This window comes from Pleuronectes platessa, chromosome 5 (assembly GCF_947347685.1).
Source record: "Pleuronectes platessa chromosome 5, fPlePla1.1, whole genome shotgun sequence".
NCBI classification, from domain to species: Eukaryota; Metazoa; Chordata; class Actinopteri; order Pleuronectiformes; family Pleuronectidae; genus Pleuronectes; species Pleuronectes platessa.
The window spans coordinates 3,235,162-3,500,754 of record NC_070630.1 but is presented as its reverse complement, the minus strand read 5'-3'; the positions used below and the strand labels follow the sequence as shown (position 1 = coordinate 3,500,754).

At 44.5% G+C, this 265,593-nt stretch overlaps 23 protein-coding genes and 1 long non-coding RNA gene across 44 annotated transcripts in view; 13 read left to right on the top strand and 11 right to left on the bottom strand.

Annotated features, from left to right (window-relative positions):
- Nucleotides 1-2,765: 2,765 nt before the first annotated feature.
- Nucleotides 2,766-8,100, bottom strand: si:ch211-151h10.2 (uncharacterized protein LOC567699 homolog). The gene is made up of 8 exons (XM_053423103.1): nt 7,979-8,100; nt 6,735-6,975; nt 6,584-6,648; nt 5,423-5,561; nt 4,323-4,441; nt 4,053-4,233; nt 3,665-3,921; nt 2,766-3,581 (listed from the first exon to the last, which is right to left on the bottom strand). The coding sequence occupies exons 1-7, from the start codon at nt 8,098-8,100 to the stop codon at nt 3,754-3,756; spliced, it is 1,035 nt and encodes a 344-aa protein (XP_053279078.1). The 3' UTR covers nt 2,766-3,581; nt 3,665-3,753.
- A 965-nt stretch (nt 8,101-9,065) lies between these two features.
- prdm10 (PR domain containing 10) lies at nt 9,066-19,651 on the bottom strand. 2 transcript variants are annotated; one of them, XM_053423508.1, is made up of 23 exons: nt 19,606-19,651; nt 18,404-18,512; nt 17,375-17,536; nt 17,183-17,242; nt 16,987-17,091; nt 16,614-16,788; nt 16,012-16,253; nt 15,430-15,630; nt 15,257-15,329; nt 15,050-15,167; nt 14,844-14,964; nt 14,324-14,611; nt 13,643-13,987; nt 13,184-13,339; nt 12,917-13,096; nt 12,722-12,832; nt 12,364-12,564; nt 12,105-12,248; nt 11,847-12,017; nt 11,583-11,717; nt 11,248-11,425; nt 11,066-11,163; nt 9,066-10,330 (listed from the first exon to the last, which is right to left on the bottom strand). In XM_053423508.1, exons 2-23 carry the CDS (start codon nt 18,473-18,475, stop codon nt 10,103-10,105), a joined length of 3,564 nt encoding a protein of 1,187 aa, XP_053279483.1. In that variant the 5' UTR covers nt 18,476-18,512; nt 19,606-19,651; the 3' UTR covers nt 9,066-10,102. The 2 variants fall into 2 exon arrangements, with proteins under 2 accessions (XP_053279483.1, XP_053279485.1); XM_053423510.1 differs by lacking the exon at nt 19,606-19,651 and adding an exon at nt 19,332-19,592.
- Nucleotides 19,652-22,102: 2,451 nt separating this feature from the next.
- aplp2 (amyloid beta (A4) precursor-like protein 2) lies at nt 22,103-76,282 on the top strand. Of its 3 annotated transcripts, none has more exons than XM_053422610.1 (17): nt 22,103-22,459; nt 48,264-48,437; nt 49,494-49,623; nt 55,334-55,446; nt 57,225-57,460; nt 57,726-57,925; nt 58,370-58,537; nt 60,190-60,323; nt 60,592-60,666; nt 61,013-61,171; nt 62,880-63,008; nt 65,930-66,029; nt 67,513-67,695; nt 70,227-70,306; nt 72,239-72,316; nt 73,907-74,062; nt 74,328-76,282. In XM_053422610.1, the coding sequence occupies exons 1-17, from the start codon at nt 22,388-22,390 to the stop codon at nt 74,427-74,429; spliced, it is 2,289 nt and encodes a 762-aa protein (XP_053278585.1). In that variant the 5' UTR covers nt 22,103-22,387; the 3' UTR covers nt 74,430-76,282. The 3 variants fall into 3 exon arrangements, with proteins under 3 accessions (XP_053278585.1, XP_053278584.1, XP_053278586.1); XM_053422609.1 differs by having other exon boundaries at nt 70,227-70,309; XM_053422611.1 differs by lacking the exon at nt 58,370-58,537 and having other exon boundaries at nt 70,227-70,309.
- Nucleotides 76,283-77,805: 1,523 nt separating this feature from the next.
- On the top strand, nt 77,806-90,807 carry st14a (ST14 transmembrane serine protease matriptase a). Its single transcript, XM_053423604.1, has 19 exons — nt 77,806-78,178; nt 81,369-81,528; nt 82,030-82,160; nt 82,264-82,334; nt 83,293-83,459; nt 83,558-83,593; nt 83,676-83,910; nt 84,595-84,737; nt 84,829-84,932; nt 85,032-85,144; nt 85,235-85,371; nt 85,481-85,585; nt 85,668-85,775; nt 85,864-85,980; nt 86,698-86,820; nt 86,984-87,167; nt 88,605-88,876; nt 89,462-89,598; nt 89,859-90,807. The coding sequence occupies exons 1-19, from the start codon at nt 78,137-78,139 to the stop codon at nt 90,015-90,017; spliced, it is 2,544 nt and encodes an 847-aa protein (XP_053279579.1). The 5' UTR covers nt 77,806-78,136; the 3' UTR covers nt 90,018-90,807.
- Nucleotides 90,808-91,287: 480 nt separating this feature from the next.
- Nucleotides 91,288-98,129, top strand: dhx34 (DEAH (Asp-Glu-Ala-His) box polypeptide 34). Of its 2 annotated transcripts, none has more exons than XM_053422806.1 (16): nt 91,288-92,249; nt 92,753-93,064; nt 93,271-93,525; nt 93,620-93,722; nt 93,810-94,027; nt 94,110-94,284; nt 94,486-94,679; nt 94,784-94,885; nt 94,969-95,232; nt 95,604-95,777; nt 95,909-96,011; nt 96,352-96,458; nt 96,653-96,919; nt 97,042-97,221; nt 97,598-97,745; nt 97,837-98,129. In XM_053422806.1, the coding sequence occupies exons 1-16, from the start codon at nt 91,566-91,568 to the stop codon at nt 97,971-97,973; spliced, it is 3,423 nt and encodes a 1,140-aa protein (XP_053278781.1). In that variant the 5' UTR covers nt 91,288-91,565; the 3' UTR covers nt 97,974-98,129. The 2 variants fall into 2 exon arrangements, with proteins under 2 accessions (XP_053278781.1, XP_053278780.1); XM_053422805.1 differs by having other exon boundaries at nt 97,831-98,129.
- Nucleotides 98,130-101,317: 3,188 nt separating this feature from the next.
- spred3 (sprouty related EVH1 domain containing 3) lies at nt 101,318-105,575 on the bottom strand. The gene is made up of 6 exons (XM_053423527.1): nt 105,565-105,575; nt 103,691-103,856; nt 103,397-103,565; nt 103,239-103,300; nt 102,966-103,124; nt 101,318-102,304 (listed from the first exon to the last, which is right to left on the bottom strand). Exons 1-6 carry the CDS (start codon nt 105,573-105,575, stop codon nt 101,318-101,320), a joined length of 1,554 nt encoding a protein of 517 aa, XP_053279502.1.
- Nucleotides 105,576-108,477: 2,902 nt separating this feature from the next.
- Nucleotides 108,478-111,948, bottom strand: psmd8 (proteasome 26S subunit, non-ATPase 8). The gene is made up of 7 exons (XM_053423345.1): nt 111,792-111,948; nt 110,918-110,990; nt 110,724-110,826; nt 110,468-110,633; nt 109,810-109,910; nt 109,547-109,658; nt 108,478-109,310 (listed from the first exon to the last, which is right to left on the bottom strand). Exons 1-7 carry the CDS (start codon nt 111,894-111,896, stop codon nt 109,173-109,175), a joined length of 798 nt encoding a protein of 265 aa, XP_053279320.1. The 5' UTR covers nt 111,897-111,948; the 3' UTR covers nt 108,478-109,172.
- A 73-nt stretch (nt 111,949-112,021) lies between these two features.
- On the top strand, nt 112,022-114,539 carry nup88 (nucleoporin 88). The gene has a single exon (XM_053423344.1). The coding sequence runs from the start codon at nt 112,022-112,024 to the stop codon at nt 114,182-114,184; it is 2,163 nt and encodes a 720-aa protein (XP_053279319.1). The 3' UTR covers nt 114,185-114,539.
- Nucleotides 114,540-116,867: 2,328 nt separating this feature from the next.
- ehd2b (EH-domain containing 2b) lies at nt 116,868-123,358 on the bottom strand. 3 transcript variants are annotated; one of them, XM_053423417.1, is made up of 7 exons: nt 122,910-123,358; nt 121,252-121,704; nt 120,968-121,144; nt 119,906-120,021; nt 118,477-118,889; nt 118,229-118,393; nt 116,868-118,087 (listed from the first exon to the last, which is right to left on the bottom strand). In XM_053423417.1, exons 2-7 carry the CDS (start codon nt 121,470-121,472, stop codon nt 117,536-117,538), a joined length of 1,644 nt encoding a protein of 547 aa, XP_053279392.1. In that variant the 5' UTR covers nt 121,473-121,704; nt 122,910-123,358; the 3' UTR covers nt 116,868-117,535. The 3 variants fall into 3 exon arrangements, with proteins under 3 accessions (XP_053279392.1, XP_053279391.1, XP_053279393.1); XM_053423416.1 differs by having other exon boundaries at nt 122,779-123,348; XM_053423418.1 differs by having other exon boundaries at nt 119,924-120,021; nt 122,779-123,348.
- A 294-nt stretch (nt 123,359-123,652) lies between these two features.
- Nucleotides 123,653-135,870, bottom strand: bicra (BRD4 interacting chromatin remodeling complex associated protein). 7 transcript variants are annotated; one of them, XM_053422999.1, is made up of 14 exons: nt 135,765-135,870; nt 133,985-134,030; nt 133,843-133,888; nt 130,931-132,964; nt 130,536-130,724; nt 128,526-129,128; nt 127,931-128,150; nt 127,743-127,840; nt 127,501-127,635; nt 127,362-127,411; nt 127,124-127,272; nt 126,937-127,031; nt 126,732-126,852; nt 123,653-126,631 (listed from the first exon to the last, which is right to left on the bottom strand). In XM_053422999.1, the coding sequence occupies exons 2-14, from the start codon at nt 134,023-134,025 to the stop codon at nt 124,863-124,865; spliced, it is 5,550 nt and encodes a 1,849-aa protein (XP_053278974.1). In that variant the 5' UTR covers nt 134,026-134,030; nt 135,765-135,870; the 3' UTR covers nt 123,653-124,862. The 7 variants fall into 7 exon arrangements, with proteins under 7 accessions (XP_053278974.1, XP_053278977.1, XP_053278978.1 ...); XM_053423002.1 differs by having other exon boundaries at nt 126,732-126,837; XM_053423003.1 differs by having other exon boundaries at nt 126,732-126,834.
- Nucleotides 135,871-136,919: 1,049 nt separating this feature from the next.
- napab (N-ethylmaleimide-sensitive factor attachment protein, alpha b) lies at nt 136,920-142,723 on the top strand. The gene is made up of 11 exons (XM_053422425.1): nt 136,920-137,147; nt 138,662-138,741; nt 138,850-138,966; nt 139,374-139,420; nt 139,537-139,614; nt 139,725-139,780; nt 139,934-140,018; nt 140,113-140,217; nt 140,396-140,464; nt 141,100-141,150; nt 141,483-142,723. Exons 1-11 carry the CDS (start codon nt 137,050-137,052, stop codon nt 141,582-141,584), a joined length of 888 nt encoding a protein of 295 aa, XP_053278400.1. The 5' UTR covers nt 136,920-137,049; the 3' UTR covers nt 141,585-142,723.
- A 36-nt stretch (nt 142,724-142,759) lies between these two features.
- On the top strand, nt 142,760-146,218 carry b3gnt2l (UDP-GlcNAc:betaGal beta-1,3-N-acetylglucosaminyltransferase 2, like). 7 transcript variants are annotated; one of them, XM_053422424.1, is made up of 4 exons: nt 142,784-142,827; nt 143,093-143,187; nt 143,992-144,029; nt 144,137-146,218. In XM_053422424.1, the coding sequence occupies exon 4, from the start codon at nt 144,241-144,243 to the stop codon at nt 145,501-145,503; it is 1,263 nt and encodes a 420-aa protein (XP_053278399.1). In that variant the 5' UTR covers nt 142,784-142,827; nt 143,093-143,187; nt 143,992-144,029; nt 144,137-144,240; the 3' UTR covers nt 145,504-146,218. The 7 variants fall into 7 exon arrangements, with proteins under 7 accessions (XP_053278394.1, XP_053278393.1, XP_053278399.1 ...); XM_053422420.1 differs by having other exon boundaries at nt 142,791-142,910; XM_053422422.1 differs by lacking the exon at nt 143,992-144,029.
- On the bottom strand, nt 145,807-151,501 carry bckdha (branched chain keto acid dehydrogenase E1 subunit alpha). The gene is made up of 8 exons (XM_053422417.1): nt 151,217-151,501; nt 149,168-149,344; nt 148,990-149,076; nt 148,811-148,919; nt 147,628-147,789; nt 147,336-147,542; nt 147,105-147,246; nt 145,807-146,658 (listed from the first exon to the last, which is right to left on the bottom strand). The coding sequence occupies exons 1-8, from the start codon at nt 151,328-151,330 to the stop codon at nt 146,316-146,318; spliced, it is 1,341 nt and encodes a 446-aa protein (XP_053278392.1). The 5' UTR covers nt 151,331-151,501; the 3' UTR covers nt 145,807-146,315.
- Nucleotides 151,502-155,776: 4,275 nt separating this feature from the next.
- Nucleotides 155,777-158,297, top strand: exosc5 (exosome component 5). Its single transcript, XM_053422415.1, has 6 exons — nt 155,777-156,072; nt 156,997-157,110; nt 157,284-157,405; nt 157,520-157,660; nt 157,775-157,864; nt 158,120-158,297. The coding sequence occupies exons 1-6, from the start codon at nt 155,967-155,969 to the stop codon at nt 158,213-158,215; spliced, it is 669 nt and encodes a 222-aa protein (XP_053278390.1). The 5' UTR covers nt 155,777-155,966; the 3' UTR covers nt 158,216-158,297.
- A 2,230-nt stretch (nt 158,298-160,527) lies between these two features.
- tmem91 (transmembrane protein 91) lies at nt 160,528-165,430 on the bottom strand. The gene is made up of 3 exons (XM_053423666.1): nt 164,996-165,430; nt 162,500-162,646; nt 160,528-160,683 (listed from the first exon to the last, which is right to left on the bottom strand). The coding sequence occupies exons 1-3, from the start codon at nt 165,428-165,430 to the stop codon at nt 160,528-160,530; spliced, it is 738 nt and encodes a 245-aa protein (XP_053279641.1).
- A 23,786-nt stretch (nt 165,431-189,216) lies between these two features.
- Nucleotides 189,217-191,399, bottom strand: LOC128440407 (gastrula zinc finger protein XlCGF57.1-like). The gene is made up of 2 exons (XM_053423101.1): nt 191,189-191,399; nt 189,217-190,403 (listed from the first exon to the last, which is right to left on the bottom strand). Exons 1-2 carry the CDS (start codon nt 191,397-191,399, stop codon nt 189,217-189,219), a joined length of 1,398 nt encoding a protein of 465 aa, XP_053279076.1.
- A 17,264-nt stretch (nt 191,400-208,663) lies between these two features.
- ppp1r13l (protein phosphatase 1, regulatory subunit 13 like) lies at nt 208,664-224,040 on the bottom strand. 2 transcript variants are annotated; one of them, XM_053422685.1, is made up of 13 exons: nt 223,841-224,040; nt 217,350-217,412; nt 217,128-217,249; nt 215,419-215,914; nt 214,640-214,732; nt 214,457-214,545; nt 213,793-214,141; nt 213,249-213,706; nt 212,914-213,051; nt 212,222-212,355; nt 211,185-211,351; nt 210,460-210,653; nt 208,664-210,360 (listed from the first exon to the last, which is right to left on the bottom strand). In XM_053422685.1, exons 2-13 carry the CDS (start codon nt 217,384-217,386, stop codon nt 210,325-210,327), a joined length of 2,313 nt encoding a protein of 770 aa, XP_053278660.1. In that variant the 5' UTR covers nt 217,387-217,412; nt 223,841-224,040; the 3' UTR covers nt 208,664-210,324. The 2 variants fall into 2 exon arrangements, with proteins under 2 accessions (XP_053278660.1, XP_053278659.1); XM_053422684.1 differs by lacking the exons at nt 208,664-210,360; nt 210,460-210,653 and having other exon boundaries at nt 211,304-212,355; nt 217,350-217,846.
- Nucleotides 224,041-230,423: 6,383 nt separating this feature from the next.
- LOC128440406 (optic atrophy 3 protein homolog) lies at nt 230,424-233,784 on the top strand. The gene is made up of 3 exons (XM_053423100.1): nt 230,424-231,651; nt 232,246-232,436; nt 233,522-233,784. The coding sequence occupies exons 2-3, from the start codon at nt 232,295-232,297 to the stop codon at nt 233,782-233,784; spliced, it is 405 nt and encodes a 134-aa protein (XP_053279075.1). The 5' UTR covers nt 230,424-231,651; nt 232,246-232,294.
- A 3,093-nt stretch (nt 233,785-236,877) lies between these two features.
- Nucleotides 236,878-239,141, top strand: LOC128440095 (optic atrophy 3 protein homolog). Its single transcript, XM_053422683.1, has 3 exons — nt 236,878-236,975; nt 237,418-237,608; nt 238,701-239,141. The coding sequence occupies exons 2-3, from the start codon at nt 237,467-237,469 to the stop codon at nt 238,961-238,963; spliced, it is 405 nt and encodes a 134-aa protein (XP_053278658.1). The 5' UTR covers nt 236,878-236,975; nt 237,418-237,466; the 3' UTR covers nt 238,964-239,141.
- A 3,053-nt stretch (nt 239,142-242,194) lies between these two features.
- LOC128440094 (optic atrophy 3 protein homolog) lies at nt 242,195-244,410 on the top strand. The gene is made up of 3 exons (XM_053422682.1): nt 242,195-242,335; nt 242,701-242,891; nt 243,984-244,410. Exons 2-3 carry the CDS (start codon nt 242,750-242,752, stop codon nt 244,244-244,246), a joined length of 405 nt encoding a protein of 134 aa, XP_053278657.1. The 5' UTR covers nt 242,195-242,335; nt 242,701-242,749; the 3' UTR covers nt 244,247-244,410.
- Nucleotides 244,411-249,556: 5,146 nt separating this feature from the next.
- Nucleotides 249,557-251,212, top strand: LOC128440092 (optic atrophy 3 protein homolog). The gene is made up of 2 exons (XM_053422681.1): nt 249,557-249,895; nt 250,795-251,212. Exons 1-2 carry the CDS (start codon nt 249,754-249,756, stop codon nt 251,076-251,078), a joined length of 426 nt encoding a protein of 141 aa, XP_053278656.1. The 5' UTR covers nt 249,557-249,753; the 3' UTR covers nt 251,079-251,212.
- On the bottom strand, nt 250,583-251,748 carry LOC128440093 (uncharacterized). The gene is made up of 3 exons (XR_008338476.1): nt 251,616-251,748; nt 251,139-251,164; nt 250,583-250,998 (listed from the first exon to the last, which is right to left on the bottom strand). It is a non-coding gene; the product is annotated as an uncharacterized LOC128440093 (long non-coding RNA).
- Nucleotides 251,749-253,023: 1,275 nt separating this feature from the next.
- On the top strand, nt 253,024-255,949 carry opa3 (outer mitochondrial membrane lipid metabolism regulator OPA3). Its single transcript, XM_053422680.1, has 2 exons — nt 253,024-253,211; nt 254,808-255,949. Exons 1-2 carry the CDS (start codon nt 253,070-253,072, stop codon nt 255,131-255,133), a joined length of 468 nt encoding a protein of 155 aa, XP_053278655.1. The 5' UTR covers nt 253,024-253,069; the 3' UTR covers nt 255,134-255,949.
- A 1,089-nt stretch (nt 255,950-257,038) lies between these two features.
- Nucleotides 257,039-265,593, top strand: part of hnrnpul1 (heterogeneous nuclear ribonucleoprotein U-like 1) — a 10,472-nt gene continuing 1,917 nt past the window's right edge. Inside the window, exons 1-13 of one of the 2 annotated variants that reach the window (XM_053422676.1) lie at nt 257,039-257,143; nt 257,683-257,947; nt 258,709-259,200; nt 259,813-260,026; nt 260,172-260,245; nt 260,479-260,618; nt 261,062-261,161; nt 261,278-261,390; nt 261,528-261,794; nt 261,916-262,038; nt 262,130-262,258; nt 264,207-264,375; nt 265,168-265,437. In XM_053422676.1, coding sequence (XP_053278651.1) covers nt 257,719-257,947; nt 258,709-259,200; nt 259,813-260,026; nt 260,172-260,245; nt 260,479-260,618; nt 261,062-261,161; nt 261,278-261,390; nt 261,528-261,794; nt 261,916-262,038; nt 262,130-262,258; nt 264,207-264,375; nt 265,168-265,437 — 2,320 coding nt within the window. In that variant the 5' untranslated portion in view covers nt 257,039-257,143; nt 257,683-257,718. Of the gene's footprint in view, nt 257,260-257,682; nt 257,948-258,708; nt 259,201-259,812; nt 260,027-260,171; nt 260,246-260,478; nt 260,619-261,061; nt 261,162-261,277; nt 261,391-261,527; nt 261,795-261,915; nt 262,039-262,129; nt 262,259-264,206; nt 264,376-265,167; nt 265,438-265,593 lie in introns of both variants that reach the window. The other variant, XM_053422675.1, reaches the window with a different exon arrangement.

The following is a 265,593-nucleotide window of genomic DNA, read 5'->3' as shown; positions in this document are numbered from 1 at the left end:
AAAACACAAAAGGTTGTTCACACACCAAGTTTGATCCCTTTTAAAGGTTTGAATGGGATCAAACTTGGTGTGTGAATAGAAACTGATTTAAAATGTTCTGCTGGAGTAACGAGGCCTTCGCCAACATTAGATTCTGGTTGGTGGAAACTTCCAACGTGAACTGAAACCCCATTACCGTGGCTGAGTCTCGCTTCCCTCCAGACACGTTAGATCGACCATAATAACTCGCGCGTTTATGGACCTTTGCTCCCCAAATGTCTACCATGTTGCTAATTGCGTCCATCTGGTGCTGGTGTGTTTTGATGTTTTGTCTCCGCGTGCAGCTGCACGTTGTGTTTCCAACAGCCTCTGGTGAAAAGTGCCAAGGCCTCAGTGTTATCTGTGTCAGGGCCCTTTAATAGCAGCCATGCAGCGGTGCTCTGTGATTCACCGGGAGGCCGTCGCTCTCTTCCTGCTTCTCTTCCTGAACTTCACACCAGCACAGCTGAGTTTCTGGGCTGTAATCAAAGTTCCCATTAAAGCGTCCAGCTGATGACTGGTTTGGTTCAGACTGTCACATCCAGCAGACACCTGCAGCTCGTGGAAAGAGTGTCAAAGAAGAATAAACACTAATGACCTTTTAAACATTAAAACTAACATTTTATTTGATGGGGAAAGTATCTGCTGGACTTATGTGTAAATACATGTTGTGTATACTTAGAGTTTGACAGGCCCCTTTCCTTCTGGTATACATCTGCAAAGAATTAGTCATTTGAAAATGTTGTTTTTTCGTTAATTTTGTTAACATCGTTTTTTAATTGCTTACTTAGTTAGTTAGTTAGTTAGTTAGTTAGTTAGCTAGTTTGTTTGTTCGTTCTTCGCTCTTATATTATGAAAAGTTACATACAAAAATCACGGATGTGGGGAAATTCAGATTCGCTACTTCCAAACTTGTCCCATTAAACAAACTGGAAACCAGTTCACATTAATAGACACTAACAGTTACACCAGTAAGAATAGAGGAAATCTCATTAAAACAAGACATTAAGTGACAAGTACAGATGACAAACACATTTTCATATTATCTCTCTTGTATTATTTATTATCATGTCCTGACAAACACCAACTGCCAATCACGTTCACCCAGGTTTTTGTTTTCACATTGTTTGAGAAAAATATAAATTTGTGGATTTCGGGAAAAGCTGCTTTGCTACAGAAGCTGTAAGACATGACAACGTTGTCACAGGCTTCAGATCAGTGGACACACGCTCATTTGAAGTGGCTGCTACACACACACACACACACACACACCCACAGACGCACACACACACCTGTCCATGCTCTGCTTCTTCTCTTTGGTATTTATCTTTCTCTCCTCACTTCCTCTGCAGCATTGTGTTGATAATATTATGTCGCACCCTCACACTCTGAAGGAAACACACACACACAATCCGACAGGGAAGTGGAATTAAAACAGTTTATCTAACTTTGCACTTGTGAAGGTTTTGTGCCGAGGTCTTGAGTTTGTCGGTATCAGCTGGCGGCCGTCCGGCCTGACCTGCGGTGCCATCACAGGAGGGATCAGCCACATGTGCGCTGCGTGCACGCCGGTGACACCCGATCCTGAGTAATTGTCAGGATAAGGCGAAGGATTGACCTCCTCCATGAACCCTATTTTCTGAAACAACACACACACTTGAGCTGGCTTTGAAATGGCCTCTGCTCCGGGACGGGGAGGAAGCTGCTCATCAACTTTTTGAGTGTAACCAAACAAAGCCAGTGGTAATTTCATTTGCTCACTCTAACATTCTGAGCAGGCAGATAGCCGGTGCCCCCCCCCCCCCCCCCCCCCCCCCCCCCCGGACGCCATCCCTCTGCTGGCCGTGACATCACATGCCAACTATCTGAGGCATGAGTTCATCCAGTCGGGCCTCATGAGAACATGGAGCAGAGGTTGTTTGTTTTCCATATTCATGCAGCGTGTCATAACACATCTCATTTTCTTGAATCCATGCCTCTGGTCACTGACTTTAAAATAACCAAACACACAACATCTCTCCTCCCACACGCTTTCCATTCCCCCCCCCGCTCCAACCCAGACATGGTGTGTTTGTGTGTCTGCTGTTGTGACAGCTCGGATCCTGGAGGATTCAGCTCGCATTCTTTTCATCCCCAAATTTCCCCCCCACCCCCACCCACCCTCCCCCCTGGGGTCGGGGCCCCACCTCGCCCAATCACTGCCCCAGGGTGAGGGAATCGGACAGATGCAGGATCTGGCAGACGGTCAGCAAGTCCACGGTCAAACGACAGCCACACCGCTGAGTACTGTACGTTCTCCACAGAACCGGCAGAACCCCGAGTGGTTCTCCTGAATCCAGCTGAGGAGCCTGGTTCTCAAACTGTCCACTCACAGGCCTTCAGTGTGGAGCGGCAGGGTAATTGAATCTGGATCAAAGACATCCATGTGTTTCAAACAGGTCTAGAGGGCTGCTCAGTTTTTTAGTAATAACAGGAACGCTTCCGGCGTTGACCTCCAGTGCCCCCGTATACCTTCCCCCCCCCACACCCCCCCTACCCCCACCCCTCTGCCCTCGACCTGGAATCCCTGCTTTGAAGGGCTCAAGTCACGGCTCAGTCTGATCGAGAGAGACAGAATGAAAAATTGTTGTGGAAAAGAAAGAAAACCTGGGATCTCTTAACATGTGAGTTGGAAGCGTTAGAAGATCTCTCCTCTTATGGACGAGTCATCGGTTCAATGGGAAACAGGAACAAGTCGCTGGAGGATGTAAACAAGGCAGATGTCCAGTAAAACATGAAACTGGGATTTTTTTAATGGAATGAACCAGAAAATGAATATTCTGAAAACACTTAAAACATGTGTCTGGAATCCATTTATAAGAAATATGGAAGATTCTGAAGTTGTGACTGACCCGACCTCGAAGAAAGACCCATGTGTTAAACGTTAGAGTCGATTGGAGAGAAAGGGTCTCAGCCAATCAGACAGATCTCAGCTGAACATATATATTAATGTAGGATCATTTGTTGAATGGCTGCTGTGAGACACTTCAACTGTAATGATTTGTGGAAGTGCGCCCCCTAGTGTTTAAAAATTGAAATGACATATTAAGAGAAGATGAAGAAATTCTGGATTTCTGACACAGCAACAGCAATAAATATATATTTTTGAGGAAACCAGCAAATGATCAACATTTGACAATGAGAAGCCTTTTTGTTTAACACATACAACCACATTTAGATAAGAAAACAGCAAAAAATCAATTCCTCTTTCCAGATTTACGCAGGCGTCCGATAGTGGAGGAGAACTGCAGAGCCGACCTCTCGCACAGGGAGAGAGGGGCGTCGTCTTCCAGGTCGGTTTCCATCGAGGAGACAGAGGTGGAACAAGGCTCCGGTGATGAATCACTTGTGTGTCCCAGACGTGGAGAGGCCTGTGGTGAGGCTGCACGTGAACCGGCCCCGTTGGCACAAGCCAGGGGCCTCGCATGTCCTTCCTCATTCGCCTTCCTGAGCCCCTCCAGGTGGGCCGTGAACGTGGAGGTCTGTTGATCCAAGGAGAAGAAACTCTCCTGCACCTTGTCAAACTGCAGGGAGAGGAGGGGGGGGGGGGGGGTTAACCCTACGAACAACATTGAGCTGTTTGTCTGAGGGGCAGAATTTACTGTACCTGCTCGATGTTGGCCTGCAGCAGCAGCTCGGGCCAGAGAGACTCACTGCTGCATCTCACCCTGCGGCTGATGTGAGTGTGACTCCACATCAACTCCTGTGAAACAAGGAAACAGGGTGAAGACGGGAGGGAGATATCACAGGTGGGTGTTTGTTGCACGAGGAGAGGATCACCTGCAGCTGCCGCGTGCCGTCCCTCAGATGAGTCTGGCAGCTCTGAAGTCTGCTCCTGTAGTGACTCAGGACTGAAAACAAATTCTGTGCCAGACAAATGAAATGAGAAATTAGGCCTCAAAGGCAAAAGCTAACGTTGATGCAGCAAGATTCAAGCTTATTTCTTATTTCTATTAAAACAACCAGGCTGCAGACAGACCTCCACACCTGCTTACCTCTGTGCGCGTCCGGGCCAGGGCCACGTCTGCCTGGTCTTCACCCCCCTCCTTGGTGAGTGTGACCCCGGTGTGCAGCTCCTCCAGCTGAGCCCAGAGGCCGTCCAGACCCTCCAGCATGTACTTCACGCCGGCCTCGAAGTCCCCCTGCACCTGGACGAGAGTACGCAGCGACCCCATCCTGTGAGAGCCGAGCGCGTGACGTTAATCAAACTGAAGTCATGTTCAAAACAAAAAGCAAAAGCAGATGGTGTCAGTGCCGAGCCTCACCTCTGCTGTAGGTAGGTGCAGAGGAGCTTCACTGTGTGTTTCAGCGTGGAGCCTCCGTCCACCTCGTCCAGTGTCACATCTGACCCAGGATCAGCCTCCTCAAGGGCCAGAGACACTGACTGCAGGGGGAAATAGACGAGTGGGTTTAGTTTGATTGAACGAGGCCATTGAAAGGACTTCTTTAAAACACATACTCAATTCAACACATTTCATTCAGTTTAAAAAGCCAATAAACACTAAAAACTATTGGTTTTCCTATTGAGATTTAAGAAATGACTGATGTGTCTTCACCAAAAAGGTTCCAACAAATGAAATGATAAACCCGACACGTCACATTAACCAGGATGTCACTCAGTAGAGCTCAGGCCTCCAGCAGGGCCCGACACTCTGACCCCTCGTGAAACCACAATTAACTTCACTAGATCCAGATCTTTGATTCAATCTGCACCAAATTGCAAACACTCATAAATATGTCAGTCCCCTACTCATCAGAGGTTTTTTACATTAACATTAAAAGAAGGAATAAGGTTCAAACTAGATTACAAAGTTTAGAGCGAAAGGTTTTTATGAAGATAACATTTACTTTCTTTAGTCAGGCAAAAAGGAAAAGTTAAAGTTTGGCCTGAGGCTGGTGCACGAAGCAACGGTCTTGTTCTTAAACCAACGTGTCACTACATTTGTAGATAAGGTGAAATTAAATCTACTGTAGAAACAATGATGTTGAACATCTGGATATTTTTGACCTGTCGGTGAATTAAGTGAAAGAACCACGTGTGGGACAAACCAGTTGATGACTCACAGCCTCTATGGGTAATATTGCACTCACAGGAAAGACAGATGGGAAAGAAACATTGAAATAAATCTCCTCTGGCAGTCGGGTTGGTTCAGACGACAGCCGCTCACTGATGCCGTGTGTTTCGCCCGGGGTTAGAATATCTGTGTACTCCTGAGTGACAGGTCGAGTTTCTGTAATAAGTAATATCCCCCACAAAAATGTTTTAACACTGATCTACACGCAAAGAGAAAGTTGAACAAGCAGAGGAGATGACAGGGATGGCTGGAGGCGTGTGAGAGAGGGAGTCTGGTTTGTCTTCTCCTACCTGCAGCCTGGAGAGCAGGGCCTGGATGTGGGGGACACTGGGGTCGGGGAGCGGCTCCTGGAGGACACACAGCAGCAGGCTGTTGACCAGGGCGAGGGCCAGAGGGACGTGGAGGCCTGGGCTCCGGGACGGGGACGCCCTGCAGGAACAAAGACACGGTGACCATTGTCTTATTATGCAGCTGCAGTGCATGTGATCGATCTGAAGGGGGACCTGTCCCTCTGCTACTCATCGTCCTCCACTGGACACTCCACTGACCCTCTGGTTCTGCATCTACTCGAACTTCATATTTTGCTCCTGCGTTCCCCTGAGACTCATCTGGCTCTGCAGCAGTGGCTCAGGAGGTAGAGCAGGTCGACTTCTAACCAGAGAGTCTGTAGTTCGATTCCCTGACTCCTCCATTACGCATGCTGAAGTGTCCTTGGGCAACATCCTGAGCAAAACTGATCTCTTCAGATTTAGCCCTCACTACTTTTCTTACTGAACTGAAACTTTGTTTAATGTCGTCATTCGTCATGTTTCTTGTTTTTTTTCAGATTGTTTCCATCCTACTCCTGTTATCACCTCCTCAATGGTTGTCTGTTAGTTTGTTCCTTAGCAGAATTACACAAATCTATCACATATCGTCCCGAGAAGACGACAAATCTGGTAAAAACATACATTGTAGGTGTACGAGGGCTTTTAATTGATTATCCCTGGACAGGAGGTTATGATTTCACCCCTGAGTGTTTGTTTGTTTGTGTTTTTGTTTGTTTGTTTATAAGTAAGATTCTGAAAACATTCCTGGACAGATTTCTCCAAAACTTGGCAGAAAGATGTGATAGAGATCAGGAAGGAGCTCATAACACTTTGGTGCAGATCCAGGATTAATTTATTTCATATCTTCATTCATTTCTCAGGGAATAATTCACGGATCTTGATGAAATTAATGTTAAGGTGACTGAAATTTACAATTTGGTACAGATCCAAATAAAATGGGGTTTCATAGGAGGAATGAGTGTCACTGAAGAACTGAAACATATGATTTGAAACAACAATACATTAAAAAATAAAAGTGTACACAGGTGTAAAGATGAAGACACCAGTGGCTCCTCTGCATGCCTTGAATGACACTTTTCTAAATCGCATAAATAACTTACAATGGAAATAACAACGTCTCACCATGAACACTGGATATTTCGGTTTTCCGTCACCTCCTCCGGCTGTTCCCTCTGCGCTGGCTCCCCCTTGAATTAAAGTAACGTCCCTGAATAAACATGAGACCATTCAAATGCAGGTTGAAGTGAGATCCGGATCACGAGGCCTCGCTCACCTGGTCGTGTCCCGGCTGCAGGCGCCACCTCAGGGCCTGGACACAGCCTCCCAGCACCGTCCACAGGAAACACAGCAGCAGCAGCCTCCAGCACACATCTGCCTGCGCCTCCACTTGGCAGACTAACCACACTACACCCACTGGGGCAAAGTACCAGTAGCTTCTCCAAGGTCGCAGAGTCCTCTCAAACTGGGACCAGGATGTGGGATGAGGCTGAGCATCAAGTGGTGGGGGATTTGATCTGTGGCAGCGAAGAGGTGGAAAGAGATCAGAGGAAAGAGAGAAGGAGGAGTTGTTGATTCAAAATCAAAGGGATCGACATCTGGTGCCAACTGGGAAGAGAGTTGGAATAAATTGTGATGCAAATATGATTTTGAGACTCAAACACATGAGGTGAAGTAATTTGACTGAAGAATTGGTTAAATAAACATTTGTTTGTCCCAAAAATTCCTCTTGAGAAGCATCACAGTTTGAATTTAGGACATTTTCAACTCTTTAAGAAAAAGAATTAAATCTGAGAAACTCTGTTTTATAGCAACACTTGACACAAGATGTAAAAATGCGGAGATCTCGTGCTTCACCTTTCACACAACTGGTTTTATTTGTAAATCTTGGAATCAGGATTAGAATTTAGGATTTAGATTTTATAGTATAATTCTGGGATATTGATGGAAGTGTCTCAAGGTTATGATATAAGATGAACGTGTTTTGTGGAAGTTTGTGTGTTATGTTTGTTGAGTTTATAATATATTCTGCCTGTTTTTTGTAAATTTGAAAACTAGAATATTTAAAAGAGAAGTTTGAGGTTTTAAATCAATGCATATATCAAAATGGTTATTTACCAAATCAGCTCTGTGCAATAAGATTTACTTTCACCTCAGAACTTGTAGCTCACTTATTGTTTTAATTTGTTGGTGCAATCAATTATAAGATATAATATAATTGCTAAAATAAAATATTAAAAAGACTTTGAGGTTTTAATCAATGCATTTATTTATCATGATGCACCACTGGTTATTCCCCAGTCCAGCTCTGTGGAGGATGATTCACAGTTTGCTCAGAACTGGTAGCTCATGTGTAAGAAGCGTTTAGATGTGAACTCTGAAAGATTCTCAGCCTAATGGAGCAGAACAGCAGTTTTCTTTCAGCAGCCTGAGGAGAGAGAAGCACTCAGACGTCTCCTCCCTGCAGCAGCGGCTGATCCGAGACCTGCCACTCACACCCTGACCCACAGCTCCACTTACCTCTGCAGATCTGCTCTCCTCTCTGCAGCCCCCCCGTCCTCCCTGACCTCCTCCATCCATTGACGGCCTCCTCGCCCGGCTGCCCTCTGACCCGCGGCGTGGACCACCGTCAGCTGAGGCATGAGAGCGACTCGGGCACAGACATGATGCCGGAAACCAAAATGACTCGAGCAGCACTCACCTGTTTGATATGTGATGGTTGCTGTGACAGGACGAGCTGGTTTGACTGGTTCTGCTGGTAGATTAGTTTTTATTTAGGCAGCGGCTCTTTCGCTTTCCCACATTCTGACCCAGGCAGGAATGTTTTAAACATACTGGTCTCAATTGTTTGGAGGACAAGCCCTGCTCCACCCAGGAGACAAACACCACCTGACCAACCGTCACTTCAGCCTGAATCACAGTCACAGACGTGTGGTGTTGGTTCACACCTTGTGAGCAACCTGCAAACAATTCATCTTCACAGGACAACACATTTCAATTCATTCAAATCTGAGGCTCAAACTGTTTCTGTTGTTTGAAGATGCTGAAGAACTTTGCTCTCCAATATTTTATGATATACAAGTATATCTTAGTATACTTTAAATGCCTGATTTAAATTGTATTTAATGGATTTTGTTTGTTTTATTACTCTTGCTTGTTTAATTTGTAAAGCAAAGTGCAATTTAATTTACTATTGTTATTATAATTATTGTTTCTCCTGTCATAGACCTGCATCAACGTGAGCAACACCAGCTTCACTCCTGCCAGAACTGCTGTCACCGAGGAACCATTGTTTTCTATGAACAGGAGACATGCCTTGCTTGTGAGCACATCAGTAACACAGGAGGATTTATCATTAGATTTTATTTGAACTCTTCCTGCTGAATTATAGTCTCATTTTCTCAGTTAAGTGCAAATGAAATATGAGATGTGATGAGTGAAATTATACTTTACTGGTGTGCGCCCTAAAATACTAATATAAGTGTTTGTTGGGAAATAATTGTTCAGCTGCAAACCTGTGATAATGCGTCTAAATATTGAACTGGTAACACCTGAGGCTCTAAAATGATATGTTGCACTTTCAAGTCATTTTCTTTGTACGTGTGAATCACGGAGGAAAATCTGTTTTTTATTTGGCTCCAAGCCGAAGGATCTCTGCACCAGGTCAAAGAAATAACCTCCATGTGTAGAAAGATGAACATTTATCTTCTCAAGACCATTAAAGTGTCGAGGAAAGAAACATAAAACTTCTACGTTCTTCTTGATTTCCAGTGTTTCCTGTTTGTGTACAGGTGTTTCCCACAACCCTGTGACATCACTGGTGGGTGTGGTTACAGGTGTAATAGCGCCGTTCCCTTGACGTTCACCTTTTAGATGTTTTAAAAAATTCAAAATTGTATCAATGGTAAATCTGCATCGCCTTGTAAAATCAAATGTGATGTTTGATTTTTAAATAACTGACCCACAAAGCCCTGGAGATCATCCAATGAAGTTTGGTGAAGCAGAACTGATTGTGTTTGCTTTTCTAAGTTTTACTACAAAAGCACAGACGTTGTGGTTGTTGACAATGAGAAAGAAAAATGAGTTTAACAACCAGCATGTGAATTAAAACAACAAACCAGTGACACATTTCAAGGAGGAAGTTCAGGGAGAATTAAATCACACCAGATTTCAGCCACAATGACAAACACACTACACAACAGAGGGTGTGTGTTCTCCATATTTTTTCCAACCTCTCTCCAGACTTTCATTTACAAATACTTTACTTCAAGAGATGTCAATAAGTTTATAAATATGTAAAATGGCAACAAAACAAGTGTAAGAAGAACTAAGCAAAACAAAACTTGTGCAACTTTTCCAGACCTTAGGATGATTACTGTAATATCTGATATTCACACAGGACCCCTGGAGACATCTCTGAAAAAGTCCATCATTTTTTATTTTTTCTATATTCTGTTTTTCTTTCTGTTTAACTGACAGACACATAAAACTGTGCTCGTCCCCTTCATCTCTTCATCCTTCACTTCCGTATGAATCTGTTTTTGTCCGTTTGCATTTGACTTTGTGTTTGTCCGTTCGTGTGCGTCTGAGCAGCTGAGGTCTGCGTGCGTGGTCGGTCTCTGTGAGAGTTCGTCACTTTGCACTTCAGGGTTTTGTGATGTGGACTTCACTAGCGCCGCTGCTGTTGGTCGTGGTGGTGATGATGTACTGCGTGGGGCCTTGTGAGTTGTTGGGCTGTTGCTGCTGCTGCTGCTGCTGCTGCTGCTGCTGCTGCTGCTGTTCCAGCTGCTCGGCCTGGGCCTGCGTCGCCCCCTGGGGAACCGGCTGCTTGGCCTCCAGCTCGGTCTGACCCTCGGAGATCACGTAGTGAGTCTGCAGGGCGGGAAAGAGAACATCTCTGTTGTCACATGATGTCACCACATTCAAATCACTACAATAGAACTGCAGAGCTTCTGTGAAAGAGACTCTGACCCGCGACAGATGATTTGTTTGAAATGACTCCACAGCATCGACACTGATCCTCACACAATGATCGATACTTTTCTTTAAGAGTCAAATCTGTCTTCATACATGTGCGTGCGTTGGTTCATAATTCAGCTCGTTTGTTTTGCGCTGACACACAAACCGACACACGCACTCACACATGTGTAAACTCAGACTCGGTAAAAACAACACAATTTGTATGAGAGTGGTTGAGGAGCCGGAGGAGATGGCAGCGCGCTCGGTTTGGCTGTGATCAGAGTGAATGATAGAGACACAGAGAGGAGCAGTAAAATACTGACAGAGCCGGTAAAAACTGTAAAAAATATAATTTTTACGGTCCAAACATGTATGAAAAGACAACAAACTGGAAGCAGATTACTTGATAACTGAATTGAAACAGTATTTGTTCAGGAACTATTCTGTTTTTAGCTTTTTTTTATCCATCTAAACAGTTGATTTCTAATATCTGGTTTCCACTGTGTGTTTGTGTGTGTGTGTGTGTGTGTGTGTGGGGGGGGGGGGGGGGGGGGGAGAGAATGTAACCGCTTCAGATGTACAGGATCCTGATTTCCTTCTCCACTGTTCACTGGTCCTTTCCTCCCAACACGAGTCTGCGTCACTCACCGTCTTCACCTGGTTGTTGTTGACTCCGGACCCAGGTGGGCTGGCCTCGGTGATCACATACTGTGCGTGAGGTAGAGCCATCATCTGGATCTCCGACGCTGGAGCAAAGAGACGTTAACATATTAACTAACATGCAATCCAACAGTATGGAGCCGTCACACTGTAAAGCACACGTGACTTACAGTAACCTCGGTAGTTCCAGTTCCCGGGTATGTAGGCGTGCTGGACGGTCCCCTGCTGCGACTGGGAGCCACTGGTCTGCAGCGTGTGGCTCTGAGATAAAGTGACGGGGGTCAACTGGGTGGGGCTCAGCTCCTGACTGGGCTGCTGGGAGGTGGGGCTTAGTGGCTGACCAGTTACCTGAAAGAGGGAGGAGAGGTTGTTATCAAGTTTAACCCAAGTTCCTTAAGAAAAAATACAAAGGTCATCGGGATATTGAGATTATTGGAAAACAATAATATATGTGTACTAAATGCTTCATGGAATGAATCCCAGAGTGAGTGTGATGAGGGTTTACCTGCGTGGCACCTTGTCCGGTGCCTGAAGGCCCGGTGACCTGGATGTGTTGGACCTGGATGGAGTGCTGACTGTAGCCGTGAGGGTCATGCAGCTGACTCACATCTGTCGGGTGCTGTGAGTGTGGAGAGGAGGCCTGTGGAGCACAGAGGAAACAACAAGGACACGTTACGGTTTATTAAAATCACTAGATGCTCCCACTATCCAAGTAAATTGGACTGGGATTGTGAGGAAGGACGTTGATGGGATAGATTCTGGATCTTACCGGAGCCACCTGCACCACCTGCAGCTGAATGTGCTGTGGCTGCGTCAGGTTGCCTCCTGTCTGAGAGACGGGGATGTACTGGATCCTCTGGTAGTCGCCCTGCCCCGTGCGGTAGTCTGTTGTGAGGGTTTGTGAAAGCTCCGTCATGGCCTGCGTCAGCAGATCTGTGGTCTGTGGATAAAATTATTTAATTAGTTGATCATTTTTTCTATTTCCGTCTTTCTTCTTCTGTATCGGGTGTTCAGAACTCTTTCTTACCACTACAGCCTCGGCTGTGGTTCCGTCTGCACTGACGACAGCAGGAGAACTACTGATGACAGCTGCTGTCAGCGGAGCCTGGATGGTGTTGGCGAGCTGAGCAAACTCTGGATGTTTCTTCCTGATGTGCTGAACCATCTTAGTCTGAGACACGAACACACAGAAAGTCATCTGTTAGGTCTGTAGCTGAATCGTGTCGAATGGTACATTGAAGATTTTCACTTGGATAGAACGTCTTCTCCTCAGCTTCATTACAAACCTTGCTGCTGTACTGTTTGGCGCAGTGAGGGCAGCAGACCGGTGCGGTGGCGATGGTGCCGGTCAGCTGCGTGTGTGTGCTCAGCATCGGGTCCGGTTCCCCGGGAGCCGCTGGTCGCAGCTTACGGATACTGGGAGGCAATTCTGAGCCCGGGTGGTTCTTCAGTATGTGGGCTTTCCTCTTACTGGCACTCTTATAGACCTGCACAGAGATCAGCTCATTACAGAGACCTATCCTAGCATAATGAAGACTGGTCTCCTCTAATCTGATTCAGGTGAAGCAGATGTTTGCAGATATGGAAGATACAAAAAAACGTTTAACAAATTTTGTTGAAATAACTGGAAGTGGAAAAACAAACCTTGTCACAATACTGGCAGAAGTAATCTCTGTTGGGTTTGATGATTGGCAGCGTTAACTCCGGCACGTCATCGATCCGCATCTCAGGATGACGCTTGGACAAATGATTGACCTGAAACCAGAAAGATAAACATGTGAAACCTGCACTGGAAATTAAATAAAAACAAAAGGATCAGCTCTGTGACTTGTTGCTCACCAGCATTCCTCTGCGTCGGAATCCCATCATGCACACTCTGCATTTGAACATGAAGCTCTCGAAGTCCGAGTTGGGCACCTTCAGCTTCAGGGTCTTGGAGCGGAGGATCCGATCCGCCTTCTTGGCCTCTCGGTCCGGATTGTGCATACGCTGCATGTGCTCCCGCAGCTTATCTTTCCTCTGAAGGTCACAGGAGGGTTACGGGTAAGAGCTCATAGATCCACGCACCAAGACGTGGTCTCTCAGGGTTTTCAACACTCATCTTACCTTGAATTGTTTGCCACATGTGGAGCACAGGAAGTCTTTGCGGTCCGAGTGGCGCAGCATGTGCAGACGCAGCTTGTCCGGCCGGCAGAAGGCCTTGTCGCAGTGAGGGCACTGGAAGATCTTCTCTGAATGGAAGCAGCGTATATGCTTCTTCACCTGAGGACCAGAACATTTTGTATAACTTCAAACCAGACTTTAAAAAGATCTATTGCTTCAGTGAAGAGAACACACATGGGTTTTTGCTTTTTGGTGATTAAAAATAAATATTTTTTATCTAATTAGATGTTTTTTAACAGCTCAAACAATTCACAATTCACTTCTTCATATTTAACAAAACTAGAACAAACCAATTTGGATTTTGGGGGCCGATGCCAATACCGATATCAGATTGAATATATCGGTTAATGATGATATATCAGTTGGGCACAAATAAAAAAAAAGAGACAAACATTTACTAACCTGGATGAAGTCAGTGAACTTCTTCTTGCAGGAGGGACAGGTGTAGCACCCGTCCACAGCATGCACCCCTATGTGGTCTTTGAGCAGGTCCAGCTTTTCAAAGGTGTCCTGGCATAGGAGACAGGCGTAGGAGCGGTTCTCCGTGTGCACCAGCAGGTGGTCCTCCAGGGCCGAGTCGCTCATGAAGCTCTTGCTGCAGATGTGGCAGGTGAAGGTGTAGGCGTCGCGGCCGTGGACCCGCAGATGCTGATCCAGCTTGTCCTTGTCCCGGAAGGCCTTGCCACAGTGTGTGCATTTGAAAGGACGGAAGCTTTTCCTGATGAAAAGGTGCTGCAGTGCCGCATTCTGAAACGAGAGAGAGAGAGAGGAACTAAGAGAAAACTTCCAAATGTGTTTCCTGACATGGATCTGCAGAGACACGGGAGGAGGCGGATGATGCAATGGAGTGTGCAGGACGGGGGAATATCCTGAAATGTCGCATGAGCATTGACACCATGGAAAAATGACAAAGGGAATCTTTGAACTTGGTGTTTTTCTGGCATCCTCCCCGTCCCACCTACCTGCACATCCATCTTTGAAGGAGCCACGCATTGAGGGAGAGAGACACATGGTTTTTAAGGCAAATCATAGCCACGCTGACTCTGACAGACTACATCTAAAACAAAGAGTCTCCCATCTTACCCGTATCCTCTTGGCGCGGCGCATGTCCTGAGACGTGAGGTGGCCGTCTGATTGGCTGTGCTGTGCCGGGTCCTCCTTCAGTGACACAGGCAGCTCCGTGATGGAGGGTGTGATGATGGATTCTGTGACCGGTTCCTCTGATGGAGGTATGAGCTGATCCTCCAGCTCCGTCTCGACCTCAGTCTCCAGCTCCAGCTCCACCACTTTCAGCCCGTTCTGAGCTCCCTCCTCATGCTCCTCCAGCGGCTGCTCCTCCAGCGGCTGCTTCTCCGTCAGTTCCAGCATCTCCTGATTAGAGAGGAAATTAAGTTTTTTTTTTTTTAATTGTTGCTTTAAACCTCATAATTTAAGATGTAATATTTGTAATAATCCTGATGAGCATCTTTCTCTGTTAAAGTTTAATGAATTAATCTGTCGGTGAACTTTACAGATGGACGTTAGCTGTAAATGTTGATCAGAACTTCTCTAAACAAATTAATGAATCAATAAACAACACAGGAAGCAATAATGTGACTCTTACCGTTGTCTTGTCCTCACCAGTCTCTACTGGTGGATCCAGGCGTATAAATTTCGGCGGCCGCCCCGGTCTTCTTCCCGTCCCAAACCTCTTCCTGCTTCTTCCTCGACCTCGGCTTTTGGATCTGACAGAGCAAAGACAGTGAAGACGTCGTTGACAGGCTGTAGTGCAATCAAAACTACTGTGAGAATAGGAAAGTGAAGTGTTACCTGGTAGCAGCGTTAAACTTGTCGTCGTGCATGTTGAGATGTTGCTGAAGTTGCTCCGAGCTCACAAAGCGACAGTTACATTCGTAGCACGGCCAGTTCTTCTCCTGCTCGTGCAGGACTGAAGAAACGACAGAGAGTGAGAACCAGACTCTTAGAATAGTTTCTAATGAGACATGTGTGATCTGCTGAAACAGAGTGTGGACGGACCTTTTCTCTCTTCTTCCGTCACGTCGTGGATCTTATGATGGACAAACTCTGCATATGAGGCTGCGTACCACACCTGCATGATAAACAAACTTCAGTGATCAGGACTGAGTCATTATTCTTCAAGTTCTAGTTTATCTCCACCAGCCAAATATCCAGCTCTACGCAGGACTGACCTTGAGCTCTTGTTTTGGCCGGATGTTCTTGATGGTCGTGTAAAATATCTCTGAGCCGTACTGATACGCCACCAGATTCTGCTCCAGGTGGTTCAGAGCAGGTCTCACAAACATCATCCAGTTGCAGCTGTCCTCATCAGACAGGTCCAACCACAGGTCGTTAGCCTTGTGTTCCTCTTTGTCTGCATCCAGCACACACAGCTGAAACAAACAGAAAGGGTATTTGATGAATGCACACACAAAAAGTTCTGGTTTCCATAAACATATCAAACTTATAAAACATTTTAATTCACAAGAAGGTATTTCCTATTTTTGTTCCATTCCTAGGACACTATAAAGTGTTGTCCTCTTTTCTTCTGGCTGTAGAGCGACAATATCAAAACCCTGTGATTACTTGATTCCAAGCCAAAACTAAAACGACCAGTGATTCATTTGAAGTCACTTTTCAAATTTTAAAGCATCAGGTTTTCACTTCCTGTGGCCAAAAGGTTCATCTACCCAATTAAAAGACTTAAGGTAAAATAGGATATTATTATTTGAACGTTTAACACCGTGAGGCTAAAGTAAAAACAGCTGATTTACTTTCAGATGGAGGTAGTGGTCCTGCAGCTCGCTCTGAGGAACCAGGGGTCCTTCCACCGGGCCGAACTGGGTGCGCTTGGGGATGTGTCTCTTGGAGAACACGCCGCCCAGGAAGCGATCCATGTAGAGGACCAGAGGCAGACTGGCCCGGGCCTTGGACACCACCGGCCGGCTGGGGATGGGGTGCAGCGGACCGTGCTTCAGACAGACGGAGACGTTGGCGTTGTTACACTCCTCGCACCCTGAAGAGCCACGACAATAAGAAAAGTCAGAATCACCACAATACAAAGCTGATTTGGTTTAACTGCTGAACCCTGAAAATCTGAATAGAATATAAATGTCTCTACGTTCCAGAACATCAGCTCTGCAGAAAATATTAGAATTGTGCAGGTTTTCATCTTGATAAATATTGATAAAATGCCCCAATCATAATCTATAGGCCCCACTTTGTGTTATTGTTGTAACTAAATGGCATCGACAGCAATGTTAAGACATGATATCTGTGATTTCATTGCTAAAAGGCTATTTGCTCCTGTCTTATCTACGTGAGTGACAGAGACAGACGAGAGAAGCCTGTTGTCACTGATGAGGCCGTCACTCACAGAGGTTGTGAGGGTTGAATGATTGAGGCTGACAAGGCTCCCACTCATCAATCTCAGACTCCTCTTCCTCTTCCTCTTCAGAATCTTCTGTGGAGTCCGTAGCCCCGAGGGGACTGGAGGGGGGCTCCGCCATGTCCGCCATGGAGGTGAGTGAGTTCGACACAGACAGCTGCTCCTGTGTGTTTTGATCATGTCAGAGAGATAATTGTCAGTCTGTTGTTCTACGTAACCTAAGCTCTCTTCAGGTTTGGCCTAATCATGTGCAACAGTGCAACAACAATAAAGTTATAAGGGACAGTTTTACACAAATATACTTATTATTTATAATCTTCTGAACAGGTAAAACAAAAGCTGCGTAAAAATGTTTCTTCACCTGCGACACAGGCTCCAGGATGGCTTGTGGGGCGTCTGCTACATTACTGAGAACGTGCAGATTGGCCGTGTTCATGTTCTGTCCGCTGGGCAGCAAAACCGTGACCTACAGATGGAAATCAGCTACGTTACGGTTCTGTAAAAACAATGCGTCACACAGCGAGCTAACAACGCGACAGTTCCTGGTAAACACCAACCTGCTGGGTCGTACCATCCTGCTGAATGTAAGCCACCTGTGGCTGATCAGCAAATACAGCCTGAAACAAGAAGGTATGACAACGGTGTGAGCAAATCATGCATGTTATACATTTTTCATATTATTTGATGTAAATCATAAGGTCAAAGCTGTTTTGGGGGATTTCAGCAGAACATCTCGAGCCGGGTCTTACCTGAGTGCCGTCTGCAGGGTGTATGTAGACCAGCGTGTGTTCTGCAGACTCCACGGAGGCGAAGGAGTTCCCGTCCGCTGTGTAAACCACCTGCTGCTGCCCCCGGTCCTCCTGGTCTTCACTGTAAACTATCTGGGCAACGGTGCTGCCTTCGAAATGCACCTGGAACACACGAGCACAGGTCTCAGAAAACTGTTTGAACCACCTGCAGCACTAGTGCACCCTCTAAGTGTGAGCACACATCAATACACTGTTATTTCTTTTTTTAAAAAGGTACTAAATGTAGAGTTTTGTGCAAACTTTAAAGGCACTAAAAGTTAATCTTTTTGAAAATAAAGTCAGGAACACTTTTAATTAATTATTAAGTGTGCAAAACCAATAAAACTACATCATCTAAGTATTAGGTGTCACCGCCCGGCAGCAGTTCTCCTAAAAACACGAGTAGGTTGCTGCAGGTAGCTAGGAGACGCTCAGCCCAGTGGATTAAGTCTGTGTCCCTCTCTTCACATGACCCAGTACCGTCTCCCATCACACCGAGATCAGGGCTTAGTGGGGGCCACACAATCTGTCCACATCCTTTCGGAGGTTAAGGAAAAACCACTATATGGAAAAACTCACTCTATTCTATTAACTCAAGTTATAAAAGTAGATGGGGAATGTTCAGCAGATGAAGAAGTGGGTTTTCTAGTCCGGCTTGTGAGTGTGCATGAGAAATCTGACCCCCATGAAATCCTGACCTTCAGCCGCTCTACTGGTTTATTCAGTCTGATTGTTTTCCATTTGGCAAACCTGCATAACGTTTTATTCACTGTGATATCATATTGATCTTTTTGATAGATTGTTGTTTGTATCTCTGCCTCGTAAAGGTGACCTTGGGTGCTGTGAAAGGCTCCTATAAATAAAGCGTATTATTATCATTATAAATAAATCGGAGAAGCTGATTCTCCTCCTCTGCTGCAGCGAATGTGCGACAACCCTCTCCCCAGATCCCACAGCTCTTTGAGGTGTCAGTGTAGAGGCCCTGCAGACCTGTGTGGCGTTCTCTGAGTCGCTGCTCGGCGCCTGACTCCACACAGCGGAGGGCTCCTGCTTGGTCTCCATGGCAGCTCACTTCACTCCTGAGACAGCCGGGGGAGGCCTGTAATGCACAAGGACAAGAGGATGTGGGTGATGAGATGAGATGGGATAAGATGAATTATGTGTGTTATTAGAACTTTGCAATATTGCAGCAGCCAGAGTCAAAATAGGCATCAGAGAGTAATAAGTAGGTGTCAGATTATGATTCATAACAATGCATTGAGTGACAGGGAGTGGGGCTGACAGGGGTCAAAGGTGCATCTGTGGAGGAGACGTGCACATGTCAGTGGATTTATTTATTGTCACAGCTGTTATCAGAGTATTCATGAGCTGGACGTGTGTGTTTGGGGAGAAGCTGCAGCAGTGAGGTCGATCTGAGCCGAGAGACCCCGGGATTCAAACCCGTGAGTCAGCTGAGGCAGACGTTCGAGTCTCCAGGAGCCAAAATAAAGCAGCGTGTCACCACTGCACGCAGGGCGGCCGCACGGAGCCTCTCCGCGGGGGGACGAAGCTTCCCGAGGCCGCGGGAGATTGGATAATGTGCCTAAAAACAAACGCATGTCGCCACAGAAGCTCCGGGGAAGAGGCGAGAGACCCCGAACCCGCTCAGAAACCCACTTGGTATAATCAATAACAAATCCGATCCCCCCCTATTTTAACCCTGCAGGTTCGCAGTCCCAACCGGACCATACCACAAAAAGCAGCGCCGCAGAAACCCGGGCATTCGCTGCGCCGCGACGTTAGCTCCGCGGCTAAATAGTACCGATGTGACGGCGACCGCGAGGACATTTGAAGCTTGTCGGGCCCAGGGACGAGGAGCGCAGGCTGTCATCCCCGACTGGGGTGGCTTTCGGGCGGATTACTGTTTGCGGAGACCCACCCGTCCCCCGCTTCGAGTTGAGCCCAGCCCTGCCGGAGCGGCCGAGAACAAGGAAGACCCGGCTCCATTTTGGGTGGAACTACCGACAACAGCCGCATCCGAGGAGACGCGACGGGCAAATTACGATTCCACACCGGCGAGAATCCGCCGAAAACACAGCGAACATTTGACGTGTATCCGCGGTAATAGTCCGGAGAAGCGGGGCTGCGGAGGCGGCCGTGGAGGAATCCCCGCTTTTCTTACATTTAGTGGAAAACGGACAAGTTGTTCTTACCTCAGAGTTGGTAGCTGCAGAGATGGCCGCATTGCATATATTAACATAATCTGCCTGGCAACACGGAGGAGCGTGGCCTCCGATTGGTGCTTATTCACTTTGAGGAGCCGAAATAGCTTCTGGTTTTATTGTTGTTGTTATTATTTTTAAATATCCAAAACAGCACGTGTGCACGTTGACATTTTATAAAATGTCTGAATGTTAGATTTCCCCGTAAAATAGTTAAAAATGTCGCAACTGCAAGTTACTGAGCAGGTTTATGTCATTGCAGTTACAGCCAATCAGAAAAATCCTTCGTCGGAGTCGTCCAATGGAATTAAACCTCTCATCCAATCATTCTTTTTTATTCCTCTAAACAGAATTTCAAGATGTTGATAACGTCACTCTTTTTTTTGTTATTAATATAGTTAATTACATTTATATACAATATATTTAAGGCCCAACAATTTTTGTTTACTATTATATGAAATATTTCAACTACAATTAATTAAATTTGAAAACATTTAAGATTAAACCTTAAGTGAATAAATCCACAAATGTGATACTGTTGCAGTATTTGTCTAAATAAATAGTCTTTTTGTGATTCATGATTTATGTTGTTTTTACTGCACTAAAGCTGCTTATCGAATGTAACGCTACAATATGGCCACTAGGGGGAAGTAAACACACTACTTATGATCAATACTCTCTTCTGCCTCCAGTGGTCAAGTGGCGTCAATGCATACGTGAGGTCATAGTAACACTTCCGGTGAATACTTTTTTTAAATGATACAGCAAAGTTAAGTGTATAAAGTACATTAAATAAAAAAGTAAATTAATACAGGAGATAAAATACATGTTAAATGTCTGTTTAATAAAGAATAACAAGAAATAAGCATGTGGGAGGAGCCTTTTTCTTTAACCTCGATGGAAGATGGATGGAGAAATCATTGAGAATAACTCACATTTAAAATGACACAGTGCAGAAATACACACAGATCAGTAAAAACATCTGCAGACAACAAGTGGATGCTAATTAGGAAAATACCTGACGTCCCAGTGTCAGTGATTCCACCAGTACTGACATAGTCTGTACATCTGCAGGAACCGTGAACAACTCTCCTCCTATAAACTAATATAAATCTGTTATTTAGACATTTGTTGGTTATAAAGACTTCATATAGATAATAAAAAATGCAGCCAGAGAGATGGAGGTTGTGTTTGATGAGCTGTTAAATCCAGAAATAGGCCGAGCTCCACTTTTCCCAGTGGCGTTTCTGAGCCGAGAGTCAAACTGACACGTCCCAAGATAACACTCAACATGTGCAAATTCATTCTATTCATTCATTCCAACACGTCTGTTGACTGATGCTTTGGAAATTAATAACCTCTCTGAATGTCCTGAAATCCAGAAATTCAATTTACATGATGTTTCTTTTTTTCAATAAGCCACAAGAGATAAACACTAATGACAATCTATGAGGAGGAAAAATGAGTTGAGGGGCAAAATAATCCAATCATGAAAGGCCAATGTGTGTGTTTGTGTGTGTGTTGGTGTGTGCTCGTGTGTTTGGATCATTTGTGTTTCTCATGAAATGTTTAATTCCATCCAGGATCTGTTTATATGTGTTATATGACACGATTGACCTATAAGAAGCTTTTGTTTAAAAACATATAATAATAAAAAGTTCATTCTTCACTCTTCTGCACTAAAGACACGTGTGGATATTCCTGTTCTCTGCTGTTTGTGATAATGCATTTCACAGATATAGTTTAACCCTTTAATTGATGTCTGTTTTTCGTGAATGCACAAATGACAGAATTGCTGCATCATTTCCTTGCATTTTGCATAATGATAATAATCAAATTCTAGTATGAGGCTAATAGCAATAAACTCTAAATCACATGGTGCTTTACAAGTTTTAAAAAGGGCCAACAATAGGAAATGGTTAAAAGGAAATAATAAGAAATCAGTAAATGCTATTTGAATTATTATTTTGGATTTCAAATACTTGTATTATAAATATTGCCAGAGCCATGGGAAGCACAGACCAAGAGGGGGCAGTAGAGACCGGGAGAGGACAGGGGAGAACCGGGTGGAGGGGGCAGAAGAGACCGGGAGGGGGCGGCTGAGAACCGGGAGGGGGCCGAAGAGAACCGGGAGGGGGCAGAAGAGAACCGGGAGGAGGGGGCAGTGGAGAACCGGGAGGGGGCAGCAGAGAACCGGGAGGAGGGGGCAGAAGAGAGCAGGAGGGGGCAGTAGAGATTAGGAGGGTGCATAGACCGGGAGGAGGGGGCAGCAGAGAACCGGGAGGAGGGGGCAGCAGAGAACCGGGAGGAGGGGGCAGTAGAGAACCGCGAGGAGGGGGCAGCAGAGAACCGGGAGGGGGCAGTAGAGAACCGGGAGGAGGGGGCAGCAGAGATCCAGAGGGAGGGGGCACTCGAGATCCAGAGGGAGGGGGCAGTAGAGAACCGGGAGGAGGGGGCACTCGAGATCCAGAGGGAGGGGGCAGTAGAGAACCGGGAGGAGGGGGCAGTTGAGATCCAGAGGGAGGGGGCAGCAGAGACTCAGCTCCCCGCCGCCACACAGCTCAGTGTGGCTTCACATTTCCAGAGGAGACGAGTCTCAGTCCAACCTCCAACATTTTGTGTCGAGCTCCGGTAACAAAACAAGCGGAGCAGGACGCGTCCCTCTGCCCGGGACTCACCCACCACGGACCGGGATCTCTCCTTCTTCTCCGGGACACACACACACTCAGAGGATACGAGTTCTTTACCGTAGCACCGCCGCAGATCCTGGAAGATGGGTTCAGTCCCGGCGATATCGGTCCTCTTTCTGGGCATCGTGGTTCCAGCGCTGGCCGGATACATCGAGGTACGTGATCCGGTCGTTTCCCCCGATTAACCGTCGGTTCAGTCGATGAACCGGTGTTTGCTCGATTCTCTAAGAGCCGTTATTTGTCCCGTTTTCCACAGCAGGCGTCTGCGGCTCCATTCTGCTGAAAAACACTATTAAATCACATCTGTGTTGTGTTGTGTTGTGTTACTGTGACTTATATTGAACAGGCTGTGATTACACCCCCCACACACGATCCACACACAAGTAACGGTATTGATCCATATTTAGAGATTTGCACCACACTTCTTTTACACAGTTTCGAGGCCTGGACGTTGATTTCTTTGTGGCAGATTCAACATTAGATCTCGTTGCATCGTGATTTCAGGTTGTGTTGTTCCACCTGATTCCTGCAGCAGTGTGTTGATGTGGAGTTGTGACCCAGGAAGGTTCTGTAACAAGATTACAGCTGCCCCGGGGTTTCTGCAGCAGAGATCAAATGAAAGACAACTGGTGCTTCGTCAGGCCCGTGGGGACACACACATGGACCTCTGACAACATGCTGTGCATTACGCCTGTGTCCCGTCCTGTGTGTGTGTGTACAACCCTGCAGGAGGAGATTGTGTACTTTCTTATTCAGTTTCCAGCTTTATGGCACTTGTGAAGCAGGCAGGCCTCTCTTAATGTCATGCATTCACAAGTTTGTTGTCGTGTTTTGATATTAAAAGCACCGAAACACTGCACGAGTGCCATTTGCTAGGCCGAATGTGGCTGCTCCTGTGCAAACACACCCACCCACACATGTGCACACACTTCCTGAGTATCCTATTTTCCCAGTGGATCACCAGTCATTGTCTCTGTACACCCAACGCCTGCAGTGTCAGACGTGTGTGTCATCGGACGACAATGCACCCAATAACAGAGCAAACAACCCCAGTGAAGACCCCCCCACCACACACACACACACACACACACACAGCCCCTCAGAAGGCAAACACCAACGTTCCTGCTCACTGTTGAAAAGACCCATGACAAAACATTTTAACAAGATATCTCCTGGCACGACTGTGTGTTGTCCAAAGTGGTTATCGGGGGCCGCTCCTCCCTGTCCCCCCCCCTTGCGACAAAAATCCACGGCCATTTTGAGGCGGTATTGGCGGACATTGTGTGGGGGGGAAATAATGGTTATTATGTCCCCAACAAAATCTATGCAGCTGCACTCTCTCTCTCCACAAAGGCCGGTCCCCTCTGTGATGATTGTCTCCTCAGTCAGCCTCTCCCGGCCGCATGGACCTGCTGATCGATATCCCACAGACTCTCCTGAGATGATTAATGGGTGAAATCAATGCATTTTCTGATCAGTCACCCAGATTAAATGGAGATGTGAACACTGGCTGCTGCGGGGCTTCACTGTGTGGCTACTTTCGAGGATTCCTGGGGTTTAATCAATGGCTGTCCTGAAGGACGGGGTTGTTTGATACAGCATTGTTATATGCGCTAAAACACGATGTGTATAGAATATTGATTTTTTTTCCCCAGATTTCAGTTTTTCATGCGTGCCTCATTGGGCCCTGAACGCACACCCTGCTGGTGACAGGAAACTTGAGACTCACTACTGGAGTGATAACAAACAGACCTGAACATTCACCTGTGGGTAAAACAAACAGTGAACACCTTTCAGTTGGAGAGAGAACAGAGGAAACCAACTGCCCCGGAGAGATTTTTATCACGCATGACTCCTCAGGTTGCATTCCTAGTTAACCATAGTCAAATATTACTAATCCACAGTCAAATATAGGAAGTTAAACATCAAAAATATCCGTCTCTGTTGAAACGTCGCTGATCTTTCTTGTGTAACTCTCGTTGTTTGGACCATGTCAGGCCTGCGCTGCCAAAGAACAACTGACTGCTGTAGTGGGCTGTTGTCAGTGAAGCCGTTGGTCTGTGCTGTCTGTGCCCGGCTGATGAGCCTGTGGACGCTCAGCCGAGGTAGAGAGTGCTACGCTGACTGCACTCACTGCCCCTGGACCTTGAGTCTGAATTTACGATCCGGCGTTGAGCTCCACGGAGACGCTCTCTCTCCGCCTCTCGGGGATGGTTTGTTCCCCCTCGTTCGGGTTGTCCCTCGCTCCTCGTCTCTCTGTGTGCGATGTGGTGGTCGAGGTGTCATCGGGCCCCGGCGGCGGCCCTCCTGTTTCCCAGTTCCTCCTTTTGTGAGCATTAGGGCTTAGCCAGCTACTTCAGCTGTGTAAACGGTTTTGTTTTGTCAGATACCTGTGAGAGTGCCAGATTGTGACCTTTTGTTTCTTCAGCTGTGCCCCCCCCCCCCCCTCATCTCAGCATCTTAGAGTCACCCTGCACTGGCTCAAGTAAAGGCTCTGCCCTGGTGATTTATAGCTCTTTGCACTCTTATCCTCGCCCTTTAATTCCTTACCTCCTTTTTGTAACATGGTTTTCTCTCCCTCTCTTGTTCACTCGCTTCCTAGCTGAGCGGCTGCTTCCTTCTCTGGAGCTAATGTAGAAGAAGAGTGCAGGCTACAGCCATGTAGCAGGTTTGCCCACAGAATCCCTTTGGGGATTAATGGAAAACCAAATATGTGGAACAGTTAATGCATTCGGAACATTTAATTCTCCGCTGACTTAAGCTAGCAGAGATTATCACAGCCGGGACACACTCTGTGGAAATCACAGTGTTACACAACATCAGATTTTTGTGTCGGTCATAAAATTACAAAATATTGGTGTTTTCCTTCCACTTGGCTTTTTACGTCAAATACATCATGTGATCTCGTGCTAGAGGAGTGACTTTGGGGTTTTATAGCGTCTGCACATATACCAGTGGCTCCAGTGGAATGGACAAGCCCATCCAACCCACAGGAGAAGAAGTATGAGAAAATTCTGTTCCGTGTATCCCAGAGAAATGTCTGTGGTTCTGTGCTCATTGCTCCTCGGTTGCAGTCGTCTTGCAGCAGCATTTCTCTTCTTATCATTCAAAGTCTGTGCCTGCTCGGGCTCTGCGTACTTGTAGAGAGCCACTGGTAATAAAGTCTGCTCCTATGTGTGTATTCGCTCTGGATATGAGGCGATAATGAACAATTGCTTGTGAACAAATGGGCATAGCTGGCTGTGATTGTCAGGGCGGGTGCTGTGGGGCCGACCGTTAGCCGGGGTGAATGATTCCCTGCGAGGGCCTTTTGTGTGGTCCTGAATAGCCAGGACAACGTGGGGTGTTGTTACCATACAGAGGTGATCGAGATATGGAGCAGAGACGGGGGGGGCGGTGGCAGACTGTTGGCAACAATTCACGCACGAAAAAAAACAACATTGAGTAGCACTTGGGTTTGATAACGATCTTTCAGTTCATTGTTGTGGGAGGTGGTGCACAGCCAAAGCCTCTCTGCAGGCCGTCTCTTCTCTCTCGTCAAGGCTCTGAAGATTTCCTCTTTGACCTCCACGTTCGGTCGTGTCAATCAAAACGACGGCAGCAGCATGTGCTCCGTCGGCTGAGAGGCGGCCTCGCTCGCCCCTGGAAGTCGTAGATTAGCGCCTAAAACCCTTGCTTTTTCAATTGTAGGGACATCTCCATATCCCCGTGAATCCTCTTAGCGACAAGAAACACTGGGTGCCCGTAGATCAGCGAAGGGAAAGGTACTAATCCCAGAGCCTTCCTCTCCTCCTGCTGCTCGCCCACCAACTCAGTCAAACCCTTGTTTTCACGCCCTGCAGAGGCAAACCCACTTCACAGTGGCACAGCACACACACTGTGAGTCACCTGTGTGTAGTATCAGTGTTGTGTGCTCGACATTGAGCTCTGATCCGTGCTCTGTGACAAACAGAAGGAAGGGATGTCTGATTGAATCCAAGCCCCTATTCTCTGCTTTTTCATTTCCTCAAAGATTCCTTCCTGCCACTCCACGGTTCTCAGCCTCCGTGTGTCTCTCTCTCCGTCTTCCCTTTCACTGCAGCGGCTGTTTCTTCCTCCTCGAGCCTGCGCACATCTCCTGGAGCGATTCCACAAACAGTCACTCTCTCAGCTCATCCCGGGGATTTAAATAGAGAGGCCTCATCAGACGAGGCTTGTTCTCATGATGCCTGGCTTTGTCTCCCAAACTCTGCGTGCGCTCTAACTATCCCAAATGAGCGCTGTGGCCTCCTCTCGTTCTCTTCTTTTCTTTTTTTTTTTGCAATTGGAAATGCATGTTTGTGTATCTGCGTTCTAAGTTGTGCGTGTGTGCACAATCCTGTTACAGCGCGTCTCATCACATATTTAGTCCGTGAGAGATCCTGGGTGGCTGGTTGGATATCGGTGCGATGTGAGTGGGTTCAAGTCGACACACTCATCACTGCACATCCGCCCTCCCGCCACATGTAGGCCAATCGGCACGTCCTCCCCGAAGACCTGCAGCTGAAAGGTGAACGCCACCACGCCAGAGTTTAGAATGTGTTATTCCTTTACGACAATAGCCCGGGCTCAACTGCGGCTGTGTGAGAATGGCTTTTGTCGGTTTATATGCCAGAGTGCTCAGGAATGCATAGCCTGAAGTGCAAATGGCTCGCTGCATTGTGCGTTGAGCGGCTCTCTTTCCTGTGATAGCAATGAGAAACGACTATTCGCTCAAGTTCAGGAGACAAAAACATCCCCTGTAATCCCAGAGAGCGGAGCCTTGCTGTTTCGGACTTTATTTTTTAATGTAGTTTCGGTTTGAGATCGAGAAGGCAGTGAACGTAGGTGGGTTAAACCCTGTCACCCCCTCCTCACTCTGTGTGTGTGTGTGTTTGTGTGTGTGTTCGTCCCTGTAGCTCTTCTGTGAGTCACTCTTGCTGCTTGGGTTTTTCTTCCCATGAATAAAATATCCGGTGTGCTATCTGTGAGTTATAGTGCACTCGTCCCTCTGCCTATGGCCTCGTCCGTCTTTCCCTCCGTCCCCGTCTGTCCAGCGTGTGAAGACGTAGCCCGCTGTCCCCACCTTGTCTTCCTCACTTGTGTGTCTCCCAATTTTGTAACATCACTGGGTCATTTGCAGACACACGCATTGATTTGTCTCCTTTTTTTTTTTCTTGTAGCCTGGAATAAAATGGAGGCAGGCAGCTAAGAATCAAAGAGCCAGTTAACTTTGTGCCAGGCGACGTCTCCCACTGTTTACTGCACCAGAAAATAAAAGAGCAGAAATGACTCAGGGGCTGAATTTTTTGTGTTTCTTTTTTCACTGTGTGATTGAAATTATTTTCACTGGATTTTGCCAAAATAAAGAAGAGCCAAATCAGACCCTGTTTCCCAAATATCAGTTATAATTTATATTTTCTTTTCTTTGGGCTCTGTTGATTTCCATGTGTGTGTCTGTTTGTTTATATTTGTATCTCTTAGTGCATTGTATGCCTCTGTCCTTGTGTCATCACGTTCTGCGTGTTTTAAGACACGATTGAGGACAGTCTGTGTTCTTAGTGGTTTTGTGGGGATTTCTCTGTAGGATCAGGTTGTTCTAAGGAACTTATCTTCAGGACCAGGTCTGAACACTGATTGACACATTGCACTTGGTGTTCTACTTCTGATAAGATGACTGACAGCCGCCACACTCAAAGAATAAATGCTTAAGATTTATAATATAATATGATATAACCTGACCAACATTGAGTTTTAGGGGCCGATGCTGATACATTGTTAGGGAGTAAAACATTTCCTATATTGATATATAGATAATTTAAACCCGCAATGATTCCTAAGATGTTTTTATTAAACACAAATTATATTGATTCATGATATTTTACAGTTTAACTATAAACTTTAATATAAATACCCATTAAATAGAACTTCATTTAAGAAAATAAACATTGTACATCAAATGTAAATGCACATCTTTTTTCTGCATTTTCATTCTGTAAAATACAAGTTTGCACATTGGCAATAAGTCTGAATATTTGTGTACACCATTCACTGCCAAAGAAAACACAACATATTAGATCCTGCCCCCCCCCCCCCCCCCCCCCGTTCCTTCTTCCTGCTTCCCAAGCTCCTGTCGTATCTCTTCTCCCTGTATCTGGTGCTCTTAGTGGAAATGGTATCCTCCACCCTGGCACCACGGACTCCATCCTGTTTCTCCCTTTTTCTTTCCTCTGGGGTAAGAGGAACATGTCAGTACGGTAAGAGATAGAAGCAGTGCAGTGTAACTGTATACCCCCAGAGAAAGGCCTGTACTGCTGCTGCTGCTGCCTCCTTTGCCTCGGCTGGGCGATGGCCCTGTTAGCAGCCTGTCTGATACAGCACTTTCTCAAGGAGAAGGTGGCCAAGGACAAATAGCAGTTCTATAGAATGGTCCACACAGAAAAACAAGGAGATTTAGCCTCAGAAGGGAGCGAAGCCCACAACCACCTCGGTCCTTTGAGGCCATAGATATAATTTCCTTCCGAGTTTCCCCCGCTATACTTATGTTTAAGCTCCTACCTTCAAACTCTGTAATTAATTCGATGAGAGGTGTTCATGCACGGTGAAGAGCTAAAGCCTGCACATCCCCTCCCTGCTCCCACAGAGGCAATAAAGAGAAGGAGGCTTGTGTGTTGTATAATTTAAGTAAATGACAGTCACAACCTGGCTGGAGTTCATTGGACATCGTTTCCACCGACCAAAATAGAAAATGACGGAGTGGGGGAAATGAATGTAGCTTGAATGCTACCAGGGCGCCATGGGAAATAAGGGACACACATATATATATACACACACAGTGCATAAGTAATTTCAGCTGAGTCTGACCTAAACTCAACAAGCATTTTGTCTTTTTGAGTCCGAAATCTGATCCGAGAACAATTCCCCCCTGATTACATGCACATATGAATATCATTTTTAAAACCCCCAACGGGCCTGCATATGAGGTTGCTGCACTCTACAGTTCCCCAAGTGTGTCTCTCTGTGTCATTGTGTGTTATCTTGTGTGTTTTACTGCATGCTTAAGGACAGTAGGAGGCAGATATAGCATTCTGCACCAGCCCGCGTTGTGCCTGATCTACGACCCTGATGTTATCCTTGTAGAGCCCGTTTATTTATCCTCTAACTAATGCTCAGTAGATGTTTCGTTATTATAACCACATTCTTACTCAAAGATTCATGGGAAATGACGTGTATGGAAACAGCGATTGTGCATCCAACCTCGGATTCTGAAGTTGAAGGACTTGTGTCATTTGGCTTCATATGTAAATCTTTTGTTACAACCGTCTCCATTTTGCATAATGGTTGCCCTGAAAGTGCACTTTATTCCTCACAAGCTGCAGCTGGTAAATGCTGCAGCTGAGCACCTCCTATCAGCCATTTTGATCTGAGATAAAAACCAATCAAGCCCTCCAGAGAATTCCATTAGTTTGATGAGATATGATATTCGCTCCGAGCACAAATCTGAAATAGCTGTTTTCAGACAAACCCATTAAAAGTCATTTGATCTTCTGCAGCTAATTATAGAGCCTTCTGAGCAGCGGGCCGCCTCCGCTGGACTCCACCCCCTCCATTCCCCACCTACCCTCCAACCGCTCCCTTCCGTGCTCATCACATCCCGTCCTAATGTTTCAGGAGCCTCTTTAGTGCCACTGTGCTATTATTGAGGCGCTGGGAGCTGACAGACAGATGGAGATTGCGGCCTAGTCACGCAAGGGGTACTGGTATTTGTCAGTAGTCTCCAAAATCATGCTGGTTTGGATTTTTCCAATCTTCTGCAGAAGTAACAAGAAGCGGAGGAGGGTCCGACTCAGGTTGTTCACAGTATGAAAAGACACAGGAGGTGGGAGAGCAAGGTCAAACACTTGATAAAAAGCTGAGTATAGCAGAACAGCATAGAGATAGATGCTCCTGCTGTGAAGTCTCTCTCCTCCATAGAGTCATGACTGATTAGCTGTTGCCCTCAGAATGTCTCACCAGAGTTATATTCTTCACCAGTCTGATTGAAATCCCCCCCGCCCCTCCCCCTGCCGAGAGGTTGAGGGAGGGCAGAGCGGGGGCTTAATGACAGATAAAGCATATCTACATTACATCCATCATTTTCCCGCGGTGAAAGCCAGGCCTTCCTCTCATCGCCTGCAGCATGGCAGCTAATGCAGTCATGTGGGTTGTGTCTGTGCTCCGCTGCTCTGTGTCTGCAGGGGGAGAGAACCGAGCAGGGAGCAACGCAATCAGGGCACCGATTCATTTAGAATCAGTCCGGGCGGTCACGGGAGAGTGGCACCGCACGCAGGGCACCAGAGTCAAACTGCCGCCCGCTTCCAAATGGTAATTAGGGTAAAGTTGAGCGTCGTCAACTTCAGTAGACCCTCGTTAGAATCGTTTGTTTAATGTGATCATCTTCGTCATTATTCTATATGATCTCAAGAAACATGGTCTCCGAGCTAAAATTTATTTTAACATCACCCTGCAGAGGGTTTATAGCATATGTGAAGGATTTGGTCGTCTCACAGTTAACTGCTTGAAAATCTTCCTGTGGAAACGACTCAGACTCGCTGGTTGAGGCAGCTCTGAGTTTATTTGGCTTCTTATCTGAATTGTTTTTAATACTCTTATAGGTGAGACAATTAAATGATCTAGATATATATTGTTTTTCCTCTACTTTCCTTCCTGTGTAATCGTTTTTGTCATTATTTCATGTAGAAAAGGAAAATGTGAACCAAATAAACAGAATGGATGAATATTTTTAATGACCTATTGAGCATCAGAATTATTTAAGGAAAAAATGTGGCAACACGCTACTAATGTTTGCCTTTTAGCTTTCTGTGGATTTGTTGCATCGAATCCAAATATGTTTGAAAGTATAGCCGTAGCATCAAAGTCAGACCCCTGGCAACACCAGTGAGGTCAACAACCTTCCCTCCCCCCCCCCCCCCCCCCCTCCAGCATTCCCATGCAGTACATCTGTCACCTGCTATCATTTCATGTTGTCAGATATTTTGGAAACATCGCTACGTGACCTTGATCCCGTCCTTTCTCCTGCCGTTCTCTGGCTGCCCCCCCCCCCCCCAGAGCGGGGGGCCACAGCCACAGCTCACGTCTGCCTTGTAGCGACTGAACGTGATATTTCCATGTTGTCCTTGAAACTGCTTTTTTCCGCCTGTTCTCAATGTCAGCGCCCACCGAGCCGCATTACCCCCCCCCCCCCCCTTCCAGTCCCTCTGATTCAGACGCAGTGTTCTTCCTCCCCTCTCCTCGCTCTGAGCTGACTGTACCACCCCACTGTACTACCCCCACCCCCCCCCCCCCCCCCCATTCTAGGACAAATTGGCTGTTTTGTGTCTTACTTTGTTCACTGGAACAATCCGTCCCTGTGCCTCCCTCACCTCATTCCCCTCTCGCTCCACTATCTCTCTATTACACCTCTCACCCCATGGCTGCCTTTTTACCTCCTCAGTTCCCCAATTTCTCTTCTGCTTGCTCAACAATTACGTGCTCATTAAACGAGGGAGCCCGGGCCGCTGAGAGAGACGTCAGTGACAGAGCTGGAGGCCTGAGCGAGGTGCCCTGTTACTGTGGTTCCTTTATTGACAAGTCTGCCTGCCTGTCTGCCAGCCTGCCTGAGGAGCAGCTGCGTGGAGCGGCATGCTGATGAGCACAGAGTCATCCAGCAGGGGAAATGGAAAGGCGGCAAATGGGAGTGACGGAAGGAAGGAAGGAAGGAAGGAAGGATGCAGCACTGGGTTTTCAGTCACGAGGAGGAGAAAGTGAAGTGAACACAGGTCATTTCTTCCAAATCCTCTCTCCTCAGCGCAAAAGAGAAAGCAGTCTCTGCTCTCCACTCCTGTGTCTAATCCTGCTCTTTTAAACTGCTGAGAGTGCAGTTCAAATTGGGGAAAGAGTCGGCGTCCACACAAAGCTGCCCTCGAAAACACAGGCCCATAGTTCACAAACTGAGCCCCCGTCGAACAATCTCCTAAGCCCTAAATCTCCCGTGTAGCCACTGCCAGCGCCGAGCCGGCCGCTGACTTTTTTCCCCGCCCGGCTATCGCTTCTCCACAGACTCTCTCTCTCTCCATCTCATCACCTGAAATTCCCCCCCACAGAACGCCAGCGCGGTGTCAGAAATACCCGGCAACCCTCATTAACTCCTCTGCCTTTGGTGATGTCCGGCTTAGACGTACACACGGCAGCGATATGCCCTCTTTGCACCGACACACCTGCTTGACCCGTGCTGCTCCTCCTCCACTCACCGGCTGGATATGGAGAGACCTCCCAGCCGGCACAGAGAGGCTTTTAATGAATGCACAGGCTATTGGCGATTTAATCATGCTAATGTGTACGTTACAGCGGGACAGCTTATCGGCTATTTGATCTCCAGCCCTGCTCACTGGAGAGGGCCCTAAGCAGAAGCTACAGGAGGAAGAATGAAGGGGGGGGGGGGGGGGGGGGGACACAACCTAAAGGCAGCGCAATGAAGTGAAAACCAAGAGAAAGCAACACAATTTAATCTCTTGACCATGGACATGAAGAGGAAAGAGAAAGAGGCGATCATTACACAGAAGCAAATCTCTAAACCGCTCGTGCATCAATTGGAAAGGGGGGGGGGGGTGTCGTGTTTAGGCTAAACACATTGTTTGACTCGGAGGTGAGGCTAGTTGTTGTGTTTATTTTAGTCATAAACATCTGGCCCAGTGATGTCAGGAATGTAATCCGCTCTCGGGCACGTGGAACATAAGCCTGGATAGAGAGGGCTGGGAGGGTCGCCGGCTCACAAGGCTCTGACAGAGGGAGAGAGGGAGTGAGGGAGTGAGGGAGGAGCAGGTGGAGAGGTAAAGAGATAACTGAGGCGAGAGTAGATGGACGCTCACAGAGTTGTCTAGATTGCTCACGGCGGTTCTGACGTGAAAGGAGGGAGATGGAGGTTTGAAGGGGGTTGCTCATGCGGAGAGCTTTTAGTGGTCAGGAGGGAAGAACGGCCGACTCACCTCAAACCCGCCACGCAAAAAAAAAAAAAAAATGTACCTGAAAAGGAGCCTGAATCTTCTCAGTGCTCGAGTCATTAACGCCAAATGAGAAGCAATTATCATCATCCGGCAAGAAATAGCTTTTACACTCCAGCGCCTTATTTATGCGATGGTGCACCTGCGTAGCTTAGCAACTCAGCAACACGCTCCCCCGGTGTAATTATCTGTTTATCGCTGCAGACGAACACTTATCAGTTATTTCTCTGTTGACTGACTTTAATGCAGATACCATCCTTCTCACAACTTCGGCTGTGATTTTTCTGTCTCTTTTGTTGTGTTGTTGCATGTTAGAAATCAGAAAGTGGAGGTTCAAAATCAATTAGTACTCTAATGAGAAGATCCCCCAGGCAGGGTTGCATCTATTACTTACCGATCAATAATTTATATACTCTCGCTTTATCTTTATTCTTCTTCTTTTAACGATGACAGCTAATTGTTGTCCCAACACAGGAGAGAAGTAGAGTTGTTGTCATGATTGAGATATTTCAACAACACAAGTCCAAGTCTTATTGGCCGCTGCTCGCACTCTTCTGCCCCGCCTCTCCTCTTCACCCCGTCCCTTCTCCTCCTGCCTCCTTTGCATCTCTCCTGAAATCTCTTGACAGTGATTGGACTAACGAGGAAGCCGTAGTCAAGCTCTCGCAAATCTCTTGACAGGTCTCTCCCGAAATTGGGCAGCAGATACTGTGAATGCTTCACCCCGAGCAGAGATGCAACCAATTTGCTCCCTTGCGTCCTCCTCTCTTTCATTCTCCGCCCTCTCCTCCTCCTCCTGCTGCCCAGCCAATCTGCTCGGCATCTACCTGATGGAGTCAGGTAGGGAAACCCAAAAGCAGTGTTATGATATCTGTGGATAAACCTCAGGGCGGTGTGTGATGCGGCTGGAGAGGTGGACGGAGGGGACGACTTTTCCAGGAAGATGCGTGCAGCTTGAAATCTATGTCAACTTGTGCCGTGGGGGGGGAAACAGCTCTTCAGTCCCTGCTCCTTACTCTGCTTCACTGGCAGCCCCCCCCCCCCCCCCCCCTCCCCCCGGAATACAAGAATAATGAAGTACAAGGTGCAGCCGTCCTGAGTGCCTGTCTGACACGTCGCAGATAACAGCTGAGAGAAAGATGTCGAGGAGACACAGCATCGACAACTCCGGGTGTCTGAGAGAATGTGTCGGAGGGAAAAACAGTGTGAAGTGCTGGAGGGGAAACGGGATTAAAAATGTGGAGGAGTGATGACCTTTGCTCTGTGATGACAGAGAGTGGTTCAGCTATTTACTTCAGAGAACCCCCCCCCCCCCCCCCCCCCCCCACCCCTCACCCCCCTCTCCCCGTGACTGGCTGCCCTTTGGTCACTGACATACATTATAAATCTCGAAGGTCCACTTTGCATCAGTTAATAGCTTTGTCCCCTTGTAAAACTACTTGTGCAGTAAAAACCTCTCTTGTGAAAATCCCAGGAAGAAAGTCTCCCACTCAGACATTCACTGATTCAATCGAACTGAGAATTAGAAAAACAGGCGCCAGCAAAACAAGAAAAAGTTTCGGTTTCTCCTTTAGTCACAGCTCAGTGACCAAGGAAACTCGTGGTCATGGGTTTTTTATGAACACACTTGAACTTCAGGTCATTGAGTGGACTTCCTATCTTTGTGCATCACTGGCACGTGAAGGATTCCACTTTTTATACAAATTATATAAGTCTTGCCAAAGGCTCAAGGTGCAGTGTCAAATTTGCTGCAATTTGGACACAAGATCAGATCAATATTAATAAACTTTTGATATACAGGTGACCAGCACTCTGGGGCAGCGGCGGCTTGGAACCATCAACAAATGTGATGTTGTTGACAGCAGCCTGTTCAAACTATGCCAATGATTGGTTCTTTATTATGAGGTTCTGTGCACTGAGTCGAGTTTCAGCTAACTTTAAGTAAACAGGTGCAGCAGCAGCTCTGCAGACTTTACTTGATGTGACTCGATAACTGTAGGTTTGTTAGAAAGTTTCAGAAAGAAAGCTGCAACCAGCTTTACCACAGACTGTCAAACAGCCCATTTCAAACATGCATGTGTGCAACGGGCAATGGAGCAGCTTAGACAATACCCATGATTAGAACATTAATTGCAGTTTTGGTCCAAAGCTTATTGAATGGCTGTTTTTACCTTATTCTACCTCCTGTAAAATCAGGAAACAGCATGAACCCAGTATGACGGCTTTACACCGTTCACCAGAATCACTTTGAATCCATTGTAATTGACAATGAAAATCCATTGTAATTGACAATGAAAATGAATTCAATGCCCCACGAGAATGTCTTTACCTTTTATTAATCATTCTTCTGACAGAATCTTACATTAGAGGAGAAAATGGCGTCTACAACCATGACATCTACTTTGATAAAAAATCCCGTCTGAGCTCTCATTTACAAAATATCTCCAGATGAATTATGGTTCTAATGAGCAAAAAACTTGTGTTTCCTAGTGTTTATTTATCTTTCTGAACAAGCAACGTTAGACAGGGCAGACTCGGAAGACGAGACCCTCCAGTCCACCAACTGGAGCTGCTTATAAATAGACTGGACACACCTTCTCCCCAGTGAAAAGCCAGTGTACCACAGGGAAAAGGAGTAAAAAGTACTTTGTCCTAATTAAGAGTTTCTTTTCTTCTCTTCTCTTGGCCTAGCATCATTGTACCTCTCTGCATTTACGTTAACATGGCAGATGCCTACTATTCCACATTCAATGAAAACACACACATCTAATTGCTAGATCACAACAAGTTACAAGCAACCTACAGTCTGGAGTGAAGAGGTGAGAGGGACAGAAGATGAACTCAGTTGAACGCACACCTCCACCAGGTCCACTTACTGTCAATCAACCAACAATCTAATTACACACACACACACACACATAAGTCCTGAAACCTCAACAGTCCTGCCAGTGTTGCATATAGCCTGGTACAAAGAAAAAACAACACTGCTGCACTTTGTTCTCAAGATGTCAAAACCAATAAGCCTTCATGGCTATTTATGCCAAGAAGTTCGGTGCCCATCATATCGTTGTGTCGGAAAACTTGCAGCGTCAGTGTTTAGACTGCGGAAATATATAATGAGAAATAAATGCATTCACCTGGGTGTGAAGGAGAAGGAGCTGATAACAGCCTGTGTCTCCTGACTGATAATATATTCTCACTGCTGACAAAAGCCAGATGCTAGTGTGTGTTGGTGAGTGTAAAAGGTGCTCAAGTTTAGTGCTGCAGTAGTTCTCAGGTATAGGTTTAAAAGTTGTCCTTGAACATGAAGTGTTCCAGACGTCTAATGAACGGGTGAAGTGTAAAAATCAAGACTTTTTATATATTTTATCTTTTATATATTTTTATTCAGAAATGTTTGTCAAAATAAATGTTACTTTATATAAATATTGGAAAAAAGTGAGTAAATAAGAAGTAAACAGTGAGTAAATATATACTGGTTTTCTATTTTTTTATTGCTTTTCCTATGTAGGTTGTATTTATTGCGTTTTTATGTTATTGCGTTTTTATGTTTCTATGTTCATTGTATGCACCAATTACCAGAGCAAATTCCTTGTAGGTGTAAACCTACTTGGCAATAAAATACTTCTGATTCTGATTCTGACTTTCAAGAGCGAACATGAATCAACACTCACCTTTTCTCTGTGTTAACACGCTTCAGATGCTTTAAACTGACATAAAAGAAAACTTGATCTCGTGCCACCCTTTGGCAGCTGCACTTTCTAATTCTAATTTTACACCTTCCGACCGGGATTATAACGATCAATGGAGGCATGTGTTCAGCGTATGACAAATGTATTGAGGAGCTGAAGAATGGACGCAAATACCAGTAGCAACTGGCCGCTAACACAGACGAACGGGTGTGAACGGTATGGAGACATTAGTGTTTGTTCTCTCTCGTGCTGTATTTGCATCCGATGCAAATCTGAAACTAGAATTTCGTCTTATTTCGGCGGCTGAAGTTTGCAGCGGGCGACTTGTGTTTACAGAAGCTAGCGGACAAACTCGCTGCGTGACAGTGGCGGACGTTACCAGGATCTCCTCTGTCAGTCCTGCTCCTGTCACGAAGTCAGGAAACAAACACACAGGATCACTGAGGTTTCTCTCCAAGTCAAAACATCTTCAAATCAAGTGGATCTGTGTCTGATCTTTTGTGCTTGTGCGTCATTGACTCTGGGTTCATGTCGCCTCTGCTCACATCTTTGACAAATGGCAGCACTAACCTCAATGTGTGGATCCAACTGGATCTGTTTCTAAAATAAGGTTATTTATTCATTTTATTTACATTTTGCACCATAAGTCTAGAATATCTCTTGTGTACATCCAGCCTTCGACCTGTCAGCCCACTGGGATGTTACCCAATGGTTTGTAAGCTACCTGCACCATCTTGGATCTTTTAAACCAGAATGAACCATATATGGGAGATGGGAGGGGGTGGAGCCTGGCTGGGAGCTCGTGTACACGGCATGCCTACCCACACCTGTGACCAGCACCCATTGGACAGTTCTAGCTGTCAATCAAACGGTATCCATGCCCCCAATGCATACGGTGCTTTCTTAATGTATTCGACTCAAATTTGAATCATAATTTGCTGCTTCACCCGGACTCTGTGTGGCGCTAACCTCCTGTGACACTTCCTGCTAACCGCCACTACTGAGCTTCTGATCACGGTTTCCCTCAGAACTCACGCGGTGACTTTCTGTCTGGTTAATATTTCAAAGAAGCCAGCGGGCAGATGGGGTTTTCTGAAAGCAGCCGTGAAAACGAGCGCCATTTCCCCCCCCCCGTTTAGCTGTGAAGTGAACACACAGCTTTGTGTGTTGTGTCTGTTTCTGCAGCATGCGTGTGCATCGGGACATGTATGTGCATCGGGACATGTATGTGCGGACCCTTGGAGCCGAGGGTCATTTTCATGTGTGCACACAATCACACGGCTTCGCTCCAAACGGGGCAGAGCAGCTGTTATTGTGAGCATCGTCCTCTGTGCCACTCGCTCAGCCTCACATCATTTGTGTCTCATATGCCAGTCTCTCACAACTCTGGCCTCATTCCCTTTCTGCATTCTGCTCTCTCTCTCTCTTTCTCTCTCTCTCTCGAATCCCCCCTCCGCTGCCGTTTCTTCTTTTCTCCTTCCTGTCTTTTTCGCTCTGTCGCTGTGAGCTTCTGATGATCTATCTCCCTGCCTTCTTCTCCCCCCTCCCTGCTCCACTTCTTCAATCTGCCTCTCTCTCTCTCTTTTCCCCCTCGTCTTTGCCCTCCTCTCTCTTTCCCCCCTCTGCCTCTCTTTCTCCTGCAGCCTCAATGTTCCTGCGTGTGAATAGCTGGGATGCTTTTGTAGAGGGGTTTCCATAGTGATGGGGCCATTTGAACCAGTCGTCATTCACGTCCGTTTACCGTTGGCCGGGAGAGAGGCCATGTTATCTCGGCCTGACACACAGGCAGACCTGCGCCGCTCAATCACACCGACTGTTAACTTGCAAACGGCGAGCTGCTCCACATCTTGTGGCTGGAGCTTGATGAGGAAGGCTCCTCGCTGCCGTTCATCTCTTCGTGCACGGAGCGAGGCGACATGAGGGCGACTCTCAGCCAATCAGTGTGCAGCTCAATCATAACTCTCCCTTGGAAACTGCTAGTGAGGTTTGTTTTGAGGTGGGACACGTGGAATATTGACACCAGTAAATAATTACCACAGAACAGGATCCAGTTAACTTTTCAGTTAATACATAACTCTACTGGATTTTCATTCACCCTTTTCCATTTGTTATTTTTACTGATATTAGGAAGTGGAACATTAACAATAACAATAGATGGGCTGAAATATGTATAAGAAATATATTAAAATAAATGTAGTAAAATAACTTAATGGAACTAAAACAAAGTATGAATTAATATAAAATAAGAATTTGTTTTATGTAAGCTAAGAACATAAATCCACATGTTTTCTGCATCATTTGTTCTGTAAAATAAAAAAATTATATTCATTACAATAATAAAGATAATGTTTTGGTAGCACAACATACAAACAAATAAAAACACTAACATTTTATTGCTATGTCTGATGGCCATATTAGTCAGTCAGCTCTACTTTGACCATTTTTATATTTCCGTATTCTAGTTCCATCTAAATTTAACAACTGGTGCTGTAAAGTTATTCTCTTAAATCAATCATTTACAGTCTTTTGTTTAATATTGGCACTTATTGTCAAAGTGTGACGTTCAACTCATTAGGTCCCAGTTTTATCTCTTCAAGGGGAAACTCATCAAGTGAGATAACGAGATCCAGTCGGATAAACTTGTATTTGAGAGCAAAAAATACATTTGAAATCCAATCAATTGATTCTCCTTCAGCCAGCGAGGATGAGTAATTCCTCCAGTAACAGGTGGACATTTCCTCAGCGAGTCTTCCTCGAATCCTTCATCACTTTGAAGTCTCCCGGCTCCATCGGCGCCGTTTCCCTCCTGAATATTTTGTTCCTTGGTTTGAGACATGAAAGGATATAATGGACACGGCTGCATCGGTGGTATTTTCGCTGTGGAGCCGCTAAGTACAGTCTCATTAACATAGGCAAGTTCAATCAAGCACAGGCTGAGCTCAGACCAGTACGGCCAGTACCGCTGTCTCCCCTGGTGGACGCAGGGTGTGTGGGGACAGTGCTGCTCTGCTCACTGGGACACAGCAGACTGTCCTGTCTGCTCCCGTCTGGGTATGAATGATGGGAGTTTAATGAGCCACACAGAGGTGACCGCTTGTGAACAGAGGCTTTATACACAGCTCTCTGTGGAGAATCTCCTCCAACTCCATAACGCTGCTTCCAGACAAGAACTGAACTCCAGCACATTCCCTGAAATCTTCTGGAGGGGCTGTAGCTACGAAACGCAAACATCTGAGTTATTTGCTCCGGACATTTTCCAGGAACATTTCTGCCCCGCCTCTAAAATGTCTTAATAATAATTTAGAAGAAGTGACTATTTATTTGAGTCACTTTCATTTCCTGCTTTCAGACTCAGACCCAGATCTGCTTTATAGTTTTAGAAGATCTGCATATGTCAACTCAAATGTCAGAGTCGGACTCTCTCCATGTTTCTAGGGACTTTATCCGCCTGGCCTCCGAGTGTGAAGTCCGTATAAGAGGAAGTGAAAAGTCAGTTTACGGGTAACTGTAAATTTCACAGATTCACGTCATTGTTTCGAGGAAATGACGCCGGAGCTGACTGGATGCTCTGTTCCTCAGAGTGTGGGGGCAGCTCTTGGCGCGGGGGCTTCACAGCGGTGGCTCATAGAGCGATCCCATACAGTCTGGAGACACTTCAAATGGCCAAAGACAAAAGGCCATTTCATTCAGACACAGGAGCTCATTTGCATTGCAGTGATGGGTTGCCCTTTTGATTCAGAGTCTAAAGAACATGACACCTTCCTCCCTTTTATTATTCTGGTTTTACTGTCTGCCCTCTCTCAGGGTGGGAGGTGGTGGAGGTGTTTGCCCAGAGGGAAAATGTCACTGTCCCTTTGTGGCGGAAATGTCCTCCCACCTCTCGGCCGTTATCTGCTGCTGTAGAGCTGTTTGTGTAGTGATGGTGTCGGTGGCTCCGGCTCCGGACTTCCCACGGTAGTTTGAAGAACAATTAAAGGAGCGTTTAGGACTTTTGATTTTAAGCAGGGAGGAATCTCTGACGCCTCTAGAATAAGCTTAAAATAAGATTATCTCTAAAGATCCTATAGATTCAGCCGGATCACTGAGGGACCAGGCAAAGCTCGGTGATAAACTGTATTGATGTAATATTAATGCACTGGTTTGGGAGTAGACACTGTGCCACATTGGATTCTTGGTGATATAACTGGTGTTATTTCAGTAATACTTCATCATCCGAATGATTTGTGTCAATATCCTCTGGAGCCCCATGTAACGAGAGGAGGATCTTCTGTTCTTAATATCTTATATAATGAGATATTTGACAGATAATTAACTTTTTTTGGTGTTTTCCATATTTATGATTTCTCTGAGAATAATCATTTCCCTCTCAGTGTTTGGAAAGTAGCTGCGTGGAAACGAGTGAATGGAATCTATAATTTTCTCCGTAGCAGCAGCTTTAATGTCCTGACTAAAAACTGCTCTGTGAAATTCTTTAATGTGAAAAACAGTAAACACCAGAGTCCGTTCCCCACTGAGCTCAGATTAGCCTGCAGGCTGCCTCACAGTAATGATGCCATTAAAGTAGATGAAAATGTCGTCTCTTCACCACCCTTTTTATTTTTGCACAGCTGAAAATGTGAAAAGAAAAATCCACAGAGGTGTTTTTCACGTCTCGAGACCAACAGAGATCTCTGCGACTCAGCAAAGTTCTCGTTAATCAGTGACTTACACTCCTGCTGTAATGACCCACCGGGGACTTTCAGCTCAGGATAGAATAAACAAGCATATGTTCTACTAAAAACTCTTATATAAAAGCTATCATAGACACTAATAAAGAAATTAAAATGCTGTAATTGCTTTGCTCCACTTATTAGCACAGCGTTGTGATTGCAGTGAACGCTGCTCCCTCATATACACATCAACAACCTTTATCGCAAGCAATAAGAAATGGAATTCAGTAATTGTTTGATGGGTCTACATATTGTGCATGTTTTCCTGCACATGCGTGTCAGGCTTTCTCACCACTGTCTATCTTATTTAAGCATTAAGTCACCACAGGGAAGGATTAGGTGGATTAACAGTGCCGGGCATTTCTCCGCAGAGTCACATGGACACTAAGCATTCTGGGAACCCACGAGTCCCGACCGGGGCCTCGTTCTGGAGCTGCTTTTAAAAGGGCCAGACTCCGAGGATGGCTTCACCGTGCCACCGCCAGAATTAGACACCGCTCCGTGAGGCCTGCACGCTTTTATGTTGACACCAGAGCTGATTGCAGTGGAGCTGCTTCTGTCTCCAGCTCAGGCAGTTCGCCGCGTGTTTGTCGGGAAAATGTCAGGAACCACGAGCGAACCTGTTCATTAGACCGTCTGGAGCTTTGTTTACAGTTTGTCATGGCTGTGCCAAAGTTACCGTCTCTGTGTCTGTATGGAGGATCACCACCGCGACTGTAAACCCCAGTGTTATGAAAATTATTGCTCCTCATTTATTCATTTCTCCCCCACTGTCACCTCGGTGTGTGTCCTTAGCACACACACACACACAAACACTACTGCTCACGCTTGTTCTGAGACCACACACATGCACAAACATTTATAAACACACACACACACACACTGTGGTTCACACTTCCCTTGGTGCTTGTTCTAAGACCACACACACACACAAACACACGTCCAGATCGGATTAGCTTCTTTGTGTCCTGCCCAGATACTGGTTGAAAGGTCACGTAATAAGATAATTTTTTTTTAAACCTCATTTATTAATACCACTTCCGTGTGTGTGTGTGTTTGTGTTAATCAGTGCCACTGGTCGAATGCTGCTTTCAGACATACACTGAACTCTGGACATTCTCTTGAGAGTATGTGAGAATGCAAAACATTTGCCAAGCTCGTAGAAGATGTTGGTGAAGACGTCAACTTGTTAAGACAGGATTCCAGAGCTTCTTGGTACAGGAACCGATGCCGAAGGCTGCAAACAAAATGATTTCTACTGCAGAACAGACGTTTTCCTGTTGACTTGAACTTGTCTGACTCTCCTGCTGCGTTGTTCTTATGAAAGGTGAAAGTCCAGAGAGAGTCCAGATCTAAATGTCCTGAAAACGGCTTTAGTTGCTCTTTCCTGTTTCCATTAAACCAACATTTCCTCCCTTTCACATCGAAAGGAAACTATTTTCTGTCTTTTATAAAAACAGTTTATACAGTCTCAAAATTGCCCGAGCTGAACCGTCAATCACAGTAAATGTAAAGCTCTAATTTGGTTTGTCAAAATTTCTTTGATTTGCAGTTATTACAGCAACACTTAGCTTTTCCCTGTGAATGGGTTCATCTGCACTCGGCTCGCCGTCGATCATCCACAGCAAGAAATGAAAGTCACGAATACATTTCAAATTATCTGTTAGACTCATGCGACGCACTGTGTTGAAGAATAACAAGTAAATCTATATTAAGTGTGAATCACAGCATGATTGATGGTGTCGTGTAATTCAGATGTCTGCAGCTCCTCTGCTTTAAGTGTTGCCTGGTAACGTTGTCAAAAAGAAACAAGTACAGATTTACCTCCTTGTGTGTGTGTGTTTCTGTGTGTGTGTGTGTGTGTGTGTGTGTCTGTGTGTAGGATACTCATTAGAGCAGCAGACTAAGTAGGTATATTTATCTGTTGCGAGAATAAAAAAGGCGTGCTTGGTGTGTGGACTGGATGTTCAACGCGTTATTTCCCGGCAAGCGCTGTCATGCCGGAGCTTGTTTTATGTGAAACTTGGCTCGGTGCACAGAGCAGGCTAATAAAACATGTTTGTGTTCACTGCTAGAGGCAGCGACAGACGGGCAGTGGAAACCAGTGAATTGATGCTCAGCCCACACGGCCTACGACAAGCTTCTGTGGTGGCAGGCCTCCCCCCCCCACCCCCCACACACCCCAGCCAGTGCCTCACGCTATTCTTTATTACATTACAGTCCGCGCTTATTTGGGAACATGTCAAACTGCAATGTCAAGTCAATCAGCGCAGTTGTTTATTTACCGTCTCAGCCGGAGCTCCCTGCCTCTCCCTTTTCTCCCAACTTCCACTCCCTCCCCCTTCTCCTCGGCCTTCCTCCCTCTCCTCCCTGCTGCCTGCACACAGAAGCAGGTGCTCACACGTACTCATGATATAACATCCCGCGGTGAGTCAGTGGCCCGACGCTGGATGAGTTTCATTTGTGAGGTGTGGCTGGAATTTGTTTTCCAGTGATGCCAAAACCAGAACTAATCCCATTTTAAGAACCAGAGCAAATGTATCAGCTAGAGCTTCAAATCCTCGTCAAATATATCCACATGACAGAAGGATTGAAAACATTAAGGATATGTTATTAGGACCTTATTGTATACTGAATAAATCTCAATAGATCAATCTTTAAACTTTTACATCTACATCCCACCTTTCTTTCTTTTCTTTCCGCCTTTCAAAATGTTGTTGATAACTCATCCTGTAAATCCCAGTTAATAACATGTGATTACAGACTTTGGGGAAATCCACAGCCGACGCTTAATGTCCTTGTAAATCCTCCAGATCCATTAGGCTGAATCATCACCAACAGCTCCACGAGTCTTCTGAGGCAGGATCATCAGTATCATCAACAGAGATCTGCATTAGAAGTCCATCAGGCGAAGAAGCTGCAGGACAAGTGATCCTGAAGTGCAGCTGTCACTGGAGATATAGAGTTCTTTGTTTCACCCACTTCTGAACTTTAAAAGAAGTCAGTGCCGGCACGAAGTTCTGCCCCCGAACCTCTGTTTCATGTGGAAACTCGACAAACTGCAGAAGCAAATTACTGTCATGTTCTTTCATGTGACCTTTAAGGAGTTCAGTCACATCAAATCAGAGTGAGAAGGCAAAAGGCAGTGTGCGGCCCACAGTTAGCTGCAGATTGTTCTCATCCTCGGCTTCTTTCTGTGTCTCAGGGCCATAAGGCAGATTTATGGTTTTTCTTCATTGAAGCTACGCCGGAGGTTCGCACAGTTACATTTTCGGAAGATGCACATCGGTTAACGGTGGAGGGTTCTGCACGTCTACGCATTCGAATTCAGCTTTTTACCGTCAATGGACAGCATCTTAGCAAGTCCCATGCTGACACACTGAACACATTGTTAAAAAATGCAAATGTCCAGGAGCCTGTTCATCTCAAAATGAGGTGTGGTCAGGCGGATTGTTTGCACTTTGTTATCTTTAGGAATCAGGAAGTGAGGAAGTCAGTACAGTAGTTCACTGTTATTTTAGGGAAACATTATCAAGATAGTAAAATGTGCTACAGGTGCACAACATGCTTGCACATTCTCTCTTACTCTGATTGGTTTATTCCATGTTCCACCCAAAACACACGTTTAACTCCAAACAGTGTTTTTCCATCAATTATCTAGTCTGTGGCTGTCCACCATCTTCTTCTTTGTCCCAACAAATGTCTCCTGTACTTCTCATAATAACAAGAAATTTCCATTGTGCTGTTTTGCTCCACTGCATTGTGTGTGCGGCGCTATAAGCTGTGTGCTCACTCACACTATCATCCATAAAGTTGTTACCAACCCCGCAGACAGTCAGACCTCAAGCAAGAACTTGTCTTCCACTCTCTAGTCCACCTGTTACCACATGGAGTTACAGCTCCCTGCGTTTCAGACCTTGCATCTAGATGTTTAAAATAAACCCTAAAGAGTGACCTCTCTTCACTCGACTGATTCAGTTTCATAACGGCTGATGGTATAATTGAGATGTGGGTGAGGTCTTGAATAAAAGTCTGAGTCATGACTGTCCAGGACTGAGTCACAGCCAGGTAATTCTTTATTTGTCAGATTCAAGATCAGACAGAAACTCTGGAGATGTCTCAAGAGCTAAGTTGCTTCTTTGTCGTGTGTGTCTGTGTTAAAGGAAGTCGGCTCCCCTTCAGCAGAACTAACTGCTCGGCCTGTGTTCTGGAGACCAGTTCTCCTTCTGGCTCAGGTAACAGGAGTGATGACAAAGGAGCCACAGATGAGAGGGAATACTTCTTCTCCCTTGCTGCTCCTCCTCGGGCCCTCAGTCATTTCTCAGGCTCTCCACAGCCTCCATGGCACTTTGCTTTGTCTGGCCCTGAGCGGCTCTCTCTGAAGTACTAAACGAGCATGTGACTGCAGATTTAAGGCAGTGGTATTTAACCACCTCCTCCCTGCTTCCCCTGCGATTGTCCCACTCGACGAGTTAAAGACACTGAGACTGAACCACTTCAGAGGAGTCAGGGAGGTGTCGGGAAAAAGCTCCAGCGCTTGTTTTTCCACAGCCGCAGAGTCTCGTTGTGGTCCGGCTGTCACTGCCTCGTTCTCTTCCTCCCGAACGTGCGTCTCTCCTTATCCCTCGTTCCCCCCCCCCCCCCCCCCCCACCTCTCCGCTCCTCTCGTACACCCAAAGCCAATCTGACAAAGGAATGAGAGGGAGGAGAGCAAACAAGCCTGTGGTGGTGCAGAGAGAGAGGGAGAGAGGGAGGAGTGGAGCGGGACAAAAACACAGAGATGGAGAGAGAGAGAGAGAGAGAGAGAGAAGGAAGGAAGGAGGGGAAATGAGGTGGAATCTGAGGCTGTTGTGCCTCCAGGATCAAATCAAGACAGTCCAGTGTGCGTTCGCTTCACTGCGTGGACGAACATGTGCCCGTGTGCCAGTTTTCTCTCTGAGTTTCGTTTGATGATTGTGTATCATATGTGTGTGCACGGGCACCAGTGCGTGTGCGGCTGAATGTATGCATGCATGTGTGTGTTTTTGCCTGGTGCGATATTCGGTTAATGTGTGTGTGTGTGTGTGCGTGCGTGCAGACTCGGCTCTGGCTGGCTCTGCAGCTCATCACACACCACAGCCAACTGGTGATTACACAGCACTTGTTTTGTCCTCGCTCTCTTCTGTTTGTCGCCCGTTATCAGCCTGCGAGCCTGCACAGAATCAGACCAAGAGCTTTGTCTAACACGCTGCTGCTCAAGTCTCCTGCTTCAGCTGGTTTTCCTCTCCGTGGCTCGGTGCTGCAGAGGACACAGCGGGCGTAGGTCCCAGCGATCAGTCAGACATTTCAGTCCAGCACTCATCTCTCTGGGGCTCCAGCCTTGTTTACTCAGCCTGACGACATTATGACAATGACAAGGGGATGGGTTCTGTTCCACTTCCTCTCTGGAGGCTCCCTGCTGTGTGTTTTTTGGATGGTTTGGATGCTAAGCAACCTTTGCCTTGCTAACGCATCAGAGTTCCCTGTGCCGTGACCCCCCCGAGCATCGGAAGGCATTAGCAGGCTGTGATTTATTGTCTCAGTGAGGAGCTGATGAGTTGAATGATGCTCGCCCTGCACAGAGTCATTTGAAATGCAATCATGGGAAAGCTGATTACACAGTGGTTTTGGACAGTCGGTGTCCACTCTCTGCAGAGTGGGGGGTGAAGGATGAGGCAGACTGGGTGCTGCTGCTTCCTGTTGCCTGGGCTCAGTAAATGATGATAGGAAGGACACCGGGGGGAGAGAGATAGCACATTTCCTCTGCTGCTCAAAGGGCCGGGAGGTAAACAAAGATGGGAAACTCACAGAAAGACGTGTTCTTTAACAAATCATGCGCTACTGCAGAGCACACATTTTCATTAAATTACATGTGTTGTTGTTGTTGTGTACATCTGAGGGGATAGTGGATCATCAACCCTTCGTGTTTACCTTGAGGAGTAAATGATCCACCCTTTGTGGAGAGACTCCAGTCCCAGGAGGTCTGAAGGAGCAAAGCTCTGCCCTCAGGAATGTCCTGGTTTGTGAGGCATGACGGACCCGAGTTTTCTTTCTCCTCTCTCCTGCTTCTCTGGCTGCAGCCTCCCAGTCAGTCGATGGGCATCAGAGCAAAAAAACAACCTTGTGCACAAATCCAATCAAACCCCTGCTTGTTTGACCGTCCACTCAGCCAGACATTCCCAAGGTGCATTTAATTTGTCTTGTGTCTGAGGCCCCCCCCCCATCCACCCTCCTGCTCTCTCAGCACTGCAGCATTGAGTTGCGGTAGCAGCCAAGTGTTGACAGGCAGGACTGATGATGTTTCTCCATCACGTCTTGTATAGTTACCCGCTGCAGTATGTGAGCAGAACCTGCCCTGTGTGTTCAGACTCAGAACCAGGCGGCTGTGTCAGGCTCATAACAGTGTTTATGAAAGATGTCAGCCAGAGAGCTCCAGGGCTTTTATGGGTTTTGTAATGATTGACTGCATTAACCCCCCGTCTCTCTCTCTCTTTCTGTCTGCAGGCACTGGCAGCCAATGCGGGCACAGGCTTTGCCGTGGCCGAGCCACAGGTGGCGATGTTCTGCGGAAGGCTCAACATGCACGTCAACATTCAGACCGGCCGCTGGGAACCCGACCCGTCCGGAACCAAGAGCTGCGTAGGAACCAAAGAGGGCGTGCTGCAGTACTGCCAGGAGGTGAGTCCCTGCGGCACAGACACACATCTAACCTCCAAATCCACCCAAACCAAATGTAACACACTCCCAATAAATATCAGTCCCTTACCATGCACCACATTTCTTTTTAAAGAAAGCAATATTCCCTGATTAGCCCCTTGATCCACATCCACACCTACATTTGAATGTTCAATTCCTGACCCACATCACATCCTCCACCAAGTTCTTTGGTATCAGTCCCTTAGTTTTTGCATCATCATGCTAACAAACCAACCATCAAACAGACAGGATGAAAACATAATCTTCTTGGCGGAGGTAATAACATTATATCTGCATCCGTCTTTACTGATTCAGGGTTTAATTCTTTAATTTGAAAATGTGACAAACCAATTTCACTTAAATGATAAAATGTGTCAATTTTTTTATTATTTTACAAGACATACAAATAACTGTAGTGATGTAAAAATAGAAAAACAAACAATTTAACATTTAAACATTTATAATCTAATAGGTAGGTGTTATAAAGGCAAAAGTTGAATCGGCTGACGAGATGGAAAAAAGTCAGTTTTCATTCCACTGTGATTTCTCATGAGGCTTTTGAGCTGCTCCTGACAGACGGACATTATTCTCGGGCGGCCGGCAGTTCAACACGCAGACCCTTCCTTTCGAGCTGTCTTTATAATTAAGGACATGTTTCTCCACATCATGTATATCCTCGCTCTTATTTACTTGTTCCTGCCGGTGTATCTCCCAACCCAGGAGGCTGCTGGTATTACTGTCGTGTTTTATTATGCAGCTGCCCGAGAAGAAAAGCGCCGCTGTAGATTTTTTCGAGCAGCCTTCTCTTCAAGCCTCAGTTGCATTTATTGATGGCATTTTAATGGCATTTGGGGAAAGAGTAAATTGCGTGCTCTTTCACGGTCGAGCAGATGGCATCTAGAGAGTAGAAGGCGCGGATTAAAGGATCCCTCTGATGCTCCGCTCATCGCACCTTCTCCCTCCGGCACACGTTGAGAAAGAAAATCATTTTCTCATTATCTGAAACACACTTTCTGCTTCTTCTTCTCCTCTCAACAGATGTATCCCGAGCTCCAGATAACAAACGTGGTGGAAGCCAACCAGCCCATTCGTATTGAGAACTGGTGCAAGAAGGAGAAGAAGGTGTGCAAAGGCCACGCCCATATTGTGGTGCCTTACAAATGCCTAGGTAAGCTTCGCCACTATTAAGTAAATCAAGGAAACCACTTAAAAAGACTGTAAATGGGCCTTTACATCAGCTGGTCCCCCATTGCACACACCAAATTCATTAAATATAATGAAGGAGAGATTATGAGGCATCTTAACCATAAGCAGAGGTGAAATGGAGCAATATTTGAGTCTGATTCAGTCGACTAATCCAGGCCTTGAGCTGCAGATGGAGCAGATCAGGGCTGAAAGCGGGGGCTAATGTCTCTGAGAGCAGATAGCTAAGGGCTAGACAGCTATTATTGCTGCGGAGGCTTGTTGAGCAATAAAGCACAATCTTATTTCCCCCGTAAGACAGTGGCCATAAACCCACACAGACACACAGGGTCATTGTGGGGGGGGGGGATCTGAGGGGAGGCCGGCTTTATAACTCCCCATTCCTCCCCTCGCCCGAGCCGTCGTACACACCTCTCCACCTGCTCTGTCTCCTGCAGGATGACTGTGATCAGCAGTGGCAACCTGGTTATACTCTGCAGAGGCCATGCACCTCTGTAGCCTCTGATTTACAGAAAAGAATTCTCCCGCTGCCTCTGACGGCGGCAATAACAGAGAAATAGATTTTCAGAAACACGGCTTCTTGATGCAATTGTCCAGTTATGCCAGCAAAGAAAAGAGAGAACATCTTCCTCTGTACGGCGAACGTTTCCCCTGCACTCTCCCCCTGTCCACAAGCCTCTGGCTGATTGAGTTGTGCCGCTCTCCGAGATGAAAAAGCCATTAGCAGTTGCACCGGACTGTGAAATGGGCTACCGTTCAAGAGCATTTTTGGCAAAGGCGGAGAGAAGGCTTTTGGGAAATTCATGGGACAGCAAACACCACAACTGGAGTGTCCGCTCGCTGGCCGGGACGGGAATACAGATGAGAGAGGCTCAGGCCCGAATTCTGACTCCCAAAGTTCCCCCCAGTGTGCTCTCATCTTACATCCTGAAGCTGTGTCTGTCTGTGTACCTGCCACACCTGATACCCTCGCCCCCCCCCCCCCCCCCCCCATGTCTTTACAGTGTTGCATCAATCAACAACCCGAGACCTCTAATAATGACTCAGCAACAGTGCCGTGACTGCCATTTAATTAAAACAATCCCATTACCGTTTTCTAGAGCGATTAAATGGCTTCATCGCTTGATTTTTGTCACAGTCGTTAAAGATCCGTGAACTCGAGCCCCATCGAACGCCAAAGGTCTCTGCTGCTCTGTCGCGTTTCAAACCAGGAGCCGGAGCCGAGGGAACAGACACAGATGGAGCAAGGAGGATAAACATAAGGTGCTGGCGAAGAGGAAGCTATCGCGAGGGTTTCAGCCTAATGATGTAATGGAGCGTGTAAGGGGGCTTAATTGGAGGGCTCTGATCACACACCACCAGACACGGCATGTCTCTGCCCCCGCGCTGCGTCTCACCTGGCCCGCTGTGTAATTTGTCAGACCCATCCGGCAATGATGAGAGCCGCTAAATGATTCATTATTTGTACCTTATATTCATCACCCTACATTAATTACAGCAGAATCAAAAGGAAAAGGAAATAGAGCAAAGGGAGGTGAGCTATAGCTTGAAGGATATGATTAAAAGGAGCCGAGCAGCAGCCATGTCAAGTTAATAGGTTCATATGAATAATGCAAAGGCCGGGAAAGAAGCTGGAGAGTGAGAGAGACGGGGTTTGCTGTGTCCCATCTTCACATGGCTCAGACACAGAGCTGCAGACCTTGTGCGTGCTTCCTGTCCCCAAACAATGGCTCCGCAAATGATTTTTCGTTCCATGGCATTCTAATCCCTGCAGCATGATGTCTTTATGGCGGATTAGTTTTTTAGTATTATGTCTGGAATGGTGGGAACAGTACAGGGCTGTTGTGCGACTGGTGTGTTGGTTTGTGTGCACGGGACAAATTAGCTCCTTGTTCAAAAGAGCCTCTGAGCAAAGTGTTTTCTGGGTAAACAACTGATTTCTAACTTTTTTATTGATAAGTGGCCGATATGAGAATTTCACAGACATATCTGCAGATTATAAAAAAAGCTCTTAGCTATGTTAAAGAAAGTGTGGGGGGGAAAAAACACACATGAAGATGCGTGTTTGTTATATAAATTCAAGTTCTATATTGTTATATGGTTGTATTTGTGCTTTATATTTATTATAAGTCATGAAGTTTATGGTTAAATTCTAAAATATCAAGCCTCAATTACATTTGACATAAGGATTTGAGAACTACATCTTAGGAATCACTGCTGAATTACTATTTAACGTATATATATAAGCAGATATCCAGGTAGATCCTCTTCTCACAACCACTGTAATCTCTCATTATCACAATAATTAACTTCTCCTTCGCTCTCATCTTGAACTCGTGCTCCTGTCCATCTCTATTTTCGAGGAAGTAGGAAGTCAGAACTTAATCAGTGACTTTTACGGATCTGACTCACACTTCTCTGTTCCTGTTGACTGAGCCTGTTGATTCAACAGAGGGCAGGGCGCACGGTGACAGCTGCTGATATCATCACAGGGGCCGAGTCCTGTGAGTGTGAATAAGTTGATAAGTGACCACACCTCGGGCCGGTTGTCCTCCTTCCCCCCCGGACGTGTTCCGAAATGAGCCTGAACTATGAATCACGGAGTCGATGGACTGACACGCTTCTACTTCATGATTATTTGTGAATCACAAATTGAAATTACGTGACAGGCAAAGCTTTCTAGGCATGTAATACAACGATGGTTAAGGATTAGAGTATAATGTAAACGTTCTTTTCTTTATGTAACATCCACCGACAGCTACCTCCTGGTTGTAGTCACGTCTGCTGCATGTAATCCCTTCATGTTGGCGGATCAGGTTTCTCCCACTTGAAAAAGCAAAAATCAAAGCAGCGCCCTGGAACCTGATATCAAGCTCTGACTGATTGCCAAAAGCAAACACTAGATAATAACTGCATCGAAGTTCATTTGTGTTTTATTAATATTTCATGATGCTTTTAAAGATCTTTGATATTCGTCAGTGGCAACAACTCAATGGTTAAGTGGTCAAATATTTAACAGATTGAACCATCAAGTGCACTTAACTTCTGTTATTTGCAATTTTTTTTAAGATCTCATTGTGATCTCCTCTGGAAAGCTCTCGAAACACGACAGCCGTGTGTGGTCCACCAGCAGATCTCAGTTTAATTGAATCCACCACCTCTCTGTACTGAAGGTGTCTCCTGTATCATTGTGTACCACATGATACCACCAGGTTCTCCTAGTGCAGCCGGGCGTGGGGGCTGGAGTGCGTCAGTGATAGAAAGGAGGTTAAAGGAAAGGTGGGTGAATAAAGGAGGTGGAGGGGGGGGGGGGTCAGAGAGAAAGACGAGTACATGCTCTCTCTCACACACACACACACACACACACACACACACACACACACACACACACACACACACACAAACACACACAGAGAAACACGCAGAGCACAAACAGCTGGCCTCCAAACACCACCATCCATCACCATCCGCAGTGCGACTGTGCTCAAACGTCCGCTTTGAAACCACCTCACAACCCAAGAGAGAGAGCGACAATGAGACAGAGAGACAGAGAGAGAGAGAGAGAGAGAGAGAGAGAGAGAGAGATGAAATGAAGAGGGAGCGTGTCAGTGAATGAATCCGTTTGCTTCCGGTGAGACAGAAATGGAGCCGAGCTCTCATTTCCTCTCCCTCGGTTTCACCCTGTGACGTTAATTGAGGGGGAAGTTAAAGGGAGAGAAGTCGTACTCAGATCCTTTTACGTTTCCAGATGCAACAGCAGCAAAACAATGTGAGAGGATTCTGTGACAAGGTCAGTCGAGGTCATCTATTCCAAATTTGAGTCATGTAAAAGTACAGGATTATTATTAAAACATTCCACTACCATATAAAAACGATTCCTTATGCAAATGACAACTTTCAGAGTTATTTTATGATAGAAAGACGGTCTGTGTGTATTTTCTCTGGGTATTCCAGCTTCCTCCTACAATACAAATACATGCAGATTGTTTATTTGAGTAAAACTTGCCCCGCCTCTCGCCTAATATCAGCTATGAATCTCAATCTGCAATGCGAATATAGCTGTCACCTAAATGGAATAAAAATCAAATGTTACCTCTTAAAAATGTATTGAAGCAGAAATGGTAGAATAAGAAGGAATTTAGTGTTTCCTCTTTAAAATGTCAAAAAGGATTTTAGACCTCAACGTGACACTTTTAGGTTTTTGTGTTGTAGTCCAAAGTCAAAATATATTCTGGTTAAAAAAAAAAAAGAAAAATATTTTCTTATTGAGAAGCTAGAATCAAATGATGTTGAGCATTTCCACCAAAATAATTAACTAATTCTGGATTAAACTCAATTAATATACCTATTAATCACGCCATGTTCATATTGAACCTAAATATGACAATAAAGACAATTTAATTATGAGAACTTTGGATTCATGGTAGATTTTTCTATCTTTAAATTCATCCCAATTTAAGAACACCTCTAATAAAATACCTAACTGTACATTTTACAATTTACAGTCAGAATTTTTTTTATATTACCTATGAAACTTATTAATGAACTGTTTCAGAGCTAATGATGACATGAGAAACTTTATCTTAGTACAGTACTTGAAATATTTTTAGTTACTCTCCTCCTGAGTAACTAAAAAACAGGGAGGCAGGGGCGGGGGGGGGGGTTAAGGCGAGTTTGTGTGGGGGGGGGGGGGCGGGGGGGGGTCACTGTGTCTCCTGGGCGGAGATGAGAAGCAGCTGCTGACTCCTCTGCTATTTCCAGCTCTCTCCTCTTCCTCTCCCACCCTCTCATTTTCCAAAACACTGCCTTGTCCTCCGCCCGGCTCACGTGAAGTCCTCCGGCAGCTCTCCCTCAGGCCGGGTCACGGTGGAACCACTGAACGAGCAGTTACAGGACAGATCCCAGCGTTGTGCTGAAACCTCCAGACCCTCATTTGTGTGTTTCCAATCCGCTCATTCCTCAGCCCCGCTGATCTCAGCCTGGACTTTGCCCTAAACCTTTCTAACAACCCCCCCCTTCCTTCCTTCCTTTTACTTGGTCCGCCTGACTCTCTTTCTGCCGGCGGTGTTTCTACCTGATGAACCTCGTCACACTTCCAGCCCATCAGCAGTCGCTGTCCTTTCTAATCTGTCTTTTGACTCCGGCAGCATATGCTTACACACGCATTGGTTTTCAACACAAAGCTATTCAGAGAAATTCAAGATGCCTTTCAAATCGTTTTAATTCTGCCGATCTGGCTCCTTGTCAGCTACTCTCCATGAATAAAACATATCAAATTGAATTCATAAAGCAAATGATATCACTGACTCACAGGGAAAGTCTGGGCCACGTGTATGAAACCTGATTTTCCTCCTGTACTGTTTTGACATTTGATTGACAGACGTGGCTACAGAGAATGGATGAATTCAGGTGCACGCCCAGGTGTCAGATACTGTAGTGAAATTACAGTGAAATTGAAAAGACCAGGGACTTATGAATTATTGAATCAGGCCCTTTTTTCCATTTATCTCATCTGCTATTCATTTTTTAGTCCCAGTAGGTGATTTATTGTTCTGGACCCAGGCAGGGTTGTAGAGCAGCGATCAGGCACAGGGGGGATTTGTGTGTGTGTGTGTGTGTGTGTTTGTGTGTGTGTGACTAACGGGCATATTGGTCCGTGTGATTTGCTTTTACAGTGGGCGAGTTCGTGAGTGACGTGCTTCTGGTTCCAGAGAAGTGCAAGTTCTTCCACAAGGAGCGGATGGACATGTGCATCAGTCACCAGCAGTGGCACGGCGTGGCCAAAGAGGTGAGGCAGGAAGGAAACAGTGGGAGGCTGTATCTCCGAGATAGCAGTGCAATGGGAAAATGATACTCCTGTGCTGGTGGGGGGGCGGTCTACAGCATTAGCTTAACTATAGGAAAATTAAATAACAAAATTCTGATTCCCTTCTCCCCTTCATCACACTTTCACTCTCTGCTCTCTCCTCCTCCCTCCCTGACATCTTTCCACCTGTCTCTGTGAGTCTCCCAGGGCCTCTGATCACAGGCCGACTGGGAACACTCACATTTCAGCTCCTAATCAGATTAGTGTTGTCCCTGTAATGCTACTAATTCCCCCGGGCAGCAACAGAGCCGGCCCCTGGGGGCCACTCTCACCATGACAGTGAGAGCAGCAGCTCATTGAGCCCGTCAAGCCTCTTCCTGAGTCTTACACCTCTTTTTAAAACAAAATGTGTCCATTTTAAACCCACTAAAAAAGGTGCTTGACTCATTTCACGTGGCCAGAAGGAGTGTTTGCCTTTCAATTTCTCTCCCCCGGCGAGTCATGTTCCATGTCGCGCACACGCCGTCAACTGAGCTGCTCTCTCACCTCGTTGTTTTGCCAAATTAGCGAGTTCAGGCAGGTGTCACGCTTCCATTACTGCTGATCTGAGCTGATTTAAATCCTGTGAGTCTTTCGACCCAGGAGTGAATGTCGATTGAATCCATTCCCATTGCAAACAAAAGCCAGTTTAAAAGGAGCTTTACTCTTCCCCAACATTTATTACAAATGCATCTACAGCCTGAAGATGGTACAAAACGCATGTTTGACCTATAGTTGACCAAAAAATGTGTTAGATCTGAGTATTTATACATCTTCCCAGTGAGAAGAAGATTCATAAACAATATCTGTTCTTAACCAACTGCCTCTGTGACGTCCCTAATCGACAGGGCCACTAATCTCATCTCCTCCTGCTGAGTTTCTCAGCGGCAGTGATTTAGACCGAGGCTGCGGCGGTGTTGAAAAATAGCACGAGAGTTAAAAGGACTGCCAGACTTTTTTGGAAGTGTGACCCATTAATCACTCCAGTCAGCATGTGACACAAGAACGAGCTATAAGAATCAGTGTGTCTGTGTTCGGCCGCCGGACAGATCTGTTTACATGTCGGGTGACAGCGAGCGGCCCGTGCTGCACCATAAGTCACAAAGTAAAAAACTGTAAACAACAACATTGAGACCACATCCCTCTAGTTCGTCCTGTAAATATGGGAAATGTCTAAAAACACCTCACATCTCATAATGCTGAAGAAAGTAAACAAGCCCCTTTGCACACATCCATATCGAGAGTTCTTCCATATCCCATCCTTCCATCACATTTCATAGTTGTCTCTTCTGTAGTTTTTGTGTAATCCTGCAAACTGACAATCAAACATGGACAGAGGGGGGGCGGGGGAGGGGATTTTTTTGTGGGGCATTGATAGCTCACCTGGTTAATCAGGGCAACTTTGACCCAAAGTTGAACATTTGGTCAAATCAACACTGAAATATTCATTCTGCTGTAAATATTGTTTCCTTGAGGAAGAAAGCACCACAACTTGTTGATTCCCGAAGTATAAATTATGGGGAAAGTATTGGTTTGAAACATCTAGGGAATTATTCCTATAAAGGATGAAACTGAATTGATTTAACTTCACATGCTCCTCCATCCATCTCTATGATCTGTTGATGAATAAATAAAGCTCACGTCGGTGCCTCAGAGCAGTGAAGCCCTGTCGCCATGTTCCGTAGATCTCACCTGTTTCTCTCTCCCTCTGTCCCCGTCAGGCCTGTGCCAAGAGCACCATGATGCTGCACAGCTACGGCATGCTGCTGCCCTGTGGCATCGACAAGTTCCACGGCACCGAGTACGTGTGCTGCCCCTCCTCTCGCATGGTGGAGACCGCCCCGGCTTCCCTGCCCTCGCAGGAGGACGACGACGAAGAGGAGGAGGAGGTGGAGGATGAGGAGGTCGACGAGATCACCGAGGCCGACCTGGAAGAGGAGGATGCCGTAGAGGACAGGTGGGCAGCGGTGAAAGAGGGGGAAGGGTCCGTGTGGGGTTGTGCTCATGGTGGTGGTGTGTTCAGATATTGCAAGTTTAATATGCGCTCTCTTGCGAAGGGCAGGTATAACCAGCCATCTGGATGAAATACAGCACTGTGACATTGACCTATGGCAGCTGCTCTGCCTCGTTTGATAAATCATTCCTCTTCCTGGCGTCCACCCCTTCACTCATTACTCCCCGCCTCCTCTCCTCCTCTCCTCCTCTCCTCCTCTCCTCCTCAGTGAGACGGCACCCGAGGAGCAGCCCACACAGAGGGAGGAGCCGCTGGACGAGGACGAGGAGGACGAGGATGCGGAGGAAGATGAGGAGGAGTACCACTATGTCTACGAGGACGAGGAAGTGGAGAAGGAAGAAGAGGATGAGAGGAAGAGCAAAATGTCAGAGAGCCAAGATGAGGACAAGACTCTGCAGGAAGTGAAAGGTTTGTAATGAGCTGTTTAAAATTATAATATAGCACCCCCCCACCACCTCTCTCTCTCTCTCCCCCCTGCCCTCACCCCTCTCACCCCTTCCTTATTGGCACTTTGCCTACCACTTAAATATGATCAAACCCTTTCAACTCTTAAACTACAGTCACTTACCTTCACATCTCAGCCAGACTGTAATAAGATGAGTGTGTGCATTAACATTTACCCTCCTCCTCATCTCGCAGCAGACACTTTGATGTACTGTTCTTCTGCATCAGGGGGCAAGGACACGTCTTGCTGCCTTGTTTGCAGCCAAACTGACGCTAAATCCTTCTCATCACATTCACAAAGCAGTTGCTCCCACATGTTTTATCCTGATCGTAGACGTAGCGGTGTTAGAGTGGAATTTAAGTGCTGCCCCTAGTGGCCAGATGATCTAACGAGCTGTCCCCTGGCAGCGGTGTGCACCCTGGAGGGTGAGACCGGCCCCTGCCGTGCCTCCATGCCCCGCTGGCACTTCGACATGAGCCTGGGGAAGTGTGTGCGCTTCATATACGGGGGCTGCGCCGGCAACCGCAACAATTTCGACTCAGAGGAGTACTGCATGGCCGTGTGCAAGCGCCTGAGTAAGTCTCACGTGACCGAGGCCGGTCTGACAACACCCCCCCCCCCTCTCTCTCTCTCTGTTTGTCTCTTTCCTGCTGACCCTGAAAACTCTAGTAGACGATAGGTAGATCATAAAGGTTTGGTCTGGTGCTGACTCGTGAACAGATCACATGATGTCACCATCACCTCAACATTCACGACTGAGTTCCCTCCACAACATAATTTTCTATTATTTTACTATCCCACTGAAATGCTGTTATTTATTATTTTAATTATTGTAACGTTTTGATTATTTTCCTCATTAATCGTTTAACCTACATCTGAAATTTACATGTCAATTATAAATCAAAATCTCCTAGAGCCAAATATGAAAAACACATTTATATCCAGTAACAATGACAGTAACAGATTACAATCCAAATATATGATATAAATAATTGTCTAATACAATTGATCAAATTGATCGCTCATTATTGAGCATTAGTCTGAATTAATATTCCACTGGATTGGACCTGTATCGTATATATTAACTATCATATTGAAATAATTTAAACTTATATTATGGTTTAACTCTAAAGTTAAAAACATACTTGAATACAATTATTGGATACTGTTGAAACCTTGAGAAAATTCTTTATTCAGGAGTTTCTTTGGAACCAACTAATTTGTCGACTGGCAAAATATTCGAAAGTGTAAAATATTAAAATATGATATTGAATCTTTCATTAAATTCATTTTTTTCTCCATTTATGACACACATTCAAATTTTGAGTTACTTGATAGAAATCCAATAAGATTAATTTTCCGTTTCCTTTGCTTTCCTCCTGTTGTTCATTAATATGCATGATAACATCTCACAGAGTTTTCTGTCCTCTTTGTTTGCCCGTCAGTGTTTACCTCTTCCACTGTGTCCACGTGTCTGTCAGCAGCCTGTCTGTGTGTCTGTCTGCTAGAACCCCCCCCAGCACATGTCAACAAGAGCCGCTCTTCCATCAGTTCAGACTCAGTTCATGGCCATAAGCAATTGGATTTTACTTTGGATTTTACTTCAAAAAATGAAATGATTTTCGGGGTTGAAGCAGTAACGTTAAGAGGAGGATATATATATATATTTATCCGTTGATCCACCCGTGCTGCCGTCCTGTTTTTGATGGGGGGGGGGGGGGGTGAAGTTGATGAGGTCTCATCCGCTCGCCAGCCGGGAGCCTTGTTGTTTTTTGGGAGTTTCAGCGACGCAGGGAGCGAGTCTTGCGTGACTGTAAAGCAAAGAAGCCAGAACTGAGCCCCGTGGCCCCGCCTCAGATGACCCAGCCGTCAAACACGGAGATATTTCCATTAGTGTTGGAAACGCGGCCTGTCAGCAGAAAGCCGACGGGAAGATGAGAAGAATTCAAAAGGAGAGACTGTCAGATTCCCTTAAATTCATCAGAGTTCAGGAGGTTGGAAGAACGCCAATGAGAGGAGTGCTTCTGTGAGGATCTTTGTCTAACTTCAGTCTGCATTCCACTTTCTACTGCTCCTCTCTCTGTGTCCCGTTGTGTGTCTGTCTGTCTCCGTGTCTCCGCCTAACTGTGGTGAGTGGACTGGATGAGCCCGTCTGTCTCTCTCTCTGCTTGTCAGTCCGCCGGGTTGTCAGTTTGCAGCCACTCACCGTCTGCCTCTGAATCCACAGCCGTGCCCCCGACTCCTCAGCCCACCGATGATGTGGACATCTACTTTGAGACGCCGGCCGATGACAAGGAGCACAGCCGCTTCCAGAGGGCCAAGGAGCAGCTGGAGATTAGGCACCGCAATCGCATGGAGAGGGTGAGTGGGCAGGTCGAGGCAGGATGCTACTTACCTGATTGAAGAGGCAATAAGTAAGACTCATGATGACATGAGCGTCAAATCCAGAAAATCAAAGAGGACTGTGCTTAGTTTCTGGAACAAAGACATTTCACCGAAACCTACAGCAAAAGGCTTTTGATCCAGAAACTACAAATCAATGCTCATTCACTAAAAGCAAAGAAACTGTCTCAAGCCTCTTGGCATCTCGCTTCATTTTGTCTCCCTCTCTCTCTCTCACACACTCCAGGTACGAAAGGAATGGGAAGAGGCTGATCGCCAGGCGAAGAACCTGCCCAAGGCTGAGAGACAGACACTGATCCAGGTGAGACACTGATCCGTCCCCCTGGGAGTCCCCCTCCTTTGTCCCGTTGTCCCGGGTGTGAGATGTGCCGGCTTCCAGACACTGGATCCCTCACTCCCTACATTAAATATCTCTCTTCCCCCCGGCTGCTCTATCTTTATCGCTCTGAGGCTAAATTAGGGCAAAGCCTGAATGGGGAGACTTCTAAATGAGTCCCCGAGTCCCCCGACGAGCCTTCCAGGCGACAGGACTGAAATCGAGACCTGTTCTCCTCTGTTTGGTTAAGGAGGCGCTGAAGGAACTCTGGTGTCTCACACTGTTTAAAGTGCATGTACATATTTATATGTGCGTTTGATTTTGTTTGCAGCACTTCCAAGCCATGGTGGAGTCCCTGGAGGAGGAGGCAGCCAGTGAGAAGCAGCAGCTGGTGGAGACTCACCTCGCCCGGGTGGAGGCCATGCTGAATGACCGGCGCCGTCTGGCCCTGGAGAACTACCTGGCCGCGCTGCAGGCCGACCCCCCCAGGGTAAACACCACGCGGCGGTGCATCTTTCATCCTCTCCTCACCTCCCTCCCTCCCTCTGTCTGTTGTGCTCTCCCTCTCTCCTCAGTCCATGCCCAAACACATTAAAGGCCAATGTATGCTTCTGCGTTTTGACGGACATGGACAGATAGGACCGCCCTCTCCAACGTGGAACGCCCTCTCCGTGCCTCTCCGAGGCTCCTCGGAGAGCTTTTCGTGCCGCGCTCATTTTTCTAACTATACGTCGAAATGACGGACAGCCCACGGATAGCACTTGGCTGTGATTGGTCCGCTAACGCCAGCATTTCGGAATGGAAACTTCCTGTTCCATTCCCTACATCACAATAAACCAAAATCACAACTACGACTCTATGATTAATGTGACAAGTGTGTTAAGCCAGCGGCGTTGTCCGGCTGACGGTGGCTGGTTAGAGCACTTACAGCATGTGTGTACGGTCACATGAGGTTATAACGAACTTTGATAACGGGGGTAGCGGGCTAACCACCATGCTAACTGCGGTGGGAACAGCGCACAAACCCGCTGACTTTAATCCCACGGCTCATGACACTGTTTCTCAAACACCGTCAGGTTAGAAGCAAACACTTGGTAGTAGTTAGTATCGGGTGTCCCTGCTGACTGTGTGTGGAAGCTGGGGGGAGCTAGCTGCCTCCGTGTAGCTTCAAGCTGTTGCAGCTGTTGAATTAGCAACGCAGTTTGGAAACAAGACCGGGGAACCGCTGCGCTAAGACACGATAACAAAAGCCTTTTGACCCGCTGGGTGTCACTTTATTTCAGCAAAAACTGTCGCGTCATCAACATCCTTTTTCTGTTAGTTGCCATCGTTCACTGTGTGTGAGGAGCCGGGAGGACGTAAATAAACCAGCGTGGACTTCTTCTATATACCTCATGAGGTAGGCTTGTCTAAGCTCGACTTCCGTTTCGCCATCTACTGTTCTGGCGGTGAATTGTTTTCACAAGAAAAAGGCTCGTAGAACTATAAATCAAAAAGGGTCCGTCCGATCCGTCCGTCCGTCATTCCGAAACGGACTCGGAGAAGCATACTGAGGCCTTTACACACACTCACACGTGTCTGTCACACCTCGCTCGGCCTCACACTACTTACAGCCTGTGGCTAATCTCATATCCTTTGAAAAGACCACAATCCTGCAGGAGCACAAAGTCAATCACATTTGAACCCTCAGATATTATCCTCCTCTGACATCTGACTCTTTGATATAATTCCTTTTTCTAAATTATCTTTCGATCCTATAGCCTGTCGGTCCTGACTCAAAGTCCTAGTTTGTGACTTGCTGCCCAGAGGGAATAACTTTCATACATTTATTTTGAATCTATGTTGCCTCTGTTTTATCTCCAGCTCTTAATTGTTGATTGCATCTTCTGTAGTATGACGGTGTTTCATGAGGTGCTGCAGAAGATGACGAGGCTGACATCACTTCTGTGTTACCTCTGGACTTTAGTAATGAAACCGTCAGGACATGTTCTCAACAATAGGAACATTTCCAGAGCGTTCAGGCAGAGGGGGGCGTCTGAGTAGAGCGGCAGCACGTGGGGCACGACATGTACATGCATTGAAACCGGTGTCGGCCCTTATCACTAAATACAATCATACTAAAAGTCTGTATCACACGATTGGTTGTGAAGCTGCCACGCGACACTACTAATCATGCCCCCCCCCCCCCCCCCCTTTAGCCCCACCGCATCCTGCAGGCCCTGAGACGCTACGTCCGTGCGGAGAACAAAGACCGTCAGCACACGATCCGACACTACCAGCACGTCCTGGCTGTGGATCCTGAGAAGGCTGCTCAGATGAAGTCACAGGTCAGTGTTATCAACTAATCAAACTAATCAATCCATTACTCATATTCATCTTAGAGCAATGTAAGACAGCATAAAGCGTAAAATCGTCCCATGTGAGAAACTGGAACTAGCAAGTACTTTAGCATTTTGGCTGGAAACACTTATCTTAGATTTGCACAGTTAATCGTGAACCAACTGTGTCGTCCTTCGGGTCTGTGCACTTCATTTTTTCATCCTTCCCAGCCTAGTTATGACAATAAAGATGTTCTGTATGAGAGGCATCGAATCTGAAACCTCACGCTGAGCCACTCCAAGATCTCACACTCCTCCTGCTCCTGCTCTGACAGGGGGAGGATAATGATGTCTCAGCCTCTCAGGTCCTGTTTTCTAAGTGCGTAGGAGGTGGAGAGAGAGAGAGAGAGAGAGAGTGTGTGTGTTTCTCTGAGTTGAAGCCCGGGAGGAGAGAGGAGGCTTGTCAGAGGGAGGGGGAGAGGGGAAGGGAGGGAGGGCGTTTCATTCACTTAAGCCTCAGCCCCGAAGATTAAAATTGCGCAGGTCTTGTGTAATGCTGGACTCTGAGCCGCTGCACGGGGACTTGGCTGCAAGAAGCTCCTGCGTTAGATGTACCCGCCCGTGTGTGTCAGTGCCCTTTGACACCATTTATAGTTGTTCTCAAGCATCACAACAACACAGGGAGGAGGAAGAGGAGGTAGAGGAGGGTTGCTGTTTAGATGAATTGTGGTGATTAGGGAGCTGGTGAGTGCGGAGCCATGAGGAGAGAATCTGTGTTGTGTTGCTTTCACTGTGTTATTGTGTTGATTCCCTGCTCGTCTCTTCACTGAATCCTGCAGCAACATCAAATCTGTCTGTTCAGTTCAGTGCAGCTTGCTGGTAGATTTGGCAAAACCGTCCTCTGACGTTTTGTTCTTAATATAACCGGGACTTTCTGTTTTCCTAACAAAGCTTCACCTGTTAAGTTGAGGCTGCTCGATGCAGGGAAATCTAGATTCCAGCCGTGGGAGGTATATATAATCTTTGCAGGGTTGTTTGTCTATTGTGCACAGGAAGGTGCCAGAGAGGCTGCAGCCCGCCTCTCAATGGGGTAAAGGTGCATTACTGCCATCTGTGGCTGGCTCCGGTGCACTGCAGCCATGTGTCCGAGGATTCAAAAAGTCAACCATCACGGTGGGAAATAACCACCAGTTACCTGCCAAGAGCCGCTCAGTGGCCCGGCGCTCTTCATATTCTGCCAAACACTTTGGCAACGGAGATGTGGAAATGTTTCTCCTCGACACCGTGGAGCCGACGAGAGAACTTTGACAACCTATTGGATCAAAAGAGTGTGTGTGTGTGTGTGTGTGTTTCATGCCCACACTGTGAAGCAGCGGTGATCATTGGGACTGACAGGCAGTCGATCCTGTCGAGTCGGTTCAGAGCTTCTGCTTCTGATTTGAATATTACATGCAGCAACTTGTTTCATGTCTGTGGGTCGACTGGCTGTGAGCGAGTCTCGCTTCATATCTCCTCTCTACCAGGAGGAAGTTTCTGTGACAAGTTTGAATTTGTGAACACGAGCAACTGGCTCCCTTTATAGAATTTATCTTCAGAGCAGAGAACAGTCTGCTGTCTGTCCACAGATGTGTAATGGATTGACGTTTAGTATATGTTCTGTCTTTTATTTGATAGGCCAGATTAAGAGTGAAAGAGAGAAAGAGAGAGATGGGGTGACCCACGGCAGAGGGCAGCAAGCCGGAATCGAACCTGCGGCCGCTGTCGATGCCTCAGTACATGTGGTGCCTGCTCTTCATGTGTCTTTTACAAATAATTACAGTTGAATCTATCGCTCGGGGGCAGCTGTTACCGAACCTTACTTCTCGTTGTGTTGTTACCTTATTGTGTTAGAGTTTATGTCTTCACCACTGTTCGTTTGTGTGGTGTTATGCAAAGTTACGCAAAAACTACACAACAGATTACCACGAAATTTGGTGGAGGGATGCAGAGCAGGATAAATGGGCAGACTACTTTCTGATATCTATGAGTGTGTGAAATTTGGTGCAGCTAGATTGAATCTGATGGGAGTACTGGGCCCTGGCACTGGTGTGCGTTCTACTGGGAGACATTCCAGTCGTCTTCTTCATCTTTTGTCTCTTTCTTTTGCCTTTTGTCGTCGTCTTTTCAGAGGGATTTGAATCTTGTCTTCGTGCTAATACCAGTTTCTGAGGATGAATCTTAATCTCCTCCTCACTGCCTCTCCTGTGTGGTTCCCATAAAAAGAGGATGTAATCTGTGATGCTATTAGGTGACACAACTTGTCACCTCCCTGAATGACAAGGGGCACGACAATGGAGTTACACAGGGATTTTCTGGGATAAAGGAATATTTGAAATGTGAGTTTTCATATGAATACTGTTGGGATGAAGATTTTTGTTCTAACAGTCGTCGGCACTGGATTAGACCTGAAATGATTATTCAGTTAATTGGAAAATTTTAACGAGTGATTCATCTTTTCAAGTAATTCATCTCAAAAGAATCCTGCCTCTTATCTGCTGAAGCCTTTAAAGCCCATTTATTCCCACTATGTGCATTTTGAATTAATACATCTCTATTGTTGTTTATTGTGTATTACTACTTTCCTTTGTTATTTTACTCGTGTGAAGCACTTTGGTTTGAGAAAGGTGCCACATTAAATCAACTTTATTTACTTACTTCCTTATTTAAATGAGATAAATTCCACAAATCACTTGTCATATATATGTTATTATCTTTGTCTTCCACACTAGCCTGATGCTATGTTTCCAACCACCAGCAGATATCAGGATTCACCAGCAGTTATTAGCAAATAGAAGAAGATTCTGTTCTGAATTGGGCTCAGGAATAAAAGTCATCGTCTCCGTGCTGCCAAGACGTTTGACCTTTTGAATTTTTTTCCATTTGTCCGACAGGTGATGACCCATCTGCGTGTGATTGAGGAGAGGATGAACCAGAGTCTGTCTCTGCTCTACAAAGTACCTTATGTGGCCGAGGAGATTCAGGATGAAATCGGTGAGTCGTGTTCATTCGAAAGCCTCCAGGCAGCGAGGAGGAGGAGGAGGAGGAGGAGGAGGAAGAAGAGGAGGAGGAAGAGGAGGAGGGACAGTGTGCATTAATAAAAATGAAGTGAAATGAAAACAGGGATGGAATTCGCATATGTGCCAGACAGATAAAGCCAATGCATCACATTTCCAGACAAAACAACAGTCTCCTCTCTGTGCACAGGGAAACACAGATATGGGAAAAGACCAGTAGAGCGATTATCAGAGACAGAGAGAGAGAGAGAAGTATTGTCTCCTCCTCAGGATGAATTTGTGGAGGGGATTTTAATACAGCCACCACTGTCTCCATTTGAGGGTCTCAACAGCTTTCATTTTTTAATGTTGGATCTAAAGCCGGGGATGTGTTCTTCTCCAGTGGCTCCATTTAACACCTTCAACGTCTGGCACTTTTTTTGTATTATTTCCCTTTGTCTCCTTTTCTTCATTAAAGGAACCACAGCATGGTGGTGGTGCAGCGCAGATTAAAGTGGGTGCAGTGACAGAACTGGGTCACAGCTCTCACCATGCGAGCATCCTGTTGGGAGATGTGCAGATTTACATGGAAGATAGCTCTCAGAAAAATAAATACTAATTGGTCGTTAGCAGGAATGGGAGCGGGCGTCTCTTACAGCAGCAGGAAAGGTTGTTGGTTCTATTTGGTGAACCTCTCATTGAGCACAGCGCTGCCACGTCTCAGGTTGAGTGGTGTTAGCATGTGCCAGTTTTAGAAAGACCCTTTTTTTCCACAGCTGGTTTTAACGTGGGGATGTTGCACTTTTGTTCACCCTTGCCGTTCTCCATCAACGGTACGAACATGGAATGTGCAGGGGAAGGGTTTGTCTTTCTATCAGCTGTAGAGGTTGTCCCCTGTTCAGACGTGGTATTAACATCCGTCCTGAGAGAGTTCCTCTGTTCACACCTGTCAAAAGAGATGAGTCGTGAGTGTGTCTTCCACTTCCCCCGCTCCGTAGGAATATGAATGTTGTGTTTGCACAGCTTGAGTTTACAGATGTGTCCCACGTCCCTGTGTTTGTGTGTCTTTGTGCGTGTGAGAGATGAGACAGGGGGGGGCTCAGTGAATCTCATGCATCTGGATTAAAGAGGAAAGATTTGACCAAAGCGTAAAAACACGTTGGATTCAATGTGAAACTTCAGCATTTGCGTTCACACACGAGTCCCAGACCACCTCCAGATGCAATAAGATGCATTCAGAACTTAAAGATGACCTTTATTGATCAGATCACTAAGCTGTTAATACCAGGTCAGAACAGGGTCACGGAGATACAGTGATGTCTGTGAAATATTCTATTTTGTACGTCACACAGTGGTTCGTCAATATGCCGTTTTCTTGGTTTAGTATAAAGAAGCAGAGACCACATAACGAGGAGTCGTCTTAATCGCATTATTGTGGGATCTTTGTCTAAAAGGTGCTTTTCTCTGTCTCTCTCCCTCAGACGAGCTTCTCCAGGAGCAGAAGGCCGACATGGACCAGTTCCTGTCGTCCATCTCCGAATCCCAGCCGGACGTCACCGTGTCGTCGGAGGAGGAGGAGGAGAGCGTGGAGGTGCCCGTGTCCGAGGACAAGCCCTACCGGCCCTTCCAGGTCACATCGCTGGGATCGCGCTCGGAGCCCGAGGGTGAGCAGACGCAGCCTCCGACACCAGCAGCTCAGTGAGCGTCCCTGAGGCTGCGTGGGGAACACACAGCCCTCTCACGTCCCTCTCTCTGAAGGACACCGGTGACAGAGCGCAGCAGAAGGGTTTCACATTGAGGAAGAATAGGTTTACAATGTGTCTCATGCCAGTGGAAATGTGCTGCGGGGCCGTTGGTTTGGAACTTATCTGCGGCTGCACAGTTTCCCTCCGGCCCAGCCTTCAACACAGCACCAGTGAAGTTCAGATAAATGCACAAAGCCTCCGGCTCTGCTGCAGAGTTGGAGCCAATAGCTTAGTGGTGGGGGGGGGGAATGAGCAGTCATGGTTTTCTCTTCTCTGTCACATTTGTGCCCGAACAAAAGATTGAATCCTCAAGAAGAAGGAAAAAGAAAGTGACGGCTGGAACGTTTCCAGCTTGATTGAAGGAAAATTACCAGTAGATCCCAGTGGAACATTTGATTTACATGCCAACCCCCCCCACGGGGCTCGGACGCAGCCGGCCAACTCGGGGAAACGGCTCCTTGTTTTCAGTTTGCTTATCTCTCTAAATTTATTTTCGGACTCCTCCCTGCTGGACTCTTTTTTTTTTCCTAATCAATTAACACAGCTTGATAATCCTGCCTTTCTCTTCTCACTTAAGTTTTCTCTCTTCTTCCCTTCCCCTTTTCTGTTTCTGTTTTTTTTTTCTGTTGCTCATTTCTAATGCCAAGGCGATCTATCAGACTCCCCACGTGCCTTCAAGAAAGGTTGGTGCCTCTGTTGCATCTTGTTTCCCCCCCCCCCCCAGCCCCTCTCATCCCCTGAGCCATTTCCATCGACTGATTTGTTCCATGTTCTCCTTTTCCTTTCCTCCTGGTGCAGTTTGGGATCCTCTCTCCCTCTCTCCCTCTCTCCCTCTCTCCCCCTCTCTCTCTAGCTCTCTCCCACCATTTCTGTTTTATCAGACACCTTCTGGTGGTTAATTTTTGACTCTATCATAATTTTTCTGGGTGACTCACTTTGACGTCGTGCTCGGGTGTCAGTTCTACTTATGCTTTTCATCACACTCGGATTATCCCCCTCAGGCTGAATAGTGAAGTTCAGTGGCTTCTTCTTGCAGCGGTAGAGAAATGTCACAGGAAGATTTTCTCTCTGAGAGTCGTCCTCAGAAACTTCGACAAAGACACACACACACACACACTCACACACACACACACACCTCATCAGTCCTCCTCTCCCGGATGGGGCCGGTGTGATTTAGTGATCCTGTCTGAGGCTCAGTGTTTCCGCCGCTGAGCCGCTGTCCAGATTAAATTGGCCCATTTGTCCTCTTCCAGCCGACGCTCGGACGAGGTCGCCTCATCTCTTCTGTCTGATCTGAGCTTAACCTTGTGATCCCACTCAGGAGACGGAGACACCTCCCACCGACGGCTGAATCTAAATGATACATCGATTGATTTATTCTTTCTGAATATTGCAACCCGCCCCAACCTTCTGCATTCGTGCTTAAGCTATGAATATTCCTAGTAGACTCCTCAGTCTATTAATTTCCAAAACTTTGACAAAGGAATCGTGGATCCATCAAGACCATCCAGATGTTTTCCAAACACGTCGCTCATTGAAAACATCATCGTCACCCAGAAAATAATTGACGCTGGATAAACGACTCATATTATGAATTTTTCCATTTATTTTCCTGACGATTGACTCAAATAATAACTTTAGCACTTTTTCAAATCGATGCCGATGAGAGGTCACATTGATCCCACTCAGAGGTCACTTCCATTGTGGCGTTGGTGTGTGTACCCGGCTGTACCATGTGATTGTTCTGCTGAGTGAGGCTCGTAAACACACGTCATTGTTCCCTCGCTTAATCCAGAGGCAATTGTCCTAATCTTTATCGTTTGGCAGCGGCTGACTGACTGGCAGCAGCGGCAGCAGACAATAAGCCGACACCAGACTCTGCTTTACATTGTTCATGACCCTGCCCTTGCTCTCTCGCTCTCTCGCTCTCTCCCTCGCTCGCTCGCTCTCCTCACGGCTCTTGGTTTATTCATGCCATATCTGGTGTGTGTGTGTGTATAAATATACCCTATGCTTATTTCAGACCCATCAGTCTAACATGCATATTTGAATCTCTGGCCCAGTTTTTTTTGATTTTCTTAGTCTCGGCCACTTACACGACGGGGGATGACTCATAATTCCCCCGAGAGGCTTCTTTTAATGAGTCCACACACGTACTGGATGTTTACAGAGAAATCTCAGCTTTATGCAAAGCCCCGTTTTTGAGAGGGCCTTTTGTAGGAGATGTAAGGTCAGTGTCGTGCTGGTCCTCACACTGCTCACACTGTGCTGGATGGAAGAAAGGGCTTTGTTGTCACCAGGAGACTGAGGCGACAGTTGTCAGGAGGAGAAGCTGATTCTATCTGTGTCGCAGCTGCCCCACAACCATCAATACCACCATCCCTGTTTGTGTGTCTGTCGCCCTGTGCTGCTCTGCCGTTGTTCACCGTGCTCCCCTCGCCCTCCCGCAGGCTCCGCCATGTCTGGTCTGGACGGACTGATCGGTGCCGAGGAGAGAATCATCAACAGCAAACCCAAGATCAGCGAGAAGGTGGTAAGAGATCGTCGCCGCTGTGGGTTTGTCCTTCTGTTTGGGCCTGAAAGCATTTTGTGTCTCAACACCTGATCTGAGAGCAGCGTCGTGAAAGCACCAACACTGAGAAGCTGTGTGAGGACATTGGTCGGTGCAGGGTTTCTGTCTTAAATAGTCTCAAACTCAATTATCTGGATTTTAGGCCTTGAAAAGTCGTAAATATATTATAATATAAAATACTACAGCAGATTGGATAAATGTAGGATTGATTTTAAGATCCTTAAATCAACTTTAAAGTGCAGCACGGTCGGTTATACTGCGGAGCCACTAACTCCCCATGCTCCCAGTCAGGATTGAAGATCTTCCAACTAAATTATTTAGCCATTTACTGCCTGTTTTAAACTGGTTCTAATGGATATTAATCTAATGGACGTTATTTTGTTCAAGTAATCTTTCTCATTTTTGTTGTGTTCTGTTTTTGTTATATTTCAATGATTTTTGGAAAGTAAATCGTTACATTATTAAGATAACTGCCAAAGTTGTATTATTATTATTAGAAATATCATATCAAAAATATTGTATTGATCCCTGAGGGGGAAATGTGTTTTCATTACAGTCTCTCCTGCCAAGAAGAAAATAGGAATATATGCAAACCGAGAGGATAACAAAAAATAGAAATACAAAAATACCGGAAAGATTATAAAGTACAGTTTATACAAAATATGTGCATTATAATACAAAATATGAAGAAGCCAAATAAGAATATGTAAAAAATACACTAAAACTTATTAAAAGAACGATTATTCTCTATGAGGCAACTTCACCTTATCAGGGAATCAGAATCAGAATTCTTTTAATTTCCTTTATATTTACACATAGAGGAAATTGCCTTGGTGTGTTTGGTGCATTGGATATAAAACAACAATTGGAAATAAAACAACAATTTATACATAAGAAATTATGGGAAACTAAAGATAACTGGCTTCATAGATCTTAAATTTAATTCATTATGGTCATAAAGAGTTTCAGATGTAAACCTGCAGAAACCCTGAGTTTAATCCTGTTTCTTACAAAAGACAATTCTCCTGATTTTGAATAAACTCAACCTCAGTCTGAGGTGAGAGAAATGAATGATTACAGACAGTACAGACAGTACAGACAGTACAGACAGTACAGCAGCGCCTTCACAGATCTCTCTTCAGTTCAGCTATTAACGACTCGGACTATTCCTGTAACCATGTTGTCATAGTCACAGCAAACTCACACGTCTCTGCCGGGCGGCTTCACTCAGACTCACGCTTTGTTCTCCGGTCATCGCACGCCACTTCCCTCTGCACCCTTCTCCCCCACAGCTCGCCCCCCCCCCCGCGAGTCGCATGCTAATCCAACACTAACCGTGTGTGTCTGTGTGTGTGTGTGTGTGTGTGTGTTTTCATATGCATGTGATTCTTTTTTGGGGGAAATGCCAGTTTATCTACAACGGAGCAATCTGGGGTTAAAAAAAAATGAAAAAATTGTGGTGACACCTGTTGTGTCTCACATGATGATGATTATTATTATTCACTCCTTCATTTCCTGAGAGAAACAGACTCCGGACTGCTCTGTCTCTACAGAAAGCAGATTTTTAGTTTCTGCCTCATGAACACACACACACACACACACACACACAGATTAAATCCAACGAGTGGCTGACAGTCTGTTTTAGAAGAGGCTGTTGTTGATGCTTGCAAACCACCTCCCTCTCTCCTTCCAGACGAAGTGTCTCATCACCGACACACACGATTCTTAACAGTTTACTTTGGTTGCAACAATCACAGCCTCTCGCTTTCTCTCCTCCTTCCTCTCTCTCCCTCTGTCTCTCCATCAGTCTCACACACACACACACAAACACACACACAGACGCTCACATTGTGGTGAGTGTAACCTGGGCTCCCCTGTCTGTGTTGACAGGTGATTGTTGACAGTCTGGATGTTAAAGAAGTGGTTTACAGTGCAGAGAGAGGCAGCGTTATGCATGATGATGAGCTGGTGAGTATAGCTGCGACCTCCACAGGGCTATTGGGGGGGAGGGGGGAGGGGGGGGGGTAGTTATCTGTAGTGGGGAGGAGGTGACAGAAGGAGGGAGTGTGTAAACAACCAGCTCTGTAGCTGAGAAGTGAAAAAACACAACGTTGGAACATATACCCATAATCCCCTCTCCTGTTTTTAAAAAGGGATAATACGTTTTGGTTATTTCTGCATGGACGCATGTTTGTTATGAGAATGTACACATTGGTAAATCTCCGTTCATATGACGAATGTGAATCCACACAAACTGGCCGCGCTCGGTTTATGTGTGAGAATGAGCAGTAAAAAAAATTACAATGGCTGACTGCATATGATTTTAGTTTGTGTCATATGTGCCAGATTACATCGTGAGGTCGACTGATGTGTGTTTAACCCAATTGGCCCAGATTTAAACCATCTTTTCACAAAGACACGTTTCATGCATGTGTTCACACGTGTTCACAAGTCGACCGTTTCTTACAGATCCTCCGTCGAAAGGATGTTGTCCAAAGGATTCACTCTGGTTTTATGACATGAAAATCAAGAGTCACAGAGTCAGAGATTAAGAGATTCACACTTCAGGAATATGAATCTATAAAAGTGTCCTTTATTCCTGCTCTGCAGAGTTCAAATCAAATCTGAATAACAGAAAAATTAAATTCCAATTGTTTTAAATTTCCTGGTTTTAAATAAAATAAAAGAGTAATTTTAAGGGAAATAATTAGCATTTGTTTTCTTATATGCACCAATATTTAAGTTCTATATGTTTGGTTGTATCTGTCTTTTAGGTTTATTTATATTTATTATATTTAACAAAGTTTATAGTTGAACTGTAAAATATCAAATTATATTTTTGTAATATGTTTTTTTTAAATATATGTATACTGGCCAATATTTATCTCTATCAGAAACTTTTAATCCCCCAAAAAGATTTGGTCAGGCTCTAGAAACTATTGGACGTGTCCGTCTGGGTTCTGATTTTTAGGAACCCAGACGGATCAGGATAATAATTTACTCTGGTATAGATTATTTCTGGTAATAATAAGAATATCGATGATGAGAATGACTTCGAGCCTACATGACAAACAAACTTTTCAAATCCTCATAAATAGTTTTGAGCGGTTCCTCTGACTGGAAGTGAACACAGATCGTTGAGCCCCTGACATCCCGGTGGAGACTGGAGTTCTCAGCAGAGCAGATCCACTTCCAGATCAACTGGGTATCGTCTCTATTCGTGTGCAGACGCTGAGTTATTTATATTAATGTGAGGCTCGCGCTCGATTTAGCTTGTGAGCACTTCGGAGAAGTAGCAGCAAAACTTAAGACGACTGTTTATGTCAAGTTCCCAGATTGTAAACATTTTTGATTTATTTATTAATTAAAAGTTTTCTGCCCCCTTTAAAAATGGTTCATTTGATCATGAAACAACTATTTCAATGTTTATTCAGTGTAAGGAAATATCAAAAGGACGATTTCATACATTTTACAGAGAATGGGCTTCATTGTGTCTCTCAGTGCTCGCCTGTGTTTGCATGTGTTGTGTCCTCACTGTCCCCTCTCTGTCTCTGTCAGGAGTCCTACCGTCCCCTGGGAGAGGACTTCAGCTTCGGGAGCAGCGCCCTGATTGGCCTGCTGGTGATTGCCGTGGCCATAGCAACTGTGATCGTGATCAGCCTGGTGCTTCTGAGGAAGAGGCAATACGGCACCATCAGTCACGGCATCGTGGAGGTGAGGGCATCACAGGGTGGAGGTCTGAGCCTCGAGGGGGTTTAACACACACTCAGTGAACTGCCATCCATCTTATTAAGTGTCTGATTTACAATAAACGATCACGTCTCCTGCAGATGGAGCCTGGGTAATTCAGGATTAATTAGATTATCGTCCCGGCAGCATTTGCATACGACCAACACAGCATGTTGTGCCGTCCTGAGCCGAGCTGTCAAACGTCTTCTCCTCCCGTCGAGGTCAAACGTCCTCTGTCTGTCTCTCGCAGGTTGACCCCATGCTGACCCCGGAGGAGCGCCACCTCAGCAAGATGCAGAACCACGGCTACGAGAACCCCACCTACAAATACCTGGAGCAGATGCAGATCTAACCGGAGCCTGAGGGGGGCGCTGTGGAGTCTCGACAGAGGGGGAACATACTACTGACCAATAACACATGATGCTATTGTTACAATTATTTTCAAACATCCAAACTCCATTTTACTGGTTTGTTGAAAACAATCCTTAAATAATGCTACTACTTCTACTACTGCTACCATTGTACTATAGAGCTCCTTTCTGATCATGTTTCTTTTGAAGAGTTGACGTTTCTGCCATTTTTGCATTTCAGAAAAATGTGATCCTGCAGATTTCTCTGTAATTATCAAGACGACTCTCTCTCAGATCAAGATGTATAACATTTCTTCAGATGTTTTTCTTTATTTTTTTTTAACGTGAGGCAAAAATCAAGCGAGATCTAAGCGTTGTTTTTTGGAGAAGCCGTCATTGAAGCGCCCGACAGACGCTTCACTTTAATTCTCCGTCACCCGAGCTGTTTCTGATGGTTCCTTTAAAAAACAAAAAAAAGAATTGGTGTTTTATTTTGTTCTTTTTTCTTTTTCTCTCCTCTCAATAGATTGCTTGTATATGAAGGTTCTTTGTACCAATTAAAATGTATAGTGAAACAACGAATGAGAAAAAAATGAAATCATGAATTATTTACTTTCTGTTCTTTGTTACGATAACAGATACATAATACAGTTTAAATATATATATATAAATATATGAGAGTAGATGTTTTTATTCCACCTTTCTGTTCCCGGGGAAGAGGGTCATGAGTTTGTTTAGGGTTCTCGACTCGGTGGTCAGGAGTGTTTGCCAACACGGGGGGGGGGGGGGGGCGGAGCTGTGCACAGGCCCCCAGCTCACACACATCCCACAGAACCTTCTCCTCCATCACAAAACCACAACCCTCCTTAACAGGGAAAAACGTTTTAAATCAGTAAATTAGGAAATGCAGATTGACACGTGTTACATAGTTGAATGTATTGTGGAATTTCTTTTTTTCCAATTCTATGTAGCTGACGGGCTCCATCGCGGATTTAACGAAGAGTCGCACATATATCGTGACAGTGGACATGAAATTTCGTTTTTTGTACAAATCGTCCAAAGCAAAAACTAATTACTAGAACAGCCATCTTGAAAACACATGATAGAGCAGCTGTTGGCTTTGCTGTTCATAAAGCAGCAGAACAGTCAACGATACAGGGTCGACCCCAGAGTTATGAACAAGATGAAACCCCCAAAAGTTATGAAAATCCAATTGTGACCGGACAAAAACTTTAATTTACCAAATTTGGGGGATTCGTGGGAGTAAAAATTCAGATTTTTTTGGGGGGGTTGGGCCCTGTACACATCCTGGAGCTGGGGGGGGAGGGGGGGGGGCTGTGCAGGCAAACAGAGACAGAAAGACAAAGGCCTAGAGAGCTGGTTTCTAGGAATACAAAAAAGAAAGAGAATAACTTGGGTATATTTAAAGGTAGAGAATGACACGGACGAGTAAAGAGAATCCTAAATTCTCTCTCTCTCTCTCTCTCTCTTAGTATCGTCTTCGTATGCCTGTATAGTTGATGTCGCAATCATGGCTTTTTTCTGGAGGATTACCTGTGGTGTGCATTGTTCTTATATGAAATGATATGATCTATATTTTTAAGTTTGTTTTCTTGTTTTCTATTTTTTTCTCTTCCTGTGACAGTATCTCTGTATGTGACTGTCTCACTATGCACCCAAACTGGCTTTCGATCTTGTAACTGCCTGCTTGATTGTGGGAGGGGACCGGGGACTAATATGATATAAATACTAGTGATTTTTTGAATAAAAAAATGAAAGACAAAAATAAAATGATTGACACCAATGGAGATTCATGGTTACAGGGGGATACACATCAATAAACTCACAACTTCCAGATGGACGTGTCGTCTTTTCATGGACAGACTGTCGTGGACTCAAGAGACTGTAATGTTTGTGTTTGTTCATAAAGTAAGAAAAAAGAAATGAAAAAGAAAGATTTGTGGTAATAAAAGACAAGATATTAAATGAAAACCTGGAATATTAAATAATTAAATACATTTATTTCAAAGATACAGCAAAGAATGCATAGTACTTGGGTAGTTACACAAAAGTTACTTTATTCAAAAAGTAAGAAAGGGAACGAATCCTATTTTTATTACGATTCTTTTTTATATATATAAAAATTGGATTAAATTGAAACATTTAAATGACAATTATTTTTGGACTACAACTATTATCATTATTGATTAATATGTTGTTGGATTCTTTCCATTAATATCAGATCACCTTTATTGATCCCACATAAGAGAAATTAGTAAATAGAAATATTACAAACAATCAACATGAACAATGCAATATTAATTTACTCTACACATATGCAACATGTCAGTGAATTACAGACTTTATTTATTTGTGCAATGTGTCCCTTAAATATATTATATTTATTTCTTTGCTTTGTATTTTAATGTCGTGTGAAAAAGGGGCAGATTATATTTTCCTTTTCTTTCAAGATTTGAGATTTTGTGTTTGCATTTAAATTATTTAGTTTGGTCGATAAATTAAATAGATGTATAAATAAAATAAATATTTTATCAAATATTATAGATATGTAAGCTATTGATTATTCGGTACAAAAATACTATTTGGTGAAATAATTTTAATTTAAATCAAAGATTACAAATATATTCTCGTTTTAAAAACTACAAACTAATTTTTGATCACATTAAAGTATTTATGGTCAGAGAAAGATAAACTTTATTCTTTAACATAAGTTTGAAGTGCTTCAACAAAAGATGTGAGATTGTTTATTAAAATTAGATTTTAAAAGTAAACATTGTGTTTAAATACTAATGAATTATTGTTTTATATTTAATATTAATCTAACATACAAGAGTTCTGTGGATTCATTTAAATTCTTTAGTCTGGGGAAATTTCCTCTAGGAGGTCAAAGTGAAACTGTGAAACATCTCATCATCATCTTCATCATCATCATCACCGTCATCATCGTCATCGTGGGTGTAAAAAACATGGAGGCGAGTGACTCATCAGTGTTTCAAAATAAAATCCTGACCAGAAACCGTCACATGACTGATACCAAAAATAGACTTGAAATGAATTAAACCTTTATTGTATAAACACTGAACCGCATCAAATCTGTTCTTGTGTTTTTAATCCAGTTCGAACACTTTGAAACTGGTTCCAAACTCAAACTGATTCAAAACACGACAACAAAATATAACTTTGAAAAACTTTAAAAAATCGGTACAATGTTGATTTTTATTGATTTCTGGAGATTTTCTGAGTCGTTGGTGATTTAAAGAACATTTCAAACAGGGTAGTATATATATTATTATGTTTTTATATATATATGCAGAGTAGAGGTCTCACCTGGGCCAGGTAAACAGGAAGTGGCTCCAGGTGGAGACACGCCCTCAGAAACCTGAAGCTCCCGGAAAACCATTTCTGTTGCTGGTTTCTTCCCCCCTCGATGGAACCACCGTCACACACCAGTAAACCCACCGACTGAAGAGGATCCTTCTCGCTCGTGGTTTTCTGTTCTCAGGTTATTTCACCTCGGTCGCTTCCGGTGCGGGTGTTTGCTCGAGTCTCGGTTCGCTCGCAGGTTTCGAATCCGGCCGCAGCTTTCGCTCGGAGAGACGAACAGGCTGAGCCGAGAAACCAGCAGAGGTCAAAGAAACCAGGGCTTCTACTTTGTGGTTCACCAGTTCACCACTGGTGCGGGGCCCTGATGGACTACATGGACAGTGGACCGAGGTACACCCCCAACAAGGTGAGACACCTGCTCTATACACATACATATCTATATCTATATATATATATATATATATATATCATATTACCTGATGAAACTCTCCTGCTGAAACTATACATATATATATCATATATCCTCCTGAAACTATACATATATCATATAACCTGATGAAACTATACATACATAACCTGCTGAAACTGCATATATATTTATATTAATATCCTCCTGAATCTCTCTATATATGTATATATACCCTGCTAAAACTATCCTGCTGATACTATATATATATATCATACAACCTGATGAAACTATACATATATATCGTTCTGAAACTATACATATATCATATAACCTGATGAAACTATACATAAATAACCTGCTAAAACTATATATATCTCATATATCCTGCTGAACTAAACATATATATCATATATTCTCCTGAAACTATACATATATCATATAACCTGATGAAACTATACATACATAACCTGCTTAAAGTATATATATATATATAGATATATCATATATTCTCCTGAAACTACACATGTATACCCTGCTGAAACTATCCTGAAACCTCACACATATATCCTGCTTAACTTGTTTAAGAGTTACAGATATGATTGTAGGAGTTTGTGAGTCACCGGGAATAAAACTGCGTTGGGTGCAGATTTGTGGAGAATCAGACAAGAAGCTTCATTCTAGATGTAGATAAATGTGTCTCAGAGACAAATGGATGTAGCTTCAGTAAACCAGTCAAACATGAAGCACACACACACACACATTTAGAAAGACGTGACTGTGTGTGTATGCAAACAGGTTCAACACAACAGTCTCACGCACTTGTTGTTGTTCTCCGTGGAAGGTTTAACGTGTTCAGTTGTACGTTTAGTTAATTTCTAGATTCTTTGTAATCTAGAAACCAAAGTTTACATGTCACTGATACAGTTTTGCCATGAACGACAAAAAGGAGCAGGAAGAAAAGTCTTCAACCTGCCTCCTTCAAATAACCGGCCTGATGCCCATCCCTTTTATTATCTGTCTTTTGCTGATTCACGTACTGAGTTGATCAAATAATCCAACATGGTGTTGCCAAGTTTCACGTCTTGATTCATTGAGTTGTAAATATCTCTTCTCCTGCACGATCCTTCATTTCTCTGCTCTGGCTGGTTTAGGTCAATGATGCAATTTACAATAGTCGGTCACAAGCTGTAGTCTGTGTGTCACAATCACTTTTTGACACATGCATTTCCTGTAAAGGTTTAATGAAGGTTTGTAGTTCCCAGTCGAGGGTGAAGCCCTGTGAGGCAAATTGTGATTCATGAATATTTACAGTTAGAGTTTTCATTCCAGGGTGATCAGGGTTGGACAATACGGCTTAAAACTATATCAGAATGAACATTTTCCTGTTAGTCGTCTGATAATTATCACGATAAATCTCACATTATTATTATATGACAAGTTCAAAGACTGATTTGTCTCCCGAGTGAAGGTTGTGGTTTTAAACCCTTCTTCTTCTTCTTCTTCTTCTTCTTCTTCTTCTTCTTCTTCTTCTTCGTAAAAAATCTCCCATCAAATGCACTTGTACTTATAACAGGTTTTTGAAAGATCCTACAAACACAACAGTGCAACAGGCTGCAGAAAAACAAAACAACACAACCACTGAAACCTTCAACCTTGAAACCAAACTGCAAACTCTGAATATGTGAATCTGTGGAAGATGCTCTCTGGTGTGCAGCCGTCTCCCAGCTGAATTCCTCCAGGTTCCTCCGCCCTGTTGTGACTTGTTCACTCGAGTCCTTCTGATATGTTGACTAAGATTCATTCAAGATCACTCCACACGTCCACGGGGACAGATACAGGGTATTAAAAACAGCTGTGAGACGACTGTGCGAGTCATTGACAGTGAATCTGGTCAAAGAATCAATGTCATTTGACCGAAAAGGTGATAATGTGATTATGGACATTCATAGTTTACTTCTAAATTCATAGTTCATGATGGGAAACATCTGGCATATACAGGGGACAGATATTTGTTTGTTAGATCTAATCAGTCGAGTTTCGTTATGACACTGATTGAAACACGCTTCTTTAAACGCCCACTAATTATTTACACTTCATGAAATCTTCCATGTTTCATGTGGAGATTTATGAGAGTTTTCACAGTTCTGCTTATTTAATAAACTTTTCACAGTCGAGACTACTTCATGGTGTTCATGAGGAGATGTTGTGTTCTGACACGTTTTCATTGTTTCCTAATGTCGAGTCTAATTCAATTTGTAGCTCCTGACCTTTGACCTCTCAGGCAGTGAACTCCGGGTGCATGTAATGAACGAGCCGGAGAATCACAGACGGAGGTTCAGGATTTCGAGTTGCACAGTTTCGGTAGCGAGGCTTGAAAATTATGATTCAATACGACAAAGAAAAGTTAAAAACTAACCGCTCTGTGTGAAGGCAACACGTTTTGATAACTGGGTCAAAGTTCCACTGCAGATCTTCCTGTAAAGCAAACGTGATTCATGACATTTACAGGCACAACATCAATCTCTCAGGAAGCATTTATTTTTATAAAGACACTACAACACTTTTATCTGTTTTTAAAATATCTTTTTTTATCTATTTCAATGGCCCATGAAGAGATTCTGTTTTTCAGCAGACTTTACTTTCATGCCCCAGATCAGCTCAGGAACTTGTTGTGTTCCACCTCAGATGTGTGAGTAGTTCACTCCCAGCAGGTTTGACTGGATTTTACATTGTGAAACCTTTGTACTCTCCCCCGCCTCCTCCACCCCCCCCCCCCCCCCTCCTGCCTCCCGCGTCTCACCTCCTCGAGGTAACCAGGGAGCCGTGACTCACACCTGACGTCTCCTTCTTGTTCATTAACAGACACTGAAACTCTCCTTTCGGCCCTTTTTACGACCTGCTCCAGTGAAACGTTGACAGGTTTCAGTTTGTGTTTAGGAACAAGATGGAAGTTGTGTCCCCTGTTTGAGAATCTCTCCGTGCAGTTGACCACAGGCTGATACATTCCTGAAATACACAAGTAGCTACTTGCTGTCTGCAGCCGTCACTTATCTGCAGTTTATCGTCTCTTCCGGTTCAGAGACGCAGCTTTGTTCTTGTCTTTTTAAGAAATAAATCAAAAGTATCCGTGTGTGTGTGTGTTTGTGTCTTTGTTTTTTAATCCTCTGTTTGTCCGTCTGTCCTCCAGGACAAAGACTGGGACACGGCCGTCCAGTTCCTGCCTGCGTCCGATAACAAGAAGCTCGAGAAGAAAAAGGGTCCTGGAAAAGTCGGGGCTGTGATCGGCGTGATCGTCTTAGCTGCTGTTATAGCTCTTATGACCGGACTGCTGGTCTGGCATTTCCACTGTAAGTACACACACACACACACACACACACACACACACACACACACACACACACACACACACACACACACACACCCCACCCCGTTAGCTCAGGAGCTTATATATTAAACATGCTGTAAACACAGAGAAACTGAAGTAACAAGAATATTATATTTTATTGTAAATGCAAATTTCTCACAAGTGCAAACTGGTAAACAAACATCTTTGTCATATGTGGGATTTTTCATTATATGTTAAATTTTAAATGGTGTGGGTGTTTGTGTGAATTCAGCGTTTTACTATTAAGAAATTGTTTTTATTGTTGTCAGATGTGTATCTTTATATCTCTAAGGATATTTCTCAGTTGAAGTAATTACACCAGAGGGACTTAACAGCACAACACAAATGATAGAAGAAGAGATCTTAGCAACCTACATATAATAGAGAATAATCTCGATATAAACTGAAGACCTCAACACTAATCATTGTGTGTCTGTGTGTGTGTGTGTGTGTGACGCTGCAGTCCGCAAAAATGTGCGTGTCAAGAGGATGTACAGCGGCTCCATGCGGATCACCAACCAGGTGTTTGACGACCAATACGAGAACTCAAACAGCTCCGAGTTCAAGGCGCTGGCGAAGCAGGTGACGACCCAGGTGAGAGCCCCCCCCCCCCCCCCCCCCCCCGAACCCGCCTCCACCCCCGCCTCGTCCTGTGTTATGGTAACTTTGCCTCACGCTCTGCTGTCGTCTCTTCCAGCTTAAATCCATCTACTCCAGGAGTCCGCATCTCACCAAGTACTATGTTAGTTCTACAGTTCAAGCTTTCAGGTGAGACACTGAGAAGTAGATCTGTTTTCAAATCGCCTGACATGTGTTGTTGTTGTTGTTGTTGTTGTTGTTGCTTGTAAAGAGTCATGTTTCCATTCCTGCTCGTCTGTGTGTGTCGGTGAGAAGGATTCAAAACACATTAAACTTTCAAGCTCAAATGATTGTTGTTGTTTGAGCTCAAATTATATCAGTCGGTCATAATAAAAGATCAGATAAGATACATTTATTGGTCCCACACACATGCACACACACACAACATGCAAATGGAGGAAATTTGTTCTCTGCTTTTGTCCCATCTGGTGAACACAGGAGGACACACAGAGCAGTGTGCAGCCATGCACAGCGCCCGGGGAGCAGGTGTTGGGGGAGTAAGGTGCCTTGCTCAGGGGCACTTAGACAGTGGGGTGGGGTAGGCACTTAGACAGTGGGGAACAGATCCAGGTCTTGTCCGTCCAGGTATGTTTTTTTGTGTTGTCACTGCGTGGAGTCGAACCAGAGACCACGTTAAGGCCCAACAGTCTCCTTATGAAACCACATTTAAATTCCTTAGATCTGTATTTGTTCCTGGATCTGTAAAACTCATTAATATCAGTTCTGAGTTTAATCCTCAAGCTCTGAGAAATGTCAACAAATTTCACACATTAATAAATATTATTCACCGAAATATGTCAAATTCCTTTCCTTGAGATTCATGAATTATTCACTGGGAAACTGGTGAAATGTTTTTATTTCTTGAAGCCTCATCTTGAAATGTTTAAGTCTCTGTCGTGTGTCACTGAGATAAAAGTTCAACCACTGAAATCACAACTAATGAAATCAATGTAGCTGGATTAAAAGCTACAGTGATTGGTGGTTGAGGATTCTATCACCAACAGCACTGACCAATCACCAGATTCCATCATTTAACACAAGACAAAGTGTTTTTAACGGTTTTTATTCCTGGTGTCCTTGCTCCTAGTGAGGGAAGCGTGATCGCCTACTACCTGTCGGAGTTCTCCGTCCCCTCGGGCCAAGAGGCCGCGGTGGACAGCGCCATGTCCTCCGTGGAGACGCTGGTGATCAAAGAGCAGCGCACCCGGCACAGACCCGGCAATTCTCTGGTCCTCGACGACGTGGTGTCTTCAGGTAGAGTCCAGCTGCTGTCCTCAGGGGTTCAGTCCGGCTGTTGTGTCCCTCTCCTCATGTGAATTACATGTGTGTGTTTTTCTTTTGTCCTCTCACAGCTCTTGATTCTCGCCTCATTTCCACGTCATTCAGCAGTAAGTGTTCACAATCTGTTGGTTATGATGGTATTTGTGCTCAGCTGCAGAGCTCCAACCTTCTCCTGTTTCTGTCTCAAAGGGTTTTACAGTTATTCCGAACACGCAAGGACCAATCACATCGGACAGATCCAGTCCCCGGGCTTCCCCAACAGCCCTTATCCCCCCAACACCTTCATCCAGTGGCAGCTCCGAGCGGACCCCAGCTACGTCATCAAGCTGGAGTTTGACACCATGAACCTGGAGGAGGACTGCAACAACGATTTCGTCAAAATCTACGACTCCCTGGTGGCCATCGAGAGCCGCGTCATGGAAGAGTGAGTTCTGTCCGGGCTTTTAAGATTTCAGATCATACAGACTTCATCCTGCTGGGTATGCACGGCCCTCTGCTGGTCAGATGTTGTGCTTCTTTGTGTAGAAACATTTTACTGGACTACAATTGTCGAGGTCGAGCCTCAGGGCAGAATTATAATTCTTGCAAAATAACAGTTTAGTCTGAATCTTGGAGCATCACAGCCAAAGATAGATAAACATGTAGTTAGAGAGCAAACTGGACCTCAACAGGACGATCAAGTTTGCTTCAGTGATTAATAAGAAGTTTGTTTTAGCTTTTGTTCAATTTAAACTCAAATATCAATGTTTGATAATCAAGATTTAATGTGAATTTTAATTCAGACATTAGGGGAAAACGTCAGAAATTGAGTTTCTAGCGTTTGAGTCAATAGAAATAAGTTTCTTTTTAAACAATGTCCTTCCACTGTCTGAATGTGAACATGCAGTTTAACATTAATATTGTCAAGGACCGTAAAGAATGTAACATGTTGTCCAAGGTGAGATAAAGAAAACTATCGTTGAGGGAAAAGAAAGTTTCCACCACAGGAGGGTTTTACCTTCGAGACGCAGAACCGCATCTCATGTAGAATCTGTGAGAAAAGACCATGTCGTGTGAGTCAGTGAATTTGAGTCATTGATGTTGTGTGTTTGTTTTTTCCATTCCACAGGATGTGTGGTTACTACTCCCCCAGTGAACCTCTCACCTTCCTGTCCTCGGGTAACGTCATGCTGGTGACGATGGCCACCAACGAGCGAGCCGACTACCCGGGGTTCAGAGCCCAAGTCTCACAAACGAAGCGCGGATCCAAAGGTTTGGAACCCGTGTTTGTCTTTGTAACAAGCGACATCATGCGTGTCTGATGTATGTGCAACACTTACACGTGTGTCCCGTTGTGAAACAGGCACAACGTGTGGCGGCCACCTGAGAGGGGACAAGGGCAGCTTCTCTTCTCCCAACTTCCCAAACTACTACCCCCCCCGAATGTCATGCCAGTGGTCCATTGAGGTGAGAGCTCATCTTTCATGTTTCACGCAGGTTTGTCTTCTGAACGTCTCCTCGGGAACGTTCACGCGTCCTGACGTCTGAACTCCATCGATCACTTAGGTCCCTGTTGGGAAGGCAGTGAAGGTGACGTTCAGGAAGTTCCTCTTGTCCGAGCCCGGCCAGGAAAACAACAAGGACTGTCGGAAAGACTACGTGGAGGTCAACGGGAAGAGGTGAGTCGGCATTTTTCCTTGTAGAAACCCTGGTGAGGTGTTGCACAGCAGAGCGGACGTGTCACCTCTTCGATCTCGTCTCCTCCTCAGACTGTGCGGAGAACATCCCGACGGGACGTTAACACAAACCAGCAGGTCCAACCCGATGACCGTGGTGTTCTTCTCCGACGCCTCCTACGTGGACCGGGGCTTCAACGCAACGTATCAGGTCATCGACTCCAAAGATCGTGAGTGACTCGGTGGTTTCCCGCAGGCAGAGATGATTTCTGAACTGGGTGAGACGTGTGTATCTGACCTTTTTCACCCCCTCCCCCCCCCCCCCCCCCCCCCCACCAGCCTGTCCGAAGCAGTTCCAGTGCAGCAACCAGCGCTGCATTAAGACGGAGCTCAGGTGCGACGGCTGGAACGACTGCGGGGACATGAGCGATGAGTTGAAATGCGGTGAGTTCAATAAACTAATGCAGACGAACACTTCGAGTTAGACATGCAATCATTTTCAACTGTGTTTTTTTTTTTCCTCCAGAGTGCAAAACAGACAGTATCAAGTGTAGGAATGGACTTTGCAAGCCACAGTTCTGGAAGTGTGACGGAGTGGACGACTGTGGAGACGGGACCGATGAGCTGAACTGTGGTGAGAGCCGTCGAGCCCCACGTAGTTCACCTGAGCCTTTATTCCTTTGAATACGTTTCCTCACGATTTTGATTCTTTGCTTTTCAAGGTGGATGCAAATCTGGACAAGTGGCCTGTAAGAATAACAAGTGCGTCTCTGAGAAGAGTCGCTGCGACGGGAGGGACGACTGCGGGGACGGGTCCGACGAGCTGGACTGTGGCAGGAGTAAGAAACTTTATTAAAGATCCAAAGTTCTTCACAAGAGGATAAAACAATAATACAACCACATGAAAATCCAACCACACAGAACGTTTTCACACAGTTTTTTAAAAGCATCGTCATTTACTGAATATTTGAATATGCTTTGCGTTCAGGTGACTTTGTGAACAGTTACAGGAATAACCAAGCAGCTCTGAACTCTGAAGCCCCACTGAGCTTTTTCTTTATCATCTTTTAGAGATTTGTTTCAGTGGAAATATTATTTAATGATTCGGTTCAATCTCAAAACACTTGAGAACACTGGTTCCCTGTAGCAGCAGGTGTAAAGACCTCTCGTGTTTTTAACAAGGCTCAAAGGATTAGAAGGTTTTTTACATCGGTCAATTGGACACAAACACTGTTATATATAATAATATATTAGTGGATACATAATACAGTAAAACAGGGGTCAGAGGTCGAATTTGTAGTTTGTTGTGGAGTTTTTAGCCCATAATACTTTCTCAAACAACTTCAACAATGTAAAATTATCTCTTCAGGTTAAACACGTGTATAAAAACACGTCTAAAGTGACATCATCCACCTGCTCTGTTTTTCTCTTTTAACACTTTTACCGTCTTGTTTTGTTCTTTCAGTAAAAAGATTTAAAAACTTTGATAAGATCTTGAGGATTAAGTGACCGCAGAATTTAATGTTGGCTTCTTCTTCCCTCCTCTTTCTCTGCAGCCTCCGGCATCCAATGCACTGAACTCACCTATAAATGCAAGAACAATAAGTGCCTCAGCAAAGTGAACCCGGAGTGCGACGGCACAGAAGACTGTGAGGACGGCTCTGACGAGGAGAACTGTGGTACGTCCCGATCGGAAACGTGCTCCGTGTCGGATTAAGACGGGGCTTTCATCTCCGTCAGCTTTGTTTAGCTGGCGTGACAAAACAAATGTGAACCTCCGCCTACTTGTGACAAGCTGCTACAAGCCTGGTCTGTGAGTGATTGAGTGTTTTGGCTCCTCAGACTGCGGGAGGAGCATGTTCAAGACGTCCCGCATCGTGGGCGGCCAGGACGCTGAGGAGGGGGAGTTTCCCTGGCAGATCAGCCTCCATGTGAAGAATTTCGGCCACGTGTGCGGAGCGTCCCTCATCAGTCCTCGCTGGCTGGTCACCGCCGCCCACTGCGTGCAGGACGACGCCAGGACGAGGTAGAATCCCACCTTCAGCTTTGTGAACTCATGGAAAACGAGAAATCTTTTCTAAGGGAAAGGGTGTGAAATCTGGAGGCGTCTCTCGCCCACTGCTCAGAGGTGTGGGGATGATTCCATTTTCATCTGGTGGTTATTTAGCAGATGCTCTAATCCAGAGGGAATCACGACGGGTACAACACTATAATGATGTCCAAGTCATTGTCACATTGTTTGAGAGAATCTTAAGATTCATCAGAGTCGTCTGCAAATTCTGAAAAAGTACATAAATTAATCCAAGAGGCCTTTTTGTGAGATTAGGCAAATCAGGGGTGTAAATAATCAAATAAGGCTTGATGGCTGAATTCCATTGAGCTGCTTCACTCTCAGAGTCCTGCTGTTGTGCACGTGGTCACATGGTCACATGTTTTACTGGGTGGCTCAGATTCACTGCAGCGGGTGCGGACATTAAAAAACCTGAATTGCTGTGAGGTTCTGGTCGAGCTCGTTTTTCTCTCGGGTTTAGATTCAGACAGAAAAATGCAGAGGACGAGTTGTGGGAGGTGATTTCAATAGGAATGGAAAACATTTAGCAAGGGAACTCAGAACTCTGTGACATCCAGACTGTCGGTCACGGCCAAAGTATGTAAATGGTTTGATTTTTATCGTGCAAAGCAAAACCAGAACTACAAACCTCATTAAAACCGGTATTAGATAGAAGATGTGACGTGAAACTGGATTCACTCTGCTTTCATTTCACATTATTGTTTGCAAGTTGAAACTCTTTTTGTTTGGTGACCTACCTACATATGTTTCTACGCTTTTATTCTTTCACACCAGCAACTCTGGCTTTACATGTGTTATCAGGTTGTTTTAAATGTCCCCAGAGGTTTGCATAAACACCAAATAGATACTGGTGTGTGTCACCTACTATTACAGGATATGTTATATTTGTCAAGACCTTGGATTTATAGAATATTGTCATAAAACAAACACGACAAAAACGTTCCCGTCACATTAGAGACTTAGTTTTGTCTTTGCAGCCGATGTAAAAAGTCCCAAACATTCTTCAGTTCTTTGAATCGTAACAAAACAAACCAGTTGGCTGCTGAAGTTGCTCTAAACGTTTTGTCAAAGTGAAACCTGAGTCGTCTGTGTTTTTACCAACAACACAAGGCTGCGTGTGCGTGACTAATTTAACACGCATGAACTGTTCCAGGCTCCCGAGTTGTACATGTTTGTTTCCACGCCCTTATCACTGTCAACTACATGTAAAGCTCAGTCACATCTGGATGTTTTAAGTATTATTCATATCGTTATTTATCTGAAATTGTCTGTTGACAGTCTGCCATTCAAACTGTAACCTCGAACAAGGCCACACCTCCTTCACACACATGTTCTGATGCGATTGCGCCACATGCTGAGCCTCTGATCTCTGTGACTTGTGTGTGTCCTCAGATACTCTCAGCCTGGCACGTGGGAGGCGTACATCGGCCTCCACATGCAGTCGAAGACCGGAAGTCCCGCGGTGAAGACGAACCTGAAGCAGGTCATCTCGCACCCCAACTACAACGAGTACACCTTCGACAACGACATCGCCCTGATGGAGCTGGCCAGTCCGGTCACCTACTCCGACTACATCAAGCCCATCTGCCTGCCGTCTCCGCAGCACGACTTCCAAGTCGGGAACACGGTGTGGATCACCGGGTGGGGGGCCACTCGAGAAGGAGGTGAGTCCAGCGGATGTTTTTGATTGGTAGCAGTCATCATTGCTGATTTTATTTTATTTTTTTAACATATGTGCAATAGTATCCCCTGCAGGTCGGATAGAATATTCATTCCTTAACAGAGAAAAATCATCAAATTACTTTTAAATCTTTTTAAAGCTTTGCTCTGCATATCAGTGTGTTGTAAAGTCTAATGTGCCTGTGCTTTAAAAGTGATAATATAACGGTTTGGTGTTGATTTTGAGGTTTTATATAGTGATGCCTTATTTATTCATTTATTATTATTATTCCCTGAGAAACAGGTGAAAACGTAAAAAGACACCCTTTCTTAAAAAATTAAAGAAAATGAAAAGAATTACTGGATCTAAACCTAATATCAATTATTTTATATATATATATATATATATATTAGCCAAATATATACAATAACAAACAGTCGCAGATTAAAACATAACATAACCAATGAAATCGATAACTTTATTTTAATTAACTCGAGCCATTATTGACTCTCCGGGGCACTAATCTGAAATCATGACATTTCGATCCTAAGCTTGGTCCTCTCTGTGTGTGTGTGTGTCTGTGACGCAGGTTTTGCTGCACCGGTGCTGCAGAAGGCCCAGGTCCGAATGATTAACCACACTGTGTGTGATGTGTTGATGAAAGGCCAGCTCACCTCTCGGATGCTGTGCGCTGGAATCCTGACGGGAGGAGTCGACGCTTGTCAGGTAATAAAAAGACTTTGGACCCACACACTGACCGACTTTCTCTCTTTTGGTTTCTCTCTCGCTTCTTTGCATCGTCACAAAACAATAATTGACAGCAATTTTCCCACTTTGTCTTAACTTTCTGACTGTAAAAATGAAAAGAGGGAAACTAGAAAAATAAGAGGAAAATAGAAACGGTGTCCCACACTGCCCCCATGTTGTACCTCTGTGGTAACACACGTACTAATATTAGCATCTCTTGGTGTTCTGTGTGTTTTCAGGGGGACTCTGGCGGCCCTCTGTCCTTTCCCTCCGGCAGCCGCATGTTCCTGGCCGGCGTGGTAAGCTGGGGTGACGGCTGCGCCCGCAGAAACAAACCTGGCATCTACTCAAAGGTCACTCAGTTCCGCGGCTGGATCAAAGAAAAGACAGGAGTCTAAAACCACTGTGAAACGGTCAAAGCAGACCAGGGATATGGACGTGAACATGTGCTGATGAGAAGAGCCCCAGCACAGATTGTTGCTCCCATTAAAACACCAGTCTGACTTTCCAGCTGACGCACGACGCTCAGTCAAGCTGCAGAGAAAAAATGCTTGGAAGAGCAATAGCAACACGTCCACGAGCATTTAACATTTTAACGTTCAGGGTTGATGAAATGTTTTTAAATGTAAATAAGAAGTCGTTTTTGTTGTGTGTTTTGTTTTTATTGTCATTTTAGTTTGTTTTAATGGAGAACAATGTTATTTGTAGATTTCAGGTGTGATTGTTACACATGAACACACAGGAAGGGCACGTCCTCGTAGTCTGTCGTCCTGCGCTCGGTCAGAAGCCATCATATAAATGTCCCGCCACCTTTTTCAGGTTGTCTCTGTGCTCAATTTTATAAATTAAAAACAAAATGGACACTAAGCTCCTTCCACCTTACCTCCTATGGCTTGGTATAGTATGCATTTTATTAGTGAGTTGTAGTCCACCAGAAAACATTTGAGATTTGTTATTGTTTTCTCTTGAAGCCATCTCCTCATCATGGATTGGTATTTTAACATTTTAACTGCGTGTGTGTCTATCTGAATAAAAACATATTGGGTTTTATTTTTGTTTAAATCTTTCGTGTTTCATCTGCTAATGTGACCTTTCATCCATTCAACACAATATTAGAACAATGTGCCCTTTTTAATCTGTGTAAATGTGTATATCAGATGTTTTTAAATAAAAATATTTCTATTATAACCTCAAGCCTCCTTCACATTTCTATTTTCATACCAGGGGCGGATTTTAAACGGGCTTCCAGACCCGACTCTCATGTGAATTACTGAGATGTATAATGTTGTTATTTGAATAATAATAAACTTGAGATGTGCTTCAGTAAGGGACGTTTTTTTGTGGCAGATTTTCTTTGCCTAACTGGATGAAAAGAGCCTGAGCTGTAAATCAATTTCTTTATTTTGTAATTGACACCAAATCTACATTTTATTGAACCCATGAATATTGAACACTGTGTTTGCGTGACACTAAAATAAAACATGTAATTATAAGCCTATATTTTACATCCATATGATAAAATATATTCATTTGTATTTATTTATTAATTTACTAATTTGCTCGTTTAGTAGGGAGAGAAAATTCCCACCAGAACCATCATGAGTTCACAAACATTCCGGAAGACTTTAGAGAACGGAGCGGAAACGGTCCCACCGTGTTATTGTTCCCCCGTTCTCCTCCGAAGCTGCTGCTGGATTTGTCTTTAGTTTTATTTGTATTTTGTCCTCGTGTGGTTTTTATCTAAAGTTGTTTTGACCTGAAACTTTATAAAGAACTTTCCCGCTGCTTGTGTCAGACACGTGAGGAGAAAAACGGGTTTAAATGGAGTCTGCAGCGGATTTAATTCAGAAGAAACTCCATCGTGGTTAAAGCAAAGTTCCGGATATGTGAGTTTTATTTACTATCAGTGAGTAAACCTGAATCCTGTGTAGTGACCTGGGATTAGAATGGATCGCGACCGGAGGAGAGACCGCCGGAGCTGGGACTGGGACAGCCCGCAGTGCCGAGCCCAGCTGGACGAGGTGTTTTTCCGCAGGCACGACTACATCCAGGCCGGCAGCCAGGAGCACCGGGACTTCTGGAGCTTCTTCGACCGCTTCCAGAGGTTCAAGACGAAGCGGGAGATGGCCGGGGGGCGACAGGAGGACGGTGGGGGCCAGGGGAAGACCGTGAAGGTGGATCTGGGGCTTCCTAAGGAATATGATGCCCGGTACCGGATCAATGTGTCGGTTTGCACCCGGGACGTGGAGGAGCGCCTGGGGAAGTCGGAGCACAGGAGTCGGCAGAGCTCGTCGGGCCCGGGCGAGCAGGAGATCTCCGACCTCCGCCTGGCGCTGCTCCACTTCCTGGACTTCACCCAGAGGCAGAGTTTCGGCAAACTGGCCAAGCTGCGGCGGGAGCAGAAGAACCTGCCCATCTACCAGTACCGGGACCGGATCGTGGAGCTGGTGCGGAGTCACCCGGTGGTCGTGGTGGCAGGAGACACCGGCTGTGGGAAATCCACCCAAGTGCCCCAGTACCTCCTCTCGGCCGGATTCACCCACATCGCCTGCACTCAGCCCCGACGGATCGCCTGCATCTCCCTGGCGAAGAGAGTCAGCTTCGAGAGTCTCAACCAGTACGGCTCCAAGGTTTGTCACGGAACAGACCGTGGACACATTTAATGACCATAATAATAATAATAATTCAATGACAATTTGACATTCATCCAACACATAGGAAAACTAGAATTTCCCTCAGGAGAGCTCACACGTCCAACAAGGCCCAGCACTCCCCTTGGATTCAATCACGCTGCACCGCATTTCACACAATAAGAAATATCAGTATATCTCCTTTTATATGCCATAAAGTGATATCATCAACATGTGGAAAAATAAAGTGAATCTGCACCAACATGTGACCGGCTCTTCCCTGAAGCAGATCACATCCTTCCACCAAGTTTCATAGAAATCTGCTCAGTAGTTTTTGTGTAATCCTGCTGAAAAAACAACCGACCAATGGACACTAAACACATCACAGAGGGAGACTAGTACCATGTTTAATGCATAATCAAATAGACACCATATATGCAGTAGAAATAGACAATTATAATTATTATCTGCAGCAATACTTTAACTGTGAACCTAATTTTAAGGTGGGGTACCAAATCCGCTTTGAGGGCACCCGTACCCCGGCCACCAAGCTGCTGTTCCTGACCGAGGGGCTGCTGCTCCGGCAGATCCAGCAGGACCTGACGCTCTCTCAGCACCAGGTGCTGATCGTGGACGAGGTTCACGAGCGACACCTCCACTGTGACTTCCTGCTCGGGGTCCTGCGCACTCTGGTGGCCGAGCGGCCGGACCTGCGTCTCATCCTCATGTCGGCCACCATCAACATCAAACTCTTCTCGGACTATTTCAGTAGCGCTCCGGTGCTGCAGGTGCCAGGCCGGCTGTTCCCCATACAGGTGAGCAGAGGTGGTGAAGGAGAAGATGAAATAAACATCTAGTCTAGTAGTTGATCTGTAATTACACATTTTTGACGCTCTATCATACACAATTGAAGCATAGGATTAGGAAATTATGTTCAAAAGTAATATTTTACGGATTTTGTGAGTAAATTAAACGTATATTTGGAATTGCATTCATTTCCTCATCTGTTTCCGGTACAAAGGTGATCTACCAGCCCATTCCGTCCGAGGAGCAGCCGACACGCACTGAGAAACTGGATCCCCGGCCGTTCCTGCGCATCCTGCAGGGCATCGACCAGCGTTACCCGCCAGAGGAGCGCGGCGACCTGCTCCTCTTCCTCAGCGGTGTGGCGGAGATCTCCACCATCCAGGAGGCCTGTCAGGTTTACGCCACGCACACCAGTCGCTGGATCGTCCTGCCGCTGCACAGCACGCTCTCCCTGGCCCAGCAGGATAAGGCACAGACAGCTCTGTTTGGATTAGAATGGACATGTAGTGTTTGAAGTCTGTCGTTTATCACCTTTAACTCTGCGTTGTGATGTCATCACTCAGGTGTTTGACATTTCTCCTCCTGGGGTGAGAAAGTGCATCATCTCGACCAATATCGCTGAGACATCAGTAACAATCGATGGGGTTCGCTTTGTTGCCGACTCAGGTGTGTAACTCTTTATTCATAGCTGGAAATGAACCTGTCCCAGAATCAGAACAACAACTCACAGTATTCTGGTTTGTTCTTTCACAGGAAAGGTAAAAGAAATGAGTTTCGATCCGAAGGCCAAGATGCAGCGTCTGCAGGAGTTCTGGATCAGCCGAGCCAGTTCTGAGCAGAGGAAAGGTCGAGCGGGTCGCACGGGTCCAGGAGTGTGTTACCGCCTGTACGCCGAGTCCGACTACGACGCCTTCGCACCTTACCCTGTGCCTGAAATCCACCGGGTGGCGCTGGACTCCCTCATTCTCCAGGTCTCCAGCACAGCCATTCAACCCTTCACCCTCCAATGTTCAATTCCAGCTTTATTCATGTTTGTTACTTTATGTCTTGCAGATGAAGAGCATGTCTCTTGGAGATCCTCTTTCTTTTGTCTTCATTGATCCACCTCCAGCTGCGAGCATCCAGACTGCAGTAACTTATTTGAAAGAGCAGGGGGCGCTAGACGGGACTGGGGAATTGACTTCTATCGGGAAGTTGCTGGCTCAGCTTCCTGTGGATGTGGTGATAGGTAAGATTCCCAACAACCAAAACCATATTGTAGTTTGTTTCTGGTAATCAGTGGTTAAATAAAGTTCATTTATCATCTTGGTCTCTTTCAGCTTATTACTGTACGTACAGGCGCAGCTTCATATTCTACTTGTGTGTGTGTGTGTGTGTGTGTGTGTGTGTGTGTGTGTGTGTGTGTGTGTGTGTGTTTGTGTTCCTTCAGGGAAGATGCTGGTCCTGGGCTCTTTGTTTAACCTGGTGGAGCCCGTGTTGACGGTGGCAGCCGCCCTCAGCGTTCAGTCACCGTTCCTCCGCAGCTCACAGCACAATCCCGACTGCGCCACCGCCCGCCAGCCCCTGCACAGCAACCAGGGAGACCCCTTCACTCTGCTCAGTACCTTCAATGCGTGGGTGGAGGTCAGCAATGGAAAAACATTATGTTACAGTGACTTTTCAATATAAACAGATTGGTTGAAATATGAGGTCTGGTCTTTATTGTAGTTCTTATTTGGAATCGACAGGTGAAGAAAGAGAGAGGAGGTGGCTCCAGGAAGTGGTGCAGGAGGAGAGGCCTGGAGGAGCAGCGGCTGTATGAGATGGTCAACCTGCGCAGGCAGTTCAAGGCAGGATGTTCACACAGCGGCTCACACACGTTTTAAATGTGTTGACATTGTTTCTCATTACAAGCTCCCTCTCTGGATAACAGGAGCTGCTGAGGAGCCACGGCCTCCTGGAGTCGGAGAACAGAGACGCCTCTGCTGGGGACCGCGGGCAGCGCAGGGAGAGGCTGACCGAGAGGAGGAAGCTGCACCAGATGAAGAGAGATCACGAGAAGCAGGAGAACAGCAAACGTAAAGTCTTGAGGTTGGAGGAGGGCCAGGACGGAGAGATGTCCTCAGGATCGGACACAGAGGAAAGAGGCAGAGGCAAGAAGGACAAGGAGGGACCAGGACAGAACGTGGACATTCAGGTGAACTCAGAATACAGAGAAACCCTCACCTGCAACATGTGGTACTCACAGATGAATACATTTATATAAACTCTATGTTGCAATACTATATAATAGTATAACTCCAGGAACTACTGAATAATACTGCATGCATACATTCTTAGAATTTTAAACCAAACAAAAGTTCATCTTCTCCCTGCAAATATTAAAGGTTATTTAGAATTTCTTCTCAGAGATAAACATCTTTGTTTGTCAGATTTTACAACTTCACTGCTGCAGTTTGAAGAAGGACCTTGAAGGAAGTCGTGTGGATTCCAGCATCATTATGTCACATTGTAGAACTGGTTGTATGTGTGTTGTCTTCAACTGTGTCTGTTGTTCTCCTGGAACAGGAAGTGAAGTTCAAGTTGCGTCACAACATAACCGAGCTGCAGGACGCCGTCACCGTCAGTGCGGACATGTCCTCCCGGCAGCAGGCGTTACTCAAGCTGCTGCTCTGCCGAGGCCTCTACCCTCAGCTGGCGCTGCCCGATGAACACAACTCCACCCGCAAGGACTCGGAGCAGGTCAGACCTCCTGCTGCGCCTCCCTCCTTCCAAGGCTTTAACGACACAACAAGTGGGAGGACTCGTGTTAGTAGTGCTGTTGTTTTACTGATTATAATAACGATTCCACTTCATGATTTTCCTTTTTGTAGGTGTTTCACACGAAGAACAAGCAGGGAGTGGTGATCCACCCGACCAGCGTGTTTGCCATTGACCCAGAGGTCTTACACGTTCCCGAGGACGACAGCAGAGAAGGTAACACATGTGGAACATTTAATCACAATAAGCTAGAGTCACTCAGAGAGCTCAAACCTCCACAAGGCCAAACTGTCCCCTCGTAAAACCACATTGAAATTCACTAGATCCAGTTTTTTATATTATTTATTATTATTTGGATCTACACCACATTGAACCGGATTCAAACTTTAATGACTTGCATCCCTCTAACAAGTTGTGTGGTAGTTTAGTCCAGTAGTTGTTGCGTACTCCTGTTAACAAACACACACACACAGAAATAACCTCCTGGGTGTGATAACCGTCACAATGAGCCGATGTTCAGGATTAAATCCGGTGTCTCTTTGCGTCCCACCTGCAGGACCGGACCGTGGGGACAGCAGCCGACACCAGCTGCTGGCCTTCGTCACTCTGCTGGAGACCAACCGGCCGTATCTGTCCAACTGCGTGAGGGTTCCTGCTCTGCAGGTCAGTCCCAGAGGAACCTCCTGCTCCCACCACTAGCCCTAACCCTAACCAACCCTGATAACGTCCCTGTATGATCCATGTTTTTAAATATTATCTGTGTAATGTACCACCTCTTTTGTTTATTATGGTCTATCCCATTCCTACCCACATGATGCAGGAGTATCAATATTGTGTGTTTGCGTTTTGCTCACCAGGCTTTGCTGCTGGTTGCAAACTCTGTGGACAGTAACGCTGACTGTACCCGTCTGGTGGTGGACGGCTGGCTGGAGGTGGAGCTGAGGGACGCAGAGGAGGCGCTGAAGGTGCTGTCCACGGTGCTCACTCACAGGGCTGAGTGGGAGCGCCTCCTGCGGGTCAAGCTGGAGCAGAACACGGTAGAGGGAGCACTAGGCCAGGGGGTGTCCCGCAGAGTCCTGGAGAAGCTGAGCGAAGGCCTGGTCCGCTTCCTGCTCTACACGGAGGTACTGAGGCAGCACTGACCAGGATGTTAACGTCTAATGTAACAGAATGAAATAAGTAGCTCTTACACATCTTGATCCAAATAATAATGTCTTCACCCCCTCCCTCCCCCCCACCCCCCCAGGTCACTTACAGCCTACGGCGACTCGCAGCTTTCCAGATCCAGAACCTGTACGTCGGCCCTCAGCCTGAGTCTGAGTTGTCTCGGGACCTGAAACCACTGTTCCCAGGAGCCGAGGCCAAGCCCCACCCGATTAAAGGAGGCCTGCGTGTCTCCAGCTTCTTCACCTACAACTGTCTGGCTGTGAGTGTGTGTCTGTGGCAAATTCACAGAAACATCCAGATCTCTTTTGTCAGAGCTACAAAGACAAATAGATGTTTCAGCCGTTTTCTAAATCATTCCATGTCCGGATGTGTTTGTTTTGTGGATCTTGAGTTGAACTGTACTCGCTGGTGTAAAGTTAAAACTTTTTACTTTAATATCTGAATTTAACCGATGGAAAGTGAGTTAAAATCCCTGAACTCAGTTTCCTCAATAAAAGGCGGAGGAGGTTATTAAAAAAGTCTGATGGCTGGTTTGAGCTCGGATGGATTTCATGTCTCATGCATTTAAATCCTCTAAATAAGTCTTTAGATAATAAGTGAAGTGTAACTGAATAAGCCGCTGTGTGTGTGTGCAGGACTCTCGGGATCTCTACAGTGAGTGTTTACGGACTTTCTGGACTTGTCCTAACTGTGACCTCTACATGCCTCTGACTCCACTGGAGCGCATGCAGCACGAGGCCTCCTGCAGGCCGGCAGGAGAACAGCAGCAGCAGCAGGAGGAAGGTCAGGAATTTGTCATTTAAAAAAAATATTTTTGTGATTATTTTATGCTTGTGCATGAATTAACTGAGGGATTGTGATTTTTCAGAACCAGAAGACAAGAAACCAGGTCCTTCGTCGATGTCCAGTCTTAACCGAGTTTACCACTGTGACGTTTGCGATGAAGACTTGACCCTCACCTCCACCGAGATCCTCAAACACAAGCGCCAGCACATGTACTCCACCAAGTAGCAGACGACTAAACTAAACCACAACAACTCAACACAACTTGTGTCTGTTCGGTTGAGGATGGACTGAATCTGTGGGGTCATCACTTATCATTCATGACATCCTTCTTTCCTTCCTCTTGTACTTGTGAAACTTTAAAATAAAGTGTTATTATTTCCCTCTGAGGGTCACTGGGTATATTTTGTGTTGCGTTGTGTACATCTCTGTTCCAATTGGAGTGTTGGAAAACAACTCTCCCAAATGAATGTTATAAATATGCACAGATTCGTTGTTATTCCAAATATTGGTTTATAGGTTTTTTCCTGATTCCTCTTTTTGGAATAATCCACTTTCAAGCAGTCGTTGGGAAAAGAGCAGTGAGAGAGAAGAAGACGCTGATTTAAAATATAGAGTGAGGGTTTAATAATGATACAAACCCACGATATGTAACACCTCAAAGCAGCACATTGGCACAAAGTCAGAAGTAAGACAGCACGGAAGATAAAAACCTGTCTCAAAAAAATAAAGAATCAGAATAAATATCTCAATAAATAAATAAACAGGTAAATATCTCATTAATTACTTTGAAAACTAATAAATACGTACATTTGAAAAATATGCACATTGGCAGAAATCAATAACCCCGGAAAAAAAAATTAAAACAAAAAGAAAGTAGTACTTAATACAGAGTTACTTAGAAATCATAAGTTATTGATTACTCAAATCAAAAGGCACATTTATTAAGATGTAAGAATGGGGCCTGCAGTTGTGATCACATGACTGTCAGTCCTCCAACACCAGTTCTGGACCAGAAGTAGCAAACTGTGTGCAATGGCTTTACTAGTTCTGTATGTCTGCACCATTTAGTGAACGTGTGTGTGTGTGTGTGTGTGTGCGTGCACATCTATGCAATGCAGATTTGTGGGGATTGTGTGTGTGTGTGTGTGTGTGTGTGTGTGAGGGAGGGAGGGAGGAGGGGGGGGGGCTGAGTTTGAGTCCCATATCTGAGAGGTCAAGGGTCGTGTTCATCAGCGGTCGAGTGTCTTAACCCCCCCCGTCTGTTCCCTTCACTCACTTTAAGTCACTTTGGATAAAAGTTCTTGGCGAAACCTTAAAATGTAAATGATCAGGTGAAGCTTCTGAAAGGTTCATTCTGCCGTAATCTGAGGGTTCATCAGCTGATTCCTTCCATTTGTAGTGAAACTCATCAACACTGGTTCCCCGACACAGAACACATCAAACTTTACTTTCTAAAGGAGAACACCTTTGGGTTCTCCATTGAGGTCATTCATTACTTCATGGTACTTTTTGAATCGAGATCACACAAAAACATACGATGATGTCGATCTCTTTCTTTAACATTGACAGACGGGAAGTTTTCCCAGGGAATGAAACCAGGATCTTTGTGAAACTGAATCAGGCACGTTAAGGGGAACTGATTTCCACGGGTGTATGTGGAGACTGGTGCAGCCTGATTGAATTTAAGGAGAAAGTCTCTGGATTTAAAAGAGAAATTCCCCCAAAGATTCCCTTTAGAAGACGTCATATAATGCTCGATGCATTTAGATCTTGATTCTTCATCTACGAGAACAACATCAAAGTCTTTAGTTGACCTCTTGTGGAATAAATCTCACTTTGCTTGACTGTTACACACCGGTGCAGAGTGGAGGCTGCACACGAGGCCCCTGCTCTTTGATTCACACAACAAACCTGATATTACTGAGGTGAATTATTAAGATTCTGTTGACGAGCTAGTCTACCCTCATCTTCCCGTGGCCAGAAGTAGAAAAATAATCCATCAATCTGCAAAACAGACACATAAATGCAGCGTACGTCCCCAGAAGCCTCGGGGTTAATTTGTCTTTAACATAATCTAATAACATAATATTTAGTTCCCTCGGAACTTTGGGTTTGTTTCCAACTCGGGGACAGTTTGAAAAAGGGGATTTGGGCAGGACTTCAACTAGCAGCTTTTATTTTTTTTAACTTCATACTTAAAGCAACATTAGCAAACACTGTTCCCGAACAAAGAAACACACTCCGGTCGTCTTCTCCAACTTCCCGATCACAGGGTCGACAGTCTGCAGCGCTCGTGTTCACCACGTGGGAGCTACGTGCTGCTGATCAGAGACCAGCCGGCTCTGCTCGATATCAAAACACAATAAGACGATCACACTTTCCATTTCCAACACTTTTTTCAAATTCTACGTTAGTTTTTAGAGCGACTGGTACAAAAATACTCTCAATACGTTGTTCATTGCACTTGTTTCTTTTTTTTGGTGGCCTGGACACATCTACAGATTAGTCAGCATGGGGTCCTTTTTAGGGAGGGGGGGGGGGGGGGGGGGAGGAGGGGGGAGAATAAACTCGCTCAGAGGCCTCAGTTGAAAAGCACCTTAACTGATTCAACACGTGCATCAGGTCGAATGGGATGTTTCTCTATGATTAATATTGGAAAAACATGTAGAGATGAAGTAACATGTCCAGAGTGAGGGAGTTTAAAGTTCGACGAACATTTGTGATTTCTTTTCTTTTCAGAAAACAAAACTATTCTTGTGTTTGGTTATAAAATGAATCACATTAGGACTTTTAAGTCGTTGTGGTTGTCATTGCAGCTTTCCCTTAACTGTAATCGTCCCCTTTGTGTTCGATAAGGTTTTTTCCTCCAGCGGTGGACTTCACACTCTACACACAGCAGCAGGGCTCTCAGATGCTGACACTCTTTCCAGAACTCTCTCCTTGACCAGGGCTAGAGAAACATCTGAGGTAAACTTAGAGGTAAAGGGTGATATCTCATCATCAACAGGCCGACATGAAACAAGTAACGCCCCCAAGATCTCGTGTTTGTGAATACGTGATAGTGTGTGCCACTGGGGGTTCTGTCAATATGTTATACATTTAATAAAATATACCAATTAAAATTATTACAATCATATATATAAACATCTTTTGTTTTTGTGTTTTTCTTTCTAAATAAAAAAAAAAACGGACATTGGAAACAGTGTACACATCATCTTTGCCTCTGCCCCTCTACCTGCGATTAAAGTCTCTGACAGCTGACCGGAGATCAGCCAACCCGCGGTATATCCACCATGAAGGCTCCAGATGACTCCCACAGAGCCTGGTCTGAGTGCAGCGCACCTTCAGCAGGCATGGACCGGTGAGGAAGGCCCCAGGTTGAACAGAGAACGAGCGGAATGCAGTGGAAGGCCGTGGGGCGTCGGAGGGCCACGTTGAAGGTCTGGGTCGACTGAGAGCGCTGTTCCACCAGCTGAGCTCCACCCCCTCTGTCCCTATCGATGCTCTCTTCTCCCAAACACCCAAACCCCCTTTGGTCCAGGGAGCCCCTCCCACCCCAGAGCCCGGCCTCATCGGACCGCCTTGTGCTTCCCCCCGCAGCAGCCGCACCTCTCTCCGCACCGCAGGCAGGCGCGCAGAGGCAGGTAGCAGCACATGCAGGGCACGAAGAGCGACAGGGCCAGGAGGGCCAGCCAGCGGGCACAGCAGAGGGGGTGCGGGTGGCCCCCCATCGACTCTTCACACGAGCAAGGCTCCCAGAATTCTCCCTCAGAGTCCGACATGCAGTGGTAGAGCAGACTCTCTGCGCACCACACACAGGTCCACTGGCGCAGGCAGTGCATGGCCGGGTCGGGGGCGTCTCTGCAGCGGCCCCGCCCGTTGTCTGAAGCGATGAAAACCGAGCGGCAGTACACACATCGAGACGAGCACGACGATGACCCCTGAGGACAGGGGCTGTCGTCATCGGGGGAAATGGCCCCCTGGTCCCCGCTGCTTGCCCCTCCTCCTCGCTTACGAGTCCGCGAGCGGGGCGTGGCCAGGGAGGCGTGGATGCAGCACGGAGAGGGCGAGCCTTTGCACGTCTCCTGGGGTGAGCCGGCACCTGAGGACACGCCGGACACAGCGTTGGGCATGGACATACAGGTGGGTGAGGACGAGGACAGACGCTGTGACGCTTTACTGTCCAAGCACACTGTCACCTCGCAGGCGGCCGTCCCCACTCCGGCCAGGTCCTTCTCAAAGCGAACCACGCACAGCTCCGACTTGTCCTGCAGGCTCCCTCCACCGCTGACCACCACGCCCCCAGTCAGCCCCCCGACCATAGTCCTGGTGGCCCCCGCCCGTCGGTAGTCCCCATAACCTCTAGAGCCCCACAGGTCTTTGCATGGGTCCACACTGCGAAGGTCCCCCTCCTCCAGCAGGGAGATGGTGGGTGAGAGGGGGGATGAGGCTGGGGCACCCAAAGGAGGACTCGGTGGAGCAGGAGGTGGCGGTGGGGGTGAAGGGGGATTCAACACAGACGACATTTGTGAGAGCTGTCCCGGCCTGGAGTGGATCTGTGGACAGGGTGTAGAATTACAGGATGAGTCAGGAACAGTGCGATTACAGCTTTTCACCTGAAGGGTCAGAAACCAGATGAAATGCTTCTGTGGGAAGCCAGCAGGTCTTCAGACCCGAGTTCAAGACGGAGACGGAGAAACCAGGAGCTCAAGCTTCAGTCAGAAACACTCTGTCTCTAATCCTGAAGATACTTCCTGGAAATGGTGACATATTGTGACATCACGATACTCCCACATTTGCATAATGCACACCCCCCTAATCAAAGCCAGGTAGAGCTAGAGCAGTGGCCGACACTTCCTACATGCACTGGTAGAGGTTGATCAATCACAACAGAGAGGACCAGCTGGCCAATCAGAGCGGCCAAAACCAAGTGTTTCCGACAGAGGCTGAAGAGAGGAGCTGCAGCAATGGACAGCATAAGAGCATGTAAACCTTTTCAAGTTATAACACTTATTAAAAATGATGAATCTGAATATAAACAGAATACATCTCCGTTAAAATGGGGATGATTTTTGTCTTGAACCCCATTATAGAAACAAACTGGGTCCCAGAACCCTCTTTAAAGAACTCTCCTGTGATGGGATCATCGTGGGAGGGACCAGAGTTCAAGGCAGAGAAACTCTGAGCTTCATGTTATCACGCTGACCGATGCGTTACCTGAGCGGGTGTCTGCGTGGTGCCAGCGTGGCCGGACGCGAAGCTGAACTCCTCCGACAGCACGAAGCAGCTGGAGGACGACTCGCTGGTCACGATGGTGCCGGGCTTGGGAAGCATCTCCTTTCTGCTGTTGGAGGACGACTCACTTCCTGTATGGGACTGGCAGAGGCCGCATGTCATCCAGGAAGTCAAAACACACCAATGGCCGCACTGAGGCCCACATGGAGGAGTAGAACCCTGTGTGTGTCAGACAGGAACTGCTCAGGTACTCACAGCTTGGCCGTCATCCTCGGTGTCGGCCTCTTCTGGCGTGGAGGACGAGGGCGAGTCCGAGCCTGGAGGGTGAAACATCAGAAGAGATGATTTAGTTGTTTGTTTTAACAGATGATTCAAAGACAAATGGTTCCTGACTGAGGCTCGAGCGTCTCTACCTCTGTCCAGCTTGTCGATGACGGCCTGCAGCCCCTTCTCAAAGGAGATGGCGTCGGCAGGACTCTGGAACGTGAGGCCAAACTTCCGCTCCTCCACTCGCCAGTGATGGAAGATGGGGTTCACCTTGTTGTACACCAGCCCCCTCTGCACTGCACACTCCAGCACCGGCTGGACACACAACCCCAGGAGCACGTGCAGTTAGTCAACCCCACCAAGATGTGCACAATCCAACAACACCACATGCATCTACAGTCTCCAGGAGGTACAGCCATAACACACACGCACACACTCACTGCTCGGTCTCGCAGCCGCTCTCCACGTATGATGTGTTCCCGCCGCCCCCGGTCGTCACGGGTCCGCCCCTTACATATGACCACATGACTGAGGCCGCCACCTCCAAGGGGCACCCAGCCGCCACTGGAGTCGTCACGTGTCATCACCACTGCACGCACACGCACACTGTCAGGGGAGCCAAGGAGAGGGAGCAGATTAAACACACACACAGACACACACACACACATACATGTAGGTGCACACGCTTGGTATACATGCATGTTTTTCAGCTTCCACAGCCAATCAGTGAGGAAAAGGCAGAGTAACTTTCAGAGTGATGAGAGTTTTCATCTTTGTTGAACTGAGATAACACAATGAAGACGAGTGTAAAGTGGCAGCTCGGCCTGTTGCAAACATGACAGATCAAAAGCATCAGACAGTCACAGTAATGGATTAGTATGAAACACAACATGACTGAAAGAAAACTGCTTTGCATTGGCAGGCCAACAAATAAGACAGATATAACCCCAACATGTCTGCTGCCATGTGAGAGTTGAAGCTGAGAGGATGAGAATAAGGAGAGGAAGAAAGCCAGTGTTGTTGTGGGGGGGGGGAGAAATGGTCAAATGGGAGGATGGAGGGAGTGAGGGAGGGAGGGAGGGAGGGAGGGAGGAAGAATGAGTGTTTCCCAGATAGATGTATCAATGAACGCACCCATTCGCCATCAGAGGCCCCGGCACCAGCTCGACATGTGCATGAAATGTGCGCAGATTCAGCTGCGTCTTCTTTCCTGGTGTTTTTCAAATCAGGGCCTTTACAATTAAAAAAAAAATTGTTCCCGGATCATTGTTATTTCTCCTCCACGCGCACGCTCATTCTCTCCATTCCGCCCCTGCTGCACACGCTCATTAAACACACCCCGATATCATGTTAGCTGTTTTTTTTTATGAATGGGACAAGAGGAGGACGAGGATCGACGCCGCCGCCGACGCTGCTGCTTCATATCCTCAGCGCACATTTTATTATAAGGCCTATAATAAAATGTGACGAGAGAGAGAGAGAGAGAGAAAGGGAAGAATGAACGAGTGGGTGAGAGGATGGAGAGGAAACGATGGATGGGGGGAGGGGGCCCGATTGGAAAAGGGAAGGAGGAGAGGAGGGGTGAGGATGAGGGAGAGCGACGGAGGGAGAGAGAGAGAGAGAGCGAGAGAGAAAAATCACATTTCATTCATAAAGTTTGGCTTTAAAAAAATCATAATGAAACCCCGAGACACGTTGATGAAAATCTCAACGCCTCCATCCCTCCCTCGTCTCTCTGCAGCCATGTCTTGAATGACGCGACGCTGCCTCCAGGTTAAAAAAAAAAAATTAAAATTAAAAAAAGGAAACTCGCCATGTTTCTTTTTCCTCCTCCAACATGTTTGTTTTGTTTACGCACCGACTCGTTTCGTCTTTAGATAACAAATCGTTAGATTGAGTCTCCGGCGCGTCGCAGCGGCTCCGGAACGCGTCCGCTCGTTTCTTACATCCTCCTGTGCGCGTGCAGACAGCCTCTCGTCCACATGCAGGAGCCACATTTATCCCGCTTTGGCACGGAACGGATTCGCGTCTGATTCACACATGACGGGAGGACGGTGTTGATTCGAGGCGACGTGATGGTGTTTTTATTCCCGCTCCACTGCTGTGAGAATAAAGTGCATGATGCTGGTTTGGTGTCACACTGATGGCGCTGCTCTCCTGTCTTATCCATTTCCTGGCGGATGGTGTGAGTGTGTGTAAACATATATATATATAAAATATAAATATATATATATAAAAATATAAATATATACGTATATATTTATATGTATATACATGTAGGTGCAATGTTAAAAATGAAAATGTAAGGACTTACTCGCCCTCCATGGCTCGGTGTTGCCCGCCGCTTGCAGCAGCCCACCCCAGGGTCTCCTCTCTCTCTCTCTCCCTCTCTGTCTCCCTCTCTCTCTCTCTTTTTTATCCTCCTTTCAGGAAACACTCGCTCACATTCTCTCTCTATCTCTTCTCATTTCCCCTAATCTTCCCCTCTCTCTCCACCTTGATGTCGTTTCGGTGTATCAGGATAGGCTTGAGGTTGCAGCAGCCATTTTCCGCTGGCAGCATCCTCCCTCTCTCTCTCTCTCTCCCTCCCTCCCTCCCTCCTCTCTCTCTCTCTTGAAATCGCTCCCTCGCTTGTTCCCTCTCTCTCTCTCTCTCTCTCTCTCTCTCTACCTGCTCTGTGCCAACACATCCGCACTAATCATTGACAGCATCGTGGCTTTAGGGAGGACTATATGGTTTGTCAGTGGAACCATGTGATTTGAAATCATTGAGAGCCAGTGACTGATGTGGATGTATGAGCAGCAACGTGGGTGGTTAAATAAAAAGCTGTGTAAACCTTCCATGACCTCCTTCTATTCACAAACTTGTTCTATAAGGCTATTTTAAATATATATTGATGGGTAAAACATAATGTGTTCTCTTCATTGCATCTTTGCTGCCGTCTCTGTTCCTTTTTGTTTAATTAAAAACAAGCAGAACCTCGTTTGTTCTCATGTGATTATTGAATATTTTACAGTGTGTATCATGTCGTTTTCTTTTATAAACAGGAAAGAGGACACGTTCTGTTCCAGCTAGTGTCCTTCATAGGATCCTAGAGCTGAGGTTTCAGCACCATGGACAGCAGCACCTCTTAAAGAGATAGTTCACCCAAAAATGAAAATTCACTCATTATCTACTCACCACTATGCCGATGGAGGGAGGGAGGGAGGGGGGGGGGGGGGATGAAGTGTCTGGAAGTCATCTGAATATCGGGGCTTACGAACACTTGGATGACATCACAGGAGAAGTATGGAGGCATTTGGGGTTTTCTTATATTGTTGTTTTTACATTTGAGGTATTGATCACCGTTTGATTCACTTGTATTGGATTTTGCTGCAACACTGTTTACCCCTTAAACTCCAGAACTTCACCACCTCCATCGACACAGTGGTGAACTTTCAATTTTTGGTGAACTATTCCTTTAAAGACGCAGCACCATCTGTGTAATCAGTGAAATTAAACATGTAAACTATAAGAATAAAGTGACTTTACTTATTTAGATCCATAAATAAGCGAATGTGATCAGATGTGTTTTTATTGTCCGACTTGGGCTAGTGTGTGATTTTTTATTATGATTTTTGACTTTAATAATCAGAGAGATTTCAAGTAGTTAATGCATTAAGACCAGTCTGATCATGAGGATAGAAAACAATAAGTAGAAGGACAAAAATTTATTTTTAAATATATTTCATCTTTTGATCATTTTTTTTAAACCTTATTCATAACTATTTTTATCAATGGTCTTGTATTCATGAATCTGCATCTGTGAATAAATTATTTTTATATGTTATATATAGTTTTTTATAACATTTAAACATTTAGAGAGTAACTGATATATCAAAGAGTTCCATTTGTTATTTTTTATAAACTTGAAATGTTGTTTTAAAAATGTATTTCATTTGTTTCATTTATAATATTAAATTGAGTTTCTTTTGGAGAAAGGGGGACAGAGAAGTCTTTGGTTCTTGTTTTATAGTGTTAGACTGAAATTGGTGCTTTACTTGTCTGTAAATACTGACTCATTAAAAAGAGGGGACGTTTAAAACTACACAGGAGGTGGAATAAAATAAGTGAACACACTGTGTTGTTCTAGGTCATCAGATTAAGACTGAAGCGAATGAGTGGACATGTAGTGTCACTCTCACTTATGGTAGGAGTTTACTGTAAACACACACAAATGATTATCCTACAGAATAGTTATGTTTGCTTGGCACCAGTGAAACCAGTGGTTCTTGGATGAGATGCTGGAGGAACCGGATTCAGCTCTCTGACGCACCTGTTGCTTGATTTAAATGGAAAACATCACCAATCGTCCTTCAGGGGTTAAAATAACTGAGTTATTTTGTGTTTGTGTTAGAAACAGCTTCTCTGTCCACGTCTGCCCCTTTTCAGTTTGTTGCTGGAGACTGAACTCACAGATTCATACTAGAAACCCACCTGCACAACTAGGTCCAGATGTTTCCTTGTGGCTTCCTGCTATCCAGGCCCTGGGAAGGCAACATCCCTTTCTGGATCAACTATGGCACATTGTGTAATATACTTATACATATAAGTTAACCATATAAGTACTTAGGGTTTCACTCTTCTAACAAGTCGTCAGGTTTGCAATTATAAATGTTAGCTTCAAGTTTCTAACGAGCCAATGAAGACTTTGGTCACCTGAAATTAAATGTGTCGATATATTATTTTATAAACGTTCTGCAGATCATAAGCTTTGCAGCTGTTAATAAATTGACATTTTCACATTTTATTTCCCATAATTTGTCAAACATCCATTGGAGAAGTCACCCTTATTAATTTAAAATATGTGATAAACAGACAAGCAAAGCGTGTGTCAGGCTGGGAGAGTATACTCTATAATCTGGCAACCCCAAGGTAGCTTTCATTAATACCTTATAATTGATATACAAAGAAATGATATAACAATTTAAAGTTTTTATACATATCTTATTGGCAGACTAACTATAAGTGATGGTGGGGAAATTAAATATATGCCCAAAAATTCCTCAGGGTTGTGGATTTGCCCAAACAAGTGATAGCTTCCTCTGGTCACAGCTGAAATATCTGGATCTTGCTCGGCACTGAGGATTCAAGATGAGGAGGAACGAGTGAAGACAGAAATATGAATATCTTGCATCCTGGGAAAAGTTTGAATTGTAATGTTTAAAAAATCCAGTCATTCAAACAATTAACTCTCTAAATTATTTATTGCAGACAAAGACTTTCATTGTAAGATCAACTGGATTACAAACCATCTTGGGAGGAGGAGGAGGAATCACCATTTAGAAAACACTCAAACTTCAATGGCAATTCTTTCAGTTGCTAGGATACAAGGAAAGGGCGAATCACTTCTGCGAGCTCCACTAACGAGAAACTGAACTTTGTATACAAAAAGAGTTTTGCTTGAATTTGTGGAAAAAGCTGTGTTGATAGTTTTGTGTGACACTGAAAGGCAAAGTCAGGGTGGTGAGTGTTTTGGTCACCAGCTGGGAATGACCCATGAAATCCTCAGTTTTAATATTGGACAGATGGCGTCTTGAATAAAATAAGTAAATGTAACATATAAACCCTTATATGTTTAATAAAAGTAGATATACAGCTACTGCTGAACAGAATGTCACCTGTGATGCTCATAGTTTTGTTCCCACGTGTTTCAAAATGACAGCAAACAGGAAGACCTGTAGATGGTTTTGAGAATACAGGAAAAATAGATGCTGATCGGTTTTTTGAGGACGATGGACAACACATCCACCACACCAGCCAAAAAAAATGAAGTCATAACCCTCAGGGAAACTGCAACGGAGCCGACTGGATGTATACTGGATCAGCGTCGTGCGTGTCTGAGTGTGTCTGTACATGGTTGAGTGTGTTCCTGGGGGCGGATTACACAATCATTTCCAGCTGTCGTGCATATTCGATGACCTGTTGTGCCAGCTCGGTGGAGGGAATGGTCACCTCTTCTGTCCGCTGCTGCTGACTGGCGAAGGAGTAGTAACCATCGGGGCTTAAACTCCATCCTCTCTGCAACGGAAAGAATAATCAGTTTGTACCATTTTACTTTCTGTAGCAACGAGCTTGTTAAAAAATTTAAATGGTTAACTAAAGGTTTTTGCACCGAACTTAAATTGTGATATTAACCTCAATGAAAGGAGTTGTAGGATATAAATTAATATCTGCAGAAATCGTCTTGCATCTCTGGATAGAACTTAATGTATAGTTTAATCGTGTTTCCCACATTCAAAAGGAAACTAACAAACCTTCTTGGCGTAGTCAGTCATCTTTTTGGGGGTACTGAAGAAAAGCACTCGAGTGGCTTCAGCGAACTGGATCTGCTCGTATGCTTTCTCTATGCAACCTGCGATCTCATCACTGCAATGAAAGGTCATGTTTAGATGACGTTATCTTTTAAAGACAACAAAAAGATAAAAGCTGTTGGCTGCAGACGTTTTAAAAGATACGGAATAGATGGCATCAATGTAACAAGTGTAGAAATGATAACAGATTTAATATCAATCCTTACCGAATTGTGTCAAGCAGAATATCTATAAAAAACGTGTAGCTCTCGGCAGGAATGTTGCCTTTGGCAAGAAAGACCTTGTTGTAGTTTCCCTCCATCAAGTACTGAGAAGGAAAAAGAGTTATCAACACAGTTTAATGTTAATAGAGAATTCACAGACCAGGCATGTCTGTGGGGTTATTTTGGATCATTTTTCCAACTATTTAACAATGAAGTTTGTCTGCAATGAAAAAATTTAATAAAATTTGGCTATTCGGAAAGGAAAATATGAACTATTGGAAGTTTCTTATAGAATGCACACTGTTAATGTATCACAGCGTTCAGGAGAAGGTGAATATCATATAACTCATCTGAGTGAGTTAATTCATTTCTTTGAGGGAATCACTTCACGGTAATCCAGCTGCTAGTCTGCCACTAACCCCCCGGACCTGCCTCACTAATCGACTGGTCGAGACATGACAACCTGAAACCAGCTCCTGCTTCTGCAATGACTCAACGATACGGATTTAGGGAATTGATTAAGATGAGAAGCCAAATTATTAATTTGACGGAACCAGTTCAGTAATTTAAGGGCTTTAAATTCATTTGATATTGGGAATGCTGAATAAAAGTACACTATCAAACCACAGAGTTGTTATCTGCCTAGAATAAAGTGCAGTACCTGCTCTAAGGACACTGGGTGTCTGATGTAGATGTTGGTCTGAATATCTCGAGCACTCAGCCGCTCCAGTTCTGTGTGAAACTCAGACACACGGTTCTGTGAGAGCAGGAAGAGCAGGTTCAGTCCAAGCAGCTGGTGCATGTAGGCAGCTTCAGGCAGTTCATCCCTTGATGAGAAAGGTAAAAGAAGAGCGATATAAGAAGTGCATTACATTTCACAAAATTCGCAGACGTGAAGAATGAAAGGGGGACATTACTTGTAATCAAAGTAGTAACATTTGAGCTGGGCCATGTATCTCTCGAAGGACGGGATGTCCTTCTTGAGGATACTCCACAAGGCTCCGATTTCAAGGACATCCCCTGAAACAAATACACAGATCGGTATTAGAGGGATATCTTCTTAAAAACTGTGTTACTACTGAACCTTGAATGAATATTAACGTAAACTCACGAGCTAGAATGAGCTGCTGCTTGGTGAGCGCAGACCCACTGGTCGGTAAAAAGTTCAGCTCCAGCAATGAGACCTGGAAAGAGATTTCGGGTCATTTTCCACAACATGTCAGACTTTGGATCACCCAACGATTTAAAGAATCATATAACATTAAGTCATGTATCCTCCAAACCATATAAAATTTGATGTCGGAAAATAAAACACGAGAGAATCATTTAAAATTCCCACTATAGTGAATGTTGGTCATGCTACAAAAAGCAAGGGGGAAGTAAACATAAAGTTGTAAATAAATAAAGGCCATGTGAACATAATAATAAAATACACAATGTAAACTTAATAAATCAAATGTAAACAGGATTGTAAATATAAGAAAATGTCAAGTTAAATGAAGATTGGCGAGTTTGAAATAATATCCCTCGAGCAATAATAACATTAGTAGTTATAATATCACAAACATTAACTGTTGGATGATTATTGATGATATCAGAGCAACAAATCACATAATTACTAATAACAACCTCCATTGACAGGTTTGTTTTGAACGTCAGACCCAGGTGCAAACTAGCTTCACAATGAATAAGCGCTAATGCGTTAGCACCACTCACTGTAGTCATTTAGATTTAATCTGTGGAAGCAACAAACATCGCACAGATAAATAAAACACGCTATTCCCCAGAACGCTGACCACGTTATTTAACCGATTGACCACGAGCGTCTGGAGTTTATACAAACGGGAAACTACACGTTAGCGTTAGCCTGGGCTAGCGTCCTGGAAGTTAGCATCGTTAGCTAACAGCGCTAACGCTTCACGCCGCGTTCCCCCGGCTCCCACTCGGGCTCTTTAAAGACCAGGAGACCGGGAGCGAGGCCTCACCTTCAGCTTGATGAGCAGGTCTCCACACTTGCTCAGGTTCGGGTTCTTCTTGTTCCACTCTCCCTTCAGGGTCTCGTACAGCCCCGCGGTCTCTCTCAACGCCATGGTGATTCTGCAAAATGTGCGACACCGGCCGTCGGAATACGTTAAAGCGACTGTCGTGAAACGCTCGCCGTTGCCATGGTCGCGTGTTTACCCGCCCACCCGACCCGCAATACGGCAGTTTCAAGATGGCGGCGTTCGGCGCGGAGCGCTGGGTGAGCGAGTTACCGAACCACACGATCTTCAGGAGAATACGGGAGAAGTCGGAGTGGGACCGGCACCGGGGCGAGAGGGGGGCCGCCAAGAACCTTACCTTCTGCCTGGGGGGAGACTTCTTCGTGTGGGACGACGCGGAGCGGCTGTTCTACACCACCAACCTGCGGCAGCTGAACGCGGAGGAGGGACGCGGCGGCGGCGGCGACTGTCAGACCCTCCTGTGCATCAACCCGCCGCTGTTCGAGGTGAACCGAGTGTCGCTGAGTCCCACCCAGCACCACGTCGCGCTGATCGGGCAGCGCGGGGTCTCGGTGCTCGAGCTGCCGCAGCGCTGGGGGAAGAGGTCCGAGTTCGAGGGCGGGCGGAGCGAGATCAACTGCAAGACCATCCCGGTGGCGGAGCGCTTCTTCACCAGCTCGCAGTCGGTGAGTCTTCGGCAGGCGGCCTGGTACCCGAGCGACAACGACGAGCCCCACCTGGTGCTGCTCACCTCCGACAACACCCTCCGGTTCTACGGGCTGAAGTCGCCCCACACGCCGGTGAGAGTCCTGCCGCTGTCGCAGTCCGACGATGGCGGCAGCGGCCATCCTCCCGTCTGCTCCTACGCAGCTTCTCTGGGGGAGATCGCGGTGGCGTTTGACTTCGGGCCGCTGTCGTCTCCTCCCCGGCAGCTGGCGGTCCGGTTCCCCAAAGAGCAGCTGGTGTATCCCCTGTACATCCTCTACGAAAACGGGGAGACCTACGTGAGCTACACAAGCCAGACAACCGGTGTGAGTCTGAGCAAACCTGTCGGCCCCCTCCCCATGTACCCAGCTGCAGAGGACAACTACGGCTATGATGCTTGTGCCATTCTCTGCCTGCCATGTGTGCCCAGTATCCTGGTCATCGCCACAGAGACGGGCACCCTGTACCACTGTGTGGTGCTGGAGCCCGAGGAAGAGGAGGAGACGCGGGCGGTGGAGAAGTGGATCCGAGGTGCAGAGGCAGTGCCAGCTCTCTATGTCTTTGAGTGTGTGGAGCTGGAGCTCACCCTGAAAGTGGCGACCGGAGAGGACGAGGAGCCTCCAGAGTTTGACTTCACCTGCCCCATCAGGCTGCACAGAGACCCCCTGTGCCAGCACCGGTACCACTGCACCCACGAAGCCGGCGTGCACAGCGTGGGCCTGATCTGGGTCAACAAGCTGCAGAAGTTCCTCCAGTCGAAGGAGGAGGAGAAGGACAGTCTCCAGGAGCTGGCTGCTGAGAAGCGCTGCATCGTTGAGCACATTCTTTGCACCAGGCCACTCCAAACCAGTCAGTCGGCTCCGGTTCTCGGCTTCTTGATCGTGTCTGACCTTTCCCTCGGCGCCACCATGATCTGCATCACCAGCATCTACGAGTGCATCCTCTTGCCCCTGCTGAGCTCTATTCGCCCTCCCTCGCCTTCTCTGCTCTGCTCCCATCTAGGCCCGGGCTCCGTGAACTCCCCTCTGCGCGGGCTGGCCAACGACTCCTTCGAGCAGCACATCCGCAACATCCTGGCCCGAAGCTCCACCAACCCCCTCGTGCTGAAGGCAGGAGACAAGGAAACATCCCCAGCCCCTCAGGAGTGTCTGCAGCTCCTCAGCAGAGCCACGCAGGTCTTCCGCGAGGAGTACATCCTGAAGCAGGACATGGCCCGCGAGGAGATGCAGAGAAGAGTGAAGCTCCTGACGGGCCAGAAGAAAAAGCAGCTGGAGGAGCTGGCTCTGTGCATGGAGGAGAGGAAGAGTCTGACAGACGCAGCGGAGAGGCTGGCCGACAAGCACGAAGATGCAAAGTATCGGCAGGAAACCATTATGAACAGGGTTAAAAAGGTGCTGGTCAGTGTGCAAAGCCAGCTGCCCGTCCTGTCCAACAGCGAGAAGGACATGAAGAAGGAGCTGCAGACCATCAGCGACAAACTGAAGCACCAGGACAACTGCATCAAGCAGGTGAACATGAAGATGGAATACCAGAAGACACAGGTGGACAAGGACGCGCCCACGGCCAGGACATCAGTGTCACTCAACGCCCAGCAGAAAAAGGTGGTCCAGGATGTCCTCAGAGAACAGGGACAGCAAATCGGGGACATGATGAAGCAGATAAAGGACATCAAGAACCACTTCAGTTTCTAAGCTCCGTGGACATCACCAGAAATGTGTTGAGGGTTGGGGTGGGGGGGGGGGGGGGTTTTGAATATTCTGTCGAGTTGATACAGTCCAGTTATTAAATTTTGATAAAAACCTCAGTGCTTTAATTCTCAGTGTATTTGATTATGTTTCATATACACTGATGGAACTTCCTATGTCACTTGTTCTCTTAATTGAAAAATAACAGATTTGCCGTCATGACAATGTCTCTACATGTTGAGTTTTGAGTCAAAGCAGAATATCTCATGTAAATGCAGATGAAGTTTGAAATGTATCGAACTATTTTAAACATGTTCGGGTCACTTTTGGATAAAACAATAAACTTTAAACATATCTATAACGGACTTTACTCACTTACTCATTACATCAGCATAGTACCTTTGGTTAAACATCTTTTACCTATCAAAATTATAAGAGGATTAAAAGAATAAGTTGACTGAAACATCCACAAAAATAATTGTAAACTATATGTTACAGTGTCAAAGGATTTGAAAAGAATATGTTCACAAACTAGTCAACTGAAACTTCATAATATTTGTGAAGAGATCAATAGCTCATGTATTTCCCAAAAGAAATGGGGTCACATTTATAGTCCTTATGTCCAACTGTGTCTTATAAATACATTATTAACATATGTAACTATGATGCTTCAACAGTCTGTGTGAAACCAGCTTGATGCGACTGACTGATGAAACCTGTGATGACGAACTATCCTACACATGATTATCTAGTTTTTATAGTGGAAATAGAAAAGAGAAAATTAGGAAGTCTTATAAACTAAATTATTTAGTTGTCATTTCCTAAACAGTGGATATGAAAATCAATTTAACTCTTGTGTATCTGCTCCAGAGAAACTGGCTCTCCAAAGAATGTAAAGTAGTTTCAGATGTTCACTCAAATAGCAGCCTGCTAAAAACGCATGATATTCTAAACCAAGACCTGTTCATCATTTCCTGAAAAGTACATATGTTAAAAAATGCCCAGTGTTGCAAATAATGGAAATTCTCGCCTCTACACCTAAAGTGAATCAGACCCCATCCCTCCACCTCGTTTGGTGAAAATCAGTATTTTGCATAATCCATGTTAGTGATAAGTGCGCTCAAATAAAACATTTACAGATTTCTGACTTGATGATGGGAATAAATTTAAAAAGGAGTTGATTCAACTTCATGACCATTTTGCAGCTAGTCGACTGGAGCTGTTAAATTGTATTATGTCATATAGACATATGGTGCTTTCTCTCCATTCATATCAATGAGGAAAGGCTAAATATTAAACACAACAAACTACAGTGGAATAAACGCCTTTAAAACTGAAGACTTCAACCTGATGGAGGGTTCAGAGTGTACCTAATAAACTGTGCACTGCCTGAGTGCACACAGGCTTGAATGCCTCCAGTCTGCCCTCTACAGCTGTCAGACTGTAACGTGCAGTGTGAGGTGGAGTCCTGTATCCAGCAGGGGTCACCCCCACACCAGAGCTGCTGACCTCCAGTGTCTCTGCTTTTCCAGGGGACGAGGAATTCCCCCTGTAAGCTCCCAGTGACGTATGAGGAGACCCCCGGTTCCGTTGACTAAGCTCCACTGTTGGGGGATGTCTGTCGTTGTTGTGGGGGGGGGGGGTTCTCCTCTCTGCACCCTGAACCTCAGAGCTGTGGTGGCACCGTGCAGCTCGACTGGAGCACCACATACAGATATATGACTCAGCACAGACTAATTACATAACAGGCGGGCATTGTTCAAGCTGCTGTGGGGAGTCGTTTTACCCTGCTCTCCAAAATGGCGTCGATGGCAGATTATTTGAAAATATACAAGAAATCAAGTCAAGGATCCATATCTCCACTCGCACTGCACTGGGGTTTGTTGTCCCCTCTACTAGACGTCTTCCCCCACTCATAACCTCACACTGTTACTCTCACACACTTTCACAGGAGAGGGTGTGGTGAAGCCGCTTTAACACAGCAACACACTCCAAACAGGGGATGCTGTTAAACCCTTTCATAAAGGTACAGTGTCTGGATCCTGTGCACAAGCCTGAGGAACCTTAGCAGACCCTTGGAAAGGGAGATATTAATAACTCGTGGGCCAGCCCACCACATTCCTCACATGTGAGTCACTGTGAGCCAGAGAGAGAGAGAGCGATGGCGGAGAGGGGAGAGCTGTTTCTCATTTGTGTTTCTTTCCATGGAGGAGTGGAACAAGGAGGCGGGGAGGAGGCCACCCCTTCCTTCGCAAAATCCTGGAAGCCTAATGTGAAGCACACGCATCTCAACACAGGACACATACTTCAGCAGCACACAGTTTACACAGGATGAGGCCAGAGGTTAGAGTGAGGGTGTTGATCTGTGCGGGGATGAGGAGGAACTGGACTGTGCTTCAGTGTGTGGTAGAAGGACGGGCAGAGGGGGGAAAGGCTGCGGATGGTGGGAAGGAGAGCCTCGGAAAATGGTGGTATGGGGACTTGGCAGGGGGAGAGTGTGAGTCACTGTTTATCTGGTCTGTCACCGAGAAACCAACTGAGCTGGATAGAAAAGAAAATCCAAGGGAGAAGCAGCCCAGCGACCACTTCTGCACAATGTCCCTTTTTGTTCAAGGTTTAGAATCCTCCTCAATGTTTCTTCACTATTTAAAACTTTGTATCTTCCAAAAGAATCACAACAGAGACGGGGCACAGTCAGATAATCTTTATTTGGTTACAATAAAAGTTAACATTTGGTGGAGCTGTGTACAGTAGTCAGTGATATACCAGTCATTCAGCATGTGATCTCAGCACGTCGTGTTCTTTAACTGAGGTCTGCACAAACAAAACAGCAACAATTACACAAAAAATAAGATATAAAGTCAGCAGAAAACTGGGGCGTGCAAAGCGGCAAAGTGAAATGCGTTCAGGTTATTAGACGTGTGCTGCCAGTTTCAGTCGAAAATAAGAATAAACAACAAGTCTTGTGATTGGAATTAGTCTTCGTGAAATACATGTTGAGTTCTGCTCGCTCAGAGGGCGCCTGCCTTCGTCTGCTTCTGCTCAGCAACACAAGTGGATATATCTTTTTTTTTAAAGTTCATAATAAGAAGCAAAATTGCCGGAGCCAAGAGGAAGAAGCAACCAGACCCGTGTGGTGTCTAAATACACAATATTTTTGCAGTAAACCAAATGCAAGCCTTACACTTTAAATACAGTTTGTTTCATGGTACAAGACTAAATCAGTCTCAGAGGAAAAGGTGAACATGTCACATACACTTTTAGGACATTGGTCTGGGGGGGGGGAACAAGAGCGAATAGGAACAGGTGCAGAAATGTGACGGCTGGTAGAGGACAGTCTCTTTCAGGGGCTTGTGTCTATGCATCAGAGCCCTTCTGCCTGCGCTTGGAGGGGGGGATCAGGCGGTGGGGGAGCTCCGGGGGGAGACCGTGGCCCTCCAGCTTGACCTCGATCAGGTGGCTCGCCAGGGCAAACTCCTCATCATCCAGCATCCCGTCGTGGTCCACGTCCGACAGCTTCCAGATGCGCCCCAGCACCGAGTTGGGCAGGCGGGAGCTCACCATCCAGTCCTTCGCCTTGGGGCCGCTCAGTTTCCCCTCGTTGGGAGCGAGGTTATAGAAGATCTCATCGTACTTGGGCTTGTCTTTGGTCACCACCCAGTCCTCCTCCTCCCCATCGACCCCCTCTCCGTTCTCCTCGGCGAAGGGGTCGCCCTCGTTGAACGGGCCCACGCGGGTCCCCATGAAGGCCCCCCCCTGCACGCCTGGCTGCTCACCCGCCTCCAGCTCCTCCTGCCGCAGGAGGGGCATCAGCGTGGCGATGTCGGAGGCGAGCAGCTCGTCCAAGGCGGCCATCAGATGGGGCTTCAAGGTTTTGAATTTGCTGAAGTCGTGAACCATCAGTTGCTCCTTGAAAAAAAAGGAAATAAAAAAAATGTGTTAGCCAGAATACTTTGGACTAAAGTTTGGTTACGGCGTAATTACAGAGAAGGCTTCACACATTTGCCCCCAGATGTTCACACCGGTGAGAACATGAGCACTCTGACTCACCTGCATCTTAGTACAGTCGGGGAAGTCTCCAGCTGAAATGTTGTGCTGCAGCTGGATCTTGGAGAAAATCACTGGCAGCTGGTAGATCAGATTCTTCTTTTTATTGTCTTTCCTGAAGACAGAGGGCATCTCCTGCTTCAGGTAGCTGATGATGTGGGCATGGACCTGGGAGAAGGAAGAGCACGGCAAACGTTTTAACACTTGTGTCGTGAGGAGTGGTAAAAAATACCAGAGCTACAGATACACACCCGAACCAGACGTGCCCTCTTGACCAGGTCGTTGAGTTTGCGCAGGGCGGCGTTGCGAGGAAGGTTTTGGATGTCAGCGAACAGATCCTCCTCCTCCAGCTCAAACAACTTCCGGTTGTCCGTGACCATCAGGGGCTCTGACCAGAAGGAGCCGATGTAGACGCGCAGGACCTCGGGGGTATTGAACACCTTCCCCAGGGACCACATGAGAGCACCGTAGACCCGCATCAGCTGCTGGGTGCCCACCATGTCCGCCTTGTTGAGCACCACGCGCAGCTTGTCCTCGTTGCCCTTCAGGGCTCCGATGGCCTCGGCGAACTCGTCGGATATCTCCAGCTTGTGGGCATCGAAGAGCAGGATGATGCGGTCCACGCGCTCAGCAAACCAGCGCAGCACGGCTGGGAAGTCATAACCTGTTTGAACGGACATGATGAATATCGAACAAAAGGAATCTGCATTACTGTCTTCAAGTCGTAAACACAGGAGGCCGGAGAGGGTGGAGAGAAGGTCGACACAGACACAAACCCTTCACACATCTGCTGTGTGCACTTCAAACCTCACGTAACACACATCACAGTCAATTCTATATTATATCTTATACATTTAAAATAGCAGCCAAATAGAACCAGTTTATTTTTGGGGGGGGGCTTAATTTGTTCATTCTCAAAAGGGTCAGTTACTCAAATTATACAGATAATTAACTTACAATCAAAATCTAAAGTTGCTTTTATTCACATTATAGCATTTTAAAATCTATTTTATGTTAGACTTCACTTTTCTCTTGTATTTTTATTACTTTTTATGTTTATTGTATCTTCTTCTATTGTACAGCACTTTTTTTTTTTTAAAATGTGACTTTACTATGTAAGAAATCATTTGGATTGTCCTCAACAACTGTGACATTGTTTGAAAAATATTTTAATATATTGAATGAAATACTGTACAAAGATTAATTTATTGTTGTGAAATCCACAAACAACATTCTGTGTATCGTTGTGTTTTTTCCGGGGGGAGAAAGGATTCTCGTGTGTCAGATATTTCAAAACCTGAAATCTGCTGGGCTGACCCGAGCAGAGTTCACTGAGGAAACTTGTTTTTTATTTAAACTTGTTAGTTGCTCATGCAGATTGACTTGAACGTTGGGTTACTCGACGTGGGGATGAAGAGTGAGATGATGATGATGATGATGATGATGGTTATTTCTCCAGATGTGCTGACAGGTTTCACTTCTGTCTCTGCTCCTGATTATGATTTTACTGCTGCCGCGTTCTGCTGAGAAGGTTTCTCCTCCCGCTGCCAAGTGTTATTGTGACAGAGCAAACTACTCCCAGGAGTTAGCCAGGCGTGCCAATGAGATGAGTTGGTGAGACGATGCTCAGGGGATGTTGTGTCTCTGCGGGACCCCCCCCCCCCCATGCCCTCTCCTCACCTTTTCTGCTCTTCATACCTCGGCTCACTCTCTGCTTGGCCCCGGACAGGATCCCCGGGGAGTCGATGATGCTGATGCTCTCCAGGACCTGGTTGGGCATCTGGGCACACTGGAACCTGATTGGTAGAAAGAAGAACACTCACATAACAACATGACAAAGTTCACGGAGGTCGCTCTTGTAGGAAGCTCTGTCAGCGTCGATGGAAAGAATCTAAATCATGTGCAAAATGGTTAACTGGTATCAAAGAGGCCAATGTGATCGGTCGCTGCCCTCTCCCCCCCCCCTGCAGACCATTGTGTGCAAGTAGGCCTCTCATTGCTCGACGCTTCCTGAAGGAAAATGACCACTTGTGCCAGAATCAAACAATAAGGTCTGCTAACGATGTGTGGCCTAGAACAACAACACCACTTCCTGTAGCTCAAGAACTTAACGAGCCCAGCGGCTCTCGGAGCAGGAAGTCCACGCAGAAGGAGAGTCGCAAATACGTACGCAAACACACCCAGAGGAGGGAGGGAAGGTCTCTGCTGGAAAACTGGCATCGGAGCTCCATGTTGGAGACGCATTAACAGGAGCTCACTGTATGAGCCTCTCACGTCAGGCCTGTTCCCTCCTGTGCCCCTGCTAGTAGATACAAGTGCTCTGCTGTGGGATATTTGACTTTCTTGGTTTAAAAAAGTGGAAAAACAAACAGAAATCTGGCAGCAGAGACGGTGACCTCCAGTGTCAAGATTCACAAATTCTCATAACGCGTGTGACTTCATTTGTTTGTCTCTGCCCCGGGGGGTGGGGGGGGGGTTGTGGAGGCCTCTGACCTCCACTTTGAACTTGTGTACATTGAAGTTCGTCATCCTCTCGGGTGATATCGCTCCCTTTCCCAGTTTTTCCACAAATAAGGCGAGTGCCTCCCCGCTCTGAAAATTGGCACGAGCACTTGAAATTCCAAAGAGCTGAAAAACATGTCTGTTATCTCTCCATTCCCTGTATGGGCTCCCTGATTGGAGTCTGCCCATTTCTGGCTGATGTGTATCTGGCTGCCTCAGTGGAATCTTCACACAGCTCACCTGTTGAGGAAGGTGTTTCCGAACGGGTTGAGTTTACGGAAAGGTTTGTTGGGGTCCACAATGAGGGCGTTCCCGGGGATGACCCCCTCCACCTCGCCATGCATGATGGCGGTGAAGCAGTCGGTGGTGGGCTCCGGTCCGATCCTGCTCCCGGGAATATCCTGCTCCAGTAGATACCTGCCAGCCACAAACAAAACTTGTGATTTCCCTCATTACTCACACTTGAACAAACTTAACACTCACACACTAGTGAACAGGTTAGATGCAGAGGTGTAATGTCTTACTTGATGAACGTCGTCTTCCCTGTGGAGTACTGACCCACCACCAGCACCATGGGCTTGTTATCGAAATCTGCATCCTCCAGACTGGGGGAGTGGAAGTCATGGAAGCCATAGTACTCCTCCAGAGGCATCAGCTTCTTGCGATACAGGGACTTGAGCCCTTCGGTCACAGTGCGGATCACCTCCGGCGCTTTCTTCACATTTTTTCGGCCCCAGCGTGACATCCTGAATCGACTAATGAGATTGTGATTCTCCTATAATAATCACTGACAGAGTTGCGTCTGCTGTTCAGAGCTGTATTTCCTTTGGCTGAGCCCTGGAAAATCTTCAGATGTTTCCTGTATTTACGCGACTGCTGCTCCCTCGGCCTTGAAGCCTCCTCGGCACACGCCAAGAGGAACGATAGGGATGGGGATTCGTTGCAAGTCGGGATCTCCCACTGACTATTTATATTTCCTGGAATGACAAAAGGTAGAGGTTAATCCAATTGAGATTAATCCAGGGGGCAAAACGGTTTCTTTGTGTGTCTGGCCCCCGGTGATCAAGATCTGCCGCAACCTAGAGTAAGGATGTGGAATCTGGTGTAAGCCTCAGCCCACCACGAGCGAGCCAAGCATTGTCCAAGCATGCCTGGAAAAAATTGGTGTTCATGCTGGAAAACTTGCAAACCCAGCCCTGTGTCGGGCACAGCTCACTGCTTTACAGCGAAGTGAGTAACACATTCCTTTTATCCCATGTAAACGTGCACGGCTCAGTCCTCAGGTAAGGAAAAGACCTCTAGACGAAGACTATACAAGGAAAAACTCATTTAACCCCTTTAACCCCTTAAAGTGAGAAGCTTTTCCTATTCTGTCTAGATAACCAGAAACACTGGGTTGGGATTTGAAGTCGCAGCTCATTATTAGAAGCAGAAAGAAGAGTAAGACATGCATCAGCAGACGGTAACTCATCTATGAAGAGCTTCTCTCTTAAAAGTCCCACTTGAACAAGGATTAAAGGAAAAATCTGCCCAGAGGAGACGAGGCAGTTCAGCACAGACTAATCACAAGACTTGTGTGGACAGGGTTCTCGTCAAAATGGCGAACCCCGGGGATCTACAGAGGAGACATTAAATGTGATTTGCCCAAACCATTTCATAAAAACCAGATTTGTGCCAGCAGAGCCGTGTGGGTACGAGTTGATTTCAGGCTTCCCCAGAGATTTTAAAGTTTGGTTAAGGATCAACCGGGATGATGTTCTGAAGTTAAACGACGGTGGAAAAAATGCCTTGTGGGTTTGTGAACCACAATTGCAACAGTTTTTGGACTTGGATCAAGAAACGTATTTTAATTGTAGCCTCCAGGAGCATTAAGCAACCGAGGAGTGATACTAACGCATCGGAAAGAAGGAATGGAAAATGAGTATTGACAAGTTTATAGACAGCACTGATACTTACTAAATACCATCACAACCTGGATATATTTGAGGTAAAAGTACAAATTCAAGCTGGCTGGTCTAATCATATTTAAAGTTTTGAAAAGCAATAGTTACCCAGTTCTTATGGAGAAAGCTCAGACTCCTTCCACTCTCCCTCTCTCTTGCCCTCTGGAGTGTGGAAAAATATTTTGACACAAAAACAGTGAAGTCTGCTGGAGGAGCTGCAGCTACTTGTATGGGTGTACCTCTGACAGCGAATGGGAGCTCTCAGCAGAGCGTCAGGGCAGCGGGACTACAGAGGATCCTTCTTCTCCAGAGTTTAATGTATTTCAGATGAGCTCCAAATCTGGCGTGGATCCTTACTCTGCTTGCTGAAGGAGCACACACACACACACACACACAGAGAGACACACACACTACGCAGAGGCAAACTTCTCTGAGTTGAATGCACCTCCTCTTCCAGGGATGCCGAGCGACGCTGTGGGCAGCACTAACACTGGGCTCAGGGCAGGGATGAGCTGTGGTCAGAGGGTGTGGAGCTGGAGGAGGAGGGAGTGGGGGGGCTGTGAATAAATAATTTGGGTGGAGTCGTTTTTTTTCTCCTATAAACATGACATAACCTCACTGTCTACTTATGCATAATTAGAATGATGAACACAGCCTCGTGCTGCACCCTTCCACATTTTTCTGCCCCCCCCCCCCTCCCTTCTATTCAGACTACTGCAACATGGCATACGTTTACAGATGTGATAGCTTTACCCCTCTGTAACTCCTCCTCTCCCAAACTCCATGGACACTCCAGGCACTCAAGCGAACAAACAAGCCCTAGTTTTCCACTTCCATGCACCACCTGCTGGCTGCCTGATAGAGAACACACCCCACCCCACCCCACCCATTCCCACCACCCCCTCCCGCCATCATTCATCACTCAGAGGAATGCAGCCTGACGATTAGGAAACAACTGGACAAATGACAGGGGGACCTGCAGTGATTCATAAAAGAAGCAAGGTTTAATTTACAGTTTTACTAAATGTACATTTCTTTTTAAAAAGTGTCAATATACACAATAAATACAATACAAAATTAATCTGTAATACTATACTTCAAATTCTCTCACGGCCTTTTTTGTACAATATTATTGTTCCTTTTTTCCATTTCAATGCTTGTGCTGTGTTTATGTTTGAATTGTCCAACAGGCTTAAAAAAAACAAACACACACGCACACGCGCACACACACAGGAGGCAGGGACACAGTTGCAGAAATATGAAACAAACAGACTTGAGAACACAGAAAATCGACAGTTAAAAACCGGCCTGCCCCCTGCTGACTAAAATGCATGAAGTCCTAAACCTGTGAGTAACAGGGAGGGGGGGGGGGGCAAGTGTGAGTGAAGGCGTCATCTAAAAACAAGAATCTGGAAAACTGTCCGACATTAAAATGCAGAGACTAAACTGAATTTCCTCACGAGTTCATTAACATCTTGACACAGTTCCCACGAGCAGTCAACAGGAAACACAGCGTCACAATTTCCCCAATGATTTCCGTAACAAGATTTATTGTGAAATTCACCTGATGTTTATATGAAATACATGTATAATGTAGGATGATGCTTAAAGAAAGAGAAAAGTGTCATTTAAGCATCAGTGAAGCCAAATTACCTTCATGATAAGAGCATTCAATTTGGCTGGTTAAGGAAGACACTGAGTATTTTGACCTATCACAGCATGAACCTGGTTATATTGTTTCACATCTCATCTGCAGGAAACCAATTTAAAAAAGACCGTTGTTGATCTTTGAACTGTTGAACCAAGTTGCCTGATGCTCATTGGGAAACTGTTTGAATCAGGAGATGAACCGTTGTGGACCGGTGCTCAGGCCACGTGAAAGGAATGTATGAACAGAGAACATTAACCTCGGGGACATTTCATCTGGTTTCTCGACAGGACACATACAAAGCGACAGGCATCGTCAAGTCTGCAGCTCACAGAGGCCGTTTTACCTTAGACCGCACTCATGATGGGTCTGCCTCAGGCTGTAAGTGACAGAGAAATGTCTGGACAATTCAAATGGACAAACAAAACCAACACAGCTTGGCAGAGTAGTACAGTGATACTGTTTTCACAGTGACCCCCTTCACCTGCCTCCAAATCTGTCTCTTAGCTCCCACTTGTCAGTCCGGCCTGGGGCTGAGGGGCTGTTATCTACTTTGAGTCTGGGGCACCAGGCTGCCATTGTGGCCACGGCCACCGACCTGAGGGTGCTGGGCCAAGGAGGGGGACGAGGAAGCAGAGGAGGGGGGCTGGACTGAGGGTCTGTGGGACGAAGCTGCCGAGCTCCCTGGGCGCTGGCTGTGGTGTTGGTGGTGCCTGCTGTTGCTTTTAATGTGGCGCCCACGGGCCGAGGGCTCCTGCTGCAGGTTCAGGATGCTGTCGATGGCGCACTGCAGATGCTCGTTCAGAGAGTCGTCCGGGGGGCTGCCACTGGAGAAGCTGGCGTTATCCATGTCAGGGGAGTCCGATTTGCAGCGTTTGGCAGGAAGTATAGAGTCTCGTGTGAAGGACTCTGGGGAAGGTGGCCCAGGGGCATGCTGGTCCATTCTGAACGTCCCACCGACCCTATGTCTATTTTTCCCGCCTGCCCTCTTGTATTTACTTACATCTGTCTCTTGGTCTGCGTGCTCCTCCACTCTCTCCTTTGCCCCCTCCTTGTCTAGGAGCTGTGGAAGATGATGGTGCTGTGTGGTTTTCATACCACGGTTAAACACCTCATCCACTTCATCAAGCCCCTGCATTGCACTCCCTAAACGGCCCCTGTCGTGGCTCGACTCTATGTGAGTGTGCGAGGGCTCCCGGCCTCTTTTCTCCACCTTCACACTGGCTATCACTGTCCGCTCTGAGGGGGGGGATGAGGCCTCGTGCCTGGGGGGCGATGGCGTGGGTCGGGGGTAGGACAAACTTTCATCTCCTCCCCCGGGGACACCAGGTCTGACACGGGGACTAATGTTTTCCCGATAGGTTTTTCGAAGGGGGAGGCGGCAGGTGGTTGGCGAGGGATTGGCGGTGGAGGCCGGATTGTGTTTGACCCCACCACTGTCGTGATGATCTAAAGTCCCATTCATTTGAGTGGAGGAGGAGGAGGTTGACGAGGTATGAGAGGAAGAGGTAGAGGAAGATGGGGCTGCGTTGGGAGGAAAACTACCTCTCAGTGTCGGGTTACATTGAGTGGTTGCTATGGGGACTGATGATTCAGAAGAAGCAGTGCATACGGGGGACTGAGTTCTGATGACTGTAGCAGGGGGGGTAGATACAGGGTGGGACTTTGGATGTGGAACAGCAGCTGCCGACTGAGGCTGAGGCTGTGATATGGACTGGCTGCTCTGCTGAGGTGTGTGCACCGGGTCTAAGGCAGTGTTATGGACCACCTTGCTGAACCCGGTTTGATCCTGCTTGATCTTCAGTTTCAAGCCGATCCTCCTGCGAGCCTCGTAGGTCTTGATAGGCGGTTTGCTGGTTCTCTGTGGGACCGCGTCGTCATCGTCGGCTGCTGCTTGAGAGTTGAAGGACGACGACGAGTAAGATGCTGCCGACCCACGACCGAAGGAGGAGCTCTGGCTGGTGGGTTCAGCCTTACTCGGTGCAGCCGGATGTGGTGGACAGCTGCTGGACCACGACACAGAGGCTCCACCTCCACCGTGCTTTATTACTAGTTTGGTAGAAGGAAAAGGGGAGACAGAAGCGGCGCTAGGAGCAGGAGGAGGAGCAGGTGCAGGAGCTGGAGTTGGAGCTGGGGTGGGTGCAGGGGCAGGGTTTGGGACGATGTTTGAAAAAGGGACTAGGGCAGGAGGTGCTGGAGGGGGGGCAGCAGCAGCCGTTACACCTCCAGTAACTGACGTGCGCTCAGCAGCAGCGGATTTCTCTTGCGATGAAACTCCACTCCCCAACAAGCGAGCATTTGCTACAAACTCCTCTGCAATGACATAAAAAGAACAATATCATCAGCATACACATACAACCAGTGTGTGATTTAGATGAAGACAATCACGTTTGTACAATCTGTGGTAGGGCACCTGGTCTCTCCTTAGCCAGAATCCTGTCCTGACTCAACGCGACCTTCTCCTCCTGAATGAACATCCGGTCGATCATCACCATCTCTGCCGAGGGGCCCAGTCTCTGCTCAGGTTTAAACGCCAAAAACAAATCGGTTCAAAATCATTTCAGGAAAAAGGAGACCACGAAAAGGCCTCTGTTCTGAATGCTGGTTCAAATACTTACTTTTGACTCTGCAAAGAGCAGTAGGCGATATTTATCCAGCATGGCCTGGGTCCTTTTCAGCAGCTGAGAGGAGACTTTCTCAAATTCATCGTCCACTGTGCACAAGAGAACCAAAGAGTTCATAAAGGTCTTGATTTAGGGCACATAACTGTATTTTGCCAGCACTAGAGACTGTGGGGCTTGTTACCTCTTTGATAGTCTTCAGAAGAGTTGGCAGTTCCCTGGTAGAGATGGTAAGGCAGCAGTCTGTGCAGTGTGTCCTCAATAGAGTGGAAAGGAGCACTGTAGTTTGGGTGAAGCACTGAACCCTGCTGTTTCCTCAGCTGTTCTAGCATCCTGCAGTCACGTGCATGTAAAGAAATATTGTTCAATGAAAACGGCCTTTTGACGGTTAAAATAACATTTAAATTGCCCGACGTACGAACCTGGCTTCTTTACTGGGCTCTGCACTGAAAGGCATATTCATTGTTGTTGTCTGCGATGTAAAGAAAAGAGATGAAAACCAGGAATTAAAACCTTCAGACTGAACTCAAACAGAGGCACTTTCTTCGGACTCGTATTTACCTGAGGTTGTGCTGGAGCTAGGGGCTGTAGAGCAGGCATTTGAGTCAGACTACCTCCTATCACCTGTATCTGCATCCCACCTTTCCCCAGACTCATCCCTCCAACTGAGCTGATCACTCCTGGCTTTGGCTGAACCTGTGGCGAAAGGCATCATTTTTAAATTATATATAAATATAAAACATAACAAATATATGATAAGGACCAGGGGGGAGTCCTTGGAGGAACTTTGTAGTTTAACCTACCTGTGCAGGCTGGGTAAGGCTTGCAGGAGTGACAGTCTGATTCACCATTGCTCCAGCTGGCCCTTGGGCTCCTGAGAATACCTGTAAGTCACTTGCTGCTAAAATAAGAGGAAACATCGTTAAAGAGACATTTTTAAACGAGTATTCAGGATCCTTGGGTTTAACATAAACAGTAAACTGCCTCCAACCTGTAGCCGGAGTTTTGACGAGCACTGGTGTCGGCTGCAGCACAGAGGGAAGTTGAGCAGGTGTACCAGTGCTGGTTGTTGATGTAATCACAACTTTATCGACAGGCACATCTTGCTGGGAACTGAACTGACTGGTGACTTGGGGCTGGGGCTGAGGCTGAGCTGGCTGCGCGGCCTGCAGCAGGATGTTCTGCTGGACCTGGAAACACATCCGAACATGCTTTTCATTTTAAATAAGCAACTGAAGAGGAACCGATGATGTTTACAGGAGCCTACACAAACTCCTGATTTACAGTGATAGATAAATTGCATATCTTATCTCCAGGTGACGTTCTACAATAATTTTAAAGAATGCAAAAGTATACTCGTTTATTCTAACTACCAACCTAAGATTTCACCCAAATTTTAATTGGCATCAAAAATGCACGACTCCATTAATGAAGATCTATTACAGTACGAGCAGCATCAGATCAAAGACATAAAGTTACTTGCAGTTGGCAGAGATTATTCAACTGTGAAATCATCAAAGCTTTATTAGTGAAACCTCTGATTCCATGTAAATTCCATAACAAGTGATAATTTAAAGGAATTTTACCTGATGCAGCTTATCCAGCAACTGTTTCTGCTGAGGTGACGGCTGGGCGATGCCCGACAGGGTCTGAATCTGCGCTCCCACTAGTTGCAGGTGGTGCTGCTGCTCTGCTGTCAGACCCGGGATGGGAACCTGGGCTTTCAGGACCGCAGTGGCAGAAGTGCTGACAGGAGCTGCAGTGAACTGGTGCTGTGCAGTTGGTGCCGGAGGAGGCTTAGGTGACTGTGACCTAGGAGGCATATCTTGTTGATAGGGGGCCGGCTGAGAGGCTGGCCGCGGCTGAAGCTGAACTTGAATGTGTGTCTGCTGAAGCTGTGGCTGCTGCTGCTGGACTTGCGAAACAGTTTGGGGAGATTCTGTAATCTGGTTGTGGAGAATAAAGATCTGAGAGGAGGGCGTGCAGGAGCGGGAGGGAGTTTGAGACTGTGGCTGAGGCTGAGAGGGAGGACGTGACTGCTGCTGATGGAGCGGTGACTGGATCTGCTGGCTCAGAGTGAGGGGAGACTGGGAGGGCTGAGGGCTGAGTGCCACTGGGGGCGCTGTCATGGCTGTTGACGGGGACATGCTCTGGATCTTCAGGGGCTGCTGATGTCCACTAGAGGGTACCTGAAGAAGAGAATCACAATATATTGATATAGGTATCTGGGCCAAGAATGTAACCAATATAAAGACAGGGGAACATTTAGGGACATTAAGCACAAAAATTAAACACACAAAGTTCTACATGCACACAGTTTAGAGGAAATGTGATTCTAGTGCTTGGCTCTAGATTAGCAAGATACAAAATGGGGCTGGGTGATATGTCTCTATAACACTCTCAATTACAACGTGTAAAAAATTACAGTAAGAGGCCAATTGTGTCTTTGGTTGTATGTAAAATACTTGTGACATTTAATGCAATGACAGTATTCCACTGTTTGGCATTGCATTAGATACACTCTTCAATAATGTAACACAAAAATTTTCATACTGGTTTAAACACATCATATAATGAATTTTCAGTTAATCATATTTCGTGAAAATCAATTAATCGGAAATTTAGAATTATCGCCCAACCCCAATACAAAACAACACAACTAGGGTAAAACAACACAAATAACAATACAAAAGCAAAATGTTAGACTTTCAAATCGATCAGCTGCTTCAGTTAAAGGAGTAGAAACCCAATGATTTATTTTCTAGTGTTTGAGGAGGATTACACATAAAAAAGAGAGCAATGATCATTTGGCGAGGCAAAAAGAAAAAAACAGTTGACATAAGCAAGAAGTCAAGATCTGCAGGGCTTGTGATGGTTAAGTAGAAAGTGATCTAGAGGCTTTGGGGACTGGGGGGGACGGGGTCAGGGTAGCATGTAATTTGGCTTTGGGGTCGTTACACTGGTCAGACTAGGGGTTACAAGGAGTAGTGGCACTGTGAGGACACAACAGTCTAAATGAGAAGTGCAGGGCTGAGAGGTATGGATTGATTTATCAGTCATTGGTCAGTGATGCAGAAGATGGAGGTGAGTTGATCAAATTTGATTGAGCAAGGTGAGTGGATTAAATCATTGTTAGTAAAAAGGTAAACAAGGTGCACTTGACACCTTGCCAGCTCTGTTATTAAGCACGAGCATGGTTTCTAGACTCGGTTACAGAATGCATAGAATGAATGATAGACAAACCAAATTAGTTAAACAATTAATTTTAGTTCAGTCTCAGACTCCATAGAGGTTGATAAAGTTAAATGTTGAAATGGCACAGTGGCTAGGACACAATGTAAGAAAAACTGGAATGATGGTCATGCTTTTTTACATAGATAATGAAGCAATGTTAGAAACACACAGAAAGCTGCAAGCAAATTAGTAATTTTTTTTTCATTTAGGATCTGCAGCGCAACAGTGAGAGGCATGGAAGCAACAATTAATGCAGAGGAGAGGAACAGAGCAGTGATGGGTAAAGGTAAGATACCCTAACGTTGTGGTAGCAGCAGCGGCAACAAGTAGGGGTGGGACTTAACATAAAGGGGCACTTCTACCTGCTTTACCACTGCTGTCATGTGGGAGGGGCCAGGGGAAGGACTGTGGCTCTGACCCACCCAAGAGTCAGCTAACTGGCTGTCATTGACAGCGGGGGCCAGAGCAGTGATGCTGTTGCTGCTGACGATTACGGACGCTGGTACGCCCACAGGGGGGGTTGACTCATTCTCTGTTTGGTGGTGCTGCTCCTGATAGGAGTACGTTTACCATTTCAGGATGAAGGAGGGAAGGGGGAAGAGGGTTGGAGGGAAGGAGGGGGGGGGGGGGGAGTAAAATAGTAAACCAAAGAGGTCAGACCAAGATATCACTCCGTGCATGTTATTTATTTGACTTATGAAACAATGTTAACTCTACACAACTGTAGCAAACGCAAAAGAAAGAGTGGAGCACTGACCTGTTGCAGGAACATCTGCAGAGACTCCTGGCTCAAGATCATGCTTTGGCCCTGGTTGGTGAGCAGTAACCTTCCTGGACTGTGCTGAGACTGATGGGGGACCAGCCCCATTGCTGTGACAGGGGAAGAGGTGGACACAGACATGGACGGAGAAGAGGAGGGTACTGTGATAGCCACGGACACAGAAGGTTGCATGGTGAGAATGGAGGACTGCTGCAAATGCTGCTGATTGGGATGAGCAGCCTGGTCCGCGGAGCTGCCCAGAACAGTAACACACTCTCCAGATTGGCCTTGACCCATGGTTGCTGCTCCTGTGCCACTGCTGTTGGGGACTCCGCCCGGCTGAGGTTGCAGGGCAGGCTGAAGGGTGACTGCCGGGCTCAGACCCTCCACTTGACTTAGCATGGTCAGGGAATTCTGGATGGGCATGCCCTGTATGACTGTTTGGGCATGACCCGAGACTGTGTGGGTCTGTGTCTGGTTTTGAGTCTGAGCCAATGAGACAGGCATCTGAAAGAGGGTGGATGTGCCCATCTGGCCAGACTGGAGCTGAATGGGTCCAGAGAGGATATGGGCACCAGGGTGGCCCTGTGAAGCCAACATCTGACCCAGGTTGATATTCTGGTTTGTTAATATCTGGTTTGCAATGAGCTGCCCACCAGGACCCTGGCTAGTTATGATGTGCCCCCCAGGGTGCTGAGTCAGGATCTGCCCACCTGCCTGTAGCTGTGGCAGGAGAAACTGGTGGTTCTGACCTTGCAGGACTGTCTGATGGGGAAGAACGATGCTGCCTGATTGGTTTAACAAGTGTACGCTGAGGGGCTTGCCAGATTGTTGTGCTGCTTGTTGCTTGAAAAGGGCTTGTTGAAACTGGGTGCCCTGTGTTGTGGCTTGAGTACTTAGGACAACGTTCGAGCCTGGCTTTCCTGTCAGGAAGGCTACATTCTGAGAATGCCCTAAAGCCTTGTGGGCATCGTTTTGCAGGGTTTGGGCTGTTGGCTGTGACTGCTGTTTGAACAGTTTCGGTTGGATGGCTCCCCCATGGGGGGGTTTAGGTTGAATGGGTGTTGGTGTGCGTTGGATGATCACGTTCTGCATGATTTGGCCTTGATTATGCGTCTGAGGTCCAATTCCTGAACTTAGAGTGTTGCTGCCAAAGCCCACAAGCCCAGCAGAAGCCGTCATTGTACTGCCACTGATGCTGTTCGTGCTGCTGACACAAACAGCTGGTCCATTTAAAGCTGGAGATCCCAAAGTGGCTTTATTACCTTGGATCAGAAGTCCACCTCCGGAGCCTCCAAGCCCCGCCTGAGAACCAGCACCTGACATCTCTGGCCCAGACTGGTGCAACTGGTAACCTCCCATGGCTTTAGCCAAGATTTGTTGCCCAGACTGATTGATAGTCATGACTGTGGGCTGACCCACAACCTGAATCTGTCCGATACCCAAATGTCCAGACTGACTCCCATTGGGAAGACCTTGGAGACTTGAAATGGGTTGAAGTGTCACATTTCCCAGGCCCATAGGCTGCATAAAGGGCTGAACACTAATGGCCTTGTTCATGACCTGGGATTGAAGCTGAAGGCCCTGCTGAGCAAGCACTGACCCCAGCATGTCGGCCGTGGCATTGGGGGGAGTAGCGGTGGCGCTCGGGGCTGACCCAGGGAAAATTGTCGCTGCTCCCCCAACGCCAACACCTATGCCTACAGCAGTGCCTCCAGCCCCAGAGAGGCTGGCATCAGGCAGCGTCTGAACCACCTGTGTAAGGCCTGGAATTCCAAAGGAGCCCAGGTCCAGCTCAGCCTCTGCCTCCTGTAGGCTTTGCTCTGTGATGTTGGCTTCAGCCAAGCTCTGCTGCAGGATGTCACATGGCTCGTGGTTCGACCCAATGCCGTTGCTCCCACCCTCGCCACCTGGGGACCCTCCCAAGATGTCTTCATCCTCCAGGAAGTCCAGGTCAACACTGACTCTGGGGAGGCCTGCCGGCTCACTGGCCGACAGCTGGACAGCAGGCTGGACCTCTGGAACATGGCCCTTAAAAGGAAAGGAGGAGAGGACACAGAAAAGAAGTGAAACCAAGTGATGGAAGAATATTGATGGCTAGATACAGATGTGATGCAGAGGAGCAAAACAGAATTACACACAGAATTGCACTCATGAAAATCCCACAAAAACCTCCTGTCAAATCGCAGCAAAATCAAAGCTTGTAAAGTGTAGGTATGGTTAGTGGGAAGGGAGGGTATTTGGAGTTGCATGCTACATAGATGGAGAGAAAACGGAGGGAGGAGGATTGGGGGACGTTACTCACCCCAGTGGTAGAGAAGAACGAGCTGGAGGGGTCACTCGAACCATCCAAAAGGTCGTCAGTGTCCAACTACAGACACACCCACCCATGATAGGACAGACAGAAACCAAAGGCCCCCAAACCAGCAGGCAAAAGCCACAAGGACAGAGAAATACACAGACAATCAAACAGAGGAGGAGGGCAAGGAAAGGACAGAGCACAGTCCGGGGAACCCAGACCGTTGAGAAACAGCGAAAAGATAAGTGACGAAGGAAGGGCAGGGGCAAAATGAAAGGAATAATTCAGGGTTGGGAAGCGTTAGTATTAGCATGTCTCTTTTTGTGGATTAGCCTAATAAAAAGGGAAGGCAGGCTGAAACCATAAACAGTGCAATTAAAAGCAAAGACGATAATTAAGCAGAGAAAGCAGTTAAAAGGGAAAAAGTAAATAAAAGCAGTGGGGGGGTGGGTGGGTTTCAGGGTTCACTGAGGCCTAATCTGAACGTGACCTAGAACGGAGTCACCCGAGCCTCCTCATCGCATCAATTACAAATCCATTTTTTGGGGGCGAAAAGAGAAATCACAAGGTGTGACTTCTTTAAGAAAAATAATATATCTCTTGTACTCACATGGGTCTCAGATCCATGAAGAAAGTCATTGAGAGCTTCTGGGTCACTGCAGGAGGGAAACAATGTGATTCACAACATGTCAAAGACGACTGAGCAGTAACGACGTCAAACCAACAGAGCACTTTCTCAAACGGTGACTTACCAAATTACATCTAGAAGGCACCTGCCGTCTTCATCATCCATGACAACTGATGAAAAGATGAACAAGGTGTTATAGTTTGGTGACATACTTCACTATTAATGCACATAAAAACACCGCACCAAAAAAAAATTGTTGCCAAAGGTCAGAATATTTAAAACCCTGTGTGTACACAACTACGCATCTATAATATTATCCGTGTGATTCTTTGATTGTTGAGAGGTACCATGATGTCTGGGCACTGATTTATATAATGTACTTTAACAGGATGAGCAACATCTGATAATGAATAACCATGAGTGCGAGATTTTTTTAAACGCTCATCAACCTTACTGTGACATTGACACTGAGTCACGTCATATTGTTATTCATTATTAATAATCATTGAATAATCATGATAACTTACAACTTGCGGATGAAAGCCAGAACTATCAACTTACAAATCTTAGCGTGTTGCTTTTTATAAAATAATGACTTCATATAAATATTGTCCTAACAAATTCCACCAGGCCATAAATAAACACCTCAAGTTATTCTTATTATTTAAATGGTTCTTTTTAGAGTTTCACAATCAAATTCAAATTTGGAATAATGGCTCCAAACATGAAATCACATCACATTTTGCTGGCAGACGTTGAGTTAAAAGCGTTTTATGATAATAAAGCAAAGCACAGAGAGCAACAAGAAAGATTGATCTTTAACAACTACAATAAATGTGCTAGTTTTACATGTTTACATCCCAACACGAGAGCAGACCTTCACCGCCGGTTGCAACATGTCGTGTTTTATATACATTTTTAAAGAAACCCTCAGTAACAATAGAAAAACCCTCCAGCAGCACAAGTGTTCGCTTCGCTCCGAGAAACAACGGATGAGAAATAACACAACAAATTGAAAACGCGCGGTTTTCACAGACTGGGGATGTGACCGCCGCTGGATTTTTTTTTTTTTTTTACCTCCAAAGTCTCTGCAAACGTAAAACAAAAAACTTCCAGCGACGCGGTCACCACAAGCCGCCGAATAACCGAGCGGAGACTGTTACCGAGCTCCGGCCGGGGACGTCTCCCTGGTCCGCTGCCCGAAAGAGGCAGCGGGTCGTAGCCATTACTCGGGTCCGAGCAAGAGCCAGTGCGCAGGATATGAATGGAGACGCTGCAAGCGGCTAGCTACATGCTAGCTGGTGTTTTCAACGAGCTTTCCGTGCATATCTGACCGATTCGTTTCAATACACGCGATCAAACCGCCACGCAACCGACCGAAGACACGACTTCACTCTGACGTTAGATTGCAGAAGCTGCTTTTACCTCCGTTCTCAGCATTTTGATGCATCTGGGCTGGACGTCGTTAGCCTAGCCAGCTAGCCGTGCTAAGCCCGAGCGGCTATCAACAATATTCAGACGCGCAGCTAGCTCCGAGCCTTTGACATTCAAAACAAACCCAGCGACGGACACATTGCAAACACCCGCTTCGCACGTCGCCGCGCTCGGCTTCAGCCCCGGACAGGGCAGCGTCGTTGGCCGGGGAGCGCGGACGCGGTGGCGTAGCGAGCTATGTGACTCTCCCTGCAAGCAAAATATGAGTTAATGTTGGAATACTCTTGGATGAGGGGGGTATGCTTGGGAATTCGCTGGAAAAGGAGCATGTTTGCCGGGCCGTGCAGCGGCGGGGCGGCTCGATGGCGCCGGCGGTGCAGCTCGCGGGTGCTCGGCCGTGCGGGAATGTCGCAGGTTTGTCGGAGTTTTGGGGAATAATAGAGAAAAATGCTGTTTTATAACAAACTCACCCGAGACGATAGAGGAGCAGGCAGCGCGGGGTCTCCAGGACAACCTCGCACGGGCTGCTGTGCAGGACCCAACTACAGGCAGGAAACAGCAGACTTCCGCTTTGCCTGATTGAAATCTGTGGCCCTTCTGTGGGTTTTCTCATAGAACCAACACAGTCAGTGAAGGTTGAACATCCGCCAATACTAATAACAACAAAAAGGATAATTACATAATAATAATAATAATAATAAAATAATGTTAATAATAATAATGATACAATAAATCCATGCTTTATACATTGTAATAAATAAACTGTAAGACATTTTGGAGGCAAGGTTGACTAATCAGACCTTTTTGTTATATCCCTGATTAATACAGTACATATAGTTCACAGTCTGGGCTGTGATATATATATATATATAAATATGAACCCTGTAAGGAGAGCAAAGAAGCACCGTTATGAAGGACTGATTGATTATTTTACCTGTATATATTTTGTCTGCCACCTCTGAAGTACTGTCTTTGTGTTGTATAGTCATGATTTCTGTATCTGTTATTGTTATTTGTGAACAAAAATGTAAATAAAAAAATAAAAAATCCGAAATAAATCTTACAAAGATAAATGGTGTAGGCTAAATATTCTGATAGTTGTTAATAATCAGATAGCGGATAAGGAAATAAAGACAAAGATTAAGGGAGGTAAAACAAATAGCAATAATAGACAATATTTTGTAAAAAATATATAATATTAACTACTGTGTGTAGACATATATTTATTTGGGATATTTGTGAAGTTACTGAACATGTGACATTTGGAATTGCTTTATAAATCAGATAAAGGGATAAAAGAATGATGATCAGCGTCAAGCACCCACTATTATGTTTACAATAAGATGCCTTCATGCTTAGTCAGAGATTTACCTCTTACAGATTGATGAAGACATACATGATATAATTTAGATGTTTTTTTTTAACAATACATTAAGCTAATATGTTGTTTATTGTAGTCATAAAGTAGCTTGTAGTGTGGTTAACATATGGCGGTAGTACCCTAATTTAAGGCGGCTGTTATTTTTTTTACAACAACAACAACAACAACAACCATAGCGCGCACGGTGGCTCTTTTTCCGCGGAGCACCTGAACGCAGCAGCAGCAGCAGCAGCCGCCCCGCGTCACGTGACTGAGGTGAGGGTTGTGACGCGCCGCCAGCAGCCAGCAGCCATTAGCACTGGTTAGCACGGTTTGTTGGACTGGTCTCTCCTCGTTTCCTTCCTCGACACAGCGGCGAGGAACCAAAGCAAAAAATGGACAACAGCGGGAAAGAGAAGGAGGCCACGGCCCTGATGGCGGAGGCGGAGAAGAAGATGAGGTCGTCGCAGTCGTTCTTCGGAGCGATGTTCGGGTGAGTTGGTTCGGGTTTCGGCTGCTGACGTTGAGCCGCTCGGTGTCAAGTCCCCGGGGCCAACGAAGCGGAAGATGAAGGGGGAAAGGGCAAAAGTGTCCAAACTTAAAAAGTGTTAAGACTCCGTGTCCCCAACACGAGGACACTGAGTTGTGTTTATCTTCTGTCGGATCACAACAGGAACTGTCAGTGTCCGTAGCTAATGCTAAGTCCCCTCAAGCTAACGTGCTGGTGTCAGACATTAAAGGAAACATTGGGCAACGTTTGTTTCTCCTAAATGTTTGCGTGAAAGCGTCGCAGCTGTAGCGCCACCACCTGGGCAGGTTTGGCAAGGTCATCCCCACGTCGCGTGTCAGGCACATTTGTTTACAATACACCCCCCCCCCCCCCCCCCCCCATGGGTTACAACAGACAAAGACCTCAATCAAACTATTGTCTCATTCATTTGTGTCATTTAAGGTATACTGTATGCTTTGGAATTCTTCTTTGTTAGCTTAATTACAACATTTTGACACTTTCATGTATACACCGAGATTTCACAAAATGTTTGGTCATGGAAATTTGGTTTTAAGATTATTGAATTGCATGAACCCTGCTACCCTGAAGTCAAGCCTGCGCCACCAGATACAATAGGTCAAGACCACATCGAGCAGATCTGTGGTACCAGTGGAGAGAAACTGGGAGAAACCTAGAACCAGACTCACTGTGGACGGAAGAGAGGACTGACCAGAGAACAGTTGTGTCAGCATCAGGTTTCCTCTCTGCCAGACTCGTTGTTGTAATGAAAACAATAAGAGTGATCATCATGGATGTAAAGATGTTATTGATAACAGTAGCATCAATTCATATATTGATAAGGATAATCGTTGTCTCATTCCTGCAGCTCAAGAGAGAAAGAGGGACTGTGGGATGGAAAAACCGCAAAGTTAGTGGCATGTAGTAAAATAAATACATATTCCATCCTCACAACATACAATCATTATCACAATAAAAGTTTCTGTGTCTCAAGTTGCAGTTTTTGGTTCAAAATTGTCTCAAAGGTTTTAGGCCAACCTCTGGAGAAACTCAATGAATTCCATTGTCACAGACTAAGATTGGCCAACATCATTGTTTCTGATCCCGATCAATGTCCTGAACAGTAAATATAGATTGTTAATATTCAACCGGAGATATAAGGTGAGACTGAAAAACACATGTGTGCACCAGTCAATCCTAAATTTAAATATGTAACCTAATCCCAGATCAAATGTACGTTGAAGGCCCTCGAACGTCCTCGTCTATTGTGATTTTTTAGGTTATGTTTAATTAACTATTGTCTTGTCAAGTTTTTGTGTAATAACATTGCACACGATTTCAACTGGGATGGAAATGATGCAACTTTCTGAACTTCTACTTCTTTTTGGCCTAGAGAACAGTGAATATACTTTTATAATTGATATCTGTATGACCTAAGGGTGTGACTAAGGAAATGAAATGAAGTTCATGTTAAACTGAACATGTGTGCTGTCTCACAGGGGTTCCTCCAAGCTTGAAGAGGCCTGTGACATGTATGTGAGGGCAGCCAACATGTTCAAAATGGCCAAAAATTGGTGCGGTAAGTTGAGTATTACAGTTTAAATGAGTGAGCGTGAGGATTTTCCTTTTCTCTCTTTACGGCCGTGAAAGATCCTCCAGCTTCTGAAATGCAACATTTTCTCCTCAGCTGCAGGAAATGCGTTCTCCCAAGCTGCTCAACTCCACCTGCAGATGCAGAGCAAACACGACGCAGCGACCAACTTCATAGACGCTGGAAACGCCTTCAAAAAGGCAGATCCGCAAGGTAATCGTTACTCATCTCCAGCTGCACGTTACGTAACTGTTGAGGTTTCACGTGAAATGCTCCTTTTACAAGCTGCTTCACCAGCTCCAGTCAAACATGTACATAAAAGCAAGGTCAGATAATATCGTCAAGGCGGTTTAAATGAAGAGCTTTTAGATAATTATTTAGGAGCAAATGAGAATGTGGACAAAATTAAGTCCCAAATATATAATGACATCAAGTCCATGGTCCCCATCGTTTAGGACCAATGTCAACACCCTGAACCTCAAACCTCCACAACTAGTTTCTTCTAATTTTGTTTATCTTGAAATTTAACCTCACTTTTACATTCAGTTCTCTCATTGACTTAATTCACTGAATAACAACAGTCAAGTATCTTTGTATTCAATTGTTATTTTTCTCAACAGAGGCCATAAACTGCCTTAACCGAGCTATTGAGATATACACAGATATGGTGAGTCTTTTATGATTTTTAATTTGACTTTTTTTATGTTTAGCATCGTATTTACTTATGTGACATATAATTCTTTCTGCTGATCTCTTCTCATGTGTTTCTTTTTCTGCTTTCAGGGCCGTTTCACCATCGCAGCCAAACACCACATCTCCATTGCTGAAATATACGAGACGGAGCTGGTGGACATAGACAAGGTCAGATGATGTCATTTAATGTATTAAATCTAGAACAGTTTATTTCCTCTGTTTTAAACTGTCATATAAAATCATGGTAACGCTCTATTATCTACTTCTGTCCATTCCAGGCCATTGCTCATTATGAACAGGCAGCCGATTATTACAAAGGGGAAGAATCCACCAGGTGATTATTTTAAACGAGTAACATTTCCTCTTTGCGTTTCTCTTCGGGTATTTTATATTTTTAGAATTTGTCCCAATACATCTTTTTTTTAATAATCATATCCTTCCCGTGCATTTGTATGAACTCAGAAGTGTCTGTTTTTTATTTGTTTAGTTCTGCAAACAAGTGCCTTCTGAAAGTAGCAACCTACGCAGCTCAGCTGGAGCAGTACCCGAAAGCGATTGAGATCTACGAGCAGGTGAGACCATGTGGCCTCTGTTTCACCGGGACATCCGAGGCACCAGGGGCGGTAATAACAAAACAAACCCTGAACTGTCATCTGTGATTTTAAGGTGGGAACCCACGCGATGGACAGTACGCTCCTGAAATACAGTGCCAAGGATCACTTCTTCAAGGCAGCGCTCTGTCACTTCTGTGTAGACATGCTCAATGCAAAAGTAAGTTGTAGCACAGAAGTGATACACACACACACACACACACACACACACACACACACACACACACACACACACACACACACACACACACACACACACACACACACACACACACACACACACACACAGCAACTGTAGCACAAGCCTCTGCTCTAATATTCATTCTTTTGTTTCTCAGCTCGCTATGCAGAAGTATGAAGAAATGTTCCCGGCCTTTTCAGACTCCAGAGAATACAAACTGGTGAAGGTGGGTATTTAAAATCTAAAAACGAGATGCTCCTCAGTCGCCCTGACATCAGATACACAAGTCAGTTTAGTGGAGCACACAACACTTCTGATGCAGTAAGAATAGTTTTAGTTTGATTACCTGGAATTATTGTGTCCACATTGAATTAGATGGAGTTGCTCTGTGCAGCTCGTGTTATATCATCCTTTAATGAAAAAGAACAAACATTGATAGATGGAAAAGAATGAAAGAAGATGGCAGACGTCTGTGACGCTGCATCATCTGTTTGTTTGCTTTTCAATTGGTCTCATCATCACTCCATCCACATGTGTCACTAATAACACCAGTGCTTTGTGTGCCTACTGTCTAGTGGCTGTTAGCTGCCAAGATTACTTTTTCCACTCATGTTGTTGTTGCATGTGGATTTACGACACGGTGTCATTCCCACATGAGTTCACTTTGTGTCTCTCTAAACCTCCGGGGCTTGTTTAGTTCCGAGCAGATCTCCCACTTCCATGAAGTCGAGCTCTATCTGATTACTATCTGATCACCTTAAACCTATTTCACTGCCAGGTTTCCTTAGACCGTCAGCATTTTGTGTTTTCTATGATCTCTGATGTACAGCATCAAAAATAGACCTGTTTTTCTCTCACCAGAAACTGCTTGATGCCTTTGAAGAACAGAATGTGGAGGCCTATACTGATTCGGTGAGTGGACGGTTTTCTTTCAGCAAAATAAAGACATGTAGCCGAGGTTTAGGATCAAGCTTTCCTTTAGTTTCTGCAGCAATTAGTTTTTAAAATCCAGGTTTAGTTGAGTGTTACGGGATCTACATGCTTTGGGGTTATGTGTAATGACACAAGCAAAAGTAATGAATTGGTGACTTTAGTCTCAGAATCATAATGTCAGTTGACAAGCGGGTACTTTCTCTATTGTGTGATGAAAACCTCCCCATGTAACCTAATGCACATTTCTCTTTATTGTGGTGTTTTTCTAACCGTTGGAATCAAACTGACGATGTAAACTTTCCGTGTCTCAGGTGAAGGAATACGACACCATCTCCCGGTTGGACCAGTGGCTCACCACCATGCTTCTCCGCATCAAGAAAACCATACAAGACGACGAGAGCGACCTTCGCTGACTCCCCCCCCCCCCCTCCTCTCCTCAAGCTGTCAACAACAAGCTTGCATCCTTCGTTTTTGCCTCGAGCCCGTTACTTCCTTTCTAGAAGCATATCTTAAAAAAATCTTGAACATTAGACCTTATACTTCTTCGCAAATACTGTTTTCCTTCGTACCATCTGCAGTATTTTCTCTTGCCTTTTTAATCTGCTCACCTCGATGCTCCAAAATGTTTGATCTTTAAAGTTATGAACACTATTTACTTGAGTGCGCGCAGCACACGGTGTGTTAGTTTATCATTATGATACGTGTATTGGCCCAGTTTTATTTAAAAAGTTTCATAATTGGGCTGCAATACCAAATACTCATACCAGCACATTTACAAAATAAAGAGTTCATTTTATTTTCATTAATGTATAGATGAATGAGAGGATGCCAACTTATTAACACTTCGACCTGTGAGATATATATTTTTCAGAATGTGCTTTAGAATCCAAGGAAACTGACCAAAACGCCCGTTTGGACAGAAGCGGTCAAATTGGTTTTTGGTCCTTTGGAGCACTCGAGTGGAACATGGGTCATATCAGGGCGTCTCTAATTGAAACTGCACTTCATCTCAGCTGCAGGGCGCCTCTCCCAGCAGAGAGGCCAGGAGTTCCTTTTAATTCCGTGGCAAATACCTCCTCTGCCTTATACCGCCAAGTTCTCAGGACGCGAACAGCTACATTTGCTGAAAAAGAGATAATAATATTATCAGCGTTATCGATAAATTGCTAATTGTCTTTGTAACTTCCACTTAAAGTACTTTAATTCCACAAAAGAAGGTGCAAATAAACCTTTGTAAACATTTGCCTGGTTTGGTCTTAATGAGAAAACTAAAGAGCGTTTGCCACCGTATGGGAGATATTTCAAGTTTGTTTTTGTCATTGACTGATAAGTGTTTTGTTTTTCTGTCTTATCCAACCAGGCTGTACAAATTCTATTTGACAGCCTGCACCGAGATGCAATACAGTGAAGAAAAAAAAGGAGCTTTACTGATCCGAAAACTGTGCTCATGTATCCTCGTGATGATTATGTGAATAGACAGATTGATCTTAAATGATTTGTAAAGATTTTTTCCTGTCATAATGATTAAATAAACCTGTCTGAGTACATCCTCCCACTGGGCGTGGCTTGGCTGTGTATAAAGGGATCAGCTGACGTCATCTACCTGCATGTTCTCACATCGCCACCTCAGCTGAGTTAGAGGACGCACAGGCACAGGTACAGATTATGCAGCTTTGGGGACTGGCAGACTTCTGAATACTCATTTATTCTGGTGCTTCAGCTTGTTCATCTTGGGATTAGTAAGTTTTCTTTAATGAAACTTGAATGTTGTCTTTGTGACTTTGTGACTGAGTCTTTTTCAAATGTCACCTGAGTCAAACTTTACATCCTAATTGTGTTGATCCCAGAAACCGTCTTACATGTTTAACTCAGACGACAACGTGTGATACGAGGGACTCTCATGCATTTTGTGATTCCACAGACCGCAGGTGCTTTCCTCATTTATTTTTCAGCAGCAAGGTCTCTCAGGACTTTTGATCTGATCCTGTTTGTCTATAATGAGTCACCAGAGAGAAGGTGTGTTCAAGTGCAGCTGACTTCCCCTTCTGCATTTTCAGAGTTCCTTTGTCTTTGAATGAAACAACAGAGAAACAGTTTAACTATTTAAACTACATATTAACACGCAGTAGTTTTTATTTAAGGATTCAACATATTTACACTATAAACTCAATGTCACAAACCACGGTTATGAAAACCTAACTTCTTATGTTATTAACATGTGTCTGTCAACTGGAAGACTTTTATACATGTAATACTTCTCAGGGTGTGAGAGTATAAACACAGCCATGTTGTAAATTACTTATTAACATTTAAGTTATATCTTCAACAACATGCATCAATAACATGTGAGTTTCATGTTACTAGGCAACATGAAAACCACAACATCCAGAGAACAAACATCAAATGTTTATGACCAAGAAATGTAATTGATAAGCTTAATTTACTTAATAATACAAATAGAGTACAACGTTTTCATTCACATATTTGCATTTGTTTATTTTATCAAATAAAAGTTTTCAAATCAGCAAAGATAAACACTGTGACTGTGAAAGACTCTTAGTGTTAATACAGATTTGTCTATAAGTTTCCAAGAATCACAGGAATATCATTATTGGGATTTGTTAAATTGACCAATGGTACCCAACTGACATAACTACGTTTTCAGATCTAGCCTAAAAAATATATATCTAATTAGGTCAAGAGGATTTCTATCAGAATTAGTTGCGTCTGCTCAGATCTTTAATCCCAATTTGACATTATAACTCACAATTAACATATCCTGGTAATGTGTACTTATATTTATCGTTAATCACCATTTAGGGTCCGGGACCGAACGGTGGGAGGCCCTTATTGAAATTGTAAGGATTATTTCTATTGAGTTTCACGTTTGCTAAACGCCGACAAGTGTGTGACGTGTTCAGTTACACAAAGGCTTCCTGTCAAGTCTGTAATCTTCTGTTGGCAGGTGTGGAGAGTGTGTCGCCTCCTGGCAGAGTCAGTGTAACCTGAACACGACAACACAACAAGGACCAGGACCATCTTACGTTACAAGGAGCCACACAGCTTAACATGGCAATGAGATCCATTCAAGCCTTCAGTGCTGTAGTTCTCCTCCTCACTTTGTTCACCATCTTCTTCTCATCCTTTCACCTGTCGACCATCTACAGCCACAAGGATCAACCTCTCAGCTCCCAGGTCCACGACAGCGATGTGACAACGCAGTCCTCCAAGCAAGTAAGCCTCACGAAGCCTCACCCTGTTGATGTGCTCAATGTGTCTGTGTCTGAAGACCTCAGAAAGACCATACCTAAGAATGGAGCGTACTGGAACCGCCTGCTGTACTCGGCCCTGAGCATTCTGGACCAGGGGAACCTCCCCCTCAGAGGGGACTGGTCAAACTGCAGGGAGACGAATCCGGAGCGGCTGCAAACCAATGTGCACGACCTGGCCTCCTATCCTGTCTTGTTGCAGGACTTCTTGCAGGGCCTGAACTGCAGCTCCTCTCCGGTCCTCATCAATCAATCCCACAAGTGCAGCTCAAGTCAAGAGGAGGGACACGACCAAACCTTCCTGTTGTTCGCCATCAAGACGACTCCTGGCAACTTTGAGAGGAGACAGGCGGTGCGGGACACCTGGGGCAAAGAGGGGGTGTATCAGGGAGGCCTGAGGGTCCGCACAGTGTTCCTCCTGGGTACCCCCCCGCCGGACGCCATCGACCTCAGCACAATTCTCTCATTGGAAGCGAAACACTTCGGGGACGTCCTGCAGTGGGATTTCCAAGAATCCTTCTTTAACCTGACGCTGAAAGGGAATATGTTCCTCCAGTGGACACTAAGAAACTGTCCTCATGCCTCCTTCGTCTTCAGTGGAGATGATGATGTATTTGTCAACACACCAGCTTTGCTCAGATACCTGAAGTCTCTGCCGGCTTCTCAAGCATCTCACTTGTTTGTTGGACACGTCATAAAGACAGCAAGTCCCCACAGGGACCCGAACAACAAATACTACATCCCTCTGAGCTTCTATGATGGCCCATACCCTGCTTATGCTGGTGGAGGCGGTTTTGTCATCTCTGGATCTCTGCTGCAGTCTCTATATTCTGTTTCTCATTTCATTCCCTTCTTCCCCATCGATGATGTCTACACTGGGATGTGCGCTAAGGCACTGGGAGTTTCTCCTGAGATACACCCAGGCTTTATGACCTTTGACGTCAAGGAGCAAGATCGTGGGAATTTGTGTGTCCATAAAGATCTGATTATGATCCACCAGCGCTCGCCAGTGGAGATGAAGAAGCTATGGAAGGGCATTAACAGCCCCCTGCTGACTTGTTGAACTACCGATGAGCCACTAAAGAGCATTTCCCTCGAAGTTTCAAGATTACACAGCACAAGGAATTCTATCGTTGAAATCTTTCAAGGACTTACAAGAAACCAAATAGCTGCTAATGTCCATTGAAGTTACATTTTTAACAGGTCATAAATATTTTTTAACTTAAATTACCAAAGAAGCATTTATTATTTTTGGTGAGTTATTTGTAAAGATACTTCACATTTAAGTGGAAAACAGTCTACAGGGGCCATTTGGCTTATTTCCATTCTACCAGCGCGTTTAAATGAACAAAATAAACCGAGACAATTTAAATAAGTTCTTTTGTTTATTTTTCCACAAAACATCGAAACACGTAACAGGAGCTAGACGGGTGTGTAGTTCTGGGACTTAGTGTTGTCTGTAACAGCATTATTCACACACATCAGACATTTGTGAGTTCTAAAAACATTTAAACACATTTTTTAAATCAGTGTCACAAAAGGAAACTTCTTAAACGCCACAATAAACAAGAGAAGACAGGAGAGAGGAGAGAACAGAGGTAAACTTCCACCATTTATTGCTTGATGTGTGTGGTTGTTTTTATGCATAATGCAGTCATATTGCAGCAGAACCGGGATGTGAAACTAAAGTGTGATTTAATGTCCATAGAAAACAGTAAGTCTACTAACTGAAGGCACCAAACCCAGAGGTATGAAGTACAATCTGCAGAAAGAAATGACACGTCATATCAAAACTACATCTTTAAGAAACAGTCTCAATACTGACCCACTCCAAAGTGTAACCATCACATAGGGAACCTACTCATGTCAGGGTAACTATTTATCATACATGTCAAGTGGGTAGTGCTCCTTGTACTGCTGCACGTGCCTCCACATGGATTGTCTCTGCCTTTCCAGGTTGGGCGTCATCTCCTGGTACACGTCAGTGAACATGAGTTCGAGATTGGGCTTCAGGCGCCGCTCAGCATTCTCAAACGCCTCCATCACCCTCTTACGGGACTGCTTCCTCCAGCTCTTCTCGTCGTCCTCGCTCCACCAGCTGCGGGCCGTCATGTAGTGTCTCAGCCTGGAGATGGGGTGGTCCTGCTTGTCCCAGTAGTTCACCTCGTCCACTGAGCGGTAAGCCGAGCTGTCGTCACTGGTGCTGTGGTGCCCGATTCTGGAATAAGATCGATCTTTAATTAACTTTCCATAACGACATGTTAGGGCCGAGGAGATTTTCCTCTCTGTGCTTCCAAGTCCTGTCACTACACTGATTTATTTCAAATACTCCACATGATCTAAAATATCAATGCTATACATAATAGAGTTCATAGAGAGGTGGAAAAATAAATCCACGTAGTCTAGTATAATTCACAAATTCACTCGACCAGTTATTTGCATATATATATATATATATATATATTTTTTTTTGTGTGTAATATTGTACAGATCATGTGGAGTTTTTGAAATCCCACATCAGACTACACAGTTTTGTCAGTTTGACATTGTTATTAATATTTCTAGTAGAGATGAATCAGTAAGGATGATGGGCTTTATGCCATAAACAGTTTTTGATTTATTCTGTGGGTGTGTAAGCAGAACATTCAAAGCGACTCAACCGACCTGTACGTCATTGCTTCGATGAGGAAAGGCTGGTTCTCGGCCACAGCTCTGCGCCGAGCTTCCTTTGTTGCGTTGTACACGGCAAACACATCGTTGCCATCGACCCGGATGGACAGCATTCCGTAGCCTGGACCACGAGCAGCTGCTCGATCAGACAAAGGGCAAGTGTTCATAAAAGCAGCTTAGGGTCGAAAATTTGATTGTGTAGAAAACCGCACCAGGTTCCCTTACCAATGCCGTCCCCTCTGTACTGCTCGTTGGTGGGGGTGGAGATGGCGTAGCCGTTGTTACGACAGAAGAAAATGATTGGGCACTCTAGGGTGGCAGAGAAGTTGAAGCCAGCGTGTGCATCCCCTTCACTGGCGGCTCCCTCTCCGAAATAACAGATCACAGCGCGGTTGGTGTTTTCTCTCTTGGCTGCATATGCAGCTCCAGCCGCTGAAACACACACACATCCGTTGTGAATAGATGTTTAAGGTGTTATTTATGTCTTTACCAACTGGAGAAGTTAACACACACTCACCCTGAGGAATCTGAGTGGCCAGCGGAGAGGAGATGGTGACAAAGTTCAGGTCTTTGGAGCCGTAGTGGACAGGCATCTGCCGACCCTTGCCGAGGTCATCAGCATTGGCATAGCACTGAGCCATGAACATATCCAGAGGAAAACCGCGATACATCAACACTCCTGTAGGGCAGCATTAGGAGTTTTAACACAATTCATCTCAAAACAAGAAAAACTAATGGTCTCAATACCAAGTGTCCATGGAAAGGGGTGTGAGACGGGTTACTCAAATGACTGGGGGTGGGCAAAACGCAGAAAAGCAGGTGAGAGAGGGACAATAACACAACAAACAATCTGACAATCTGAATAAAAAAATGATATTTATACGTTTCAACTTATTTTGTCTTTTTTTATGTAAAGCATGTCGAGAACTGGATTGAACTTCTGATAAAAAGTCATTATCTTAATCCATTTCTGCATTTATATAAATTTTGCTATAAAGAACCTGTGATACTGTTTGATGTGATCTGCTGATATAGACAAACAGGGATTATTCTGAATGACCGAAACTGTAGACGCGTCATGTGATTCACTGACTGCATTGAAGCTTTGTTCGCCTCAGATATAATCATTCACCAGAGCGAGCCGCAGACCACCTGCTAAAACAAACACGCTCGGAGCGGAGCTGCAATCTCTGCTGACGCGGATCAGCTCTTTAACGCAGCTGAGCTCCTGATCACGACAACTCTTACAAAACAGGTGGAAAAATAAATAAAAGTTTACGTTATTATAACATTTCTAAATGAACAAGATTCAAGTCCTGAGGTGGCTGTTAAAATCCAAAAAACGGATTAAATTGTATTGTGGTGTGTGTACTATTTTAAAAATAACTCAACAATGCAGAGTGATTTGTAATTACTTAGGAGGGTATCTTCAGATGATATGGGGTTCGGGGGATTACAATAGAAAACGTGTTGTGTGCACAGCAGGAGTGGTTTGTACAGAGCTTGTTGATTCCATCCTGCCTGCCAAAGTTGGTAACATCTTTATGGATGAATTTGTGGTCATTGTGGTTTAAAGGGGATGGTGCCCCTTTGTAATCACTTCGATAAATTGCTTGATCACTACAAAAACAAAGTTTAAAGATCTTTCTAAATAAAACTAAATCGAGTTAAATGATTCAAATCCACAGTTTGATACGTACCCGCTTCTCTGTATTGACCGAAGACCAGGTCACTTGGGTCAAGAGCAGCAGCACTGCCAATGTGTGTCCCCTCCTCACCATAGTTGGTCATGTAGAACGAAATCCGTCCCTGTTTCAGAAAAAACCTGGTCAGCCGATTCCGTGGTGAAACAAGGAAAAGCAAGAGGAAAGAAACGCACCTGTCTCTGAGACTCGTAGAGAATGCGGTCCATCGTGTTCAGAAGAGTCATCTTCTGATAAAAGTTCAAAACTGTTTCTTTGGAGAGCTGAGAGGGGAACAAACACACAAAACAACACATGAAGTACACACTAGAGTGCCACATTAAATAAACAGGGCCGTGTGCAGACTGACTGTACCTGAGGGTCTTCAGAGGGGTTGATGATATTTCCTTGCCTGTCCATCACCCGGTACACTGGGATCCCAGAGATCACATTAGGCTGGATAAACTCAAGTGAATCCACATACTCAGCAGACGCTCCAGGGAACTGGGGCTTGTCCGGTGATGAGTCAAAGGGCTGCTGCCGGTGCACGGCCTGAAAGATGGAAGACAAGCTATTGATGACATCACTCTGGCTGTGGCACACGGACCCTTCGAAAATAAGACTCCACTAATAACGGCTTCATCTTGGTCCTAATAATGACATCCAGAAAAACTGACTTTTATATTCTGTCATTTATTGTTTGAAAGACTTACCAAAACTTCTGAGATCATTGACATGGAAAGTTTCAGCACTACACAGGTATTAAGAATATAGAGCACCATTTGTCTTTAGTTATAATAATAATAATATGTTATAAATGATAATATGCATTCTTGACAATTGGGAAGGTTTGTTCTCTTTTAGGTGGAAATCATAAACCGTGTGGTATAGCAACAGATACAATCTGTTTATGCATAATTTCTATTCTAGAGAAGAAACCCTTTTAACCAGTTAGCTATTTCCATATCCTCAATTAATGAGCTATTCCACTATGAGTGTAGGCTTTGCATTTTACACAGGAAAGAAGTGGAGAAGGAACTCAGGATTTATTTGAATAATCAAATTGTGTTTTGATATAGAAAAGCCACTTTACAGGGAAACATCACATTTTTCCTATGATCTGTTATAAGATATAAGATGTTGGGGCAACCCAGAATAAACAGGGGCTGGAAATGGGGAACCCAGGTAATAGATAGTCCCATTTGGGCTAAACTATATAAAGTGAAAAGAGCAGAGCAGGAAATTGTGATATACATACAATTTCACATTGCACCCTCAAAAATAGGTTTTAGCCAATTTAATTAATTAAAAGATAATAAAAAATGAGTAAATGTGGCTTCAATCTGATCCATAAAGAAAAGTCAGAGTAAAACGAATAATAACAGCCGTGACGTTTATTCCTTATGCACATTTGATTAAAACGAGATTTCCACTTTCACCCCCCACACACCCCTGTCCGGGACCAATAGGAACGAAGCTAGCTAACTTTAGCATTAGCCGCACGTTAGCTTCGCAGCGTCCCAGCGGCGAACACAAGGTCAAGCTGCACATTGAATTCTTACAAAACACGCGTACACTCCGTAAACACGTGGCGACGTCTGTTTGATTCCACAAGTAGAACAAACTGTGTGTGTCTGCGTCTTTTTCCTCCGTGGGGTCGACCACTAAGCTAACAAGCTAACCCGGCTGAAGTTGGCTTCAAGTTCGACACTCACAGAGGAAAAATGAGGGGTTGAGTAAAGAAGTGAACTAAAACACTTCAGGGATCTGACGTGAGACATTAAACTCTCTCATTTCTCTGCATTCACTTCATATATTCATAGTTTATTTCAGTGTGTCACATTCCTACTTATCACAGTGTCTCTTGTTTATAGGCTTGTTATAGTGAGTACTTTCCTGTGTACTCCAGTACCTTGTGTATCCTGGAAGTTTATTGTGAACCATTTACAGGTACACTTTTTAGTACATTCTATTTTGAGCTATTTTAATGAGCCATTAGGAGCAAATAAACAGACATGAATAATTCAAATGGCAGTTAAGTAAATGATACACACTAAATAACTGCAATACACAGTTGATTAGTAAAGACACCAACAATAGACTGAATTCAAGAGATGACAAACTATGAAGAGACGAGTGTGTAACGCTGCATTTAAAATACAACGTGATGACGTAGGCAGGAGTATGACAGCTGCAGTTTTTTTAATACATTTTATGTTTATAACATCTTTAAGCTAATTCATCTGATCTGTTCTTCTTCTACTTCTCTCTGTGTGCAATGCCCTTGACCTGCTGCTGTAAACAATGCATCACCGGCGAGTCACAACCCAGCTTCGGTCACTGTGTTGTGTTTTTGTGTGTCTGCTGTCTGTGTGTGTTGTGTTGTGTTGTGTTGTGTGTGAACCTCCATCCCACTGAACTCACGCTGACTCTCAGGCTTCTGTGCTGCAGCAGCCTCGTCGACCGGAGTCCTGTCGCCACACGAACAGCCTGGAAACACGCTCCGTACATTTTGTGGACGCCGCTCACAGCCGCCATCTGCACGGGATCAGTCTGAGGCTGGTCACAGGGAATCGAACTGTGACACCGATTCGACGGGACTTGTCAACTAGTGTTGTTGTGTGCTTTTTTTTGTATCGCTTTACAGCTTTAAACGCTGCTGCTGCTTCTTCTTCTATCCGCAGCACAGACACACTTCCGCCTCTTCCTCTTCTTCTGGTGTTTAAGGGCGCTTGGCAAACCAGCTTATAGGCGCTTTACCGCCACCGTCTGGACTGGAGTGAGCCAAACTGAACAAAATTGTAATAATTTTCTCTGGCAGTGTTTTCTTTTGTGGCCGAGAGAGGCCGACGCACTTCAAAATATGAAAACACACGCTAATTGAAAACACAAGTGCAGATTAGGGAATATTGATGACACATGCGCTGCAAAAAGTCCCAACACAAGTAAATACCGAATTGGGCTGAATCATGTGATGAACAGGAAGCTAGCGGAGGGAGCACAACACAGGCTTTAAATGGTCCCTCATGTGCATCGTATCGTTTTGAAATTCAAGGGCAAGTATGCAAAGCAGAGGAAAGAGACATCATATGTCTCAAAAGTTAATGCTAGGGGCAGCGTATATAAAGAGACTAGGATGGGGCCTAGAACAGAACCTTGAGGGATACCACATGTAAATTGGATCTGTCCCAAAGGAATAATCACCCAGGTGGACAGAGACTTCTATCGTATAGGTAGGACTGATACCACCTGAGTGCAGCCCCTGTACGTCCTACACAATTACCCACAATAATCAACACTATAGACACATTTTCCAAAGCATCTGGTTTAAACATTTACACTTAAATAACTTAAATAACACTGATGATGTGTGTTCGATTTCTTTTATTTGTGATTGATGTATTTGATTTTGCATCGTTATGCTTAATAATAATAGGGTCCTCGCGTTGTCAGTGCTTTGGCTCAATACTTTATATTTGAGATTCCAGGTAAAAACTGGAACGGCACTCATTAGAGTGCCTACTTCCTCAGACACCAGATCCAGATTGGATGTGGAGGTGAGGGTGCTGTCCCAGCCCCCTCAAGCCCACCGCAACAAATTACACACACTCATAAATTTCGACGTCAGTGGTTTCTATTGAACGCAACTTCAGGTGTTTTAATTTTGAACATTTAAATACTAAACAAATATGTACTTTGAGAAAATGTCCTTTATGTTTTCCTTTTTTGTCCAATTCGGGGTTCAGCATCTTGCCAAAAGACACTTCGGCATGCAGATGGGGAAGGCTGGGGATCGAACCGCCAACCTTCAGGTTGGAGGACGGCCGTTCTATGCCTCAGCCACAGCCAAATCAAATGCCTTTGAACCCTTTGACCTATTTAATGAAGAAGTGGGTTCCTTTATCCTGTGATACACTTACATTTTCAAAAGGGATTGTTTTCCATAGGATGTCTATTAATGTCTCTGTTTGTCTATGATGTATAAAATGTTGAGTGGCTATGCTTACATTGTAGTAGACATTGTTAGCGTTCTGGCCCCACAGGTGGATCAAAGGACCATATCCAGGAGTTCAATTTTATTCAGCACAGCACTTACTGAAGATGACAATGGATCTGAAAGACTCCCCACAAGTAATGTTGGATAAACCACAGATCACAGTCGACATGGTTCGTCCATACGTTCAAGCCTTCTCAGAGGGGCTAACAGCAGTCCAGTGGCAACTGTTAGAATCTGGAAAACCTGACGAAGCCACAAAATTTTCCCTGGCAGAGCTGCTTGTAAATTTGATGTCAACCCTCTCTGGGGTTTTGGTCAAGCATTTAAAAGGCAACGTCTGCTTATCGGAGGAAGTTGTGTTTGAAAGTATTGGCGAACCAGTTTCCCAAGGTTTTGCTGAAGTTCTGCAGACTCCGTTATGCTCGTCTTTCCGTTCCTCCAGCTTGGAGAAACTGACATCTTCATTGGCGAAAGAGATCACAGTGAGTGTCAACATTACTCAAAAACTGTCCTCCTCATCACCTCCTCGGTCAAAACGAGTCATTCCCACAGGCAGACTGGACAAAATGGTTTCTTATGCCTGCAAGTTATTGAAGAAATTTGCGGGCAAAATGAAAAAACTATGCTGCGAACGAAGAGTCAGAGAGTCCATTACTGACCCGGAGGTTGAGACTACATCACAGTACGGCTCCTCAGAAGAAACTGTTGTGAGTGAAAGGATCAAATCTGTCGAGGAAATAATCGAAAAGGAGGTGAGTCAGTTCACAGATGTGATTCTGGACGTTGTGCCTGACGCAGAGTTCACCCTGCTACAGTCTCAGTCCCGTCTGGAGATAAAAAATGCTGCAGATGCCATTGTCCGGTTTGCAGCGAGGACGGCACAGACTGAGTCTGCAGGTACAAGCCCCGAAAGGATCAACTCTCCGGACAGTGTGAAGAGGAGGATAAAGAACTTTATCGTGGAAACTCTTGGTAAAGCATTGATTCACAGGATTGTTGCAAAAACCAGGGCAAGGTTTCACCCTACAGCCACAGCCAAAAGCAAGGAGGAATTGCAGGCACTCAATGCTTCTATTAACGATGTGCTTCTTACAAAGGATGATGCAAATCAAAACTTCTCATCTGGTAATAATTTAACACTCGCACAAGAGCTGAGTGATCTCCTCTACATTCACATCACACCCCCGACTTACTACTCACCTGTTCCCAAGTCAGAGGATCCCATGCTTTCAGACATATGGATCGGAGTGATTAATTTCCTGTCAATTATGGACTGGTGGGCGCAAAAATATGCTGATGACCACAGCAACAGAGTGGCACAGGCTTTAATGGAGTCAGGATCATTATGCAATATGAACGATGATCCAGCTGATCCCGACCAGATCCCATCCGATCCCGACCGGATGCCATCCGATCCCGACCAGATCCCATCCGATCCCGACCAGATCCCATCCGATCCCGACCAGATCCCATCCGATCCCAACCAGATCCCATCCAATCCTGACAGGTATCCATCCGTTCCCGAGCAGAATACGTCTGATACTGAGCTGAGTACGTCTGATACTGAGCCGAGTACGTCTGATTTTGAGCCAAGTCAAGTTGACCCAGACCAGAGTTCATCTGATCTCGACCAGAGTCAAGCTGAGCCCGATCTGACTTCAGCTGATCCTGAACAGAATGCAGCAGCACTGATACAAAACAAAAATGCTTTAATCAGGATTCTTGTGATAAAGCTCATGATGAAGACACTGGATCAGGCAAAAATGGTCTGGATCTACTTTCAAGACCCGCAGGCAACCATCCAACGTCTCATTGAAAACATATCGGCTGACGTTGACGACGCCAAAATCATGGACCTCACTGCAGAAAAAGTTGCAAACCTCCAAGCACCCATTTTCAAGGACCTGAGCAAGAAGTTCGGCTCTGCAACAGGATTGCTGGCTGCCATGGAAGCAGGGGACCCAGAAGTTGAGAAATGCATTGCCCTCTTGTTGATAGGTCATCTGACAAAGCAACGTGGTGCCATCGCCAGTTTCTTCATTTAATTTTTATTTCATTTTGAGGGTTTTCTCCGGGTGCTCCGGTTACCCCTTTGCCCCAAATGAAATAATAAAATTGTAATAAAATATTTTGAGAAAATAATACAATCCGCCTGTTATTGCGTACGTTCTGCTTTCAAATGAACATTGTTGTCATAATCCAAAATGGTTAGTAGATTACGGTTGTGGATATTATTATGGTTTGGTCATGGTTAGCCCTTTTTAAATAATATATATACATTTGATTAGCTATGTTTGCAACACTCATTTGCACCACCCAGTTCACTGTTACTTTTTAACAATTCACTTTTTAGTTAACCTTGTGTTGTTCCTGGGACCCAGAGTGTGTGTGTGTGTCTCTCTGTTGGGTCACTTAGAGCCACAGCTGATGTCCCGCGCTGGTGACCTAACCTTGATGTTCCCCCATAGTCACAACGACGGTGGAGAACATCATCCTGGAGATGAAAAAATAAACAAATTGGTGGCTGTGCAAAAGGTCTGGGACGCGTGGGTGGCTGCGGTTGTAATCATTTACAAGTTAAAACTTAAACCAGACTGAACAAATGTAAATCTGCATTCACAGATTTATTTGGACGTTTTCAGACATGACCTGAGTCAAATAAACCTTTAATACTAACCAAACTTTTCTAGGTTGAATAAACATTTAAAACTAACTGGTTTAAAAGAAAACCTTTTCTAGGTTAAATAAACATTTAAAACTATTACTAGTTTAAAAGAAATAACTATTTAGGTGGAATAAACCTTTTAAACTATAAGTCGTTTTCTAGAAAATAGTATTTAGGTGGAATAAACATTTAAAAGCTGTACTTACACTACAGTGTCCGGTCATCCAGGTCGCTAGATGGCGCTGTGAGAGTGCGTGATGTTTTAAACATTACATTTAAATATGACAAGAGGAAGATGAAGAAGAAGAAACCTGAAGAATATGGAAGAAGCATAGACTGTATATACAGGGAAGAAACGAAGCTGCTGTAAAAAGAAGAAGAAGAAGAAGAAGAAGAAGAAGAAGAAGAAGAAGAAGAAGAAGAAGAAAGAGAAGAAGAAGATGAATAACGCGTCATCAGTGTTTACTCAAGACACATGACGTCATCCACCCTCGACACACGCTGAGTCTCGAATGGCGGTGATGGAGGCGCTTTGCTCCTCTAGCGTGATGCTGCGGGAGTTCGCCTGCGAACAGAACTTTCTGTCTCAACCGGACGGATCCGCGTCCTTCGTCCACGGTAAAGACACAAGCTCAAGTCCTCGAGTGGCCTCCGACGGCTTTGTCCTCCACGTTATACATGCATCCACCTCGTTGTGTCACTGGTAATAGCGAAGTTACGCCACTGTCACAGTTACATGTTCACTTAAGCTGAATTATCACATTTCGGGGCAAATAAGTAGTTTGTAGTTTAGAGCGGAATCTGGCACGAGTTAGTTTATATGCACAAAAGTATTGGGACACGATTCAAATCATTGAGTTCAGGTGTTTCATTCTGTGTCATCGCTTCAGGTGGACAGGTACAGTAAAACAAGACCAGTAGTTCAGTTAGGAGAGTTAAACCCGAGTTTTAAAGTCCATAATGTGTGGGTGTAGTTCTACTGGGAGCAGCGCTGGTTGTAGACTCCCACTGCTGCAGCAGGGAACGACCTGCGATAGCTCACCTTCAGACACCTGGGCTGAACCAGTCTGTGGCTGAAGGAGCTGCCCAGTGCTGTGATGGGTGTCCTGCAGGGGGTGGGGGGACTGGTTGACCATCCTCCTCCTCCTCCTCCTCCTCCTCCTCTGTCCCACCACCTCCACTGGGTCAAGGGGGAATCCCAGGACCGAGCTGGTCCTCCTCATCAGGACACCCAGTCTCTTCCTGTCGGCAGTTGAAAGAGTTGTAGAATGGAGTTTCGTAAAAACCTCCTGCAGGTGTCATGTGTCGTTGTCCCAGTACCTTTGTCCAACCTATGAAGAAATCAGGAATTACTTTTTAGACTTCTTCAATTAGGCTGTACAATTTTTTTTCCAGTAGTGAACACATGTCTCACCCCATGAGATCGTATTGTTCTGATATAATCTCTATTGTGATGTTCTTGAGTTGTGCTCAGGGGATAAATCAAAACGCCCTTTAGGGTCTTCTCTGGTGAATAACGTCATCTGCTGTTCTAATTTGAAGGAGACACGAGTGTGTACGCTGGAGTCTATGGACCGGCTGAGGTCAAAGTCAGCAAGGAGATCTATGACCGGGCGACTCTGGAGGTGCTGATTCAGCCCAAAGTGGGACTTCCAGGTGAGTTGTGTTCCAAACGGGCGAATGTCTTCATTTTACAGCTTTCTACCCGTATCCTGTTCTAATGCTGCTATACCACAACACACCACACGGGGGAATAAGACATCCAGTAGAAGTAGTAGTGTTTCTGTTGCTGACTCATGTGTGTATCTCCACATTTATTTATGTCTCAGGTGTAAGGGAGCGATCACAGGAGCAGTGTGTGCGAGAAACCTGCGAGGCGTCTCTGCTCTTGTCTCTTCACCCGCGCTCCTCCCTCACGCTCATTCTTCAGGTGCTGCACGACGACGGCTCAGTATCCTTCAGTGAAGCTCTGTATATCCAGTCTGTGTGTGTGTGTGTGTAGAGCATCAAAATGTTCCCCTGGTGCTGTTCCTTGGTGCGTGTTCTTCCTGACCGGTCCCTCCAGCTCCTGTCCTGCTTGTTGAATGCAGCCTGCATGTCTCTCATGGACGCAGGCCTGCCTATGAGTTGCCTGTTCTGTGGAGTGACCTGTGCCATTGACGCAGATGGTCAGATCATCACAGACCCCACCGCCGCTCAGGAAAAGGTAAATCCGATGCTCACGAAACACGAGCCGGCTCCTTGATGTTGACAGGAACAGTTGATTGTTATAAAACATCCTTTCATCACCTCTGAATCTGATGATTTCTTCTTCCACCAGGAAAGTCGAGCTTTGATGACCTTTGCTATTGACAGCAAAAAACACAACGTATTGATGACCTCAACCAAAGGATCGTTTTCAGTTAATGAGGTCCGTATATAAATTCAATTTTTTTAAATCAGAAACACTGAAGCATTGTCAAAATTGGTTCCATAATCCTTTCAGATTTTCAAATCTCTACTTTATTTATGTTCTTCATCATATCAGTGTTTACTGCTCTGTCAGCACTTTCCTTCAGGTCTGATGATGATGAGGTGTTTTTCTGTCTCTTTCTGTTCTAACAGACCTTTTTAATATTTAGATTTAATTCTTTAAAGCTTGTTGTGCTCTTTGTTCCTCGTGCAGCTGCAGCAGTGTATAGCCGTCAGTCAGAAAGCCTCCGAGAAGCTGTTCCAGTTCTACAGGGACTCCGTGAGGCGGCGATACTCCAAAACCCTCTGATGGAATAGCAGCGCACTTCTTCTGGTCTTTTTTCTTTTTATAAAAACAAATACTGATGTTGTAATAAAATATCGAGCGAATACTCTTGGGCTCCTTTCGCCTCATTTGGGTTGTAGTCAGCTGTGCTGTGGGTGAAATGAATAATAACTGATCTCACGGAGGAAAGATAAATGTCAAACAAGTGCATTTATTAGGATTCATAGTTTTTTTTCTATCAGTTTAATATTTACATGTCATACAAGAAGGTGAACTGGGAAAGAATTGAACATCTCCTGTACTAATAAATCTCAATTCCTCACGACCTTTGACCTTAATCGGCTCCTCGTCCACTGAGCTGCGTCCAGTCGTTGTTTGTACAAGTGACACAAAGTGAGACAAATCTGACCGGAGCCTGTTTAACACCAGTGTGACCAGTCAAAGAAAGTCCCTGTGAGATGCTCCAGTACAAATCACTCAGTGTGTTAACTCAGCTGGAACAACAACAACATGGTGGGTCTGTTTTTTTTATCATGGATTTAAATGTGCAGTGGAGAGGGAGGACGGTTGGGGGAAGACAGAACTGGACGATGACGCCGTGTGGACTCTGGACAAGACAGATAATCACACGTGTGTCCACATGTATCACGTGTGGTGATGATAATCAGCGCAGTCATGATACAATGCTCAGGAAACAGTAATGTGGTGATTTGAATTGGTTCTAGTTCAGCTGTGGACTCTATAAAAACTAAACATCTACATAGAAAATGTCAACTTTGAATTTACAGACACTTTTTAAAATGTTAATTTTGAAGTACCTTCTTTCCCTTTTTTTTTTTTGTTTTCTTGTAAATGGCACATGTCAGCTCAAACCAATATGGCTAGAGCTTCTTTTATCAAAACTGCTCCTTCGGTGATTCAGGACCAAATACTTGAGGAGGTGGTTGAAGCTCGGGTGTTGAAGCTCGGGTGTTGAAGCTCGGGTGTTGAAGCTCGGGTGTTGAAGCTCGGGTGTTGAAGCTCGGGTGTTGAAGCTCGGGTGTTGAAGCTCCGGTGTGCACGTGGCACTCTGACAAACTGGCCGTGCAGCTGTGATGGAAACTGAGCTTTTGCTGTCTCATGCATCACGTGGCTGAAAACCTTGTGTCTTGTCATCCTTCTTTTTTTAAGCAACTTTTCTACTTGCTCATCCAAACACAGCGTTACCCTGTTTTGTTTTTCACACGTTCAATCTGGGAGAAGCGAGTTCCAGAAGGATCTCAGGAACGGGCGGGGGGAGAAAATAGCAGAATCTATATTAAGGGAGCATCAGCCCGGTTGTTTCTATTAATGGAATAGTTCACAAAAGAATCCTTCTCAGAGTTTCTTCCATGTTTTTGGCACTTTTCCTTGCAGATCTGCATCTCTCTGCAGTGCACCGTGTGATGCACTTCCTTTATTTCTATATCTTATCTTCTATAACACCAGTGTTCGCACCGCAACCTTCATTTTTAACACTTCTCGTTTATATTTATCTTCTTTGTATAACGGCACTGTGTGTTTTTCATTTAGAGCTTTAGTGTATTTCTACACAAAGATACTTATTCAACTTGGCATACAGGAGCACAGTGAGCGATGTGAACTCAGGGTTAATGGATGTGCAGTGTGCAGTGTGGTCCTGTGGGGCCCTCGCTCTCCGGCCAGAGGCGTAGAAAGAAAATTCAAGGTTCTCTCAAAGAATATTGCCCCCCGGCCCCTGTCGTATGTTTTAAAAATAAAGCCACGGGGCGCAGAATAACCACCCGGCACCAGCTTCTACCCCTGCAAGCGACAGTGCTGGCTCAGGTCCACCAGGATTTAACCGTCTCCTCGTCCTTGCTGCGACCTTCCCCTTAAAATCTGTGGACTCCATCGCCGCCCACTGTCCTCCACTCAGCTCCTCCCGGGGCCAGCCGTCCCCCTGGTTTCTCCCTCGGCCCCTCATTAGGAATCCATTGTTTTTGTGACTCTGATATCAAGTAGTGTTGTGTTGACATCTGCTCACACGTTGGACGACGACTACAGCACACATTTAAAGGTTTGGTCACTTAAGACATCGGGTGACGAAATAAACAACAGTTACAGACTGAATTCTTCTACATGGGGGTGATACTGAGTAAAGGTCAGTGATTATTCTTCACATGCAAGGAACGTCCTCTGAGCTTATGTCCTCATCCCATCAGACGTGATGATGATCTACACTCGGTGGATAAAACATGACTTCAGACGGGGTTGACAGACACAGATTATTTTACAGGTGACGTGTGGTGATATTCATTAAACGTGTGGGAGGCGTGTCCTGGAGCGGGGAGCTGCTTTTACGGCGGCTTTCCGGACAGGTAGGTAATCAGCGCTGCGATGGCACAGATGTACGTTATGATGCCGAACACGATGGAGAGCACCGAGAGCCACAGAGCCTGGCGGGACGCGGCGTTCGCCCCCTGGAAATCCCCCTGAGCCGATGCCTTGTTGGTCTGAGAAACAGGGGGAGAGAGAGGAGGGGGAGATGAGGATTAGAGAGGGGGAGAGGGACAGAGGGAGGAGAGAGAGAGGTTCATTTGTCATCGTTTGTCAGCGTCGCCCGTGGCCTCCACTTTCCTCTTCCACTCATTCCAATCACACGCTAAACCCATATCACGTCCCATCTCTGAATCCCCCCGGACGTCTGTGCGTCATCCATCACCTTCTCCGTCCTCGCCTCCCTCCCTCCTTGTCTTTGACTCTGACCCCTGTTATAGGCAGCACTCAACAATATTGGAAATCTATCACCCTGGGGCTTCTCGTTATGACTCTAATTAAACCTTAACGAAGGTTATCGATCTGATCAAAAGGCCTGTGCAGCGTGTGGCCAGTTAGCTCTGTAGCCTTGCAGTAATGGGATTCCCCCCCCCCCCCTGCACTGCTGGAGTGATGCCGGTATAAACTACAGGGCCCCTGGCGACTGCAGATAGAGGCGTCAGGAGCCTTTTCATGCAGCCAGTGGTGAAAGTGACTGATGTTGTTCCTCGTTCTCTTTGAGCTGCTTCATATTTCCACCGGCTCGGCCTCAGAAAGGGAGTTCCTTTCTCTCCACAGGCACCGAGTGCTGCCTCCTTGTGGGAACTGTTGGTTTCCTCTGTATCTATAAAGCTGAAGTTGAAGTGGAGAGTTGATTTCAGCATCTTACTCCAACATTATTTATGTCAATGTGTTGTGTGTTAAATAAGATAACTCATTTGATATTATTTATATATTAAATTTCACTGAAAAACCAATGTTTCCACCAACTGCAGGTGGATTTCAATGACTTCCACTGGAAACAGATATAAATTGAGTTTGTTCAAATTAAAGTTAATAAACTGTATTAAGCTGTATTACCACAATCGATATTTTTTTCATTATTAATTAAAGTATTCTTTGAGTTATAGAGCATCATTTAATATCTTACTGGTTCTTAATAGCCTCCTGCAATTTATGGAGATTAATTATACTCCGGGAGGAAGTGATAATGACCTCGGATATGATTTGAAGTGGATCCATAAATCATGTTAAGTAGTTTAAACTTCCTAAAACCAGTGAAACTAATCCATCATATTCAGAAACAGATTTTAATTTACAGTCTTTTTTTTTAAACAGTTTACATACTTCCTTTATTGATCAGCAGGCTCAATCCCTTTCTTAGGTGTTGCACTAAATCAATGATTTATTGATTATTGATTTTGATATATATTTTGATTGATAATTGGCTCTTGTTACCTTCCGTGACCCTCAAACTATAAAGGTTATTGATAATTAATGGATGGATTGCTCAGTCAAAGTCGTTTGCTTTTGGGTAAGTGACCTAGTGAGTCCAGATTATATTATAAATTATAATATGTTGTCATGTGTTGTATCATGTTTGTCAAATATTGGAAAACCTAATGTCCCTGACTCCAGGTCTGTGATGGGAAGGTTGTGAGTGTTGTTTTTGAGGGTGTGACACCAACATAGGCAAATTAACCAATAAAATACCATAGAGTGAAGTTTAAAAACAACTTAAATCATTTTTTAAATATGGCACAAGAGGATGATATGATCATGTTGGTGCATCCCTCCTTCAGATTGAAGTTGAATGCCTCCCTGTCTATAAACTCCACGGCACATGTAACACTGGACCTGTTGTTTGTCTGCACACACTGCAGAGGGTCAGACATCCGCGTACACTGTGAAACACACTGCCAGGTTACATCTTGTCAGAGTTTGTGTTAGTGTTTGTGAGTGTGTGTGTGTGTGTGTGTGTGTGTGTGTGTGTGTGTGTGTGTGTGTGTGTACCTTCTGTGAAAGGTAGAAGGCAGCGATGCCCAGGGGCCAGAAGCAGCAGAGCATGGAGAAAAAGGCCAGACCCAGGTAGTCCTGAGGGATCATCAGAGGGAAGTTGCTCTCGCTGTCCGTATCACTGAAGTCGTCAATGGACGAGTCCTGGGATTCAAACAGAGTGAACTTAGGGTCGTGTTCAGGTGAGAGGGTCTGACTGAGAGACGACTGAGTAAACACCTCTGATGGAAGCTGCTCGTGCACAATCTGTGGTCGTGTTCTCTATCTGATGCAGTGGAGATTACTTGAATAGAAATTCACAATAACTAAAAATCACATTTTAAAGCTGCAACATCTCTCTCTATATAACTTCATAGGGACTATTTCCTCGTCCAAAGTCGGTCCAATATAGTTCCAGCCCATTGCTCTTGGTTTTGGTGATATAGAACTTTTCACCTTCATCAATCCAGCAGCAGATATGTTAAAAACCAAGACTCATAACCCGAATGATCTGACATATCTAATGAATATGTTTTTTTTTGTATTTTGAATGAAAAGTTCTTTTTAGATTCCCTCAGGAATTGAACATTATTCAATCTAAACTAAACCTCACTAACGATAAGACACAGTTGTGTTCACGTCCTGCAGAGCAGCATGAAGACTCTGCTCACGCCTGTGAGATAATGTGACTGAATGGGGTTAGACTGCATGTGCAGCAGCTCAGTTGACCGCAGGTGATCCGTGACTCACGTTCTGAAACAGCTGCAGATTCAGTCTGACTCTCCATCGCTCTCTGACCCTGACGCGTTCCTGCGCTGGTTCGATTCTGACGCGTGAAATAATTGTGCATCTTCCAAAGATGCTCCTGTAACCTTTGAGCAAACGCTTCAGCGCTGACGTGATGTGTTTAACGGTCGGAGCTGTGGTTGCGTCACTGCAACATGCCTGTTCTGTGAGGCGGTGACTGATCTGGAGTCACCTCGTGCATCAGTGTTGAAGAGGCAGATAAACCTCACGTTGAGGTAAAAGACACTGAGATCAGCTCTCACCGTGACGAGCAGCGATCAAAGCTCATCAGGAAGTGAAGGGGGGATTCCAGTATTTGTGTATAAATGAATGGAACCTCCACTGGCAGCTGTCACTCAAATGTTTTTTTTCCACCAGTAAAAGGCTCACATTGTTATTCTGGGTCTTTGCTAAGACTCTGGAAACGTTACACATCTCACTTCATGAGAAGTCTCACTCTCAAGTCTCATGAGACACTTAGTTGTTGCAGGAAGAAGGAAATGGAAACGTGAGAGAGTTGGAGAGATTGGATTTTACTTTACTATTATGGCTGAATCTGGTTTGGACAATATCGATGAAGCGTTTGACTTTGATAGTCAACCTCTACTTGTTTGAGCTGGAGTATTCTGACCAGGAGGTTCTACAAATTGACATATTTCCTGTTACGGCTGCTGGTGGAGAAGATCTAATGGACCAAAGGTTTTAAGTAAAAACATTCTCTATTCACCCACATTTAAAAACATAGGGTCCAAGTTGGAAAAATACCAGAATTCCCTTTTAACTGAGCAAGTCCGAGTAGGAGAAGTTGTGTTGCTCCTCTTCAAGGTCATTGCAAGGGTTTAATCCCACCGGCCTGCATCTTTGCATCACTGCTCTACAACCAGCATTAAGAATTCAATTTCTTCTGCTGTTCTTTTGTCCTTGTGGAGCAAACTCTCGTCCCGTGTGTGATTCCACTGTTTGTCCACTCGGTCGCGTTTTCAATCAAAGTAAAGTTCGTCAAGCGGCCTTCAGCCCTTCGGTCCACAGTGGGTTGTAATTGAAACTTTAATTTATCCTCGGTGGGAGACGCGATGATTTAAACAAAACAGCCGCTGCTTATTTGTGACATTTACAGCCCGAACGTTCTCAAGTCAAAGCATCACATGACCAGGGTAAAGGTTTTAAAGCTAATTTACGTTTCACTCCAGGGCGAGCTTTGCTCAGTGATCTATGAAATAGAACTGGCATCCTCCACCGCGACTGTAGTGTCATTACCTGAGCCGCAGCAGGAGAGGAGCTTTATGTAATCTGGCTTTTTTGTCAGTAAGCATTCGATTGCTGCCTGAAATACAAAATCATTTCTATTTTAAGTTCCTCGTTTGCTCCCTGGATCTATTCTGAGAATATGATTTTAAATTTAAATGTGAAACTCCTGCGCGGAACAAAGAGGACGTGGTTGATCAAATATTATAATTATTTGATGTGATGATTAGTCAAAGAATTGATTATTTATTTCCTCATTTGATTACCTCTTCCTGTCCTGTATCAAACCAACCTGTCTCTGATTTATGCTGCTGATAAATGAACAACAAATGAAGATAAACACTTAAAATAATAAGACTTTTAACACTGTGGACATTATGTGTTGATGCTCTTTCTCTTGCTTCACTTTAACTGTCAGTGCTTGAGTTTACAACTTGGACTTCAACCACACACTGTCAGTGCAGAAGAAAACAACTGTCTTACGTCGGAGTCCGGAAGCAGGTCGTCCTCGTCATCCATGCTGTAGGCGTCGCTGTGGTAGTCCTGCGCCTCGGCCAGCAGCTTCCTCTCCAGTGTGGAGCCCGGCCGGATGTCCACGAACGTGGTCTCCAGGTAGTCTTTGCTGAGCAGGGAGTCTGTGTGGCCCCAGACGGGGGCCGGTGGGTAAAAAGACTCCATCGTGCGAGGTAAGGAGCAAGGGTCCAGTAGCTGCTGCTGCTGCAGCTCAGGAGGATGTCCGCAGTAGCTCCTCCATGCTAAGGGCGGGTAGGCCCGGTCCTCCTCGCACTTTACCAGGAGGCCCTTGTACAGGCCACCAGGGGCCTGAACAGTCACCGGCCCCAGCCCCGGCGCCGATGCCCGGCTGTTGTTGGTGTTTTCTCCCAGAAGAGGGTGCTCCAGCTCATCCAGATTTTCCATCCCTCTCTTTTAATTCCAACCACACAAGAGGCCACCACATCAACAACCAAATGTAATCTGCAAATCGGTCGGCGGCGCGTCTCCCTGAAGAGCGTTCGATGGGCTTACGCAAAGGCAGCTGCTTTGCTGGTTTTAGTGTTTCACTGGTAATCCATCTTTAATCCTATTCTTTAATTTTTGTCTTATCGTAGGCCTTAGTCCAGAGGCCTACAGCACACGGCAGGTTTATGACAATGTCCTCAATGTGCCGGTGGCCTGCTCCTGTGTGAAGATGTGAAGTTGTGCTGCTGGATTAAAGAATCTCTTCTCCTCGCATGTCATAAACTATTTGTTTCATGGCTTGACGGCTCCGGGTTTGCCCCTTGTCTTCTATTTCACATGATTGAGAGTGTTAGTGCTCATGAATATGCTAATGTCGGCTACTTTCTCTCTCATACAATATGGAAATGTCAATTCTGATGAACGAGGACCCTGATTAGCCCCCGACAGGCTAATGAAAACACTGGGCACAGGGGTGTCAGTGCGACCGCCCTCAGGAACTCATGGAAAATGTCTTCATCTCACCAGTGTCCCAGTGACACTGGGAAAGTTTCTGATGTCACTCCTTCCCCTTCAACGGCTCCAGATGGAAATGAGCAACGACTGTAAGGAGAAAAACGTCTTTTTTGGTTTGTTTCCTTTCGTGAGTCTGAAAAAATCGGGGACTTCAGATGACTGGACTGATGCACAGTGGGGGGGGGGGGGGCTTGAATATGCACAGCCTCCAGCGGCAGTGGAACTAGTGGTGCAGTGATTGGATTGGGGCCATATTCCAGGGCAGTTAATCTGCAAAAGCAACGAGGCTCCAGAAATAGAATCCGATGGTGCACGCCTGCAGGTCGGCCTGCTCCTCCGATGCTGCGGCAGGAAGCGAAAAGGCAGAAATCAAAAGGGGCCTGGTCTTGATTTATGGCGGTGGGTGTGCTGCCTGGTGCAGCAGCGGGTCCTCTGGGACATGTAAGTTTAATGCCCCCCCCCCCTTCCACCTTAAGAGGGTTTCCTTCAGGACACAGGAGCAGTCGGGCGGCTCGCCGTCCACTCTCCTCAGCTGAGGACGATGGATTCTGTTCAAAGACAAAAAAAGGTCACAGGAGACGTTAGCCTCAAGCTTCATGCACACAGCTTCCTGTCTCTGAGGGCTTTGTGACTGCAGTTTGGATTCAGGGTCTTGTTTTACTTCATGCACACATTCCCATCATACTGCAGGCCCCTAGCCCCACATCACATCAGACACAGGACATCAGCGTGTCTCTATTCAGCCAATCAAATCCGATCTACGTCATGGCGTGATTGCCCAGTGGACGTCGAGCTTGACCTTTGACCAATCAGCTTCAAACAGTTATCATCTAGAGATAAACTCTTCCTAGTAACATTCACATCAAGTTTGGTTAAAATCAATCCATGCGTTGTTTTGTTATTTTGTACACACACACACACACATATACACACACACAAAGACAGACACACACACACGCACGCGCACGCACAAAGACTAGGGCCATAATGCTTTTGGCTATGCTGCAACACAGGGTAATAATACTATGGGTCTCTCAAACAAAACAATAACAAAAGACCTAGTATAGTGATGGAGCAGTGTGGGATCATGGGAGTTGTTGTCTTCAACCAAAATGTACAAGATGCGACTCAGGTGTAAATTATGTTCAGGGATGAGTTTGTTTGTGAAAGTTTAATTCACGAAAACAGAAAAGGCAACAAAAAGGAAACGTCAAATTGTGGTTTTTCTCTGGGTTTGAGCATTTGAGCGTATTAATGAATTGTTGTATATTATAACTTGAACTATAACATGAAACATTTATTTTGTTACATTATGTTGTTGCCTGTTGTGGGAACTGTTGGGTTTCTATATAAATTTGTGAGGTCTCGACTTTGATTTAGGCCGAACAAGCAGCGGATTGTTTTTATCACGATTCCATCTTTTACACTGTGGACGATTGTGTTGTGGTTTGAAACTCACAGTTCCAGAATAGTCTCTTCCCCCCCCTCCCCCCCAAACACTTGAACCCAACTGATCCAGCCCCTAACATGAATCCCAAAGTGAGAACATCTAAAATTAGACACAACCGAGATGGTGGAGAGAAACGCTCCTGTGTGAGAAAGGATGAAATGACAAAGAAGAAAAAGTATCTGCCGTGTGTGTGTGTGTGTGTGTGTGTGTGTGTGTGTGTGTGTTGAAGGGCTTTTCACTCCCAGGCTGTAAAAAAAAAGAAAAGGAAAGTGTTATTTCAACAAACCACATAATATCTCATCAGTAAGTATTCATTGTGCATGGCGGAGTGCTTCACCGGCTCCAGATCAACTCAGTGGCTCCGTGTCGCATGCCTCACCGCACAGCATCGAGGGGGGGGGGGGGGGGTAAATAAATAAAGTGGAATAATTGGGTGTCTCTGGGCTGGAGCGCTGGAACTGCTTCGCCGTGCAAACCCCCCCCCCCCCCTCTCCTTCCCATCCCTTCCCTCCATCCCTGCTCGCCTCCTCCTCCTCCTCCTCCTCCTCCTCCTCCTCCTCCTCCTCACCCACCTCCTTTGTGGAGGGCTAGTACCTCTCACAGGGAACGAGCTGAGCGATCGTTCAACACACTGACGTCACAACGCCTCCTCCTCAAGACACACACACACACACACACATAAAGACACACACATCTGGGCATTCGGTGAATACATGCTCACTCACACATCAGCCCCCCCCCTCCTCTCTCTCTCTCTCTCTCTCTCTCTCTCTCTCTCTCTTCTCTCCTCTTCTCTTAATCACTGCAGCTTCATTCCAGGAGAGATGCACTCAGCTTTATTACACCCCTCACCCTCCTCTCCTCACCCCTCGCCCCCCTTCACCCCTGCCCATCCACCATAAAAAGACTTCTGTCAGCTGTATTATAAGCTCGCCTCCTTTTTTCTTTTTTTTTCCGGATTCTGCAACGCTCATAAAACATCCAGTCAGGTGGAGGGAATGTTGCAAGGACGCCACCGCAAATCACCACTGACACTTTTACAGGAGCTCCTCTTCTCTCTCTCTCTCTCTCTCCCTCTCTCCTTCTCCCTCCCTCCCTCCCACTCTCTCTCCTTTTTAGTCTGGGGCTCATTCGCTCGCACACGCACACACATCAACTCTCCAGCTCCCTCCATTGCTTCCCCTCCGTCTCCTTTGCTTCTGATCTGACTCCATCTCCCTTTTTAAATTTTTTTTTTTCATAATCCAGCCATTACTGTCAATGCCACAGTACACAACTTAAAAACTTGTCTCACACTCGAGAGCTTGTTCTTGTTCTTAAAAAAAACTTCTGCTGCTGACTCCTAACAGATTTTTCAGCAACTCTGCAGTCTGATTCTCTATCTCACAGCACACACACACACACACACACACAGACACACACACACACACACACACACGGAGTAATTGCTGTTATATTTCAGCTGATACAGATCGAGGAGTTGCAGATTCGGTGAACGCACTCGTAGAACAGACAGGGGGGGGGGGGGGGGGGGGGGCGCTGGCTGCAGAACATTGGAGCTGTAAACGCCTGCAGGGCTCCAATAAGAGGACGTCTCGGAGAACAGCGATGTCGGGGCCGATAAGACCAGAGCAGGCTCCCAGATATGCCAAAGAAAGAAATGTGAAAACACCCCGAGTGGCAGTTTAATAGCCCTATTGATTTCATTTCCAAAAATCCTTTTCTCACGCTCTCTCTCTCTCTCTCTCTCTCTCTCGCCTCCTTGATCTGTGCAGAGTGAAAGGAGGAGAGCAGAGAGGAAACTGAGCAGAGAAGACGAGCCGGGAGAGAACAGGCTCAAAGTAACATCATGTTCCTATGGAAACACGTTCACTGCAGGAGAAATGAAGCGGAGGCTAATTTGCCATTTCAGTGCTGCTCCTCTGCTCGGCTTGATAATAACTGGATGGGATAATTCCAGCCTTCCAGGGAGGATGTGCTGCCGACACGTTACCCGATGGAAGGACGGATCATTTTGACACAATTACTCTGTAACAACAAATGAGCGCAGTCACGCCAGGCGCTGGGTTTTACTCGAACCCCCCCCTGTGCAGAATGTGTGCACAAGCTCATTAATCAGTGCATTGTATAGCCTGCTTTGACCCCCCCCGCCCATTACACACACACACACACACACACACACACACACACTGTCATTCAATTTCCCTCACATAACTACACATGCACACGCACAGTGCTTCGCAGCCTTGCATCATTCACTTTTCAGACACACGGTAAACAAACCCTGGGAAGCTTCCCTGCCTCCTGCCTCCTGCTCACATACATACTGTATGTACACATGTCACACACACACACACACACACACACACACACACACACACACACACACACACACACACAAACAGGAACGCTTGCACAGCTGGTGCCTGTGTGCGATGAGGCCTGAAGAGTGAGAAGTTACCCATCTGCAATATGTTGTACAGGGTTCCAGCATCTCTGCAGAGTGTGTTGCATGTTGTACTCAGTGTGACGTTATGTGTGTGTCTGTGAGCATCATGGGACAAACCGTACAGGGACAGGATATGTCTCACAATATTCTATTTTTGTGTTTGTGTGTGTGTGTGTGTGTGTGGCTTGTGCTTAAGTGTCTTCTCCAGCTGCTGCCACTCAATGTGCTTCTTTATTCTCTTGGGTTGACATGTATGGTTGTGCAGTGATTGTACATATGTGCATGTAACTGTGTAAAACACTGTGAGAGAAGTTACTTACATGCCTGTTACATACGTGTGCATTCCCAGTCACACGCAGCACACTGTACACACCACACACTGTACAGACACACACAGGCATTCTGTAGATTGTTAAAATAGGAAGTAATTTCTAAATTAAAATATTTTTTAATATTTTCATGTATTCGCCATCAGCAGCACAGATGATCAAACAGATTCTAAACTAATTATTAAAATGGTAAAACAAACACGCTAAACCATTTAATCAGTAATTCCTCAACTAAACTACAAGATAGGTCCAAATTGTTGTGATTAAAAAACACGTTTTAATGGAAATCAGAGTTATGTTATGTTTGTTAATCTGCTTTCAAAAAAACAAACAACAACAACAACACATTTTCATACATGTCATGCTCAAATAAAAATAGGACAAGCTTGATTTTGATAACGACTTTGTGCGAGAAACAAGTTATTGTGTGTAGACTAATAAATAATAATATACAGTATAATAAAGCCTGTGAACACGTGTGTGAACACTGGAGGAGCTAAACATGTACAGAGGCTGCACTAATGTCATCTCAACAGTGTTTACATAAGAGGTGTTGCCATGCACTGACCTGTACATGCATGTGTGTGTGTGTGTGTGTGTGTGTGTGTGTGTGTAGCACTATTAATCAAATTGTGTTGTCACATATGTGTTTGAGCAGATTCTCCTGGAGACAAAACGTGCAGGTTCACACGAGGTAAACCATCGATGTTCAGGATTACGTGGGTTTGGTTAAGCTTTAATTAAAGCCACACAGACGTCCTCGTCGTCTGACTCAAGATTTGACCCAAAACTAAACATGTGACCCTTTAGGTCGAGGCCGAGGTTTAAGGGAACAAATATGAAACAAAGCAACGTCCTCACAAGTCACTAGATCAAGTGTGTGTGTGTGTGTGCAGCGAAGAGCTAAGGAGAATTAGAGAGTGAGGTAATTAGCCTCGCTGATATTTAGATGATGAGAGATGATGTATTCATGGACTCCTCACACACACACGCACATACACACACACATACACATACACACACACACACACACACACACACACACGCACACACAGATCAGATGCTACAAATGTGATCTTCCTACCCAGGCTTTCTTCCTGACCTGGAGATGAAGACGTGCTGGTGCAGCAGTGTCAGGTTGTCTGAGGTCTCAGGAAGCGAGTGTGTGCTGCGTATGGTTTTATATTTCTGCAGACCCGGCTGAACGTACAGCAGCAAATAGCTGTACAAACATAAACATTGGAGCAGAGCTGTGTGTGTGTTTGTGATGGGGGTTGTTCTGCTGCTGCTGCTGCTGCTGCTGCTGCTGGGGCTCCACTCCTCTATTGTACAAATGCACAAACACACACAGGAAACAAAGCCAATGAGGAGATTCACGATGAAAGCCCTCGCTCCTGAGGTGTGTGTGTGTTATCCCACTTGCTGAGAACCAGAGGAAGGTTATGGTCTCCATCATTAATAAATCACCTCTCAAATATTAGCCCTGAATCGGTCGTTGAAAGGTTTCACGGACACGGATCCTCTTACAACCCGAGACCTGCTCTGATGCATTACTGCTGACACGAAAGTCAAACTTGAATATTAATATGTTTTTTTATAAATGTAACCTCTCTACTATGACACAGTGCTCTTATAGCAGCAGTGATTCAACCTTCATCACGATTTATGAAGCTGCTTCACAAAGAGGGGATGGATAGATAGATAGATAGAAATATATATAGATAGATAGATAGATAGATAGAGAGATAGATAGATATATACAAAGGTAGATAGATAGATAGATAGATAGATAGATAGATAAATAGATAGATAGATGCATTCCTTTAATATTCTTATTGTGCGTAAAATGGTGCGTAAATATGCGTAAAATCCAATTAAATGCCAAACGTCCAATTTCCCAACGGTAACGATGAAATCAAGATTTGCTGGTGTAAAACTCGATTAGCTCTAATCATTAAAAGCAAAACAGTAAAATTGCTCCATGTTTCCTTCTGATTATTTTACTATTCCTCACCTTCAAATTGGAAACTCTGCTCCTCTCCTCCTCCTCGTCCTGTCCTGTCCTCGGAACGACTCCTCCGAGGAGAAACGGGGGAAATCCACAACCCCACTTTTAACCCTCCACAGCGCGGAACGCTTTTACGCACTGCTGGCGCGGTGCTTTGCTGGAATTCGGCGCGGGCACGTGCACTGCGCGCGTAATTTCCGTGATGAGCGGATCTCACGTATCCCGGGAAGAGGCGAGGAAACCCAACCTGCGGGCTTCCCCTCGGATTCGAGCTGTGCGGACGCGTGAAGATGCCCCGGCTTCACCTGTGCATCCTGGCAGCGGTAACGCGCACGCTCCCCTTCCCCCCGCACCGCAGCTCCACGCGCATCCTGCCCCCCCCCACCCCCTGGCTCTCTGCGCCTCCTCACAAGGGGAGCAGCTCTCTCATTAATCCTGGTTGCGGCTGCAGAGCATCTCACACAGTGTCAACTTTCTTCTGCCACTCTAGGCTTTTCTCTGACTTGCCAAAATACAGCTCTGTGTACACCTCCTCCCTCTCCTCCTCCTCCTCCTCCACCTCCTCTCCTGTCGCTATCCCCCTCTCCTTTCTTCAGCTGTGCCACCTCATTACGGCAGAAAAACTGGGTCCTAAAGCCTGTTGGTGTGTGTGTGCTTTCTTATTCCAATCCCTGAGGTCCTAGGCAGACGTTAGGACATTTCGCCTTTTCTCACTTCTTTAAAAGGATTAGAATGGTCAGGGCTTGGTTTTGGGTTGGAATTAGGGTTGAGGTTTAAATAGGGATGGAGCATGGGGTTGGGGGGGGGGGGTTAAGGTTAGCCCTCACATCACAACAGTGTGTGGTCATTAGGAAGCCAGGGGGGGGTCTTAGGGCTCTGGACAGGCTGCAAATGCAATATCCGCAGAGTGCTGGAAGGTGCAACAAGGAGATGAGAATCTCCTTAACGCTCCTGCAAACACGGGGAAGGACAGAGGCGGCAATCAAAACAGAGAGGCGGGTGGGCGGGGGTTGGGGGGGCTGGAGGAAGAAGGGGGGATATTGTGTATGTGTGTGTGTGTGTGTGTGGGAGAGAGTTTGTGTACTGTATGTGCTGTTCCAGAGTGGAGATATAGGGAGATGCCCTCCAGCGAGTCCACTTTGTGTCGGGCTTCTTCGTTGCCACTTCCCCCTCTGACCCCCTCGCTCGCCCACATTCAGCTCTCTCTCAAAATGACCAAAGACGCAGAAAGGACTTGTCCTCGTGCTCACTCTGCCTCTTTCAGGAGGAGGCGGTGCCAGAGAAAGCTCGGGCATTACTGGACACCAGCAATCAATGAAATCCAAAGGGCTTACGCTGAGTATTTAATGAGGTGCACTGCTCTTGGTAAGAATCCATCCCCCCCAACCACCACCACCACCACCACCATATGTGATTTAACCTCTGGGCTGTTTTTCTGTTGTTGTTGTTGTTTGGTTCCTTCCAGACGGTCAACACAGCATGACAAGGGGCCTCTCAGTCCATCATGATGCAGGAATCAATACACTTTCCTCAGTCTGAGCACACCCCCCCCCCCCCCCCCCCCCCATCACTCTATTTTCCATCTCCTTATTCTCCTCCCTCCGTCCTGCAGCTCTCCATCTCTCTCTGTCCTTTCATATCTTTCTCCATCTTCATCTGTCGGTTCTACCTAGAAGCTGGAGGATGCAGGGCAGAGGACGGGGGAAGGAGCCGTGGGGGGATCGATTTGGTGGGAGGAGTAAAAAACAAGGTGAAAGCAATGTGCTGGTGTATGAACGATATTGATTTTACAGTCTAACAGTAATATGACAAACCCACACTACAACGACAACAAGGAAACGGCCTTTTTAAAAAATGTATTAACCAACATTTCCTTCGATTAAAAGGAAGACGGACAAAAACAAAATGTACATTTGTGTTGAAGAAGTGTGTTTTTCTGTGTAAGCAAGGTAAAATGATAGAAACACATCGTTGCAGGTCCAGGGTCGCGACTGAGGCCACATCATGGAATCGTTTTTTATCCCAGAGGGGCAATTTGCTGCACAACCAGCAATCAGTGCACGACAAAACCAACAATCGATAAAAACCATGTAAATAAATACAATTTAAAAATCCCATGTAGGCTAATTTAAAAGCCAAAGACAGCAGAGACAAATGAGCTTTCAAAATCGGTTTGTCCTGCATTTAGCCAAAGTGAATCCGGGGGAAGCAACACAAACTCTACACAAACACAAACAACACAAATGCTGTAACAGTGCATCCCGGATTGTAATCGATAGACTTACATTTACTACAATTACTGGCCAAATCGCTATCCCTGCAATTATCATTACTGCTCCATTCGTCTCACCAGAGTTTTCCTTTTGTACAAATACGTTAAACCCTGATGTCTCCATCCTGGGAGAGTGATCGTCCACGTGTGAGTCTCTCCGAGGTTTCTGAGGTTTCTATTTTGGAAGCTTTTCCTCACTCTTGCTGAGGGTTAAAGGCAAAATTGTGATTTCTTAATATGGGCTTTACAAATAAAACCTATTTGATTGCCTCAGTGAGTCAATCTGAGTGGGAGAGCCTTCCTTCTAGTCTCAAAATACTCCCCAGCATTGAGCTGTTGTGCTGCCTGAAGTGTGTTTGATCATGATTTCCAAACACAGAAAACTCTTTGTCTTGTGGTCGTTGAGTTTATTTAAGTATAAAGATGCACAATGTTGCAATTAAGATTCAGAAATGGAGTTGATGAATAAATGAGCCTGTTTTTGTTTCTTCATGTATGAATGCATCGCTCCTTCTTCAGCCGTTAGCTTCTCAGCATCGTCGCCAGCCTTCCTCTCGACTTGTGCTGCTCAGATTGTGCGTGTGTGCGTCTTGTGCGTCGCTTGTCACCGTCTGATGCTGAGGGACGTGTCACCGTGTGCGAATAAGACTCTTAACTCCTTACCCACTTATTTCCGACAAGCCGATTCGAAAATAATGAGCTCACGGGGGATTGAGACAACTTCTATAGGTGACGAGGCAAAGACCACCTCACAGTCGGGATCATAGTCGAGCGGTCACGCAGCCGCTTATCTGCAGGCACACGGCGGCAGGGTTTTCAGGAAAATACATCGCAGTCAGACTTCAAATTAAGCTCAGCGACAACATTCGTGAATAGACAACAGAGACAAAAAGCTGCAGGCAAACAGAGAAAGGCCCGACGTTATTAGGAGGCTTGTGCATTTCCTTCCAGAGCTCAGAGGCAGCAAGGCCTCTACATGAACGGCCTCCTCAGCAAACCGTGTGAAGGAGGATGAGGAGAAGAGAAGGGGAGGGGGTGTAGTATTAAAGCCGGAGGTGGTAAGTAGCTCAATAGGGAAAACACAGCTAATCCAATACCCACTGAGGAGAGGAAACCAAACCACTATGGAGTTCTGAAACGTAATTATTGCTAGAGAGAGTTCAATCTGTGAGGCCCGGCTCATAACGTTATCATTCATTTGTTTCAGATATTACAAAAACACACGTGTCCAGGATGCTCCTCCACCAGGTCGGCTGTTTCTTCTCTTTGTTTCTTTAGAGTGAAACAGCCCTGAGGGACGTATCGATAGTTCCTCGAGATGTGATCTGTTATCCTTGTTACACAGGAGAGGCTGTTTGTGTGCCAGGCACTTTGGGGGAAATGCAAATGCAGCAGCTCAATCTCCCGCCTGAGCTGCATGTAGCTGATGAGGCCTGATTTGTTTGTGCGTGCGCTGCAGAGTTTCTACCACAGAAGGAAATGTGTGACTCCTGCTTCCTCCATTTCTCCCTGAAAGACAATTCATGGATAATAGTCATGGGCTCTCGACTCGTTCGGCTCTTTCCTCATGAATGTTCTCACTCGTCTTTCTGCCTCTGGAAGCCTGAATTATTTATCGCACATAAGGAGAGAAATGTTAAGTGTGAGACAAGGACAATCAAAATGGACGAGCTCAGCGTTAGACACAAAATCACACACAGCCACACACACACTCACATTCATGTAATTTTACACAAACACACACAGGTTCCTGAAGCAATCATTAGTAAGACTGTGCATTGACATCCATTCATTGTTGATGGCTAAACCAAAAGCTTATCACTCACTGGAACCATGACCGGTTAATGCATCTGACCCCCCACCACCATAACCAGGACCTCAGACATTAACACTTTTCAACAGCAGGATTAACCCGTTACATCCTGCCTGCTGCACGACCTCACCTGAACGCTCCAGAGATCCCTGTGTTGTTGTGAAGAACACGTCCGACCTGAGAATCTCCTGCTGATTGGTTCATGTCTAAAACACAAACTCTGGAGAAATTGGAATAATGCATTCTTCAACTAAATTCCTAACCCTAACCAGAACATAAACCACAAACCATTCACCATTATTTCACTGTGTTATCTTTATAATCCCCTATTCTAACCCACACATGATTCAAACCAGACCTTAAAAGCTCTCTGCGCAAGGTATTAAATCTAAATGCTCCTCACAAAGATACACAAGTAAGTGTTTGTGCACACGGTTTGAAATCGGATGACGCATGCTTCAGTGATCATAGACGTCTGAAAAAAAAGTCTCATCGTTTAGATGCTCGGAGACGGCTTTGGTTTTCTATATTTGGAACACTGGTCTGCCTGAATTAACATGAGCGAGAGACCTGAGGGGAGTGACAGAGAGGCAGAGAGAGAGAGAGAGAGAGAGAGAGAGAGAGAGAGAGAGAGAGAGGAGGAGGGGTGAGGTCACTATACCAGCAAGTTGATTTTATGGCCTAAGCAGTGGATACATATTTTTCATTGATAAATAATTGTCAGTAGTTAGAGGATGATATTATAAAGTAAGGTTTAGTTATTTATTTAGCAATTTGTCTTATATGTGAGAAACACATTATAAGAGCTTTCTCCACTGGAATTCTTATTTCCCCAGAGGACTCTGTGCAGCTGAGATGTGTCTGATGTTCCAGTGCATTTATATTTATATTGTGAAATACTGTACAACTTGTTATTAATAGATCTGTAAAGATGCTGCTGCGTCAAACACACAAGAGATCGGCTCTGATCTTCTCAACAAAAGCATATAAGTGCATTTCCCCTAATACAGAGATCCCAAAGAGAGAGAGAGAGAGAGAGAGAGAGAGAGAGAGAGAGAGAGAGTGAGAGAAAGTGACAGTGACAGGATTGTCTCCTCTGCAAAGTTAAGTTGCTCACATGTCAGAGTTCACCAGACGTCGGTTTAAAACCGTCGTGTAGATTTACTCCTCGGGATAATCTGTAGTAAGAGAGCTGAACACGGTGGAACAGAGCGAGGGCTGCAAAGCTGTTCCACCGGGGGAAAGAATCCTTGACCAGGACTAAACCCTGACCCCTAACCCTGACCCTGACCCTGACCCTGACCCTAAACCCCACCATCAAACAAAAGAGATTTAAACCTGCAAATAATATCAACTATAACACTGTGATGTTCTCACCCACTTTCCTTGAGCCGAAACAAGCCGTTTCAGTGTAGTTGAACAGGTGAGGCCCAATTTTCCAGAGTTCATGTCTAAAACCGGCTAAAGTATCTGAAATTCCAAATTTTAAACTTTGTTTTGATAATGGAAGATAAAGAGTTTGAAAAAAAGATAATAAGTTAGCACAACTTTTCAAAAATCTTGTGCAGTTAGTTGAATTTGTGAGTTTTCCCTCACCTTTTCTTTTTTTTGCAGTTTATGAGACTCAGGACCAACATATTTTAGCCACATATTGATAAAGCATTGATCATTGGAGCTGTGCCGGACTGGTTTGTGGAGCTGAACTTCTGAATATTAGAAATTCATCGTAACTGATATAATTCCAGATGACCACAGCTGCAGCCGTTTGTTACGAACAAAACTAAAAACTCTTTACAGCCACATGTCAACGAGTGTTTGACGCTCAACAGATTTGGGGTCGAGAATCAGTTCAATCGTTGGGAAAATAGAAAACCAGACAGTGGGAGAGATATGAAGAGTGTTCAGGAAAGTTACCGCCCAGAGAGTAACAGTCCTGTCCACGTTATTGATGGGACGCCGCCCCCGGATCACCTCGGTGGGATTGGTCCTGTTGAAATAGGACCGAGCTTCCGGAGGATTATTAATCCGTCCTCCATCTCTTCGGCGTCACCACAGTCGGAATCACGCCTCTCTGACATCCATCCTCCTGAGGGATAGGAGAGCGGAGACACCCCCACCTGAGTCACGCTCCGACCAGATGGAGGCTGTGAGATGCTATAAAGCTAAACGTGTGTATGATGGTGAAATGCTCGGTTCCTTCCTAACAAACAGAACTCGACATAATAAATGTAATCCATTATTTCTCAGAGCTTATAAACCATTTAGAATTGGACCAGAGGCCTCCTCACTATGATTCTTAGCTGGTAGCATCATGTAGCATTTAGCTCAAACCACGACTGTACCTGAGCCTCACAGAGCAGCTACAGACAAAATGATGACAGACTCAACTCTCCACTGTCTGTTGTCCTCTCTCCCTCTCTCTCTTTCTCCCTCATTCTGTCCGGTGGCACTGGAATATCTATTTTTCCACTGATGCAGAAATTCTTCCTTCTTTTATTCTTTAACCTCACAGTGAACTGAAACTGCTCCTCGTTAGGAACATAACGAGCAGCGAGCACTAATCAGATCGGACACTAGAAAATACCAGAACACCCAGACACACACACACACACACACATACACACACACACACACACACACACTCACTCACTCACTCACTCACTCACACACACACACACACAAACACACACAAACACACACACACAAACTAAACTGAATCTAAACCTTAACCTAAACCTTATCTTTACCTTAACTTAAACCCAAACATAACCTTACCCTTACCCTTACCCTTACCTTAGCCAATATTAATCTAATCTAAACTTCACTTTACCTAAATCATAAAATAAATAGATTTTCTCCTTATAAGGAAAAAAGTCTGCAAAGTCATACTCTGTAAAGAGAGTCAGGTCCCCAAATCATAAGAAATACCTAGACACCTCACACACACACACACAAAGACACAGACACACACACACACACACACACGCACCAGTTTTGAGAATGTCTGCTACATCCTGATGACTGTAATGAAATGGTGTTAAATAATATAATAAAAGCTTAAGTGGTCATTTAAGGGGATTAGACGTGCAAAGTGAGAGGGGGAGCGCTGATGAAGACGAAGCTGAGGTTGAGTCATTCGTGTGTGAACGTCAGTGAGCGAGAGACGATGAGAGACAGAGGACGGACAGAATGAGAGAGGGATGGAAAGAGAGGGAAACATCCAGAGGGAGGGGATGAGAGACAGAGAATGGGACGGGGGGTCTCAGGCTTTTGGGCAATTACAGTGATTAATGTCCTCTCGCCAAGGAGTTGCTGCAGGGAGGGGGGGGGGGGGTGTTTGGTTAATGGAGCCAGATTAATAATAATTGCTGCTCGGGAAGTCTGTCTGTAAACGACTTTGAGAGGCCGAGAACACCCGGAAGGGAGAGGAGGAGAGGAGGAGAGGAGGAGAGAGGAGAGAGGAGAGAGGAGAGAGGAGAGAGGAGAGAGGAGAGAGGAGAGAGGAGAGGAGAGAGATGAGAGGGGAGGAGGAGAGGAGGAGAGAGGAGAGAGGAGAGAGGAGAGAGGAGAGAGGAGAGGAGAGAGATGAGAGGAGAGGAGGAGAGGAGGAGAGGAGGAGAGGAGGAGAGAGGAGAGGAAAGGAGAGAGGAGAGGAAAGGAGAGAGGAGAGAGGAGAGAGGAGAGAGGAGAGAGGAGAGAGGAGAGAGGAGAGAGGAGAGAGGAGAGAGGAGAGATGAGAGGGGAGGAGGAGAGGAGGAGAGAGGAGAGAGAGTTAGATGGGCTGTTTGCACAAAGCGATGATACTGAAGCAGCGGGGGGGGGGGGGGGGGGGGGGGGGGGGGGGGAAGGAGAACAACACAAAGTGACAGAGCATTTTCAAGTACAGGGAGCAAACATAGGCTTTTTATAAAAGCTTTCAAATCCCACCAACAAATCCGTGCTGGCATTTGTCCTTGAATGTCCTTTTAATAAAGACCTGATCCAGGATCTGAGTGCAGCGCCCTGTTAACACAAGTAGCTGACGGTTTGGGGAAATTCTTGCTGAGAGCGGTTTCTGTGGTCGTGGATGACGAGACTGATCAATGTCAGTCGGCTCACAGAGGCTGTGCAGCGGGAGAACGCTGAGGTTTTAGGAGCAATTAGTTTGTGCACTGTGGCAAATGTCTGGACGGCTTCCTGTGAACTGACTCTACTGTGGTTCTCTGTGTTTCAGACTTGCACTGAATATTCCAGATATTCTCCTGAAATTATCCAGAAGGGGCTGTTATGTGAGAGTTTTTCACCTCCCTGTAAAAAATGCTGGAGAATGTCAGAGTGAGCCCAGAATACAGCAGGAGGAGAAAAGACGAATCAACTCATCAACTTGGAAAGACAAAGAGATTTGAGAGCTTTTGGTGAAAAGGCCCAAAACCAGGGTTGATAAACAAAATCATCTAGAATTTTAAACGTCATGTCCGGCCTCCTGCTGCTCTACCAGGGCACAAGCCCTCACCTCAGTGCTCCACACCGTCTTCTGTCCTCAACGCATCTGACTCACACAATTTCCTGCTGCGTTTTTCAAATGTGAAGGAAAACTCTGGAGAAAGGTCTGGACCCTAACGTGCTGAAGATGTCTCCAATGAGCCCTCGGTGATGTTTCTAACAAACAATGGATGCAAAGCTCCAAAAAAACTAGAAAGAAAACAGATATCTGAAGATGAAATGAATTCACTTGGAACAATAACGAGATTTGACATTTAGGAGAGGCGGTGGACTAGTGGCAGAAACTTGGACTATGGGCAGAAAAGGTCTCTGGTTCGACTCCACGGAGAAACAACAAAAAGATGAACCTGAATTGATCTGTCCAAAAATCCAAGAGGATTCTCCCTACCCTGTCTAGTGCCCCTGAGCAAGGCACCTTACTCCCCCAACATCTGCTCCCTGTGCACCGTACATGGGTCGCTCACTGCTCTGTGTGTCCTGCACCAGATGGGTCAAAAGCAGAGGTTACATTTCCCTACCTGCATGAGTGTGCCTGTGCATGTGTTTGGGACTAATAAATGCATCTTAATCTTTTGACGCCGGAGTTGTTGAGCTGTAAACAAAAACACGTGATCTCTGACCAGAACACCCGAATGCTCCGGACCTTTTCCTGTTGTAGTGAACTGACAATAATCTCCTGCTGCGTTTTCTTCACATGTGAAAACTCCAGATCTGATTATCCAAACCTTTCTCCTGCAGTTTGTCTCATGTCTCTTTGTCCTTGTGTGTTTTTTTCGCTGCTGTTTTCCTGATTCAGAGACGTCAGCAGTGAACGTCACATTTTCTTTTGTCCCGGTGTCACAGTATTGCACCGACGCTCTGCAATCATAGAGAAATGTTCGTCTGACAATGGCCTCAGTAAAACACGATGCAGTTGTGCCTGGAACCTTTTCAGTCGAGGGTATAACATTACACGATGCTGTTAAATGTAAGTGAGTCACGCTCACTGTCCTCCCGACTGCCGGTGACTCAACATCCTATATTTGTCTTTTATCTCTAAACGTGGCTACATAGCAAATATCCCTTTTATGACCCTCGGTGAAGCCGGATCCACCGGGGACACGACCAGGTGACGTCATTCCTGGCAGGAACATTTCTGGGCAGGGGAGGCGTCAGAGGAGTAGAGGAGGAAAGATGAGGAATGAGAAACGTTACGTGCCGGGTCGAGTCCTGGCAGAGTGAGAGATTAAGTGAAATGGTTCCCCCGTGGGAGAAAGAGAGGGGGGGGGGGAATGGAGTGGGACTCCTTGCCAGCGTTCTGAAAAGAAAAGGAAGCAAAAGAGACGAGGCGACTTTAAAAAACAAGTGAAGGACACACAGAGTAAAGAGAGATGATGGTGGGATAGGGGCAGTTCCTGGTTTAGGAGGAGGAAAAGATGGCAGATGGCATCTACACCAGCGTGGTACTCGCTTAGCCTGCACCGACGGACTTGTCGTCCTGAAGGCCTGAATGATTTATTAAAGAGAGGAGTGGCAGAGAAGAGGGCAGCCAGGCAAGCTCTGATTAACTAGGGGAACGAGGGAGGACAAGCACTCCTCTATTATTCATTACTCCACAGGAGCGCAGAGCGGGAGCAGGGCTGGAACAACCGAGGAGGGAGAGAGAGACAGAAACAGAGGTGAAATTGTTTTTTGCAAACTGATTCTCCGTGTGTTGTGTTTGTTTCATGTTCTTAGTTTGTGTGTGTGTGTGTGTGTGTGTGTCCTTGATGCGGGGCAGACTGGAGTTGTGTGTTTCTGCAGGGCCAAAGATCTGTCTGCCCACCTCAGTGTCTGAGCATGCATGCAGACATTCACACACACACACACTCACATGAACACGCATGAACACACACACACACGCAGGGTCTCCCTCCCAGGCAGTTTGTTGGCTGTCACGTACAATACTCACAAATATTTTTGAGACATCAGTCCAGTGCTGCTCTGCGCTGTTGGAAAACCGACATGGCATGATCCATCACCCAACACACACACACACACATACACACAATATCACACACACACACACAACCACGCACACACACACACACAGAGCTGTTTCTCTTTTTGTGTCCTAATCTTAAAATATGAATAAAATAACGGTTGTTTATGAAGTTCATTTGTTTTAATCGTATGATGAACACCAGTGGCGGACTGGGACAATAATTCAGGCCGGGAATTTGATGCCATTCCAGGCCACCCTTCTCATGCAGACCACCATACCTCTAGTTGTGTATTCTAACACTATTTGATAGTTAAAAGAGATTTAGGAGTGACCGATGAGTTATCTATTTGAATATATGATTTTCATTGAAAACCCTGTTTTCAAATGTTATAGCAATGGATGAATACTCAAAAACTATTGAGGACAGCAGCCATAGGATACACAAATGTACAAGGCAAGACACACAAAACAATGGGCCTATATTTGTAAAAAGAGAGACAAATACTAGCTTGGATGTTCAATAATTAACTTTCTTTTTTTTTTTTTAACATGACAAAAGTTCTCTTTTCACCAGAGTATAAAATCCGAACCCGACAAAGTCTATTCATATTTCATAATATTGTAATGACCACGGAAGAGGCAGTGAATGAAGTGATTACACAGCTTAGATACCTAATAAACCGTTGGAACACGCAAGACCGGTCACCATAGCAACGCTGGTAAACAAACCCTCGGAGCTCGGCTTTTGGCCGAGTTTTATACCATATAAAGGAATGAAGACATTTAATGGTCCAAATATTATTAATAAATATTCGAATATATTCGAATATTAATATTAATAAACATACGAACTTTTATCTTTGGTATACTACTGCGACTGCTTGATAAACGAACATTCCAGGTCGGGGAAGGGGGAAAATCAACAGAACTTGCGGTGGTTTGCGGCCATCCTGAACCAGAGCTCCCGGGTGTTTTCTTTTTAAATGCTCGTGCATTGCCGTAGTGCTGCTGTGGTACGCTAATGTAAATTTGCATAGTCTGCAAATAACCACCTTGTTGGGAGCGTTGAGAGTGAAAAAATCTCACACTTTTGAACACCTCAGTCATGTTTTTTTTGCTGTTGGAGCCTCTGTGCTCCCGCTACTACTGCTTGCCGCCGCCATTGTTATGATTAAACGATTGGCGATGATCGTTTTTGACTGACCTTCCCTTCTGGTGAACATGTCACTTATTTTGCAACATTTTGCTCCGTCTGTGGCGAGGGCTTTACGTTTTCTGTCCCTCTCTCTCTCTGCTCCACCTTTCCTCTTTTTCTGACTCTCCATTTCTCTCGACTACTGGAATGAAGACAGCGGAGCTAATTGGTTGTTGTGTTACGCCGACAGGTCGCCGAGCGGCGTTATTACGTAACTAGATGGATCGATTTGATTGGCCCGGGCGTCAGTCACTCAGTCCGGTGACTGTTCAAGTCAGGCCAGGAGGACCATCAGGCCACCGGGAAACGTCCCGGTGCTCCCGACGGCCAATCCGCCACTGATGAACACCATCATCTGTTGCCTTGTTCCAATCCTGCCAGTCGGTGAAAGTCTCCCGTCAACCAGCCAATAGGAAATACTTCATTCAGACGATATCCAAACCCGTTCAGATCTTATATTTGTTTTATAGCTTTAGCTTTATGAGCATGAACATTTGAAGTGACAGTTGAGATGCGACCGAGCTGATGCTATCAGGGGAAATGTGAAATTCTAGAAATCGAGAACTTCCTGAAACCTTTAAACTAAACGGTCCATCGATGATAATCTGAGCCCCCCCCCCGTTTCCTGCAGGGGTATTAAGTGATGTAGCAATAAAACCTGGCTACATTACCAATATTGAGTTAGTGATTTATCGTCCCCGTCAAATAAAAGCAGATAATTTTCATCTACCATTTCACTGTAAACTGCTGCGTTTGCTTCTGCTGGTGACTTCATTCTCAAAATGGAACAGTTTCCAAAAAATGTATTGTGCATTCGCCCCATGGTGATTCAAATGAGTTGGCACACGTCCGATTCCAGTTACAAGGGTTTTCACTCTCCGGTAAATCATCGGCCATTTTGTATTCCTCTATGTCCCGACTGAGCGAGCAAACTTAAAAAACCTCAAGAATAAAGGATAAAATGAAAAAAATAAATAAAAAACAGATTGTCTCAATACCTGGATGAACTTTACAGCAAGTTATTTTTATCGCAAATGTCTGAAAATAGAAACAGCAGGCGATGGATCTCTATTTAGAAAAAGTATGACTCTTCCTTTCAGGGGTGCAGCTGCTGTTTGGTGTGTGTGTGGGGGGGGGGGGGGGGGGTATTTGTCTGCTTGGTGTTTTCCTGCTGTTTGCATTTCTGTGCATGTCTACGTTTGTTTTATTAATAATACTAATTTGTTGATTCCCTGAGGTCAGAGGTCACCCAACACAACAGGTAGATCCTCAGGCAGTAGAGGGACGTGACTAGGGGAGAGCGGGGTAATGTGAGACACCCCCTGTATCTAGGCAATGGAACACATTTGTGGTCATGTGACCATTATGTTTTCAAGCCCCTCCCATTCCCCCCTTGCCATGAAGGAGAAGTTGGTGCTGGTGCTGTGGAAAGTATGTTTTTTCACAGGCAGGTGGTCGTTGTGGTCCGGGGCTCGGTTTGACCGTTTGGGCCCAAAGGGAGAACGAGCTGCGCTGCTACTGTGATCACACAGAGAAAGAGAGCAGGAGAGAGGGAGGATGGAGGGGGTCCCGGGGCAGGGAGAGAGGGGGACGGATGGATGGATGGATGGATGGATGGATGGATGGACGGATGGATGGATTGACAGAAAGACAGAAGAAGAGAGGGACCATCTCATCAGTGTGTGTACATATCAACATATGGACGAGTGAACTTTCTCTTTCTTCTCCAAACCAGCACAGTGTGTGTGAGAGGCGACCGCAGCGAGACAGGACATTCACATTTAATCTAATCACAGGAGAGAGAACTGAGAAACCATCTTAATCGGTTGATCACATTCAGGAGCCTGAGTAGACGAGAGGAGGAACTGAGATCTGAGACCGAGCTGAACCTTTACTTCCTTCGTCACAGACGTCAAACAGTGTGAAACTTTACCACTTCATGGAAATACCAATGACACCAAGACCCAGGTTGTATGAAAGTAAAAAAGGTGCTTTAATGTTTGACATACATGTCTTTGAAACACAGCTCAAGTATCGTTACATTAAAGATAAATAAAACAAGATAAAAGCCAACATGATGACATCAGGATGAACTAGTTCTCCACCAGACATCGTGAAGCGGCTGTGATGACATGTCTCCTCCTCCTGGCTGCTGAGGCGTTTGATCAACATCGACCATCCCTGAGAGAGAGAGAGAGGGGGGGGGGGGGGGGTAGAGACCTCCAGTTATATACAGTATATATAGATATATAGATATATATCAACGCTGTTACAAACAGACATGGTTCTGTCCCTGAGTTTTAATTTACTGTTAATGACCTTTTGAAAGACATTTGTGACTGATTCTAATATGATTTGCAGTTTGTTGTGTTATCATGTATGATTGAATTATATATGAATTACATAATAAATAAATACAATAAATACACAGACTCTTTACACATGTGTGTGGATTGTCCCTGAGCTCCTCACTCTCGTGTTCCAGTGTTTAACCAGTGTTTCAGTTTGAGTTTTAAGTTGAGTTTGGACTTTTGGTTTGTTTCCTGCAGAATGAGACACAAACAGTCTGAAAGTTGTTTTGTGTTCAATTCCACACATGTTTTCATTGTAAAGCTTGACTCCTGCTTCCTGTGCAGAACCTTCTCACCTGTTCACACACAACAGGTATTTTAACTCGTAGCCCCGGACCACACACTCACTTTCTAATAAGCCACTTGTGCTAATAAGCTGTTAATGTCACGGATTCATCATTTTATAATGAGTCATTAATTAAATACCTCAGCTTCAGGGGCTTGTATCACAACCTGAAAGTAAAATGCTGCTCTTCTGAATTTAATCAACAAGAATCACACTCAGTGGAGCACAGGGCCCCGACAGTTCCCCTGAACCCAAATCAAATCTGAAACTTAATAAGTAAGTCATATGTCGTCCAATCAGCTCTGACTGTGTAGTGGAACCCCCCCCCCACAAACCAGGCAGGTACGATGAGAACCGGCCGAGTCGAGGGTCGAGTCTCCACCAGTTACTGTTTGCACCCTCGTCAGCACGCGAGTCCACGGAGAGGACACGGTGTTAATTAAAGTGCAGTTAGCTGAGGGACATGGTGTCCATCCCACTCCTCTCTTCAGACTGACGACACACTGCAGCACGAGGCCGCTCCATCTGCTTCTCTTTGTGCCTCCGTCCCGTCTTTGTCATGTTTAGGGTTTTTAAATTTGATCAGAGGTGTAAGAGGCAGGTTGTGGTGACGTATTAGTGAAATCACTATCCCTATTTCCTTTATTTAGATTTCACTTTCCATAATGGGTCATATTTTCCTTGTAGCCACATTTTAACTCATATTTATCTTATCAGTTGGCTGGAAACAGAAATAACTTCTTGAATCGGGCTGTGCTGCGTTCAATGACCCCTGAAGACACTGAATAGTTTAGATACTTGGGAGTGCAGGAGATACCTCAGTGTGGTTTTGTTGGAATTTTCATGCAGAAAAATGCTGGAAACTGAGAAGTGTCCAGCCCCCCCCAGAGGAGAAGCAGCTGAGAGAGGTGAGAGCAGAGTTCTGATAAACCTGCTGCAGTGCTGCAGACAAGTGTTAGAAGTCTGCTACTGCAACGCCACATGGGCCAAGTAACCAGGCAAGGTTATTAAAAACACGTCATAATGTGGCCAGAAATACAAACTAAAGTTACTTTATTGCAAAAGTAGCAGTAGCACTCAATCAATTTACAAAGAGAGGAAAAACCTAAGAGGTCAAACCACAACGATTCTACTGGAGGTGAAAAGGTTCAAATGGCAAAAGAAGACAGATTTTCTCAGGAGACAGTTTTCATGTGGTTCTGAGGGAACATGTGTTTGTACCTGGAGCTCGGAGGCTGGTGAGTGAGCGGAGCAGCCGAACACTGAGCAGCAGCAGCCGGGTTTAATCCGAGCTGAGCCGCTGAAAGTGCAGAGGAAGCAGCTTGAGAGAGGATCTCTGCAACAACACAGAGGAAACACATTATTATAACAAAACACATATAACAGAACAGAACAAACATTATTATTACATGACACATAATAATTAATAAAGTATTTTCTCCTCATAATAAAACCGCAGGATGCAGGACCACACGTGGAGGGTTGATAATAATCAATAAATAAACTTTAAAACTTTGATTATCAGTTTAATTTGAACTCACTTGATATAACATGTGTCTGTTATGTCCCTGAACTAATAATAGATGAAGGTCAGTTGTGAGTTACAGCCTTATATGGAACAGCAGGACTCACTGGTGCGTTAATGCACAATAAATACAAACGATTGGAGATTGGCGACAGGTTCAAAACTAATATTCAGACTATGGAAAATTAATATTTCTATATATTGTCATGGATTAAATGTAAATATGTGTCTGTACCTTCATCCCGTTGAAGCAGCCGCTGGTTAGAGGCTCAGTCTGGAAACTTTGCAGCTTCATTCACAGAAAGTTTTGACGCACCGACCATCAGGAAGAAATGAAAACCGTCCGTGTCGACGCGTGGAATCGAACGTTCCGAGCTGGACTCGTTCAGAGAGAAGTTCCTCAAGAGGAGCGGCAGCGGTGAGACGAGGCTGCGGGCCGCCGCCATGTCCGCGCTCCTCCTCCGCTGCTGCGCACATGGAGGCTCGAGGGGAAACATATATGGAGGCTGGAGAACTGTGATTGACAGCACCAGGTTCCATAAGGATATTAATAGTAACAGCTGAGTTCTGCTGAGTGCAGACATAATGTTCAGTATGTCTCCTTTTCACTTCTTTAAAGTTCATTGAGTTGTAGATTTAAGTCTTAGATGATAGAAGATGTCACGTTTGTTTTGACATCAACACACACTCAATAACTCACAATGACTAAATCAAATATATTTAAAATCAAATAACATAGAATATCTCTTTTATAAAAGTTCAGTCAGGAACAGTCTCGTGATCATTAAACCATTTATTGCAGCAGAAGGAAACAGGCTCGGAGCTGATGGCTCCACGTGTGTAAACGCTCCCAGGACAATGCAGATTACTCCCCAGGACACTGATGAACATTTTACACTTTGGATCCTTGTAACAAGTCTGAACTAGAAGAGAAGGAGGCTCTGATAGTGGAGGTTAAACCAGTGACAGTGGTGTGAGGCAGCACTGGCGGAGCAGGGACCAGTTTGTCATATTGTAAATGGACAGCCTTGGTTGTGAATCAGCTGCTGGGGCACGTGACTGCTCCAAAGCTTTGTCGTACAATGTAATGTACGACAACGGGTTTCTCTCATGTATGAATCCTCATATGTTTCTTTAGACTGCACCTAATGCGAAATCCTTTACCACACTCAGAGCAACTAAACAGCTTCTCTCCTGTATGAATCCTCATATGTGTATTTAGACTGCCCCTTTGGTTAAATATTTTACCACACTCAGAGCAACTAAACGGCTTCTCCCCTGTATGAATCCTCATATGTGTATTTAGACTGCTCCTTTGGTTAAATATTTTACCACACTCAGAGCAACTAAACGGCTTCTCCCCTGTATGAATCCTCATATGTGTATTTAGATTGCTCCTATCACGAAATCCTTTACCACACTCAGGGCAACTAAACGGTTTCTCTCCTGTATGAATCCTCATATGTGTATTTAGACTGCCCCTTTGGTTAAATATTTTACCACACTCAGAGCAACTAAACGGCTTCTCCCCTGTATGAATCCTCATATGTGTATTTAGACTGCTCCTTTGGTTAAATATTTTACCACACTCAGAGCAACTAAACGGCTTCTCCCCTGTATGAATCCTCATATGTGTATTTAGATTGCTCCTATCACGAAATCCTTTACCACACTCAGGGCAACTAAACGGTTTCTCTCCTGTATGAATCCTCATATGTGTATTTAGACTGCCCCTATGGTTAAATATTTTACCACACTCAGAGCAACTAAACGGCTTCTCCCCTGTATGAATCCTCATATGTCTATTTAGATGGCCCCTTTGGTTAAATATTTTACCACACTCAGAGCAACTAAACGGCTTCTCCCCTGTATGAATCCTCATATGTGTATTTAGACTGCTCCTTTGGTTAAATATTTTACCACACTCAGAGCAACTAAACGGCTTCTCCCCTGTATGAATCCTCATATGTGTATTTAGATTGCTCCTATCGCGAAATCCTTTACCACACTCAGGGCAACTAAACGGTTTCTCTCCTGTATGAATCCTCATATGTGTATTTAGACTGCCCCTATGGTTAAATATTTTACCACACTCAGAGCAACTAAACGGCTTCTCCCCTGTATGAATCCTCATATGTCTATTTAGATGGCCCCTTTGGTTAAATATTTTACCACACTCAGAGCAACTAAACAATTTTTGTTCTGTCTTACATCCAATATCACTTAGAGGCTGTTTGTTATTTCTTGCATTTAAACCAGTCTGAGGTTCCCTGTTCTCGATCCAATCCTCACTGTCTTCAGTCTCAGAAGAGTCTTCAGTCTTGTCCTCAGTACCTTGTTGTAAATGTCCATCGGGACCTGAGTTCCTGGCTGGTTCTGGTCCTCCACAGTCAGCTCTGTTCTCCTTCGTCTCACTCGGATGAAGCTTTGATGATTTAAGTTTCTCTTCATCTTCTTCACTCTTCACAGCAACAGGAGTCAACATGAACTTGATATCAGCCTCCTCCAGTCCTTGAAGCTGCTGTCCATCCTGATTGGTCCACGGTTCCTCCTGTTCCTCTTTAATGTTGGGGGGCTCTGGGTCCTCCCAGTCCACAAGGGGGCTCCACTGCTGCTGCTCAGTGGGAACCTGGACGTCTGCAAGACACACTGAAACACAAATACACACATTTATCATTTCAGAGTTTCCTGAAGTGTTTTGAAAAACTTGTGTTGTGTCCTTTAATGTCAACTGTTGTGATTTTTGAAAGATCACATTCAGGAAGTAGAGATGTTGAGGTCGTTTACAGTTTGAGGCCAAATAAACAATTGTTATTTGGAGGCCAGGGCGAGGGGACGTGAGTTAGTTGGTTAAGCTGCTTTCAGACAAGATCTGTGAGTAAAACTCAGAGAAATGTGTCCAGACTTTTTGTTTCAGACACGAGCAACACAGCAGCAGGTTGTCTCCACAGACTCCTCATTATTCAGGTGAGAGGTGGAGCAGCCGGATGCAGCAGACAGAGACAGGAAGTGACTTAACTCCGCTGCTCGAGCTGATGCTAGCTAACGTTAGCCTGTGAGCTGTTTTTCTAGGGACTGACCTGCTCTTTGCAGCTGATCTATGTCCTTCATCACGTCATCGAGCAGCCTCCTCTGGCGGCTGATCACCTGCTGGGACCGCTCCTCTCTGTCGTTGTACTCTGCAAAGGTTTCCTCAAGCCCCGCGAGGATCTCCTCCTCCGCCGCCGTGAGCCGCTCGGTGAGCATCGCTCTCACTGTCGGGACTTGATCCTTTCCTTCTCCTTTCTCCATTATATTAAACAAACTCAGAGTTAAGGATGAATCTTCGTCGAATCTCAATGTTAAAAAAGGTTTTTGGAAATGTCCCTATTCTGAGAGAGAGAGAGAGATGTGCCTTTGCAAGACATAAAGATTCCTTTGGTCTATAGCCACTGACACTGTCACTAAAGGAGTTGTTTGTTGATGGCTCATCATCAAAGGATTCATGGTCCGTGTGCTAGATTTTGAGACACAATTTTATAAAGCACTTGAAACATCCTATTGTGAGGGATGCAGTATGGTGTGAGGATCCAATAGCAGAACACGGAGGCACAGGTAGGAGCAGTTAACAAACTTTACTTCTTGTATATGGTACACGTAAAGGCAGTCCAAACACGAGAACGTAAATCCAATAGGGAGCAGGCAGAAGCAGAGTTGGTAATCGTTAAGGTCCAAGGTCGGTACACGGGCAGGCAGTCGGCGAAGGTGCAGAGTATCCGGCAGGGAAAAGGCAGAGACGAGAAACGTTAAACAGGCAGTGGTCGGCAACAAGAGAGCTATCAGAGAGAAATGCTGGGATGCTAAGAACATGAAGATACAAAGACGAACTGGCAACTCGACACAGGAACACAGAGACTAAATACACCGGGTGATTAGGAACAGGTGCAACCAATCGGGGAGGAGCTGACAATCACCAGGGTGGAGCACACACACGAGGGAGGGAGTGAGGAGTCTGAAACGAGAGGAGAGATGAGTAGGGACACACAACACAGAACATAAATCATGACCACCCAGGTGAAACAACTTATCGGACCGGACGAGACTTGACACCTATTTACAATTAATATACTCTAATGCAGTCGATTACCTGATTGGAAGTGTGCTATTCAAAGTTGAAATTGTTCTGTGCAAATCCTGCTAATAAAGTACCAATAATGTTATGAAAGTGTGAAGTGCTGTTATTTATGTGCATAGTTCAAATATTTGTTAAAGTATTATAAACATAATTCTAAACGTCTTTTTGTGGTGTAAGGACACGTGTGTGTGTGTTCGCGTTTACACTTCCAAAACAGCAACGCAATCCATATTTTCCGAAACTGTGTTCATAAAAATACTTTGTTACATTCCACCAATGTATATCTGTCACATGAACATTGAAGCAGATCCCCCGAAAGATGGTCGAGTGTTAAAGTGATGTTCTGGTCGTTTATTTGAGCCGTCCTTATAACACCTTAAACACCGTAAAATACCTTAAAACAACCGTGGACACCGTAAGAACTTGTGCTTCTTCGAAGGGTCGCTAAAAACATAAACATTTTCCTTCGAGAAGTTACCGTCGTCACAGGATGTCCGCGACTCTACCGGAACAATTTCAATATAAAAGCATTGAACATTTCAACGATAAATAACAGAAAGACTTTTCTGACGATATAAACAATAACACATGTTGGGTTAGTTACACTCCCACCAAATTTTTTGTGTTTTGTATCAAATGATAATAGCTACGAATCATTTATCATCTACTATATCACTGCATTTTGCATAGCTTAAGTAGCTTCTAACAGCAGAACTAACTTCTGCACTGGACGTTCCAAGACAGAAAGTTTACCAGAGCGTTTACACTTTACAGTCAAGCTCTTATCTCCAACTGAGATTTTCACCTTCCTCACAAGCCCATCTTTACCACTGACTGTCTCTAAAACCCTGGCAAGTCTCAATAACCTCTGGGCAACAGTACATCAGCGTCCATCACAATGTTGCCCACTTGTAGATTTCTCCTTAGAGTGTGCAAACGCTGCCTGGGACTAATGTTCCTGTCTCCAGAGACTCCAGAACTGCTCTGCTAGAAACTGCATACGTCTCCATCTTTTGCTTTGTACAGGTCCTGTCGGCTCTACACGTTCCACAGGTAGGTCACTCGTTCTTTGGGTCTCTGGCAGTCTCCTGAGTCTGAGACATGTCACACATTGACAGAGGAATGATGAAACTGCTCTACTAATACCAGGAATCCAATAGCCACTGGAACTGATGTTGTTTGTGGTGAAGCCTTTTCCCTGAGGCTTTACTCTTTCGTGGCTATGAGCTATTATTAGTGATGTCACATAATACTCTTTGGGAATGACAATTGAGTGCTTGAAAGAGTCAGAGAAAGTTGAATGGCAGAGTCTTCCTCCCACCTTGAGTAGCCCATCCGTGTCAAGAAAAAGATCAAGCTGGCGCAGCTTGTTGTGATGTGGCAGTTTGCTGTCTTTGCTCAACAGCTTTATTTCCTTCCCATAGGCCTTGCTTTGCACATTCTGAAGTATACAATGTTCAGCACTTTCCTGTTCAGTCATTGAGAAAGGAGCATGTGATCTGGTCTTCTTGGCTCGCCGCTGAAGGCGGGCCACAGCCTTGGTGCATCTGGACCATGAAGAGCACTTGGACAGAGGATCCCAGAGACTCTTTGGTCCTGTGGTTTTTGTCAGCAGTGTCTGTGCCTTTCTGACTTCTGGATCTCCTATGGACAGATCCAGCACCATATCCTTCCGTGTTGGTAATTCTTGAGTTCCATCGTTGGCTACCTTCTCGATATCACCTCTCTCAAGCATTTTGTTCATGTATATTGTGTAATCTTTCTTGTATTTCTCATCCTTGTCGAACTTTCATCTTAGATGACTTAGTCGGATTTCAGCTAGCCTTTTGTTATCAGGTAAGGGTGGCCGTTGCTTGAATGGCAGAGGCATCTCATAATGTCCCTTGTCACTTTTCCTTATGCTTCCTTAAAGTTTTTCAAGGAATATGATATCCTCTTGTGAAACAGTCTTGTCTTCTCCATCGTGTCCTAAAAGTCTTTCACCAGGATGCTTTTAATGTCCATTGGCGTTACTGGAGGAAGTTCCGTAACGTTTACTCTGTGACACAGGCTTGATTCTGTTTCAACAAGGCATGGGGTTGAACCTCCAACAATGCTCCACCCTAAATCTGTTAGGATGGCAAAGTGCTTTTTATCTTTTCCAGATAACACCTGTATGGGCGCTAATGTTCCTGGACAGTTGTATCAGATCAGAAGTCCTATATCTAAATCTAGGAGAGGTGGCATTTCATTGACAATTACCTCTAGATGAGACCATTGCTCTGCTGTTTCATGCGTGGGTACATGATTACGGTTCACTGGAATGTAGTCTTTACTGTAGGAGAGAGGAAGGTCAACTTGAAAGCTTGAATTGTAGCCTCTTAGACGCAGACCAATTACTCTCTGACTCTTCACAATGGTATTTTCTCCAAGCATAGTGGTCAGTTTCAATTTTACAGGGTATGCATCTGCTTGTAACTGATTGGCTACTTCTTCATCGATGAAGGTGCTGTCACTTTGGGTGTCTAACAATGCAAACACAAGTTGCTGGGGGCGGTGTGGCCAATGGGGGTAGAGTGGGCGTTCTCCAACATGAAGGTTGCCGGTTCAATCACCACTCTTGCCCATATGCATGCCGAAGTGTCCTTGGCAAGATACTGAACGCCTAAATGGCCCCTCATAAATGTTGAGTGTGCTAAAAATGTAAGTCGCTTTGGACAAAAGCGTCAGCTAAATGACATGTAATGTCATGTAATATAATGCTCATTAGATGGGTTTTTGGCTGTGGACACCCACACTGGGACGATCATGGAGGTGATGTCTGATTGGCCCACTGTAGTGACATTAAGGGCTGTAACCACTGGTTTCATTAGCCGTGTTTGGAGCTGTGTTTGAACTGCATACAGTCCCCTCTCCACCTGTGTTTGCTCTATAGGTTTAATCATGGACACAGGTAGGGTGCTTTCTCTTAGATACATCACATGTGTGCCGGTGATGACATTCCCTTGTGTTGTGACCTGGTTTCATACATCCGAAGCACAGCTTATGCTCCATCTCCTTAAGAGACTTCCTCGTGAAGTCTGGGCACCTTGGCAACTGATGCTTATCATCTTTGCAACACATGCAGGGGGGTTCGGATCTCACACTGTTTACTCCTGCTTCATCACTGCTTGTGATGGTTTGCATCAAGAGGACATTGGCTTTGCTCCCTCTTATTTCCTTTGTGAATTATTTCTCGTGGAATGTGTTAGATGAGTGAAGAGCATGTAGAGAAGTGACCGGGTTGCATGCTATCTCCGCTTCCATGTTCACAAAGTTAGCAAAGTCTTCAAAGGGGGGGAAACCTTTCCCTTCCATTAGCTTGACTGTGACCTTACGATTCCAATGGGCTGCTAACCAATCAGGGACTTTCTGTAGCAACTTTTGAGCTGAGTTCTGCTGAGTGCAGACATAATGTTCAGTATATCTCCTTTTCACTTCTTTAAAGTTCATTGAGTTGTAGATTTAATTCTTAGATGATAGAAGATGTCACGTTCGCCATCAACACACACTCAATAACTCACAATGACAAAATCAATGTATTTAAAATACAATAATATGGAATATCTCTTTAATAAAAGTTCAGTCAGGAACAGTCTCGTGATCATTAAACCATTTATTGCAGCAGAAGGAAACAGGCTCGGAGCTGATGGCTCCACTTGTGTAAACGTTCCCAGGACAATGCAGATTACTCCCCAGGACACTGATGAACATTTTACACTTTGGATCCTTGTAACAAGTCTGAACTAGAAAAGAAGGAGGCTCTGATAGTGGAGGTTAAACCAGTGACAGTGGTGTGAGGCAGCACTGGCGGAGCAGGGACCAGTTAGTCATATTGTAAATGGACAGCCTTGGTTGTGAATCAGCTGCTGGGGCACGTGACTGCTCCAGAGCTTTGTCGTACAATGTAATGTACGACAAAGGGTTTCTCTCATGTATGACTCCTCATATGTTTCTTTAGACTGCACCTGATGCGAAATCCTTTATCACACTCAGAGCAACTAAACAGCTTCTCTCCTGTATGAATCCTCATATGTCTATTTAGACTGCCCCTTTGGTTAAATATTTTACCACACTCAGAGCAACTAAACGATTTCTCTCCTGAATGAATCCTCATATGTCTATTTAGATTTCCCCTATGGCGAAATCCTTTATCACACTCAGAGCAACTAAACGGCTTCTCCCCTGTATGAATCCTCATATGTGTATTTAGACTGCCCCTATGGCGAAATCCTTTATCACACTCAGAGCAACTAAACGGCTTCTCCCCTGTATGAATCCTCATATGTGTATTTAGATTGCTCCTATCGCGAAATCCTTTATCACACTCAGAGCAACTAAACGGCTTCTCTCCTGTATGAATCCTCATATGTGTATTTAGACTGCCCCTACGGTTAAATCTTTTACCACACTCAGAGCAACTAAACGGCTTCTCTCCTGTATGAATCCTCATATGTGTATTTAGACTGCCCCTATGGTTAAATATTTTACCACACTCAGAGCAACTAAACAATTTTTGTTCTGTCTTACATCCAATATCACTTAGAGGCTGTTTGTCATTTCTTGCATTTAAGCCAGTCTGAGGTTCCCTGGTCTCCATCCAATCCTCACTGTCTTCAGTCTCAGAAGAGTCTTCAGTCTTGTCCTCAGTACCTTGTTGTAAATGTCCATCGGGACCTGAGTTCCTGGCTGGTTCTGGTCCTCCACAGTCAGCTCTGTTCTCCTTCGTCTCACTCGGATGAAGCTTTGACGATTTAAGCTTCTCTTCAGCTTCTTCACTCTTCAAAGCGACAGGAGTCAATGTGAACTTGATATCATCCTCCTCCAGTCCTTGAAGCTGTTGACCATCCTGATTGGTCCAGGGTTCCTCCTGTTCCTCTTTAATGTGGGGGGGCTCTGGGTCCTCCCGGTCCACAAGGGGGCTCCACTGCTGCTGCTCAGTGGGAACCTGGACGTCTGCAAGACACACTGAAACACAAATACACACATTTATCATTCCAGAGTTTCCTGAAGTGTTTTGAAAAACTTGTGTTGTGTCCTTTAATGTCAATTGATGTGATTTTTGAAAGATCACATTCAGGAAGTAGAGATGTTGAGGTCGTTTACAGTTTGAGGCCAAATAAACAATTGTTATTTTGAGGCCAGGGCGAGGGGACGTTAGTTAGTTGGTTAAGCTGCTTTCAGACAAGATCTGTGAGTAAAACTCAGAGAAATGTGTCCAGACTTTCTGTTTCAGACACGAGCAACACAGCAGCAGGTTGTCTCCACAGACTCCTCATTATTCAGGTGAGAGGTGGAGCAGCCGGATGCAGCAGACAGAGACAGGAAGTGACTTAACTCCGCTGCTCGAGCTGATGCTAGCTAACGTTAGCCTGTGAGCGGTTGTTCTAGGACTGACCTGCTCTTTGCAGCTGATCTATGTCCTTCATCACGTCATCGAGCAGCCTCCTCTGGTGGCTGATCACCTGCTGGGACCGCTCCTCTCTGTCGTTGTACTCTGCAAAGGTTTCCTCAAGCCCCGCGAGGATCTCCTCCTCCGCCGCCGTGAGCCGCTCGGTGAGCATCGCTCTCACTGCCGGGACTTGATCCTTTCCTTCTCCTTTCTCCATTATATTAAACAAACTCAGAGTTAAGGATGAATCTTCGTCGAATCTCAATGTTAAAAAAGGTTTTTGGAAATGTCCCTATTCTGAGAGAGAGAGAGAGATGTGCCTTTGCAAGACATAAAGATTCCTTTGGTCTATAGCCACTGACACTGTCACTAAAGGAGTTGTTTGTTGACGGCTCAGCATCAAAGGATTCATGGTCCGTGTGCTAGATTTTGAGACACAATTTTATAAAGCACTTGAAACATCCTATTGTGAGGGATGCAGTATGGTGTGAGGATCCAATAGCAGAACACGGAGGCACAGGTAGGAGCAGTTAACAAACTTTACTTCTTGTATATGGTACACGTAAAGGCAGTCCAAACACGAGAACGTAAATCCAATAGGGAGCAGGCAGAAGCAGAGTTGGTAATCGTTAAGGTCCAAGGTCGGTACACGGGCAGGCAGTCGGCGAAGGTGCAGAGTATCTGGCAGGGAAAAGGCAGAGACGAGAAACGTTAAACAGGCAGTGGTCGGCAACAAGAGAGCTATCAGAGAGAAATGCTGGGACGCTAAGAACATGAAGATACAAAGACGAACTGGCAACGCGACACAGGAACACAGAGACTAAATACACCGGGTGATTAGGAACAGGTGCAACCAATCGGGGAGGAGCTGACAATCACCAGGGTGGAACACACACACGAGGGAGGGAGTGAGGAGTCTGAAACGAGAGGAGAGATGAGTAGGGACACACAACACAGAACATAAATCATGACCACCCAGGTGAAACAACTTATCGGACCGGACGAGACTTGACACCTATTTACAATTAATATACTCTAATGCAGTCGATTACCTGATTGGAAGTGTGCTATTCAAAGTAGAAATTGTTCTGTGCAAATCCTGCTAATAAAGTACCAATAATGTTATGAAAGTGTGAAGTGCTGTTATTTATGTGCATAGTTCAAATATTTGCTGAAGTATTATAAACATAATTCTAAACGTCTTTTTGTGGTGTAAGGACACGTGTGTGTGTGTTCGCGTTTACACTTCCAAAACAGCAACGCAATCCATATTTTCCGAAACTGTGTTCATAAAAATACTTTGTTACATTCCACCAATGTATATCTGTCACATGAACATTGAAGCAGATCCCCCGAAAGATGGTCGAGTGTTAAAGTGATGTTCTGGTCGTTTATTTGAGCCGTCCTTATAACACCTTAAACACCGTAAAATACCTTAAAACAACCGTGGACACCGTAAGAACTTGTGCTTCTTCGAAGGGTCGCTAAAAACATAAACATTTTCCTTCGAGAAGTTACCGTCGTCACAGGATGTCCGCGACTCTACCGGAACAATTTCAATATAAAAGCATGGAACATTTCAACGATAAATAACAGAAAGACTTTTCTGACGATATAAACAATAACACATGTTGGGTTAGTTACACTCCCACCAAATTTTTTGTGTTTTGTATCAAATGATAATAGCTACGAATCATTTATCATCTACTATATCAGTGCATTTTGCATAGCTTAAGTAGCTTCTAACAGCAGAACTAACTTCTGCACTGGACGTTCCAACACAGAAAGTTTACCAGAGCGTTTACACTTTACATTCAAGCTCTTATCTCCAACTGAGATTTTCACCTTCCTCACAAGCCCATCTTTACCACTGACTGTCTCTAAAACCCTGGCAAGTCTCAATAACCTCTGGGCAACAGTACATCAGCGTCCATCACAATGTTGCCCACTTGTAGATTTCTCCTTAGAGTGTGCAAACGCTGCCTGGGAATAATGTTCCTGTCTCCAGAGACTCCAGAACTGCTCTGCTAGAAACTGCATACGTCTCCATCTTTTGCTTTGTACAGGTCCTGTCGGCTCTACACGTTCCACAGGTAGGTCACTCGTTCTTTGGGTCGCTGGCGGTCTCCTGAGTCTGAGACAAGTCACACATTGACAGAGGAATGATGAAACTGCTCTACTAATACCAGGAATCCAATAGCCACTGGAACTGATGTTGTTTGTGGTGAAGCCTTTTCCCTGAGGCTTTACTCTTTCGTGGCTATGAGCTATTATTAGTGATGTCACATAATACTCTTTGGGAATGACAATTGAGTGCTTGAAAGAGTCAGAGAAAGTTGAATGGCAGAGTCTTCCTCCCACCTTGAGTAGCCCATCCGTGTCAAGAAAAAGATCAAGCTGGCGCAGCTTGTTGTGATGTGGCAGTTTGCTGTCTTTGCTCAACAGCTTTATTTCCTTCCCATAGGCCTTGCTTTGCACATTCTGAAGTATAAAATGTTCAGCACTTTCCTGTTCAGTCATTGAGAAAGGAGCATGTGATCTGGTCTTCTTGGTTCGCCGCTGAAGGCGGGCCACAGCCTTGGTGCATCTGGACCATGAAGAGCACTTGGACAGAGGATCCCCAAGACTCTTTGGTTCTGTGGTTTTTGTCAGCAGTGTCTGTGCCTTTCTGACTTCTGGATCTCCTATGGACAGATCCAGCACCATATCCTTCCGTGTTGGTAATTCTTGAGTTCCATCGTTGGCTACCTTCTCGATATCACCTCTCTCAAGCATTTTGTTCATGTATATTGTGTAATCTTTCTTGTATTTCTCATCCTTCTCGAACTTTCATCTTAGATGACTTAGTCGGATTTCAGCTAGCCTTTTGTTATCAGGTAAGGGTGGCCGCTGCTTGAATGGCAGAGGCATCTCATTATGTCCCTTGTCACTTTTCCTTATGCTTCCTTTAAGTTTTTCAAGGAATATGATATCCTCTTGTGAAACAGTCTTGTCTTCTCCATCGTGTCCTTAAAGTCTGACACCAGGATGCTTTTAATGTCCATTGGCGTTACTGGAGGAAGTTCCGTAAGGTTTACTCTGTGACACAGGCTTGATTCTGTTTCAACAAGGCATGGGGTTGAACCTCCAACAATGCTCCACCCTAAATCTGTTAGGATGGCAAAGTGCTTTTTTTCTTTTCCAGATAACACCTGTATGGGCGCTAATGTTCCTGGACAGTTGTATCAGATCAGAAGTCCTATATCTAAATCAAGGAGAGGTGGCATTTCATTGACAATTCCCTCTAGATGAGACCATTGCTCTGCTGTTTCATGCGTGGGTACATGATTACGGTTCACTGGAATGTAGTCTTTACTGTAGGAGAGAGGAAGGTCAACTTCAAAGCTTGAATTGTAGCCTCTTAGACGCAGACCAATTACTCTCTGACTCTTCACAATGGTATTTTCTCCAAGCATAGTGGTCAGTTTCAATTTTACAGGGTATGCATCTGCTTGTAACTGATTGGCTACTTCTTCATCGATGAAGGTGCTGTCACTTTGGGTGTCTAACAATGCAAACACAAATTGCTGGGGGCGGTGTGGCCAATGGGGGTAGAGTGGGCGTTCTCCAACATGAAGGTTGCCGGTTCAATCACCACTCTTGCCCATATGCATGCCGAAGTGTCCTTGGCAAGATACTGAACCCCTAAATGGCCCCTCATAAATGTTGAGTGTACTAAAAATGTAAGTCGCTTTGGACAAAAGCGTCAGCTAAATGACATGTAATGTCATGTATTATAATGCTCATTAGATGGGTTTTTGGCTGTGGACACCCACACAGGGACGATCATGGAGGTGATGTCTGATTGGCCCACTGTAGTGACATTAAGGGCTGTAACCACTGGTTTCATTAGCCGTGTTTGGAGCTGTGTTTGAACTGCATACAGTCCCCTCTCCACCTGTGTTTGCTTTATAGGTTTAATCATGGACACAGGTAGGGTGCTTTCTCTTACATACATCACATGTGTGCCGGTGACGACATTCCCTTGCGTTGTGACCTGGTGTCATACATCCGAAGCACAGCTTATACTCCATCACATATGATCGTCGCTCCTTAAGAGACTTCCTCGTGAAGTCTGGGCACCTTGGCAACTGATGCTTATCATCTTTGCAACACATGCAGGGGGGTTCGGATCTCACACTGTTTACTCCTGCTTCATCACTGCTTGTGATGGTTTGCATCAAGAGGACATTGGCTTTGCTCCCTCTTATTTCCTTTGTGAATTCTTTCTCGTGGAATGTGTTAGATGAGTGAAGAGCATGTAGAGAAGTGACCGGGTTGCATGCTATCTCCGCTTCCATGTTCAAAAAGTTAACAAAGTCTTCAAAGGGGGGGAAATCTTTCCCTTCCATTAGCTTGACTGTGACCTTACGATTCCAACGGGCTGCTAACCAATCAGGGACTTTCTGTAGCAACTTTTGAGCTGAGTTCTGCTGAGTGCAGACATAATGTTCAGTATATCTCCTTTTCACTTCTTTAAAGTTCATTGAGTTGTAGATTTAATTCTTAGATGATAGAAGATGTCACGTTCGCCATCAACAAACACTTAATAACTCACATTGACTAAATCAATGTATTTAAAATACAATAATATGGAATATCTCTTTAATAAAAGTTCAGTCAGGAACAGTCTCGTGATCATTCAACCATTTATTGCAGCAGAAGGAAACAGGCTCGGAGCTGATGGCTCCACGTGTGTAAACGCTCCCAGGACAATGCAGATTACTCCCCAGGACACTGATGAACATTTTACACTTTGGATCCTTGTAACAAGTCTGAACTAGAAAAGAAGGAGGCTCTGATAGTGGAGGTTAAACCAGTGACAGCGGTGTGAGGCAGCACTGGTGGAGCAGGGACCAGTTTGTCATATTGTAAATGGACAGCCTCGGTTGTGAATCAGCTGCTGGGGCACGTGACTGCTCCAGAGCTTTGTCGTACAATGTAATGTACGACAAATGGTTTCTCTCATGTATGAATCCTCATATGTTTCTTTAGACTGCACCTAATGCGAAATCCTTTACCACACTCAGAGCAACTAAACGATTTCTCTCCTGAATGAATCCTCATATGTCTATTTAGATTTCCCCTATGGTGAAATCCCTTACCACACTCAGAGCAACTAAACGGCTTCTCTCCTGTATGAATCCTCATATGTGTATTTAAATTGCTCCTATGGTTAAATCTTTTACCACACTCAGAGCAACTAAACGGCTTCTCTCCTGTATGAATCCTCATATGTGTATTTAGACTGCCCCTATGGTTAAATCTTTTATCACACTCAGAGCAACTAAACGGCTTCTCTCCTGTATGAATCCTCATATGTGTATTTAGACTGCCCCTATGGTTAAATCTTTTACCACACTCAGGGCAACTAAACAATTTTTGTTCTGTCTTACATCCAATATCACTTAGAGGCTGTTTGTCATTTCTTGCATTTAAACCAGTCTGAGGTTCCCTGTTCTCCATCCAATCCTCACTGTCTTCAGTCTCAGAAGAGTCTTCAGTCTTGTCCTCAGTACCTTGTTGTAAATGTCCATCTGGACCTGAGTTCCTGGCTGGTTCTGGTCCTCCACAGTCAGCTCTGTTCTCCTTCGTCTCACTCGGATGAAGCTTTGACGATTTAAGCTTCTCTTCAGCTTCTTCACTCTTCACAGTGACAGGAGTCAATGTGAACTTGATATCATCCTCCTCCAGTCCTTGAAGCTGTTGACCATCCTGATTGGTCCAGGGTTCCTCCTGTTCCTCTTTAATGTGAGGGGGCTCTGGGTCCTCCCGGTCCACAAGGGGGCTCCACTGCTGCTGCTCAGTGGGAACCTGGACGTCTGCAAGACACACTGAAACACAAATACACACATTTATCATTCCAGAGTTTCCTGAAGTGTTTTGAAAAACTTGTGTTGTGTCCTTTAATGTCAAATGTTGTGATTTTTGAAAGATCACATTCAGGAAGTAGAGATGTTGAGGTCGTTTACAGTTTGAGGCCAAATAAACAATTGTTATTTGGAGGCCAGGGCGAGGGGACGTTAGTTAGTTGGTTAAGCTGCTTTCAGACAAGATCTGTGGGTAAAACTCAGAGAAATGTGTCCAGACTTTCTGTTTCAGACACGAGCTGTCTGCACAGAATCCTCATTATTGAGATGAGAGGTGGAGCAGCCGGATGCAGCAGACACAGACAGGAAGTGACTTGACTCCGCTGCTCGAGCTGATGCTAGCTAACGTTAGCCTGTGAGCGTTTTTTCTAGGGACTGACCTGCTCTTTGCAGCTGATCTATGTCCTTCATCACGTCATCGAGCAGCCTCCTCTGGTGGCTGATCACCTGCTGGGACCGCTCCTCTCTGTCTTTGTACTCTGCAAAGGTTTCCTCAAGCCCCGCGAGGATCTCCTCCTCCGCCGCGAGCTGCTCGGTGAGCATCGCTCTCACTGCCGGGACTTGATCCTTTCCTTCTCCTTTCTCCATCAAATTAAATTAACTTCGAGTTAAGGATGAATCTTCCTCGTATCTCGATGTTAAAAAAGGTTTGTGGAAATGTCCCTATTCTGAGAGAGAGAGAGAGACGTGGCCTTTGCAAGACATAACGATTCCTTTGGTCTATAGCCACTGACACTGTCACTAAACGAGTGGAGTTGTTTGTTGGCGGCTCAGCATCAAAGGACTCATGGTCTGTAGCCACTGACACTGTCACTAAACGAGTGGAGTTGTTTGTTGGCGGCTCAGCATCAAAGGACTCATTGTCTGTAGCCACTGACACTGTCACTAAACTAGTGGAGTTGTTTGTTGGCGGCTCAGCATCAAAGGACTCATGGTCTGTAGCCACTGACACTGTCACTAAACGAGTGGAGTTGTTTGTTGGCGGCTCAGCATCAAAGGACTCATGGTCTGTAGCCACTGACACTGTCACTAAACTAGTGGAGTTGTTTGTTGACGGCTCAGCATCAAAGGATCCATGGTCCGTGTGTACATTTTTAGACACACTTTTATAAAGCACTTAAAACATTCTATTTACAATTAATATACTCTAATGCAGTCGATTACCTGATTGGAAGTGTGCTATTCAAAGTTGATATTGATCTGGTCAAATCCTGCTAATAAAGTACCAATAATGTTATGAAAGTGTGAAGTGCTGTTATTTATGTGCATAGTTCAAATATTTGTTAAAGTGCAATTTATACAGAACCCAATTGTGCAATATTTACAAGGCATACGCCTAAAGCTACTAGTAATGAAGTTCCTTTTGTTACTGGACTTTTCAAATAAAATATGATTATTATTTAAAACAAGTTACATTCACATGAGCATTTAGAAATAAAGGCTGCAGATGAATACATTTAATTTAGCAGTACGTACATATACAGTATATGTATATATATATATATATAAATATATATATAGTCATATTTTGTTTCTCTAATCATACATTTTACTTGATTTATTAAAATGATTATTAAAAAAAGATTTATTTTAACATTTAGTGATTCTACACTTCTGATTCAACATGATATATGTACTTTAGCCTATACTTAAATACAAAATAAACAAAATTATTCACTATCCAGTACAAACCGCAGCTAAGATCTCAATTTATGACAATATTCATGCAAAGTTATATATATATCATATCAGTAAAATAAACATTTTAAATGACTGTAAATGGACAACAGTGATACATCCCACACAGACAAACAAGCTACATTATAACTTCCCACCTGTTCCCATTACAGATTGAGAGAAGCCCATTCGTATGTATATCTGGCACATTGTAGAAGTCTATGATTGCGGAGTTGATGTGACATGTCTCTCCATCTCGCTCCTGCACCAGTTTGCAAAGTTGATCTTTGATCAGCTCCACGGACCAAATCGAATCTCTACCTCCCTCCTGTCCCCTGAACACAGCAGCTCACCTGAAAGAAAAGCCAGCGTCAGTGTTGGTCAGCTGCAGAGGCGTGTCCTTGTTGTAGAGGGTGGAGAAGCTGATTGGCCAGGGCGATGGGATCGATTGACTCTCCCCCAGGAACCAATAGGCATCAAAGATCTTACTCTAGTCTTCGGCCAAACAGCTTCAGTTGTAGACGACCACGCCGAGCTCCTTCACCTGGACGCCAACACACCACAACATTCACTTACTCTCAATCACCGAGTTTTGTGTTAAACACGAGATACCAAAATATTACAACTATAATAAAATTATGTTTACAACTAATAATCAACCTGTGTGTGTGTGTGTGTGTGTGTGTGTGTGTGTGTGTGTGTGTGTGTGTGTGTGTGTGTACCTGTGTGAGGGACCTCCAGTCCACGTTGGCACTGCCGATGTAAATGTGTTTCTTGTCCACGACCCAGAACTTAGTGTGTAGGACGCCTGAAGTGAGCTCTCTCATATTCACTGTCCTGATGTCAGCTCCTGAAACACCCACACACACACACACACACACACACACACACACACACACACACACACACACTCTCACACACACACAGACACGTTTGTTGTCTCTAAATAATAAAGCCCTGCTCTTGCTGAGATCACATTATCAGATGCTTTCCCGCTGCTGGTCTGACAGAACCAACCTCCTTAGAAGTCTCACCGAGGGGGGGGGGGGGGGGGCGTCTGCTCAAAACTTAAAAGCCTGAAACATACAACATTGATGACCTGTGGGTCGTCTAGTTTCCATCTCAACACGGAGGCATCATGGACCCCGGGCATGTCGGCAGCCGTGTCTGCCTGCACGGATACGAGTGTGTGTCCCGTTTCATTTCCCTCAGCTCTGCGTTCGTAAACAAAATATATGAAATATATGTTTTCTCTTGTATTGCTGTGGCAGGTTTCCCATCAAGAAGAAAACAGTGTGGCGCGATCAGAGAGGTTTTCCATTCCCTGGATCACACTCTTTATTCTCCTTCATTCAATCATCTCAGCTCTTTCTGTGTGAAGCCTGAGCCTGCTCTGTCCTGTCTGGCCTCAGTGCTCTTGTGTGTTTATTTGAGAGCAGGAGTCGAGGCCCCGGCTCCGATAATGACGAGCATGTCTGAAGTCACGGCCTGCACGTGTGTAGGTGGAGCTGGGGGCAGTGAGGAGAATGTGAACGAGATAGAAATCAAATTTGAAGAAAGACTGGTTGAGTCAGCGGCGGAGCGCGTCCATAAGAGTTCATTTCGCTCCATCGTGGTTATGATGGCGTTTCAATGAGGCAGCAAATGAGTTCTGCTTGAACAGAATCACTGTTCAGCAGAAGAGTCTCCTCTGCCGCAGAGACGGTTGGTTCTCCGGGGTCAAAGAGCAACGGCGAGAGAGAAGTTCCTCGAGCACGACCGAGCCGTCGATGTCAAACGGCCGCGATGAAAATGTGTATTTGTGGCAGAAGCGAGTCCGAGAGTCCGAGATCAGCAGAAACAGAAATCCACCTCACGCAGAATAATGAAATATAAACCAGCAGCTTTGTTCCCACTTCCTGTCGGGATTCATTCTCGTCTGTCAAATCACCTTCTTTTCACATAATCAAATTGAATACTCTGTTTGGGGCAATGAGTGTTTTCATGCAGCAAATATTCAAAAACAACATAAGTCGTGAAAAGTTGTTGTTCCAAAACTTTTTATGGCTCTCTAACCCAAATATCAGATGTGTATTAATGACACAGAATGTTATACCTGTGATTATGTAGTAATATTTTTAGATATTTAAGATAATGTAATAAGGTTCTATTCTTCTTTCTTACTAAACGTTAAATAGCTGCTGTTTCTTGTGTAATTTGGGGAGTAGATGAAGACTTAATAGATTTAATAGATATAATTAAGATAATTATTATAACTTTTATAAGTGTTATTACTATAATAATAAAATTATTCAACTGAATCAAGTAAATCCAGTTTCCTTTCACATCGTCTCAGTCAACAGAGGTTTGAAGGAGGTTATTACTCCAGTGTGTCGCAATAAAATAATAAGTCAGAGTTCAAAATAACCGGATCGACAAAGATGAACAACCTTCCACGTTCCACCTCCAGTCTGTACAGTTTCCAATTAACCCAACCCCAACATGGACGTGTTCTGGGATCAAACAGAAAGGCCCCAGAACCTAACCACTGTACCACTGTACCACTGTACCACCGTGCCACTCGGGAACATAATCTGCAAAAAACACAAATATGTTTTTCTCCCCTAATCTCTTTTATCTTTTTATAAATCTTCTGACCCCCCCACAGATTTATCCCTGACCCCCTTGTTGGACAGCACTGATTTATTTTTCCTCAGCTGAAACCACAGAGTTACTTTCCAAGAAAAAAAAGGAAAAAGCTTGCGACAGGTTGAATTGTTGCTTCAACCTGCTGCAGTGACTCATCTCCTTCATCTGAGGAACCTGGTGAATGACAGCACACAGTCACACCTCCTCGCCTGAGTTGTTGACTTGGATTAAGAAATATAAAATGCTTCTTGGATAAGGATCAGACCTGACGTGAATGTTTTTACCTCTTCTCCTCAGCTCAGGAGGAGCAGATCCGTTTCAGCTGAGCATCACATCGTGGACAGCCGGGAGTTCTGTTCACTTAACCCACCTGAATTATTCACCAGGGAATCTGCAGCCGCTCCTCAACACACAACCGCTCCCCTGCCAGTGTCTGTGAGTGAACTGAGCGTGTGGGTGTCGTCATTTGTTATTTTAATCCACATAACATTAAAATAATAATAAAATAAAACATTAAAGGGGATCAAAGGACTTCACACAGCGTCAACGCTAATCTTCCTCTGGGACTCTTCTTGATATCAGGGGGTTGGAGATAGACAGCAGATCGTAATTTAATAAAAATATTAATCATGTGTGTTTATTTTTTTCATTTTATTAATTAAGCTTATGCATAATAGTGAAGCTAATTGATTCATTAAGAATCACAGCAGGCAGCTCAGTGGAATAGAAGAGGAGGGGGAGAATACAAATAACTTCAAGGGATAATAATAAAAAAAGACTTGACGTGACACAGAGGAACGACACAAACAGCTTCTGGTAAATGTTTCACTGTGTATTAGTTTACAATCGCTGGTTGTGTTGTAAAATGTAAATTCTGTGCTGGTACTAGATTCATATTTGATTGTACAGTGTCATCTGCTGGTCAGGAGAGGACGTTTCGCAGTTTTATCTCCAAAAACAAACACAATCATATTGTCACTCAGCTCATACAAGGCACGACAGTCCTGTAACCACATTTAAAGTCACTAGATTTATGCTTATACACGTAAATATCAGTCCTCTAAACATGTTGATTATTTTTTCATCGAGATCCATAAATTATTCTCCCAGTGGGAATGTAAAAAAAAACACCCCAACATTCCACAATGTTACGGAAAGTTGAAAAAGAAAAGAAAATCATGAATAAACCCATTAATCTAAACCAGGCACCAAAACAAAGAAGCTTCTTCCTCATGTGCTGCCTCCGTAAAATCCAGTTGCTGCATAATTCTGCTATGCAAAGTAAAACTTTAAAACATTTTCAAAGGAACCAAAATGCATGAAACTCATTTGTGTATCGAGTCAGATTTGGTCCCTTCGTGTATCTGGTGAGGGGTTAAAGGTCAAGTGCACGTGATGAGTGTAACACTGAACACTGATAACATATAAACTGTCACTCAGCAGAGCACATAACTCCACGAGGCCCTTTTGAGCCACAGATAAATCCTCTACATCTGGAGTTTCACTCGGATGTGCACACACTCAAGACACTTTAGTCCCCTCAACATGAATTATTCACTGGTCAGACAAAAAACAGCTTCTTCAAAATAGTCAGTTTCATTCTTCATCATTAAAAACACACACTCATAGGCAGCATTAAATGCAAACAGCCTGCAGTGTAGTGTGAGAAGAACTGAAGTGAAGAAGAAGAAGCAAAACAAAAGCTACTGATTTAAAAAGGTTTAAAGTTTTACAGCCACGTTCAACTCCTCGAACTTCACCCATTATCATCCCGTCAGGAGGCAGAGAGGGTCGTCCACTAACCGGGTCGGCGGTTCGATCCCCTGCATCTCCAGGCTACATACCGAAGTGTCTTTGGGCAAAATACTGAACCCCCAACATTTCTTCTGACGTTCCTCTGGTTGATCTGACTGGAAAAGCTCTATATGATTACAACCCATTTACCATTAATAATCCTAAAATAAATGTGCCCGTGCAGACACGAGAAGAACACGCACACGCCACACGGACATACTACACAAGGGAAGTACGCAGCTGTGGCTCAGGAGGAAGAGAGGGTCGAACCACCTATTGGGAACTCGGTGGTGCGACTCCCAGCTCTTCCAGTGTGGCACTGCGAAGTATGTGAACGGTGTGTGAGTGAGAGACAATACTCTGTGTGTATGTGATCTGTAATGTAAAGGAGTAGGAGAGGACAAAATAAATCCAGAACCAGCACCGAGACGTCCTCTGTTCAGATTCAGGTCAACGTTGATACTGACGCTTCCTCCTTCAACTCTCCTCCGGTGACGGATCACAAACAGTTCTTATTCCCAGCAGCAGGTCGGAGCCTTCCCGTCATCACACACACAGACACAGACACACACACACACACACACACAATCCTTTCAGACAACAGTGTGAAGCTGTAACACACAGTCCTCTGCACTATAACGTGATGAGGAGGAGGGGGGGGGGGGGGGGGCATCAGGACGTCGCTCAGCACAGAGACTTAGGTCGCACCTTTGGAAAAAGCTGCAAAAATACAAAGAGAGGAACGTTACACTCGTGTTGATGAACATTATGAAATTCAACGTGGTAAGATGGTCAGGATTAAAGTTCTTTATATCTCACCCCAAAGTAGTTGTAGGGAACGAATCCCTCGCGGCCACAGAGCGACGCCCACCACCAGCCCGGCCCCTCTGGCTTCTTCAGGATCGTCACCATGTCCCCGTCCCTGAAGCTCAGCTCGTCGGCCGCCTGAGCCGGGTAGCTCCACAGAGCGTACAGCACCCCGCTGTTCTCCGTCCCCATGGCCTCCTCCACACCTGAGGTCACACACACAAGAGTCATCAATCTGTGTAATACTGCAGAAACATGTGGGGCTGGTGGGTCATTATTCTGGGTTGTGTGTAGGGAGTTGGCAAATGTTTGTGTTTTGCATTGTTTACTGCATGTGTGATTTCCATTCTTACATCTTTTTATGTCTTTTAGATGGAAGCACATCCCTACATTTAGTTGAGTTACTTTTTTTGTCACTCATCATGTTTGTTGTCTTGTTTCCTGTTTTATTTTGAAAGTCACATCTGGTCTTGTTTGGGGTCACTTCACTCCTTCAATCCTTTCAAAGTAAATAAGCTCTATCAGTAGGTAAAGAGGTCTCATATGTTCTGGAGTCATTTTAAAGAGACAATTCGGGAAAAATTTGTTTTGCATCATCACTATGTGAATGAGTGATGAAAGACTTTCATTGTGTCATCCAATGATTCATTCTACCATCAATTGTGTCAGTGCCGTAGTGTCATAGGGTGTGTGTCTGTGTGTGTGTGACAGTTCTCGTGTGAGTGTATTCGCCTCACCCTTCAGGAAGCTCTCACACTCGTCAAACCCGACAGCATAGGGATCACACTTCTGGGAGGCGATGGCGCCGTCGCTCTCCGTCATGGCCATGACCGCCGCTCCGTTCCTCACCAGGAACTCACACAGGGGCCGGTCGTTGCAGGACGCGGCGCAGTGCAGTGGCGTCCTGCGGGTTCAGACATCCAGGGTCAAACGTTAGCTTCTAACCTTTAACAGTGCCACGAGCAAAAAACCTTCATCTTGGCAAACCTGGAACGAGAGACCTGGCCTGGCAATTTCTACAGGTGCACAATAGAGAGCATCCTGACTGGCTGCATCACCGCCTGGTATGGCAGCTGCTCCACCCTGAACCGTGAGGCTCTACAGAGGGTGGTGAAGTCCGCCCAGCACATCACCAGGACGGCGCCTCCATCCATAGAGGACCTCTACACCCAGCGGTGCAGGAAGAAGGGCAGTCAGATTATTAAAGACCTCTTTCACCCCAGCCATAAACATTTTTGCCTGCTGCAGCATCCGGGCCGGCACCACCAGGCTCAGAGACAGTTTCATCCCCCAGGCCATAAGACCTTTAAACTCCTCTGAACTGCAATAACTCCACCAAACCAGCACCGTGGCATATTTTGCATATTTACAAATAATTGCACTATTGTTGTTTTATTTCTTCTTCAGCTGTTTATACATATATTTAGATATATATGCTTTATTTTCTATTTTAAATTTTGATATTCTATTTTATTTTATAGGTTGTAATTACTTGAGCATTGCTAGAAGAGAGCCTGTCACTCAAGCATTTCACTGCCAGCGTCTGCTTAATGTTATTGTTGTGCATTTGATAATAAAAATCTTGAATCTTGAATCTTGAATCTTGAATCCACGAAGGCACAGAGAAACAAAGTCTCCAGCACACACGTCACACATTTAATGAATTAATGCACAGCCGCAGAAAGAAATGATAGAGTTTCAATCAGCGTTTCTTTTGTACAAAACCTTCTGCAGACCAGAACCGATGAGAGAGCATGAACAGGTAGATGTTTACCATCCGTGGCTGTCCGGTGCGCTGACGTTGGCTCCGATGCGAACCAGGAAGTCCACCACGTTGTAGTGGCCTCCACAGATCGCATTGTGCAGGGCGGTGATGCCCTCGTCGTTCGGCTGGCTCGGGTCGTTCATCTACAGATCAAACACATCGTCCACAGAGCAGCTCCATCAGGTCAAGTGTAAGATAGTTAAATATGAATATATTAAACGCCTCATAAAGTCCAATATCCACAACACCCTCAAACAGACTTGAGTTTTAACAGTATAAAAATGTTTTTATGGAAGCTGTTGATTTAAGATGATAGTACTGGACATTAATAATATTATTATCGTCTTTATTATAATGTTTGTGAAATAAAATACATTTTTTAATAATGTGTGCTTTATGATTTAGCTTCACTTACTAAATCAGAGGTCTCAATTTTACTTAAAAATATTATTTGTATTTACTTTTTTACTACTACTACAATGGATACTATACATAAAATACTTATTGGTGTTATGCTTTTTCATTTTTAGGTGTACTTTAACTCTTAATATGTGAGTAGTAGTCGTGGTGTAGGAGCAATACTAACTGCAGTGAAGTAGTACTATTAGGAGTTGGAAAATAAACAGTATACAGAATAAGGTACACACACACACACACACACTCTCACACAAACACACATCCACACACACACACACACACACCTCCTGCACTGCTCTCTGCACCGTCTCCAGTTCTCCCACCAGCGCTCCGTCCAGCAGCAGGACCAGTGGACTGAGCCGAGCTCGGTTCCCGATCTTTTTACGCTCCCGATTGGAGCGACGCAAAATGGAACGGTAGCTCTGAAGGGACAAAAAAAGGAAGCTTTACTAACATGTGAACATTGATTAACAACAAATGTCTCTTTGCAATAAATCAAAAGCATAATAAAACATCTAATCTATAGATCCCATTGTTTAATCCTTTGGTCCTTGACACTTTCTGAGGGAATAACAGATTATTCTCATCATCATCATCTCACTGTGATCTCATGTCTTACACTGAAGTCGGTAGGAATCACAGTGGAGGTCTGAGGTAAAGGTGCAGGAGGCTGAGCGGCCTCCTCTCCCTCGGAGGAGCTGCTGGTGTCGGTGCTGGCGTGCTCCCCCTTCCGGCGCATTTCCCGCCTGCGAAACAGTTTGTCGATGAGGTTCTTGTACTGGTTCGGCTGATAATGGGACGCCCTCTGCAGCGGCTGCGACTGGTCCACGGAGCCCCGTCTCTTCAGCGCCCGGGGGATCTCCGCCCGGAGAAGGAGGACCGCCGCCGGGTCATGCATCACCTGGCTCTGGGCCTCGGGGGCCACCACTGGCTGCAGCCTGGTGGGGCTCAGGGGCCGCGGGGGCCGCACCTCGCCCTGCTCAACTCCTGGCACGATGGGCTTCTCCTGGATCGCAGGCAGGTGATGAATGTAATCCAGCCTCTCTAACTCCGCGTCTATATCCCCAGGGTTCAGCACTGCACACAGGGACAACTCACCACGTTAGTATCGGAGAGTTCCCTGAACAAACATCCTGTGAACTGTGTGTGCAGACGTGTTTTACCATCGCTGTACATGGCCGGCTGCCTCAGCAGAGGAGGTGGTGGAGGCCCCGGTTGGCGGAAGACCTCCCTCGGGAAGGCCGGTGCTGGCTGGTAAGGTGTCATGTCCTCTTGTCCTCCGCAGGTTGCCAGCCCTCCCCAGTGCGGGTTCTGGAGACGCATGAGGACGGAGAGAGGGATGGGCCGGCGCTGACGCTTCTCTGTGTTGGTCGGGGGGATAGAGATCCTGGAGGCGATGGGCTGAGGGAAGTAAGGGGAGTGGACTGGGGACGACACATCTGGAGGTACTGTCACACGGGTTTTACGGGGAAGAGAATTGTGGGGAAAGTGTTGTGATGGAGAACGAGGATCCTGGAAGAGAAAGATGATAGAGAATCAGATGTAATGTGAAGGGTCTGTTATAGTTAAGCCAAATTCTGCAGCTCTACTGGCTCATTTCTTTGTTGCAGCTGACAGATTTATTATAAGTTGCGGTCTCATCGTTTTTATTAACAATTGAGCAGCTATTTGTCAACTTCTAACAGGCGAGTACTTTGAGCCGAAATAATTATAGGGCCCTGACTTTCATCAGGTGGAAAGAAACAGTGTTCCAAAGGGGATAATTATGTTGTCTGGCTGGACGTGAAATTAGACACGTCTCTCTCTCTCTCCGCTAACACCACCCACCTTTTTGGGGCTTGGCGATGGAGGAGGCCCATCGAGGTTGGTCTCTCTCCAGCCGCTGTTTGGCACAGACGGCCGCAGCCACTCTGTCTCTGCAACAGGAAAGTGTAAAAAACAGGAAAGTGTTGACTAATGCCACGACCTGACGTGCAAAATAAAAGCAGAGAAGTAGAAAAGTCAACCAACTGTCATAGGTGTGGTGAGGTTTTTTCTCGTAGGACATGTCGAGATCTGTCTCGTTCCACTGGCCGGGACTCTTCTGCCGCTGCACACCCTCCTCTGAGAGAGAGAGGGAGAGGGAGAGAGAGAGGGAGAGGGGGAGGGAGAGAGAGAGAGAGGGAGCGAGAGAGTTGTTTGATTAGACTTTTGATCCTTAGAGCCGAGGAATCTCTGACAGAGCAGTGACATTAAACTCAAAGAGTGACTAAATTCTTCCAGTGGCGTTGGCCGGGGAACACTAACTAAGCCGTGTTTTCTTTGTACTTTTGAACAAACTGGCTGAACAACTATATCGTTTCTCTAGAAGAACATTTATTTTTGTTTTTGCCAAAGTTAAGTTACGTCACAAGTCTGCTTCCAGACCGGTTTGTGACATCACATAGCTGGAGGGTCATTAATGATCACTGACCTCAATCCTTTCTCTGGAAAAGGAACTCTTCACAAAACTTCACAAAACTTCACATATCCAGGAGTAAATGCTTAATCACATCTGAACCTTAAACGTTCAACACTAATCTGGTTTTGTTTCTAAAGCTCTCTCTTAACTTTATCCTTTTTATTCTTTCATAAGCAGCTTGCCAGACTTTCGAAGATCGCAAATCTGCGCAGAAGTAAAAAATGAATTCAAAGACCAGCGATAGAACCCGGGGCCAGGCTCAGAAGAACCTTCAGAACATTTTAAAATTAACTCTAAAACAAACAGGGAAAAAACCAGTAGCCAACCTGTTTATACTGCAGATACTTACCAGTTTGTCTATAATTAAAATTCCGAGGCAGCGTGCTGGACGTTGGCCTGAAGGCCAGAGGAGACGGGCTCCTGTCCCGCCGAGGGGACAGGCGGGCGCTCTGGCTGTGGGGGCTCAACAGCTTGGTGGAGGGGCGGCCTGAGCCATGGTGGGAGGACTGGTCCACAGGTGCGGCTGCCCGGCTCGGCGGGGGGCTCATCTCTGCGTAACTGACCGACCCCCGCGGGCTCCTGTCGTAACGAACGGGGGATTCACGCCTCGGCGAGTGAGGCGAAGGGCTGCGGCTCGCTGGCCTGTAGGAGTAGCTGTCAGTTCCAGATCGAGAGACTGAAGAGCTGGACTCCATGTGGGACGAGAGAGGATTGTGGGAGAAGACCGGGGGGGACGTTGTGTTTTTATTTGTATTGCTGGAGAAGACGTAGTCCGAGGAGCTGCCATTACTGCTGCCGGTGGAGCTGTTGGACTCAGGCCGATCTCTGGTGACTGTGATGCTGACCTGCGGGGGAGATGTTATAAATCTGTCAGAAAGTGATCGGGAATGGACACAAAGATGGCTGGTCCTAAACCCCACCTCCTCCATGTTAGCAGACGTGACATGGAGAAAAAAGAGAGCAGAGAAAGGACGTGTGTCGGGATGAGACAGTTTGACGAACGGCTGCAGCAGCTCGAACCAAGATCATCGATTTTTCACTGAAGTCCAAGCTGAAAGCATCTAGTTCATTCATTCATCAACAGGAGCTGTGTCGGCCGTTGCTTGATCCTAGCTTCAAACTTCATGTCCTTGAAGTTTCAAAAAGTAAACTAAAAGTCAAATATACTCAATAGATCGACAAAGAAGCTTCACATCAGGCTGGATAGAGGAGGAAGTTCTTCTTCTACTTCTTCTACCATCAAAGCTTCAAGATGTCACTTTGTCAACCACACACATTGTGTCTGGTGTGAAAATTACTGTTGGTTTTAGCGCAGTGTTTATATTTGACTTGAGGTTGTCGTGTATATTCGTTAGAGTAGATCATGTTGGTATGTGCTTAAAACACAATGACAGGCTTACATTTATGATGCCTGCCCTCTTGACTCTCGGAAATTCTCAGAGAGTCCTCCAGATGTTCATCTTATTTGCTCTCTACCTTTTTGGGATGACCTTTGACCTAGGGAATTATCTCTGACCAGCTAATGGATGGGTGCAGAAGGAATGTTCTTGACCAATGTGTCTTCATCTTCAGACACAAAAACATGTCCTTCTTTAGTCAGAAATCCCATGTGGGATGTGTTTTACCTGAAGTCATGGGCGGAACCAACCTCCCTATATAAATGTGTGTAAGAGTCCCGCACGTCAGATCTCACTTTTGGCTTGTGTATCTCCGGGTTTCTAGATGCCCGTCCCGATCTGTAATTTCTTGTAATAAACTTTGTTATTCTGAAAGTACTGGGTCCTCGGAGTCCTTCCTTCATCAGCAACAACTTCTACAACATCATCGAACCTCTCGGCTGCATAGAATATACCATAAGGTAAACCTCAGGAACACATTTCAGCTTTCAATCAATAATGAAGGAGAAAACCCTCAAAAGTAAATCCCAGGAGCAGGTGAGGCCGTTCACACACTTCAAATACCACACTGCAAACAGCTAAAGGGAGAAACCAGCACTCAGGGTGTTTATGTGTGAATGGGTTTCAATATGTGTGTGTGTGTGTGTGTGTGTGTGTGTACCTGAGGGCCCGAATTTGTGTTGTTGTTGCTGGTGGAGGCCTGTCTCATCAGGGAGCTGAACTCCTGGGACAACTCGTCGGCCGTGGCCAGCGATGCATTCAGGTCATCGTTGATGGTCTGGACTGGAAACAAAGCAGAGCAGCAGCACGGACACTTAGCGCAGGGTATTACTTAGACGTGACCGAATAGAAGCTGAGCCCAAACAAATCCAGGACAACTCACACAGCATGCTGCTTCCAAAGCCCGCCTGAGAACTCATGGCTGCGAGGCGGCACCGCGCTGCTCCTGGAAGAGAAAAACCACCACAGCTTTTAGGGAGAAAAGTCTCACACCACCCTCAGCCAAGAATGTTTCTACAGGCCTGTGAGATGTGTGTGTGTGCGCCTGGCACAGACACGTCCAACCACTTGGCTCTGATTCCGCCGCAGCACAAAGATTTGATTGAGCAAGCTCTGCTCTCCGGGTTCCTCCCATTCCATCTGACTAAAGCGGTGACTGGCTTCGGGGCAGATCAGACGTATCTCTTCAGGCTCCCGGCTCTCTCCTCCCCTCCGGCGCTCTGACACAGAGCCAACGACTGCTGAACACATAACCTTCGTGTCTAAACAAGCCTCGGCTTCCTCATGCTTAACTTTGGCAACACTTGAGAGCAAACAGTGGAGGACAAGGCCGTCCTCTGGGCTCACTGGAAAGAGCCCGCTGACTCAGCCACGTATAATCTGTGAAACCAGGTGTTCCAGTTAACTTCACATATGACTGGTCTGGTTAAAAGCTGGTTTCAGACAGACAGGTGCGATACACAGATACTCAGGTATCACACTCCAGACATCAGAGCTGTAATTCAACGCCTAATCACTTGTTGTATAATACCTGGACAATAATTAGTCCTAATTCACAACCGTCTTCCTGTGAAGCAACAGTGCAAACCACTGTGAAACTACAACGCTGTAAATAAATAGAAATAGAGTCTTGAGTTGTTGTGGAGCGACCGTCGGTTCGATTCCGACCCGGTCCTTTCTCTCTCCTCATTTCCACCGTGCACTGTCCTCTCAATAACAGCTATAACGCCAATATAATATTTTTTTAATAATAGATAAATAAATGTTTATATACTAAATAAATAAAGGAGAGCAAAAAAATTGAATCTGTGATCTACGTCTAAGAGTAGAAACAGAACTCAGAGGTCAAATATTGAGGAAATAAAAGGCTGCGTCGAATTGTCGGGTTTTATTTCATATGACAACATTTTGTCGTATTTTGTCATATTGAAGCAAGTTTAATTTCCAGTTTGATTATTAATTAGAGGGGAAATGTTAAAAATAATTTTTTCTCTGGCATCTTCTTCATAAAAATTAGAATTTAATTGATGTTATTCTCTTTGTAGAACTGTATTGTATTAGACCTTTACTTCACGCTCTCCTTGTCCCTCTTGTACTTCTGCACAAAGTAAACAACATGTTATTGACATTAAATTGTAAATATGTGCATGTTGGTGCTAATGATTATAAGATAATAAGAGGATTATCACACCTGTCACCGTTTACTGTCCCTCCCATGTTTGACTAATCCTGTCCTGCACATGGAGTTACACAGACGGACAGAGAGGGAAGTCAGGGGTGAGGATTCAGCAGCCGGGTCTCACACTGCGGCTTCTCTTGAACCACATCATATCATTAGTTTGTCCCAGATTGATGGATTTACCTGCTTCTTCTAACAAGTCCTGTCAACGGGGCTTTCAAATCGTTATATAAACAACTTTTGCACAATAACATTTAAAATCAAAGTGTCCAGTGACTAAAAGGACTAAAATACTTCACCTAGTTAAAAGAGACTCTTAAAACAATATGGATATAAAAAAGTTAAAAGGTCAAATGTGTTCTTAAAACTTAATAAAAAATCTAAATCGGACAGTTTGGATTAGTTACACTTATTAATACTGTGTCATTTTGTTGTACTCATTTTTACTGCTTTATCTTTTATGTGGCAAAGGTCCTTGTCAGGATTTTAGATTTCAGTTTTTACTTCTATTGCACATTGTCAAGACAAGTGCTAAAATAGTTTTATGATTATTTGACTTTTTGTGAGACCACATCAAACATTTCAGTATAAAAAGCTGGAGGGTTTTTTGAATTCTTTTGTGTAAACTTGAACTCAAACAGCAAAGAGGAGAAGCTTCGTTAAACCCAGTTTGTCATTAGTCCTGACACATCGGGCGTGTTTCTACTCAAGCTGAACTTGAACCTCAACCGATTCCCAAACATCCAGCTCGTTCACTGGATGAGCCAACACCAGCTGACCTTTAGCCAGGCCGGGGGGGGGAGAACACGTGCTATGTAAGGTCAACAGACTCCAGCGGGTCGGATGATAACTCGTCCTCTCTCCCTGTGTCTCTGCTGCTGCTCTGTCCCGGGGACTCGTCACGTCTCGGTCATGGCTGGTGACAGACTCACATTCCTCGCCGCTCCTCTCTCAAACAGTCTGGGACGCTTATCTCAGACACACAAAACATTTCACTCTCACTGACTCACAAGGGTCTGGTTGAGCACTCAGGCCGAACAACAACCCCTTCCCCCCCGCCCCCTCCATCCCTCCTCTTATAACTCTCCACATAGTTTTCTCTGTAATGACCTTTACTGTGCTTTTTACTGAGCAGTTAGAGGCCATTAAAACAATTAGAGGTTATTTATTACCTATTATGACGGGATTATCTCTTCACCTCTGGCTGTCTGTTGGTTTGCTTGTTTGTTTATTTGTAAGATTAGATCCAAACAACTGAACAGATCTACACAAAACTTTGAGGAGGGATGTCTCCATTAAAACCCAATAAATAACATCGCATGATAGGCATCTAATGAAAAACATTAGTTTTATTTGTCAATTTAAAAACATTTTAATTTTAAAATGCACAAGTTTAAAAATGGACCAATAGTTTGACCTCATTTCCAAAGTAATTTTGTCATTATTACTTTATTCTAGATTATGTCTTCATATTTTCCTTGTGGTTATTTGGTGATTTTCTAAGTGAGACACTTTTTAAATAGTTTGTCTTTGTTTGGATATTTTACCACTGTGCAAATAAACTAATGTAAAGTCGTTTTCTAGATCAGATGCATGTTTTGAATCTGAGCTTTTCAAAAACCCAAACTCTGTGCACATATAGAATAGTTTCGAAATATTACACCTGCAGTGGAAACAGCAGATAACACATCAGGTAAAAGTCTGTATTTGCTTTTTTTATCTGCATGTTTTACTACTGTGAAAATAAACTGAGCGAAACTAGTTTCCTTCACCAGACGAGACTTTGCTAAATGAAAGTTTCAGGAGGAAAAGTATAGAGCAGCATGTGTTTATGTTTGTTTTTTTTTATGTATTTACTGTTTTTGGACGAGCCCGTCAAAGTGCACACACACGGATTAGACTATAAAGTTAAAAGCCCATAACCTCCTATGTGTTTTTATTCTGGGCTTTCGTCTTGAAACAGAAACATTAATCATCTGAAATTTGAAGGTGGACTGACGGCTTGTGGTCGCGGCCGGGGCTCGGCCCGCTGCTCCGGGCCCGCTGACCTGCGGCCGCGCTGAGGTCACTCTCTCATGAAACGTTTCGAGGAAAACCACATATTCATTTTCTCTCCAGTTCCTCTTCTCAGCTGCTTCTGCTGTTTTAACACGCTGCAATTAGCTTCCTCGAGTGGTAACGTCAGGATGAAAGACTCGAGGCGAACCCATGACGCTATTCTAAAAAACTTCTGGGGCTCTCCGCTAAAAACTTTCCAACACAGAAACTTTGTTGGACAGTGTGGAGTCCAAGTGAGAAGCAGATTAAAGGGTTGAAGACAATAATCATTTAGCGTTAAAGACTTTCAGGGTGTTTCCCAAGCAACCTTCACTCCCTCTCCTTTTATATCCTGCACCAACAATTCATGATTACACATCTGACCGATTCTCTTCTGGTGAACTCTGTATTTCTATCGGGGCGTCCACTCATTTCCTCCCTCTCCTGTTTCACAGTCGTGGCTCCAGTCTTTCATATCCTTCCTGCAGCTCTTTGTGTCGGCTCGCTCTTGGCAGAGGAACTTGGCCGGTGTGACTGAGTGATTCAAATCAAACCATAACAGAGAGAAACGCATTTCTTTGTGGTTTATTTACATGAAGTCCTCTGGCTGTTTGTCAGACTGCAGACAATACAAATTAAATGATGTACCGCTGGTGGATATAGATCACACAAGGAAATTTTAATGGCTGCAGTCCAATGTTTACCTTGTTTTTTTCACTATCTCATGTCCTGGGAAGAGTTTGAAACAAGCTGCATATGTTTCTGGGTTGTAAGTGTAGATTAGGGCCGAAGTCGATTGTGCAAATGCAGGTGGAGTTATGTGCTCCCACTGCGTTAAACATCCGGAGTCTGTGTCACCTGCCCCCCCCCCCCCCCCCCCCTTACAGAAAGAGGCCTCAAGTTTCACAGGTTATTCATGTGCAAATGAACAGGATCTAGTTTTCAGACTAGACTTGGTTAAATGAAGGTATCGGGAAGAACCTGCAAAATAAACATTTGTTTTTTATTTATGTTTTTTGAATGAGGCACATCTATCTGCACACAGAGTAGAAACTTCAAAAGTAAAAGTCCATAACCATGGCCTCGTACATGTATCACTTTCCTCTCTGGCTTCTGCCACCCCCATCCCAGAAAGAGGCCTCAAGTCTCACAGGTTATAAAACTTCACATGTTACTAATGTGCAAATGAACAGGATCTAGTTTTCTGACTAGACTTGGTTAAATGAAGGTATCAGGAAGCATCTGCAAAATAAACATTTGTTTTTTATTTATGTTTTTTGGATGAAGCACATCTCTCTGCACACAGAGAAGAGACTTTAGAAGTAAAAGTCCATAACCATGGCTTGTACGTATAATACTTTCCTCTTCTGCCACCAGTGTCACAGAGAGACGTTCCTCCCCAGCACATCAGGTCTCACCGGTGTTAAAGCTGAGGCCACGGAGCAGTGAGCTGCACTCACATAGTTCTCAGCTTCGTGAGCTGCTGAGTCGAATGTGCCTGCGGAGTGATGAGTTCCACGCTGACACATGACCTTCCACAAATACCTCACATCAGTCAACGCCTCTGTCTTCCAGTAGAACTGTGAACTCCTCAAACACAAACCCTCCACCCACAGCCACGCCTCTGACCTGGTTATTCATTGAACTGCTCGAGCTCTCTACCTACACATTCAGCACATTCTATTCCCGACAGCGACTGTTACAGCCAAAGACAACAACCTCACACAATGCAGCTCCACTGAGCTCCTGCAGCGGAGGACAAGAGTCGGCCTCTGCCAGACAATGAGAGCACGGATCAAGAGTTTGTCTCAGACGATAACAACTAATCCTTAACTACAACTTCCATTGGTTTGTCTTTGAGTTCACGTTGCTGGAGGCTTCGAGCGCGGCCCTCCTCAGAACCACTGCTCTCTGCAGCCTTCAGGAATCTCTCAGAGCTGCACCACATAACAGGCATTTTCTGTCACACTCATGCTGAGGTGCAAAGAGATTAGGGCCGGGCCAGAATTACCCAGAGATGACAAATACCTCAGAAGTCTGTGTACATACATGTGTGTACTTGCACTGCTGTTATCGCTCCAAGCAGAGATACCGGTGGCAGTGTAATCACTTTTTTAAATAGCAGGTTCCAACATATAAAATAGAAAACAATGCCGTCCAGCTGGTTTAGACTGAGGCCTAGAGCAGAGCACTGAATCCGGTTCTGGTGGGAGAAACGTTGCATAACTACAAATGTCATAATGGATTCGTTTTCTTCTTTGAAATCCACACAGCTGCACTTAAAATCACCGCCATTACATTTTAAAATAATATCCCCAAGAAATCAGAAGTGTTTTGGCCCCGATCCGGCCCACATACCACATGGACTGTTTGCCAAATCTGAGCCACACATAGGCCATAGCAATACCACAAGTCAACCAAAGGTGGCCCCTGTTTGTTCTGTGCTATATGAGCCATATTTACCATTAGGGCCACATGAGGTTCACATCCAGCTGACACCTGGAGCTCAACATGTTGGCTCAGAAGAGGCCTACGATTGCTCAGGGATATTTGGGCCACTTTAGGCTCTTGTCTACTTCGAATTTGACCAGAAGTGCCAAGTCATTGTCTGAGTGGCCCACATCTGTATGGCCTCTGACAATGGTATAAATATCCAACAATATGGCCCCTAGAAAAACATAAACACACAAGTTAAATCAGATAACAGACACAATCCTCCAGGTCCCTGTGGAAGGTCAGTTCTCATAGACCCTGGTTCTTAGGGGCTGTAAGTGTCTGATCTGAGCTACAGGTGAAGGGTGCTGCACATCTGTCTGTCAGTGTCCAGCTGCTGTGTGTGTGTGTGTGTGTGTGTGTGTGTCTGTGTGTGTACTGGGACAGGGACAGTGAGAGCCGCCGGGCACAGGAAGGTAACATCTGACTTTCATTAGAGAGAGAGACGGAGCTCCCCCTCTCGCTCAGTGACCGAGGGACCCGTGGTAAGAGACGAGAAATCCGGAGAAAAGAAATAAGTGTTTTGACAACATCTGGAGCAGAGAACTATCGAAGCACTGGTGATAAACAAGAGAAGTTAAAAGGTATTTCCTCGTGAAGAATCACGTCAGATTGTGAAATCCGTCGCTGACGCTGCAAACAGAGCGAATGTGAAAGTGTCTTACCTCAGAAAAGTCCCGAGTCTGGTTCCCTCCTCTGGTCCCGGACTCGAGTGGACGTGGATCTGCGCTCACACGGTTCCTCCTGGACTCGAGCGGGTCTCGGTGTTTGTCTCCTTATGGCTCCAGCTCCAGACATGGAGTCATAGCTGCGCACTGACCTAGCGCAGTGATTCTCCAGCTGCTCCGCCTCCCTGCGCAGCTGTAACCCGATCCAGGTGTGAACCCGGGACACAGCTGGCACAGGTGCACGCGCACAGGACGCACAGGGACGACCGGAAACTCCACCAACAGGGATTTTACTTTTTTAGTTTTTAATAAGTTTTCTTTTAAACATTCATTTGTTTCTATTTATATCAATTTTCTTCCTGATTTATGCAATAGGATATAAATAAAGACATGATTGGCTGGTTGGGTCACTGAATTTCTTCTTCTAATAATTATAATAATAATAGGTACATTTGGTCAGTTGATACTATTATAAATATGAAATTCAGATTTACATCCTTGAGTATTTTACAGGAATGTATTACAAATATATGTTTAGTGTTTGAGTACTTTTTAAGGAGTATTTATTGACGTGTTTTGCTCCCTTATTACAAATATGAATATTTATCAAGTTTCTGTTGAGTTTAAAATGTGTTGTGTTGATCCAGGATTACAATTTGTACAGTTCTGTATCTGAGATGTTCTACAAACTAATATAGATGAGGTTGAGCTCTAGAGCCACCTGCTGGTGAGTCAGGGTAAATGCAGATTTCATGCATCAACAGGAACTGTTTGCTTGGAATTTTATTAATTGGCAACTCACATAATTATGTTTTTCTATGTCACCTTTGAAAAGTTAAAACTATCCTTCAATTGTTCAAGGGCAAAGTAAAAAGATAGTGTAGCTGAAGTGAATGTGTGCAGCCCCTGAGTGTGGCCACTTCATTCAAACACAATCAAATCAAGATGTAAAGGTTCAGTCTGTAGAATTTAGTGACATCTAGTGGTGAAGTTGCATGCTGCAGCTGAATACTCCTCACCTCAGTCATACTATGGCAAGCCGATTGAGTATTTATTCCATATCCTTGATATCAAGTTTCAGTCCCCTCCACTAGTTTGGTCACTGTCAGCACTAGTTGGACATTTGGTCGCACTAGTTCGGTATTTTACTGAACTAGTTGAACAAAAAATCTTACTAGTCACTCTTTTTCAGCAACTAGTGGCACTTTTGTTCAACTAGTTAAACAGAAACCTTACTAGTAACACTGTATGCCGCACTAGTAGAGCCAAAGTCTCTACTAGTGGGCTTTTTGCTGCACTAGTGGCCCTTTGGACCGAACTAGTAATGCTGAAAGTGTTACTAGCTTACTAGTGAGCTGTAAAAGCTCTGACATGTAAGCTAGTCAAACATGGATTCAGCTTACTAGTAAACTAGTGGCCTCCAATTTTCTGCACTAGTAAACTAGTGGGAGCCCAAATGCACACTAGTAAACTAGTGCAGCCAAAAAAACCACTAGTTTACAAGTAAAAAGCCTATTTTGACCTTACTAGCAAACTAGTAAGGTGCAAAATGTGTACTAGTAAACTAGTAGGGTCAAAAAAAAACACTAGTTTACTAGTAAACACCTATTTTGCACCTTACTAGCAAACTAGGAGGGTGCAAAATGTTTACTAGTAAGCTAGTGGGCTTGAAATGGGCACAAGTTTACTAGTTGCAGTGTTTTGTGACCTTACTAGCAAACTAGTTAGGCTTAAAGGGCTTACTAGTAAGCTAGTGGCAGCCAAAATGCCGACTAGCTTACTAGTGGCACTTCTGGACACACATGCTAATGAGGGGATTCAAATAGAAGCTTCCTATTGGCTCTCCAGCAAGAGCTCCAGCCAGCAAAATATTAACTCTATAAAGCCTGGTGAGGTTTCACTGCGGTGAACTGCAGCTCCTTGCTTACTATCCAAACAGAATAAACACGTACATGTGTGTGTGCATCAGATTCATTATTGTTTTTGAACAACAATGAAACAAAGGTAAAAATGTTTAATCTATTTAGGTGACAGGGTTTTCAGTCCGTGAATCCAATAGTGTTCCCTCCTCTCGCTGGAAAGTGAAACATCCAAGCTTCCTCCTCTTGAGAGGAGCGATAGCGTCTCAATCCCGATATGAATTACTGGCATTTCAGCAGCAGCACAAACTGCACTGAAATGATCATCACTAAACACATTACAGGTGTTAGGGTTGCCACCATTAAGGGTTGAATAACCGGGCAGCGATATCCTGGTTTCACGGAGGAATAACACATGCAGGAGTGGAAGTGCTTCACTTTATTGGGCACGCTCCAGTCATTTCATAATAAAGCATAGACTTCAGTATAAGGGTACATATTAACAGAAGCCTAACAACAGGTCTAGAATATAGCCCCCTCCTCCATTAATGTTTTGATATTTTCGAGAGTTGTATAATCTCAGGACTCTGGAGCCTCGGGAGTGGCCAGTAGTCCAACCTTGTCTCTTTGAAAACCCCACATCAGTAAAGTCCATTTCAATTTTATTCTGTTACAAAAAAAAAAAAAAATAATAATCTGAAGGTGAAGAAATGAATTAAATACATGAATATTCCATTGTAGGCCCACTGAAGGTATTATTATATTATATTATGAACAACTAATCTGACTAATGTTTGGAGGTCAGTGTATGTTGATCTGCTGCAGAATTTACTATCGCCAGTAGATGGCAGTGCTAAATGACCTGAGAAGCTTTTCTTTACTACTTTTCAATTGAAAACTTGCCATATACAAAGGAATAAGGCAATGACTAAATTAGTTATAACATACTGCGTTCACTGTTCACAGGAATTACATATCTGTTAACATCCAGAATGTTATTTCACATATCTAAGGATTCAACCATTTACTGTATCATAACACATGAGCACACAACGTCTTTCTATTTTTTACCTATGCTCCAGAAATATGGAATTCCATACCTATGGCCACAGGAGATGCAAGCTCTGTCAGAATTTGAAAATGGCAAATGAAAGGTTATTAATCAGCTGTCACGCTTCCTAAGCAAGCTTTCTTATCTGTTACACATTTTGTTGTTCTTATGTGTTTCTACGTTTCATTTCTATCTTTTACTTATGTGAGTTTTGTTAGTATACCTGTTCTTGCTATTTGCTGCCTCTTTCGTTTATTATGAATTGTATTGCTTGGTTTTATCTTGCACTATTTGCACCCGTTTTAATAAGTCTGTTTTTATTTTTAGTTGTTTCTTCACTTTATTGTAAAATACTTTGAGCTACTAATGAACCCTAATGAATTTACATTTAATCAAATGTAACATTTTAGGCATGGCTGCTAAAATAACTCTCACATGCCATAAAAGAATGTTGCTAAAAGGTTTAGATTATCACAATTCAGAGCGGGCACTTTAAGGCTTTGAAACACAGTTTGAACCCTGACCAATCAAAATCCTTGTCCCGCCTGCCTCATTTGCTTACAGTGTTGCGCCCCACTAGCTTACTAGTGGCTGCATTTGCACTTTACATGTTAACTAGTGAGGCATAATTGTCAACTAGTAAACTAGTTCGGGTCTGTTTGACCTTACTAGTTAACTAGTGCGGCTTAAAAAGAGTCACTAGCTAACTAGTAAGAGCCAAAATGTCCACTAGTCACACTAGTGAGGTTGTTTTTTACCTTACTAGTAAACTAGTGACGCTCAAAATGGCTCACTAGCTTACTAGTGGAGCCTAAAAGTCCACTAGTAAGCTAGTTGGGGTCTTTTTGGCCGTACTAGTGAGCTAGTCACAGCCACATTATTTTACTAGTAAACTAGTAAGGTCCAAAAAGAGCCACTAGTAAACTAGTGGCCCTGATTTTTCCATCACTAGCTTACTAGTGGAAGACATTTTGTCTCACTAGTTCAACTCTGTACAAAACATGTAGGGACTTTGACCGAGCATGTTGAACATTTTTCTTACATGTTGGCCATTTTCTTCAACTAGTTCAGCTTTGCTCAGAACTAGTGAACGACTGTGCGCAACAAGTAAGACATTTGATCGACATGTTGGGCTTTATTTCCAGCTAGTTGGCATTTTGGGCACACTAGTTGACGTTATCATCTTACTAGTTTGACAAAACTGCTTACTAGTCGACATGTGCATGCAACTAGTTAGTGATGTGATAAAAGGTCACTAGATAACATGTAGGACAATACAGAATTTCATTAGTTAACTAGTTGCATGCACATGTCGACTAGTAAGCAGTTTTGTCAAACTAGTAAGATGATAACGTCAACTAGTGTGCCCAAAATGCCAACTAGCTGGAAATAAAGCCCAACATGTCGATCAAATGTCTTACTTGTTGCGCACAGTCGTTCACTAGTTCTGAGCAAAGCTGAACTAGTTGAAGAAAATGGCCAACATGTAAGAAAAATGTTCAACATGCTCGGTCAAAGTCCCTACATGTTTTGTACAGAGTTGAACTAGTGAGACAAAATGTCTTCCACTAGTAAGCTAGTGATGGAAAAATCAGGGCCACTAGTTTACTAGTGGCTCTTTTTGGACCTTACTAGTTTACTAGTAAAATAATGTGGCTGTGACTAGCTCACTAGTACGGCCAAAAAGACCCCAACTAGCTTACTAGTGGACTTTTAGGCTCCACTAGTAAGCTAGTGAGCCATTTTGAGCGTCACTAGTTTACTAGTAAGGTAAAAAACAACCTCACTAGTGTGACTAGTGGACATTTTGGCTCTTACTAGTTAGCTAGTGACTCTTTTTAAGCCGCACTAGTTAACTAGTAAGGTCAAACAGACCCGAACTAGTTTACTAGTTGACAATTATGCCTCACTAGTTAACATGTAAAGTGCAAATGCAGCCACTAGTAAGCTAGTGGGGCGCAACACTGTAAGCAAATGAGGCAGGCGGGACAAGGATTTTGATTGGTCAGGGTTCAAACTGTGTTTCAAAGCCTTAAAGTGCCCGCTCTGAATTGTGATAATCTAAACCTTTTAGCAACATTCTTTTATGGCATGTGAGAGTTATTTTAGCAGCCATGCCTAAAATGTTACATTTGATTAAATGTAAATTCATTAGGGTTCATTAGTAGCTCAAAGTATTTTACAATAAAGTGAAGAAACAACTAAAAATAAAAACAGACTTATTAAAACGGGTGCAAATAGTGCAAGATAAAACCAAGCAATACAATTCATAATAAACGAAAGAGGCAGCAAATAGCAAGAACAGGTATACTAACAAAACTCACATAAGTAAAAGATAGAAATGAAACGTAGAAACACATAAGAACAACAAAATGTGTAACAGATAAGAAAGCTTGCTTAGGAAGCGTGACAGCTGATTAATAACCTTTCATTTGCCATTTTCAAATTCTGACAGAGCTTGCATCTCCTGTGGCCATAGGTATGGAATTCCATATTTCTGGAGCATAGGTAAAAAATAGAAAGACGTTGTGTGCTCATGTGTTATGATACAGTAAATGGTTGAATCCTTAGATATGTGAAATAACATTCTGGATGTTAACAGATATGTAATTCCTGTGAACAGTGAACGCAGTATGTTATAACTAATTTAGTCATTGCCTTATTCCTTTGTATATGGCAAGTTTTCAATTGAAAAGTAGTAAAGAAAAGCTTCTCAGGTCATTTAGCACTGCCATCTACTGGCGATAGTAAATTCTGCAGCAGATCAACATACACTGACCTCCAAACATTAGTCAGATTAGTTGTTCATAATATAATATAATAATACCTTCAGTGGGCCTACAATGGAATATTCATGTATTTAATTCATTTCTTCACCTTCAGATTATTATTTTTTTTTTTTTTTGTAACAGAATAAAATTGAAATGGACTTTACTGATGTGGGGTTTTCAAAGAGACAGGGTTGGACTACTGGCCACTCCCGAGGCTCCAGAGTCCTGAGATTATACAACTCTCGAAAATATCAAAACATTAATGGAGGAGGGGGCTATATTCTAGACCTGTTGTTAGGCTTCTGTTAATATGTACCCTTATACTGAAGTCTATGCTTTATTATGAAATGACTGGAGCGTGCCCAATAAAGTGAAGCACTTCCACTCCTGCATGTGTTATTCCTCCGTGAAACCAGGATATCGCTGCCCGGTTATTCAACCCTTAATGGTGGCAACCCTAACACCTGTAATGTGTTTAGTGATGATCATTTCAGTGCAGTTTGTGCTGCTGCTGAAATGCCAGTAATTCATATCGGGATTGAGACGCTATCGCTCCTCTCAAGAGGAGGAAGCTTGGATGTTTCACTTTCCAGCGAGAGGAGGGAACACTATTGGATTCACGGACTGAAAACCCTGTCACCTAAATAGATTAAACATTTTTACCTTTGTTTCATTGTTGTTCAAAAACAATAATGAATCTGATGCACACACACATGTACGTGTTTATTCTGTTTGGATAGTAAGCAAGGAGCTGCAGTTCACCGCAGTGAAACCTCACCAGGCTTTATAGGGTTAATATTTTGCTGGCTGGAGCTCTTGCTGGAGAGCCAATAGGAAGCTTCTATTTGAATCCCCTCATTAGCATGTGTGTCCAGAAGTGCCACTAGTAAGCTAGTCGGCATTTTGGCTGCCACTAGCTTACTAGTAAGCCCTTTAAGCCTAACTAGTTTGCTAGTAAGGTCACAAAACACTGCAACTAGTAAACTTGTGCCCATTTCAAGCCCACTAGCTTACTAGTAAACATTTTGCACCCTCCTAGTTTGCTAGTAAGGTGCAAAATAGGTGTTTACTAGTAAACTAGTGTTTTTTTTTGACCCTACTAGTTTACTAGTACACATTTTGCACCTTACTAGTTTGCTAGTAAGGTCAAAATAGGCTTTTTACTTGTAAACTAGTGGTTTTTTTGGCTGCACTAGTTTACTAGTGTGCATTTGGGCTCCCACTAGTTTACTAGTGCAGAAAATTGGAGGCCACTAGTTTACTAGTAAGCTGAATCCATGTTTGACTAGCTTACATGTCAGAGCTTTTACAGCTCACTAGTAAGCTAGTAACACTTTCAGCATTACTAGTTCGGTCCAAAGGGCCACTAGTGCAGCAAAAAGCCCACTAGTAGAGACTTTGGCTCTACTAGTGCGGCACACAGTGTTACTAGTAAGGTTTCTGTTTAACTAGTTGAACAAAAGTGCCACTAGTTGCTGAAAAAGAGTGACTAGTAAGATTTTTTGTTCAACTAGTTCAGTAAAATACCGAACTAGTGCGACCAAATGTCCAACTAGTGCTGACAGTGACCAAACTAGTGGAGGGGACTGAAACTTGATATCAAGGATATGGAATAAATACTCAATCGGCTTGCCATACTAACCTGAATGTGTTCCCATCCCACTGTCTAAGGGTGTGTGTGTGTGTCCGAGTGAGTGTGTGTGTCTATGCATGTGTGACTTTCCCCACCAAGCTTTCCTAGTTGCGCGAGCGTGTGTGTCTGTGTGTGTCCGAGCGCAGTGGAGCTCTGTGTACCACGTCAATTGGGATTGTGTGTCTTTGAGGGGCACGGCGCCCAATCCAAACTCCGCTGTACCCCCGTTGGAGTTTGGACCAGTGTGACGCGCACACTTCCGCACACATATGTGTGTGAAATACACAGCAGACTTCTCACGGTTTCTACAGGCTACTTTTCTTTTTGGCTACTACTTCCGCGAGACTACTGCTGTATGCGCGTGCACACATAGTGGATATGTACTTCCGCTGTACACTCCGTTTATTGGATATGGTTTAGACGGAAAGTCTAGTCTCATAAACGTCGCCACACTTTCATTTATTCATTCTTTCACGACACTTCATTCTCGGAAGGTGAATTAACTTTTTTTTCTTTTTATCTCTCTTTATCTCTAGATTCAGAGATTCATGCTGGACATTTAGCAGATATACTGTTCTCAAATGTCTTTATTGTTATTATAGTAATTGTTAGAGGAAACACCGCATGAAAACATCACTTACTGTCACTACAGGTAAGAACGCATTTTATGAACTCATATAAAACAGCGACTTTAAAACTTAATTTGTTCTTATTATCATGTTTCTTCTTCTTACTGTATTGTTGTATTGTTTTTCACTATTCTAGTGCTAGTAGATATTTTATTGTATTATATTATAAAAAAAAATTCTGGTAAATGAATTGGCTCTTTGAGGGGTTAACATACTCAAAACGTTAACCAAAGTTTGCAGAAAATTTGTTTTCTTTTTTATTTATTTGCTTATTCATATTTTAGCTTATATTCTTAGGTAAAAGTAACTTGCATGTTTTTTTAAGTGCTCTCAAAGAAAATCATATTTTAATCTTTACTGTTATCATTTTGTTTCCTAGATCCAGAAAACAATTCAGTTTGATTGTGTGTCAGTATAAAACTTTATGATCCACACCCTACCACTACCACTCTTCGCCAGCCCCTGCGATAAACCCCAGAGAAGAAGACGGTGAACCGTTTTCTCCAAGATGGTCGTCGGTCCCTTCCCCATCGCCAAGCTCCTCTCCCTGGGAGTGAGGCAGATGAGCAAGCCGGTGGCGAACCGGATCAAAGCCGGAGCCCGGAGGAGCGAGTTCTTTAAAAGCTACATCTGCCTGCCGCCGGCCCAGAGTGAGTACACCGGGCTAACGGCTGCTTGAAATCCAAACAGCAATAACATAATACATGGTTATACCATTTAAAATAAGTTAAGAATGAATTAAAAGTAACACTGTTGAAGAGTAAATTAATAGATAGTGAAAGCATTAATCAAATTGAGACCAACAGTTCAATTTGATAGTATTGACAATTAATCCCCAGAAAGGGCCTCAATGGTATTAATGAAGTCAGCCTGAAGTTCTGTTAAAGTCTCAGTGTGTGGAAAACAGTAAGAACAAGGAGATCTTCTAAGCTCAGTGTGGATCTTTGGCACCTGCAGGCTGAGCCATGGTAGTGACGGGTAAAATGATGATAGCAAGTCAGAGAAGTGGTGGGGTGCTTTACTGCTTTTGTAAAACAGCTTTGTACATAAAGGTAAATAAACAAGTGTTTAAATGTGCCCGACAATGTGCTTATTAAGTGCTGTGGGGTTGGGATGAATGAGAGCTTGAGGCGGTTGTTCTTACACTTTTATACTCTGTCACGTCTGCCTAAAGGTGAGCAGTTCAAATACAGATGACAGAGCGTGTGCGTGACGTCTCATGAATGGATGCAAGAGGAATTGCATGTAGAGGTTTTTGGGTGGAGCTTGCTGCCTTTCCATAAATAACGTCACCATAGTGCAAAGACAGAGAGAGAGAGAAACACTGCTTCACTAAATATGTTTTCTGTTGAACGAAGGGAAGCAAGAATTGATCTTAAAATAAATCCCAGTCTCATTCAAAGCTTTGACAACAACATATCAACATGTAAGGTCTGTTTGTCATCAATGCAGATCCCATGATAATTATAGTAGATATATAACTAATGTAAATATATATTCTTTATCGTCTCCTAGAACTTTAAGCAAAACAACCTCTAGCTCTAAATAATTACCAATGATTTTCATAGACATTTCTATTATTCACACAAAACATTGCAACAGACAACGGTCTTAGTAAATGTATTTGCAGGTGTATCATTAAGCACATTTGTGCATATTTGAGCAACCGAAGTATTTTTTTATTGAAAGCCTAACTTCCATATGCTTGTGTACTGTATGTTCATTCCCCTCACAGTTTACCACTGGGTCGAGATGAGAACCAAGATGAGGATCATGGGCTTCCGGGGCTCCACCATTAAGCCGCTGAATGAGGACAAGGCTGTGGAGCTGGGTGCAGAGTTGCTTGGAGAGGCCATCATCTTCCTCATCGGCACTGGATGCGTGGTGCTGGAGTACAGCAGGCAGGCTGCTAATACTCGCCGCAAAGAGGAGGAGCTGGGAGACCATCACAACCACCAGGATGATCATGTTAACCATCGACAAAACAGATCAATTTAGACCAATCGACATAAAATAAAACAAAGTGTAAGAAGCAAGAAGTGAAAAAGCTGCTTGTTGGGTCACTGAATTTCTTCTTCTAATAATTATAATAATAATAATAGTTAAATTTGGTCAGTTGATACTATTATAAATATGAAATTCTGATTTACTTTATTTTACAGGAATGTATTACAAATATATGTTTAGTGTTTGAGTACTTTTTAAGGAGTATTTTGCTCCCTTATTACAAATATTAATATTCATCATGTTTGTTTTGAGTTTAATATGTGTTGTGTTTATCCAGGATTACAATTTTTACAGTTCTGTATCTGAGATGTTCTACAAACTAATATAGATGAGGTTGAGCTCTAGAGCCACCTGCTGGTGAGTCAGGGTAAATGCAGTTTTCATGCCTCAACAGGAACTGTTTGCTTGGAATTTTATTAATTGGTAACTCCCATAATTATGTATTTCTATGTCAACTTTGAAAAGTTAAAACTATCCTTCAATTGTTCAAGGGCAAAGTAAAAAGATAGTGTAGCTGTAGTGAATGTGTGCAGCCCCTGAGTGTGGCCACTTCATTCAAACACAATCAAATCAAGTTGTAAAGGTTCAGTCTTTAGAATTTAGTGACATCTAGTGGTGAAGTTGCATGCTGCAGCTGAATACTCCTCACCTCAGTCCCTGCTTCAAAACATGAACCTGTGGCAGCCTGTAGTTGTCATGAAAGTTCTAGGGTTAATAAAACAACAATTTGTATGAATTAGATGAAACACACCAGTGAAAACATCACTAGGATCATTTTATATTCAAATTGCGGCAGTAGAACCTAAAACTCTTTTAGGTTCTAAATGCTTCAAAATGCAAACAATCGTTACCAAAGTTTCCAGACAATTTGAAAGTGGGAAAATATACATATTTAGGTGTATTACACACACACAACTTGTGTGTGTGAGTATTTGTCTTCACAATTGATTCAGCTGCACGTTTCCTAATGTGATGATGCTGGGATTGATATAATCATCATATAATCTGAAGACACATATCTTCCGACTAAACCTTGTTAAGAAGATGATGGTCGAATAACCAACTCTCAAAAAAAAAGAAAAAAGGTTGCACTCATACATGTCTATTGCACTTACATGAAGCTAATGTACTTTCTGGATTCTTGTTGTTCTGGGTTTTTACCCTCATGGTTTAATGCACTTATTGTGAGTCACTTTGGATAAAAGCGCGAGTGTGTGGAGGCGGGGCCTGTGTGTGACTTTAAACTCTGCAGATGAGATGAGATGAGGAAGCGACTGACCCGACCAAATACAGACACACTCCTTATAACAATATTTATCATTATTATAATTACACAGACAAACAGAATTGGCTTCTTGAGGGCTTTAACATGCTCAAATTCATACCAAAATTTTCAGAAAATTAAAAACATGTGAAAATTTAAGTATTCTGGAATTTCAATGGGCGTGGCAAAATGGCTCAACGGTGCCCCCGAGACCCCGGAACGTCTTCACAAAAATCGATAGACAGGTGTATCATGACCAGACAAACAAAAAAAGTCTTTGGGTGTAATTGGAAAAACGCAACATGAAGCCTGCTACTTTGCATTTAGCAGTGGTGGAGGAAGTACTGAAGTTTACTGAAGTACCCAGGAAAATATATACTTAAGTAAAAGTAAAAGTACTACATCAACAATCCTACTTACGTAAAAGTAAAAAGTATACTTTTAAATTTACTTCAAGTATTAAAAGTAAAAGTACTCATGCAATGGGTTGTCTCTCAATGTCTAGGCTGTGCCATTTTGATAAAGAATGCTGATATAGCTACTGGTAAAGCTCATGCCTCTACAGATGTCACTATTAGTAATAATTATAAGCAACAACAGTTGTTTATTGGAAAGGTTGGTGTACTTATTGTGCTTACCCTCTGTAATACTGTTCACACTCTATCTTACAATTCTGCGGATGACAAGTTATCTACCAGGGATTATCTGCAAAGTGAATACCATGAAGCCAAATCAATAAAGACTGTAAAACTGGTCAGAACAAGGCAGATCTTAGAATGAGAAATTTTAAATGAAGGACCTTGAAATGAACATTTGACCATTGGTCAGGCAGCCAAAATATTCATCTTCTGAATATTTTAAAATGGAAAGAGAAATGTTATACTTTTATTTCGAAAAGGTAGTTCCTGAAAAACGAAAAAGATCGCTAAATGGCAGGTGTGCCTCGTTGTTGCATGAAAAAGCATTACTTTTAGTTGTGTAGCACATGTCTGATCAAGGCACAAGGTTTGTGGTTATTTCGTTACTTGTTGTCATTATTATCAACATAATCCTAAACGTCTTTTTGCGGTGTAAGGACACGTGTGTGTGTTTAAACTTCCAAAACAGCAACCAAATCCATATTTCCCGAAACTGTGTTCATAAAATGTAACGAGTAACGACACATATTGTAGAAATTTAGTGGAGTAAAAGTATAGATAATAGTTGAAAAATTTAACGGAAAAGTAAAAAGTAAAAGTAAAAAGTATGCACTATTATTTTTACTAAAGTAAAGTACAGATACGTAAAAATGTACTTAAGTACAGTAACGAAGTAAAAATACTTCGTTACATCCCACCACTGTTCAGCAGACATCTCATGAGACAAAGGTTTCACTGGATTTGGTATCAAATCTCTCTGTAGCCTGTCAGGTGTTCATGTAGTTGCTGAAGGCAGTGACGTAGTGGGAGGCGGTGGACCAGTGGCAGAAAGTTGGACTATGGGCAGAAAATCCGACGGTGGTCTCTGGTTCGACTCCACGGAGTGACAACAAAAACAACATACCTGGATGAACGACACCTGTATGTGTTCCCCACCCCACTGTCTAAGGGTGTGAGTGTGTGAGTGTGTGTGTCTGTGTGTCTGTGCGGCGCCCAATTTGGAGTTTGGTGGAGTGTGTTTGCGAGCGTGAGTGTGTGCCCGCGAGCCACCCTTCCTACCTGCGCGAGCGTGTGTCTGTGTGTCACAAATGTCGGTGAAGACCGAGCGTCCTAATACCGAGTCTCCACCCACCGTCGGTCGTCACGAAGCTCCACCGTCGTCACGAAGCTCCACCGTCGTCACGAAGCTCCACCCACCGTCGGTCGTCACCCAGACTACTTGACTCTCTAACGGTTGGCTGAACATTTAGATTTACTGTTCTCAAATGCACGCACTAAAGGTAAGAACGCATTTTATGAAATCATATAAAACAGCGACTTTAAAACTTAATTTGTTCTTATTATCATGTTTCTTCTTCTTACTGTATTGTTGTATTGTTTTTCACTATTCATCATTTGGTGCTACTAGATATTTTATTATATTATTTGTTTTCTTTTTCTGGTAGATGAATTGGCTCTTTGAGGGGTTAACATGCTCAAAACTTTAACCAAAGTTTGCAGAAAATTTGTTTTGTTTTTGTTTCTTTATTTGCTTATTCATATTTAAGATTATAATCTTAGGTAAAAGTAACTTTCACGTTTTTTTAAGTGCTATCAAAGAAAATCATATTTTAATCTTTACTGTTATTGTTTTGTTTCCTAGATCCAGAAAACAATTCAGTTTGATTGTGTGTCAGTATAAAACTTTCTGATCCACACCCTACCACTACCACTCTTTGCCAGACCCTCCGATAAACCCCAGAGAAGAAGACGGTGAACTGTTTCCTCCAAGATGGTCGTCGGTCCCTTCCCCATCGCCAAGCTCCTCTACCTGGGAGTGAGGCAGATGAGCAAGCCGGTGGCGAACCGGATCAAAGCCGGAGCCCGGAGGAGCGAGTTCTTTAAAAGCTACATCTGCCTGCCGCCGGCCCAGAGTGAGTACACCGGGCTAACGGCTGCTTGAAATCCAAACAGCAATAACATAATACATGGTTATAACATTTAAAATAAGTTAAGAATGAATTAAAAGTAACACTGTTGAAGAGTAAATGAATAAAGATAGTGAAAGCATTAATCAAATTGAGACCAACAACAGTTAAAATTGATAGTATTGACAATTAATCCCCAGAAAGGGCCTCAATGGTATTAATGAAGTCAGCCTGAAGTTCTGTTAAAGTCTCAGTGTGTGGAAAACAGTAAGAACAAGGAGATCTTCTAAGCTCAGTGTGGATCTTTGGCACCTGCAGGCTGAGCCATGGTAGTGGTCGGGTAAAATGATGATAGCAAGTCAGAGAGGTGGTGGGGTGCTTTACTGCTTTTGTAAAACAGCTTTGTACATAAAAGGTAAATAAACAAGTGTTTATAATGTGCCCGACAATGTGCTTATTAAGTGGTGTGGGGTTGGGATGAATGAGAGCTTGAGGCGGTTGTTCTTACACTTTTAGACTCGTCACGTCTGCCTAAAGGTGAGCGGTTCAAATACAGATGACAGAGCGTGTGCGTGACGTCTCATGAATGGATGCAAGACGAGTTGCATGTAGAGGTTTTTGGGTGGAGCTTGCTGCCTTTCCATAAATAACGTCACCATAGTCCAAAGACAGAGAGAGAGAGAAACACTGCTTCACTAAATATGTTTTCTGTTGAACGAAGGGAAGCAAGAATTGATCTTAAAATAAATCCCAGTCTCATTCAAAGCTTTGACAACAACATATCAACATGTAAGGTCTGTTTCTCATCAATGCAGATCCCATGATAATTATAGTAGATATATAACTAATGTAAATATATATTCTTTATCGTCTCCTAGAACTTTAAGCAAAACAACCTCTAGCTCTAAATAATTACCAATGATTTTCATAGACATTTCTATTATTCACACAAAACATTGCAACAGACAACGGTCTTAGTAAATGTATTTGCAGGTGTATCATTAAGCACATTTGTGCATATTTGAGCAACCGAAGTATTTTTTTATTGAAAGCCTAACTTCCATATGCTTGTGTACTGTATGTTCATTCCCCTCACAGTTTACCACTGGGTCGAGATGAGAACCAAGATGAGGATCATGGGCTTCCGGGGCTCCACCATTAAGCCGCTGAATGAGGACAAGGCTGTGGAGCTGGGTGCAGAGTTGCTTGGAGAGGCCATCATCTTCCTCATCGGCACTGGATGCGTGGTGCTGGAGTACAGCAGGCAGGCTGCTAATACTCGCCGCAAAGAGGAGGAGCTGGGAGACCATCACAACCACCAGGATGATCATGTTAACCATCGACAAAACAGATCAATTTAGACCAATCCACATAAAATAAAACAAAGTGTAAGAAGCAAGAAGTGAAAAAGCTGCTTGTTGGGTCACTGAATTTCTTCTTCTAATAATTATAATAATAATAATAGTTAAATTTGGTCAGTTGATACTATTATAAATATGAAATTCTGATTTACTTTATTTTACAGGAATGTATTACAAATATATGTTTAGTGTTTGAGTACTTTTTAAGGAGTATTTTGCTCCCTTATTACAAATATTAATATTCATCATGTTTGTTTTGAGTTTAATATGTGTTGTGTTTATCCAGGATTACAATTTTTACAGTTCTGTATCTGAGATGTTCTACAAACTAATATAGATGAGGTTGAGCTCTAGAGCCACCTGCTGGTGAGTCAGGGTAAATGCAGATTTCATGCATCAACAGGAACTGTTTGCTTGGAATTTTATTAATTGGTAACTCCCATAATTATGTATTTCTATGTCAACTTTGAAAAGTTAAAACTATCCTTCAATTGTTAAAGGGCAACGTAAAAAGATAGTGTAGCTGTAGTGAATGTGTGCAGCCCCTGAGTGTGGCCACTTCATTCAAACACAATCAAATCAAGTTCTAAAGGTTCAGTCTGAATACCCCTACCTCGCAATCCTCTTCCAAACACTGAGGAGAATCAGTGGCAGCCTTTAGTTGTCATTCAAATTTTAGGGTTAATAAAACAACAATTTGTATGAATCAGATGAAAGACACCAGTGAAAACATCACTAAGATTATTTTATATTCAATTTGCGGCAGTAGAACCTAAAACTCTTTTTTTTCAGACAAATGAATTGGCTTTTTAGGGCTTCAACATCTAAACAATCGTTTCCAAAGTTTCCAGAAAATTAGAAAGTGGTGAAAATATACGTATTCTGGTGTATTTCACACACACAACTTGTGTGTGTGAATATTTGTCTTCACAACTGATTCAGCTGCACGTTTCCTAATGTGATGATGCTGGGATTGATATAATCATCATATTATCTGAAGACACATATCTTCCGACTACACCTTGTTAAGAAGATGATGGTCGAATAACCAACTCAAAAATAAATAAAAACTTGCACTCATACATGTATCACTCACTTACATGAAGCTAATGTACTTTCTTGATTCTTGTTGTTCTGGGTTTTTCCCCTCATGGTTGACTTGCGTCAGCTGAATGTAATGTAATGTGAGGAAATGTCACCTCTGCTTCACGTGTGTCAGTGTGAGTGTTCTCTGAGGGGCGGGGCCTGTTTGTGACTTTAAACTCTGCAGATGAGATGAGATGAGGAAGCGACTGACCCGACCAAATACAGACACAAATTTACGTATTCTGGAACTTCATTGGTTGTGGCAAAATGGCTCAACGGTGCCCCCCGAGACCCCGGAACGTCTTCACAAAAATCGATAGACAGGTGTAGCATGACCAGACAAACAAAACAATTTATTTGGGTGCAATTGGAAAAACGCAACATGAAGCCTGCTACTTTGCATTTAGCAGTGGTGGAGGAAGTACTGAAGTTTACTGAAGTACCCAGGAAAATATATACTTAAGTAAAAGTAAAAGTACTACATCAACAATCCTACTTACGTAAAAGTAAAAAGTATACTTTTATATTTACTTCAAGTATTAAAAGTAAAAGTACTCATGCAATGGGTTGTCTCTCAATGTCTAGGCTGTGCCATTTTGATAAAGAATGCTGATATAGCTACTGGTAAAACTCATGCCTCTACAGATGTCACTATTAGTAATAATTATAAGCAACAACATTTGTTTATTGGAAAGGTTGGTGTACTTATTGTGCTTACCCTGTGTAATACTGTTCACACTCTATCTTACAATTTTGCGGATGACAAGTTATCTACCAGGGATTATCTGCAAAGTGAATACCATGAAGCCAAATCAATAAAGACAACATGTTATATCTTTAAATATTTTATTTAATTGTAAACGTGTATAAAATGGAAACATGGAACTTGGAAAGCAACTGTAAAACTGGTCAGAACAAGGCAGATCTTAGAATGAGAAATTTTAAATGAAGGACCTTGAAATGAACATTTGACCATTGGTCAGGCAGCCAAAATATTCATCTTCTGAATATTTTAAAATGGTTTAGACGGAAAGAGAAATGTTATACTTTTATTTCGAAAAGGTAGTTCCTGAAAAACGGAAAAGATCGCTAAATGTGCCTCGTTGTTGCATGAAAAAGCATTACTTTTAGTTGTTTAACACATGGCTGATAAAGGCACAAGGTTTGTGGTTATTTCGTTACTTGTTGTCATTATTATAAACATAATCCTAAACGTCTTTTTGCGGTGTAAAGACACGTGTGTGTGTGTGTGGGCGTTTAAACTTCCAAAACAGCAACCCAATCCATATTTCCCGAAACTGTGTTCATAAAATGTAACGAGTAACGACACATATTGTAGAAATGTAGTGGAGTAAAAGTATAGATAATAGCTGAAAAATGTAACAGAGTAAAAGTAAAAAGTATGCACTATTATTTTTACTAAAGTAAAGTACAGATACGTAAAAATGTACTTAAGTACAGTAACAAAGTAAAAATACTTCGTTACATCCCACCACTGTTCAGCAGACATCTCATGAGACAAAGGTTTCACTGGATTTGGTATCAAATCTCTCTGTAGCCTGTCAGGTGTTCATGCAGTTGCTGAAGGCAGTGACGTAGTGGGAGGCGGTGGACCAGTGGCAGAAAGTTGGACTATGGGCAGAAAATCCGACGGTGGTCTCTGGTTCGACTCCACGGAGTGACAACAAAAACAACATACCTGGATGTGTCCCCCATCCCACTGTCTAAGGGTGTGTGTGTCCGAGTGAGTGTGTGTGTCTGTGTATCTGTGCGGCGCCCAATTTGGAGTTTGGTGGAGTGTGTTTGCGAGTGTCCAAGCGAGCGTGAGTGTGTGCGCGCGAGCCACCCTTCCTGCGCGAGCGTGTGTCTGCGTGTATTGGTTGTGTGTTTGTGTGTCACAAATGTCGGTGAAGACCGAGCGTCATAATACTGAGTCTCCACCCATGAGACCGACGGTGAGTCTCCACCCATGAGACCGACGGTGGGTGGAGACTCGGAGAAGTGTACAGTTTCACATGTACAGAGTGACATGTACATGTCACATTTCCGTGACTCACAAACTGTACATTTGTGCACAGTGTGACAACAAAGTCTCCACCCACCGCGGTTCATGCATTCATTTAGCTTTTTAGATTTACTGTTCTCAAATGCATCAGAGGAACCTGATCGTCTCATCTTCTTCCCTTCATTGTCTTTATTTCATTTTCATTCTAGGACCTAGATATTGTTATTATAGTAATTGTTAGAGGAAACACCGCATGAAACTACCACTTACTGTCACTAAAGGTAAGAACGCATTTTATGAGCTCATATAAAACAACAGCGACTTTAACACTTCATTTGTTCTTATTATCATGTTTCTTCTTCTTACTGTATTGTTGTATTGTTTTTCACTATTCATCATTTGGTGCTAGTAGATATTTTATTATATTATCTTATAAAAAAAAAATTCTGGTAAATGAATTGGCTCTTTGGGGTTGACATGCTCAAAACGTTGACCAAAGTTTGCAGAAAATTTGTTTTGTTTTTGTTTCTTTATTTGCTTATTCATATTTTAGCTTATAATCTTAGGTAAAAGTAACTTGCACGCTTTTTTAAGTGCTATCAAAGAAAATCATATTTTAATCTTTACCACTCTCGCTCTTGGCCAGACCCTCCGATAAACCCCAGAGAAGAAGACAGTGAACTGTTTCCTCCAAGATGGTCGTCGGTGCCTTCCCCATCGCCAAGCTCCTCTACCTGGGAGTGAGGCAGATGAGCAAGCCGGTGGCGAACCGGATCAAAGCCGGAGCCCGGAGGAGCGAGTTCTTTAAAAGCTACATCTGCCTGCCGCCGGCCCAGAGTGAGTACACCGGGCTAACGGCTGCTTGAAATCCAAACAGCAATAACATAATACATGGTTATACCATTTAAAATAAGTTAACAATGAATTAAAAGTAACACTGTTGAAGAGTAAATGAATAAAGATAGTGAAAGCAGTAATCAAATTGAGACCAACAGTTCAATTTGATAGTATTGACAATTAATCCCCAGAAAGGGCCTCAATGGTATTAATGAAGTCAGCCTGAAGTTCTGTTAAAGTCTCAGTGTGTGGAAAACAGTAAGAACAAGGAGATCTTCTAAGCTCAGTGTGGATCTTTGGCACCTGCAGGCTGAGCCATGGTAGTGACGGGTAAAATGATGATAGCAAGTCAGAGAGGTGGTGGGGTGCTTTACTGCTTTTGTAAAACAGCTTTGTACATAAAGGTAAATAAACAAGTGTTTATAATGTGCCCGACAATGTGCTTATTAAGTCGTGTGGGGTTGGGATGAATGAGAGCTTGAGGCGGTTGTTCTTACACTTTTAGACTCGTCACGTCTGCCTAAAGGTGAGCAGTTCAAATACAGATGACAGAGCGTGTGCGTGACGTCTCATGAATGGATGCAAGAGGAATTGCATGTAGAGGTTTTTGGGTGGAGCTTGCTGCCTTTCCATAAATAACGTCACCATAGTGCAAAGACAGAGAGAGAGAGAAACACTGCTTCACTAAATATGTTTTCTGTTGAACGAAGGGAAGCAAGAATTGATCTTAAAATAAATCCCAGTCTCATTCAAAGCTTTGACAACAACATATCAACATGGATATTAAAGGTCTGTTTCACATCAATGCAGATCCCATGATAATTATAGTAGATATATAACTAATGTAAATATATATTCTTTATCGTCTCCTAGAACTTTAAGCAAAACAGCCTCTAGCTCTAAATAATTACCAATGATTTCCATAGACATTTCTATTATTCACACAAAACATTGCAACAGACAACGGTCTTAGTAAATGTATTTGCAGGTGTATCATTCAGCACATTTGTGCATATTTGAGCAACCAAAGTATTTTTTTATTGAAAGGTAACTTCCATGTGCTTGTGTACTGTATGTTAATTTCCCTCACAGTTTACCACTGGGTCGAGATGAGAACCAAGATGCGGATCATGGGCTTCCGGGGCTCCACCATTAGGCCGCTGAATGAGGAAAAGGCTGTGGAGCTGGGTGCAGAGTTGCTGGGAGAGGCCATCATCTTCCTCATCGGCACTGGATGCGTGGTGCTGGAGTACAGCAGGCAGGCTGCTAATACTCACCTCAAAGAGGAGGAGCTGGGAGACCATCACAACCACCAGGATGATCATGTTAACCATCGACAAAACAGATCGATTTAGACCAATCCACACAAAATAAAACAAAGTGTAAGAAGCAAGAAGTGAAAAAGCTGCTTGTTGGGTCACTGAATTTCTTCTTCTAATAATTATAATAATAATAAGTACATTTGGTCAGTTGATACTATTATAAATATGAAATTCTGATTTACATGTCCTTGAGTATTTTACAGGAATGTATTACAAATATATGTTTAGTGTTTGACTACTTTTTAAGGAGTATTTATTGACGTGTTTTGCTCCCTTATTACAAATATGAATATTTATCATGTTTCTTTTGAGTTTAAAATGTGTTGTGTTGATCCAGGATGTCAATTTGTACAGTTCTGTATCTGAGATGTTCTACAAACTAATATAGATGAGGTTGAGCTCTAGAGCCACCTGCTGGTGAGTCAGGGTAAATGCAGATTTCATGCCTCAACAGGAACTGTTTGCTTGGAATTGTATTAATTGGCAACTCCCATAATTATGTATTTCTATGTCAACTTTGAAAAGTTAAAACTATCCTTCAATTGTTAAAGAGCAAAGTAAAAACATAGTGTAGCTGTAGTGAATGTGTGCAGCCCCTGAGTGTGGCCACTTCATTCAAACAAATAATCAAATCAAGTTGTAAAGGTTCAGTCTGTAGAATTTAGTGACATCTAGTGGTGAAGTTGCATGCTGCAGCTGAATACCCCTACCTCGCAATCCTCTTCCAAACACTGAGGAGAATCAGTGGCAGCCTTTAGTTGTCATTCAAATTTTAGGGTTAATAAAACAACAATTTGTATGAATCAGATGAAACACACCAGTGAAAACATCACTAGGATTATTTTATATTCAATTTGCGGCAGTAGAACCTAAAACCCTTTTTTTTCAGACAAATGAATTGGCTTTTTAGGGCTTCAAAATGCAAACAATCGTTACCAAAGTTTCCAGAAAATTAGAAAGTGGTGAAAATATACGTATTCTGGTGTATTTCACACACACAACTTGGGTGTGTGAGTATTTGTCTTCACAACTGATTCAGCTGCACGTTTCCTAATGTGATGATGCTGGGATTGATATAATCATCATATAATCTGAAGACACATATCTTCCGACTACACCTTGTTAAGAAGATGATGGTCGAATAACCAACTCAAAAAAAAATAAAAAGTTGCACTCATACATGTATCACTCACTTACATGAAGCTAATGTACTTTCTTGATTCTTTTTGTTCTGGGTTTTTGCCCTCATGGTTGACTTGCGTCAGCTGAATGTAATGTAATGTGAGGAAATGTCACCTCTGCTTCACGTGTGTCAGTGTGAGTGTTCTCTGAGGGGCGGAGCCTGTGTGTGACTTTAAACTCTGCAGATGAGATGAGATGAGGAAGCGACTGACTCGACCAAATACAGACACAAATTTACATATTCTGGAACTTCATTGGTTGTGGCAAAATGGCTCAACGGTGCCCCCCCCGAGACCCCGGAACGTCTTCACAAAAATCGATAGACAGGTGTAGCATGACCAGACAAACAAAACAATTTATTTGGGTGCAATTGGAAAAACGCCACATGAAGCCTGCTACTTTGCATTTAGTGGCCATTTTAGCCACTTTTCACATTTTTTAAGTTTGTATTTTGTGGATTATCGTGAATTATGGATTCATCTCTGGGGTGCACATGTAAGAAATGTGCTTTTACATAGGAAACAAAGGTGGATGTGACTCATGTAGCTCTGGGAAATGTCTGTTTATACCGTAGTTCAGCAGCAGACATCTCATGAGACAAAGGTTTCTGTGGAATTGGTATCAAATCTCTCTGTAGCCTGTCAGGTGTTCATGTAGTTGCTGAAGGAATCCGTAGCGGCAGTGTTCTTTCTGAATGTACAGCTGTGGTCAAAAGTTTTGAGAATGGCACAAATATAAATTTTCACAAGGTCTGCTGCCTCAGTTTTTATGATGACAATTTGCTTATACTCCAGAATGTTATGAGGAGTGATCAGATGAATTGCAATTAATTACAAAGTCCCTCTTTGCCACAAAAGTGAACTTATCCCCCAAAAAACATTTCCACTGCATTTCAGCCCTACCAAAGAAGGACCAGCTGACATCATGTCAGTGCTTCTCTTGTTAACGCAGGTGAGAGTGTCGATGAGGACAAGGCTGGAGATCACTCTATCATACTGATTGAGACAGAATAGCAGACTTGAAGCTTTAAATGGAGGGTCGTGCTTGAAATAATTGTTCTTCCTCTGTAAACCATGGTTACCTGCAAGGAAACGAGTGCAGTCATCATTGTTTTGCACAAAAAAGGGCTTCAGAGGCCAGGATATTGCTGCTAGTAAAATTGCACCTAAATCTACCATTTATCTGATCATCGAGAACTTCAAGAAGAGGTTCAACTGTTGTGAAGAAGGCTTCAGGGCGTCCAAGAAAGTCCAGCAAGCGCCAGGACCATCTCCTAAAGTTGATTCAGCTGCAGGATTGGGGCACCACTAGTGCAGTGGTTGCTCAGGAAGGACAGCAGGCAGGTGTGAGTGCATCTACACGCACAGTGAGGCGAAGACTTTGGGAGGATGGCCTGGTGTCAAGAAGGGCAGCAAAGAAGCCACTTCTCTCCAGGAAAAACATCAGGGACAGACTGATATTCTGCCAAAATGTACAGGGATTGGACTGCTGTGGACTGGGGTAAAGTCATTTCCTCTGAGGAATCCCCTTACCGATTGTTTAGGGCATCTGGAAAAAAGCTTGTCTGGAGAAGAAAAGGTTAGCAATACCATGAGTCCTGTGTCATACCAACAGTAAAGTATCCTGAGACCATTCATGTGTAGGGTTGCTTCTCAGCCAAGGGAGTGGGCTCACTAACAATTTTGCCTAAGAACACCGCCATGAATAAAGAATGGTACCAAAATATCCTCCGAGAGCAACTTCTCCCAACCATCCAATAACAGTTTGGTGATGAACAATGCCTTTTCCAGCATGATGGAGCACCTTGCCATAAGGCAAAAGTGATAACTAAGAGGCTCAGGAAACAAAACATCGACATTTTTGGTCCATGGCTAGGAAATTCACCAGACCTTAATCCCATTCAGAACTTGTGATCAATCCTCAAGAGGCAGGTGGACAAACAAAAACCCACAAATTCTGACAAACTCCATGCATTGACTATTCAAGAATGGGGTGCCATCAGTCAGGATGTGGCCCAGACGTTAATTGACAGCATGCCAGGGTGAATTGCTGTAAATATTGACTCTTTGCATAAAATTATTGTAATTGTCAATAAAATCCTTTGACACTTATGAAATGCTTGTAATTATACTTCAGTATACCATGGTAACATCCAGTGGTGGAGAAAGTACTGAAGTTTAGTACTTAAGTAAAAGTACAAGTACCCAGGAAAATATATACTTAAGCAAAAGTAAAAGTACTACATCAACAATCCTACTTAAGTAAAAGTAAAAAGTACTTACTTTTAAATTTACTTCAAGTATTAAAAGTAAAAGTACTCATGCAATGGGTTGTCTGTCAATGTCTAGGCTGTGCCATTTCGATAAAGAATGCTGATATAGCTACTGGTAATACTCATGCCTCTACAGATGTCACTAATAGTAATAATTATAAGCAACAACATTTGTTTATTGGAAAGGTTGGTGTACTTATTGTGCTTACCCTCTGTAATACTGTTCACATTCTATCTTTCTGTGGATGACAAGTTATCTACCGGGGATTATCTGCAAAGTGAATACCATGAAGCCAAACCAATAAAGACAACATGTTATATCTTTAAATATTTTTATTTTATTGTAAACGTGTAAAAAATGGAAACATGGAACATGAAAAACAACTGTAAAACTGGTCAGAACAAGGCAGATCTTAGAATGAGAAATTTTAAATGAAGGACCTTGAAATGAACATTTGACCATTGGTCAGGCAGCCAAAATATTCATCTTCTGAATATTTTAAAATGGTTTAGACGGAAAGAGAAATGTTATACTTTTATTTTGAAAAGGTAGTTCCTGAAAAATGGAAAAGATCGCTAATTGTGCCTCGTTGTTGCATGAAAAAGCATTACTTTTAGTTGTTTAACACATGGCTGATAAAGGCACAAGGTTTGTGGTTATTTCGTTACTTGTTGTCATTATTATAAACATAATCCTAAACGTCTTTTTGTGGTGTAAGGACACGTGTGTGTGGGCGTTTAAACTTCCAAAACAGCAATACATTTCCATATATTGTAGAAATGTAGTGGAGTAAAAGTATAGATAATAGCTGAAAAATGTAACTATGTATGCACTATTATTTTTACTAAAGTAAAGTACAGATACGTAAAAATGTACTTAAGTACATTAACCAAGTAAAAAAACTTTGTTACATCCCACCACTGTTCAGCAGACATCTCATGAGACAAAGGTTTCTCTGGATTTGGTATCAAATCTCTCATGTAGTTGCTGAAGGCAATGAAGTAGAGGGAGGCGGTGGACTAGTGGCAGAAAGTTGGACTACGGGCAGAAAATCCGACGGTGGTCTCTGGTTCGACTCCACGGAGTGACAACACACACCTGAATGTGTCCCCCATCCCACTGTCTAAGGTGTGTGTGTGTGTGTGTGTGTGTGTGTGTGTGTGTGTGTGTGTGTGTGTGTGTGTGTGTGTGGGATTGTCTGTGCGGTCCAACAGTGTGACTTCCGCACACATATTCCGACGCTAGTTTCAGTATGTGCGGCTGTCATACTGTCATCAGTATGTAATCAGTATTGCTGTCACTGAAACCAGCTTCGGAATTAGTCGCCCACATAGTCAGTTCGTGGACTCATATCACTCATATCATATAGTGATCGGGTAAAATGATGATAGCAGAGAGGTGGGGTTCTGTATAAGTGTAATACACTTAACCGCACTTTATTCATTCTTTCACTTCACTTCATTCTTTTTTGAGGTTTTCAAGGTTTTTAACTTTTTTCTTTTTATCTACCTAGATTCATATACTGTTCTCAAAATGTCTTTATTGTTATTATAGTAATTGTTAGAGGAAACACCGCATGAAAACATCACTTACTGCCACTATAGGTAAGAACACATTTTATGAGCTCATATAAAACAACAGCGACTTTAAAACTTAATTTGTTCTTATTATCGTGTTTCTCCTTCTTACTGTATTGTTGTATTGTTTTTCACTATTCATCATTTGGTGCTAATAGATATTTTATTATATTGTTATTTTATTTTTTCTGGTAAATGAATTGGCTCTTTGAGGGGTTAACATGCTCAAAATGTTAACCAAAGTTTGCAGAATTTTGTTTCTTTATTTGCTTATTTATATTTGAGATTATATCTTAGTTAAAAGTAACTTGAACGTTTTTTTAAGTGCTATCAAAGAAAATCATATTTTAATCTTTACTGTTATCGTTTTGTTTCCTAGATCCAGAAAACAATTCAGTTTGATTGTGTGTCAGTATAAAACTTTATGATCCACACCCTACCACTACCACTCTTTGCCAGACCCTCCGATAAACCCCAGAGAAGAAGACGGTGAACAGTTTCCTCCAAGATGGTCGTCGGTCCCTTCCCCATCGCCAAGCTCCTCTCCCTGGGAGTGAGGCAGATGAGCAAGCCGGTGGCGAACCGGATCAAAGCCGGAGCCCGGAGGAGCGAGTTCTTTAAAAGCTACATCTGCCTGCCGCCGGCCCAGAGTGAGTACACCGGGATAACGGCTGCTTGAAATCCAAACAGCAATAACATAATACATGGTTATAACATTTCAAATAAGTTAAGAATGAATTAAAAGTAACACTGTTGAAGAGTAAATGAATAAAGATAGTGAAAGCATTAATCAAATTGAGACCAACAACAGTTACATTTGATAGTATTGACAATTAATCCCCAGAAAGGGCCTCAATGGTAATAATGAAGTCAGCCTGAAGATCTGTTAAAGTCTCAGTGTGTGGAAAACAGTAAGAACAAGGAGATCTTCTAAGCTCAGTGTGGATCTTTGGCACCTGCAGGCTGAGCCATGGTAGTGATTTGGTAAAATGATGATAGCAAGTCAGAGAGGTGGGGTGCTTTACTGCTTTTGTAAAACAGCTTTGTACACAAAGGTAAATAAACAAGTGTTTATAATGTGCCCGACAATGTGCTTATTAAGTGGTGTGGGGTTGGGATGAATGAGAGCTTGAGGCGGTTGTTCTTACACTTCTAGACTCGGTCACGTCTGCCTAAAGGTGAGCGGTCATATTCAAAGGACAGAACGTGTGACGGCTCATGAATGAATGCAAGAGGAATTGCATGTAGAGGTTTTAGGCTGGAGCTTGCTGAGTTTCCATAAATAACATCACCATAGATATATAACTAATGTAAATATATATTCTTTAACATCTCCTAGAACTTTAAGCAAAACAACCTCTTGCTCTAAATAATTACCAATGATTTTCATAGACATTTCTATTATTCACACAAAACATTGCAACAGACAACGGTCTTAGTAAATGTATTTGCAGGTGTATCATTCAGCACATTTGAGCAACCGAAGTATTTTTTTATTGAAAGCCTAACTTCCATATGCTTGTGTACTGTATGTTCATTTTCCTCACAGTTTACCACTGGGTCGAGATGAGAACCAAGATGAGGATCATGGGCTTCCGGGGCTCCACCATTAAGCCGCTGAATGAGGACAAGGCTGTGGAGCTGGGTGCAGAGTTGCTGGGAGAGGCCATCATCTTCCTCATCGGCACTGGATGCGTGGTGCTGGAGTACAGCAGGCAGGCTGCTAATACTCGCCTCAAAGAGGAGGAGCTGACTGAGACCATCACAACCACGAGGATGATCATGTTAACCATCGACAAAACAGATCAATTTAGAACAATCCACACAAAATAAAACAAAGTGTAAGAAGCAAGAAGTGAAAAAGCTGTGTTTTGCAAAAACTACATTACTCACAATGTCTTGAGGTAAACATCACACGACTTCCGGAGTGATCCAAGTTCCGAAGAAATAAATTATAAAAATTGTAAATTAGAGCCTGTGTTGGATTTAATAAAAAAAAAAAAAAAAAACTGGATTTCTCTTTTAATTCAAGGAAATCATTTTTAACTCTTTACCTTTTGACTCTAGATTCAGAGCAGGTGCTGAACATTGCAGATTTACTGTTCTCAAATGTCTTTGTAGCGTGAGAGAAAGCGGGGATATTGATAGTTGCCACAACGCCACCTGAGGAGTTTCACCTCCAGGAATATGAATATATACTACGTGCGACAGCACAGGTTCTTGGAATCACTGGGGCAAGACACGTTTTTAAATTAATAGAGAATTACTTTAATAAATCAAATACATATCACCAAAGACACAATAAGCACACAAAAACACACCAAACACTTGAATTAAAATACTTGACCACTGGACAGGGCTGGGACTTACCGCGGCGACGAGAAGCAAACAAACGGGGGAGGGATTAATAAAGCAAACCACCCGTGACACAGCAAACCAAACAAAACGGGTCGTGAAGAACTCCCACCACCAGGAATTGGGTCTCCGCCTCCGGGCCACAGCACCTGCCCACAATAAAAACATTAAAACAAGTCAAGGTTTAAAAACAAGTTAAAACAACAATAAAAGATAACCCGCATACAAAACTATATAAACACAATATAAATGGGGTTAAAATGTAACTTTAAAATACGGGCGTCCCCCCGACGTGTTCCCTCACGTGCCGTGAAGGTGTAACGTGGAGTCAGTGGAGACAAAGATACTTCTAATAGTGAACAGGCCCTTAAAGGCCGAATTATAGTCGGGTTGTACGCACGCACGCAAGACACGCAACACGCCCCTTTCGTGCCCTCTGGCGGCTTGCGTGCGTCCGCCAATTTTTCTATAACTATACGACAAATGCCGAATTATAGTCGGGTTAGGTTGGGGTTAGGCCACCCGGAAGGAGGGATCTCCCTAGCGGTAGCCGAGGCTGTCACTCTCACTGCGAGCCCAACACTGCTGCCTCATTAAATAGGGCTCGGTAGAGCGCCCCGCAGCGGCAGGGAGTGCGCACGCATCTGGCTACATCTTAATGAATCAGATGAACTTTATATTTCATATTGTGTAACCTGATCTTCTCACCTTCTTCCCTCCATTGTCTTAATTGCAGTTTAACTCTAGGACCTAGATATTATTGTTATTATAGTAATTGTTAGAGACAGACTGTTTCTACAGTTTCCGCATTTGTCCACCGGATGGTAGTGTTGTACTCTTTTAAACACAACTCGGGCTGCGAGCGCCATAGATATATATAGCTAGCGCATCCCGGGACTTCCTGTTACAGAAGAGGAAACACCGCATGAAAAAAACACTTACTGTCACTACAGGTAAAAACGCATTTTATGAGCTCGTATAAAACAACAGCAACTTTAAAACTTAATTTGCTCTTATTATCATGTTTATTCTTCTTATTTTTTTTTTTTACTATTAGTCATTTGATGCTAGTACAATTTTTTTTTATTATATAATAATACAATTTTTTTCATTATTATTATTATGTTATTTTATTTTTTTCAGGTAAATTAATTGGCTCTTTGAGGGGTTAACATGCTCAAAACGTTAACCAAATTTTGTTTGGTTTTTGTTTCTTTATTTGCTTATTTATATTTTAGCTTATATCTTAGATAAAAGTAACTTGCAAGTTGTTTTAATTGCTATCAAAGAAAATAATATTGTAATCTTTACTGTTATCGTTTTATTTCCTAGATCCAGAAAACAATTCAGTTTGTCAGTATAAAACTATCCACACACTACCACTTGGTGGCGGTAGCGTGTCTACTCGCTTTTTGGCCAGCCCCTCCGATAAACCCCAGAGAAGAAGACGGTGAACCGTTTCCGCCAAGATGGTCGTCGGTGCCTTCCCCATCGCCAAGCTCCTCTACCTGGGAGTTAGGCAGATGAGCAAGCCGGTGGCGAACCGGATCAAAGCCGGAGCCCGGAGGAGCGAGTTCTTTAAAAGCTACATCTGCCTGCCGCCGGCCCAGAGTGAGTACACCGGGCTAACGGCTGCTAATGACCGCTAGCTCCGTGTCCGAGTCCCGGAAGGTGGGTCGGCTCGGGCAGGGCCGGAACGTCCAATGACAGGGCACGGGTTATGACCGTTTATCCAATCATGTTCAGGGGTCCAAGTGTCTGACCAATAGCAACGAGGGTAGCTTTGAAGAGGGCGGTTCTTGTCTGTCATTGAACAGGGTGAATAGAAGTAATTTTATCAGGATAGGAAGTGTCTTTACCTCAGGTCATGTTCACTGTGTCCTACCAGGAGGACATGTTCATTGTGTTCTACCAGGAGGACATGTTCATTTTGTCCTACCAGGAGGACATGTTATAGTTCTGCCACTGTGCCCTGATTATTTATATATATATATAAAAAACTAAGAAAATGGCTGTTGGAGCTAAACACATCATGTTATTAACACTATCTGCTATACAGGGAATAAGATGCATTGAGATCCAAACAGCAATAACATAATGCGTGTTTTTACCAATTCAAACAAGTTACGAATTAATTAAAACTAACACTGTTGAAAAGTAAATAAATACAAATGGTGAACAGTTATAAAATGGAGAAAAACAACAGTTAAAATTTATAGTATTGACAATTAAACCCCAGAAATGGCCTCAGTGGTATTAATGAAGTCAGCCTGAAGTTCTGTTAAAGTCTAAGTGTGTGGAAAACAGGAAGAACAAACAGATTTTCCCAGCTCAGTGTGGCACCTCCAGGCCGAGCCATAGTAATGATCCGGTAAAATGATGAGGACAGCAAGTCAGAGGGGCGGTGGGGTGCTTTACTGCTTTTGTAAAACAGCTTTGTACACAAAGGTAAAAAAAACAACAAGTGTTCACAATGTGCCAGACAATGTGCAAAGGTTATTGAGATACATGACGGAATCAACCTGTTTCCTTATTGAGTGATGTGATGGACGTTGGGATGAATGAGAGCTTGAGGCGGTTGTTCTTACACTTTTAGACTCTGTCACGTCTGCCTAAAGGTGAGCAGTCAAATTCAGAGGACAGAACGTGTGACGGCTCATGAATGAATGCAAGAGGAATTGCATATAAAACAAAGGGAAGCATGAATTGATCTTAAAAATAAAGTCTCATGTCAGACAACAACATATCAACATGGACTTTAAAGGTCAGTTTCTCATCAAAGTAGATGCATAGATATTTGTAGTAAATATATAAATAATGTAAATATATATATTCTTTATTGTCTCCTAGAACTTTAAGCAAAAAAGTCTCTCTAGCTCTTAATAATTACCATTGATTTTCATAGACATTTCTATTATTCACACAAAACATTGCAAAAGACCAACAAAAATAAATATAGAATCTGCACTGGTTTTCATATTGTACGTTTTTATGCATTAAATTGCATTGTATTGTGTTTTCACTCATTACTCCTATTTAGGTTCCTCCCTTGGACTTAATATTTTACAGTTTAACCTTAAACTTTACTAGAAATAACTGTAAATCAAAGGAAAATACAAATACAACCTGCTTATTTGGGAAACCAAGTCTTTTATTGAAAGCCTAACTTCCATGTGCTTGTGTACTGTATGTTCATTTCCCTCACAGTTTACCACTGGGTCGAGATGAGAACCAAGATGCGGATCATGGGCTTCCGGGGCTCCACCATTAAGCCGCTGAATGAGGAAATGGCTGCAGAGCTGGGTGCAGAGTTGCTGGGAGAGGCCATCATCTTCCTCATCGGCACTGGATGCATGGTGCTGGAGTACAGCAGGCAGGCCGCTAATTCTCGCCGCAAAGAGGAGGAGCTGACTGAGACCATCACAAGCCTACAGACTCAACTAGCAGAACTCTCACTGACCACAGAGACTATGGATGCTCGCCTGAGAGAGTTCAACAGGCAGCTGGTGTCCTTTCCTACTCCAAATAAGTGATTAAATAAGTCATTTGCTAGATATAATGGCACTTTCTGTTGATCTGTGTGTGAAGGAATAATTGCACCAACTTAGTACAGCCATGTGTACAACCTGAAGACAACCCTGCTTCACACACTGTCCTCTACACCCGTAACTTAGGGTGAGGAGGTTGACATGAGCATTTCAGTGCCCTGCGGATTCTATCATTGGCTCAAGTTTTGAGCCTGGTTTTTAAAGGGGGATTGCTATGATATTCATAGTGTTTTTCTGTGGTTCATCTTGCATGTTCATAATAAGACTTAACTGTATATAAAGATTAAAAGAGGAAGTGACCCTAAAGCTAATATATTTGATGACAAATTCAGCATAAAACCTTTTATTTCAGTGATTGTCATGCACCAGAACCTCTAAGTAAACACAGATTTGTATGCTCTATTGGCTTCATTTGAGACTCTGGGTCACATCAGTGGTTTATTTTTGACAGTATCTTCCCCTAAAGTTTCATGTTCACATATCACGTTGTATTTACTCTGAATCCCTTGGCTGGTTTGTGTACACTGGGTATGATGACAACTGTAAATTGAAGGTGTCAAATAAAATGATATGCTGTCTGTATAGGGGGATGGTGCCACATTAAAAGCAATTTGTCAAATTGTATTTGTACAGCACGTATTTACAACTCAACAATCTGTACAAGGTGCATCCTACGTGCTCTGTCTGTTAGCCTTGACAAGTATTTGGAAACACTTAGCCAAACAAACTGTATGACATACCATTTGTAGTCAGTTACTAGATGTCTACAAAAAATGGGCAATAAAACAAAGATTCAGTGTGTATCGACTCGATTCTCCACCACTAAAATGCCCCTTGTACAATCCATTCCCTGTACATATTCTCACACTTTTTTTTATACACGATGTATTATTTTATTTTCCATTCACATTCTCTATTTCTTTACACCTAAGTATTATTATCCTTACACTTAAGAATAGCATGTTACTTATTACTGCTGACTAAGGCCTAGTTTTGACTCCGGCTTCTCTATTATTGCCCATCATGTTTCCATGTTTATTTGTCACATGCAGGTTAAAACAGGGTCAACAGTACCATGTAGGATGTTGGACAAGAAGAAACCAGTCAGCTCAGCAATGCAAAAGTTAAATTAAAATAAAAGAAAGGTAGAAAGATCTTACCATAATAAAGTAGAAATACAATACAAAACAAAAAACTACAAACATTCAGAAGTTTAGTAAGGCATTCGTAGCAACTGAAATAACTAACGGTACAGAGTGTGTGTGTGTTTGTGAATAGTTATGATTCACATTATTCCAAATAAAGTACATGCAGATGGTTGTTAGTCATGAGTTGACGGTTTAGGAACCTGACGGCATGTGGGACTAATAAAGGACCTTATCTGATCCTGTTAAATACCATTATATATAAACTTTATGAAATTGTCTCATAGATACTCTCCTGCTTTACAACAGTGCATTATCTAAATAATACTAATTATTAATGATGATTACACCTCATCCAACGGAGGGTTTGGGCTCTGTCTATTTACTGCAGTGAATAACCATGAGGAGGATCTTGTTAACCATGTTCGAAAGAGGTGAATTTAGACTAATCCATTAAAAATAAAATAAAAAGGGTAAGAAGCAAGAAGATAAAAAGTCTGTTGTGTTTAAAAAACTACATTACCCAGAATGCCTTGAAGGTAAACATCACACCACTTCCGGAGTTAATACAAGTTCCGAAGAAACCAAAACCAGCTGAAACTCATGTTGTCGCCTCGCAAACAAAAGTTAGCAAATACATTAGCTCGTTCGACGAATATTTATAAAAGTAACATAAATACACGAAAGATAAAAAGTAGCATAATACACGTGTGTGTGTGTGTGTGTATATGGTAGTGTGCGCGCGCAGGTTTCGCGCTAATGTCCGGTATGAGCTGCCGCCGCTAGGGGACGCTGTGCGACCCTCTCACACATCTACCGCTGCTGACCCGCGCGCCTGGCGAGAGAGGAGGTAGGCCGCGACCCGATTCCTGCTTTTATTCTGCACCGCGACGCCGTTAAAACACAACCCGGGAAACGTGTGAGCCCCGCGGCCCCCGATCGATCAAGTAGAACAACCATCGCCGCGTGAGTTTCTACTTTTACGCTCAAAGCTACGTATCCTGCAAAGCCGTTGGCCGGGCGTTAGCTTACCTCAGGAGGGCTAGCAGCGTTAGCATCGTAGCGGCAACCGGGGGTGGGGGTTAGGGTTAGCAAAACAAAAACAAACCGCAGCCCAAACAAACTGTTGATTTGCTGTTGTGTGTGTCTGCGTGTTTACTCACTCACGGTGGAGGTGAGATTTAAACTGCTTGTGTGTCTGTGGGAGAACAGGGGTGTGTGTTGGTTGTTGTGCTCCTCCACCGCTGATAGCCTAGCTAACCGGCTAACGTAGCCTGTTTAGGCTCCAGACTGCCGCGCAACAGATATCGATTTGAAAGTTAGCAAAGACGCGGGTGTTGTTAGCTCTGCATGACCGCTCCCCCCCCCCCTTTCTATTTACTCTACTAGATATTAACTTACAAACCAGAAACGCCCGAAAACACGATGAGTGTTGACGTGAAGAAATTGAAGGTGAACGAGCTGAAAGAGGAGCTCGCACGCCGCGGCCTGGAGACCAGAGGCCTGAAGGCGGACCTGGTGGAGCGGCTCAGTTCCGCGCTGGAGGCGGACAGCCGGGATGATGCTGCGGAGCCCGGGGAGCAGGCGGGCAACTTCGGCCGGGACTTCCAGGCCGACGGCGACGAAGATGGAGAGGATGCCCAAGATGAACCAGGTACGCCCGAGTAAATAAGTTCCTCTAAAGGGGTCTGTTGCTTTCAATAAGACGGGGGGATTGAAATAATAATAATCAAACATGCAATTGATGCAGCAGCAGAAATGTTCTGAATGATAAGATAATAAAAGATGCAATAGAGTACAGATTAAATAAAGTATGCACATTGTATACACGTTCTACTGTAGTGGTTTGTATAGAAATGTTATAAAGTATATAGCAGTGAAGTAGAATACAAAAATAGTACATAAATATCAGGACATATTGTGAAAGTTTCCCCCTGTTAAAAATAGAGAAAAGAGGTAATACAGCAGTTTGGATATTAATATATATATATATATATATATATATATATATTTATGTTTAAGTATTCACCACTACACTTTTTATTCATCTGCTGCTACCTGGTCCTGTACATATATTCTCCATTCATCTTAACTGTACATAATTAATGTCTGTATTAATTACCTCAATGCACTTAATTCTGCTTTCACAGCAGTTATCATGTTCCCGGCTCTTTTACAGTCACATACACGACTCTCAATTTATAGTTTTAAATAAACTGCAAAGTGAACTTGGCTTTTTCTTTTGAACCCATACAACCTGTTGGCAGGTTATTCATGTATTTTACAAGTGACTGCCCCTTCTATGTGTGGATTTGTGTCTGTGAGAATACACTTGCAGATAAGGAAAGGGGAAGAGTGCATCGTTATGTTCTTGAGTGAGACCTAAACGTTTTGAATCTCCCTTTTGGTTCGCAGATGCAGTAGAGGATTTGGGTGATGATGCAGATGATGGGGAGGATGATGCAGATGATGGACGTGTTGATCTAGATGATGGGTCTGATGATCCAGATGATGGGCGTGTTGATGCAGATGAAGTGCGTTTTGATGCAGATGATGGACTTGTTGATGCAGATGATGGACGTGTTGATGCAGATGATGGACGTGATGATCCAGAAGATGTGGCTGACGATGGGGTTGATGATGGAGATGATGGGGTTGATGATGGAGATCGACTGGCTGAAGCTGACGATGCTGCCCTTGAAGAGGAAGATGAGGGAAGAGATTCAGGCGGTTATTACGAGGAAGAGGAGGCGGACGGCGAGCCCTACGCAAGTCAACCAGCATCAGACTCGGGCCACAGCATGCCTGACTTCACAGCAGATGTCGATATACACAAAGCTGACACGATGTCGGAGGAAACGACCGAACCTGTTCCTGAATCAGGGGAGAAATCTGAGAACAAACAAGGTGATTTATCGGCGACAGTTTTGCTTTATGTGCATCATGTGGGACTGAGAACTTCACTTGAACTTTTAATGTTCGTTAATTAAACTAAATAAGACGTAATATTCACCACCATGGTAGTGAAGATGGATAATAAAAAAGGTTAACTTAGTTAAAGTTGGTATACAGTTTGCGCTGCCCTGCGGTTGCCTACTTCTGCATTATTACGATGGGTCAAATACAGATGACCACTTAACCCACAGCTGCATATTAACAGTGTCAGATGTAGCAGAATCCTTTTTAGAAATTCAGACGGTTAATTAAAAACTGGTTGGTGTAGCCAAAATCAAACTGCAGTTCTGCAAAGAAATATAACAGCCTCATGCTCAGTTAATACAAAGACCCAACACACTATTCACCTGTGCACATGTTTGAACTCATCTCTAGGGATTTATTGATTTAGTTTCAGTGTGTAGCCCAAAGACACGATGGCAACACATTGGAAACATCTCTTTACTGCTTTGCCACCAAAAACGCGACAAAATGTTACTTACTGCATATAAGATTTTCTAGTTGCAAATTATTGTAGTAACACTGAACAAGTAGCTCACTTTCATTGTTCATTTATAACTTCAGAAGTAAAGGTGGAGATCAAAACAGAAGAGGACGCCGAGCCTGTTGGAGACAGACAGCAGGAAAACCAAGAGACGGAAAAGAAACGAGACGAAGGTGACGCTGCCCAGGTCGACGAAGTCAAAGTGGAATCCGATCGAGGCAGAGAGCACAGCCGCAAGAGACCACATGAGGAGAGCAGGGGCTACGGCTATTACGAGCACCGAGAGGACAAGAGGTATGTGCATCATCAATTGTGATATTTTAAATCGAGGCTACCTGCTGTTATGAATTACCACAAAAGTACCTGAGAATCAACAGCAGAACACGTGAAATACGTGTAATGAAAGTGGCTGTTAACATCATCCTCTGTGATTGTACAGATCTCGCACACCACAACCTCCGGCTGAAGACGAGGAGGAGATCATAGATGACACTCTTGTTACCATTGACACATGTAAGTAAACATGAGATCTGTCTTGATACCTGGTGTTAACATGTGTAGCGGGTGATCTGATCTCACCGCTCTATGAAACTCTCTCTCTTCTCTTCCTCTGACAATGATTCCTTGACAAAGTAACTCTAGATTGTATGTGAACAGGAGGCTTCATTCACACCTTTGAGCTTAGACAACTCATTCACTTTACAGCAGTACATTTATTATGCAACTAAATTTTGGCTTCTTTTCAGACAACTGTGATCTGCACTTCAAAGTGTCCAGAGATCGCTACAGCGGATACCCATTGACCATCGAAGGCTTTGCTTACCTGTGGGCCGGAGCACGAGCTTCCCATGGTGTCACCCAGGGTCGTGTGTGTTACGAGATGAAGGTAATATGGACAGAATGAATATCTTCCTCAAGTAACTAGCTGGTTTCAAACTTGACTGATAAAAATACTCAAATGGAGCTAGAGAATTGAAATGAATCCCTTTCTGCATATCATCTCCACACATGAAAAATGGTCCTTGATGCACAAGGCTTGCTGTATTTTGTAAATGGTGAATGAGGAGCTTCTTTTGTTGGTTTCTCCTATTTGCATACAGTGAGCTATCTGAAACTAACATGGTTGGCCAGTCATTATTATACAAATGAATCAGGAAAATATTACAAACTGTTGTGACCATGAACTCAATCACAACAAGAAGTAAACGCATTAAAGATTGTTGGCTACCGTTGTAGTTGCGTGACTCGTTCCATGTTTATTGTATCAAATATTTCCTGAAAGTCGTCTCTTGGCTTTTGTTTGACCGGAGCTTTCTCTCAATTCTTCAGATCAATGAGGAGATTCCGGTGAAGCACCTTCCCAGTAGTGAGCCGGATCCCCATGTGGTCAGAATCGGATGGTCCCTCAACCACTGCAGCACTCAGCTTGGTGAGTGAAGCAACGCTCCCAACAATTGATATTTTTTTGGGGGAATGGATGAATGAATTGGCAGTATCTGAGATCTGTGTTCTTCAATAGAAACGCTGCATTTTTTCATGTTTTAGGTGAGGAGGCCTTTTCCTATGGATACGGAGGAACAGGAAAGAAATCAGAAGACTGTAAGTTTGCAGACTACGGGGAGAAGTTTGGTGAAAACGACGTCATCGGCTGTTACATTGTAAGTTATGGCAACAGCAATTCAACTATTTCATTTTGTTTTATCACCGTATAACTCTTTTTGGTTCACTGATCTTATAATTTGAGTAATTCGTCTTTGGTATACTGGTTTTAAATATTGTTTTGCTGTCATTGTAGGACTTTGACGGGAGTGAAGGGGTGGAGATGACATATTCAAAGAATGGAGTGGCGTTGGGTGTGGCTTTTAAGACAACCAAGGAGGAGCTGGCAGGTCGTGCCCTGTTCCCTCATGTGCTGGTGAAGAATTGTGCTGTTGAGTTCAACTTTGGACAGAAGCCGGAGCCTTACTTCCCCGCACCAGAGGGATACACCTACATTCACAATCTGGGGATGGAGGACAAAATCCGAGGCACTAAGGGACCTGCCAGTAAATCTGACTGCGAGGTAGGCCAGCACTGAAAAGAAGAATGCATTTGAAAATCATTTGACAATATTACACACAGTAGATTTTAATAGGAACTGGATTTAACTCACTTATTTAATTTCTTCCGTCGCCTGTTTCCAGATTTTGATGATGGTTGGCCTTCCTGCCTGTGGAAAGACTACCTGGGCAATCAAGCATGCCCAGACCAACCCAGAGAAGAAGTACAACATTCTGGGCACAAACGCCATCATGGACAAGATGAAGGTCGGTTTGAGCCGCCGCCCGAACAACACACACACAAACTGCTGAATAGTCTCTTCACTGCCACTTGTCCGTTTGTCCGTTTGTCCCCCAGGTCATGGGCCTACGCCGCCAAAAGAACTACGCCGGCCGCTGGGACATCCTGATCCAGCAGGCCACCCAGTGTCTGAACAGGCTGATCGAGATCGCCGCCCGCAAGAGACGCAACTACATCCTTGACCAGGTACTGCCATCCCACCCACACTCTGCTCTGATTCTCGCCATAGTCAATGTGCCCTGATGTTCAATCTCTCTAATGGAATATTTATTTATCTTTCAGGGTGGCTCTGTGTATTATAGAGTAGAAGATGCATTGATCACCCTCTTGTCACTTGCTTGTCATGCATTGTTAAGGAAAACTGATTAATGGCTCTCATAAGTGACAGAATATTTCATGTTTTCATCCCTCCGTATATTTGCACTTGCTATTTCTTGCCATAATACAGTACTGTTTGTCTTGTGAATTTCAACAATGTACAAGTAAACCATGACTATGTAAAGATGTTGAGAAACAAGTAAGCTCTGACTGGTGAGTAAGAAAAACACCTTCTGTTGCTAATTTTACTAAGACAGAGTTGATAGCTTTTTTAAAAGCTATTTTTGAGCGAGATACATGGAGCTTTTGAGTGTGTGTTTTAATTAATTGACTCCGAAGGTAAGTAATGAATAACGGCCTCTAGGTTTTCAGATCCATATCAGCGAATGTGTAAAAAGGTAGGTGGGTCTTTAATGGACGCTGGGTTTTCATTGGACACTGTGAGTACGCGCAGGTGGGTTATTTCTGTCTCTGTTGTGTTCTTGACTGGGACTAGAGTCCGTATGAAGATGAGGTAAGTCAAGGTAAGTGTTTTGAGGGACCCGGCAGAATAGAAAGTTATTCTTCATTGTTCGGTTTATTGGCAGCTGGGAAGTAACGTCAAGGTGCATTAGCGCCATCTGCTGTGCTGGAGCACCGGTCCTGGAGGTATTTCTATGGGTAGCATGTTTCTGTAGTTTCAGTTTTAAAACTATTTGGTATCTTGCTTACTGATTGTTCGAACATATAGACATACATTTATATACATATATATTATTCTGACATTAACATTAATCTTACTCATAACTGCTGTGGTGTCATGATGGTCAGTGTAGAAACAGCTGGTTGTTGTTGAGCAGTTATTTGCAGCTGGTATTTAGAGTTGCTTTGCTGTTGAGTAGTAAAGTGTGTGACTGCTGCTGAGAGCACATTGTCTGTTTAAATAACACAATGCAGGATGATGCTCAGTTTATTCTGATCCTCTGCATGTTCGTCGTTGATCTGTATTGGTTTGAATTAATTCAATCTATAAATTAGTTGAATGCAAGTTTGTTATCTGGAAGTAATGGAAGCGGTTTCAGATTTTAATCTTAAAGCAAAGTGTGAACTTGCTGCGTGAATGATATTTTCATTACGTTATTAGGAGTTATTTAAAATTGTGGCCTCACAAAAAACAATGGGCTGTAAAAACCTCATGTGGGTTTGAAGTTTATGGTAGTAATGCATTACCTCTTTATTAAGGAGACATGGCGGTTTAGGTTTTACTATTTTATATACATTTTAGTGATTAATGGAAACTGCACGACACATTTGGAAAACATTGCATGTTGCATCATCCTAACTTTGCATTTACTCTGTTCTGTCGTGAAAATGCTGAATAGTTTGGGTTTCATTCGCTGGTCACCTTGTGTGGCAACGATTGCTCCAAGTAGAATTGCGTTATAACTCCAACTATATGTAAAAGATGTTTAAAGGCAGCACAGTGTCAGGAGATGAAGAGAGATACAGTTTAAATATTGATTGATCAGTATCTGCATATGTTAATGTTAAATAACTGAGGAAAGGTGCAGTGTAGCCAGTTCAGATATTTTTGGGTCCCTCTATGTCCAAAGTGAATGTCCACCAGAAGTCACCGGAGCCTGGACCCACGGACGCGCAGGTAAGTCAGTGGAGTGACGAGAGGCCGTTAGCACTCGAGAAAAAACCGTAGACTTGACATCCGAGCCAAACCTCTCTCACTTCATTATTGCAGGGTTCCAGCTTCCTTCCAGTGGAAAGCCTTTACAAGTAAACAATAACAAACAAGCTTCTACTTCTTTCTTGTCACCATTGCTAGACAAATGTATATGGATCAGCAAGGAGACGAAAAATGCGTCCTTTTGAAGGTTTTCAACGCAAGGCTATTGTAATTTGTCCCACGGACGAGGATTTAAAAGAACGAACATTAAAGCAAACCAATGAGCAGGGGAAGGATGTGCCCGATCATGCTGTTTTAGAAATGAAAGGTAGGAATGCTGTGGAAACAACAAAACACCAGATCTACTTTTTTACTTTTTCTATGTGTTGTCTTTAAAATCAAACTTGGAAGATGTCCCCTACCCCTCCCTCCCCCTCCCCCCTATCATAGCCGTTGGCCAGATATCAGAACTGGACATTATAAAAAAAAAACAGCCCACATGAATTTAATTCTTACTTTTGCCCTCAATCTGCCACCTGCCATTCAGCTTACCTCTGATGCACTGCAAACTGAGACTCTGGCCTCGCTGAGCTCCTGTAGCCGTAGAGATCCCGTTGCACACCCGGGCTTCCCCTGAAAAACAATATCTCCAAACGGCAAACCAACGAGCAGTCACATGCTCGAGTTGTTGGAAGTTAATTTGTAATAAAGCGTTACATCAGCTGTCCTCGGTTTGCAGTGCTGTTCCCTCTTCTCACCGACCCTCTAGTTGTCCCCCTTGTGCCCCTCCCCACCTCCTCCGATGTCTCCTCCCCCCCCCTTCCCCCGTGTCTGCTTAAACAAATGTTTCCTCCATGTTCCCCTGGAGGTAATGTTTGTTACCTTTACCCCGCCCTCTGCTTTCATCTATTTGCTCGTACTTTCTTTATGATTCCCACTGACCCTGTATGGTACTAATTATTTTTCCTTTTGTTTTCCGGTGGTGTGGCTGCTCTGGTCTTCACTACATCCCCCCCTCTCCCCCCCCCACCCCTCTCTTTCTCTCTCCTCCTCTCTCCATCCGTCTCTTGCTGGATGGGCTCTCTCTCTCCTCCTGTGGTCACCTCTGTCACTCTCCAAGCCAACTTCACTCTCCCTGAGGCTTGCGACTTCCTGGAGGCGGTGAATCACATTGAGCTGCCGCAAGAGGAGGCTGACAAGCTGATGAAGCAGTACAATGAGGAGGGCCGCAAGGCCGGCCCGCCCCCTGAGAAACGCTTCGACAACAGGCAGGGCGGGTTCCGCGGCCGTGGCGCCAGTGGCGGCAGCTTCCAGCGGTATGATAACCGTGAAGGATCCCGCGGCAGCTACCAGAACCGCAGTGGAGATGGAGGCAGTGGCTACAGAGGAAGTGAGCACTACGTCCCTTTTGTCTCTGATCACTTACGACCATGACATTGTTTCAATTCAAATCACCTGCTTCTGTAAGATGATCACCTCGTACGACGGTTACAGCTTTTCTAGGTGTTTAAAGGCTAAGCTCTGATTTTTGTAGTAACAAGGTTAT

Bases quoted from the DNA above. Each gene is read 5' to 3' on its own strand.
- si:ch211-151h10.2 (XM_053423103.1), bottom strand. From the start codon at position 8,100: ATGCCTCAGCTGACGGTGGTCCACGCCGCGGGTCAGAGGGCAGCCGGG. The intron at 4,442-5,422 runs GTAGGAGAAGAC...TTCCCCCTGCAG, and splicing joins CCCTGCTCTCCAGGCTGCAG to TCAGTGTCTCTGGCCCTTGA. The intron at 3,922-4,052 runs GTAAGCAGGTGT...TGTCTGGCACAG, and splicing joins TGGCCCGGACGCGCACAGAG to AATTTGTTTTCAGTCCTGAG.
- prdm10 (XM_053423508.1), bottom strand. From the start codon at position 18,475: ATGGAGACCAAGCAGGAGCCCTCCGCTGTGTGGAGTCAGGCGCCGAGC. The intron at 15,631-16,011 runs GTAAATCAGCTG...TGTTTGTTTCAG, and splicing joins ACCACTACCTCCATCTGAAA to CTGTGTGTGCTGGATGCAGA. The intron at 11,718-11,846 runs GTAAGATCCAGA...TGTGCTCCACAG, and splicing joins AGGTGGTGCAGGTGGCTCCG to GCCTCCTCTCCACACTCACA.
- aplp2 (XM_053422609.1), top strand. From the start codon at position 22,388: ATGGGTTCAGTCCCGGCGATATCGGTCCTCTTTCTGGGCATCGTGGTT. The intron at 60,324-60,591 runs GTGAGTGGGCAG...CACACACTCCAG, and splicing joins ACCGCAATCGCATGGAGAGG to GTACGAAAGGAATGGGAAGA. The intron at 66,030-67,512 runs GTGAGTCGTGTT...TCTCTCCCTCAG, and splicing joins GGAGATTCAGGATGAAATCG to ACGAGCTTCTCCAGGAGCAG.
- st14a (XM_053423604.1), top strand. From the start codon at position 78,137: ATGGACTACATGGACAGTGGACCGAGGTACACCCCCAACAAG. The intron at 81,529-82,029 runs GTAAGTACACAC...GTGACGCTGCAG, and splicing joins GCTGGTCTGGCATTTCCACT to TCCGCAAAAATGTGCGTGTC. The intron at 89,599-89,858 runs GTAATAAAAAGA...GTGTGTTTTCAG, and splicing joins GAGGAGTCGACGCTTGTCAG to GGGGACTCTGGCGGCCCTCT.
- dhx34 (XM_053422805.1), top strand. From the start codon at position 91,566: ATGGATCGCGACCGGAGGAGAGACCGCCGGAGCTGGGACTGGGACAGC. The intron at 93,065-93,270 runs GTGAGCAGAGGT...TCCGGTACAAAG, and splicing joins GCCGGCTGTTCCCCATACAG to GTGATCTACCAGCCCATTCC. The intron at 93,526-93,619 runs GCACAGACAGCT...GTCATCACTCAG, and splicing joins CCCTGGCCCAGCAGGATAAG to GTGTTTGACATTTCTCCTCC.
- spred3 (XM_053423527.1), bottom strand. The intron at 103,566-103,690 runs GTGAGTGTGTGC...TTGTGTGTCCAG, and splicing joins AGCGGCTGCGAGACCGAGCA to CCGGTGCTGGAGTGTGCAGT. The intron at 103,301-103,396 runs GTAGAGACGCTC...TTCACCCTCCAG, and splicing joins CATCGACAAGCTGGACAGAG to GCTCGGACTCGCCCTCGTCC.
- psmd8 (XM_053423345.1), bottom strand. From the start codon at position 111,896: ATGGCGTTGAGAGAGACCGCGGGGCTGTACGAGACCCTGAAGGGAGAG. The intron at 110,991-111,791 runs GTGAGGCCTCGC...ATCTCTTTCCAG, and splicing joins ACCTGCTCATCAAGCTGAAG to GTCTCATTGCTGGAGCTGAA. The intron at 109,911-110,467 runs GTACTGCACTTT...TTTCCTTCTCAG, and splicing joins ACCCAGTGTCCTTAGAGCAG to TACTTGATGGAGGGAAACTA.
- nup88 (XM_053423344.1), top strand. From the start codon at position 112,022: ATGGCGGCGTTCGGCGCGGAGCGCTGGGTGAGCGAGTTACCGAACCAC.
- ehd2b (XM_053423417.1), bottom strand. From the start codon at position 121,472: ATGTCACGCTGGGGCCGAAAAAATGTGAAGAAAGCGCCGGAGGTGATC. The intron at 120,022-120,967 runs GTGAGCTGTGTG...TCTACCAATCAG, and splicing joins GGAAACACCTTCCTCAACAG to GTTCCAGTGTGCCCAGATGC. The intron at 118,088-118,228 runs GTGAGTCAGAGT...TTTTTTTTCAAG, and splicing joins CCGACTGTACTAAGATGCAG to GAGCAACTGATGGTTCACGA.
- bicra (XM_053422999.1), bottom strand. From the start codon at position 134,025: ATGGATGATGAAGACGGCAGGTGCCTTCTAGATGTAATTTG. The intron at 132,965-133,842 runs GTGAGTACAAGA...TTTCCTTTTAAG, and splicing joins TTCATGGATCTGAGACCCAT to GGCCATGTTCCAGAGGTCCA. The intron at 127,636-127,742 runs GTAGGTTAAACT...CTTTCGCCACAG, and splicing joins GCCTTACCCAGCCTGCACAG to GTTCAGCCAAAGCCAGGAGT.
- napab (XM_053422425.1), top strand. From the start codon at position 137,050: ATGGACAACAGCGGGAAAGAGAAGGAGGCCACGGCCCTGATGGCGGAG. The intron at 138,742-138,849 runs GTAAGTTGAGTA...TTTTCTCCTCAG, and splicing joins AATGGCCAAAAATTGGTGCG to CTGCAGGAAATGCGTTCTCC. The intron at 140,218-140,395 runs GTAAGTTGTAGC...TTTGTTTCTCAG, and splicing joins TAGACATGCTCAATGCAAAA to CTCGCTATGCAGAAGTATGA.
- b3gnt2l (XM_053422419.1), top strand. From the start codon at position 144,241: ATGGCAATGAGATCCATTCAAGCCTTCAGTGCTGTAGTTCTCCTCCTC.
- bckdha (XM_053422417.1), bottom strand. From the start codon at position 151,330: ATGGCGGCTGTGAGCGGCGTCCACAAAATGTACGGAGCGTGTTTCCAG. The intron at 149,345-151,216 runs GTGAGTTCAGTG...TCCATCTTTCAG, and splicing joins ACAGAAGCCTGAGAGTCAGC to GCCGTGCACCGGCAGCAGCC. The intron at 147,543-147,627 runs GTGAGTGTGTGT...TGTGTGTTTCAG, and splicing joins GGCCACTCAGATTCCTCAGG to CGGCTGGAGCTGCATATGCA.
- exosc5 (XM_053422415.1), top strand. From the start codon at position 155,967: ATGGCGGTGATGGAGGCGCTTTGCTCCTCTAGCGTGATGCTGCGGGAG. The intron at 156,073-156,996 runs GTAAAGACACAA...TCTAATTTGAAG, and splicing joins ATCCGCGTCCTTCGTCCACG to GAGACACGAGTGTGTACGCT. The intron at 157,406-157,519 runs GTATCCTTCAGT...CGGTCCCTCCAG, and splicing joins TGCTGCACGACGACGGCTCA to CTCCTGTCCTGCTTGTTGAA.
- tmem91 (XM_053423666.1), bottom strand. From the start codon at position 165,430: ATGGAAAATCTGGATGAGCTGGAGCACCCTCTTCTGGGAGAAAACACC. The intron at 162,647-164,995 runs GTAAGACAGTTG...TTTGAATCCCAG, and splicing joins ACCTGCTTCCGGACTCCGAC to GACTCGTCCATTGACGACTT. The intron at 160,684-162,499 runs GTACACACACAC...CCTGTTTCTCAG, and splicing joins CCTTCTACCTTTCACAGAAG to ACCAACAAGGCATCGGCTCA.
- LOC128440407 (XM_053423101.1), bottom strand. From the start codon at position 191,399: ATGGAGAAAGGAGAAGGAAAGGATCAAGTCCCGACAGTGAGAGCGATG. The intron at 190,404-191,188 runs GTCAGTCCCTAG...CTGAGACTGAAG, and splicing joins AGATCAGCTGCAAAGAGCAG to ACAGTGAGGATTGGATCGAG.
- ppp1r13l (XM_053422685.1), bottom strand. From the start codon at position 217,386: ATGAGTTCTCAGGCGGGCTTTGGAAGCAGCATGCTGT. The intron at 215,915-217,127 runs GTACACACACAC...TCTCCCCCGCAG, and splicing joins ACACAAATTCGGGCCCTCAG to GTCAGCATCACAGTCACCAG. The intron at 211,352-212,221 runs GTAAACATCTAC...CTGAACCCGCAG, and splicing joins GCACCGGACAGCCACGGATG to GACGCCACTGCACTGCGCCG.
- LOC128440406 (XM_053423100.1), top strand. From the start codon at position 232,295: ATGGTCGTCGGTCCCTTCCCCATCGCCAAGCTCCTCTCCCTGGGAGTG. The intron at 232,437-233,521 runs GTGAGTACACCG...TTCCCCTCACAG, and splicing joins CTGCCTGCCGCCGGCCCAGA to TTTACCACTGGGTCGAGATG.
- LOC128440095 (XM_053422683.1), top strand. From the start codon at position 237,467: ATGGTCGTCGGTCCCTTCCCCATCGCCAAGCTCCTCTACCTGGGAGTG. The intron at 237,609-238,700 runs GTGAGTACACCG...TTCCCCTCACAG, and splicing joins CTGCCTGCCGCCGGCCCAGA to TTTACCACTGGGTCGAGATG.
- LOC128440094 (XM_053422682.1), top strand. From the start codon at position 242,750: ATGGTCGTCGGTGCCTTCCCCATCGCCAAGCTCCTCTACCTGGGAGTG. The intron at 242,892-243,983 runs GTGAGTACACCG...TTTCCCTCACAG, and splicing joins CTGCCTGCCGCCGGCCCAGA to TTTACCACTGGGTCGAGATG.
- LOC128440092 (XM_053422681.1), top strand. From the start codon at position 249,754: ATGGTCGTCGGTCCCTTCCCCATCGCCAAGCTCCTCTCCCTGGGAGTG. The intron at 249,896-250,794 runs GTGAGTACACCG...TTTTCCTCACAG, and splicing joins CTGCCTGCCGCCGGCCCAGA to TTTACCACTGGGTCGAGATG.
- opa3 (XM_053422680.1), top strand. From the start codon at position 253,070: ATGGTCGTCGGTGCCTTCCCCATCGCCAAGCTCCTCTACCTGGGAGTT. The intron at 253,212-254,807 runs GTGAGTACACCG...TTTCCCTCACAG, and splicing joins CTGCCTGCCGCCGGCCCAGA to TTTACCACTGGGTCGAGATG.